Source organism: Aythya fuligula, chromosome 3, assembly GCF_009819795.1.
Source record: "Aythya fuligula isolate bAytFul2 chromosome 3, bAytFul2.pri, whole genome shotgun sequence".
Taxonomy (NCBI): domain Eukaryota; kingdom Metazoa; phylum Chordata; class Aves; order Anseriformes; family Anatidae; genus Aythya; species Aythya fuligula.
The window spans coordinates 49,484,326-49,719,292 of NC_045561.1; the positions used below are offsets into that span (position 1 = coordinate 49,484,326).

Here is a 234,967-nt window from a genome sequence, read left to right on the forward strand (position 1 = left end):
TAATTGGTGCAGAGAGATGGGAGAACAGGCTTGTCTTTGAAAAATGATTGTGAGAGAAAGTAACAGGACCAGAGCAAAATATATGTATATTATTTTCCCAGTGAAGTATTGCTTATTCACTGCAATTTGTTTCTTTAGGCAATAGAAAGAGAATGTAAAAAGGTTGCAGAAATACTCTGGTAGGATGTTTATGGACCTGTAGATGTTTCTAATAGATGAAGTCCTGAGTGTGCAGCACAGATGGAAAGTGATAAATGATTAAGATGTTATAGGATATAAATAATACTATGATGTTGTGTGTAGAGATATCAGCAAAAGCAGGAATGTTTATCTTCCAGCTTGATAAGCATCTTGTTTATGGATTGTCACAAATTGCACCAGTGCTGGTCCCTGCTCAAAGCATAAGTAGGTACATTTACCTTAGCGCACTGAGGGCTCCACCCGCCCTGACTGCCCAGCCTCCTAGGGCAGATCCAGCCCCACACAGAGCTAAATGCATTAGTGAGCATGGTGTCAGGAGGCTTGAGCATGAGCACACAGATATTGCTGGTAACACTGTTCCAGCCACTTACAGTAACTTATAAGTTATCCGCCAAAAGTGATTTAACCCCAGAATTTTGTTTTGCTCTGGTACCCTGGTAACTCCAGAAGAGTTATCTGCTGTTGTGGGTGTTACTTCAAAATTTTGTTCCTTGTTCTTAAGTCTAACAAATACAATAGTTTGAGATGAGTGATGGGGAAAAAAGAGGGCAGCATCCACACCATGCAAAACTTCACAGTCTAGCAAGATTTTTTTTTTTTTTGTCCCAGCTTCTTGCAAGCAGAGAGCTTTGCTAGGAGGGTCCTGCCCAGGCAGTCACATTTTCCAGTTCTGCCTGGCTGGGCCCAACTGTGGTCAAAATTGTTCAGGTGTGGGTTAGGTTTGCCTGGTGAAAGCTTAGTTGGGTTTGGCTTTTTGTCTCCATCTTTCCAAGTTAATGCCTGCCTTCTGCATCGTTTTCTGCACAAGCAATGCAGCTCCCTGAGGAGCTATGCTGATGCTTCCCTACCTATGCTTTGTGTTTCTGAGAGATTCGGGTGAAGTTAATGCTGTCTCAAGCAAGAGAACATCAATTTGAATGATCACTAAGATATCTGTAATGTAAGGTAACATAAGGGACAATCTGCTCCAAAGTGGTCTTTATTGCTTATTCTTCAAATCCAGACACTTCCCTGTCTCATAGTCCCAAAGTGTTATATGCTAAGCAAATAGCTTTCTTCTGAATAACCAACTTCCAGTATACAATTACCATAATTAGTATAGGTATTATGCACTGCTATGGAGTAAGAACTTCATCTAATCAAAATTATCCCATAAACTGTATAAAGATAAACTCTTTAATAGCATTAAATGCAGACTGCATTCAAGGAAAGGTTTCTGAATGCATTATCTACACTATAAAATTACAAATAGCACCAGTCTGAATAACAGTCTCCTTTCACCCACATTTCATATCCACAACCAAGACAGTTAAAATGGGTGAAGAGAAAAGAAAGTTTAAACTTAGCATCCTAAAATGTCCAATTTACAGCTGGGAGATGTTAAGAGACTCTTCTCTAACACCCCTCAGCAATCTTCCGCGCTCTCAAAAGTACTCTGTCACCTCAAGGAAGCAGCCTGAGCAGCATCAGGTCTTCCTTGCAGCAACAAATAGACCAGAATGTCTCTCTCTTCACCTTTGGAGATCTTTAACTAGAAAGTGTGTACAGTAGTGGAAGGCATAGCTGTGATGCATGGAGAACATATGTGGTGTTCCTTTAATAGAGTAGTAGTCCATCTGAGTATTTACTGTGCAGATCTTTTTTTTAGGGGTTATTTATTCATGAGGCTTTTACTGCATTAGAAATGAATAAACAAAATTAAAAATGAACTAGACAACTGAAGCTGAAGGCTGTCTTCTGAGCTCATATCCCTGAATACCTCCTCCTCAGTTTCTAAAAAGAAAACTGTGAGGGCACAAACTTAAAAGCTCTGTAAAATGAGAGTAGAGTTAAGCACATGACCTTTGGGATTAGGTTCTATAGGTTGTGCCATTAGTCTATTTACATGAAGCCACAAAATGGAAGCAAACAGGGAAGATTTTTCATCCAAATTCAGGCTCATATAGAAAACAGGCTGAAAATGTTATATAAATTATTTGAGTGGCACATACTAAATTGGCTGGTAGAGGAGAGTAATATGAAAGAATGGTGTGCAAATTTGCTTCCTCTTGACAGTGGCTGGAATTTAGAGAAAAATAAAAGCCAGTGAGGAAATAAGATGTTCAGTTAGTCCAGGAGATCTAATAATAGATTTGAAAAAGCCATTTTCCTGTGATTTGAACACAATGCAAGGAAGACTAAGTGCAGGTACCATTTAGAAATCAGAAACACAATAGAATTAAGATGTTTCCTATGCAGCACTAGCAAGCGTCTGTTGAATTTAAATAATGACATGGAAATCAATCACTGCCCATTCCTGTAGTGACAGTTAGCAGCAGCTGTTAAATCAATTGAGCTGGTTTGAGGTAATTTATTGGGTTCTTATGTTTTTTCAGCTAAAGAAAGAAAAAGTGCAGTGAAGATGAAAAAGAGTCTTTTCAGAAGCTGTTGCCAAGAAAGAGGAAAACAAAAACAAGTGCATGCTTTAGTTATCAAGATAATGTCCTCCAGAATAAAAATAAAATGATATACCATTAAAATAATATGTGCTCACGCAATAGACATATACAGATGATTTGAAAACCACAAGGCCACTTTACCTTAAACTCATCATTGTGAATATGCAGATGTTCTCTAAATAATACAACTAATTGATATTTAGAAAATTTCCTTTAAGTGAGTTCTCTTAATTCAGTGAAGCAAATATTGATTACCTAAATGCTTTTTGATTTATAGTATGATGGCAGAACACCTCAATCATGTATTCTTCCTGTCCCTTCATCCATCGTGAATTAAGTTTCTAGAGTCACCCTAGGAGTTATGATTAATAATCTATAAATACAATTTACACACATGAGGGTATTAGTGTTTCTGTGAGGAACCCACCTTCATACCCAACTCTAGTAACCATGTGCATATGAAACATCTGCCTCATGATCACTCCAAACTCTAGTAGTCACCTCTCTTTAGTCCCCAGGGCAAAGAAATCCCACTCCGTGGCTGGTCCAACACAATGCCAACTGGGCACTTGGTTGTCACTGGTGTTGCTTTGCCTGCTTCTCTTCCAATATGGCTATTTATACAGGTCTACTTCTAGTCAGCTGTGGACCTTCAAAACAGCTGAACCAATGTATATATCTTTGAGACTTTTTCAAATTTCAGTGATATTTTTTCCAGTTTCAGACTGAATAGTTACTGGTATTTGGGGGAGGAGGGTTACATCAGTAGGCAGAGCAAACACAGCAGCTTGTATATGCTTAGACAACTAAGATAAAATGTTCTGTAATTAATAATATGTGGGGTTGAACAAAACTCTTTGGGTTTTGTTCAATGCTTCTGGCCTCCCTTTTTGATCATTTTCATTTCAACCCCCTGGATACAGACAGTAAGTTTTCCTAAAGAAAATAATGGATTTAGGTGCATCATTTTTCTTAATGTCCAACTCAAAGTATATGAGGGGATCTAAATTTCAGAGCATTGTTATTCCAGTGTTTACAGAAAATCAGGACCAGTTTATGTCTTGATAACTACATGTATGTTTTGCTCAACAAGAACAACAACAACAAAAATTGAACAGCAAAATGTGAAATAAAATATGCTTCTGGGCATAGGTGAATAATTTAAATTACAAGACTACAACGGTCAAACAAACACTGTGAAGTCTCCAAATTGACAGGTTTGCTTGTTATCAACAGTTTCCAATGACATGTTAAAAAAGACAAATAACTTGTCTTCTGTTCAGTTTATTTAGGTTTAACATATTGATGTGTGTCCAGGCTTTTGGTTTTGTAGCTTTGCAGTTATTTAGTTAGTAAATATAGACTGCTTCAGCTTTGATTACAAAGAACTTCAGCAGGTCACCCAAGTCACTACCTTGTTCCTTCATTATTTATGATGTCCCTTCCAGAGGCAATGGCAAACAAACGTCTTCTGTGCTGTAACTTGAAAATTGCCCTAAAGGTGTATTACAAGTTCTAATATCTCAGCAACTTTACAGAGTGTACCCTTCCTGTTCTAAGCAACATCTTGATCCCCTCTGTAGCAGCATAGCATAGGGAGAAAAATGATTCCTACAGTAGGCAGCTCTTTGGACCTGTAGACCAACATATAAAATGATCTAAAATGTCTTACCAAGACCTACAGGCTGCCACTGGACATCTCAGAGCAGTGGTGTAGCTTGGTCCCAAAGCTGCCCTCTTAGGGGGTGACTGATCCAGGGGGAGGTCTGCCTGAGGAAGTGGTCTGCCTGAGGCTACTCTCAGAGTTATGTAGAGTTATGTTTTTAGCTCTAGTAATTTTCGAAGATGTGCTGTCAAAAAATAGTATTCATTAGAACAGGAATTATACAGCAAACTCTAACACAGTAGAGGATCACTGATCCTTTACAGGGATTTAAAGTACAGCTGAACTGTCATCAGTACCAATATGGTACTGCAGGGGTTATGAGGTACTTCAGAAAAGTACTTGAGCCAGAGTTAATCACAGCAGGATGAACTGCTGGGGTCTGGAATCCAAAAACTCTGGGAAACCTGTATCAGTCATGAAAAAGGGAATTATATGAGGAGGATACGCAGGAGAGCAAAAATCGAAGTATGGTATTTGAAGCTGTGTGACCTAATGCATGAACCAAATACAATCCATTACTCATAAGTGGACTGGAGAAATAAAGGAAATATCACCTAGTTAGAGAATGGGTAGCAAAAGGCAAATAGCTGATAGAAATGCAAGCCAGAAAACATTTGAATATACATAGTAAACCATCATTCACAGTCAGTGCATTCAAGCATCACCTGGGCCTCATCCATTTCATCACCAATAGTGGTGTTATACTTGACATTTCTTATCCTACCTTAATGAAGACAATTTTGTGATAAATCCAATGTTAAGTATAGCTGCATAGCTGGGCAAGAGTAAAAACGTCTGATTCTGGATATGAGGCACCGTAAGGACCAATCAGTTACTGCTCATGGCTAAGGAGCCAGGTACCCCAGGTGAGGAGCAAGGACTTGGCATCCCTGAAATGGCAGTGGGCATGTGAGACAGTGCAGGCACTTGACCAGAAAGAAATGACAGAGAAAAAGCAATTAATGTGTCACCATACCACAGCAGCACACTGTCAGGGAAGTGAGAGGAAAGAGAGTTATTACAATGATCCTAATAGATCTTGAAGTCATGAAATGCTTCCAGAAATGCTTTGCCTAGCTGGAAAGTCAAAGTGATAAAGTCTGTATGGAAATCCTGTTATCTAGGCAATTCCTCATGAGGGCTATAAATAAAAGAAGTACTTAAAAGAAACATATGTACTCATATATTGTTCTTGTTTGTTTTTGACAGTAAAGAAGATGTCAGGACATGTAAACACTTAATAAGAACTGCTTTGTATTTTCTCTGAACAAGCATCTTATTTTGCAGTTGTGGTGCTTTAGTGTATCAATTTTTTGAACAAATGAATCAAGCAGTTTGCAAATAATAAAGTTTGTACATCATACTTGGGTATCAGTTTCTTTATTCTGTAAGTTATGCTTAAAGTCACCTAATACAACAATGTATTAAAAATAAATACAGTATTGCCTAATATTTTGTCATGTTTCCTTCACTGAACCATTAGGTTCAGCCTAAAGCATGGGAAGCATGTAAACTGCACAGATATAAATATGTTGGCTGCAGACAGCCATATGGATTTCATAAAAAAACATAGCTGCTCCCCTTTCCTTTTCCTGGCAGGAGGTATTTTTCTACTGCTGTTTACAGGATATGGTGCATTTCTGATACCTCTTTCTCTCTGGTTCATCATAATATGAATCCAAAACATGTTTTCTTCAGCCTGTTAATCAATTCACTTGCTCTTCTCAATCCACAGTGTTCATACACTATGTTTTACGTAATGCAGGCAAGACCAATACAACCTCAGAGGAAAGCCATGACACCTCAGTCCATTTGAATCCACTCACATCTCTGTAGCTCACTCTGAGACACACCTTTTCTTCTAAACTTTCTTCCTCTCTGTTCATTTACACCCATGTATAGTGAGAATGGATAACAGCAACCTGTCTGATGTCAGTGATTTTCAGGAATATTTTCCATCCATTCTGAACAAATGTAAATGCATAAAGAAGGTAGGTGCAAGGTGGAAAATAAGATCATTTCAGTTAAAGGTCATCATAAACCCCAATGTATCTTTAAGGTTTTCCATTCTTACATTTATTTGCTATTGCAAAGACTTCAAAAACAGGTACTTATGGAAGATGATAATGTCTCTTGTACACAGTGCCACGTAAGTGGGAATAGACTGTAAATGGCAAAAGCAACTGCCTGGGATAATCAGCCTAAGTCAGTGTACCAGTTTTGAACCATTCATTTTATTTTATTTATTTATTTATTTATTTATTATTTTTTGAGCATTAGATAGGTTCTTAAAAATGTGTCAGAGATTTCTTACACATGGTTTGATTGCTAAAATGACATTTGCAAAACCTCCATTGTTTCTTTAGTCAAGTGTAAAATGATCCTGTTTTGGAAAGACGGCTAGCCTTTTCTGTCTCTGACATTTGTGATTTTTAATGAGACTTTTTTCTTACCCCTTTTTTGTTATACAAAATATCTGGAAGGGAAATATGTGGTGAAATGAAGGACACAAATATCAGCTGGTAAATACAGAGCTGTTTTCTTCAGTGCTGACCATAGTTACTAGGGAATTTTCAGAAATTAGTACTCTGAGTGAACTTTTGCTCTTGAGTTACTTTTTCCTTTTGTAACTAAATTTTTCAGTGTAAGGGCTTACTGACCCACAGGTGTAGCCTGAAAGTCTGGATGGCAGAAGGAGCAGGAATGCAATTTTCTCACTTGCACTGCAAAGACCTTCTTTCCATGTGCAGATTTTACCATTTTTTGTGGCACCAGATTGGATTCCTGCAGGTGGCTTTACGCAGAACTGTCCTTGAAAATCACTGAAAATTTCCAGCCTGCAGATGCTTTAACTGTCAGGCTTCCCACAAACAGAGCACTAAATTGTTCTCCATAGAGTACAGGGACTTCCAGATAAACTCTGTGCTCCATTTGTTAGTAGTCTAGCTCAGCAGATGCCTCTAGCTAACCCGAATTAACCCCATATTGCAAAGGTAGTTTCTCTCCCTTCATACTCACACAATGTAAGTCCCTATCTGGTGAGTCCTGCCAGAGAGATCCAGACTGACATTTCCAAATGTAGTGAGAGATTTGTATATTTTAAAAGGGGAGTCTGAAGCTCAGAAATGGTGGACCTCTGACTTTGGAATGCACTTTTCTCTTTGGCCTGTTGTAACACAAGCTTGTTGGTATGCAGGACCCAGAACAGATTTATCTATTTGCTCAGGTTGTTTCTTAGCGGATTATTTCAGGGAAATCAGAGGATTTCAAGGCAAGAGAGCTTAATCAAAACTAATTAAGCCAGATAGAATTGGTGTGTGTAAGAATTTATCGTAAATATTGCTCAGCATTTTGGTCTAGAGGGCACCATAAGTACATTTTTGCAGTTAAGAAATAAATAAATACAGGGATGGCTTGGAACATTATTCAGGACTGAGTATCCAGCTTCCTTTGTGCTGGGGACGTTCATATGGCTTCTCGTTCATTCATCGTGAGCATGTCCACAAGGACCAGAAGGACAAAATTCTTGAGACACCTGCACAACAGGGAGACCTAGGGCAGTCATGCAGCCTTTGGGGCATGTGCCTTTTCTTGCGGTGAAGGGAAAGGGGGAGCTTTTGGCTATCACATTTCATTGTTTGGATGGCACGTGTTCATGCTGAGAAACAATTTGAGAGTTGAGCTTTCCTTCAGGAAAACCCAGGCCTCTTCCCTATGAGAGCATGGTGGTGTGATCCCTCTCCTTGACAGTCTTCATGAAGAACTTTGGCTGAGAGTGTTTTTTTTTTTTTTTTTTTTTTAATATGACCTTATAAAGCAACCAATCATTTATTTAAAAATGCAAAAAGAATTGTTTTTGGTTTATTAACATATCTGCTAGCCAGAGATTGAAACTGCTGAATGTATGAATAAATCCGGTCTGCTCATCACATCATGAAGCCTATAATCCTTAGAGAGTGTCAAAAATCTGCAAGATGTCTCCAAGTACTGAGTTTTGCACTGATTTGGATCTCACACTTATTTGAAAGATGTTTGAAATCATAACCTCCTGACTAAATCTCTGAGGAGGTATTTTGGTTATTTTAAAAGGATGTGAAATCTCCTAAGCCCGTGAAATGTGCTCAGGATGCTGTGACTTGAGACAGGGGATAAGCAGGAGCTGGACGACTAGCAATGGAAGCTTTCATATTTCTGGGAATCCTTGTGGTTGAGGGGTGTGTATGCCTGTCAAAAAAAAAAAAAGAGCAGAGGAGAGTAGCCCAATAAAACTGCAGGTCTGTGTGGATGCTGTTTCTAGATTCTAAATATCACAGAAGTGAGACCTAAATTTAATGGGTTAATCCTACCTAATTTTAATGGATCTACTGGTACAAGGAACAGCTGAGCAATCAGACCTTTATGAAGCTCCGTATATACTGACATCGATCCTTTAATGTTCACTTCCTAGCAATTGAAGCAAATAAGGGTAAGTAATCAAACTGTTTAAAATGCCGTTTCTTTGCATCTTAACAGATAGGGTGACTTCATAGCTTAAATATAAGAAAGAGGGTAAAAATGGTGCTGTAGCTGGCACATTTTTTTTTTTTTAAGTGGAACCAATGAGAAGCATTAGCTTTGCTAAGAGAAGAGGAGAAAACATGCTGAATATATTAGGAAGATTAAAATCCTTGTTTCTACAGAACAAGCCTGCCTGATGATTCTATGACTCTAAATCCTTGTTCACAAGCAAACATGATACTGAAATGAAATACTACAACAGAGGGATACCTGTGCATGTTTTGCATGCATACTGGGTATATATAGTAGATGGCTTGTGTAAATCATGAAAGGAAAGCCTTTGAGTGAGCAGAATGGAAAGGATTACTGAGAATTTATGACATAGCTAGTGTTAACTGACTTCAAACAGGAAAATATGAAAATTCCTCTTGTTTTCAAGGCAGAATAAAACTACATAATTTTAGAGGCACTGATCCTTGCAGAGTAGCTTTAAGTCTGCCCAGTAATGTTGCTGGAGAGTCTGCACAATTAAACAGTCAATCTGAATTGGTAGAAAGCAGAGGAGGGAGGACCAAAATGGGGTCTCAGCAAGTCAAGTTACCAAGTCCTTGCTACCCCAAACTAGTTGCCTTTCAAAATGTTTTCTACAATATGCTGGCCTTTCTCTTTACAGCTGACCAGAACTTTTCCTATAGATTCTCTGATGCAAAAAAGCCATGTTGTTGAAAAAGAAACATTTAACAGGATTATGCCTGTTGCAGACAAAAATATACCTTTTGGAGAAATACTGGAAAAGAGCTTCCATTTTAAGCTGATGATTGATTTCATTTGAAGTAAAAATAATGACACTCTGTGCTACGTAGTATAAAATGTTTAAACTGAAGTAAGGACAAAACACTTTTGATGCTATCAAAATAGAATATTTCAATCAACCTCCAAGTGATTTTCAAATTGTGTTTCATAGAAGACTGGAAATTGTTCACTTTTCCTCTGTTTCATGAAAGAATAATATTCCACACCAGGTAGTTTTCCACAGAAAGCGAGTACTGCTTACAGCCCCTGCTCTGTTACAGCCCTGATCCTCTGATGGCAGCTCATAGGTCTGCAAAAAATGCAGTCCTCTGCAGTGCCCCAAGGATGGTTACCATATGGTGAATGTCCCGTGTGTTCAGAAATGTGGGGAGACAGTGAGATGGGGGGCACAGGCTGTTTGTGAGGGCAGAAGTGCTGGATCTGTGGGTAGTGACAGGGTCAGGGTGGCACAGGGTGACACCATGCAGACCTGAGCACCAACACCAAAAGGACAATACAGCCTGCTCTGCTAGTCTTCTGGGGACCCTGGGGCACACCAGGCTGCCTGCGAGGGTGGTGCCAGCAAGAAGAGGCAGACTGAGGCTCCTGTGGTCCCACTGCCCTCTTTGGGATCTGGGGAGCAGTTCCCAAAGCCTTCACATATCCCAGGTGTCCTCACAGGAGCCCCAGACCCCCTCAGCTCCCCTCTCTGCTGCCACCCCACACAGCTCCGTGCCCCCAGGCCTGGTGCTGGTGGAGATGCCCTGGGCTGGGCCTGGGGGCCCTGCGGGAGCCTCGTGCTGAGTCTTCTGCAATAAGCGTGCCTCATGGATCAACACACGAGGCAGGCAAACAACTAGCTGCGTGACAGGAGAGAAAGCACAAATATTGACACAGGGAGAAGACACCCCTGAGGCAGCCTTCGCTGCAAACCCTTCGCTGAATGAGCAATAGTTAAATGTTTGTCCTTGCCTCTTTCTTTCAAAAGTAGGACAAATATCTATAGAGTTCCCAGCGGGGAGGTAATCTAACTTTAACTTTCGTACAGTCAAGTAAAACACCCGAGACCCGCGTGAGGGATGCAAGCAGGTCGTCTGAATTATGATTATTCAATCTGGTATTATTTTAATCTGACATGCCTCTCACGTGCTTCATTTAGCTTCATCTTGACCTGAAAACTGTAATCTCAATGCCTTTATCCTTACAGGTGATTTATCCCGATGCAGTACCTTTTTGTATACATATATATGCGTATACATGTGTGTGTAAATATACGTGTGTTTGTTTGAATAGCGAAACCGTGCCTGCGAGGAAGCTCGGCACATTTTGCCATCTCGAGTCCCCTGAGCGTGGTCGGGGTCGCCTTCGAGGCCCCGTCCCTCGCCTTTGCTCTTGCTAACTGTGGCCAGCGGGTAATAAATAAAGAGCCTGGGGGGGGGGGAGGAGAGACAGACCCCCCCCTTGCAGCGGCTGCGTGCTCCGGGTGACGCTCCCTTGCTCGCTTGCGAGCCGAACGGGGGAAGAAATTAAGGAGGGGGAGAAAATGCCTGAGCCTTCCGTGTGAGATAATGGATGAGCCCGGGATGACCTGTTTTTTTCCTTGCGGTGGAGCGGCGCTGAAGACAGAGGGCACCAGCGCCCAGCCCACAGCCGTCGCCCCGCCGCCAGCGCGCCAGCTCGGGGCGCCCGGGGAGCCGCCGGTGCCTGCTTGGGGCGCCCGGGGAGCGGCCGCCCCACCGGGACAGGTACGGCCCGGCCCGGCACGGCCCGCACCGGCACCGGGCTGCGGCGGGGGGCTGCGGGCGGGGGGCTGCAGGCGGGGGAAGCCTCCCCCCAGCGAGGCTGCCCGCCCGGCTGGACGAGCACCGGGACGGACAGGCTGCCTGCATCGGGGGGTGTGTGTCGGGGTGTCGGGGGTGTCCGTGTGTCGGGGTGTCGGGGTGTCCGTGTGTCGGTATGTCCGCGTGTCGGGGTGTCGGTGTGTCGGTATGTCCGTGTGTCGGGGTGTCGGGGTGTCCGTGTGTCGGGGTGTCCGTGTGTCGGTGCATGCGGGGGGACCGCGGCAGCAGAGGGGCAGAAGTTTGGGGGAAGCACCCAGGGGTGCTCGCGGCCGGGATGCGGGGGCAGGGGCGGGGGCACCGGGAGCCGGGCGCTGTCCGGGGTGCTGACGGCGCCACCGAGCAACAGGGACCCGGCCCGGCCGCGCTCCCCGCTCCCCGCTGCCGGCTCCCGGTGCCGGTGCCGGTCTCGCCGCCCGTCCCTCTCGAGGTCTCCGCTCGCCGCCGCCGGTCTCGCCGCCTCTCCCGGCCCGGAGCCTGGCTGCGAGGCAGGCGTGCCGGTAAAGCGCAGCGGGACTTTGCCCGCCGTTGCCGTAGTAACTAGCATGGATTTCCCCCCCATACCTCCCCATGGCGTGTGTGTGTGTGTGTGTGACCCCGGCTGCATTACGGGTTCGCCCCTTCCGCACGGAAAAGTTCAGGTAAACTGCAAAGGGGCTCCCTCCCGCTCCTTCCCTCCGCTGACCTTTAAATGACATTTCCCGGCGGCGGCGGGGCAGATTCCTCGGCTCTCTTTCCACCCCCTTGTCTCCCCTGGGAGAGGACCCCCCCGAGCCGGGGAAAGACCCCTCCGGGGAGCCCCAAGGCGAGGAGGGCAGCGCCGCCTCCTGCCGCCGGGGCCGAGCGAGGCCGGGTGCCCGGGGAAACTTCCGAACTTGGGGGGAGCGGGGCAGAACCGGCAGGGGGTGGGGCTCGAAACGGGAGCTTTGGCTGCAAAGAGGAATGGGATCTCTCAGCTCCACGCATGCTGGTGTGCCCGATGGCGTGCCGAGGGAAATAGGCTCACGCTTTGTTTCCATCTCCCTCCGGAAAGTTGCTCCCGGGAGCCTCGGATGAAGCGGGTTGAGCCGGGCGTCTGGGAGAGTGGCGGAGCGAGGATGTGCCGCCGGGCTGGGGTTTGAGAGCGCCCCCCGCTAGCGTGTTTTGTCCCCCGTTTCTGTGCCACCAGGTTGGAAGTCCCTAGGCTGACGGCTGCCTGGCGCTGCGAGAGAGACCTCGCTGTGATGCTGCTCGGAGCGAGCCGGGAGCCGGCGGGGGCGAGCGGATGCCATTTCCTATACGCCCTTAAACCATGTGCAGGCAAGGGGAGCCCTTGAAATTCGTCGCCTGGGTCTGGACGACGTCGTGCAACAAAATGATCGGCGTGCTGCTGGTCTTCGTCCCCGCGCTGCTGCTGGAGGCGGAGGTGCTGCCCCGGGGCACGGGGCGCAGGGCGCTGCTCTCCGCCGCCTCCTCGCAGCGCTCGGTGGCCCGCATGGACGGCGATGTCATCATCGGAGCCCTCTTCTCCGTCCACCACCAGCCCCCGGCCGAGAAAGTGCCCGAGAGGAAGTGCGGGGAAATCCGCGAGCAGTACGGCATCCAGCGGGTGGAAGCCATGTTCCACACTTTGGATAAGATCAACGCCGACCCGGTCCTGCTGCCCAACATCACCCTGGGCAGCGAGATCCGGGACTCGTGCTGGCACTCCTCGGTGGCCCTGGAGCAGAGCATCGAGTTCATACGGGACTCCCTCATCTCCATCAGGGACGACAGGGACGGCGGCAGCCGCTGCCTTTCGGACTCGCAGCCCCAGCCCCAAAGCAGGCTGAAAAAACCCATCGCGGGGGTCATCGGTCCGGGCTCCAGCTCGGTGGCCATCCAGGTGCAGAACCTGCTGCAGCTCTTCGACATCCCGCAGATCGCCTACTCGGCCACCAGCATCGACCTGAGCGACAAAACCCTCTACAAGTACTTCCTGCGGGTGGTCCCCTCCGACACGCTGCAAGCCCGGGCCATGCTCGACATCGTCAAGCGCTACAACTGGACCTACGTGTCCGCCGTCCACACGGAAGGTAGGTACGGGGCGGCCCCCGCAGCTCCCCTCTGGGAGACACGCGAGACAGGGTCCCAAGTGGGCGAAAGCCGGGGTCGCGCAGCCCCACGCCCGCGGGAGGGTCCCCGGGGATCGGAGGCTCCGGAGCTGGGGGCGGCTCCAGCAACCCCCAAACGAGGGTCCCAGCAGCCGCCGGCAGCGCTGCCCCCGTCCTGCCGCCGGCACCCAACAGGTCGCGGCCACTCCGGGCGGCGAGAGGGGCGCCGAGGTTGAGGATGCTCGGAAAGGAGCCCGGGGGTTGCAGCCAGGCGAGCTGCACCGACGTAAAGTGAGGAATTCGTCTTTTGGGGAAAGGCGAGCTCTCCTGATGTCTTTCTGTGGCATTTCTGTAGTCCAGCTATCACCCTAAAAGGTTTTTTTTTAAGTATGAAACTGCAAAGCTGGGGTATTGCTGTTGCAGTTGTGCACCTATTCGCTTCATCTAAGTGTATCTCTTTCCTGGGTTTGATTAACGATTTCCTCCTCTGCTTTCTGAGCTGACTCCACACCTTCTATCCTCACAGAGATGGCAAAGTAAGAAGTGCTAAGAACATACCCTGTTATGAATAAATAAGAGTCTCCACTAAGAGTTGTGTATACAACATGCAAAGGTGAAATGGATTAAACTGGACCCTTAAAAGACGAAGTGCAGCAGTTCTGAAAAGCCTATGCAAGAGAAGGAAGCAATGACCTGACATTTGCAGTTCATTTTCTGCCCTGTCACAGATGAGGAAAGGAACTGCTATAGAGTTGCTTATATGAGCTGTTAAGGTTCCCTATTGCTGACAGATAGGTTTAGATCTTGTGGCAGGCCAGGGTCAAAAATAAACATCAAAGGGGTAAATTCTTTGTGGATGTAAATTGCCACATTTCCCTTCAGTGCACTTCCTGGGAGCTTTGCTAATTCACATTGGCTGAGGATCTGCCTTAAGGGATCTTCTCTCTCTTTCTCTCTCTGTAGATGTAACTATCATTAACACTAGTGGGATTTCTCTCTTTTGGAAAAGACAATAGATTATGAAAGTTATTTCTTCATTATTATTATTATTTTTTTTAAGATCATTATACGTAGCAATTCTATTCATTGCTTGTGAAAAATTTTAATTCAATATCTGTTTTTACAAATAAGCTCCCAAGTGATGAATAATGCTTGCTGCAAGATATTTTTGTAGGATTTAGAGTGATACTTTTGAAGATAGTGGATCGGTTCTACCCCACAAGGTAACAGTCTTCTCTTAGGAAGTGTCATCAAGATTTTGCAGATTATGCAGCTCAAGTTTCTCTCTCTCTCTCTCTCTCTTTTTGGTCTCTTAAAAAAAAGGTGTATCTGCCATACCTTTATTGTTAGAGTTAAGATACTGATTCCACTGGCAATATGTTTAATAAACTTCAACTTCTTTGTTCCTTTCAGGAAGATGTCATTAATCCCCGTTGCAATTGCTGTTGGGTGGATTTCAAAGACTTTTTTTTTTTCTTTTTTTTTTTTTTCCCCATGTGAAGTGAAATTAGTACACATGAAAATCAGTGTGAATTATTCAATTTCTGTTGCCTGAATTTCTGTGCATTCACTGTGAGATTGCTGCTTGGTGATGTGCTAAAGGTAGGCTCATGCTTCACAGACAACACAGAGCCACTTTGAATAGTAGCCTGTTTGAATCGGAGCTGCTCCAGCCATGCTATGTTCGGAAATACAGGAATAAAGTTGGAAACATTCCTCCTCCACATTTACTCACAGGCCTCCATACTGTCTTTATGGTGGGCTGCAAAATGTGTTGGGAGGGATTCCAGGGTACCATGGAGCATCCAACCAGTCTCTCCACTCAGTCCCTCATTCTCATGGGGTGGACAATCCTCAGCTCTTGTAGCCACCCAACCACAAGGGGATGCAATGAGACCACAAACTTGCCTACCTGTGTCAGCCAGCAGTGCTCCTCAGTCAACACTGACCCAGGGCAGGGTCACAGAAATAACCCAGAGGTGATGAGCTCTTTCTCAGGCAGTCTGAACCATTCAACTCCTCCAGTCCCCTTCCTCTGCTCCAACGCTCTGGCTGGAGTTATCCGAATTCCCAGAACAACACTAGTCTATAGAAATATGCTTCTAATGAAAGTCAGAAATAAATAGCACACTATTTGGTGCATACATTTCTTAACATGGAGCCTACACATGCCATGAGAATCAGGACAGTAAAGTCACCCAATCTGTAGCATGATGTCTTTCAGGTAGTCCTCAGTATCCTTCTTTGCATTTGACGTGAAGGTTCATTCTTTTTGTGTTAATGCCATTATTGGTGACCACATTTAACAATATACACAATCTCCACATACTGTTACATGACATTGCATGGAGGCATGCCATGCCATTTCTTTTTCTTTTCACCATTGTTTATTAAGATACATAAACATTGCACTTGGTTAGAAACTTCTCAGTTAGTGAATAAAATCTGTTTTCAAAGGCCCACATAACTCCTTTTAGATTTAAACTTGGCACATAGAGCTCCACATTGGAGCAAAAAACAAAGTCAAGTTACTATGCTTGGTTATTGTGTATCTCAGCTGAGCAGAGTTACACATCATGAGAGTGCATTTACTTCAGAGTAGGCAGCAGTCATGAAATGATGTGAGAAATCTGTGCGTCTGCTTGTGGAAGGCTGTGTGACAGAGTAGCTGCAAGGCATTTCCAAGACTACTATTTTTTTTAAAGGAATCTTCAAAGGTCCTTCAGTATTGGAGCTCTTGGCATGGGTACATCTTCTCAGCTCTTAGGCTTGGAAGGCATCCTTATCTAGAAATGCAGATAAGTGTATGTCTAACGCCAAGCCAAGGCATCCTGTGGAAATCAAAGGGATTAAAAGCACCTGCATGGAGCTAGGCACAATCCTAGGGGTGCTCCTGAATTCAGGTTGTATTCACACATAGCAGGTGTGATCAGGGCAGAAGGAGTCTTTCTTGCTAAGGGTTACTTGCTACATGAGATACCTTCAGAGACAGGTATTATTTTCACCTCACTGGACAGCCACTGGTTCTACATGTGGTAGAACTGGGAAGAACTGGGCTACCTTCTTCTGTGGCCAGAGAACAGCCCCTCAGCTGTCCTGGGACAAGGCCAGAAATGCTGAGCAGAGATGGTGAGCACCACCTCCGTGCTGTGTGGCTCTGAATGCACAGAAGGTAGCAGGGCTGTCTCCAGAAAGCAGAGAGCAGCTATGAGATTACGGTACATTACACCACCATCCAAAACCACAAGACGCCTACACATTGGCTGGTAACCAGCACACAGTCTCCAGCAATTCCCTCACCTTTATTCCATCACCTTTAAAGCAGGCAAGATGAGGGCGTAAGAAGTCCTTTTATCATCTCATTTTCCAAGGAGATCACTTCTGAAGAAACAAATAGAAATACTTCGTGCCTGTGCCTCGCTTTTCGTTTCAATCATGGCATACATGTTGGCCTTATAAAATGTATGTAAGATTTTTTTAATTTTGTGAATGCAAAATACAAATTTGCAGAATAGATCTGTTTGACCACCATTGTCTATTTATTGACTATTCTTGCACTTTAGTGTACAAATACCCCTTTACAAATAAAATTTTAATTCTAGCAGGTTGACATGTGGACTTTGTAGAAATATCTTTGTAAATGGACCATTAAAGTTAACTGCACCAAATTCTTATTATTTATAGATTAATTTTACTGATAACACTGAGATGTTTCTGGTCATGATCAAATTTGCCAGATATGTATTACAAGGCTGTTCCTTTTGCTTGAGTAAAAGGCTTGAAATGAACTATGATGAAACAGATGGCACAACTGTAAAGGCGTTCAGCTCAAAGTAGACAGTAGGGTATTTAGTCATCTTCGTAATGATTTTTGATAATCTGACTACCACACACTGCATTGTAGTAACATATAGGGAACTCATATGCATGGTCATATATGCTGGAATGAGAATGGCAGGATGTAAGCCTTGCACTTAATTGCAGTTTTCACAGGAAATAATTTCTTTTGGTAGGACTCACTAAAGTAGCTTTAGACGTGATAGAAAATAATACTCCCGTTTAAAGATAAGTGGGGCAATATCCACCAGATGGTTCAAAAGAATAATTTTCATATAATAGGGCTGTATTTAATTTCTCACAAGCTGTTCTTGCAGTTATTCCTAGCAATGGTACATTATTAATTCCATAGCATTACTGGCTGATTGATACTTTCTGATAAAATTATGGTCAGGCAATAGTGAACAGCAACTCCAATTCATATGCTTGAAATTTCAGAGTTTACAAGTGTTTCTATCAACAGCTATAAAAATTCTTTTAAACCTCATAAAGTGTTGTGAACTGTGCCTGAGATGTGTGGTCACAAATGAATACCCCAATCTATTTCTTTCTCTGTTTAACTTGCTTCACCTACCTTCATCAGAAGCTTCAGGATAAGGAAAAAATGAGAGAGAAATGTCCTGATGGGGATAGAAATTAATTTAAAAGCAAGTGGGGACTAGAGTATTCCCTGTATTGGACAAATTTATTGTATTTATTAGAAAGTGCTGGGAGAATCGTTTACATTGATTGATGTTGACAAAATTACTGCAGGTGGCAAATGCCATAGAGGAGCAAGAGAAATTTGTTCTGGAAAATATATTGCTTTGCAGTACTCCTAAATTCACAAATAATCGAACTTTTCAACTGCACAACTGGCAGCTGCATGAGTTAAATCACCTCAGAAGAATCATCTAACCTCGATGCCTTCTAGCAATATTATTAGAGTTCATATTTATCGGTAGATACCATATGTTCATTTGTGCTTTACTTCTATTTTTTTTTTTTTCATTATCTCCTTGTTTTCATATTTGTATGTCCCACATTTCTTGGAAACTCCTGCAGGGTACTTGTCGCAGTGAATATTGTTTTAAGAAAATGAACTGTATTTTCTCAAAAGGCCATATAAAAATACCTCTATAGTATTGCTTTGAACTGTAGTTCATAATATGAAGGTGCTTGTTCTTAGGTTTCTCAGACAGAAAAACAAAAACTGTGTGATGTGTAATATGACTAGGAGTAGTGTCACCCATTGAGAAAGATTATTCAGGGGTCTGATGAACCAGTGAGTTGGTAACTGTTGGAGACCAGAAGCATTGTACCTGCCACACAAAACCCAGAAAAGTAATGGTCAAAGTCATTATAACTGGTGCTCACTGGACCACATGAAACAAACCAGCGATTTCAGTATATTTTATGTGTGGCAGGTGTTCACAGCATAAGCCACCATCACCCATGACACTAATTAACACCTGTGCTGACAGTCTGATCAGGAAGGCCTGAGACTGATTGGACATGAATTAGAACAGTTTTTCACTGAAGGAAACCATCCCTCCATCTATTTGCTAAGCAATAACGCCAAAGGTGGGTGGGAAGATATGCACAACAAATGAAAGCCATCCAGTGTATCACCAGATTGGTTTTGCTGGCTAACTTGTCAGACTGGATCTTTTCCCAAATCTGATATTGCATTATTATTACTATTAATATATAATTTAAAGAGATAAAAGAGTTTATTTAAAAATAAACTGTCATTGGCTGAGGACTCTGTTAACACATAGGGAAATATTAAAACTGCTGTACTGGTCCTTCAGTAGAGGGTGAATATTAAAAGGAGCAGGAGCAGGGCATGCACAGAGCACGCTTTCACAGCTCCTGTTTGTAGGATCTTCCCAAATACTAGATTACCAGCCACCAATGGACCTTTCCTTTGTGAATTAGTCTAATCCTTTTTTTTGCACCTATTTATATTGCAGTCTCCCTAGTGTCATAACAGAGAACTCTATAACTTAATCATATGTTGTATGAACAAGTGTTTCCTGTTATTTAGTTAAACCTGTTCCTTAACGCCTGCATTACATTCATATATTTGTGCAAAATTTATCATAGTTTGTTAATCCTGATCATTATCCTGTTCTAATTTCAATAGGAAGTGTGAGCCAACAGAGCTGTATGCAGTGTTTGAGGCAGGGGTGCACCATGGTTAAACTCACTCATGAAGTAATGTTTTGTATTGGTCTCAGACTTTTCCTGAGAAACTTCTAGCATTCCATTACCTTTTTAGCTACCACAATGCACTGAACAGATGCCATCAGAAAAAACTTTAAGATTACCACAAAGACTTTCTCTTAAATGGTAAAGCCTATTTTAGAGGCCATAATATTCAGGAGTTTACTCATGTGCGTTACTCTCCATATGTTAACACACAATATATTTCCTACAGTTTTGTTCCTATCTGTTGGCCAATTATTAATCCATAGCAGCACCTTCTGTCTTATTCTATATTACCTTTGCTTCTGTGAGAGTCAGGGACCTCATCAAAAGCTTTCTTAAATTCCAAGTGCTTCATAGTTTTTGTATCATTCAATGGTTATCTGCTCCAGCAAACGAGACCAGTAATTTCTGAGGCACGTATTTTCTCTGTAAAAGCTGTTTCGGTTCTTCCTGAATATGGCAAAATTATTTATGTATGCATTAATACATTTTTTGTTATGGTTCTTACCAATTAGCTTTGGGCAGAAATGTCCCAAGTCTGTTGTTCATTGTTACCCCCCATGCCTATAAATGCTCTATAAATTCCATTAAATAATTAATGCTGATATGTGAAAATATAAAATTACTTTTTCCACCTTATCATTGCCATCTGTTTTGGTATCAAGGCCAGTTTAATGGGTGGCAATGCATCATAGCAGAATTCTGCTTTGAAAATTAGCTGGTATTGGCAATTTGTCAAATCCATGTTATGGATTTGTTATGAAATATTGACACTCTGAGACAACTGTTCAGACTTGTCTACAAAAGGAATGACCTTTCTATGAGAACCATCCTATCCCCCTTCACAGACAGTGCAGATCCAGAGAATTAATTTAACTTCTCTGCTATGGTTTTATCTTCCATGACTGCTCTTTTTATATATCTGATTATCACTGAATATCAGGCAAGGTTCCCATTTCTGGAATATTTACAGAATGGTGGATTATTATATTCTACATCTTTATGTCTCAAAATTGTTTCATATTGTTTTATTGTGGTTTTATATTTTGTTTGACAAGGTATGCCCTGTTCTCTTTTCCTCATTAGTACACAAATTCCACTTTTTATTTATTTATTTATTTTATTTTATTTTATTTTATTTTATTTTATTTTATTTTATTTTATTTTATTTTATTTTATTTTATTTTATTTTATTTTATTTTATTTTATTTTAATAGCTTTAGGAAATTTACTTTTCTGTTCTATCATGCTGGCTTTTTCATCCTTTCAGAACTTTTTTTTTTTTTTTTTTTTGAGTGGTGGCTTATAAAAGTGCTCTTAGCCTCTTACATCTTAGTCTCTTATATATTTCTAAGTATTTTCCATGTAATTTCTTAGTATTTTATTTTTCTCTTTTTAACTTCCTTGAAATTAGGTTTCTCCTTTTTTATAATTTATTTTGTTTTCAATCAAACACTACCGTAACTGATTTTTATTTCACTCACAGCTCTTTCAAAATATTAATAGAGCCAGACTTACACTTTTTTTTTTTTTTTTTAATATAGTTAGGTCTTAATAAGGCTTTGTATACTTCTCAAGACTAAATCAAGTGCTTACTCTTTTGTGAGTTCAGTGAGCAGATGAGTCAACACACACATGAAAAGTAAATCAATACACAGCATGTAAGATTTGCCTTCATTTTCCATTAGCTAACCTAAAGCTTTGCAGTACTGCATACAGATCCAGGGTGTGTTAATAGTGTTTTGTGACATGTGGGGTGCTTTTTAATGAAAAGTACTGTTTATCACAAGCTGTCCTTTCCTCTTGCTACCTGCCACTATCTGGATGGCTTGTGTCTATCAAGAACTGGTGTGACAGATGTTTCATTTTACTGAAAAGTCATGATGTTTGTTATACAGTGCAGTGGTCCTCGTTTTGAACAATTTCCATTTGTATTCTCTGTTGAATGTTTTTGAACAAGTGAATTACGTAAAGAATATCTGCATTATATTAACAGACAACAATGATTTATAAATCCCTTTGAAATGTGATAGAAATGTTGTAAGGAAAGGCATTTGACAGTTCTGCTAGACAAAGCAGAATACATTGTGTCCTGTGCTGGTGCAGAGAGTAAGTGCAGCTTTAGGGCTCTTGATCCACTGCTCATTGAAGTTGTCTGACGGTCCTCTATCTGAGTTCAGTGGATCCTGAATGGGGCTTAACATCGCTATCATATATTATCTTTTCATGTTATGGAAGTGTCATTCCTCAGAGAGCACTAAAAATCCCCAGGGCTTGTGAATCCTGCAGTCAGAAGCATCTCATAGTTAAAGGAACATAGTGTAAAACTGTGTGAAGACAAACAATTTACTGAATTTGCATAGATATTAAAAGACATTCATATACATATTTTTTTTTCCTTCCAACTGGAAGAAGGTTGAATCTAGTTCACTTCTAAATACAAATTCTCCAGTGAATTTAACTCTTCTTTCTCTCTGCATATTGTTAGTGGGACAAACTTTCATTTTCTTAAATGCAGTCACAATTTGCAGTTGTTTGACTATCAACTTTCATCCTTATTCCTCAAACGTTTTTTTCAGACAAAACTCATCCAGGCAACAACAATAAGAACAAGGCATGAAAACTGCTGAAGTTACAGTCATTGGAAATCTGAATAGATACTCATAAATACTTCCTTAAAACATCTGGCTAGGCTCAACTGAACATTGAATGTTTGGTCCAATGTAGAGTAGAATATGAAAGATAATTATCATTAATTATGAGGAATTGAGGAAACATTTCATGCTTATTTATATATCTTACCCATATGGTGCTTGGTGGAGAGGCTTGAGTGCAAGGAAATTTGGCATGTAGGCCACAGTAGTGATTTTGTTAAGTGCTGGATATTGAAAGATGGTAATTCTCCTAGTGAGAATGTATTTCTCTGACTGCAGGCTCCACATGTATAAATCTCAGTCTCTTGCCTGAGCAGCAAAAAAATGAAATATTGACAGCTCTGTAAAGGAATGCTATATTATCAGCATTGCTAAAGCTGGTAGGATGATGTGAGAGACTGGAATGTTGAAATCCACTAATACTGAACTGGGTAGAATGGGTTACAGCCCTGGGCCAAAAATATTCTTTCAGAGAATGCCTTTATTTGCCAGGCCACAATTCCCTGGGAGCATAAACTCATATTCAGGATCAGATTAAAAAATCCATGTCTATGTGAAGTGAAGTGCTGTGCTGGGACAGTCAAATCACTATGCTGGAACAAAAGTGTTCAAGATTTTAAAAAGGGGAAGGAGCCAGGCAGGAGCCTTGGCAGCCTGGGTATCACTCAGCCACAGCTTACCAGTCAGTAGGTCCTTCAGCTAAGCCATGTGCCTTTTCATTAGTCATTTCTTGTTCCCTTCCTCTTTAAGACGCTAGGATCGTGGTCGTCAAGTGTCACTGAATTACCTTGTAAATATAGCATTAGTCTTTCTCTTTCATGTGGATATCTGGCTGTGTCAAACCAGTCTTTGTTCACTGCCAGATTTGTCCAGGAGTCCAACATCCAACTGTTTAGCCTGTGTATGTTAAGTGACAGCACCAGTGTCAGTCACCCAGTGCAGAACCAGATTTCTTCCACCTTCCCAAGTGGCTGCCAACCCAAGTGGAAATGATGAGAAGATTTTCCAGGATCTCCTTCTGGATTTGTCACTGACCTCAGAAAGAGACGGCTGATGTTCTCTTAAATCTATCCCTAAACATGCCCATAATGATGTCCTCCAATGTTGGCATCCTGTGAAAAGGTAGGATGTAGTAAGTGTGAGTCTGCAGCATAAGGAGAATGATGTCAAAAACTGATGTTATGAAGTTGAGAGAGGCAATGAATATTGATTTAATTATATTACGGAAAAGGCAAAAATGGATAGTGTTGAGTTGTGCCAAAAATCCCAAAGCAAAACTCAAGTGAGCTATCCCAGACAACTCTGGGTACCAAGACAGTGATCTTCAGAAAATAATAAGATGGTGATTCAGGATTCCAATGACAAAAAATATATATAATTAAATTATAGCCCATCAGTGTGACTCTGCAGAAAATAGGTATCACACCAACCTGATCTTGTTCTTTGATGGAAGTGCAGACTTGGTAACTAAAGGTAACTGTGCAGGTGGAGTATCTTGGATTTTTGGAATTAGTGTTACAGGATATTTTGATTAAAAACACACTATGAAATATTAGCAAAACAGACATCACATAAATTAAAACTTAGCACATTGACCTCAGTAAGTGGAGAGTGACCCCATCAAATGGGGTTGTTTAAACTGCATTGCACAGAGATCAGCAGTGTCTAATGCCTCGCTGTCTTCATCAATGATATAGAAAGCATAATTGCTGATAAGATATACAAGTTTGTGGAAAGATAAGTACTGGGGAGAAAAGGAAAGATTCATATCTCTTGGGAAGCTAGGCCCAGTCTAAGAAAATACATGCTAATACAGTCAAATGCCAACCACATATGCAGGATTAAGGCACATGTGCCACTTGCACAGGAAAAGAATTGTGCCTCTGAAAGGAGTCTTAAATACAGTGTATGGTTACAGAGAAGCTGCATCAAAAATCAGACAAAACAACCTCAAGATTCAAAAAGCTAATATCATTCTTGAGAGAGAGGGAATTTGACCTCAATGTAAGGATTATTTTTATTAACCTTGCTATTCTCTGTTCAGTTCTGTTATCGATATTTTAGGAAGAAATAAAGTTAAATATTGGAAAGACATAAGGATAAAATTCTCTAAATGATATGAGGGCTGAAAGAATGCCTTATAGAAGGAAACTAAAACCATTTATTCTATCTGATTTGCAAAAAAAAAAAAAAAAAAAAAAAAAAAAAAAAAGCAGCCTATTTTACCCCCCCAAAATGTTTAATTTCCTCCAAACAAACAAAACCACTAGGAATGAAAGGCTCTGTATCCTAATGGTTAAATGCATAGCAAGTCCCAAACGCTGGTAGGTGAACAACTTCAATTAGAAACAAGACAAACACTTGTACTTTTGAAGATGATTAACCACTGTGACAAATGACTGAGGAAAATGATACATTTACAGTCTTTCAATGTTGTCTAACCAAAATGTGCTGCAGATGTTCCAGACCAGTTTTACTCAAATGCAAATCACTGGACACAGCACAGTTCACGCAGAGTATAGCTGGCACTATACAGGTGGTCAGGTATGATGAGCTGATGGTTCTTTCTAACACTAAATCCTATGCATTTATTGATACTTCTGATTATGTAAGCAGAGAGGAGAAACATTTAATTTAAAGAGTTCCTTAACATTCATGTGTTCACTAATTGTCTCAGCTGCCTTGGAAAATTAAAAGAATCCTGTGCTGTTGATATTGATCCTATGGGAAAATAAATTTAGGACTAAACAACACTTTTAGTCAAAGTTAGTCCAGTGATCCAATTTCCATCCTTTATTTTGAGTCAATATTTGTTCATTTACGAGCAATTGGTGCTTTGTTATACATTTTACCCTCAGTTTACAGAGCCCTTTAGTTCTTACTGTTTTTGTTTGCTTGGTGGAAATTTCAGTTTTCATGCAAATTTTATACTGCCCTGTTATCTTACCTATGACAGAATATTTCCCTTGTGAGAGAAAAAAACAGCACGTTTTCTAAAAGGATGCAGTGACGTTTTTCTCATGGTCTCATGAATTCAAACACCACATTGAATCTAAAATGATATAATTCATCTGACAGCACATGCAAAGTAACACAGCAAAACAAAACACCATGGATGAAAACAAGAAACTGGTAGCTAGGACAATTAACATTTTTACCCAGCAGGTTTTCTAGAAAGGAATGCCGTAGTGAATTTTGTGAATATGTTCTGTAATTTTAACAGACAATACATAGGCATTATGTCTTCTGTTATTCCAGAATGTAAGTAGCATGTTATAGATGCTATCCCTTCATGCAAGGAGCATCTTAATGTGCTCTTACAAGGCAATTTCAAGTATAGTCATGCTTGAAATCTTAATGAGTTTGTCGTACCCACTTCTGTCTATTCTACTGAGTCCAAATGTATGTTAAAAAATGTATTCAACTTTTGTCATAGCTATGGTGTTGCCCGTGAAGTATGAAGCAGAAATGTGCTGGTGCCACAAATATCCTAAGACACATCACTGCTTTTTATATTTCATATCCTGAGGACATATGAATAATAAAATGCTCTTTAAAATTCTGGCTATACATCTGTATTTACATTCAGACCTATGATTCTGCCTTAATGAAGTCAATGGGAGATTAGCTATTGACTGAAATTTAGCAATGCATCTGACTCTATGGGGAGAAACTTTAAGGTGCAAAACACTCTTGCTTGATCCAAAAAGGCATGTGAACACTGACTCAACTCCAAGTGCTTGAATTATGGAAGACAAGAATTAACCATATACTTACAGGACATGTTTTCTGAGGATTGGTCATATCACAGAAGTGTCCAGCGCTTTATAAGCTTAGGCACTGGGTGCTTTATCTCACATTAAAGACAAGCTTTCTATAGATACAATTAATATTTAGAAACCTTGTTAATGTCTGTGTAGTAGGTTAGGCTAGAGGGAAACCAAATGGCCTCAGAATTCTGTGTTTCAGAGAATTATGAAAACAAATCTCTCTTCTTCAGTATTGTTCTTTCTTTCCAGGTTTTTATTGAAAAAAAAAATAAAAAAAAATAAACAAAGAAACATATTATGTTAATTTAAACAGCCAGGTGTAAGCATCCCTGAACCATACATAATTGATGTTCTATCCTTAGTCATTGGGAAGTATGTTTTCTTCTAACTAGGGAAAAAAATCCATCTGAGCTGACATACAAGCTTAGTTTTCAGGCAGGCAAAGGCAAAGAATTTGAGAATGGTTTAGTTTTCATTACAGTTAGATCATAATTAGCCTCATTATCGTAAGATATTTTAAACTAAAAGTAAAAAAGTGCTTCAACCTGATTCCACTGTTGCAAATGGATTTGCCACTGATTTCTGTAGGAAATGGTTTGGGGTATAATTATTACACAATTCCAATGCAAATGTACGTCCCTATATATATGAGAGAAAACACTAGGAAAAAGAGGAGAACTAAGGGAAGGCCTGTATATCTGACTAATAGAAACAATATTTCATCAATCTGCCTTCTTTTTATGTAGAAGTATTCCAGGGTTGCATTATAAAAAGTGTAAATCTTTACAAAGAATTTCTTCATGGCAATGCCTATTTGAATTTCAGTCTCAGGGAAAATTGGTTTTATGCTGCTACTAATTATCTTTGTGGTGACAAAGGCCATTGTTGCTTAGAATAAACGGAAAGGGTATTTGATATATTGTAATCAAGAGCAGCAATAGACAAAGGCATACATTTTAATCAACAAGAGGGTGGGGATGATGCACACCTGCAAACACAGATGTTTTACCCTTAATTTCTACAACAGTAATTTTACTCAGAGCATATAAGTTATGCATCAAGGAGTTCTGCTTCACTGCTAATTAGGGAATAGATCTGGTAGAAAAGAAGGATCCAAGTATACTCAGTTATACAAGAGAAACAAAAAAACGTGGACATTTTGCCCTAATCCTAATTCACTTTGAAAGGGTGATTGGCTCTGCTGTAGAGCCAGTGAATACATTCATTCATGTATTAATTGTGCAAAAAAGTGCTTTGGACTAGTGAAAATGAATTATTGCAGTATTAAAACTGTTTTATTCTGGGGTACTTAGAAAAAAAAAAAAGCTAGGGAGAGAGGGAAACATTATCTCAGATCAGCCTAACTGGAGGAGATTCTGGGTCATCTTTTCCTCTGAGAAGACTGGAATACCATTTTGTGAAGCTTTACTGTCAAATATTACACTGCTGTGTTCTGCAAGATGTTTTAATGTGTTCATTGGTCCATGTGCTGGGTTGACCCTTGACAGCAACCAGTCACCCACACAGCCACTCACTCACTCCTCTTCATCCCATGCCAACAGGACAGGAGGAGAAAATAACAAGGAAAAAAGTGAGAAAACTCTTGGGTCAAGATGAAGACAACTTAATAGATGCAAGAAAGTGAACAAACAAACAAACAAAAATAAACAAGCAAAACAAAGGAAATTTCTCACCACCTCAGGCAGGCAGACTTATGACTTACCAGTCTCCAAACAATAACCATCTTCTACCTTATTCAATGACCCCAACCCTCTTCTACCTCAGTTTTTATTGCTGAGCATGATAGCATGTAATATAATATGGAATATCCATTTCAGTGATTTCAGTGATTATGTCACTTTCCTGAGAGAAAGTCAAAAGTGAAGTGTATTGTCCACTTCTTTGATGAGTGCTCTAAACTCTGAACTGCTTGACTTAAACTTTTATGTCTGCAGAGCCCTCATTGAATTTGTAATGTTGGCATACTGAAGCTTTCAAAACTGACCTGTTAGAGTTAATAGCATTAGCCTTACAGAATGTAGCTAGTCAAGTACTGAGAAGTGTAATATTTAATTTGGATTTACCACATAGAGCACTCTATTGAACAGGTCCCATCTTGGATGTAGTAATCTGGATATTCATGTTAACAACTGTGCTGACAAGTTATAGGTACATGTTATAGCTAAGGACATATTACATTTGCATTGAGAACTTCAAGTGTTTTGAAATAGGATACATATTTTAGGAATGCAGAGTAAAGGCAGAGGTCCAGCTTTGGTGCCATTTGAGAAGATTTTGAAGATACAGTCCAACTCAAACTCATGCAATTATTCCTACATCTGCACAGAATTCCCACATGATATAATGAAGTGTGTATACTTAACCCATTTTAAAATCCAGCCTGGTAGGATCCTTAATACCAATGTTTCTCTTGGAATGTTGTCCTAGAATTTCATTCTACCTACAGTTAAAAGCTACTTCATGCTTTGTGTTCTTCTTTTGATCTGAGGAGATTGAATCCTTGAATAGCTTACTTTAAGTAACATCTTCCTCTCTTGCATTGTCTTGATGGGTACTCATTAAATCTTCACCAGTTTTTCAATATCTTTTAGTACTGGATATTATTGCAGAAGCAGTCATACTGCTGCCAAATAGAATGAAGGTAGTATGATCTCTCTGTTGCTACAGTATTGTATTGTTTACATACATGAAAACAAAACAAAACAAAACAAAAGCAACAACAACAACAACAACAAAAACAATTATCTCTCTATATATTTAGTCAGAGCATTATGGTTAGTGCTTATATATTATAATTCCCAAGCCAGTAATTTTGTCCCATGATGGGATGCAATATCTTTTGTGTACAGAATTTTAAGTTCCTGAGAGTTTATACGTATGTGTATTTATCTGCATAATTTTTTGGTTATGCCTAGTTTAATGAATGACCTAGATCATGATGTATTAGTAACTTGTCTCCCAATCTTTGTAATTTGTGAGTGTTATTGAAAATGTGCTTAAACTTTTTTTTTTTTCCTCCAGGTCACTGGTTAATGTTAACAAGTAAAATCTAAGAACAGACTCTTGTGGGACACAATAAAAAGACAACCATTCTATGAGTGTTCCTTCAATGCTAGTATATGTTGAAACTTAACATACAGACTTTAATCTATTTTATGCATGCAACATTGATTCCTATCATTCCAGGTCCATAGCAAATATGTAATGTAAAATAAAGTTAGATGTCCTGCATTATTACTTTTAATAGCCAAACTTGCAAATCCATGGATTAAAGATATTTTAGATAACCGAATTTGAAAAATCTGGTTTCCACATATACAAAATTGGCACCTCTTACATTATCATGTTCCCATTCTTATTTATTTTTATTTTTTATCACTGAAGTTCCACATCAGCTCCTGAGTTATTTTGTCCAGAATGGATGTCAGGCTGACAGATCAGTAGTTACTCAGGTTAACTCACTTTTTCTTTTGAAGTATTGCACAACACTGCCTTTGTTGCAATCCTCTAGCACTTTAAGACTTCCAACAGCTATTGAGTGTCATTTCTAGTAGTTCAGAGAATTCATCAGCCTCTTCTTTCAGAAGTTATCTGAACATATGCATCTTAAAATGCCTGCTTTTTGGAGCTTCCACTTCATTTCCTTCTGAGCTGGCAAAGCAAATTATCTATTCATCATCACCATCAACACCATCATCATCTTTTGGTATGTATACACTGTCTGTGTCTTTCACAAAATACAGAACATAAAAACTTGCCAAATGCTTCTTCCTGTTCTGCAGAGTCCCTTCCAGCAGTGACACAACATCATAATCCTTTATCAGCATTCCCCCTTCCCTTCCCTTCCCTTCCCTTCCCTTCCCTTCCCTTCCCTTCCCTTCCCTTCCCTTCCCTTCCCTTCCCTTCCCTTCCCTTCCCTTCCCTTCCCTTCCCTTCCCTTCCCTTCCCTTCCCTTCCCTTCCCTTCCCTTCCCTTCCCTTCCCTTCCCTTCCCTTCCCTTCCCTTCCCTTCCCTTCCCTTCCCTTCCCTTCCCTTCCCTTCCCGTCCCGTCCCGTCCCGTCCCGTCCCGTCCCGTCCCGTCCCATGTCCCTTCCTTTCAAGTCCCTTCCCTTCCCGTCCCTTCCCTTCCACAGAATCACAGAATTGTCTAGGTTGGAAGAGACCTCAGGATCATCAAGTCCAACCTTCCCTCCCCTTTTTTTGCCAGAAGAAGGCAAATGTCTCATGGCATCAACCAGAAAGGTTGCCCAGCCAACATTTGAGCCACTTCAATCACTAAGTGAAAAAAACTATGGGTGTTGCATTGAAGAAAAATATCTTTTGTTTCTCAGTGATAATAAGTACAGTAAACATCACAAAGAAAAGTGCTTATTCCCCATGTAGTATTATAATGAACCACAACTCCCGGAAAAAAAAATAAAGGCAAATGGTCCTTTGTGATTAAATCAAAATTCTTCACAGCACCCCATTAAGAAAAGACAATATAGTTCATCTTCTTTCTGTTGAATATACCCACATGAACATACTGAAATGCTTCAGATGTTTTTATTTACATATTTTTTTTTGTTCATTAATATCTGCTAACATGGCTATCCACTCAAAATAAAGGTATTATTTAATAGGGGAGAAAAAAAAGCAACTAATCTACTTAAAATTAAGTAATCAAGATGAAAATAGTTTGCAGAGATCTCATGAAATGTTAAGAAAACCAGAATTCTTTCTGCTTCTGACTTTCTTTAGATTTGCTAGATGAGAGATCAGGCATCATGTCAGAAGAACAGTAGTGCTTCAGAAGGAGCATTTATCAAGTGCTAACAAGAGGATGAAGGAAAATTGAAAATGCATTACAATCTTATTCTTCATTAAAAGTGAAGTACTAAATTTTCCACTAATTCGTTTTGACAGATGATATTCTGACAGAGTTGACACCTATAACAAAATGTGACTAAAGTGGATGCAATTCAGGAAGCAACGCTTTAATTTTTTTTCCTAGCTCTATGATGTCAGTGACATATATAATTCACATTTGGGTTTCTTTTCTTAAATTAATTTATTTTTTATCATTTTTTATAGGATAGATATCTACCTACAAAAGCTGTGAAAACAGTAGCTTCTTAGATTACACACAAAATTAAGTAATTAATTTGATTAACGTTGCCAGAGAAAATAGAAATGTCTAACCTCTTTTCCTAGGCAATGTGTGAGGTGACATTTTAAAGCATGACTTTTGTTAACAGCCTTTTCTGTCTCAAGTTGGAGTCTTTGATTGGAGATACAAACATCTTATTATAAATGTTGATGAGATTTAACAAGATAGATTGCTATGAGGGGAACACTTGCAAGCCAGTTTCTTGTAAAACTTCAGTTACAGCTGTCTTTGAGATGCAGGGTTGAAAGCAAGTTTGGCAGATGTGTTCCAGCAAGATATTTCAGAGGTATTCCAGCAAAGTATTTTAGATCTAATTATCAGTCATGATGTTTTTTTTTTTTTGCTGGTTACTGATAAACTGTAATCTCTGCTGCAGCCAAGAAGTGCCCAGAAAGACTCATTATACCAAAAAGATTCATGTCCTGATCAAGGTTCTGCCATTCCTGAGATTTTCTTTAGATGTTATGATGAAGCATCTCCAATAGTTATGAACTGAAAGTGTTTCCAAAGAAAGCATCAAACACAACTACTCTCAGCAAGCAGTACAGGGCAAAAAGATGAACAGCCACTGCACCAGTTAGGGACCAATGAATGCCTTTATGAAGAGAGGTGATTCTCTTTGGGCATGTGTATTAGCAGTGTGCCGCCACCAAAGATAGTCCTAGTTCCAATAAGTATTTGGCTACTCAGTTGTCTTTCTGAACATGTTTCCCCCTCCCCGCTGACATCTGAATGTATGAGTAATGATCTTAGTGAGCAGAGGACAGAAAGGAAAAAGAGTCATCAGATATGGTTCTTTTCACTACAGACCGCTATGCAAAAACATATTTATTTCAGAAAATCATAGAATCATAGAATATCCCAAGTTGGAAGGGACCCATAAGGATCATCAAGTCCTGTATATTAACTCAGTAAATTAATGATCTTCCTGTTTTACCTTTTCTTTTCTTTTTTTTTTTTTTAATAATAATTTATTTAAGTAAGCTGTCAGGTGTTTTCTTAAAAAACACTACCTTTAAATAGTATCTATAATAAAGAAGTTAAATTTACCTCTAGAAGAGTCTAGTGGTTTACATTTTTTGTCAGATCCTGTTTTTTTATTATTATTATTATTATTATTATTATTATTATTATTATTATTATTATTATTATTATTATTATTATTTTATTTTATTTATCACCTCATTTCATTTCTAGCATGTCTTATTGGTTTGATATGCCTTCTTTGTAAGCTAAGGAAGATGCAATAAGATGGCTCAGAAATATTGCTATTCTATATTGTAAAAATACTCAGAGGTATTATGCAAACTAGTAACCCTCAATTTTATCAGCAATCATTTGCTTGAACCTCTGTTTTTGAAAATAAAATCCATAGAAATTCAGTTTCACAGAGTAGATTTTGTCCCTCACTGTATCATTTAATGTGCTTTCCAATGGCATATAAAAAGTCAAATTATAAAGCTGAAAACTGAGGTCTGCCTAAAGCATCTCCTTTTCATAATATGTTAATATGCATAACCATATGCTTTTCTGATTATATTAAAACCTGGACAGATGTATATGATAAGATTGTAGTTCCTTTGAAAATACCATAGCAATGCAGGAGATGTTTTTAAGGATAAAACTGATCTTAGACAGAAAATCTCATACACATAAAATACAAAACTTAACCTAACCACTGTTATAAAGGAGATGAGACCACTGAAGAATATAACAAATGTTCAGAAGATATACGTATTTATACAAATTCTGTCCATGATTTTGATATTCATTGTTGCCAAAGGTTTTGCAGGAAGGAGCTTGCTCACAGTTGTGCCAGTAATTCCTGTCAACAGGCTGATATTTCAAGAGCAGCCTTCTGCATTTGTACTCACCCTCTTAAATGCAACAAAAACACATCAAAACCCTCTTTTGTGGGGTTGTTGTGGTGATGGAGGAGAAACCATTGCATCAAAAGGACAGAGTGAGGGTCAGATGGTTCTTGATGGGCACATTTCCTCTCTCTCCATACAGAAGAGTAAGAGCATAGAATCAGTTGCTTTGCATTGCTTGTGGAAGTTGTGCACACTGTATACGTGATAGACTTTCTTATCTCCTTATTCTTCTGTGTAAGCATCCTAGAGGGTTATGAGCTGGATCCATAGAGAAAATATGCTGAAATCTGAGACCACAGTTTGTGTATAGTTTTGTTTATCAAGAGCTGTTAATATTTTACGTCTATGCAACCAGAAAGAGTCTTGAACTGGATCCTGATGGCACCAAAGGAAATGAGCAGTGGCTAATTTCAGTATAACCTTCTGAGGCTCCAAACAGTTTCAAGGAAGATAAAGAAAGATTTGCATTCAGATTGCATTTTAAATAAAAACAGTTAGCTTTTCTATTGAAGACATGGATGGTGGAATTCATAGTAGCATTTTAGAAACAGTAGAAATCCTGCTGCTAATGTAACAGCTAAACAGTTTCTACATAGTTCCTTAGTATGAAAATGAGCTTTACTCAGTCCCTGAGTGTCTCTGCTCTTATATAATACAGGTTCACAGATGCCCTGAACTTCCCTATTCCAATCATCTGTGGTTTTGTTTCTATATAGAATCACATACTTAGAGTAACATCATAGGAGGTCTAATAGGAGAGTGTTCTTCAAAACAGCCTCTTTAAGACAAATCTCATTTAATTAAAATTGCCCTGTAGGATCACTGCATTATGATCAGCTACTCAAATGGGAAAGTGCATGCAAACCATACAAACTACTCAGTTGCATGAAAAAATAGTAATAAGAAAGAGAAAAATTAAAATCAATAAAAGGGACATATCAGTGCCAGACAAAATGGAATGTGACTGGTGTATCTCTTCGTTACGAAGAATCATCTTCTTTCTATAAAATGTGGGAAGCATACTTTTGTTCTCTTGGTGAAATCTTGATACTGTACTAAGAACCATAAAATCTAACTTAAATATCTTGCTTTTTTTAAATATCTTGCTTACTTTGCAGAAGAGGAGGTTATGTGAGACTCATACAAAGGACTACCAGGTCTTCACTTTCGTGCTGGATATACTTTAATGAACAGAAAAGGAGTGTATGTGGCTCTTCAGTGGTATACAGAATTTGCAGTGATGATTTTTTTCTCTGAGACTTATTCTGCCTGTCCATATATCTATCACTATTATGAAACCTTCATGAGCTTTTTGTCATAAATAACCTGGTTGTTTATTTTGTTCTTTTAACAAAGAAAGAACAATAAAAAAAGAGAAAGATAGAAAGAAAGAGAAAGAAAATTGTCCAGTGTAATTAGCAACTAAAAATTTGTTTATTTTGGAACTCACGTGTGTTTTGGTATCAGCTTCAATTTAGTCGATTATATTTGGATTAGATACAAGAGGCAGATGATATCTGGCCTGAAAACATTCTATGTGTCTGAGGAATTTGGTATCTTTTCACTCTGTGTTACTTACATCTTGTCACAGAACATTTATGTTATTTTATACCAGAGGCATGTTAATGATGCTGGGTTATACAATGTCAAAATAGAGTTTGAAGTCTATTTTTTGGGGGGTCACATACCTGTGGTGTCCAGTCAGGACCTTGGGGACTGATTTTCTAATATTTGCAATTGTAGAAGCACATCCATTGAGATTCTGTATTCCTTTTTGTTAAAAGTAGGTCTTTCATTGCTGGATGGAAATACATGGAGTGTTTTAGTACCATGCTTGCACAGATTAGATCCACCAGACTCACTGTCACAAGAACAAGAAGCCTCTGCATGGACATTTATTGATTCCACCAAGGCAGACACATATGACACCCTGAAAAGCCCCATTGCCCCCCTACATCCTTGATGGAGACTCTTGTAAAAGATATCCCTCACATATGGGGCTGCCCTCATTCACAGTGCCAGAGCAATGGCCTGGTCTTGCTGAGGAGTCTCACCAGAAAGAAGATAGGCGGGTACTATGTCTGCAGGCAGATTTCTCCTCATTCCCACGGCTGTGAGAGCTGTAGAGGCTGCACTGAAGCAGCCTGTCAGCTTTTACAGACAGCTGGCTCCTCTGCCAGAGCCTTGCTTCATGCTGCCAGTGAGGTGCCAGCGCTGAGGCTTGTAACAGCCCAGATCTGCTTTGCGGTCTGCCATCTCACTGCCGGCCCTGACAGTGGTTAATTACAGTCTTCCTGGAGAGCTCACATGCAGCAAGGGGTACGTGAATAGCTTGCCCTGCCCTCAGCAGCTGCTGTGCTTGGATGTGTTCAGCTTGTGCTTGGCATCAGCCTCTCTCCTCACATTTCTACCAGCCACCAGAGGTTCATCCCCACCAGGAACCTGCTGTCCAGGTTCACCCGCCTACTCAAGCCCTCCTTCTCTCCCCATTTTCCTCTCAGCTGAGTCACCATGCCAATTAACCAGATGCGGTCCAGCTGAGACACCCACCCCACAGGCAGCCACCTCCAGGAAACAGGGCAGCAGGGCTGACAGGCTGCTGCCACACAAGCCTGAAGCCCATCTCGGGGCTCTGCCCCATCTCCAGGGCCTGGCAGTGGCCTCTGTGCCAGCCCTGTTCTCTAGTGCTTAGTTTCTCTGAGTGCTTCAGCCCTCATAGGTGTGATTTGGGAAAAGATGTGGCAGTGCGAGCACACAGGGCTATACCCTCCCTCCGTAGTGCCCACTACCCAGCGCAGGACTAAGGGGACTGCAGTCAGCTCATGGGACTTCAGCAGAGGGTTTCTTCATCTAGTGTCTCCTTCTGGGAACTTTTACCTGGAGGGTGAGCAGATGAAGCTGTGCTTGAGTTATGTGTTTGGGTTCATGTTGTTTTAAACTGGAGTGAGGAGGCTGCGAGGGCTTTCTGGATAACAGCACTCCTTGTTGAGTACCAAGATGTCGTACCTCAAGAGCTGTCTGTAAGCCAAAGTGCTGTGAGTGTGGAGAAAGCAAATTCATGTTGTGTAGGGGAAAAAACAAACAAACAAACAACTTTAATGCTTTGTCCATGCATTGTCTTCTGCCTCAAAACCTGGGAAAGAATCTTTCCTTTCTCCCTCCAACCAGCTGTCTTATTGGTCTGCATAGCAGTGTTACATACATCTCTGTGAGACACACAATGTGAGAAGGCATTCATAAGGTGTGCAGCAAAGGCCTCATCCCAGAAGCCTCTCCCCAACCAATTTGCAGAATGAAAGGTGCTGGAGGTGATCTGGGAGTGTCCTTGTGACCAGGTGCAGATGCCAGAGGACTTGTGTGGTCCGAAGTGTCCCTGCTGAAGCACAGCCTGACGAAGCCACTTGTACACAGGACCACTGCACTTCTAGGTTGGTATGCAAAGCTCTGGCAGGCAGCCTGTAGTTCCTGGCTGCCAGATTTGCATAACAGTCAGATCATTTCATTATTTTTTCCAAGTTTTTCTTGGATCACTATTCTTTAAAACCTTTCCTTAGCATCTAGGGAAACTTGAGTGAGAAATATCAGGGAAAGAAAGAGACTGTGAATGAGGTAGGTATTTCTGATGTGAAAATAATAAGTGTGAAAGAAGAAGAGGAGGAATAAAAACTATTTTTTCTTTTTTTTTTTTTTTGGGGGGGGGGGGGGGGAGGGGAGGGAGACAAGGGGCACAGCTAATAGGTTACAAGAAATCTATCAATAAAAATGCAGGAAAAGCCCTACCTCATACTTACTGAATTAAACAAGCCAAGTATTTCATAAATCCACATTTAATCTCTCTTAATCTTTAATTTACATGTTTCTTGACTTTTTGTTATCAATAGTAGTGTGCAAATAGAATAGCTAAGAGGCAGGATAAGGGCATAAAATAAAAGGTATCTGATTGTTCTGGAGCACCTGCTGAGGTGGCATCTCTCTTGTCTGTCTTCATGAAATTTGTGTATCTTTGTATTGTTTTCCAGCACAAAAAAGATTTCATTCTTCTCGTAAGACAGGAAAAAGCCAGGAGGGACTTGGCAATGTTGCTTTTTCTTCATTCACCTAGGGGATCAGTTCAAACAATTGCTTGGTACTTGCCTTAGTTAAAAAAGAAAGTCATGGGATAGCAGGTGTGTCTGGCTTCAAGAACTTCATGAATGACACATTTCTTTCAGCCTTCAGAAATCAGAAATTGTGAATAACTGAAATGCTGTGTTGTTTTTTTCTCCCTCCCTCCCCCCCCCCCCAAAGAGGTGTGTGCTAAAGAGTGAGATGCATTCTTGCAAGTGTCATAGGACTTCAGTGATGTTGATGCATCAAATCGTTATGCAGCTCATCTAGGATTTTCTTTCCCAGTTGAAATATTTTTCAGTAGGGGAGAACTGGCACTGAAGGTTTTAAATTTACTTTGAAATTCCTGAATATTTATGTTTGTTATTCTGATCCTAATTAGCAATAACACGGTGATAAAGAGACAGAGATAAAAGCAAACCAGTCAAGAATGCAAGACTGTCAGTCATAGAGTTTGTTGTTAATTTTCTGACAGTTGTGACAGTTTTGTTCTTTTAGGACTTGTCTAACTCAGTGCCTACGCTCAATCCCAGTTTATGCTTCCGTAGCTTAATGGCAATTCAGAGAAGAGAAGATGAACTGTTCATGTTTGCATTTAATTTACAAGTAGTATTTTAAGTTTCTATAATATCTCACATTTTCGGCTTTATAACTTTGTCCTAATTGCATTTAGCCAGTTTTTCTATCTCACAAGTGTGCCCTTCTGAAGCTCAGTCTTTTAAATTCACCACAGTGGGAGCTACACAAAGTAAACTAATAATTCTCTCCTTGTGGTTGTACATTCATTCCCTGTATGGGCTGCTTAGATTCTCAGCATTATTCACCTTTTCACCTGCAGATACTACAGTAGCCTGTAGAGAAAGATATTTCAAACATTTCATCAATCAGCATCAGAAACGCCTTTTAACATTGTGGAATTTAAACATTTACATTGTGTTAATCCTTGAGGTTATTAACTCAGTTGGAAATGTTGGCATCAATATCTTACCTCAGCTTTATTGATGGAAGAACTACTCAAAATTAGGATTTTATTTTTTTGCTTGTTTGTTTTCAATTTATTTCTGTTAGGCGCAAATCTTACAAACACTTCTGCTATGTATTCGACTGTTCTGCTGTAAGTCTTTTAAAGCACTACTGTGAGTACTGGAATCACCATATGTGACAGTGTTTGCAGAACATGGATTTCAGCTTAGAGGTAATTGGAAATATTTTGACTAAATGTTTTATTTGGCGGGGGGTTGTTGCTGAAAAATATTTATGAAGTTAAATACAATTTTTTGAAAATGTTGATTCTCTAAAAATGAAACACTTCTGTTTAGATAATTTTTATTTTTGCTTATGCAGTTCTCTTTTCCTAGGCTTGTTCTTAAATTATTAAAAATGTGGTTTTGCTCCTTATTTCTAGATTTCAGACTCAGCATCTAAACCTTTTTATGTTTCTTTGTTTCTTTTTGTATAAATCTAAGAGGCAGAATTATTAAATAAGTTATTCTGGGTTTCTTCCAGCTGTGCTGATATTTATTACAGATGATTAGTCATAGTAATCAAAGTCAAAAGTAGTCTTTGAGTGAGAGTAGATAGTTCAGATAATATTAGAAAATTATATTTATTTTCATCAAATTCTTTAATGGACATAAAAAGCAAAGCAGTAACTTTCTTTCATAAGTGAGTTTAAATTAAAACACAATTATTTCTAAAATTACATAATCATCTTCTGAATAATTATGTTACAGTATCAAGGGATTTGATTAAGCATGCCTCAAAAAAGTCTTTCTTCTCATTTGCAATAAACCCCAGAAGTTTATTCCATCTACATGAACAATTTCTCTGGTGATAGATAAACTGTGATTAGGTACAGCTTCTTACACACAACACTAAGATTCATCACTTACATAGTATTCCAAAATTGACATAATTAACATCAGGAGGCGTGGCTCCCATAAACAGAAAATATAGGTGTCTAAAATAATACATAAGCCAAAATTGCTCTAAATCATAGAATATCCTGAGTTGGAAGGGACCCATAAGGATCAACAAGTCCAACTCCTGGCACAGCACAAGTCTACCCAAAAGTTTAGACCATGTGACTAAGTGCACAGTCCAATTGCTTCTTAAATTCAGACAGGCTTGGTGCAGTGAATATTTACATATGGTATTATAGATGAGGTCAGTAGCTTTTTGGATATATTTTTTTCAATGTTAACAGACAGTAAGTAATAAAATTTAATAGTTTGTCCCTCTTAAAAATTAATAATTTTTAATTAATAAACTGATTTAGCTGTGCCCTCAGATTCGGAAACTAGACAGCCAGTAGAAATGTCTCTTTATTTTATTTTTATTTTTTTTTTATTTTATTTTTAGTTTTCCATTAATTTATTTATGTTCAAAGCTTCATTCACAGTAGGGTACATGTGTAATTTTTGATTGCTCAGGGTTGCCATCAGTATTTTAAATCTTGTGCTTGAAATGTAAGCTAAACTAATTGCATAATTGCCGAAGCATGAACAGAACTAAGCATTAATTTCATTCTTTCATTTTGAAACATCTGCTCATATTTAAAAATAAAATAAGAAAGAGAATACGGTTCTCCTACTTTGATGTGCCTTTTGAGTATTCTTTCCAGAAGAATTTTACCAACTGTAATAATAACAGAGAGCTTTGAAGAAACAATAGATTATTCATAGGAGAATGTTCTCACTGGAACTTATTCTGTGTTTACTTTCTTCTGTCTTATCAAGAAAGAGAAAACATCTGTGACCACTGTCCAATCATTGCCAAAGAACAGCCCTAACCAATGGTTAATGTTAGGGGTTGTTGGATTACTTTCACTAAATTCTAAAGAAAACTGGAAGCTACTGATAACTCACGAACAACAACAAAAGAATAGGTTCAGTGAGTAATTTTTTTTTTTTTTTACAAGTATTGTATATCAGGCAAGGATTTATCTGAAAAAGATCCATTAGAATATAAATAAATCTCTAAAGCTCCTTGTTATAAATGAAATAAATAAGCACTAGGTGTATCCTTTGAATAAATTTAGGGAAAAAAATAAAAATTTGGGGCATTTTTCTTGTTTTGGGAATGTTATTTAGCACTACTCTCACCACATCAAGACTGACTTCACCTGTGCTTCTGTTTCTGACAAGAATATCAATTAGTTGTTCAAGATGATGCACGTGCCTCATACAAGATGAAGGTTTAAATATAACCATTTCATCTGACAGCAATGTTTTACCTATGTTTGGGTTTACTTTATGGAGATAATACACAGCTACGGTGAGCTGTTGGCAGAATGTGCATACTTTGTAATTAATGACAGAAGGTAACCTAGCATTTAATAAAATAATGGGAGTTTTCTTATCTGAAATATAGTTTCATTCCTCTGAAAAATTGAACTATGATAGGAATGCTGTATTATTTTATGGCTACAGGAATCATCAAACGCCAACCTCTCATTTACTGTTTTTATTTTCTCCCTTGTATTCAGTTTTATTTGAGTTCAGAAAATGAAGACTAGTCTTGACTCAACAGCTCCCTTTCTGCATTTCTACAAGGGCCTGAAGTTTGGAGGAAAATAGGCCATAAGCACAGATGGCAGAGTATTGTAGAGCACCAGAGATGACTCAGTTCATTCATTTAATGCATCTTTCTGGCTTTCATCGGGCTGGAGTACTGTTGGTTTGAAATCTATGGTAAGCACAGGAAACTTTGCCAAGGTACTTTAAAAGAATGTGGAGTGTTTACACCACTACCTCAATTTCTGATAATGAGTTCCCCTCTGTCACTGAAAAGAGAGTGAGGCATCCACACAATGCAAAATCTCTCAGGTGCTGTCAAAGAAAAATGAGCGTGGAAACATGAGGGAAAGTCTGACTTCCACAGATTCATGAGTTGGCCTGGGATGCATACTGGTGGTAAGGAGGTCCCCAATATCCATTGCTAAAAGCAACTTTAGAACCAAGCAGCTGGGACATGAAGTGAGTGAAAGGCACTCAGGGAGTAGTGGGCAATCCAGCTGGTCTCCAAACACCATTGTACTTAGAGAAATTGAAATAGCTACTTTGGCATTATTTGTTGAAAAATTTGTTTCTTTGCTGATTTATTTGCAAGCTAGTTAGAATAAATAAGAGGTAGGATTTTCCTTTTAAGCTTTGAGTGTTAGAGTGGGGTTTTAGGTTTACTGATTTTTTTTTTTTCTTTTGATACTTTCTCCACTGTTCTGTTCTGACTGATATCAGAACTGGAGCTCATATCCATGCTGTGTTCTTATTGTAAAGTGGCTGATCCCTTAGGGTTTCTAAAGTACTCTCGTAGCCTAACTCTTCTGCTTTGAAGTTTCCTCTTAAAAACATGTGAGCTAAAATATACTCAATGAAGAAAGTGGTGTTGAAAAAGCTATCTGAACTCTGAAAAGAAACTGTGGTAAAGGGCTTTAGGCATTGAAGTCAACATTAAGTGCAGAATGTTCACTGAAAACGAAAGACAAATTCTGTTTGGAATAACTGATAACTCATAAAATGTAGCCCCTTTGACAACAGTGTGATTTTAGCATTGAAAAAGATTTTCTAGGGAAAAATGTTTTAGTGTTTTATTTCTACCCTTTCCACAGTGACAGAGAAATCTGGGGGGCTGTGTTGGCACAATTGTCCTGGAAGCCCTGTGCCAACAGGGCTGCTTTTGCTTCCCCAGAAGAAGGTATTACTCTTGTTGTGAGTATAATACTTACACATGGGAAGTACAGAAATAAGATAGGTGGGCAGATCCATTCTTCAGCATCTCATTTTTTTGCCAATCTATTGCACTGATAGAATGGTTTTAGACTTAGGCTTTTATTTTTAACTCTGTAGATCAAAAGTGTCGAAAAATGGGTCTAAAGGGTTGAATTTCTACAGCTTAGAAACTGAGTGCTTATCAGCTGGGCCACATTAGCCAATGGTGTATACGTTCCCAGCCTATTGCAAACATGCTAATTTAAATCTGATTGTTGGCCTTTTTAATTTTAGTTTGCAATGGACTAGGAGTATGCACACGTTTATTTAATATGGTTTGACTGATAAGAAACATTAAAATGAGACAACTCAATCGTTTCTCACTAACTGACCCTATTCAAAGATACCCTGATGGTGAAAGGAAATAGTGGATTTTGTAGGGGAGAAAACTGACACTTTTAAAAAAACTTTATTTTAAATCTGTTAAGCGGTCCAAAACCTTCCAGACATGTATTTGGAAACTGTACAGTTATTGTTATATTTAACATTGCCTCTAGATTTTTTTATTTTATTTTATTTTATTTTTTTGAAACAGCTCTTGGAATATATTGGGAATATATTTCTGTAGCACAAATATTAGTGGTTCATGTTGCCTTATGCTGCCTCATGGATAATTGCTATCCTTGAATGAAATCAGCCATTGAAGGACATGGGATGCTCTGTTTCAGTTATAACCCAATATAGAATATAGACCCTTGGAAATGCAGCACTTTGTCACGTGGCTCAGGCGGATCCATACTCTGTGCATCCCTCAAAAAGACAATATCCAGGATTCTCATAAGCATCTGATTGTTAAGGCTACATTTCCGCTTCATTTCATACATGGGAAAAAAAAAATGTCTCTCTTGACAAAGAGAATGTAAGTAAAATTGCCAGACAACTCTAATAAAAGGGACAGTATAAACCTTTTAGATGAAGCTCCTGGGCTCAGCTCCCCACACTGCTGAAGTGCTAATACAAGTAAATAGTGTAACTTCCTTTGGCAGCTGTGACTTGAATGTCTCACAGGAGCATTTTATGAAGCTAAATTTTTGAATTACTTTTGGGGGGCTTTGAAACAAAGAGTTATACAAGTTGATTGTTAAGTGAAAATGTCTTTTTTCTTTTCATTAGGCTGACATCTTTGATTTCTACTACAGCTTCATCTTCATATTTTTGTTATTTAACTTCATAAAACACAGAGAGTTAGAATAATTCTCACTATGCATAGCTCTCACCAGCATCTTCAGGTACTTGGATCCTTCATCTGGAATAGCCTTATGTAGGATTCTTAGAGTGGTGAAGCAAAGCTGTCTGTCACTGAGAGGACAATGCTCTTAGTACAATTGTAGTCATGATAGGGTTAGAATTTGCCTTTACAGTGCTGTATGGACTCTACTTGAAGCATGAAAGGAGAATATCTCATTTTCTGAACAGGATACAAATTGAATAGAACTTTTATTTTTTATTATTATTATTTAAGAGGGATTTAAAAAACAAACAAACAAACAAAAAAAGCAAATATTTTTAAAAAGTTAGCAAGGTACCATGGGGCTTAAAATATGTTCCTGGCACAGCTAGCATTTGGGTACTATTCAGAATAAAACTTGGTTGTTTGTGGCCTTAAGATAATAAATACTTAGTCATTTCCCAATTTATTCTAGTAACAAAAAGGCAATTATGAATGAGATTGAATTTTCGATTGCTCTTTCAAAGGAAAAATGACCCTCAGTCCATGGTGGTGTTGCAATTGTTGATCCTGTTGAAACTCTTCACTGACTGCCATCTTGTGCAGATTTCTTTCATTACACGTTTCCCTTCTCAGCTGTTGCATGTGTTGATTGAAATTGATGTACCCAGCAAGCTGGTACAGATGGATATATTCTTGGCTGTTGCACAGAATTAATTAGTGTTTTCTGTTTTGTATATACCCTTACAGTGTGCTTTCCCCGGTAGCTGAGTGCACTGAACAATGCGTCTAACATCTGCCACATGTTCATTCTCTTCCTGGTCATTTCCCCTGGAGGAGGAAGGTGTGCAGTGTGCTGTCTTGCTTGGGGAGTGCAGGAAACAGGCTTCAAAAGGACCTGTTTCATCAAGTTTCATCTCCGTCTGTTGCAGACATCTACATTATGTAATGCTCTTGTGAGCTTACCAGCTCCATTCTAAAATAAGATGTCTTTCCTTGTACTGCTATTGGAAAGCTGTTTCACAACTTCAGAGAAAGGTTAGAAAGTTTTCGTTTCCAGCCTCAATTTTTTTTGCTTTGTTTTTGCTTTTTTGTTCTTCTGTGTGCGTGGTTCTTGATCTTAATGAGCTTTTATACCTTTTAGGTTCTTAATTGCCTTTATTGAATGTATAGGCAACACTACTTCCTATTAGTGTAATTTTTGTACGCTGTTTTACTGTTAGTGCAGATGTGGCTGTGTGTTTGGGATGATTGTTATTCCATCAAATTAAAGCTGGAAAAAAGCATTCTAAGTGGATTTAATTTTGTATTTGTTGAAATCATTAGCTTCAGTTAGAACAGAGTTAGTGTTGTATTGATGTACGAGAAAATCCCATCCTACCCTTACATTTAGGGCATTATTAAATTAGGTAGGAAACTTATTATATTTGTTTTGTAATACACATTGCCTAAATATCTAAGAAGATTCAGTTTACTCCAGTGGCTCAGCTTAGGTAAGATTTTACTTCAGGAATAATCCCACTGACTTCAAATGAGTTTACTTGTTGCATGAAGTTCCACATGAAACTGGAGGGGGGGGAGGGGAGGGATCCAATGATCTCTTGAGGTCCCTTCCAACCCCTACAGTACTGTGATTCTGTGAAACTGGGCATTATATTCCAATTTCTTTCCAAAGTATGAGGTGCTTGCTAATGCAAGTCGGCAGCAAGGCTGTCCTGCTGCAGCCTGGGGCCTGAGACAGGTCGTAAAAGCATTGTAGCTCAAACTGCCCAGCCTCAGGTCCTGCAGTAAATTCCTTGGTGACTGTGAGTTATGTCCTATAAATATATGGAAATACCTTGACAGTGTCTCCTCTGAGAATCCATCTCAGTGTGACAACCCCTGTGAGAGGTAACGGTGCTTCCCCAGGTGCAGGGGCATGGGACAGGGCTGAGCAGTGTGGGGCTGCTTGCTGGTGCATTCCCACCAGGCACAGCCCTTCCTCTCTTCTCCCCACAGCCGTGCAGGGCCATGGCTTTGTTCCCGTTCTGGAGTACGTCTGGCTCACAGGCAGCAGAGCAGACAGACCTGCGTGCTGTATCTGTCATAGAGTCACAGATTGGAAAAGAGGCCATGCCGCTGAGCTGCAAATTTGTGAGGAACTAGGTTAGCTCAGTGCAAAAGACTTTGAAACTTGCATTTTGTGCTTGAAAATAGACGTGGAAGGTTTGGCTATATCTTCGTACAATTATGACTATATGAAACTGCACAGTTTGTTGCATCTGCTGCAAAGAATCCAAATTTCTGGAAAAACTGTACTATTTTTGTTTGATTTATACAGAATGCTTGGTCTGTCTCCCGCTGAATTTTCTGCCCCGTAGCTGTGCATTTTGGGGTGTTGTACATTTTTTCTTGTGAATGAATTTAGGCTGATTCAGAAGTGCTCCTCATTGCAATTTGCTATTTGAAACTGTCTCTGCAAAGAGGGGAGTTGCAACTCTTCAGTTACCACAGGTTTGGAAAGGTCTGTGTCTGGAAGTATTGAACATATTTGATGTTACTCCCTCAAGAAACCAAGCAAATATTACAAATGTGGATAGCGAAAAAATTGGGCTTCTCTTTTTGAATGATCTCTTGTTGCTGTTAATAGACAATTTATTGTAATCCATCTGCTCCTCTTCTCTGATTGATGTTCATCATAAATCCTGTGCTCATGGCAGGCATAAAATATTCAAAGAAAATTTGAGATTTCACCTGTCTCCATAGCTGAAGGCAGTTTGAGTTTTACAAAGCTGTTTTAGGGATTCAAAAATATATGAAAAGAGAAGAAAAAAAAAAAAAGAATTTTAGAATCAACTTTGGTATTATCTGAACCACAAAGTCAAAATGTTTTTGTATTAAAAAGAGCTGTTTTGGAAGTCCTTACAGATGGTCTCCTATTACAAGAGAAACATCAGGCCTAAATTTTAACTGTCATGAACACTGGTCAGTCAGATTGGTGCAAACGGCTTTTAAAATGTAACCAGATCAGGATGTTTTATGTTTGCAATCATTTTTTATTCATTTTTACTACTGGGGAATACATGTGGTATGCAACAGATTAGAATGAAAAAATTTTATTTTTTCTCTTTATTGTCACGGTTTTCCTGTAGTAGAACAGCTGTGATAATTGCAAGAAAAATGTTAATAGAATGTTAGATTTACTGTCTAAACTCTTTGTCCACTTTTCTACCTCTCCACACCTTATTTGTCTTTAATATCCACTGGTAAATCAATATAAGAAACCTTCAGTCTCCAGGTCACTTAAGACCCACTGATCCACAAGTATATCATTATTTCACCAAACTCTGAGCGTGTTCACTTTGGAGGACCTCCTTTACTTTTTGTAGTTGATTTCCCACCCTTAATTGGGCAAATGCCTGATTTAATACCTTTTTTCCTTTTTCTTTTAAAACAGGAAATTATGGGGAAAGTGGAATGGAGGCCTTCAAAGAGCTGGCTGCCCAAGAGGGTCTCTGCATTGCTCATTCTGACAAAATCTACAGCAACGCTGGGGAAAAGAGCTTTGATCGCCTGCTCCGCAAACTACGAGAAAGGTTACCCAAGGCTAGAGTGGTGGTTTGCTTCTGTGAGGGAATGACAGTGAGGGGGATCCTCATCGCCATGAGACGCCTGGGAGTGCTTGGGGAGTTTCTGCTAATTGGAAGGTAAGGCTTTGAATGAATTTCACTGCAGCTCTTCTCCATCTCATCCTGCCGGCAGTCCTTTGTTTCAGAACTCTGCAATACAGGCTACTCATAATTTTCGTATTTACTTTTCTAATGAATGAAAAGAAATGGCAAGATGGTAGAGCAGATCTTGGGAAAAGGATATGAAGATGGATGGCAACTTAATTGGTGTTGTTAACTTTTGCTGAAGTAAATGTTAATTATTATCTGTTTTTTATAGACATAAGATATTAGCATTTTTATGCTTCCACACACTCTGGAGAAATATTTCATCTGCAGATTTTAGAAGCAAAGTATGGGATGAAGAATTCTGATTTCAGAATGTGAGCTGGAAATGCGATACAATAGCATTTCATGTGGTTTTACTAAGGAGGTACTGACTATCTTTTTGTAATTTGAAAACATAAATTTTCAAATGGTTTTGATTATTTGAACTTTTTTCACAGCCTTAAGGTTACAAACTGGCATTTGCTGTTGTATACTTTATTCTGAGCTTTGCTGTTCAGAGCTAGGGTACTGAGATTACAAGGATTTTTTTAGTTTTTAAAATATCAATTTTGCTGATGGCCAACTCAGTATATATGTTTGCACTTACATTACTGAACAAAGCTGATGTGTATTGGACAGGCAAAGACTGACTTATTTCCTCTAGAATTTATCAGTTCTTTATTAGATATCCACTGGAATATGGTCATTTTATTTCTATCATAAGTGATCTATCCACATTGCCATTTTTGTGATAACTCTTATTTCAAGAGTTATTTCAAGAGTTAAAATAACTCTTATTTCTGACTTGCACCTTGATTTTTGCAATGTCTTTATGTCTGGTTTTCCATTTCAGTGAATCTTGTTTTGATGATGAGGGCTGACATTTTCTGTCTTGTCTGTTAGATTGATAATGTCTTTTTTAATCCTTCTATTCACTCTTAGTTTTTCTCTTATCTATTGTTTAAACACCATTCCTTCAAGGTCTTTGACAGTCTTAACTACTCAGCTTCTGTTTCCTTATTCTGTTGTCATTCTGATCTATCAAACTTTTTTGTCCCTTTCTCTCCCTGAAGTTTTTGTCTGTCAGTCTTGTGGCTGCAATGTCGTCCTTTAGCCCTGTACTATAATATTGCTCTTTTCTTGCATCACTCCTCAAAAATCACAGTTATGATTCCCATAAATCAGATAGCTAACTTTACTTAAGTAATCATCTGAAAGCAATCAATGGTTCTCCTTTCATTGTTCTTTTTTTGTTACATTTTTTGATTCTAATCTGTTTAAAGCAGAGATTGTTTCTCTAGAAGAGTGTGTAGACAAGATGTAGCACATTTGGAAAGCCTTCAGCATTAAAATGAAAGTAGTATGGAAAATGATATTCTGTTTTAGATTTGTGCATGTGCTTTTCATCTGCATCATTCAATATGCACTGAATAATACGCAATGAATAAAGGAACCTTTCAGGACTGTTTCAGTGAATTGAAGAACCTGACTATAATAAAATTAGTCTGGATCATGGCATCCCTGGTCATTCTGTAAATACCCTGGCAGCTTTAGACAGTGTACTGTATTCACGTGTTGTTGGGCAGCTTTAGACAGTGTACTGTATTCATGTGTTGTTGCTTTGTAGTGGTGTCTTATTATTCACCTGATTTTGGTGCTTTCTCTGGCTCTACAAAAGAGACAAAGGAAATAAGTCTCTTACTTCAAACACCAAAACTCAGTTTGATGGTAGTACAAACATCAGTTTCTTATTAGGTCATTTACTTGATCCCCTTATTTATGGATAATATATTTTAGCTTCAAAATTTGACTAAAAGCTTTTACAAAACATTATGATACTCTGGTTCAATTGTTTTTCTTAGAATCTGCCCAAAAACATTGCTCTGCACTTTGTCAGAACCTCTCAACTATTAAATGTTAATAATAAAATTTCACAAATATGTTTTTCAGATAGGCTTCAACGTAGTCTTATTTTATGCTGGTAATAGAGTATGGGAGAATCATTTTTAGGACTGGGTCAGATCTGCCTTTTTAGGTGATCTGGTTGTAAAACAGACTGGCTGTGCACAGTCCGGATTGTGCTCAACAGATGGTAGAAATAAAAAATATTATAGGGCTTGCACATGTTTTCTAAATGCTTGCAGAACTAAAAGAAAAGATATTTTCTTTGAATTGTTCTGATTAAGACATTAAAAAAATGGCAAATCTAGCAAACTTATTCACAAGTAAGTTGCAGTGAAACTGCAGTGCTATGAATTTGGTCATCTGTATACAAACAGGAGCTGAGGCATGTACTAACATTGCTCTGACATGCTGTTTAGTCATTCTCACTCAAGTACCCAGCTAAGCAAAAAACCAAAAGCCTTTTAAGAGCATTCTTTTTATTGAGGGAAATGGGACTGAATGTGAAATCAAGACTTTTTGCAATAGTGAGCTAAACAAAGCCTTTAATTTGCCCACAGGTTCATTATCAGCTACACTATATCAACTCCATAATCTACTCTGACTCACTGTAAAGAGGAAGCCTTTACAAAAGGACACCTGGCTAAATAGTGCTCTTCCTGCTATATCTTCAGTATTGCTATTGGTGAAAGCAGACAGGCATTGACAAGCTCAACTAAATTCAAGGTATCAGAAAGAGAGCTGAGAACTAAATTTGACTTTAAATTGGGAATGATACATTGGGAATTATAGGGGGTTGCACTGAACTGGGACTGGGTTGTCAGATATGGGGGAATTTTCCAGGATGGGTTGACTATTCTCAGGCATGGAGTTAGGAGCCTATTTGTGCCGTATCTAAGCAATTGTTCCTAAATTCAGATCAAAGGTCTGAGTAGAAGTTCAGTCTACTTTGCCACTGGAAAACACAGTCTGTTGTAAAGGGAATTTCTATTTCTGAATCTGGAAGGAAGCAAGGGTAAAACATGACAGGAGAAGGGATTATAATCCCACTTGAGGGAGAATAGCAGATGATTCTGAAACTAATACAGTGTCCAAATGTAGTGAAGAATCTAGAAAGAAAACTATTAAGTTATAAAATTAAGGACAAGAAAGCTGAAAAAACAACAGGCTGATAATATACAGGAAAGGAAGTAAAAAAAAATAAAATTAAATGGCTTTATTTAAAAACAGTGATTGCAACAGTATTGCTGTAACCAAAGGCAAAAATTCTATTAAGAAATTAAGCCCTCTCTTAAGGAAAATTCAGGTGATATGTCTTTTAACAGAGGCTAGTTTTTATATGAAGTGACTACATAGAAAGATGCTCAACATTATGCTTCTAATTATGTTTACATAGACCACTGGCTTCTATATTACTTAATAAGCATAAATTAGGCCTTGTGAGAATCTTTCAAGATGGATGAATCTGTACATCCTCTGAAATGATGCATCAAGTCAAAGCATGTAACTGACTTGCCAGCATCTGTGAGTAATGCAAAGCAAATGAAAGATGCAAACAAAATCCCAGAGTTCAATAGTTACTCTGAGATCAATGGAGAATTGACATGTTAGATAAACAGTTGGAAATCAAAATGCTCTTTTGTAATTTCAAAATTTCTTAGACTCCTACACAAAATAGTTTGTGTAAATGTATGAGGAGTTTTAGGAAGAGAGACGTTAGTGTACCTGCAGTTTCAATATAACACCAAGTAGTGGAATATATATTGCTTTGTTTCCGTAGGCTTTACAATGTTTTATGGTATTCATTTGTATTGCTCTATAGGCTGTTGTAGAACCATGAATTTTAAGTGCTTGTAGGGTGATGTCTTATGAAGATCTAAACATTTGGCAGTGAAGATATGGTTGGCATCTCTGCTGTGAACTGAGTACATTTTCAGAGGGAAAAGTGAGTTTTTTTTCTACATAATAAAGCTCTTTTAGCATAGGATGACAAAGCTTTTAAGGTGGATGGTGTGATGAAATTTTACTTGACTGCCCTCCCTTCATAAGGCAGTATTAATGATGGTGTTTCTGGCATTTAACTTCACATTTTCTGAAATGTTGCTGAGGTTTTCAAGTTCAGCAGGGGAGAAAACAATTTTATGGTCACATATGACACCAGTGACCAAGGAAAATCTTCTGTTAGGACACAGAAATGGAGACCCTAACAACTAAGTCTTTGAAGTTTGGTCTCTGCATTTCATTAAATATGGAGACACTCAGAAACAACCAAGAGTTTTCTGGTTTCTTGTGGAAGTGAATGCATCCTCAAGAAAATGTAATTTAGCAAATCTCACTAATTGCTATGCTGGACCCAATTCAATTTTACTTTGCAAGGCAAAACACCAGTGCAAAACTTATGAATGAATTGCTTTTGGTGCTGGCCAGATCAGATACAGCCTAGGTAATACTGGCCTATTATTAAATTTCTGTGATTGATAACAAAGTCCCGTTGACATGGCAGCATGCCCTGGTAGGATTTAAGAGATTTCTTAAGCTGGTTTCACTTATTTCTTCCCAGTGGGCGTGATGGGCAGGTTCTCCTTCCCACAAAAGTCCTGAGGGCTCAGTTCTGTCACCACTCCTGTTCATCAGCCCCTTGACAGCTTTGGGGAATATAATGAAATGATGTAGGTGGGTCTGGTGGGGATGTAGTTAATTTCACAGCAGTCTGCATGGTGCTGTGCTTTCATTTGTGGCTAAAACAGTGTGGATAACACCAATGTTTTGACTCTTGATCAGTGTTTGTGCAGCATCAAGTTGTTCTCTCTACCTCCCAAGCCCTCTCAGGTAGCAGGCTTGGAGTGGGCAATGCGCTGGGAGGGGATGCAGCTGACCCAAACTGACCGAAGGAATATTCTATTCTATATGATGAAGTGTTCAGCAGTACAAGCTCAGTGAAAAGAGAATTCGTGGTTATGATGCTTCTGAAGCAACTTTTATGTATGTTGATGCTTTACTTTTCAGCAAGTGACTGGACATCTGCCTGTCTATGGAGAGGAATGAATTCCTCTTTTCACTTTGCTTCTACACTCAGCTTTTACTTGCCTTCTTAAACTCTCATTATTTTTAACCACAAATTTCTATTTTCCCTCTGTCTTGTGGGAGAAGGGATTTAGGTTGGCTGGGTGTTTGGCTGTTGGCCAGGGTCATCCCACCACAGTCATTTTTGGTGCCTAATGTGTGGCCTGAGATAACAGCTTTGATCCGATTGTGTGCTGTAGCTGTTGTGGCTGTTAATTGGCAGGATTCTGTGCTGGTCATGAAGTTTGCTTGTTTTACTGTATATTAAAAGCTAGAGGCTAGTGGTCACTTCTGGATTTTGCTGTTCTCTGGGCTGCTTATCACTCTATTTTGTTGTGCCTGTGACCATGTTGATAAAAAAAAAAAAAAGAAAAAAAAAAAAGGCCATGCATTTGTGCTGGCATATGGCCCAGGCATGGATCATGTTCTTTTGCTGGGTGAGCTATCTTAAGAATGAGGGATTACACCTCCCTTCTTGTTTCTGGCATTGATGTCCCTAGCTTTGTTGCATGGGCTTCTGAGGTTTTTGTAGATCTGTACAAAGCTGTTTAGTCCCATTATCTTACTTTTGTTGGCTTTTCATTGGGTATGTGGAACCTGATTTCATCAACCTGATATAAGAGTGAACAACTTGTTGGTGAGGCAACATAGAAATGTGCCATTCAGAGCACAATCCCTGAGTGACAAGGTGTATGGGAGGATTTGACCAGGTGCACAGGGCAGTTATCACCTTTGATAGTCTGCAATTTTATGGCTGAAGAGACATGTAATCCCATTAAAATGGGGAACCATTTGACAGAAAGATGACTTGTCTACTCCATTGGGACCTACCAATTCATAGTACTGATTTGGAGCTTGGCCTGTGATTATTTAGCCTCCTTCCACCTCCATCACAAGAGCAGGGTAAGAAGGGCCTCAGCATCTGAAGACACCTCAGGTTAAGAGAGGGACACAAAACCTATCTACAGTAATCACTCCAGGAGTCAAAAAGAAAAACTGGAAGCAGAGACTGACAGGTCCATACATTAGCAAGGGAAAAGGAGGAATGGTTTAATTAGAAAGCTGGTCCTTTGGCAAGAAAATGGGAGGAGGAAGTGACAGAAATCACCTAACAGTCAAAAAGCACCTGAGTGACCCTGAGCGAACTTTGAGATATGCAGAAAGATTACATTTGCTAGCCAGGTGAATGGATTGCTGCCTGGCTGCTTTGATGTTGGGATACTGGGTATGACAATCAGAAATCAAAAGGTAAGCTGGGATCTCTCGCTATGGAATGGGAAGATGGACAAAAAAATTGGTAGAGAGGCAACAACCCACAGCTTCTGGAGGTAGTTCTTGTCAAGTGTGATGGTGAAGTATCCCCTCACGGGTCATCATATAAATTAGCGGTGGTAACAAATTGATTTAATTTGATCCAAGTTTTGTACATTTTGCCTGTGGTGGTAACAGTTAAAAAATCTCCCTGTCTTTATCTTGACCGGTGAGATTTTTTTTATAATCTATTTTCTACCCCAGTGCTGTTGAGAAGGGGAAGTTGACAAGTGGCTGTGAGTGGGCATTTAGCTGCTAGCCAAGGCTAACCCACCACAGATGACATGGACTGCACTGCCAGCAATGTAATGACAGGCAGTTCTCCTTCTTTCTTTCTTTCGGTTCGAACATCAGAAATATCATAAAGACCATGTAGTATCATCAGTATCACCTTCTATATCTAGCCAAAATGACTACTTGACTCTTCCCCCCAGATGAGTTTCTGGTGCTAGTGATTCATGCACTACCTACAAAGTGTCTGAGAATATACTACTGCTAGATTGGGAAGTTTTTCATAAAGATGACCATCTGAGTGTGCTACTGTTTGTTAAAGTTAGACTAGCTGAAAGAAATACGCTGTACTCTAACGCAGTGTCTTCATTTACTGCAGGGGCTGCCCCAAGTTTATGAAAAATCAGTGAGAAGGGTCGACCTTACCCAAAGGAGTTGAAATGTTTTGCAGGGCCAATGTTTTTAAATCCATTTCCCCCCAAAAATATTGGCTCTTTTTAAGTATGTAAGTGATTAAAAAGAAATAAGTAATGGCTAGCATTATGATGGCAATGGGGGAAAAATGCCTTGTGCAAGCCTAGCTTCTCTAGGATAGGTTTGAACCTTGTAAATCTGGTGAAAATAGTAGATATAACACTGTTGCTAATGCTAGTGCTTTCTGCCAACTTGCCATGAGTGGAAATGTGGTGTTAAGAAAACTGGGAGTAATCTAGCATAACAAAATGCATGTAATCCAAACCACTGGAATGCAATATTCTGTGGTGTTTTTTTTTTTTTTTTTTTTTTTTTTTTTTTTTTTTTTTTTGAGCGTGTGGCGGACCATATTCTGAGGGAGAAAACTAGTAGTGGTTCAAAAGCTTAAAGTAAAGAAAACATGGCTGTTGCTTGGTGATAATGATATTGAATTAAGTATAAGGCTAAGTTTTACTTAGCAGACAATTAAGTACCTTGAAGTGTGGCACAAAATGCAAAGCTTAAAATTGACAACAGGAAAACTTGTGGGGAAAAAATTCTTGTTTCTAGATTTCTGGTAAAAACTTAGATGATTCCATAGCACTTCATGTTTCTTGCTTAGCAAAGGAAAGCTAAGACCAGGTTCAGTGGTTCCAGATGATTTTGGGATGGATTCCGCAGAGAGAGTTATCTATGCTAGTAACAAAATGCCAAGAAAGAACATCCTTGGTAGTAAATATATTTACCTTTACATTTTGTGCAAAATCTTCCAGTGCTGGAAAAGTGCAACAGCTCAACGTCTGCATTTTGTATATGAATGAGTATGGACATTAGAATCATTGAGTTAATACATTGTGCTCTGTGTTGTTGATGGTTTATTTATAAGATAATGCATGTTTTACCAAACAGCTGTAGAAACCAGTAGCTGGGTTGTTGTTGCTCACCTGGAAGAATATTTTGTAATTTTATGTGAATGAATGATACAGAATGATGTTACATCAAGGATCTTTGCATAATTTGCTAGAGGCCAAATGTTTTTCAGGCATGCCTCTGTAAGACTAGAATTCCTTATAAATGTTTAGGAAACTAAGCAGTTATATTTCTACTTGCAACAATTAAAACAAGATCCTAATGCCGTGACCTATGGAATTTCTGAGATTTACTTTCAGAGTTGTTTCGGTGCTCAGATAGAAATGTTTCTGACAGAGAAGGCAGAATAAGAGCAGGTTACAATGTTGTGGGGAAAGACCACGTATTTCCCGGTTTATTTTTATTTTTATTTATTTATTTATCTATTGTTTTTATGAATGTCCTCAGCCTAATGGCCTTGCAGGACAAACCTTGGTACCTTTCCAAGGTTAGAAAACATGCCCAACATTCAGCACTCAGAGAAGTGGAATTCCTGTGAATTCAGTCTAGTCATAACTCATTGGTGTGAACTTACAAACTGGAAGTTTCAGATCATTCACATGTTATAGTCTGGCTGAGCAAAAAAGTGATTTTAAAGCTGAAATTAAACTGGAATGAAGGCAACTGGCTCACAGTGATAGATTCTTAGTCTCTTGTTTTTCTGCTGAAATTTTCATCCAAGACAAATTCCTTCAATTTCTGTGATATGGTAATTCTTCAGGACCCAAAATGATGTCAAGAACTCACTTCAGAGCGAAAGCTGGCTCTTTCATGTTACTATTGCCTCTTCAGCACCACCAGTCTGTTTTGATGTAGGACTGAAACACTCCAGTTCTACTGAGTGGCCAACTCTTGCCCACAACCCACTTCATTCATTATTCTCTGCATCTTAGTTTAGTTATTTGTACCTCAGAGAGGGAGGTAAAAAAAAATAAATAAAAAAATTGTTTCAAAGCCTTGCAAATTCACTGCTGTCTGATAACTGACCTGGCACTTATTTTAACTGGCTTTAAGCCGTATGCATTATTCACTATGAGCTATTTGTGGGTAAGCTTTGGTACCTAGGGCTCATGCAGTTATTTTCCATGCTGGTGATTTGGCTGTATTTATCGGTGCTGTGGGGAGTAAGTGTAAGTTTTTCTCCTGTCCTTCTTTGCCTAAAGGACTTCAGGGATTCAATAGAAGTCCAATTTAGCTAGAAAAACAACAACAACAAAAACCCTACTGTTATTTAGTTTGGCAGAAATTGAATGTGTTATACTTCTGCTTTAAATAAATAGCTTTAATACTATTTTTATATACTTTTTAATATACTTTTTTAATACTTTTTTTTTTTTAAACTTCTGTTTAATAAAAGTGAATTCTTTGATTTCCGATGAAGGCATCACAAAGAAGAGGCTGATTATCAGCTCTTTCATGTTAACATGACGATTAGGAAGCCTGCATAATAGGTCAGATTTAAATACTCCATATGCAGGAATAACAACCTGTATGTGACTCTGGTTACAGTTTCAGCTGATTTCTCACAGAAGACTGAATCATTGTAAACTGCTATTTCTTATGGGAAATCTCTACATTTTCTCTGCTTTTACCCTAATAAATCGCTGAATATGTGCTTTTACTCTGCCTCTTTATTGCTTTATGTTCTTTGCAAAAAAGAAAGACCTTTCCCCCCACCCCCCCTCCCCAAAATACGTATATATAAAAAAAAGAAAATCAAAAAACAAGTAACTCTGCAGCTATGTAAGACCTTTTCCAACTGTTCTTGATGGGACCTTGTATCACTATTGCCATGAGAAAAATATAGCATGAAGCCTTTACCATTTTAAGAACTATTGTCTTTACAGACCTGAAATGCTATATGGGTGGCTGGTCTCACACATTACTATAACATTTTAAAATGATTTTTGAGGATAGGCAATGGTATAAAGGGAAAGGCTAGACGGTTGTTCTGATTTTGCAGGCTGGCAGTTGATCATTTTCAGAGCTGCAAACTGAGTAAATGTGAGGACTCACTCAGAGGTATTATAATGTAAGCAAACAAATGAGATACTGCACGTTATTGAAAGTACCACTGCTAAGGCCAATACCAAGGCTAGAACACCTAGAGTACAAAATTAGATGCGTTAATCTGCATGCATTTCAAATGAATTTGTCTCAGCAGTGTGATTACAATGTATGTTAAATGAACCCAGAAAAGGAATGGAGAGTTTAAAGCCTTCACAAGAAGCTTGCCACCATTTCTCTGGTAATCATGAGAACAGAAATAGAGGATGACAGAGCACAAAAAAGTCTCTGGAGTTCTGTTGTTGAAATATGACCGATTTCTTTTTTCTGTTTGCCAGTGTGTTTTTTTGGAAAATTTTTTAGATGGGAAGCATAAACTTAAGTAATTGCACAAGCTACTACTCTAGCAGTGGTAAGAGTTGCAATCATAGAGAGAGGCAGACAGAATTGAAAAGTAGGAAAGATAAAAGGCTTAGAAAGGAGAAGAGGTGGTGATAAGATGTGAGAAAGAAAACACACAATGTAGCTAAGAAGGCAAATAGAATGTGCAAGTGGGAGAGGATGAATTACAGTGTTCTGTAAGTAATGAGGAGATGGTGAGTGGTAGGGTTTTGGTTTCAGGCAAGGATTGTCAATGCTAATCAAACCTGAGATGTGTTAGATAAATGAAACAAGCTGAGTCTTTATAAATTGCACTTCCGAGTAAGGGAAGCAGAATCATGACTCCAAACTGGAGAAAGCAGTGTGCTGTTAGCCCATCAGAATTCAATACAGGAACACTGCTGTTGTTACTAGAGCTCTCTAGCACCAAGAGATGAATTCTGTTTTCATGATGCTGTGAATCATGAACAACTGTCTGGTCAGCAGTGCTGCTAAGGTGGGTGTGAATTGAGAATAACTTTCTGATACATAGTGCTCGCTTGTTAAGAGAGAAAATTGTCCATGTCTTCTAGGACTGTGTTTTTATCAGAGGTGAATATTCAGTGTTTCTGATTCAAAGGAAGATCTTTCACTTCCATTTTTTCTCCTTTGTGACAAAACATCTCCTGTGTATTTGCTGACTGGCTGATTTGTCTCAAGCCAGATGACTGACATACCTTATAATTTTCATCCTTGGTATGGAAATTAGAGATGACATGCTTGTTTGTTAATACCTGATTCTTGTTTAGAGCATCCCAAGCTATTTACTTCCACAAAAACTCAGTGGCGTCTGTGAGTTCCACACATTAGTCTGAATATAAGAGTAAGTCCTCAGTGTACTTTACATTTGTTGGCTTTAAATTTAATCATGTCTTCCTAATGGGAAAGAGAACAGGAGTCTACTTGGATTTATTTTCATCGTTTGTTAGACATAACATCATGTTTGTCCTTGCATATCTTTGTGAGTAAATGCACTGTTTCAAAGGTTCTGCTAGGAAAGTGGAAAGGAAAATGTCTGTATTCTGTGGTACAGTTCTTTCAGACTGTATGGGTGCACTGAGTAAAGCTTCAGTTTCTCTGACAGAGCTCCAAAAACAGATACTGCAAAGTGACAGAGAACTACCTTATGTCATCCTCCTCCTTTCCCTGGCTTGAGCCAAGGAGAGATATAGTAACGAATCTACTCCTTCATCTTTTAAAAACTCAAGTTTTCCTTATTCCAGAATACTTCTGTTAGAGAAAACTACTTTTGAGTCAGTAGTAATATTCAAAGCTCTATGTAGTCTATGACTTTGAGACCACGGTTCCCTGCAGAACTAGGCTTTACAATCTTAGACTCACTGTTTCATTGCCAAGTATTTTACCAGATTCAATTTTACTTCTCTTGTTAACCCCAAATCACTTTCATGTGTCCCCAGGCAAGGAAGGCTTCATGTATCTGCCTCTTACCTGCCCAGATTCTCCAATGCTCTGCTCTTGGCAGCCTCTAAAATAAACTTCATGCATTGTTAATGCCTAAGTCTGCAGCATGTTAAAAAGCTGAAATAGTGGAGATGTTGTTAGAATAAATTGAATTTAACATAAAAATAAGACATGAACTGTTGTATTGACTGCATTATCCCACGAATGTAACTTAATATAAAGCTCTGTGATTCATTTAAATGAAATTGCCCCAAATTTTTAGTCTGGGAAGCAGGAGTCTCGCTGTGTAACTGAAATCCCCCCAGAAGGTAGGTAGAGATTTACATCCTTCTTGAAGGAGCCAGAGTCTATTGACTATTATGGAGTACAAGGGGAGCTAAATGATGAGGGCAAATGTACAGTGGGACAAACTGCTGTACAGTACTCTAGGTATCTGCTTATCTTGGTTTTAAAATATAGGATCTCAATTTATGTGGCAGTGCGATAGTAGTCAAAGGAAAAGATGCCACACAACTGGGGTCCTTTAAAGGTCTACTTCTCCAGTTTTGTTTGCTTGCTGTTTGTTTTCATTTTTTTCCTTTTTTTTTTTTTCTTTTTTTTTTTTTCCTTTTTTTTTTTTTTTTGTCAAAGAGCTGTAGGAATGATGCATTTGATCTTTTTGAAAGTCTAGTGGCTGAACTAAACACTTTGGAGGTGATGCTTATAACAACAAGTTGAAACAACTTTAAATGAATTTAATATTTTGTTTCCTTTTCCCAGCAGGAAGAATAATCTTATTCTTTGCCAACCTGAAACGTTTTTGTTAAATCCAAAACAATGTTGTGTCAATTTCAAAACAAATATGCTATTTCAAAATAGAAAGTCAGAATGTTCCTATTTTGAAAATATTGAAACTATTTCTTCCAGAGAATGTCAAAATAAATTGTCATAATATTTAACCCTCCATGATTTCCAAATTGGTGAATAATTTTGATCTCCCCTCAAGTGTAATTTCTAGCAGATGTATTATTCATCCATTTCTTTGTAGTTTCAATAATGCTTTTGAGATCCCTGCTGATAGTGACTCCACATACCAAAATCTCCCACCATTTTCTGTAGTCTGAGACTCCATCGTGTTCCTGTGGATAATGATAGTAATATAAACTTTAAAATTTTTGCTTTATGAACTACTGCAACACAATGTAATTACACAGACTCAAGTCCTTATGAGTATGGGACACTGTGACACACTTCCTCAGCAGCGCAGGTTACCATGGGCACATCGAATCCATCGATCTATTTGCACTGACTTCCCACAGAATAGTGACTTGGCTTCAAAATCCTTACTGAAGGTCAGTTTCTCTTTATCCTTAAGGAACTTGATGATCTGTGACAAAGCTATCTACAAGGCATCCAGACCCTTTTGGGGTAAAACCAGTGGCCAATGCCTTCACCCAAATGGCAGAAAAGTTTTTTCTGTAATAGTGTGAAGCAGTTTTGTGCAAAATGCAGCACGTCTGTCCGAGAATGGCCTTAAGATGTAGAGTGTAACATATATGACTTCAGTGCTGGCTTCTCTCATAAATATTGATAAAAATATATGCATGATGAGAGCACAGAGTGAATGCCCCCTAAACAAACAACTCCATAGAAAGATTATATGTGTATATATATGTGTGTGTGTGTGTGTGTGTATATATATATATATATATATATATATATATATATATGCACAGTACTCTATTGGAGACTGAATAGACTCAGAGGAGGTTGCTCAGGCCCACAGTCCTCCTGTTGGAGGTTCGGCTCTTTCCTGTACTGCCTGATAAGGCAGTGACTGTGAGCTCCCTACAGCTGTTGGAGCTGCTCCCTGAGGGCAGCTGTCTGTCTGTCCTTCCCTCTGTCTCCTTATTGCCACTCCACTGGTTACCAGGGAAACACGTATCCAAAGTTAAGCAAGAGAAAACCAGACTTCCAATTCCTGCATCTGACATGGGGATTTGAAGACATTTATAGAATGGGGAAGAAAGAGGCTTTCCATGAAAGATTTCTGCCTGTCAGGGTAGGGAAGAATCCTGTGTCGACAGCAGCAGGTATGCTGCTGAGGAGGGAGGGAAGGTCCTCAGTGAGGAGGCAACAACCTAATTTCTCCCACCCTCTGTTACCAGAAGGGTCCCTTTTAAACCAGGTGTGAGCTGGAGATCACGTTTTGGTGTAGTTTTACTTGTTCTCTGTCACTTCAGTCTTCTGGGAAATGTGGTTGTTCGTCCCACGTGGACTTCCTATTTCTGTCCTTGCATTTCTTATTGGGGCTGTACAGGTTGGAGTAGGGGCAATGTTCTTGTTCTGAATAGCTTTTTTTTTTTTTTTTTTTTTTTTTTTTTAAAAAAAGGCACTTAAACAACATGTCCAATTTTTGATTTTGCTGAATATTCCCATGCCCGGTTTTACTTCCTTTTGTTGTCTGTTTGTATACTCTGTTGACTTGGTCTTTTTCACGTTGTTTTCTGACTCAGTGCTCTTTCACTAACCTATTTTTTCCCCAAGATTCTTTTATTTTACATCATATAAAACTATTGTGTTACAGCTGCCTGCTTTTAACTCCATGGCTTCACTCCACTTCACAAAATCCAGATTATTAAGCCTGCATCCTGCATGCTAAACTTTCATGTTGATTCACAGTTCAGTTCTGATATTATTACAGCCACTGCAGTGCAGAAACCTGTGAAGACTGTTGATAGACAGTGTCCTAGTTGTGTAATTCTTGCTTTCTTATGCCAGTGATGTTTAAATGATGTCAGACTGTATCCAGACTGAAATAGGATACAGAGCACTTTCGTGGAGGTGCTGGTACTATGAACTTGTTCATATTGACTTCTAAATTGCTGATATATGTATATATATATATATATATTTAAAAAGTAGAATAAAATGCTGAGGGATACTTCTCTGTGCAATGAAGATGCCAGCACCATTGGAAATACTTATTTCAAAAATATTGAAGCTGGAGAAAAAAACAACAAAAAAAAACCCTTAAACCTGAACTTGATCAAGGTGAAGGAGATGATGTTGCTACTGACCAGAAAAACTCTCAGCTGTGCACTTGAAATTCCACAGAATAAAATTTTGGAACATGTTTGTCTGGTTACTGTTGGGGGAAAAAAAAAAAAGTGAGACCTTTATGGTGATTTAACTGAGATATTATAGAGCACACATGGTCTGTGTTTCATGCTGATTTCTTGAAAGGGTTTGTAAAGGCTAAGGTAAATAGAGAGCTTCGAGAAGTTGTGTGGTAATGATGAAAAGCATACACTTATAGTTTAACCTTATATTCTGGACTACTAATTAAGTTATTACAAGTATAAAATGTTAGCAATAAGGTTATGTTATAGTTTAAGAAGCAGCCTACAATAACAGTGGCTTATCAAAGAGTGAGTAAAGGTTATGGCCAAAATACCTCTAGATTAGCTTTAATCATTCTAGTTAAAGATGACTTGAAAACAAAGAAGGACAGAAAAATTCAGAAACAAAAGACAAGCTGAGACATATCAGTCACAAAGGTCAGGAAATAAGTTTGATCAGAAAGCTAACAGATGTGTTTGTAACAATTGTATGGCATCAAATGACTTCTTGATAGACATAGGTTTGTTAATTTATATATTCAAGGATAACTAAGTATTCATACAACAAAGTAGTCATGGAAGAGAGTGATGCAGTTTTATGTCAATGTTAAAAAGCGAAGAGGCTTCTGAAAACTGTATTCACTAGGTTATATTAGTAGAATTTGACTTTGGTCTAATCTTTTTCTTTCTCTTACAGTGTCTATATAATCGTGTATTTCATACTGTTAAAATGTGTGATATACTTGTCATGATGACAAAAGTTATCTAATTGCTCTTTATTTATTCACCATTTACTGTGTTTAAGGTTTTATTTAAATTTCATTTTGTCTTATGATTTAAGAACTGAGTTTTCTGAGGGGTAAGTTCACTGAACTTTCAGTTTCTCTTTGTTTCTAGCATATATCTTGTGGCTAAAAGATGTGATGATGTTTTCAGAGGAGAAGGGGATGTCTGTACATCAAAACATTTTTTAGCAAGTGTATAAATTTATGTTAGTAGAACAGCCAGTGCAGCCATGTTCTTCCTTGTCATTTTTTCCAGCCTTATACTTCATATTATCTACATTTTTATGTCTCTTCATAAAATAAGCTTAATGTTGGAAAAGATAAATATGTACAATTCACATACCTTCTTTGTCATATCTACAGTAGCACACACACTCTTTATTGCTACAGAAACAAAGAGTTATAATGCTGAGACATTTTTGTCCTGATTAATGTTAAATTTAGTTGTGAGATGGGAGTATTTTGTTTCCAAAGGCATAAGAGTCTCAAGGTGATTAAGTTGTACTTTACAAACCCTGGGGAGAAGAAAAACTGAAACTGGGACTTACAGGAAAAGAAAAGCCTGAATTTGTCTCCAGTGAGTTTTTTGCTTGGCACAGTTAGGGTGAGGAGAGCTGGCCCAAGGGTGCTGGTTCAGACATGGGACCGTAGCTGAAGCCAACAGCACTGGAGGCTCTTCTGTCCTTGCAGAAGCTCAGGAGAGGGATCTCTGAGAGCTCTGTAAATCTCTGGGGCCTTGACAACTGCTTTGATACCTCTGGACTCCTCTTTTGTTTGTGGTTTCCACTGAGTGTCACAGTACATAAGAAAAGTTGGTTGTTCTAAAAGCTAGAGAGCTCCTTAAGCTTGCAAACCTATGGATATAGAACTTGTCACTGACATGGTGTGTTCAGCTTCCTTACAATTCAGTTTTCCTTGAAAAATTTTAGGCTTTTAATACTAGCTTCTAAAGTTTAGTGCTGGAAGTTTTTCAGAGCTAATGACTGCTATAAGTAACCTTGGGGCTATTTTAGACAGACAAGAAGACCTAATTTACATTTAGGTTTAAAGAGCGGGAGAGTATCATACAGGTTGGAAAAGACCTCTAAGATCATCAAGTCCAACCTTTAACTTAGCACTGCAAAGTCCACCATTAAGCCATGTCTCTAAGTTCTATTTCTACACTTTTTCTGAAGACCTCCAGGGATGGCAATTCAACTACTTCCCTGGGCAGCTTGTTCCAACACTTCACAACCCTTTCAGTGAAGAATTTTTTTCCAAATATATCCAACCAAAACCTCCCCTGGATCAACTTAAGGCAATGGCCTTCCTCCTATCACTTGGTGCTTGGGAGTAGAGACCAATCCCCACCTCACGACAACCTCCTTTGATGTAGCTGTAGAGTACAGTAAGGTCTACCCTGAGCCTCCTTTTCTCCAGGCTAAACAACCCCAGCTCCTTCAGCTGCTCCTTATAAGACTTGTTCTCTAGACTCTTCACCAGCTTTGTTGCCCTTTGGATATACTTAAAGATTGAGTTCGTATTCATGGTAATAGAAAAGTAATTTGGCTTCATGTTGACAATCAACTGTGGTATGAAAACACATTTTAAATTATTTAACAAAACAGCGTCCTAACTTTTCAATGTAAAATATGACTAATTTCCTGAATCTATTGTTTGTATTAGAAAATTAGATGCACTTTTCATTTACACCAGCATGAAGACTGTATATTTGATGCAATTAATATAACTAGATGAAATGCAGATATACTCTGATACAAAGGCAGATGTGAATCAGTGACTTTCTGTCATAAAAGGATGTAATTAAGTAATCTTCTGCTCTGACCTACTGGAGAAACTGAACCTTGGCTGCAACAAACAAGTAAATAGCAGCCCTTTATTTTGAGGAACAAAGGGTGATATTTACAGCAAAAGACAGCATATCATCAGTGTCATTATCTCTGTAGTTAGCAGCAACTGTTTCCGGTTTGTCCTCCAGAATTACAATTTCACCAATCAAAATCTGGAAAACATTGCTGTTGTTTTCTTTCCTTTTTTTTTTTTTGTTCGTTTTTTTTTTTGTTTTTGGGTACAGAAAGACTTTCACAGACAATGTATAATAACGTATTTCAAGCTGCCACTTGCATAAAAGCTGTTGATGCCATTTTAATTATCAGTGGCTTGGCACTGTTGGCCAGGTACAACCTGTCCAGGTCCCACATCCCCAGGCAAGGTCCCCTTGCCCTGTGTTGGTATTCTCAGCAGGGCTCTCTCTGGTGTATTGCCAGAGTCAAAAGACATGTTTGCTAGGCACATATGGCTGGCTTACAAATACTTCAGAATAATTCTGTTCTACTTTGAGAAGGAAAGCCATCAGTTTTCCTTCCTTCACTTTCCATCTAACCCATGTCATGCTGGTCAGGATTTTAGCAGTGCAGGAAAGATTTCAGAACTGCTCAGCATTCCTAAACAAGGCTAGACTTTTCTCTGTGTGCTTAGTTCTTTTGAAAGTCTACCGTAACTCACACTGGGAACTATTCTGCTCTGAGCAGGAAGATTAATAGCTATCAGATAGGCCCAGAAGTAACCTGGTGCCTGGATACAGAGCACCAGGAACATTGTCCTAAAAGAAGCTGGGAACTATCTTGGCTACTATTATTCAATCTTTCAAGACTTCTGATCTGCTGATGAGCAAGAATTTCTTTTCTCCTCTCTCTTCCTCCTCAGTTTGTCTCACACCAGATACCTCCCTTCTCTTTTGGAAATTAGTGCAAAGAAAGAAAATCTTGCTAAGCACTTTCTTGATTACCAGCTGACACTCTCCATACTTGCATCAAAATGAAAAACCCTGTTCATCAACACGTGGCTGTAATATTTGATACAAGATTCTTACTGGCAGCTAATTTCATGCAAGTTTTGTTTTTGTTTTTAAAGTGTTATGAAGTTAGTCAAACTGAAAATAGTCAAATAACACCTCTCTATTGGGTATGTGTTAATTTATAAGGTGAATTAACACTTATTTTCAACTTCTTTTTTCCTACATGCCAAGAAGAGTAGCAGGGAGAAAACCAGAGAGCGTACACTAATTAACATGTTCTAATAATGGAGCGAGCCTGTCAAGAATCTCAGGCACCGAGGTTTAGGTAACTATCAGTTTCTTCCACAATTGTGATTATTACAGATGAGTTGTTCCCTAAATTTTCTTTTTCACCAGACCATCATGTATAAGCAGGACCTGATGCAAAGTTTACTGAACCCAGATGATGTATTTGATGTGTCAGTGGATGTGGTGAGGGAGGGACTGCAGCGCTGTCCTGGGAGCACAGCTGCAGACTTGTTCTCCTGGTTGGTTATGACATGGTAAGGACTATTTACCGTGTTTCATAGACCAAAGTTAAGGAACAGCTACTGGCTATCCTGGATAATGCATGTTTGCTTCATAAAGAATCTTACTGCCTTGCAGTCTGGCAAGAGTTTCACTTATGTCAGCATAGACCATTCAACTATGCAATAGGGAACAAGTGCAATCAAATGTACTTTAAAAAAAAAAATAATACATTAGAATACACTTATTAGAGACTGGTCTTTACGGACATGTTCATGCTCTGTGGCTTCTATTTGTTTAAGAGGTGACTGACAAACATGGGTAGTATTTTCTTTATATGAAACTGAGTCATGAGACACTTTGAATCCTGAATTTTGTGGTAAGGTGCTGCTGCATTACTAGGGAACGCTTTTTAAATCACTGCTTCACATTTCTGGCATAGCTGACTTTCACGACATCTAGGGTCATTAAAATTGGACATGAAAAATCATGAAGTAGGGGTTACCAAGAGAACAGAAAAGCATATTGAATTTCATACTGATCCCTGTCAGCACAAACACCTGTTCTTTGCTTTTTTTTTTTCTTTTCCAGCACCTTTTAAAGCAGTAACCTTCAATGATTCTAATTGTACCAGGATATGAGCTACAATACTGGCCCATTTTTTTCAGAAAAAATTAGGATTGTACTGCTACTTCTATTTGACTAGTGTTATGGATTGCAGACTAGGGGCTGTATGTTATTTTCAGCTTAGAGAAGGGAGATAGTCATCTTTAGCTGAGGCTTGATATGAAGAAAATGCTGAGTTATTATTCTTACTGCTTTGTGGCCCTGCATAAATCACCCCTGTAAATGCCAGGTCTTTTTGCAGTCTGTGAAATGAGTATTGCCTTCTAGTATTGCCTTCTTGTCTTTTCATATCCACAGGAATGTTGAGAGAATTAATGTATTAATGATTTACTGTTGTTTTACAGATTAGAAGAGCTCTGTGTAATCAGGTGTTACCTATGAATACTGATTGCTCCTTTATATTTCTCTCGGTTGTCCTGAAGTAAAAACATGCTGAAAGTCAAATGACGATTTGGTTATATAAGGGAGATCAGGGGGGATAAATGTGTGCTATCTAATCAAAATATATTAATTCCTTTTTCAAACTATTTCTGGAAAAAAAAAAAAAAGTGAAGATAGTTGTCACATGGGATACTAAAGGGAATCAGCAAGAAATCTTTCCTTTATGTACAAAAGAGATATAGTGTAACACCTGACAAAGTAATGCTCAAAGTTAAAGAGGACAATCACCTTTGGCTTTCTGTATGCTGACATCAATTGACGTCAGCTGTGTCTGTGGTTCAACGGTACTCTTTTTCATTAAAAAATGGATTCACATCAGTAAACCTTCAGTAGCAGTCGCTGATATGGTGATCTACTCAACAAGTTTCTACTTCTCTACAGTAAGACTGAACATGACTGCTGATAGAAAGCTTCACATCCCAATTCTGTAAACTATCTGATTCTTATGGATATTGATTTTTTTAAGGAAATTATTTGAAAGCACTAAGTTTACTTTGTTACCCACAACAATGTTCAAAGGTTTCCCAATCAAATATTTTAAAATAAAAATATATTTTTCATGAAAGGAAAAAACTGGGGAGGGAGGAAAAAATATAGATATGCTACTTGTTTCTGAACTGAAGTGAGCATCTCACATTAGCAAGAAATGTACCATTAGTCAGTAATAAGAAATATTCTGTGTGAAATAAAAAGGATATGACTCTGGATACAGATACAAACACATAAACATTTGTAATCTATTTGTCTGTAAGAATAAAAAAGTATAATTAAGAAAACAGTTGACTGTGTCCTGGAGAAGCTTTAGAATCTGGGGCTTTTCATTACCTAGACTTACTTAACATACAATTCCCCTTCACAACAAAAAAAATCAGAAATACTCTTGCATGCTTTTAAAATAATATAGAGGATATTGTACATATTTGCTTTACAGTTCTGCCAGAAAATGATACTACCACTGCTCAACTGTTTTTTCCCTCAGCTGGAAATTATCACTACCACCATCCCCACACTGATATTCTCTATACAGGATTCTTCCAGTGCTTCATGCAAGCTCATATAGTGTAGGTTTGTGGAGAGAGATCTGCTGAATCTGAGAACAAAATTGATTGGCCCATCACCACAACTTTGCAGGTCTGCATATTTACTGATGGAGCTGATAATTCGAATGCTCACTGCTTTGTTTCAGTGAAAAAATGTGGGTTTAGCTTCAGCAGAGTCTGTGACTAGCAGCAGCTCATTTTAACTCCTGTGGGTCAGGAAGGAGTGGTTAATAGAGTGGTTAATAGCATCTAGGAGAAGGTGGCAGACTGGAGGAAGAAGGGGTAGGTAATCTATTGACACAGGTATTTGCAGTGCCCATCCCTCTGTGCAGACGCTGCCATTGCTTTGCTAGCAGTAGGTTAGCTCATGTTCAGATGAACCTTTCAAATGGAAGACACTGAGGGTAGGTTTTCTTTTAAATTATGGAAAATCAAATGTAGTTACAAAATTTTAGCTAGAAAAGTGAATGTGAAAGGGAATTAATTCAGCTGAAATTCACTCTCTTTCTTGACCTAGCTTCTACAGATGAAAAAAGCTGACTGATCAGGCCATCTGCCTGCCTACCAGGCAGCCTAGAATAAGTATTGAGCCTCTTGGCAGTTCCAAAGAGATTTGGCAGAGAGGTGGAGTTCATCAGGATTTAAGTCCCTTCCAGCCTGACCACAACCAGTATCCGTGCAGAGGGGAAATGCTGAAGCAGTGCCCTCACTGGAGGGAAGAACACGGTGGGAGCTCACATAGCCACTTGTGCCGTCTAGCTCTCCAAGGATACCTTGTCCCTGGCCATGCAGGTAGCGTGGATGGGGCTTGGAAGCAGCACACAGTGCTGACCCCATTCCTTCCCAGATAGTAGCCATGGGAGGAGCTGAAGAAACAAAGAAAGGGCTTAGGAAAGGTGGACCAGAGGTACTTCTGTTGAGTGTGAGATCACAGAAAAGAAGGAAGTAGCAGAAAATCTGCAGGTATTCCTTGGGGGAGCTGTCTAGGATTGCAGAACCCTGATAGGTAGGGAATTGATGCTCTGTTAGTTGTGATGCTTGTGGAATTGATTTGTTTCTGAAATAAATTTGTATAAATGAGTTAGTACTGCATATCCATTAAGAAAAGAGTTTTTCACTGCATAATCTGAAAAAAAAAACCCACACATGGAATTCTGGCATAAAGAGGATATAAGAAAAGATAAAATGGTATTGTTCTTTTAATGTAATGCAATTAGCATTGCAAATGGAGTTTGCTATTCCTTCAGCTTTCCAACATTTCATTTGCACTCCAAAAAAGTGGATACTGAGCTTGGTTGTAAACACTCTTAACCCTTCAAAAAATTGGAAAATTCTTTTTACAGTTATTACTTAAATAGCTTAGCAAGGGCCACTAAACCTGAAGGAAACTCATTGGTGTATACACAGACTAAAATTAAGCACAGTAACAGTTTTGGCCAAAGTGAAGGTAGAGATGGATTATTTAGTTCACAGTAGAAAATGTGACCTTGGACACAATAAATGAGATTTGCTGACTGTTCAGAAATGGTATCTGCCCACTCTAGCATAAGTTTAAAATATGATTTAATAAAGCCAGTGGTTGATTACTCTCAAGAGGCCTTGCGTCACAGAATTCCAGTTAAGGATTTGGCTAAATTGCAGAGCATAGTGCAGAAGCAGAGTTTACCAGAAAGCTTGCTGTAGTGACTCTCCCTCCACCCCTTCTCTCTATACGGATACTATACAGTTAATGGAAGTAAATGCCTTAGAGCAAAGTAAGTACTGAAAACAATGAAATGCCTGTTGTTGGTTTGCTTGCTTGTTTTCTCTGAAGATGTGTTGCTTTCACGTACTGCTTTCTCTTGCCAAGTGTCACAAACTATACCTTTTGCCAGTTTTCTTGGAGTGTTTACATTACTAGAGTACTCTACACAGCAAATTCGCATTATCTGCTTGATCTAATATGCTTTAGTAACGTATCAGTGAGGTGAAATATTTGCAGTGAATGAAAATGAGATAGACAGTTACTGGTGATATATGATGATCATGAGGTTACCTTTTGTGGCATTGATAATGCTTTCATTAAGAGTAGGTGGATAAGGACATGTAAAAAGCTACACCAGGGGTGTTTAGTTACTTCTGTAAAGAGGGTAGAAGACAGTTCTGGGATCCCTTTTACCAGCGTACTTGGACATGATAGATGCAGTTCACAGATTTAATTATCTGGCCATGCTCTGTAGTAGGTGGAACTCAGATGCTGGATTTTACTCTTACAGGTGCTTTCTCATTCATTGAGAAGAAAGGGTAGTGACACAGCCTTTTGGACCATCCTTAAAAACGGCACAGTGTAGCTTCATTTAAGTGGGGTGCTGAATGCTCTCTGCTCATGGATGATGAATGTTTTTGGCTAAGGTCATCATGTGGGGAACATCAGAAAGATGCCTGGGTGCCTTATACCAGTTTTTAATTTAGTGCAGGGAGAATGAGCACATCTGCCTAAGCATCTGTCTGTATGTGCTCTTAGTACGGCTATAAGCAATAAAATGACTATTGCTCTTTAATGTAAGAGGGCTAAATCATACCTTTGGCAACATTTCTTCTAGCGAAGCATGTTCAGAACATGCATAGGCAAACTAGGCAGACAAAATGGTACAAGAAGGAGCCAGCTCCCACGTGTCATGTATTTCAGAGAAAGTCTAGATGAATCTTTTGCTTTATCATATCAAAAGGATTTTGGAATTGAGGCTATAACTGAAGTTAATTTGAGATGAGGGCTGGTTTTCATAAATGCCTTTTTTGCTTGATACTTAAAATTACATCTTTGCATCTACAAGGTGCCTGTTTGTGCTGTATCTGATTTTTATTTTTTTTTCATTCTACTGTCAAATTCCCCTGCTGTGAAACTTCAGAAACTGCACCAAAGGAAAGAGAAGGAAAAAAAAACACCACCACCAACACACAGGTTATGTTCACAAATGTGTATGATCAACTTATGTTATATGAGACTGGTCAGGAAAATGTTTTCCTAGTTGCTTTGGAGGGAATGGTAATCATTTACAATCATTATTTTAAAATATCTTTCTTTGGTATTTATTGGTTGGAAAATATGTAACAAGGAGCATCTGTCCTTAAAACTAATCAAATAACAGAGGCATTAAGATGTATTTTTGTGGCATATCTCACACTACCAATTCTACCTTTGAACTATGAATGTTTTTGTTGCCATACCAACAGTTCGCTTGAAATTTCAAATATGCTAGACATAGCTGTCTCAAATGTGAAGGACTTTTCCTTTGAATATTTTTGGCTTCCTGTTCCCTTTTCAGATCACCTTCTGTGAAGGTCTATATTATAAAGGACAATACCATAATGTGAAAATAAACTGTTTCTTTCAGATAGTGTGAATAGAATACAGAACAATTTGATATAAGGAAGTGGAACCTTTCACTGTGCACTCTTGCTCCTCTCCCCACCCCCCAAAAAAAATTGTATTGAAACAGAAAGTTTTCATATAACTTTGAGCAAGTTATTCTTACCTTGCCACCTATAGGTTTCCTTCCCATAGGGAATACATCTTCCCTAAATCTTTCCTGCAGTCATACAGCATATAATGGAAAAGATGCTTCTTTGCTCACCAACTTGGTGGATATACAAATCATTGCTTCACTTTTTGGTTCCCATAGCATCTATGCAATATTCATAAAAGTTTTATTAAAAGACAAAGATTAAAATGGGATTGTTTTTAAAATTTAATGTGTAAACAGTGAAGATAGAGATGAACATAGACGGAAGGTGATGCAAACAGCAGAAAGGAAGCAATCACATACAGAAGAAGTCACATGATGTTATCAACAACATCTAGTGATCAACATAAGAAAAGCCTTGCATGAGAAGTTGTGATCTTGCCTGTCACACTGTAGAATGAAAAATTTCGTATCAACCAGGTGGCATCGTGCAGTGAAATGTGTTGGGTTTGTGGTGACCATGTAGGATTAAATAGAAGATTAGAACAGTGATGCTCCTTAAAGATTTCTGAAGGCAGGGTTCAAAATCCTTTTGTAGATGTTTCCTTTGGGATTTGTTTGTTGGATTGTTTGGCTGAGCAGACAGGTCAGGAAGAACTAGGAAGAGACTAGGCATATAAACATTATACATATGTGGCTTGTTACTCTGGGGTATAATACAGACAATTAAGCATATAAATATACCCTCCTGTGTATGTATATCTGTAAGCAGATAAAAGTCTTACCTTATTTTCTGTATATCTCATAACTTCGGTAGACTTAACTTCAAGCATGTTATTCTGTCAGCTTTATCACATATGGTGTTCAAAGGTAGATTCTAGATCCATTTTTACTACAGGAAAAAACAAAAACAAAAAACTGTTGCTGATTTTTTTTTTTTTCTCTGACCTAGAGACCATCAGCTAAGTTTACCTGTGTCCTTGATGATGACATACATAATGCTGTAGCTCAGTAAATGTGGTGATATTACAGCTTGTAAAGGGCCATAGGCTTCCTGCTAGGCTAAAGCACAAGGTTTTGCCAGATTTGCCTTGGCCTTCCTGGTGATATGTTTTAGCTTGCAGTTAAATCTAATTATCCAATTATTTAATGACCAGGTGACTATTACCTACTTTGTTTAGCTTTCGTTTCGTTCTCTACGGTTGTGCAGTTGCAATGCTTGTTATTTTTGCAGCTAACAGATAATTACTTGTTCTATCTGGAATGAAGTGCCTGTAAGTGTAGAATAAACTGCAGCACAGAGCAGAAAAGCCACGGGGTGACAGCAGAGATCTTAAAGCACAGGCAGAGGTTGGTACTGGAGGCTCCAGAACTGCAACTGGGAATTAACAAACCTGTAACTTGGAAGGGAGTGGGAAACACACAGCTACGGTGGACACCATATATCTCTTGGCACCCTCTGCACCTCAACATCCTTTTAACACTCTATTAAAAGGAAAAGCTAAGTGCCATGAGGAAGGTCACATCCCAAAGCATCACTGCATCAGAGTAGATCTTTGAGCTGTGTTGGATCTGAGTGGCTTCACTTGAGCTCCCTGCAGACATAGGTGCTCTTATGCATGATTCACTGCTGGTTCAGTTAAGTAACCTCTGTCATAAATAAATTACCCACACAACCCTGTATAAATAAAAGATTTCAGTGTTAAATAAAACATGTGAACAATTAGAAAAATGGAAATGCTGGGATTAGGATGGTTATAATTAAAGTAGAGAGGAAACATGTTTTGCAAAAGGATTTTGAATGGAGAATTATTTTTATTGTTTATTATCTGCTGTTTTACTATGCCGCTCCATCCTATTCATTTTGGGAGGCACCACTGCTTAAGTACTGTAGCAGATACATGGATACACAGGAGCGGCATCACTGTAATTACATCAGAGTTGGTATTTTCTCTAAATCTTTTGTAGGCACTTGGAAAACATTTTTTGAAATCCTAGTGGACAAAATTTATCATCTTCTGTGTATACACAGAAGTGGTTATATTGTTATATTCATAGTAGAAAAATCTGACAGAATATCAGGCTTTATTCACAATAATGCAATAATAAAATGTAGTTTTTCCCTTAGTCATCTAGATGAACACTTCATTACTGAAGTGGTCATGATGACTTCAGTAGAAACGTTCATGTAATTGTTCAGTGAAAGAATAACAAATTATAACCAACAGAATTTAATATAGGATATATTTCTTTGCACACTTTTATAAATGCTTATATAATCTCCTTAAGCAAGGGAAGTAATTACCTGATGCTTTTTGCAGAACAGCTTAAAGCTTGAGAGTCCTTAATAAACCATTGAACATTATTACCCTGGCATGCAAATCATACTGTAATAAGTTTTTTTTTCTTTTTCTTTTTTTTTTTTCTTTTTTCCATTTTAAAATACTGATAAGCTGCTTTCTAGTAACAGTGATTAAAAGAAATGTGAAGTTGCTTGTTCAGTCCCAAGCGTGAGTGTCTATACTTGGTAATAAAAAGGAAATGCAGCCTTTCCTTGAAACCTTTCTGAGCTAAGCAATGATAGTGCAGGTATACTAGGATGGCTGTTTTTTTTTTTTAATTGCTGAAAGTTTCCTGTGGGTTTAAGATTCATTTCTGGAACATACAAATGCCAGTGTCTGTACTGGAATTCTACTTTTTCCTCAGAAAATAAATGTACTTTGGCAAGTCTGTTTAACATTTATTTTAGGAAAATAGTAAGTTTGAATAGTGTCAAGGCATAAAGGTTTGAAACATATAGTGCTTGATTTTTGGGCCTGTTCAGCCTGGAGAAGAGGAGGCTGAGGGGAGACCTCATCACAGTCTACAACTTCCTCGTAAGGGGGTGTCGAGAGGCAGGAGGCCTTTTCTCCATTAACACTAGTGACAGGACCCGCGGGAACGGGGTTAAGCTGAGGCAGGGGAAATTTAGGCTGGACGTCAGGAGGGGGTTCTTCACAGAGAGGGTGGTTGCACACTGGAACAGGCTCCCCAGGGAAGTGGTCACTGCACCGAGCCTGTCTGAATTTAAGAAGAGATTGGACTGTGCACTTAGGCACATGGTCTGAACTTTTGGGTAGACCTGTGCGGTGTCAAGAGTTGGACTTGATGATCCTTAAGGGTCCCTTCCAACTCAGGATATTCTATGATTCTATGATTTTCTTCCTTTTTAAACTAGTTTGAGCTGCGGAGGCAAATGAATGTTCCTAGGGTTGAAATGAGTTGGCCAGAGCTGTTATGGTGTGGATAAGGACAGCAAGGCTCTCCAGTAGCTTGTTCATTGCATGACAAATTTCTGTAACAGTCCAGTTAGGCCCTCTTTTTGTTAAAGCTATCCCTGACACTAAGTTTCCTCCTGTGTAGGAGGCCGCTTTTTCATGCACTTATACACAACTTTTGCTTTTCCAAGTGAGAACACAATGCATTACTTTACCATTGCCCTCTTTATTGTGTTTATTTCAATATGGAAGGATTAAAATATTTTTTAAATATATGGTAAAGATGTACCTACAGGTTGACATCTAAACTAAAGCAGCTCTGCGTAGGTGTCTGCCACTTGACTAAGTTCCCATTGTAGTTACTGCAGAACAAGTCGATACAGCCTAGAAACAGGTTCAGTCTCCCTAAAGCAGACATGTACTGCCTGGCTGTCTAAACCACTGCCTAGTCCATGTTGTCTCCGTTTGATTGAATTTGCTTTGTTCGCAATGACAGCTTTTGACACCTACCTCACACACAGGAATATGAGTAAACATGCCTCCATGTACACTCATAAATTAGGCCTTCATACTGTGAGTCTGAATCCCAACCAGCATGTCTATTTTGGAATTTGTAGCATTCAGTACAATGTAAGGAATTAAGATTGCACTGTTTTTGATGAAAAGTGTTTCTGAAAGATTTTTCAAGAGGCTGATGGGGTGAAATGACACTTTTACACATTCTATGAAATCATTGACTCTTAGGTTTTCTTTTCAAAGCAACTATAAAAATGTAAATTACTGTTTACTACAAAATATCTAAACCAAAATTAAACATTATTTTATTGAAAAGAGAAAATTCAAAATGTTTTGTGTTTTTAAATTTAAAACCTACGTAGTTCAAAAGTAAACTGGAAAATCACCTGTATAATTGCCTCCTCTCACAGCTATGATTAGCATTGCTATGGTGAACCATGCAAGCATAAAAGTATGCTTTCATTTTTGAACATGTCTTACAAAGGGTCAATCCAGGTTTTCTTTCGAACTGCAAATACCAAATGTTGTATACTCCCAAAGTGTGTCATGCTCAGGGAATATAGCCCTGGAGAATATGCAATGTGAGCTTTGCAGAAATTCAGGGTATGGTGGCAGAGTCAAATTCACAATGGTCTCTGAGATACTTCCAATTTCATGGGAGATTTAAATAGGAGGATGTCTGTCTGAATGCTCACTTTTGGGCTTGGCATTTTTGTTTGTTTGTTTTTTTACATTACAATGGTAATGTAATAAACACAGCTAGTAACATCTAAATGTAGATGCAGTGGAGAGGTATAAGATAAGAACCATGACTTGGACTTTCCTGTTTAAGCCAGAGTGAGGATGCTTATATGTGAGATTGTTCTGCTTGCTTTGGGTACAAGTCCTTCCACAGCTGGAACTGTGGTCTGTTTATAGGGTTGAACTGCAAGAGAAACTTATAATTTAGCATCTGTCTTATCAAATCCACACTTCTTAGGATATAGATAACTTACTCTTCACTATTTCTATTCTCCAAAAAGTAAAAGGTATTAGACGTTAACGCTGTGACTGACAAGCCATTTATTAAAACCAGAAACAAGCACATCTCTAAAGCTTTTCAACTGCCTGGCCTGTGAAAAATCCAGTTGTGTTTCTATGGCAACCGCAGTGGACCAGTAATGATGTCATCATTCAACAACCAGCTAAAATGCAAATCACCTTATTGCAAATACTGGGTACAAACAAACATTGAATCATCTAATTGCTAGTATGAATAATGCTCCCACCTTCCTTAACAATTTACTACACAGAAGAAAAGGACTCATACCTGACTGGTCAAAATAGTAACCACACGCAGTAATTTGGAAGAGGGGGAAATGTCTTTGTTGTCAAACTGTGTTCTTTTCAAGTATGTGCAATATAGAGAATTACTTTATTTATTTATTTTTTTTTTTGGTGTGTGTGTGTGTGTGTGTTTGTAGTCAACTTGAAAAACTTCCTGGGTTGCTATATGTGAATTCTGGGAAATATTTGTATCTTTAGCCAAAAAGGCCTATGAAAATAATTACTCAAACTAAATCATTTGCCACAGCAGCACCTGCCTGGCTCTGTAGAGTAGAGCTTTCCAAATGATGTGCAAGCACAGCACTGGACACAAGAGTAGATGCTTGATACTCTCCTTTGCCAGATACCCTTTAAGATCTCAGTTTATCCTCACATTTTGGAAAGAGATATTTTGCTTATGGAAGGTGAAACTATAATTCTCCTCTTATTATTGCCAAGTGGACAAGTGGAAAGAGTCAGTCAAAATTTAGAACAACATTTAACATGCTTTATTAACTTGGTAGCAAGATGATTGAACACTTTTCTGCTAAGTTTGTGTAGAAGAGCTGTGTAAGACTTTTATTAGGAATGCTTTCTTCTCTTCCTAAGTTATGGATTTCATCTGTAATTTTCTCTCTCACCATTGGGTACATTTTCCAGCCACTTCTCATGCAACTGAGACTGGGCTAGAAATCTATAAGCCTCTTCTTCTAAACAGACACATCAAAAAAAAAGTTTCAGTCTTTCTGGTAGATGTTCACTGCCATATACCTACACTTCTGTATCTGACATTATCATTCTTTTCTCAGCTCTTTCTATAAGTCTGGTAAGAAAAATCTTGGCATTTATGATCAAAGCCTGCTTGACTCTTCCTTTTGTGCTTTCATTTTGAGTAAATTAATTTGCTGATTAATCACTAGTACCCTCAGTATGCTCAGTGACTATAAATATTTGAAGAGATATGTGGCCCTTGGACAGAGTTTTACTTCTCTGTCAAAGAATTCTGTTCCTTTCACAGTAGGGAAGGGTAAACACAAGCTCCTTAGTTGTCTTGCTGTGTTTTTGTTGAGTGTCCCAGAGAAGGAGCTTCAGAGAAGCTGAAGTGTATAATGGTACATAGCTTTGCCTCTCACCACAGCAAGATGTCTGCTCAGTGTTCCCCTACTTTTTCTTCTTCCTTCTTTTCATTTTCAGTCTAAATTTCCTGATTTTGCTTTTTGTCTATTCTTGCCTTTGATCTCTCCTTTGAATTTGCTTCATCTCCATATCTCTTTGCTTGTGTTCTCATCCTAGTTGTAAGTCAGCAATTTTGTTCTGATGCAGCTTGGCTTTTCAGCATCTGTCTCTAGACCTGCCTTGGTTTCTTTCTCTTAATACTGAATACAACTACCCCACCTACACCCTAATCACCCTAATATTGTGATTCTGGAGGTTTTTTTTTTATGACTACTTCAACCATAATAATTCCAATTATTACATTAGTCTGGGAAGAGAATATAAGCAAGAATGGCAAAGTGCAAATATAATGATGTGATCTTTGATGTAAAGGGCTTATTAAAAGAGAAAAAATGCTATAATAGAGAAAGTGACCAGAAGAATGGAGATGACACACAGAGATGTTATAGCTGTAAAATTTGGTTGCTTATCAAGGTCATGGAACAGTGGGAAGTATTTTTTTCCTGTATCCAGAAAATATTACAATTTGCTGTATGCGCTTGTCAAGCCATAAATGGGCCATTGTGAAAACACATGAGTGGCAAAGGCAGCACACTTGCAGGAGGATAGTTAGAGTGAGCCTTGGGGAAAAAGCAGAGAAGAGGCTGTGGAAAAGTAAGTGTGGAGAAATCTGGTGGAGAGGAAAGAACTAGGTAATATGGCAAGGGACAGAAATGAAAATTGGCATAAGGAAAGTTAATGTAGAGGAACTAGAGAAAATTGATTAAATCAACTGACTAGAAAGGTTCTGTTGTATAGTTTTGATTGAATGGAGCAAACAAAAAGAAAAGCAACAGTCGGATCAAGACATGAGCTCTGCAAGCATACACAAACTGAACATTTAAGAATGTTATTGAAGCAGAAAAGTAAAGGGGAGAGTTGAAAATGAATGTAGATTGGGAACTGGGGCTGCAAAGAAAGGGCTGCTGGGGTCAAGAGTGATAGGAGGAATGGAGGGGAGCAGAAAGCTAGAAATCAATGCACTACATTTTGTTTAAACTTCTGGGGAGGTGTACAAATGAATTTCTAAGGAAACTGAGGTGTGGAAATGAGTTGGAAGAATTATGTTGGGATCTAAGTGGTAGATTGGTAAATTATTGACATTGTTACGGGAGATGTGTAAAGAATGGAAGTAAAAAAGGAAATGAAAGAACAAAATGAGAAATCCATGAGATAATCAGACAAAGAAGGAATCCCCACACTGCTGATTTTCACTTCCTTTTCATTCACTGCCTTCAGAAGGTTTAACTGTGTCTCATCAGCACTTGGTCATGCTCTCCGAGCAACAGCTACTGCTTATCAACTTCTGTTGCTGATACACATTTATACTACTTTTAGCTGGCATCACAGTGCTATGAAAATCAAATTGGACTAAGAATATATTTGCAAAAAGGTCCATTGCCTGCTCTTTCCTATTGGAGAATGAAGGGCAGGCAGGACAGGGCCTGGGTATGCTCAAAGAGGCTCTTATGGTCAGTAACATTTTTTAATTTTATGACAACCCACATGTCCTGCTGCTGCTTCTTTTTTTTTTTTTTTTTTTTTTTTTCTCCATTTTCTGTCCTTACTTTATACATGCTCCTGAGGATAACCTCAGGATCATGTTAGCAATAATACTGGTTGTATAGAAGAAAGAATACCACTACTTTTCTTCCCACACACTTTCTTACGAATGTGAGCTTGGCCTAGGCTGAGCATGAGTTCTGTTAGTTACTAGATCTCATCACAGAATGCTTTTTATGAATGACTACTGTGGAAAACAAAGTTATCTGACAAGCATAGACCCAGTTCTTATCAGAAAACTTTGTGGATTGCTATTTTACACATTTCAGTGACCCAGTGCTTTGATGATATATACCATCCTTTACAAAGAACAGAGTTCCTGTGGCAGAGCCTCCCTTCCTTACCTGCCAGGTAAAGATTCCGAAGAGGTCCTAATTCATTTCAGGAAATGGGCATCCGTGGATAACAGGTTTGTTTTGTTCTTAAACCAGCCTAAGAGGAGCTTCTGCTGTCCACAGGACAAACTTTTCTAGACATAAGCACTAAAACAGGAAAAATAAAAAGGATTTTAAACTCAGAATGGTAGTGACTCTCAATCATATCATGTATATTTAGACTGATAATCAACAATTTCATGTCTCAAAACAGAATTTTATATTCTTGTTTAACCTCATTTTGCAGTAGTGAAGACTGCCATTTTTTGTCATTTTTTTTCTGCTCATTAAAATCACGCATTGTACATTGAAGACCCAAGCAACCCATTGATATATGTTATAATTTTCTCAGTGTGTTAAAGAACCAGACACTGTCTAAATATTTAAAATCCAAACTGTAGCCTTACTTTTAAGTCTTGCAGAATCACAAAAACTGCTGTTTACAGCATGTTGCAGACTGAAGCTCTGAGAGAAATATCATTAGTGTCATCTTTTACAGTATGTCTTATGTCTTTTACATCATCTCACTCTTTTTTTTTTTTTTTAAATATGAAACTGGGTGTTTTCCCAGTGTGAAATTCATCACACTTGTTTTTACCTTAAGCTGAAGATAGGTAGCAGGCATATCCTTCTTAGTGCTGACATTTTAATTTAGTCCTCATAATTGCTTCAGCAAGTAGAGCAAATATTTCTCCTCTGGACAAGTATCAGACTCAGACACTGGGAGAACAGGGAGCTTCAGGAGGAAGCTCATCATATCTTCTATATTAGATAGTCAAGATATAAATTGTCCATACTGGCTTTACAATTTAAGCTTAGGCTATTATCTTACTTTAAGCAGATGCTTTACGCATTTCTATCTGTGAGATATCAGGGAGATATACTGATATATATCCTCCCTCATTGCTGATACTATGCTCAAGATGAGCCTCTCTCTGTCATTGAAAGGCATATTACACTAAAAATCCCAGACTAAAGTCTTCATGGATCTGAGCACAAACTCAGACAAGAAAAGTTTTCCGTGTTCCATTCTGAAGGCAAATTGATCATCTAGAGATTGGGCTTTTTGACCTCTGCCAAATTTTCTGTGTTTTCCAAATTTTTTAGAAGCACATTGTTGTGCTTCTAAATCAGAGCAGGGTTTATGCAACTGGTAAAGTGAGAACGATCTTACCTATGCTAATTGCTTCAGGTAATGAGTATTCAGTATTTTGGGTTATATCACTTGTAGAAATACTTCTATGCAATTGTACTTTTGTGGACTGCATTGCTTGAAGATACTCTGCTTTTCAGGTACATTTTCTTATTTTGTTCTCTGGTAAAATCTTGAGTAATCAAAAGCCACACAAGCCCATAGTGTGGCATTTCACATGTATTCCTAAATCAAAAAAAGCTAATTATTATGGCTTTGGTGACTCGTAATCTCCAGTGAAATCCTTAAATTCTTGCTTGTTCCAGAAATTCTCTTAGAATGAAAAATCACATGAAGTGAAAGCTCAGAACTTACACCATTACAGAACAGGATATAATAGAAGTGAAGATGAGTACCATATTGAACAACAGTGACAAAAACTCAGAGAAAGTTGTGAAGAGGTAACAAGTTTCTACTGTGTTTAAAATTGTACAAGAGAATTAAGAATAAAGGATGTTTCAAAAACAAATGAACAAAACTGATAATGCAACAAAATTAATAAAAGGATGGTAGCTATAACCATATGATACAGCATAATAGATTCAAAACTTCTTTCTTTTTCCAGGAAAACTATTAGAATTTTGGATATTTTCTTTTCTGTGTGTATTCATATGCTAAACATTAGTGTTTCTTAAAGCAGTGAGAGACCAGGCATGATTGTTGCCTGACACTTTATATTTTCAGAGGCTATGTTGCCATTAGTTATGTGAGATTGCCTTCTGACTAAGAAACGCAAGTTATGAATTTCTTCCGTATCATTTATTTATATGATGTCCCTTCTCATTAATTCAAATTTTTTCCTTTTATAATAATCATGGCTTATCCTTCTGAGAGAAAAAAAAAATTATAAGGTCCCACATAACTTTAAAAGACAACTATCTTTGCGAAGTTTAGAGTATTATCCACCAAGAATGATATAGCTTTGTTGCAGTTTGAAGAGCTGTAGATTTTATCATAGAACTTAGAGTTGAAAAATCTCTGTAAATCACGCAGTCCATTTTGTGGCTAGTGCAAAGAAATGTTGCTCACAGCACATTTTTGTTATTTGCCAAACCTGGCTGAAGTATTGCAAGCAGCGGCTTTGCTGGTTTCTGCCATTTCCTTTGATCTGTTCCACAGCCAGATGAATTGAACTGTCCAATACTCATGATAAACATCTCGGACTTAATTTTAGCCAGTTCCTTTCCACTGCTCAGTATTGCCACAGGTTTTTAACTGACATTATTGTTTAGAATATATGTGTATTTATGCATTAGGTACGTTCTTGAAACTTTCCAAACTGTAGCTATCTCTTAGTCTAGCTGTGTTCATATGTAATTATTTATTCTTTTATCATTAGTTATTTGCTTGTTTATTTTTCCAGCTCTTTACATTATCCTCCAGTTCTCTGGTCTTTCTGATGATATGGTTAAATGCAGAGATCTGGGGATGGACCTTGTTAGAAATGAAGTCGTAGGCTTATTTTTTCCTGCTCGCTAAACATTGCATCCTTCTGCATTTAGTGCATTAATCCACTGGTAAATGACCCATTCTGTCTGTCTTACATCATACTCAGTAAACTGTTTATCATTATTCTTTGGGTACTGTTCTTTATATTTCTGCACATGACACATTCAATAGGTGTATGTATATGTTTACAGGAAATAATAAAGTATGGAGAGAAATACCTTCCTCATCTCTAGAATACGTTTTTCAGCATACTTTTCAATCATGTCTTCATCAGGAATGTGAGATTGGCAAAACTGATCAGATGTCACCTGTCATAATAGTTTAAATAAACGATAGTTTCCCTTTCTCAACAACACACAAAAAAAGCCCCTCCCAAAACCTCTTAATGTTGAAGAGATTGCTGTACTACCTTTAAATAGTCTTTAGTAAATATTCAAACCTGTTAGTGCAGAAGCTTTACTGAGCGTATAATGTTCCTGTATGTCAATGACATTTATTCTAATCTAGCATAATTTGATAGTTATATGAGCCTCAACATAGTGTCAGTCAATGCCTGTTCTGTATTCTCATGTAAATGCTCCTGTAAACAGGAAAAAATCCTTGAAAAGAGAAGCAGCAGCATCATGTTCTTGAATGGCTCATCCTGACAGGGCAAAAAAAAAAGTTAAGAAAAACCTGTGTGGTCTTTTTTCAGTATTACCTTAACAGAACTTCTAACAATTAGCTTTACAATGGGGAACTGAAAGGGGAGAAATTCTGCTTGTCTGAGCCATTCAGCAGCTTTTTATTCCAGAGTGGAACAGAAAATGAGCAGCAGCTGTTTTCAGTGAAAGATGCTTCAGGTTGATCAAAGGCCCATGCTTTGCCAAATATTTAATTTTCATTTAAATTCTTCTAAAGACAGTTTCCTAATTTAGTTTCTTTCACTCAGTCATACTGTTGTCCACTTGAGCAGTCTATGCTTTGTTATTTATTCCTATTTTGCTAAGCATTGTATGTGCTTTTAAAATTTCAGATGGGTAGGAGAGGAAGAAGAGGTGTTTGTATTTCATCCTGCTTGCTGCACTCTGGGCTGTGCTGAAATTCTGCCCTCCTGTGAGAGCCAAGCTTAGAGTTGAGAGGTGTCTGGATGTTCCCAAAGTCTGGGAGAAGCAAAATGGGATTGGGGTGTGTCTTCAGAGGGGAGAGCAAAGTTTCAAAAGGGAAGGAAGGGACCTTACTACGTAAAGGCTGGAAAGGGTCCCTGTAGTTTCTGCTTCTGATCCAGAAAGGAGGACTACAAAAAAGAACAGGCAAAAAGAGAAAAAAAAAAAAAAAAAAAAGAAAAAGCAATCAGAGAAGCTTCCTTTCAGGGCTGTCACAATTGGTCCAGAAGTTAGAAATTTCCTCCTTTGCAGGGGCCATGCCACTGTGACAGCGTTCTCCTTTGGTCTGATGAAACATCAGCTTGGAAGGCTGGAAACAGCTTCTTTTGGCTTATTTTTTCAAGATGAAGGAAAAAGGACTGGCTGCATTTCAAAGGGTCTGATCAGCTCAGGGGTGTGTCAGCCTTCTTTCCCCCTCTATCCCTGCAATCAGTATTTTGGAACCATACATACTTTAGATTATTGCTCAAGCATTGTGTTGACTCAAGCATCTTTCTTCATTACATGTATTTTTTCATTATCAACAGATAATGTTTCTTACTAACTTTTACTTAAACTGAAATACAAATCCGTGTTCAATATAGACTGTTACTGGAAAGATAACAAATACAGCTGCCAGCTTACAGACAGGGAAGATACCTCAATAAAAAATACCTAATTTAAAGTCTGAATGTCATCCAAAAGTCAAAACAGTATCAAGACCTAAGATCTTTAAGCCTTGGATGGAATCAGTGAAACTGTACAGAATGTGTTTGCTAATAGATGTGCCTCTTATGGTAAGAAGGTTAAATTAACTGCAATTACTTAATAAATTTATATAAATGTTAATATGTTGGAGCTGGCATGTAGCGCACATTGAGGTAATCTTTTAATTTCAAGGACGGTATTTTATAATTCTACTGCAGCAGGTTAGCTGCAATCCTTAGAAATATGGAAGCCCCAGATATTGGCTGGTGGTGCCACTTGAGAAAAGAGTGTAGTTTTTGAGCAGAAATAAAACACTGTCCAATGAAAATATTTACAAACCAAAAACAAAGTACAAAGAGTACAAAGACCAGCAACTTTACCCCTATGTTACTGAAGAATAAGTTATTACAATTTTGTAATATTTTCTTTAATCTCAAAACACTTCTGGCTTAACAGGAAAGCAATGCAAAACAAAACAAACATACAAAAAAAAAACAAAAACAAAAACAAACAACACGACAAATAATCTAAAGTAACTCATCAAGTCAGATTTATCATTTCAGGCAAGAGGAAAATCAAATTTCTGAAATTTTCTGTCCAAACATTTTCATCTTGCACTCTTCACTTTTGCTTTGGGGACATGCTAACAGCAAAACATGCACAAAAAAAGCCCCCCTGCCAGTGAATGGTTTGTGGCATCTGAATGACCACTGCATCCAAGAGCTCGGTACTTAGGTCACTTGCTTTGTGTGTGGCAGATGCAGATTATTTCCTTTCTTTACCTGCTTACATACTGAATCTTATACCCAGGCACATTTTCCACCTCCTAAAAATATGCCCTAAATCCCATGGTGTAGGGAGTTCCATAATTTATCCGATTTTCTCACTCTGCTTAACTGAATATGTAATTGTAAAGTTCAACATGGAATACCTTTAATTAAGAATTTCGTGTCTTGTTTCATTTGTAAGAGGAAAACAAACAAACAAACAAACAGTAAAATAGAGTGCATAAGGAGTCCAGGAAAGAGAGATGGAAAGCTGAGAATCTTTCTTGCCCCTCACTCTATTAGCCCAGTTCCAGGAAATGGCCTCCACTTGCATGCTCTCATTTTTATCTTCTTTTACAGACTTTGGTCTAGCTGATGCTTCTAGCTGAAGCAATTGAAGCTTCTAGCTGAAGCAATTGAATGTGCACATTGGCTTCACCAATGGCTTGATACACACCTGGAGAGAACAGCCTTTAAAATATCCTTAGACTGAGAAACAACATGAACCTGGGTTTCTGACACTACTTGTGTAAGTGGCTTCACTGGTAGGTTGATGCGGAAAGGTGGATGTTGTCCCTGCTCAGACCTAGTCCTGACCTCTAGAAGTGGTGCTGTGGGTCCTGCCCACCTGAGGAAGCCTGAAACAGGAGTCCTCTGAGAGGACCAGCCTGCCCATTCCTGGTCAGGATGAGTCAAGGAGCCTCCAACTGCCTAGCAGAGGTGTTCACACCTCTGTTTGACTGTATACAGTGTCTAACCTGAGCACTTAAAATTGCTCTGATTTTTTTCCCCTCCCTGCATAACAGAATTTGAATGACCAGATAAGTGCTCTGAATTTGGCCCACATTATAAAGTACATGTGTTATAAAGAGCTGAGCAGTCTAAAGAGATACATATTTACTGTAATTCCAGCACTGGGAAGGAACTCTGTAACTTGCTGGAGCCAATTCTGGCAGTCTGAAATACAAATTGCTTTCTGAAAAAGTAACTACTGCACATATTATGTTTTGCCTAATGTTATTGACAGTTTTATGAGGAAAAAAACTGTCTGGGGACTAAGGTGCCTGCCATCTGATTGACTGACACTAGGATCACAGCGATGAAGCACTGCTGGCTTTATTGGAGTCAGTTATGACTTGCACAGAAGGAAAAGCAGTTTATTACTTCTCACCACAGTCCCTCATGCACCTCTCTTGCATATTGCTTTAGATTAAAACAAAATTGAATTGAAACGTCCTTGTAACTTTACCACTGCTGTGTTTAGAGGGCTGGCAGCTAGCCAGCTGCTCAGTTGCCCATCTGATGCGTATGCGCTGCTACATTTTGCTAATGTCTGGTATAATCATTAAGTCCTTACAAGACACCCCAACAAATTAAAAGTTGGCAATGATGATTGCAGATTCTGCACTATTAACAGGGGCAGCAAAGAGCTGTTCTAGTAATATTACTTCTGGTTGTCACTGGTGGGGCACTGAAGAGGTTGTGAAGGACCAAAGATACATAACTTCATGCATCTACCTTTCCTGTTACTTCTTGTAGTCATTAAACATTTTTTCTGAGAAAAGAATTATAGAAAATAAACCTCTGAATGACAAGCCACAACAAAAACAAAAACAAAACAACAACAAAACAAAACAAAACAAAACAAAAATCCCACCCTCCTGGAATAAAAGTACAAGTTTGATGTCACTTTAATAGCACTGTTGGACTTCCTTGACATTTTTCATAAAATAGGCAAATCTCTAAGGTCGTTGATTTAAGAACTTTTTCTAGTGTATATCAGAAAACATGTTCTTTCTTCTACTGTTGGAACCAGATCAGGAAAGACATTTAATATAATCCTTTTTCTGAGGTGAGAACATCTTAATTCCCCTCTGCAGGAGTAAATTTTATCCTAAAATGTCATCTCAAAATCTGGTTTGAGAATATAATACGTGGGAATCAGGCTCTGGTTTGGTGTTCATCAGACATGACAGAATATTTAAGATAGATAGCATCTAGGTAGATAGATAGATAGATAGTCTCTAGACGTGCATTCTTACACGGGAAAAGTTATTGAAAAAAGGATAAATGAAGATAAATCCTCATGCAGTCAAAGTGACCTATGCTGCAGTGGCCCAGCTTTAGAATTGAGAGTGATACAGGTCCGTCGCTTGAATACAAATTTTCTCTGGTGCAACACAATCAGTATACTTTGTAATGCAAAGTATTCAGACAGGCCTAATTGATGAGTCTTGGCCTTTGTATCGACTTCTACCTATGCCTCCATTATTACACATTTTTTCTTGCTAGGTAGCAGATATTAAAATTCACTGTGTGCAAAGCTTTCTAGGTAGATTAAATGAAATCTGCAAACTCTAGTCATACAGCGTTTTCAAGTGACTCAATCTTACAGAAGACTAGCTGAGCTAGTTGTTGCATTTTGACTTGGGAACTCTCACCGTCTGCAGGGTATTCTTAACAAAAAACTGATTATTATTAACCTCCAGTCATCTGTCAGTATTACAAGAATATTAAGCTGCTGTATATTCCATCTTCTTGCTAGTTTATTTAAGAGCTGTAGCACACAAATTTAAAGCTTTCTAACATACAAATTAATTTTATCAGCAATTCTCCTCCTTGCTATTTGTTGTGCAGAGACATTCAGATAGCCGATTGTTGCTTCCTTGTTCAGAGTAGATAAAACAAACAAACACATATATATCCTTGTGTTGAAGACCAGTTGAAGGCATGTATGTACCTAGAGTGCTTTCTTTAGAAAAGTTAAACTCTTTTGTCTGAACTGGACCTCTACCCTACAACAATATTTGTCCAAAATAATTGTGTTTTCTTTATGAACTGCACATTCTGTCATGCCACACTGCAATCCAAACTGAGTATTTCAAGCAAATCTGCAAATATCTTATTTTAATCACTTCATGGTCTCTTCAGCATGCCTCTTTTCTGTAAATTATCTGTCTTTTTACACAATGAAGTGATAACCCATAGTAGTGCTATTAAGATGTAATATGATGCTCACTGAACAATGAGAAGTCATGCAAAATTCAGCTAAGGCATTTACTTTATGTCATTTACTTGCTAAGGAGGAAAATGGAGGCAGATGGAAGTCGTGGAACCTACAGACATGCAACATGTTTGTCTTGAGCAGTCATTGATAATTTGTTTTTGTGGGCTTCAATTTCAAGTGGCATTTTGTTGGGCATAACCTGAGCACAAGGAATATGAGAAAGAATCAGGCTTCACACATTCTCCAGCATCAATGCAGCAGTGATCAAAGTATGACACAATAGCAGGGTCTTTCTTGTGACCAACAACAGAATTCATTTTTCAGTTGTTCAAATAATCATGATGCTGTTAGGCCTGGTGCAAACCATGAGTGGTAGAGCTGTACCACTGCCAGTCTCCTCTAGGGTTCAGCAAATTATAAGCTAAATAGGAAAGCATGGTTTCAGTCATCGCAAAATTAATTTAGGCTTGATTCAAGTTTTGTGAGCTAAATTTGATCGATAATTTCAGGTTGACTGAAATGTTTGGGGAGTTCAAAACCATTCAAAAGCCAGCCAGGGTGAACTGAGAAGGCTTCTTGAAACCCAGTCGTTAGATCAGTCACCTAAGGCTAACCAGGCTACCTCTACACATCAGAGAGACGAGACATGTCAGAGAGAGACAAGAAATGTCAGAGCCAGAAAGGGGTGTAAACCAAATTTCGCACTTTTCTTGTACTGGGGCATTGTGCTCTTTTCAGGGATGAAGTCCAGCTGTGCTTATGAAATCCAAGCAGAATCTTGCATGTTTTGTCTTACAGGCAATGAGATGGCCTGCCCTCTTGCTTTATCCCAATGAAGTTGTTTCATTTCATGTAAACTATAAAAAAAACATGATATCTTGCCACAATTACCAGTCTTTATGGCAAATCTCATTTACTCAGTGAGCATTTACTTGTAATGTTCAACTGCACATTAGAAACAGCATGAATTAACACAAAAAGAAAAAAAGACCAGCATGGTGATGAAGTTTCTTTCTGCACATGGAAGCATCCCAAATATCACATCAGATTCCTGCTGTGCATTGGGTGGGGGGTGATATTCTGAACTGAAGCCTTCCTATGGCAAGTAAGGAAGTAAAGTAAACATATACAAGGATCTTATATTACCTATATCCTCTTTTGCATGCAATATATTGCTTTTACCAAGAAGATTCAGAAACAAGTAATGTTTTACTCTTTTTAAGTTTTATTATATTCCTGCAAATATATATATTATTTGCATATTTTTTTTCTTCTTGATGTCGAGTACAATTAGAACAGAATCTTGTCAGTTATTGCTTGCAAAAGTAAGAAGTTCAGTGAGCTCTAAGGAATTAATATTTATAGAAAAAGCCAAAGAAGGAGTAAAGACAAAAGATCACTTTAGTGGAAGTATTTTAAAAAATACTTGTATTTTAGTGTTTTTCCCCTATTTTTAGAATATCACATATGCCAAAACCCATGTACAGTCTTTGGATTATTTTGATGAGAAATCAGAGAGTTATCCATCTATTACATTTTAAATCAAGTTAGGAGCTCCTATTGTTGCTGTCAGATGATGGCTTGAGGCAGGCAACACAGGTGGATACTGGGATTTGATGTACAATTGGTAGCTGCTGCTCCATTAAATGCATTACTTCCATACTGGTTGTATCTGTTGTGACAGGGTTAGGGCCATCTCCACCACAATGCTTGGAGGAGAGAAGAGTCAATGCTTTAGATCTCTTACGCTTGGGGTATTTTTATGACATAGAAACAGATGTGTAGATAGGCATGGATAGAAGGATGTGTGAAAGCCCGGGAAAGCTTTCTGGATGAGGGGTGTCCTCCTTGCAGAGCCGAGGGCTGTCCTGCCTCTCGTAATGCTGCTGCAGGGAGTACCTGTGCCAGGCCTGCGTACGCTGTGCTGGAGGATGCTCCTGTCTGCAATGGCCTCATCCTAACTCTGCTGCTGCATCCAGCCCATGAGCCCTGTGGGCCCAGCATTAGAGCAATGCTGAGCACGCTGCCAATTCATTGTCTTTTCTAAATTGGGGAAATTAACCATTGAGTGGAGGCATTGAGGACTTGGGGGAGCTACAGCTTTTCCAGAAGCAGTTCCTAGCAAGCATATTAAAAAAAAAGAATTTTGAACAGATCTGACCAATGGTCTCTCAATATATCATCTCTCAATATATCAACTTGCATGTAATATATTTTGTCTGACTTGCTATGAGATATCAGTTTTACTTTACTGCACTTCTTGTAAAAACAACTTCTTTGCTGCAGGTTCTCTGTTGGAAATCATATCATGGTAACAAGGAAGACCTTGCACATCACTACCGTGTGTGCGTAATGGAGCCTTTTACACTATTATTTGGTGAAGTAATTACCTTATTCCTTTTTTTCTTTTTCTGAGTCCTTTTTTTTTTTTCTTCTTTTCTTTCTTTCTTGTATGTTTTTGTTTTAAAAGGAAAGAAATAACAGCTTGTCTCTTTGAGAGCAAATAACACTTGTTAAAGCAGTTGCCAAGCAACCCCCGTTTACAGTTTTGGTGGGTGCTGCATTTGTACGAAGCTCCAAACAGCAACGAACCCTCCCCTTCCAGCCCCCAAAATAAAGTTGAAATACCGGAGCTACAGAAGACTAGTTATTGTAGTTCTCAATACATTTTTGGTACCACAGAGTGTCTCTCTTACAGTGCTACACATTGTGGAGCAGCCTGTTAATGCCATGGAACAACAAGTTCAGTCCAACGAAGGAGGATTATTTTCTCTTCATAAATTCACTTGTTTACGACAAGTTGGAGAGTGGAAGCAGCAAAACTACTGATTTTTTTTTTTCCAGTCAAATGCACAGAAGATAAAAATTGCATGCCAGTGCCCAAGAAATGCTGTGAATCATGACTGCTTCTGGGAGCTGTAAGTGCTGGTAGGCTCTGAGCAGTTTTGAGCATTTGAGCTTGTATCTCTGGGTCACATATTTTTCCCCATCACCAAACCCAAGCACCTTGTCACTTTGGGATGCTTCAAAGGAGCTGGCTGGGTGCTGTCAATGGTAGGGAATGCTTCTTCCATAGAGTTGGATGTTTTTGGCATGGGAAGCCTTTCAGAAGAGCTCTAGACAAAAACATAAATATGTGAGATGTAAATAATGTGAGAAAAGAGCCTGACTATGGCACTTCCAGGAGAACCCGTGTACTCCAGCACAACAATTCTTGATGTAGATGTGAGTGTATGCGGACAGTTCTTGTATCCAGTCTTGTAATTGTAGTGACTCAACGCTATGTATTGCAAAGACATCAGAATATGAGAAGCAAATGTTAGTCTGTGAGATTTTGCCTTTCCAAAGGGCAGAGCAGGACAAAATTCATTTATTTTCTGCCTATGTGTATTCCATTGGCTGATGATCACTCTTTGACATACTTTTCAGCTGTTTAATAACCTGGCTTAGTAAAATTCCCACCCTGCACGTCTTCATTGCCAAATCATTGTGAATTTTGCAGACTCAAATTTTGAAATTTAATGTCAGATGGAGCACAGCCCCTAGAGCTCATTTCTCACCTGCGCTCAGTGTTCATTAGGCCTTTTTTTTTTTTTTTTCCTCATTTATTTATTTATTTATTTATTTTGATCCTGTAGTTCTGAAAGCAACATACCTTACAGGACAACTTAGGCTGTGTCTAAGCTGGTGGCATACACCTGCTAAGGTCCATGCTTGTCCCCACTGTTGAGCAGGACATGAGCTGCACATTGACCCGAGCCCAAGAGCTTGAAGGCACTCCTGGACCTTGCAGTTCAGGTGGAGCTTTAAGTGTCCCAGATTTATGCTCTGATCTGCTGTTTTTCTGCTGTTCCTTGCAGAGTGAAACAAGCCTGTACAGAGCCTATAGAGTCTTCTTTGAACCCACTACCTGAATCTGAACTTTTTGTGTAGCTATATTGAGTGCCTTTAGAATTTTGTTATTGAGTGTAATTTTCCTTCTCTGTTTTCTCTATTTAAACTGCTGTGTACTGCTTCTGTGTATGACTAAAAGCTGTCTGCTGCATCTACTTGAAGTATATTTCAGTTGGGAGGGAGCTTATTACAGGTCCTGGCAAGTTTTTAGCCATTCTGGACTGATTTAACAATGAGCTATTCAACAAGGATGGTTGTCAAGACCTTGAGTCTTCAAATTAGTAGAAAGAAAACAATGAAATATAAGGACTGTAGAGGAGTAAAAGGATCTTGTTTCCTTTGGCTGCACAGTGCTTTCTATTGATGTCAGCAGTGCTATGTTGAAAAATTCCTTTCTCAATTTCATTTTACTGTCAGCCCCCTCTGTTTTCCTTTCCACAAGAGGAAGCCACACAGAATGGCACAATTCTTTGTTGGATTGCACTTGTCCCATCGTTCAGCACTGAAGCTGAGGGACTTGCCTGGCATATTTTAAGACTAACAAAACCTTAGGCCAGAGGGACCAGATGGACATAGCTCATTGCTCTTCTTTCTTTTGAGACAGGTTTTTGTCTGTAGAATACAAGAAGAAAAAGTTCATTACTGTCTTGGTGCCTCCTTTTGTTTCAGTCATAAGATTTTTTGCAGTCATTTCAAGGTGAACTGCACTTTGCACAAAGCCCTCATTGATGCCTTCTCCAAATGACTTCTCTGAGTGACTTGCTAGTACTTCTGGAGTAGTTCCTAATCTAAACATGACAAATAACAACAAGGAGATCATCCAGATGTGAGCCTGAGAGACTATTCAAGCTTACTTGGCAATCTGGTGGAGGGGTTTCTTGGAGCACCCAGAAAGCACTGTGCTGACATGCCTCCTGCTGTCAGTGCAAAAGCAACTTAAGAGACTGAGGAGTCATTCCATATTGTTTATAGCATCTGTAGGCTTAGACTGCTTTCTGCTTAGCGAAAAAGGACATGAAATAGTATTCAAAGGCTGAATTTGTATTGCATGAATAAGTTTTTGTCTAATAATTTATTTCAGAAAAGTTTAGTCGAATATTCATGGATGAAGAGGGGAGTAGGAATAACAAGAAACTCAAGACCTACCTCAGAATCAGACTCATACCGGCTGAGGTTGGCAGGGACCTCTGGAGATCCTCTGGTCCTACCCTTTACTCGAGCAGATACACCCAGAGCAGGCTGTCCAGCACCACATCCAAGTGGCTTTTGAAGATCTTCAAGAAGGGAGACACCATAGCCTCTCTGTGGCAATACTCAGTCACTCCTATAGAGAACAACTCAGTGATTGGTTTGTTAAAAACTTCACAATTGCACCATTGAAAATGATATGCATCTTGTTAATGCAAAGGTTTGGAAATACTGACAGTCTCTCAGAATTTATTGTATCAATTATTTAGTTTCTTCCTATGTGTTAGAACAATATTTATGAAAAATAAACATAAGTCTTCTGGGAAGTTAATTCACATAGATAAGGCAAATAAATTCAGATTAGTTTTTTGAAAAATATTTCTTCTGTGCCTATATAAACTATCTGTTCTATACTGATGCATTCCCAAAAAGGTCAAAATAATTTTATTTATTTATTTATTTATTTATTTTAAAAAGACTTTCAGTGTTGCTAGTTCTATGTCTAAAATAATTTGTGGATACGGAGCTTCATCTGTCTTTTTGAGAATTAAATCTGCCATTTATATCTAAGTTTCCAGCCACTGAAACTGATTTTAATGTGGTTAAGATTTTCTACAGTTCTGGTAGGGCTGCCACAGGAGGAAGCAGGCTGCCCCAAGCAAGGGAGGATTCCTGTTCCCTGAGTGGTGCCAATGCACAGCTAGGTACTGCCTCAGCCCCGTACATGGGAGAAGAGAGCCTGGACTTTGCATGGCTTCACTTCTGCTATTAATGCTATTTAAGAGAAACCAAGGTTTTTCCCTCTGCTGCAAGTGTAATATTGGCTAGAAAATCTGGTCTCTTAATGACTTCTCAGCTGTACCTGCAGACTGCAAAACTGGTAATTAACTCTGTTCAAGCTTGCAGGGGTAAGGTATTCATCTTGTGTAATGGTAGGGACTGTGTCCTTTGCAACATCTGCATGCTGTTCCCTGTTTTGCAAACATTGAAGCACGTTGTCTTATGTATAAATACGTTCAGTAACCTCAAAAAATATGATTTTGTCTTCAACATTGCAACAATATTATGTACAGATTTTACACAAAGCTACCTGTCTGTTCTGGTGAAGGGGAAAAGAGCAATTGCAGACACCCACACAGCAACAGATGAGGAGACTGGTGGGGTCTGCTTCTGGCTGCTGGTCAGCATGTATGGTATGGGGTCTCTTGTCTCGCTCAGATACAGTTGTTGCCCTAGTTCATTCCAACACAAGCAAGAGAAACAAGAAGATAACCTGCATTCAGCATTAACTAGTTATGGGCCATAGCTGCTTTTAAATGAGTTTATCCAGCTATTTCTACTGTTTTGCATTCTACGTTAGTGTTGTAACAGTAGCAGGCAAGTTGTAGTATGGTGTATTACTCACTGCTGCAATTACAACTACAGCTGACATACCATTGAAACACAATCAAAATGCTAACATTATAAATGACTTTATAGAACTAAAAAGACACATTGAAATGCTGATAGCAATTTTAGAAGTCCACAGAACTATTTCACTGGGAAGTTTGTGGCAAGAAGAGAGATGAAAATGGTCTTTGCTATGTGTTGTGATGGATGCAGCTGATTTTTGTAGAGACTTCAACTATCGTTACATAGAGGAGTATAACTGCTTTTGACATTCTGAACAAAGAACTTTATTTATTTATTTATTTATTTATTTATTTATTTATTTATTTTTTACTCTGATTACATGGCAGTTTCATTAATTTTTTAACTGAATAATATTAAAATCAAAGATTCCTTCATTTTGAGTGGTTTGCAGATTATTTGTTTTGAAAAATTCTTGTATTTTTTGGTCTGTCTTTCCAAAGCTCATTCTATTTCACGAACTGATGCAGCATCCTTATCCCCTGGCTACAATCCAATTGCATTAAAAATATATAAACCACAAAATAAATATTGTGGTATTTTATGTATCTTCCGCTTCCCTTATCAACAGAAATAATGATGTTTTCTTTCAACCTCTAGGTTTGGAGGTGTATATTTTATTTTAAATAAATTACATGGATAAATTTATTCTACCAACCTTTCAGAAAGTGTTCAAGTTAAAAATTGAAAAGAGATTTATTTTTTATTCAGTATTTAACTAATCGTAGCAATGGTTTCAAGTTAGCACTTCTGATCTTACTGTGTTTTCTGCCTCAGATATTCAGCTCTCAGAACGCTTACTCTAATTTAAAACCAGAGCAAATCGCCATTGAATCAGCTTAAAGAATCATATTTTATGAGTTTCTTAGCTATTTGTATGCACATTTGTCTAAATTAATTTTGGGGCTAGCATTTGTTTTAAAGTAGACAGTGAAAATTGGTGGGTCATCTTTCCATTTGTTTCTAGCAAATTTGTCAATGTAATAAAAAGTGTGGTCATGCTGAATTCCTGTGAAAACCATCATAGAAATGCTCTATTAGACTAATGTTTTCAATAAACATCTTGAATAGTAAAGACATAAATATATTAGGTCAAATATCATCTAACATTTTTTTTAACCAAATCCAACATTATTAGTAGTATGAATCACAGTATCAATAAATATTACATATTACTAGCTGCAGAAAAGAAACACAATGTGCTGGCGTATACACACAATGCCCCAGCCGAGACATCTACCCACAATCAGTAAAGCATTTAAGTCAAATTGATTCTGGAGGGGCTTGAGTCCATGCCTAAAGGTAAGTGCTCTGATGAACAAGTACAGATTTAAGTATGGTCTTAAATATTCTGCTGAACAGAGACCTGAACTTGTAATGTAATAATGATCTATTGAATTGGCCTGTAGAGAAACCACTGAAATCAGCGAGTCTGTGCAGGACCATAAAGGTTTGTGTGGATTTTTTTTTGCTGGATTAGACCAATATCAGTAGCGACAAGTATTCATCTTTAAAACTCCTCAGTTAGGTGTAAATACATGTATGCCTTAGTACTCATTCTTAGAAATTTTAAATGTTTTATATTTGCTGTAGGAATAAATAGCTATACTTGGAGCAAATTTTGTAATGAGAATTCCTTAGAAATATGCACACATACTAATATTTTCTGACTCTTAAATTTGTTGCTGTAGGGTAGGTACCAGTTGCAACTGTGGCATGTTGTGATTCAGCAGAGATCCCTGTTTTTAATATTCTGCTTTTAGTTTTTGCATTCAACAGCTGCTAAAAGAGGGAAAATCTGGTGTATTGCAAACTGTATTGTTTACAATTGTATAACTATTATTGGTAGTTTTTTTAATTATTATTATTTTTTTACCCTTCTTTTTCAAATTTCCTTGCTGTTGCTTCTTTTACTTCATTCCATGCAATTTACCAGCAGCTCCATAATGTGGATGTCACTTTCTATTCATTAGTTCTAGGTTGCTTCTGGTTTCTCAAGCTGATCCAGACCTCTCTGAGATCACCAGAAAAAAGCATATGCACTTTGAATCAAGTTCAACATTTTCATGTTCTTGAGCATTTGCCCCTGATTAGATGCTACTGTTGCATGATGATTTCTCCAACTATACATTATTGCTGGTTACTTTTAAAAAAATCTTGACTTGTATAAATTAGGGAAGAATGTCCATCCAAAAGAGATATCTAATATTCCCTCAGTGAGAAAGGTCTAGAATATGGCTATTTAAGCCACATTATTTATAGATTCCAGCATTTCAGTGATTAATATGTTAAAAAGGCTAATAGAAAGTCTCAGTTCTTTGTGGAGCAGTCAGAAAGGGCATGATTATTCTTCTTAAAATATTGCAGAACTTTACCCAGGTGTATTATTTGTTTTTTGGTACATAGCACTTTCAAACCTTGTGCAAGCTGTGTTTTGTAGGTGCACTGTTTTTTTATTATAAGTTTTGCTATTGTTCATTATTGCATATTCCTCACCTATTATAGTGTGCCAGCATACAGAGTGAGAGTATTTCAAGGGAGAAGCAATCTCTTTCACAACTGTAGAATCATCTCAGTATCAAGAATGCCCAAACTGAAACAGGAGATACTACAGGCTTCTTTCTCTTTCATCCACAGAAAGTAATTTCTAGTTTTTCATGTGAGAAATATTTGCAAGGCTAAGTCCTTCTTGGAGAACTCTCTAATGGTTCCTGGGACTTCATTTTCAATTTTTTCTTTCCCCATATAAAGAAAGGAATAACTAGCAATAAATATCTCTCTGTACTGGTATTGTCCAGAAACCATTTTCATCAGCTGGACAATTCTATACACTTATCCCATTTGATAAATTGATTCTGGCTCACAAAGACCACTGCAGAGAGTACAACAGTGCTACGTGTTTTAGTCATTTGATTGCTGAGTGGTTCACAGAGTTCACAGAGGAGAGAGTTCATATACTTGGGATCATCCTGAAAGCTAATTTTGTGGGATGGATATTGCAGTGGGTGATCTCCGATTTTACCCATTGTAATTTACTGTTGAGAGAACCCATGCTGTCTCAATTATGCTGAAATCCAGATCCCTTGCCAGATATCAGCAGTACCCACTCAATTGATTCTCACCCTGACATTTTGAAAACAGTGCCCAAGGTTTTAGCTCTTTGACTCCTGGTGATTTTAATGGAAGTACAATAGCTTAATTTCTCTTTATTTTCCACATGTTATTTTGAAAACCCATCCCTACAGACTGAGTGGTAAACATAGGAGGAAACCAATTTGCTAGACAACAGGATATATTCAAATTACCAGTTCTTGTGATTCTTGTTATCAAGAGTGGATTTATGCCCATTATCATGAGAAAAAGAGAAGGTCAGTGAGAGAAAAAAAAAAAAATCAAAACATAAGCTCTGTTCTGAGTGGTACATAAGCAGTTCAGCCTTGCAATCATATCCTTCCCTGACTTTTATCCATTCAAAATGTTTCCTAAAACTAAAAAATATGCATATTTTCACTGTTAAGGATTGAATGTGTCATCAGATACTGTCCACATTTTGGTTTAGGAAAAAGTTAAGGAGGTGCTGAAGCTGCTGCTTGGATGCTGAAATAGTACAAGCCACCATTTAACATACTGACTACTTGGATTTTTTAAACTTTGGTTGATAATGAACAGAAGAAAGCAATAAATTGTGTGTGTGTGTTGCTATTTTTAATGAGTTAGACTGTTCACTTACAGATCTCACCTGAGCATCAGTTTCTTTATCATAGCCATAAGCAGTAAGTCAAAGGTGTTCATTTATCAGCTGTAATTTCCTGTTGGATCCCTTCCTTAAATATCTAAGTATTGATGAAAGAAGCTGGAATTTGATTTTCTTCTCACAATATTACTGTGAGTTAAGGCCAGCAGCTTTAAATTTGTGCTGAGGAAGAACATAGCAACAAAGTCATGCAAACAGCCTCTAGTAGTCAAACCACACAAATGGAAAAATATTTCTGGACATTGCCACTTAATACATATTTAATATGAATTTGCAAAATTAGCAAGCAAATTTATTAGCCCAATTGTAATATCTATTTTGCAGTCTTTTACTAAAGTGATCATTTCACTCATTCCTTAAAAAAGATACTCATTTAGGACACACAAAGCAGCAGAAAATGCTGGTAAAGCCTCAGCAGACATTGTACAGAAAAATCTGAAAGCAAATTTGCTAATCTCAGTGAGTATTCCAGTGCCTATGTCCTATTAAAAAGAAGAATCTGCTCATTAACCTCTGTGGTAGTCACACTTGATCTGAAAACAATAGGCCCCCACTGTATTATCAGCTCTGAGCTGATAAAAAAAGACTTTAACCTACATCAAGGATTGAAATGGATTTTCTTTTTTCTTCCTTACTGTGCACTGAAGAAAATGGCTGTTTAATTTTTTAATGAGAATCAAGATTCAACAATGAAAAGGAAGTCAAAAGAAAAAAACAAATAAAACTCAATGCTATTCTTTTCCTAATTGCTATACCCTAAGCAATACTTTCTTTCCTCCGTCTTTCTCACATGGATAATTAGAATCAACATTTTTCTAAACTGTGTAGATTTTGAGGAAAAAAAAACAACAGTCTTTCTTGAGAATTTTATTGTCTAACTCAGAACATGAAACTAAACCTTCCGAGTTTAAGACCTGAGATTTACTTCTGCATAGCACTGTTTTCCCATTTCATTTTGCATATTTTTTCCAAGCTAATGCTTTCCTGTCCTCAGTGGCAGTGAGCAGTGAATTTTTCCTTCACACTGTACTGTTGAGAGTTTTGAAGATATCTTCTGGCATGAACAATAAATAAATAAATAATAAAAAAGGATTAGATCTGAGAATAGTGGATGCCCTTAGACTGATAATAAGGAGCAATAAACATCCACCTTGTAACGGCAGAGAAGAAATTTTATGTCAGTGACATAAAGCATAGAGAGCATACTAGACTATGTTAGAACCTGCATTAGGTAGGATCTGTCTTCCTAAAGGGACTGTATTTCACTTCTAGGCAGGCAGTGTATTCAAGGCTGGGAAGAATCCTTAGGAGGCCCCATATGTTACTAAGACCATATTAGTGCATTTATAGAAGTGTATTAATACTCAGTTAATAATGCTAGCATAGAGCAATCTCTGACAATCAAATGCCCCATGGTTAATAAAAAACAAAGCAAAAACAAACCTAACATTATCTCCTCGCTGGCCTGTGAGCAGATGCTATCCAAAAAGATAGGGATTAACTACCACCTACGCCTTCCCCCAGGCATATCAGTACCTGTCAGGACCTCTGGAGGCATCTCATTCATCCAAAAAAGAGATTATTATTTGATCCTGATAGACATTTTTACAGTTCATGTGCTTTCCATTTTAATTTTTCTAAACTTTCAAAACTGATGTTGTTCACCAAGTGATTATATTTACAGATTAAATGGATTCCCCATGGAATATGGGGCAAAATCTACATATTCAATGTCATACACTTATTTATGTTGGCCTGCATATACTTGGCCTGATTTCTTGTTATGAGGATCATTCCTTATTTTGTAAAAGTAATGAAAGCAAGAAAAGGATTTTGAACATAACTGTGCAGGAATGGAAAGATGCATGAATCATCAAAGCAGTGTTGAAATCCTTAATTTTTTTCTTGCTTGATATGGTTTCAGAAGGGTAGATAACATACAGCTAGTTAAGTGCTATTATATAGTGTTGTTGGAAAATGCTTCCTTAAAAAGAAAGGAAATAATTGGTAGAAAAGGACATCCATAATGTGCACACAGGCACACACACAGATGCACCCACGGGGAATTAATTTAAAAGTTTATTCCTGAAGTTATGACGTTAATCATCTTGAAGTTAAGAAGTGCCAGCATTAAGGCTGTCTACACATATGCAATGAAGCAATACTGAATTACTTAAGCACAAGGATCTTTCTCCATAAGAGGGTGCCTTATTCAGTACATGCTGCAGACCTCTGCTGGGGACAGGCAAGGCTGTGTCAGAAGGCAAGTGCTGTTGGGAATAACTCTGCTTCAGGGGACATGGAGAAAAATATCAGGTATGTAGTAAATAAAACAGAGGAAAATAGGACAAGGACGGAGAGTTTGTTGCTTTCAACAGTTCAGTGACAGTATTAAAGATAAGGGTCATCACTTTTCCATATGATGCTGACCAAGTAATTTAGAATAAGATTTTAGTAGGTGGTCATGCACCGAACTCTTGGAATGAGATTTTTGAAAAGTGCTGAGTGCATTCAATTATAATCAAAATCAATGGAAAATACATACAGAACATTTTTTTTTTTAAATACACTATTCTATGTAGTTTGAAAGATCATGTCCTAGGCATCCATACCAGATGCCTAAATTACTTTGTACTTACTGTCTTACTGTCTCATGTTTTAGCTCAGCTTCTATTAAGAAGTGATAACTGAACCCTCTCCTCTTGCAAGGGTGTTGTGAAGATAAATTCACTGTTAAGAAATTCCTCATATTCTGTAGTTACACAATGGGAAAAATGCGTAGGTAGTATTGGAAGGCCCTTTTTATAGTGAAGCTGGCATTTTGGGGGAATCAAAAACAAAAATTTGTGAAGATTTGATGAATACTCTCAACACAACTGACAAATGCTTTTTTTTTTTTTCTTTTTTTTTTTTTTTTTCTTTTTTTTTTTTCTCTCCAATGCCTAACTGCTGGAAAAGTCGTCATTCTGTCTTCAGAGCAGCATTTCAGTTGTGCACCCTGAAATGGGCAGTGATGTCTTTAAGAGTTTATAACTCATTATCTAATGGATGCCTTGATATTGCTGTTCTTTTAAAAATTCTTTTCATGGGAGAAGGGGGTTTAATTCTGAAGTGTTAGTAAACCAACAAACCCCAGAAGCAGCAATGCCACCCCACATAAAAATAACATGGATGCTTGTGGAGGTTGCTGTTGGAACTAGAAGCCTATTGATCTGGCACAGAAATCCAACCCTGATCGTAGAGCTTCTTCTTCCCATGAGATTCAGCCAGGTCTGACCTCAGAGCTGGCCCTGTTTTGAGCAGCGTACCCCCAGTAGCATTTTTGCAGTGTACCCCCTTGCAAATTTCAAGGTGAAGTTTGCAAGAGTTTTTCAGAAGGTCATAAGAGAATTTTTGTAAAGCCAAAACTATCTGTTTCCTCAGCCATTATCCTAGAAACTACAAAACTGTTCTGGATGATGTTTTAAAAAGTATTTAAAAAAGGAGAGCTGGAGGAAAACAGCAGGCAAAGAGAGTTTCCATCCACACAGGTATTTTTGCAAGTTACAAATTACTGTAAACAAAATCTTACCCTAGGAAGTAACAGGCAATTTTAGTAATAAGCGGAGAAATCAGCCCAAGTTTTAGTAAACATTCAGGTTGTGCAAGCTGAGCAAAAGGATTTACTGGAAGCTGTTTCCAGTGGATTAAAAAGTGTAAGATAATTCAAGCAATCTGTATGCTTTAATGGTTGTCATTTTGGTAGGGCTGAGTCCAGATGTGTTGGTCAGTTGGTTTATTTACCAATTTTCATTCAATCTCCTTACTTGGACTGCTTGCTAGATTTTTCATTTAAGGTTGCTCAAAATGAGATCTTGTTGAATGGGAAAAGTTACTGGTGCCTGATCCAGAGGGAAAATGAGCTCGGCATTTATGAGAGGTGTCGGGAATGAGAGCCTGAATAAAAACCAACAGGTTGAGTAAAGCTTGGCTCCCAATACCAGTACAAATGCTCATGTGATTAGGTGAAATTGCCAGGAGATGCAGACAGGAAAACCTCTGAAGTGTGTAACCATAAGAACTTTATCATGAATACAGCTTGATAAATTCAGCAAATGTTGTTATGCTTCTCTGTTCCACTAGTTAGCCACCTTCCCACACACACTGGTTACAGCAGATCTAGGTATGTATACACATACAACACTGCACGAATCCCCAGGGACACTTACCCTGGAAGGCATACTGGAGAGGGAAGACTTCTTTCATAAGCTCTTATTGAAATGAACATTGAAGACAATAAAGAACATCAAATGACCTGAAGCATAAAAGATGTGGGATTTTTTTTTTTTCTGTAAATTGAAAATACGTCGTTATGTTAAAAAGCAGACAAGACTCTTTTACTTTGGATTCTTCTTTCCCTCAGTAGATAATGTGATGGAAAGTTTCTTGTTCTGCACTGCTGCTAGGTGGCATTTTTTATATGGCTGTAGACCATTCCTTTTATAATCCAGTGTCATTATGGTTTATTTGCATCTTTTGAATTTCATGGGCTTGAAATGGTTGGACGCATCTCAAGTTCTGAGATCCCTGCTTTACTTTGCAGCTTGCCAGAAAGGTTATATTTTGATATGTCCTTCTATTTAGCTCCTGTATTTTCTGTATTCTGCTATCAGATTCAGCTATGCAGCATTAAAAATAGCAATTAACGTCACAACTTCTCTTCTCTGTCACATTAAGACTTTATTATGATGTATTTGGATGGTGAGCTTTCATTGTGCTAAACTATGTGTGTCTCACAATTTTGTAAAATTATAACAGAAATAAGATTACACATCTCTGACTATATATGAGGCTTTTTCTCTAGAGCTCTTCTCTATGCATGATTTCCTCTTCATATGTTACTGCTGTAATCATATTTTGCTGACTGTGAATCTACCAGTTCAGGTTTACTATTCTCTGTGATATGAAGGGTTGCAGAACCAAATTGAAATACCCAGTGGTTAAAAACGACATTGTGAGCCAGTTAAGAGCTCTGTTTTTTGAAAGGTTAGACTCAGAAAAATCTGTCTTTACGTGGTCTTTGTGATCATGTTTATAAAATACTGTTTATAAAAAGTGACAGTATTTGAAAATCTTAGTGGCACTTTACTGTCCTAACACATTAGCACCATTTAAAAATCTTTACCTTGATTTGATGTGAAATATCATACGGACCGTATGCTAGAAAAAGACCTCTAGTAGTTATGCTCCAAAAAAGCTGACTGGTATTTATCAACTCAGATCTGAGGACACCTGCTTTGTGTTGTTTGCAGAGATATCTCTTTCTCAGCTGTTTTGTGTTACCTTCTGTTAGCTTATTGGATCTGGAGAGTTGTTTTTTGTTTGTTTGTTTGTTTTTCTAAAAAAGAAATTTAGAGGATACATTTGCTATTGATTTTTGAGTAGGGATTGGTAAAATAGTTCAGCTTAAATATTGATTACACATTTTTGTCCTTACAGAGTTGGAAATATTTTTAAGTTTTAAATGATGCATTATTTGCATGTCTCTGCAATACTGCTTATAATCAGAACATGTCTGAAAAAGAACTGTAACTTTGCTATATTTTTAATCAAATTTATAAGAGTATGTTCTGGGAAAGTTCAGTTTCCTCTGATAAGATTTTGAGACCCTGTCTACAAGATTTGCATTACTGTGGTAAACTTTAATCCAAGGAAATACATGTGACTATTTTTTATCATATAGCTACCAGAGATTTTAATGAACTGCTATGTATATCATTTGTGTTCTACCTGGTCCTTGGCACTGTCAAATAGGGCTTTATTTTTAACTATAAATTAATGCAGCCTTGAAAATTGTAGCAATTCCCTTCATTACTCAACAAAGTTCTTCTTACTAACAGCTTTTCAGGAAAGGGTTTCGTGTAAACGTGTTCTGGAATAAATGAAGGGAGGAAGTAGAAGGAACAATGATGCTGTCTCTATCCAGATCTCACACATTTACTTTCTGGGAATTTAGTTCCATTTAAAGATGAAAACATAAATAATCATATGGTGCCCTAACACCTTGGAAAAACTGTGTGGGTGCTCTACATGTTTTCAATTCATTTAGCCAAACATGTATAACCAGTAACATGCACATATTCAGTACTTACTCCAGGCTATTTTAATGTTAATGTCAAGAAGGCTCTTCTTCTCAAGTAAGCTTTCTATTCAATTTCACATTTCAGTGGCTAGAAGTACATATGCTGTGCTTCATAACCTAATGTGATACTTCCTAGGACTGGGCAGGACACACTAGATCATTACACATTGTAATGTTCTCTCCTCTCAGTGGTTGTGTTTTTACTTCCTTTCCGTGGACTTCCTGCTGAGAAGATATAAAGTAACTGTGTTTTAAGTCCTTTAATTCCAGACTTAATGATGAGATGATTATAATTTGCAGTCTTCTCCAGGTTAAAACTGCGAGGCCTCCTTGACACCACAATTAGGAATTTGGTGAGTCTTCAAACTCCTGCCGACCTCTGGAAACACTTTCAGTTTAATGATAGGAGCATAGACACCACTGAGATAGCAAAGTTAGCACTGTTCCTTGAAAAGCAGCAGAACTGGATTAAGCAAGCTGTTTCAGGTACAGACTCCACAGGCTACAGAAGATCCAGCTGAAAGAGGGACCAGGGTTGAGCATTTGCTGACCAGATTGTCATACTCTGGAAGAAAATCAAAAACTAGGAGAAGTACATGTATCTATGTAAAGTCTGAAAATAGAACTAACTCTAAATACAGTTGTTTCTGAATTTCTTTTAGTTTTAATCCACTATCAGATTTATTTATTATTTTATTTTTAATTTGTCCCCTTTCATATGATGCTACAACCTTTATTGGATCTTCTTAAATGGGCCAAACTATATTTGAATTCTATTTCATATTTCATAATTCTATTTCATAACCTTATTTCATATGGGAATAAAAATTTCCCTTAATTTACTGTGTTTGTTATCTAGCTTTAAATATAGTATCATATTATAGATATTCTACCTGTTGCTGCTGTCCTTTCACATCTGAAGCTTATTAAATGGATTATGACTTATTCTGTGACTTTCCTCAGTCATATATTTTAAGATCCTTGGTCCTGTACATGCTCAGTTGTAGCTACATGCTGTCTTCACAATCTTCAGCTTCCTATGCTAAAATCTTAGTAATTCATCCTACAGGTCACTTTCAGAAAAGTGGGACACTTATTTTATTCCTGTAAGGTTATCCTGCTATTTTCAACCTCTGGGAAATGTTTTTTTTTTTTTTTTTTTTTTTTTTTTTTTTTTTTTTTTTTTTTTTAAGTACTGATCTTTTCTTTTATGAAGACTGGGTGTGGTTTTTTTTTTTTTTTTTTTTTTGACATTTACTCATTCTGACACTGCCCAATAAAGCTTTTTCTACCTCTCTTCCTTTTTGTATGTCTAGCTGCTATTTTTCATGATGCCACAAGTAACATGGGTAGATTCTTTTCTTGGCTTAAGGTTATAGTCTTCCATATTCTCAGGTCTTTCTCTTTTTATCATCTCACTTTTTACTCTTTTCTGCTTTGAGACCTAATATACTTCTTCAGGATAGTAAAAGACATTTTCTCAAGATAGCATGATTGTATATCTGCTCTTCTACACATTTTTGCATGAACAAAATATCCCCCGATAACCTACGCATATATTCTCCACAAAGGAAATGTCATGTTTATGGGAAAAGGTGTTTTTAAATGCCTGATCAGGCCAAAAGGACACACTAACAGTACATCATAATCTGCCCATCTCAGTTTATTGTCTTTGAATACCAGCTTGCTGTACTGTGTTATGTCTTGGCTCTGGGCTATCCTGAGCAGAGGCAGACCAGAGAGCAGGTTAATCCTGAGTGCAGCTGAATGCTAGGGACTAATACCATCCCAGTGTATTGCTTCACTGTCATCTCAAGAAGCTTTTGAAAGTCTAAATTAAAAAAAAAGTCCAATTATGAAGATAGATGTAAATCCTGGTGAACATTTTTACACTACATTGTCCTGTGTCCCGATTGGTTTCAATGGCTCTAGGGTAACTGTAGTCTTAGTGAGGTGAGAATTCACTTTCCATGCTGGACACAGAGTTCACACAGTTAAAATGGTTGTACAGATAATGAGAAGTTTCAATTTCCTAGCATTTTTGAATGAGAACCAACTGTATAATTATTGCAGATTTTTTTTTTTTTTTTTTTTTTTTTTTTAATCCTACCAGTTTCACATTTCCACAGCTGTCTTATACCTTCCAGTAATGTCACATCAGTGTAGCTCGAGGTACCTCAAAAAATCTTTGTTGTACTCTGGTATTGGGGAGGTTATTGATGTGGCTGCAATTGTTCTGGCTGCTGGGGAGCCAGACATCTACTTGCAACTATGGCTCTGCAGCTGTAGCTGTATTCAAAATTATACTCTTCTATTACAAGTAGCAAGCATATTCACTCTTGGTGTTTTGATGTGCTATACGTATAAAGCAAAAGTCAAGTACACTATCTGGCAAGTAAAGAGTAATATCTGAGAGAATCCTGCTTAAGGTTTGCTTTCAGGGAGAAGTAGCTTTTGTATCCTCTCCTTTTTAAATTTATTTTATTTTATTTTATTTTATTTTATTTTATTTTATTTTATTTTATTTTATTTTATTTTATTTTATTTTCAGAAAGACATTGTCTTTAAAAGTTTGTTCCCAAGTTTCTACAAGGTGAGCAAAGCACAGTTTCCCTAGAGTTTCGCTAGTCACTGCAGCCTTGAGTACATCAAATGACATTATGCATATAGCCTTCAGATCCAGGCTTCCAAAATTTTAACACCCTAGAATTCCTATTGTAACTCCTAAGCTTGTAACATTTAACATTCAGACCAGCTTTGTCTGCCATTGTATTTTTGACTAAGCTCTTGATTTTTCTGTTAAACAAAACCTTAGCTAATGATAGATCATTTTAGAGATGGTACTCATACACTCATTAGCAGTGAGCATATATCTGTCAAAGAGCTGCTTGGGAAAACCTTTTACCTACATTAATATTGTTTTCCACCAGACCATTCAGTTTAGGGTGTTTGGGAATTGATATGTTATGCGTTGAAATCCATGATCCTCTGTGACTGTTCCATCCATTGAGCAGTGGACCATGATGAGATAAAACAATTTCTAGGATTCTGTGTCTGACAAATACAGATTTAATGATTTAATGATTCCCCTGATAATTTTTTGATACAAATTTCTCCATGTAACCTTATGGTACCACAAATAATAATCCAACTGTATAGTTTCTGAGGTGGACTTTATTTACCATTCCCATGTGCGTAATACTCCATTATGAACTAATCCATCACTAGGTAATATCTATCAGTATTTTTCCTGGTATATGCTATATTAGCAAATACACTGAAGACTCTCCCCTCAATCCCCCCCCCCTTCCGTTTTGCAGTTATAACTAGAGCCACCCTTGCTATGGGCACAAATGTTATGTGACTAGTTCCTGCAATTGATACATTTCCATAAGTGAATATGTGAAACTTCTTTCACCTACTCTTTTTCTCTCTGCTAATGCATAGGGACATTGCAATTTGGTGAATGTCTGGTATTCTGCATATTCTGTAGGAATCCTATCATTTAACTGTTTTCCAAAGTATCTGAAAAAGGTCTGTGTACTGGTAACAAAATACTTGAAGATAGGAACTTTATTAATGATGTAAGATTTGAAAGTCTCTGTCCAACTTGACATTTGAGTTCCATTGTATGGTCTTCTTTACAAGCACTTGACAACTACTAATAAAGACTGTCAAGTTTCATATGAATTATTTTTTTCACAGATTCTACCATCCCTCCCATTTTGCACGCTCCTTTGCCTTTCAATTTTTGAAGTCTGGAATAGCCTGGAGTTGACTCTCTTCTTTGTACCATCTTCTTTAGCCCTTCTTGCAAACATTTTCTAGAACCTGAAGCTTTACATTTGTTCTGTAATTTGGGTATTATTCCACAGTCCTGTCAAATGCACTTTTTTGTCTGTTATGATGTTCTATTGCTGTTTTTTCACAAGTCAGAACATCATCAATACATTTCATTAGATAGATTCAATTCCTTTAGATAATATGTAGTGAAAATTCTCAGGACTATATTTAAGTCCAAAGGAAGCTTTGAAAGTACCACATCCTGCATAGTGTATTGAAAGTGGCTTGCCTTGAACTCCTCTTATCCATGGAGATTTGTAAGAGCAAGGCAGATATATTTAATGTAGTTAAAAGATTAACATGTCATTCAGGGAAAAAAGTTTAACAACCTATTTAGTTATCTTAGATCTAAACACAAACTGAGTAATGCAGACTTTCTTTCAATATTAATAGTAGATGTTCAATGGTCTTTTCTATTCTCTTCACTTGTTAACTAAACAGTCGAGTTTGTCTTTGAGTTTGTCTCATGACTAGGAGACTATTTCTGGCTTAGAGATTTCTAAATGAACAGGATCAAGGACCAATGTACACATGCTGATAAGGATAACCGGTCTTCTACGTTACCATTTCTGGGTTCTTTTACCACATACAGCCTCTGCTTGCTGCAACATGTTTTAAAATAGAAAATTGGTTTTAGACCAAAATATTTGTTCCCACTGATCTTATAGTTGAATCAGCTTCATTTTGACTCTCAGTTAAAGACCATACAGTTTCTCTTTTTAGCTTCCCATTATAATCTCTCAGTTTTACTAGATTTCCTAGTAGGTATTTTGGTTTCTTATTCTGTTTTTTTTTTTTTTCCTTTTTTTTTTCTTTTCTTTTTTTCTCTAGTTCTCTTTTTTTTTTTTTTCCCCCACTTTCTCTTTTTATAACCTTTTCATACAATGCCTGAAGTTTATTGGGTTTATTACTAATTCCAACTCTTTCTCCTGTTACAAACACTGGCCCACAGACACTGTCCCATTAAAAAGTCCCTACAAGCACCTTCCAGTAATCCTTACGAGTACTTTCCCAAGTACTTTGGGGGCAAGACCAAATATCTGACAAGGAGCAGGACTGGGAATGTCATGGGGAAGCCTTGGGGTCCACACACTTAAGAACAGCCCATCCAAAAGCCACACCAGATAACCAGTACATGTGGCAATACATACATTCAAAAGACACTGTAGGCAAAATCTTTAATATTTTGGAGTTCACTGATTTAGACTCCCGATATACATACATCTACCTGTCTACTTAGCAGCCAACCTTATTACAGCTGGAGATGTCAGGATGCAGGTGTAACCAGGGCCCTATGCTCACTTGTCCTAATAATGTTTCTGTTGCTACCACACATGGCTGCTGCTCACTTGAGTCTGACAGGTACTTTTTTTTTTTTTTTTTTTTTTTTGTATAAGGATATACAAAACGTTGTATACTTTTGCTAAGTATAAAAGATCTATACCATCCACAGCCAGCTACGCATGACACAAGCTCTTCACTAGAGAAAGGTAAACAGGAATGGATCTTGTTTGGGTAATTCCTTTGCCCAAGACCGTATCCCCTGCCACTACCCAGTGCCGTTTTCTCCCCTTCTCTTCATCTCTGAGTTTCTCTACTTAAATGCCGTAGAGAGGCAAGATAAGCTGGAACCCCACAACTCAACCAGCCCAGTCTGATTTCTGTCTTTCTCAGGAAAGAAACAGAGAAAGGGTATGGGTTCCTCCTGAGCACAGCGCTATCCTAATAATTTTTTTTTTTCAGCTCAGTGACCAAAGTTCTGAAGAGAAAATATTCAAAGCCAGTCACTTCATTTTTCAAAGCTATTTAACACTAGCAAAGAACTGATTTCACTCAATCCACAGGAATCCACAGGCAGCCATTTCCCAGTTCCCATGCACAGTACCTCTTCAAGCAAAGTGCCCGCATAGGAACATTCAGTCCAGAGCTTTTTTGCCTTCCCTTACTCCTTTCCCTGTGAGCCCACACCTCTCTCATGCATGGATGAATTTAATGTACATTTTGAGTAGAAGGGTTTATTTAACCGAGAAGGTTAAAAGTCTGTAGCTTTGGCTGGAGCATGTGTGTGTTGGAAATGGACTAGCTGCCAGAAATCATGTCCTGTAGTTCCTCCTTTGGTCTCCTAGGCAAGAGCAGGTCCATTTGTGCCTGGTGTAAGCTGAGCAGCATGTGTGCTGGCGACTCTTCCAGGGCAGGTACTGGGTGAGCTCCAGGAGGAGCAGATCTGAGTGAAGAGGGGAGGCCTGCAACATCTCTGTACAGGTGGGGAATATAGGAGCTGTTCTGAAATGAGTGGCAATAGTAAGTAGGTAACACATTTTCTTTTTTTTTTTTTTTTAATATACGTGCGTAGAAATATGTAATCCAAACGCATAAAAAAATACACAGAAACGGCAATACAAAAATTCTTAGATCCTCTCAAGACCAATACTTAATCTGCTCCTAGAGCTGTTGTACTCAACTTTCCCACCCTGTCAAGTACTAAGTAATATACGTCTGAAGATTAAATGAAATATGTATTAGAAGCGTTGCTTCTGATTTGCATTATTTCAAATTAAATACTGAAATTCCAAAGACAGAGATTTTTTCTATTCTCAGAAGTTGCAGTATAAATTACAAGAGCAATTATTTCAAAATGTATATAAGAAATACATATCAACAAGGTGCTACGTGTTCTGCAGAATAAGACTTGTTCAGCCTGGCTATTTGAGCATTCTTGTTTTCTGCCAAGTGGAAGGATATGACAGTAAGCCAAACAAGAACAATGAGCAAAGAAAGGAAATTGCAACACATATAGAAGGAGATAGCTACTGTGTTAAGAGAAATCAGAGAGGCTTATAAAATTACAATGAGGAAAAATAAAAAGCAGGAATGAAATAAACTCATGAATAAAGATAGAAAATAATGAGTTTAAAATGACTAAACTAGCTGCTGTTTAAATTTGTCTCAAGAGAAATGAAGATGAGGCACACAGGCATCTAAAAGTATTGAAGGGCATTTCAAATATAGCTGTTGATGTAAGGGGAAAAAATGAAATATAGAAATGAACAAATAGGCAAATGTCAAGGATATAAACTGTTAGACAGGAGAAGGAGAGATGAAAATTTACGTTTTGTGTATAAAAACATTAAAAAACATATAGTGAAGGAGATAATTTGAGGATAGAATACATATAAAGATAGCATGAGAGGAATTTTAAATGCATTTCTACATGAATGTGAGGCTTGAAATCAACAAAAATCTTTTAGCATAAACTTTACATCATGCAGCATTTTCTGAAGAGTAAAAATGATCATTAACAATATTTTCTTCTCCTTTTGTGTTCCTGCATACTCCTTAGATGTCAGATCTCACATGCACTCTTGGTTCCAAAGAATTTTTCTGAAACAAGAAGAAACCTGTGATGAGTCTGTAGGACCAATCTGAGAAGCCAAGTTGCTTTGCTCTATGAAGATGCAAACCTAAGTTGAATTTAGAATGAATTTATATTATGAGTACAGATCAGCAGATATATCTTCCATGAATAGTTTCTGCTATTTGTGAATAGATTTTCTGGAAAATAGACTTGAGCAAACTGTAGAATAAAACACTCTAGTTTTTCCTAGCCCTAGTGATTTGTGTCTGCACTTTGCTTATTAAGTATGCCTCTCTGCTCTTGGTAGGAGGAGCAGAGCTACTTTGTATGTGTGATTTATAGATTATTTTATATTTCTATTCAGGTCTAGTTCCTGAAAGCATGGAACAGTATAAGAAACTTGATTTCTATTTAACTTAAAATAATTGTTTAACTCTTATGTTTTCAAAGAAATCTTCAAAGAATGAAATACGTCAATCATGAAGGCTATAAAAAGTCTCTGAAAATATTGTATATTTTAATATCTCCTAATTTGTGAACACCTTGCAATTTTATAGTCTACTCATCAAATATTTAGGTTAATGGCAATGCAAAAATCACAGGGACAATACACTTGAATAAGATGTGAAGAGTTGACAATAAACAGGCTTTATATCCTATTCTGTATGCAACATTTATAAGGATGAATCAGTGTGTCTTTGGGTACTGTACATTGGATCAGAGACAGAAGAAGTTATTGTTGTGTCACAGGTAGGAAATACCCTTATCTCAATTTCTGAGGCAGTAAAAAAGAGGATTTTTTCCTGATTTCATATAGATTTAATAAATGAGAAAATAGAATATTTGCAAAACAGCTAACAACCAATGCGATGGATGGTTTATGTTGATAAGGTGGTCTGGGAGAAGGATAAAGGAGCAACAGTATCCCTTTCCATCACTGTTAAACAGCCTTTTATGTTTCAAATACAGCTTATGTTTCAATACAACAAACAACAGGTTTGGTTAATTATACCCTGGGATTTTACTAAAGAAAAATAAGAAGAGAGGAAAAATGAGTCTGTCCCTATTGAGCTTAATTACTTTATTTTCTTTTAAGAAAAAAAAAAATCTACAGAAGAGGCTGTCAAATTAACATTGGTATGTGCTTCTCTAAGGATTTCCTGAATATACAATTTTAAAAGGTTATCTTATTAAACCAATTCCCATCAGACACTTCCCTGTCAAACCTTCCCTGCAAAATAATCCTTGCTATTTTTCTGGCCATTGATTAGACAGGCACATAACAAAGAAATGCCTCTTCTTTCTTTGGATATTAGAAAACATATTCCCAAGCCTGAATTCATTGATGCCTGTAGATTTTGAGTCCTGAGGTAGAGACTTCCCCAAAAGGGCAATGAAAACATAGCTAGCAAATATTGCTTTCATTATCTGCTAATGTCATTGCTTTTTCCCCAGACCCTTTCTTATTTTCCTGTTTTCTTGCCTAGCAGAATTACTTGGCACACATATATAATATATATACATGACTATAATATGACAGAAGGGTGTCTTTTTTGGGAATGATATTTTAGTTCCATCTTGATGACATAGTTCCAATTTTCCTTCTATTCTCTGTGCAAAAAATATGGTTTCCAAGTCCTAACTGAGTTCTCAGTGAAAGTGTTATGGTGTTCTATCACTCATGTTTTAGAGAGTTCAAGCATCTTCTAGAGTAGTGGATCAAATTCTAATTTTGGTAAACAGATGTATTTACATTGTTTAAATTTAGAATGCAAACGTGTATTTATTATAAGACCAATCTTAGCAATAGGCAAATGTAAAATTAATAAATTTGTTGGAGTTCATGCATCTTGTAGTGCAGTTAATGTTACTGTATCAAATGAAATAAATAACATTCTTGTAGTGATCTCATTCTTTATACTTAGTCAGTCTTCCAGGAACAGTTCTGTTCTTCCTCTGCCAAAACTACATAGTTATCATTAATACAATGCCACTCTTTCACAGATACTCTTTCACAGATAATTCTTTTTAAGTGAAATGGCATATTTCAACTTTATTGTATTTCAGCGGGGACTAAAACATAGTTTCCAACATGCAGTCATTGGCTGTGCATATAGAGATCACAGAATCACAGAATCACAGAATTTCTAGATTGGAAGAGATGTCATATAAAAAATAGTAACTAATAAAAAATGTCCTTTTCTTCATACTTGGTGAAGTTTTATGCTTCTCTATCACTTACATTATGGCAATATCCAGGGGGGTTCTTCAAAGGAAGCCCCGTTAGCTGGACAGTCTGAAATGTTGGAGGTTGTGCAGTGCAGAAAAGACGAGTAACTGGGGAGATAACAGACAAGCAGATGGGAAAGAGAAAAGAATGGGGTGAGAAGGGGTTGCTTGGCCACAGCAGGAGTCATGATGCAGAAGACAGCCAGCCTGTTATCACAGCATGGGAAAGTGTCCTTCTAAGTGAGAAGGCAAGTTTCCTCAAGTGTCACATGAGGAAAACTGACTGGCAAATAGAGTTAATTCCCATTCATGTGAATTCCCCTTTGGCTTATATCTGTGGCTACTAAAGGTTTTGTATTTGCACAGCTACCCTTCTCTTGCCAGTAACAACTGCAGAGTGAAGTTCACTGCTAAAGTTTGAAAATATACAACTATTTCTAGTTGATTAGTAAACATATTCTGATTTTAAATTAGGTTTTATTTGCTGAAGAGTTATATTTCAACTCTAATTAAGTAAAACAAAACAAAACAAAAACTTCTGCATTTCAATAAGATATTGAAAAAAAAAAAAAATAACAAAACACAAAACACCACAAACAAAACACCAATTTTCTGTTCTTTTCATCAACATTATTTCCTAAATGTTGTCAAAATGGGCATTGGGCTAAATAATTTTCATTTCTTAACACCAGAAATAAGACTAATACCTATTGGATAGATTATGAGTTGTTTTTATTTCAAAGAGCATTGACTGTCCTGTAGTAATTTACTTCCTTCCTTCCCTTCTCCTCCTCCTCCATTACTTTTAAAGTCTTTTGGGAAATTATGGTTTTGCCAATGTACTTATATATCTGATTGTTACAGTCTTCTTACTTAAAAACTCTCCAAATGTCTTCTCATCCACATCCTTTCTCAACAGTTGTGTGTTCTGCCTGTGATGGATTTTCCAAAAGCTAAATGGCAAAATTATCTTCATATGCATATCTTTCTCTAATTGACCAATATTTATTAATGCTGAGCAATATCTTTTATTTTTAATTGTATCACACAGACAAGTGCTACCAGACCACAGTTAGAGGAGAAATAACTGATCCCTCAAACAGAAAGGACTCAGGCTCCTTAAGACTCCTCCATCTTCACTCATTTTACATGTATACATTAAGCCTACCCATACTTTAGTTCCCAGTGGGGTGCAAAACAAGGAGTTTTAAAGCACCAGGATTCAAGTACACAGAAAAGTAGAAGACTAAGCACAGTGTGTAATCAAGAGAAGGTTAAAGGGACCTTGAAAAACTCAAACAATTTTCCTTCCTAAAACAGCTGGAAGCAGCTGAAAACACTGTGCCTGTTTATTTTTTAATCACATCCCAGGCTTCTCCTGTTAGTGCCAACCATGCAAACTCATAGAAAATAATACACAAAATGTGTAGAACTCTTTATTTGGCTCTGTCCTCTCCATATTTTTTCTTCCCTCAGCTCTTCTATCTTTTTTGTGAACATGAGTCCTTGTATCCAAACGACTAAAAAATTCAGACTGCTGTTCTTACATTAGCCCCACAACAGTATTTTTCGGTGAAGAAGACATTTTCCTTTCTTTATTCCACTGTTCATTTTTTTAAAAATACACCTGTGACTTATCTTTAGGACTGTAGATTTTACTGTTTTTTCAATGGATAAATACAAAAGAAAAAACAAAAACAAAAACAAAAACTTTTTATTTTACATGTTTCTCGAAATTAACTGCTTATTTCCAGTTCCCATGTATAAACATGGATTTTAAATATTGCTTTTAGATTTTGTTGATAGAGATAGACTATGTTTATTTCCTTTGAGATGTATTCTTACATACTATTCAGACATAAAGGAAAAGGAAATAATGACATTGGGGACTTGTCAACTCCTCCATGGTTTTGAATTCTCTTTTCTTTCTGATCACTAGAAAATGGCATTTGGTCCAATGTGTTGTTGTGGGATCATTCTCTCTTCTGTCTGCACATGTTGCATGTTTGTCATGACCTATGGCAATTTTGTATTTGTGGAAGAGAAATATTGAGAAAGCATATTTCCTGTTTCTATTTAAGAGATTTAAAAAGTCTCTAAATAAAAGCTGAAAACAGAAAGGAAGGTTTCACTGTAGGATCTTGGATTAATACCCTCAGATGCTCTGCCCAGTGATCTCATCTCTTGGCTGAGCACAACCATGACCATTGGTTCTCCTTGGCTGCCCTCACTTGGGCACAGTCAGCCCTGTCTTGGGGCCCTGCCCAGCCTGGGGATCCCCACCTCTTCCACCTTTCCTTGCATGTAAGGAAAGCAGTTTTACTGCCCAGCAGTAAAGTTTACTAAAATTAAAATTTAAGTCCCAGCAGTTTTATTGAAGGGAAGTTTCTGCACTGTGTCTTTCAGATTTTTTTATTTTATTTTTTTTATATCTCCCCACTACCGCATGAAACAATTATTTATTTTATCTGGATCCATACCCCTCCCTCTTCTCTGCCTGGGAAAGCTATATATGATTGAAATGTTCATGAGTAGAAAAGGTAAAATATTTAAACCTCACTGTGTCATGTAAGAGGAAAGGCTGTGCACACGCTCTTTCCCCATTGTGCCTGTGGACAAAAGCTGGAAAAAAAACAGGTTCTATTTTGAAAAAGCTTACTTCAGTTTTCCATTAGTAAGTTGTGGCATCATCATTATTAAAATTTGGTCCTAGGAGTTCTTTGCTTGTTTCATGCTCAATAGGTTAAAAAAAATGTAAAAGAAGTTTTGGCTCCCTAATTAAAAGCATAGAGCTTAAGTTATAGTAGCAGATTTGTTGTCTCCTTTGTTATGTGACTCACATTTTCTTTAAAGACCTACAGACAATGACAGGAGTGAGCCAAATTACTTGAAGGGAGATTACATGGACCATATAGTTTGATGAAATGTAATGTCTCTAAGTATCTCTTCCAACCTAAAGCATTCCATGATTCCATAAATAAAGTACAATAGCATAGCCCCACATTAGAAGCAAAGCTCCCATCCCTTTCTTGGTAAAGATGAGCATCAAGAGGAAGTAAAACACTCCAACTACCTCTTAAATCAAATGGTTTAAGACCAGGCTTTCTGAAGAACCAAGTATGTGGGATCAGTGGCTGTAGGAACATACATATATCATAAAAAATGGAAGCTCCAGAACAGAAAATGAGCTTTTTATCCTCATTCTGTCTGCTTGGAAGGCCATAGCCTTTGCTCTGCCAGTGTGCACAGAATTTGTCTGTCTGTAGGAAAACAGTATTGTCAGTTGCTCACTAAAGCTAAAACCTGAACTTCTACATCTGTCATTTAAAACAAGGGATACCCTTAAGATTCAGTTATGTTGCCAGTGCCTATGTGTTTCTAATTCTCTTTTTAATCAGGCTTTTGATGCTCTATGGATTGTTTGTGTGAGTGAGAGAGGAAAGGAAGAATTACTGTAGCTTTAGTGAGATTTTAAACCCATAGTAATCAGAAGAAAAGCTGTGACAAATACACTTTGGACTGAGGGATTAGCCAGTGTGATTTCATGGCCCCACTTGGCCACCCTCTCCGTGGACACCATGCTGTCTGGGCCTACCTGATGGTTCAGCCATGCCTGAGGGCCTAATGAAGGCCAACATCATGGCCATGGGCACGCCCCTGTTGGCTTCTGTCAGCATGGGCTCAAAGACAGCTTAGGGAGGGCACAGCTGAGGGTGGACTTCCCCAGTGGCCTGGGGATGCATGCTCACAGGCCCTGGTCTGGCCGGTCTCCTGGGGGCTCGTCCAGGCAGAGCTGCTCCTGCTATCTCCCAATGCTGTCCTGACTGGCCACAGGCCCACAGCCTGTCCCAGCTTCAGCCTGTCCCTGTCCCCAGGGAGATGCCTGGTGCCAGGGCTGGTGCTGCCCTGGTGCCCCTAGTGTCCTGCTCCTGGTGGGGTGAGGAGATGGGACAAGCTGCCAGGCCCTGCCCTGATGTACCCACGGGCAGCTCCAACACCCCCAGGGAGCTGCTGGTCCCCACGGTGCCCTGGTGTTCAGGCTGAAATAGCTGGAGGCCCTTGAGGCAATGTGAGAGTCAGAATTGCCCCAATAAATACTGAAAGTAATTGTTGAACCACATTATAGGTATTTAAGAGTACATATACAATGCATATTGCATTTTTAGTTCAAATCTTGTGCAGTTTATTTAACCATTATATTGTGAACATTCAACCAGGCAAGTGTCTGTTAAAATCCCACAGATATTTGCAGAAGGCCCAGGGGATCGGTGTGATACTGAGCATGGAGCTTGTACTTGTAACCCAAGTATTTCCAGTTTGTGGAAACAGAACTTGCCAATTGTAGATGTTCTGGATTTTTCAGTTAAAGTATTTCCATTTTTCCCCAAATTCATATTAAAGGAAGCATGCAAAAGTAAAGAAGAATGTTTATCCAGTAAGAAACTGGTTGAGGCCAGCTTAGAAAGTGGCAGATTAAGAAAATCTATCACCAAGACAATGTGGATAGGTAAGATGGTAGAAGGGAAGATTTACTGTATGTGAAGCTTGGGGCACTTTCGTACATCACAGAAGCACCCCAGCCCCACAGCATGAGGTAACCCCTGAGTTGTGGAGGGTGAAATGCGGGTACAAACTACTCATGGAGTGGTTACTCAGTGATTCGAGGATTTAAATAAAGTCACACGACACTCTTGGTACCATAAAGAGAACATCTAATACTGGAAAAGATATCTGTAATGATTGCCCAGAGGTCTTCCAATTCAAATACAAGATGATATCTTGAAGGAAAACAGCTGCCCCCACAATCTCCAGTACAGAAATAACAAAGAATATATCTCCAGTATACTTTCCTGATTAATATAACTTACAATGAAACCTACAGCTTTTAGAAAACGTAATTTTCTCTCAAACACTTGGATAGATCTGCACAATAGTCTTTTATTTTTATTTTTAATATATTTATTATTATTATTTTTAACATAGAATAAAATGATTCAATGAGTGCTTTTTCTAATTCCTAGATAGCCAGACTGGTAAGGTGGCATTGCTGTATCCAAAGTTTGTATTTAAGCACTCACCTCGTTACAGCTATTCTGTGCCCCTGATGCTACAAAATGAGGTTACTGTGGAACGCGCTGTGATAATATTCAGCTACCGCATGCTAGCAGGATTCTATTTGAACCTTTTCCTTACATCAGAGACTATATGTCACCCTAGCTATCTCAATGCTAGCATGATACCTAGAATGAGTCACGCTTGAACAATATGAACAGCAGTAAATAAGTAGCATTTAAGCAAGATGGTGCATTTCAGTGGTTCCTCTAAGCAAAATACCTGAATACATTTCCAGATGTATTCTGGGCATATTTTATTTTAATATAGATTGGATATCATACACCTAAATACCTAAAAAGCTGCTAGCATCCTACTGTACATCTGCTTGATAAGGCAAATGCTTTTAAGGAGTAGAGGTTAGCTGGTGATATTGAGCTAAGTTTGGTGCATTGTACTTAGGTTGTACTTAAATTTCTTATTTCACATTTGTGTAGCTACATGAATAAACATTTATTTTTAAACATTAAGTGCAGAAAAGTAAATCCATAATGCTTTTATAATGCTTTTATACTGAAAATACTCTATAATAGCTGCTTTGGGTCAATTATAACAGTATTGCCTGAGCAAAGTGGGTTACTCAAAAAAATATTATTCAAGATATTACACCTATTTTTATGTTCAGTTACCATTTTTGAACAGATTGCTTGATTTTCAGGTGAATTCTTTATTCACATTTTTCACCAGTTTCTTGGTTTGCAAATGGTTCATTTGCTGTTCGTTTCAGACACAATGCAATGCTGTGCTAGCAGGCTACCCAAGTCTAATGATTTTGCTTTATTCATTCTGTAAAAACCTTAAAGTATTGATTCTCTCTCTGGAAAGGTTTAGATGCTTAGGTGGCTCACTGGTATAGTATAAATTGGATACTTTACTTATGAATATATAACTTCAAATGAACAAGTTTTGAATATGTGAGTGGAGAATATCTTATTTATAAACAATCATGCTAACCTGAGCATTCAAGTATCCATGAAAGATGAAGAAGGAAGGATTGCAGATGAGGACAAATTTAAAATGACTTTTGTAGAAAAATCTGTTGTGGAAATATCCTTCTAATATTTGTTTAGCTTTGTTGTAGTATTTGTTTCTGATATATGTTTGGCTTTGATTAACAGCTTCACAACTGTTGTGATTCTATCACGTTTCATAATATTTCAGCTTTTGTTTTCCACTTTATTCGATTTGATATTTCAAAGCCCATAGCAGTATGCTTTGGTACGGAGCAGATAGTATGCTTTTATCTACACTATGCGTTCTTCTATATAAATTATTTCAATTAAGAGCTACCAAAACAATGAGAAGTTCTTGCATAGAAGTGTTTAAAGGTTTGGTTTTCACACAAGTGCAGAAATAACATTCCAGAAACCTTGTACAGATATTGAAATAGGACATATTTGAACCAGTAATAGCAACTTGATGTAAGATGTAGGCTGTCCTCTTTAGATCTGTGTATTTGAAATTTGATTTGGAAAAAGGACTATAAACTCCATATGTATTTCTCTTAAGCCTTGTCATATGAGAGGGTTACATTAAGGGGTACCTTGAGGGAATCGTAAGAATATAAGCCACTGAAGGAAAATTCTGGACTATCCTATGAAAGTCACCCTCTTGGGGAAATCTAAAGGCTGGAATTCAAAGTATTTTTTAGTTCATCACAGTTTGTCTGAAAAACAGAGAAGAAAATATGATTCTAAGATACTTCCTATTTCCCTGTTCCTCAGCATCTCAAAACAGAAAACAAGGAGAGAAGGAGGAAAAAGTTTCTACTTTTCTTGCTTGTGGTTAAGGAAGATATCTATGGTAATCTTGTAGGAAGCACAACAGAATCACATCCCAACATTCAGTAAAATCTACTGGAGTGGGATTAAGTAGTCAGGGCCATGTCTTCACCTGTTCTCATTCTTGTATATATTCCTATACATTTCCATGAATTTCTAGGCCATGAATTTCTCTCCATAAGGGATCTCTCTTTCCAATTCTTCAGATCTAGCCCTGAGACTTGAGTAGTTTGTAGGTGACTGGAGCACTGGTAGGAACCACTCTACTATTCCCCTTTATGTTTTGCACAGTTGGACGGAAAAAAAACTTCAGTCTATAAGACTTTCAAACAGAATGGAAGTCTTACCAGGAATATTGCTATTCTCCCTGAAAATGAGCTACAGTTGAGTTCTGCCTAGCAGGAACTACCCCTTACTATCAGTATTCGTTCTGCAATGGAGCCTCATTGAATGTAATTTGCAGTACAGCAGCAGCAATGGGATAAAAAAGAAATCTGCAGGCACTGGTACAGAGAATAAAAAAAAATATCTCTCTATTTTCAGATTGGGTCGTATTAATGAATTGTTAAAAATCTTGGGTTTAGTTGCACATATTATTGCCCAGGATCACCTTATATGATGCACAATGCTAAGATTGCGGCTTCCTAAATTTGTGTATTTGTTTAAAATTGGACTGTCTCCCCCTACCTTCCCATATGCTTTGACTTGGAAAAGATACTGTGCACTCATATTGCCTCATGTTGTGAATTTCAAACATGCAGAGCAAGGATTCAATCCTCTTGACAGTCTAGGGTGGAAGCATATGTACACCTTCTGAAAATCAGCTATTACCTTAGAGAATTTATGTATGGTTGCTGATTTTCCAAGATATGCACCATTGTGCACCCTTGAGAATGGTAAAACCTTTCCTGCATAAAAGCAGCCACTACATTTACAAAAAGGTGTACATGCCAACCATGTCACAAATCTTCACAGCAATGACTCCCCAGGATAGATGCCTGCATGATAGACAGTTACATTTCATTATGTAAATGACATGTAAATACATGCACTGCATACAATAATTAAAACCTTCCTAAATACATATTTACAAAATAGACAATTCGCCATGGTCCATGAGGTTATAATCTACATTTTAAAAATGAATGGTGCAAAAACTCTTAAAATTCACACAGAAGTGGATGATAATCATGTGAAACAGAATGACAAATCATTTATCAACTTTGGTTCTGTACAGAGTATCATTCATTCAGAAAATCCACTGATTCACTAAATAAAAATTGGAAGCTCCTACCAACAGTTTGTGCTGGTGTAAAAGATAAGAAGTAATGTGCTACTACAACTGTGCAGCATCAGTTATAACGGACAGGAAGTGAAAAATTGTATATGCAGTGTTATGAAATGAAACTGGCAAGAACAGAAAATTTACTAAGAATTATGACTAAATGCTTGAAGAAAGTGGCCCTGGAGATTTTTTTAGACCTCATCTTTCAATTTCACTCAGAAAATAGTACCTCCTGTGGGGTGTCAGAGTTCAGACCCTGATAGGTAACCCATACTCAAAGGCATCAGAGTTAATGGATAAATCACACTGGACTCTTCCTGAGTCACATTGGTGCTCTCTAGAGATATCTATCAAGTCCTGACCAAGTTTGGTATGTTCTTCAGTTAATAGTCCATGACAAGATTACAACCTCTGGTGGCATATTAGCACCATGTGAATTATGAGTCTAAAATTGCTAACTGCAGTCTGGCACCTAATGATCCTTAATTGCTCCTCTTGTACCTTCTCTTGTGCATGGGGGAGATTGTCAAGGCAGTGATCTTCTCTCTCCCTTTTACTTTCCATTGCTCTCCAAGAAGATGGTTCAGTGGTTTTGTTGTCCTGTTTCCAGTTTGCAGAGCTGATATTCTCACAATGCTTTCAGCTGATTTGAGTCTGGAGTGACCTGTGAAGGTCACATCTAGGACAAATCTAAAGGCTGGAATTTAAGGTACATTTCAGCCCAATACAGCTTGTGGAAAGGGACTGCGTACAAATCCCACAGTACCTTGTGATGCATTCTGTAAAAGACAGGCAGTTTGGGAAAGTGGTGCCTCCTGCCCACCTCCATCTATGCTTGCAGAAACAAAAGTACTGACCTATTTACCCTGTTTTTTTCTTCCAGTTGACAAGAGGTAGTGAATTTGATTCTTCTCGTTTTGAGGTCAGACAATGCTCAGCAACACCAGATTATAGCATGATAACAGACAGCCTTTCAGTCTGATCTTGCAGCAGTGAGATACAAGCTTCACTGTAGCCATTGGACTAATCTACAAGATTGTCAGGACTCATCAAACATGTAAAAATAAGGTTATGTTTAAGAGTTTATAATTTTGCAACTGAGGAAAGCTTTCCCACCTTCCAATACATGTATGTAGTACCGCTGAATTAGCTGAATGAATGAGTCCAAAAAAATGGCCTTTTGCTTCTCAGGCTTGACCTAATACTTATTAATAGTAATGCTCAGCACCTTCCAGCTAATATTGGTGACCAGTGGGATTGACTCACAATGCATAAGCTGAAGGAAGAAAATCACTTTGCTAGCTGCTGACTTGTGAATATTGGGTAGTTTCCATGTTCTTCATGTGACATCTTCTGAGTCTTGTTACATAAACACTGAGTATCTCAGATAGAGCTCCTTATTGTCAGAGAATAATTTCATCCTTCTTCACAATAAGCTTTTTTTTTTTTTTTTCTTTCCAGTACATCAGGCTGGCAAAATTAATATTTTTGTTTGTTTGTTTGTGTGTTTGTTTTGAAGTCTGTTCCCAGAAGAGGGCAGCTGAGTAGCCAAATTACTCTGTTTGCAAATTACTCTGGGCCTGATTCTGCCACCTTTGCTCATATCAAATCAACACTGACTTTTTGGTGGAAGAGCATGTGAAATTACCCCACCTGACACACTGGTACTCCCTGGACTGCTCTTATGCTGAGCTCTACATTTCCTTATGTTCTTCCAGAAAAGCACACAGAGGCTGTTAGGATCATATTCCTGCAGCCAAAGGTGAGAATCTGTGCTGGATTTTCCACTAGGGCACTATCAGAAGATATGAGATAGAGAAACACAATTTGTAGGCTTCTGGGTCTGACCAGCCACCGAGAGGATTGGCATTTATCAGAACCAAGTTACAAATTATTTAAACTCCACTTATCACTATTTGGAGGGTTGTAACATTTTGAAATGCCTCTAAGTTGTGTCTGAAAATCTAAACAAGCGGTGTTTGTTCACCACACAGAAAGATAGTGTGCAAAAAGCATTTTCCAAATAAAGCATCAAAATATTGCAGCATATAATGATTTTCATTAAAAATAAAGTTATTGACATAAATAACAAAATAGCCATGGCACTTCATTGAGTGTTGAATTCTTTAAGTGGTGCTGTCCTCATATTTAAACCTATTAGAAGTTTAACATAGCAGCAGGCCAGCTGGCAGCCTTGAGAGCAATGGTAAAAAGGCACTTAGAAACGTGCCCTGTAAGGCTGTGTATTGACATTATAAGGAGAGTATATTGACATGTGCTTTAGTTTTGTGGAGAGGAGAGAAAGGCAAGAATATAGACTCTGACCATTTGTGTGACAGTTATGGTTGGTTACCTGAGACTGCCATACCTGAGAGGGATATCTGCTTCATTTCATTTTATAATAACAAGAATATCTGTCCCAGACAGAAGGATTATTGCTGAAAATAGTTTATTTGACATTTATAAAGGGCTTTGTGCTCTTAATTTCTTTAATTTATTTTATACGACTTGTCCAACACAACAGAAAAAAAAAAAAAAAGTTATGAATGCAGACTTCTTAAGAAAACATCACCTACACCAATGCAAATGGTGTTGACAAAGCTGTCAACAATGCCATACTCCAGACACAAGAGCACACCTCAGTTGCCCTCTATACCTTTGGTGCATCAAATCAAGCCCTATAAAGGTGCACAGTTCAAAGTCCCTGTCAGTTTCCATGACAGACAAATGTGTTATTTTCCTTTCCTGTGAAAGGATGCTACCTCCCACAAAAATCAAAGAACAACTTCCAAGTAGTTTTCATAAGCAATAGCATGTTTCTTTTCTGTGTACTTATTTGCCTATTTGGAAAAAGCATCTGGAACAGTAATGCTCTGAGTACTGTGCTGGGAAGCAGAGTTGAACTGCTGCATCATGGTTTAAGAGTTAAGTCCTGGGGAGATGAAAATAGAGTGCTTGATTGCTGGTTGTCTCATCAGCCCTTGTGAAAAGCAGCTGATGGTGTTCATGATTGGAAGAGGAGAGGAAACGGGAAATCCATTACATTTCTCCTGGTATTTCAGTCACAAGAATATACGTGACTTCAGTTCAACAATTCAACTTAAGCCACAATTCATAAATGTCCATTATAACACAGTAATAGCATGGTAAGTTAATTAAGAAAAAATAGCTTTGTTTCATAGAAGCATAGAATCACAGATTGGTTTGTGTTGGAATGGACCTCAAAGATCACTCAGTTCCAACCTCCTTGCCATGGGCAGGGACACCTCTCATTACACCAGGTTGCTCAAAGCCCTGTCCATCCCTTAAACACTTCCAGGGATGGGACATCCACAACTTCTCTGGGCACCCTGTTCTAGTGCTTCACTACCCTCAGAGTAAATATTTTCTTCCTTATATCTAATCTAAATCTACTCTCTTTTAGTTTAAAGCCATTGCCCCTTGTCCTATCACTATATGCTCTTATAAAAAGACCCTCTCCAACTTTCCTTGTAGGCTCATTTTAGGTACTGGATGACTGCCATAAGGTCTTCCTGGAGTTTTCTCTTCCCCAGACTGACAGACTGAACAACCCCAATTCCCTTAGCCTGTCTTCGTAGGCGAGGTGCTCCAGCCCTTTGAGCATCTTCGTGACTCTATTCTGGACTTGTTCTAACACACTTCCGTGTCCTTCTTGCGCTCTGGGCCTCAGAGCTAAATGAAGAACTCGAGGTGGAGCCTCACAAGAGCAGAATCAAGGATCAGAATCCCCTCCCTCGCCCTGCTGGCCATGCTTCTTTTAATGCAGCCCAGGGTATGATTGGCTTTCGGGCAGCAAGCACACGTTGCTGACTCAGGTTGAGCTTCTCATCAACCAATACCCCAAAGTCCCTTACATCAGGGCCGCTTTCAATCCATTCTCCACCCGGCCTCTATTTGTGTTTGAGGTTGCCCCAGCCTAGATACAGGACCTTGCACTTGGCCTTGTTGAATTTCATGAGGTTCACACTTGCCCACCTCTCAAGCCTGCCTAGGTCCCTCTGGATGGCATTCCTTCCCTTCTGAGTTTCTTAAAACTCAGTCTGTGGTAGTAGGAAATAGGACTTCCAAAGCTAGACAGAGTAACTGTTTTTTTTCCCTTTCTGGCTGATTTTTCTGGGGGGTGGGCGTGACTGAATGCTGAAATTTAGATTTGGCATCATGAATATCAACCTCTGAAATGGGACTCAGACTGAGTAGCTTGTGAAATATTAGTGGCCATTTCAATTGTGATATACACCTCAAAACCGAAAAAAAAAAAAAAAAGCATTTTTTTTTTTCCTCGTAACAGTGAACAGAGTGGTTTGAAACCCACGCTTTTCTGTCCCTCACTGTTTATGTCTTCATGCTTTAAATGCTTTCACAGAGCTTCTGATTAACTGTTGCACAGGACACCTGACAGTCACACAATAGCCACAGTGGACAGTCCCGGGGGCAGGCAGTTTGGGTGAAGGACATTGGGCCACATCCTGAAATCTGCAGTAGAGGCACACAGGAGAGATGCACTGGTAACACACAGTGCTACTTTGTACTCAGCAGCATAAAAAAAGGAAAGTAGGTGGAAAATACTGGATTCTGACAATAAAAAAGTAGCATGCACTGCTTTTTTTTTTTTTTTTTTTTTTTTTTTTTTTTATTAACATTGCCTTCTGCAGTACTGCCCATTTATTCATATAGCATCTTTATGCACAGTTTCCAGACATTTTTTTCTATTTGTTTCTTTTTCACAGTAAAAAGGAATTTAATTAGAGACTGAAAAAAGGCCTTAGGTCTCTGATAATCCTCCTCCCACTGCTGCTGATCAGGCTGCATGGCCCCCCTGGGGCACTTTTCGGCACAGCCAGCCAGGATGGCAGGGGTGCCCTCAGAGACCAGAGGACTCCTTTTTGCTTTCTTGACTTTACTGAAAGTAGAGCAAAGCTCCTATATGATATCCAACACATATGAACTTTTATCTCTGATTCCAGTGCCTTTTCTTCACATTTGGTTCAGAACAAAAACTTATCAGAGAGATTTAATAATTTGAGGAAGTTGAAGAAAGAACAGAAAACATTTGAGGCTAGGAAGAGAGAAAGAAACATTAGGTGACAATCCATGTTCCAATTTAGGGGAACTTTTCCATCAGCTGCACTCAAAGATCTTGAAATACACTTTCTTTTGCCTTTGCAGAATTTCTCTGCTTTGCCTTCAGAGTGTGGCACTTTTCCAAGGCAAACTTGGAGGGGAGAGAAAATAAATCACTTGTAATGTTTGGCTGGTAGGAGTCCAACCACTAGAGAAGCTACCTCCTTTCTAGAAAATCTTGTAAAAAATGTCCTGATTTACTTAATCTTTTTGACTCAGTAATGTTTTTGCCTGAGTCTAGAGTTTTCAAGCCATAAACATTGTGACAAATAATGAAGTAATCATGCAATTAGGACTCAGTAACTTATGCTGTAAGAGTGACCTCTTGCTTGTTTTTCCCCCACATAAAAATAAATAATGTGCCTTTTTCTTCTCTTTGGTGCTAATTGCTGGCTTGAATTATGTGAAATTCTGCAAGCTTGGTCTCCTGGTTTTACCTTTACCTTTACCTTTTTGTTATCTACATGTAGACTGTGTCCTGCTATGAGGTAGTAAGGGGGCACACTGTACATTTTACTAGCTGCACTGAGCATGTGGACAAGTGAGGAGTGGCTGAGCTGTGGTTTCTTTCCCTCTCCAAATCTCAAGACAATCTAGTGGGGCAGGATGCAGAAATGGGCAATTTGTAGCCTTTGAACTCTTGTGCACTTCCACAACATTCAAAGGCAGCTGTCAGGCCTAGGCCATGCCACGTGGTTATCCCTAGGGTTGTGCTGGTAAGAAGCGATCCAGGCAACCCACAGGCTGAAGGAGGAAGTGACCCAGCAGGTGCTGCTGGCTTCAGCCTACAGGAAGGATGGTTTCTGAGGTTCAGTCTCATGCCCACCGCCATTTCATAAAGGGACTCATAAGCCATTGCTGCCTCCTTCCCATGAACTGCTCCCTGTGCCTTCTCCTGCTCTCTGATCTCATTCTGCATATGAGATACAATATGCATACTATGTATGTATCTTATGCTGCTTGGCTGTAAGAGGATTTTGGTCAGTGGTAGGTAAGTCCAGAAATTTTGTCCAGTTCTACTGCAAGGCCTTGGCAAATGGTGAAACAAAGAAGAAATCTTGGCTCAAAGGAGCTGTGTAGTGCTGTATTCAAGTGTGGCAACTCCCAGTCCAGGTAGAAAGGAATGTGTTGATCACTCACTAAGAGTGCTGCCAGATGTCCCTATCTTAAATTATTTCCTGTAATAAAGGCACGGGTCTTGTGTTCTGCGTGAAAATCACTCAGTACGTGGGTTTTCCTGTATTTCCATGGAGAGCTGCTATTTTTTTTCCAGATGCCTGCAGCCCAGCCACTTAAACCATGCATATGCTCAGTTTGGTGGCTAGGGACCAAAGACTCCCACATGACCAATGCGTAGTCACTCTACATTTGTTTGATGAGGACTGTGACAGAACTTGCTACTTCATATCTTGTCTGTTTTCCATTTAGGACTCCCAGTCACATCCATGCCAGGTGCCTCATAAAAGCCCTTGGTTGGTGTGTTGTGCATTCTGATGCTCTTCTCAATGCTTTGCGCAAGAGCCTCCTAACACGGAACTTTTTTTTTTTTTTTTTTTTCTGTCTGGAGTGCAGGATGCAGAGACACTTTTGAGTGAAAGAAGGACATTTCTCTTAGTAGTCTGTCATATTTTTCATGCTGAAAGTGCTTCATCTATCTGATTTTCACAGCAGCAGTGCTGCTGTTTCGATTCTGTCCAGATACAGATAGATCTGAGATGCCAGAGTAATATATTTCCCTAAAGACATGTCCAGTGTGTGAAAACTAAGCAATGGCTGACATGTTTGCACTTAAATTAGATCATAATACCACTATTCTTAGGGGACCCTAATAGGAATGGGAGAATGACACTAAATCAATGGACTTCTAGTTAAAAGAACTAATTAAAACTCAAATGTTAAACAAAATTGACTTTTGTTTAAACCTGTTAAAATAGATGTTCCATGGAATAATGTTTTCAAGAAAGTGTTTTATCTCCAGATTTTGAGGAATGTCTCTAAGTGAATAAACAGAGAAGTAAAATTGAAAGCCATTGTCTATAATAATATTAATAATAAAGAGTAAAAAAGAAAGAAAGAAAAAAAGAAAGAACATTATCACATCCCTACACAGTATGAGAATAGCGTGTGGTTTTCTTTTTAGTTTGTTCAACCTTATCAAGTATTCTTGATAGAGTATTCAATTCTCTTCCAACACAATATATTCCTCACTTTATGCTTAATTTCAATTACTCTTCTAGGTGTACAATCCGTACATGTTCAGATCTCCTGCAAAACACCCAGGATCCTGGTTTAGTTTCCTTTCCACTGACATTAATTCTTTCATTCTACCTTCACAGGATAGCCTAAATAAGGCAAAGAGATTCAGTCATAAAAAGATCACACTAGAAGCTATGCCCAAAAAGCTTTCCAGAGGGACAAGACTAAATCCTCTTCATTTCAGATGAGTTAATGAGGGCTTGGCATGAAGTCAGTCAGACTGCTCATTACAAGTCTGTATCGCTGTGCTTTCTTCTTTCCCACTCAGTCTGAATTTTAGATATGCCATTACATTCCTCTTGAATTGCTTGTTTCCGGGGGTGCTGGCCTGCCTTTGCCTAGTTACTTTTTCAAAACAAGTTTCCTGTTTCTGGATAATAAAGCTTTTTTTGCCTCTTTTCAGTGATGGTTGGGCAGACAGAGATGAAGTCATTGAAGGCTATGAACCTGAAGCAAATGGAGGCATCACTATCAAACTGCAATCTCCAGAGGTCTTGTCTTTTGATGACTACTATCTGAAGCTGCGTCTGGACACCAACACCCGCAACCCCTGGTTTCCTGAGTTCTGGCAACACAGATTTCAGTGTCGCATCCCAGGACACCCACTAGAGAATCCCAACTTCCAGAAGAACTGCACAGGTAACCTGTCAATTGTTTTCCTATTTGAATCTGTGGTCAGGCAAAAATTTGTCTTTGCTTTGTTTGTTTTTAAATAACCGGTGAAAAGTAACAGTTCTAAACTGTGCAGATATGAATTTGAACTCTGGTACGAATATGTCTGGCACAGCCTCCTCTCAATATAGATCTGCTCTGTCATAGAGCAAATTGTTCCCCTTTCAGGTTTTAGAGCTATGTTGAGACTGAGAGGAGTGTAATATGGCTACCTGGTCACGACTGAGATAAAATAAATAACAGTTACATTCTAACAAAAATCGGAACAAATATAAACCTTTAGTTTGTAATTTGTAAATATTTCATTTCTAGTCAAAAAGGTACATTTTGATAGTAAGGAAGTTACCCATGATAAACAAAAATAATGAAGTCTGGCTTCCCCTGGATTTTTGTCCTGTTCTTTCCATCTCCATCCCCTTTATGTGATGACATTAATCTCCATCGGTCTTCATGTGCTCCCTGAGCTGACTGCCCACAGTATTTCTAGTTCTTCCCTTCTCCATCAGTGGCACTTTTTAACAACACCTTCCACATTACCTTTAGTTTCCCCTCAGTTCTCTTATTACAGTTGAGTCATATCAAAAATATTGTGGCTGACTCAAAATTGGTCTGACATGCTGACTGGCTGGCACATCTGGGTGCTTAGAGGCTAGTGGTAAGGCATACTGGCTAAATAATTATTGAGTTTGCACTGATATTTTTTCCCTTAAAGGAATAATTAATTTCATATTATACCAAAATGTTTCTTCATGTTATATATATTTAATTGTTTTTGAGACTGCTTCACTTCAGCTAATATAGTCCAACAAGGGCAGAAGTTGCAAAGGGGAGACTGAATGATGGACACACAATGCAAATACATGGCCTTCTTTCTTAAGAAATTACTTCTAAAGTTGCTTTGTTTTGGTCATTCCATTAACAAAAATAAGTTTCAAGCTGATATCCTACAAAAATGTCTGTTTTTTGAGGAATCTCAGTGGCTGTTGTAAGCACAGGTAGTTTTGCAGCTTCTGGTTATAAAACTATGAACTTTAGTCAGAACCAGTGTGGTCATTTTTCATCCATTTCATCAAAGGCAAATACCAGGTGCCAAGTTCAAACTGGACTAAAAGGGGTACTTCTTCACAGAACATGCAAATGAGTTGTTAGACATGGGTTGCTATAGACTCTAAATTTGTACTGGAGACAAAAAGCAGTTAAATAAATTCATGAAAAAACAAACAAACAAAACCAATAAGGGCTGTTTTATGAAAAACAAACAAATGAATAAGGGTTGTTTTATGGGAGAAAAAACAACAATAACACACCAATCTGTCTGAGGACATGTCAGGGCTGAAGGCAGTGGACATTGGAGAGGTTGCTGCAGAGGTATCATATGCCTGCCCTAGTGTTTTGTCCTTCTCAAGGCAACAGGTATCAGAGGCCGGAATGGTTACATTTGGGTAATACTACAGAAATACAAAAGGATTGGTAAACTCTGACAGTTAATAGTCATAATTCAGGCACTCAAAAATCTTTCCAGGCTCTGGGCAGCCTGCTGTAGTGGTTGGCAACCCTGCCGAGAGCAGGGGGGTTGAAACTAGATGATCTTTAGGGTCTTTTTCAACCCAGGCCATTCTATGACCCTGATTCCCTCCTCTAGAAGCTGTAAGTTTTTGCGTGAAACTTCAAAAGGTGATACTTAGGCTTTTCTGAAAAGCATTCAGTTCAATTGGGGATGAACCACTGATAACCCTCAGGCTTATCACATAGAACAGAGAAATTCATAAAAGTCTCAGATCACAAAAGGGAAACACTACAAGGCATCTATTCTTAATAACAGTATATCTATAAAACCAAGAGACATGCATGTCCCCAGCGAGTATGGGATCAATACAATGTTTTTTTTTGTATTTTTATTTAACTGCTCAGAGCTGACTGGTGACTGTCTGGTACCACCAGTTTTCTACACACATACCTTTGCCTAACCTTTCTGCAGAGTTGAGTGCTACTCCAAATACTAGCAGCTCCAATGGTTGCTGATGAAGCCTTAATCTCCAAGGTCTACTATGGCAGCACCAAGAAACTGCCTTCTGTACCTATCACAGGTTTGGAGACAGGCCTCTTCACAAGTTCTCTGGAAAAAAAAAAAAAAAAAAAAAAAAAAAAAAAAAAAGAAAAAGTCTGAATCGCCTCTTCTGTCCTTCAAAAAGAAGTCTCCATGCACAGATTTGAAGGAGAGAATCCATATTGCTCAATAAATAATAAACAGTAGAATTTGAAATCCATTAAAAGTACCAACAGACTAAGTTCTGACTTCCTTGTTGTACTACAAATTAAAGTCCTACTCCATCACCCCAGGAAAGCTATCAATATTGAACACTAGTATCGAGCTCCTCAACTCCATTATATTTGAGAGCTTTCATTCTCATCTCACAGTATGCCATCAGTATTCCTTTAACAAATTACATACGGTCCTGCATTATGGAAAAAGCTGAGTCCCCTGTACTCCCAGAACTCCATGTACATTATTAGCATACATCGTGATTATGTCTGGTCCTGATCTGTTCTGTATTCCAGAAGTGCACTGGTAGTCATTACTGAGAACACAGCACACCTGCACTTTTGTATAAACAGGAATTGATTCAAAGGTAGTAGATTCATCTTCAGGCACTGGAGAGTTATCATGTCAGGAAGCTACCTAGTGTAAAAGAAAACCAAGGGCAAAAGATACTTTTGTTGTCTAAGAGTTCATAGTGTATTTGTAGCTACCCATCAGTGGGATCCCTAGGAGCAACCACAAACAAAAAAATGAGATGAGAGTGTTTTTCTCCAACTACCTTATTCAAAAAGATTCAAAACCCTTGGATCTATACAATTTGAAAATATAATTATGAAGTTTGTGGTTGAACATCTTCAATTACTGCTTGCCCAGTATAATTTTCTCATATACAACCTAATCACTTTATTGGGTAATTTATTCAGAATTGCCACTGAAATGTGGAGTTCAATTTCTAACATTTATGGATAGGCAAGGACTTCAAGCAATTACAGCTGCTGCATTTGCAAGTTCTCACACACCATTACTGACAAGTCAGCACTAGCTTGGGATTGCAGGCTTTCTAGGAAGCAAGGAAAAAGAAGTTCCTAGAAATCGCCCTTCCCTGATGACAGGAATTACTACTTGAATTCTCTCACTCAGTCCCTGAGAAAACTGATGTTCTCCTTCAGGAATTCTCATGTTGCAATTAACTCTGTACATGCAATTTCTTTTTTTAAGGAAAAAAAAAGTCTACGTGGGCTAAGAATTACTGGAAGGAAGCAAATCCAAATGCCTTCTATTTATGAAGTCTGAGGGCTGACTAAAAATTGACCATATTTTCAAAATATTTTATCTGGATATACTAGTACTATGTAGTAGTAGCAGCACAAGTTCTTGGGAAGAGAAGACAACCTGCTCCTTTGGATCATTCCTTTCTTTCGTATAATAATAATAAAAAAAAAAAAAAAAAAAAAGAAAAAAGAAAACAACCAGCAAAAACAACAACACACTACTTTTCCCATTTGGGTGGCAGCCAAATGAGTGGGGGCTATTTTTGACTCATTCTTTGTTAATGTTATAGCCAAATGCCTCTCAGAAGTGTCTACCTGTCTGTCTCTCTCTTTCTCATGGCTATAGAAGATACTCTTCTCAACACAACTAGATTCAAGCCTAGAATATTTCTTGTAAATAGTAAAGAGATTTTTGTATGATCTTCTCTTGTAGATTCTTTGATTTCTAGAAGGCCAAAACCACTTCCAGTACCAAGTTACTTTTCTTCAACTGTTTATGCCACTGATGTATTTTCGCTGTGTTCCATTTAGTAACTACATTCTTCAGGAAACCAAGCATGTCCTGCATCTTTGTATGGACCACTGACTCAATGGGAGGTTTAGAACTTCACAACATTCTTCATACCCTTTAGATGAAAAGTCAGAACAGAGTAGTCCATTTTAACATGAACAGTAAAAAGCTGCTTCTGAATTTGAGATGCTAAGAAGCTACCTAGCTCAGGATGGACCTGACACTGAGTTCCCTTAATGCTCAACCTCAGGCATTGCTCCAAGCAGCAGTCACAACTTGCCTCAGTTCATCAAACGCAGCCATTTCAACATTTTGAAGGTTGTATGCTGACAATGAGATTAGGTGATAGACTGTACCTATCAAGTGACAAACACCCTTCCAACAGATCTTTAGGATGTTTTCTGCTCTCTGATCTGGTAGAAATAACCTGAATAGAAGTCCTTTCCTCCCCACAAAACTACAGTGACAAATGTTTCTCTGCTGGACTTGGAGAGCCCACATAGACTAGAGTTAAATGCAATTCTCACATACATGGAAAGGATGTAGAACTCACTACAGTTCAAACACTTGTGTGGAGGTCTAACTGCTGATTTACAAAATGCCTGCTCACCTCTTGGCAGATAATACAATGGCTGCCATTTGTGTGAACTGGGTGGGATGAGTACTCCTCTGCACCACAGGAGACAGTTATGAAATTGGTTATGGAACTGATGCAAACATCAGATTATGCTCACAGCAGTTCATCTGCTGGGACAACAAAATACATTGGCAGGCAATCAGCACAGACATTTTTCGACAGAGTGAAGTGGAACAAAGTGGGCAATTCATGATTCATTCATTGATTCAATTGATCTTTGAGGAGAAGGATTATTTGTCTGTGAACCTATTTGTGGCAGACAAGAACAAGAAATGTAGATTTTTTTTTATTCCAGAGGAGATTGCAGGCCAAGTTCCCTTGGATGATTACTCATACCTTGGACATGCCAAAAGGATTGCTTTATCTGCTAATTCTTGTCTGGGTACAAGAGAAAGACAAGCAATCAGATTGAGTGCAGCCAAAGTCACAGAATTACATAATCACTCAGGCTGGAAGGTAGCTCAGGAACTTCAGAACTTGTCTTCATCATGAACTTTTTCTCAAGACCAATTTTAGTTTTGATTATTTTATATGAGATGGCATGGAGCCCTCATTTTCTCATATCAGTTAGCAAAACACTTTGGGCTATGTACTTGATTGTTTCTATCCTTTGCAGAAAGCATTAATGCTTTTCTACTGAGAGCTGATGTGAGTAGTTTTCAGAACGTCTAAGGCTATGTTGTGTACTGGGCAAATTAAATCCAGCAGATGTTATTAGAACTCATTCTGCTGTGTCAGAGGTGTCCATAGGTGCTTCTCTGAGAAAATTCCTTTAATCCTATAAAGCTCTCTCACACAGTACCTCATATAGCAATAGAATCAAGCTATTGACATATCATAACTTCTTCAAGATCTATTGTACTTTATGTATCCTGACTCACCCTTCCTAACCACTGCTTTGGATTTCTATCATACTTTTATACTCTGGAGTAGAGAAGCAGCTGAAGTTCTTTTTTTATGTTCTCAGTATAAGGCAGGAGATCTAAGCTTCATCGCACAGAAGGGGTCAAAACTCTCTGATCTCAATCTCTTGGGCACCTATAATGAAGCATATTAAGTACAACTTATCTGAAAGAACTATGGCTGCTACACTTTTTAGTCAAGGCTTTTTTAAAGCAGATAAGACAGGAGAGCTGGAGGCTTATATTATTTCCCAGACAAAGTAACAGATGGCTTTTAAGGTTTAAAGAGGAGGAAGTTTAATAATGTCCATATATGTGATAAATCATAGGCATAATTAAGAGAAGACATTACCTGAAGTCAGGTTTTTGTTCATTTGCTCCCAGCTTATTTTTTGAAGAAAGTAGCTTCATTTATCCAATATTCTATATTTCTAAAAATTTTAACCAGTCTGTCAATCAAAATAGAATCACAATATCTATTTTTCTTTGTTTGGAATCCATAAAAAAATGAGATCATCATCAAATAAAGGAAAAGAATAGTATATGTATGCCCCTGTAACAGTACAGAAGACAGTTTACAGAACATATTTGTACTATAGTGGGATATCACAAAAGTTTTCTCACTCTAATATTTACACGTACATTTCCCATTGTGGATTTTAACAGTCAAAGTTCCCACTTCTGGGATTAAAACAGTCCTCAGGTAGGCTTGTGACATTCAGCCTTCTCCATTACATGAGTAAACCGACGGAGCTGCAAAGGAACAGGACATATGAATCATGCTCCCTGGTGCCTCCTCTGTGCTCTTGTCTGCTGTGCCTGAAGAGTGACAGGGGCACTCCTGGCTGCTCAGACTGTCACAGATGCTTTGAACTTGTATCTGCAGTGTCGGGAGGACAAAAGGGCGCAATTAAAATTAATTGACTTTTTCCTAGAAATCAATTTTTTTGTGCAGTTCACACATCAGACCAATTACCCTAGATATAAGCATTTAACCAAATCTGTAAATAAACCTGATGAAATAATAACAGTAACTGATCAGAAAACAAGGCCAGCTGCCTTCTGTCAACCCTCCTGGTATTTTATTAGATTGTTTCTTCCCTTTTCTCATTTACCTGGAGGTGGAAAGTTGTTAAACTCAGCTAGCAGTTTTACAGGTTTTCATTACTGGCATTCATTACTCCATAAATACTGGTGCAAAGGAGATACAGCAGGATCTAATGTGTAGGTGTGAACCCATCCACTCACACGTCTGGCTGCAGCCCAGAGAGACTCTTTGTGCACAAGGATATTTGCTGAAAAATAGGCAATAGAATTCTTAAAATGAACAAGGTCCTCTTAATAGATCTTGGGTGAACTGTGGTGTAAAGAACAATAAATTATGAGCTGGAGTATTAAAACGTGAACCATAAAAGTTACAAGTCTTCCTACTAGAATAAACTATACTCATATCCATAAGGAGAATAATCTGATGGAAGATGCATGCTCCAAAGAGTAGGGCTGCCAGAACAACCTGCTGCTTTTCCACTCATACTGGGAGGACCTGGGAAGTGAAGAACTCTGCCAGTGTGGAACTAGGGAAAAATAATGAAAACAGCTTCTTGAGCTAGGCTAGGCTACTGACTGAGCCAGAGAGGGCTACTGCAGCACAGCAAGGTGTGAGATGATGATTTCCAGAGGTATCTTTCAGCTTGGATTTTTATGATTTGTATAGTAGAAAGTAACTTTGGAGGAACCTGCAAGTTCAAACCTTTAATTTAGTTCTTAGTTCAAACTTAGCTTTACAGGGACAGAAACTTAGGGCTATTCCCTTCAAAGCAAAAGTACTCTATGCAGCATGCTATGCAGTGTGTCGTCTACTTTCTGAAAAAGCCAGTTTGTTCTGCCTGTTTTTCCAGGCTTATTTTGTCTAGGAGTTCACATCACAAGGACCAGTTTTCTTATGAAATGCCAGGTACTTTAGTAATTTGGGTTTGGCTGGGCTAGATAGACCTTTTTTTGCTGCATTGTCATATCTGACTACACTGAGGAAAAAAGGAGGTGCACTAAAATAAATGCTTTTGAAATTCTTTCAGATCTGAAAGACCAGCTTCTGTTTTTTTTTTAAATGCATGAATAAAGATTAGGCCCACTTATTTTGTCTTCTGATTTGCTTAGCTCTAGTTCGCTACTAATCAGTGCTGCATTGTCCTTGTGCAGACGTCACTCAGAAGCTTCTAATCTTAGCTTTGCTTTAAAATGAATTTTTTTCTGTGATACGGTACTTAAACACAACTCTGGGCATATGTCCAGTCAGCTTGTTAAGGGCAAAATATAGTGGATCTTTGCGATCTGTGCATGTGTGACTAATGCACTGCATATTGCAAGAGTTGCAAGGAAATATCTGGATATCTCTACCAGGCATTTGAAACCCACCTTTAATTTAAAAAGAAAACTGTGAGTGTGCTCTGCTAAATTATAATATGATCCAGCTAGGTTCTGGTTAGGGTAGCTGAGGCCACTTTGTTCATCCCCAGTGCCAGAGCAGCTGCAGCAGCTGCCTGTGATCGCAGGAAACAAGAGCAGTCTCTGAGAGCAACTGTGGCTGCAGGGCTGCAGCCTTGTCTGGGTGGGCAGCAGTTACTTAGCACATGTGAAGTCCACACATCAGCATGCAACACTGTGGTCCTAGGAAGCCAGTCCCACAAACAAGAGGTTTCTTGTGTGAGGAAATGGTGTATTTAAAATAAAATAAAAAAATAATCAGTAAATGCGGGGAATTTAGTGATACACATTGGTGTTCACATTAATTTATTCATGGTAAGTTAATGATGGTGTTCTTAATACCACCTTAATGTTAAGAACAGAAATGAGGAAAAAGTGTTTTTTTTTTCTTCATGGTAATAATAAAAGAAAAAAAAAAACCACTAGTACTGGCTAATGAGAGATATGCTGTGGGAAAGGGGCAGAAAGTACAATGGAAAGGGCTCAGGGGTTGAGATAAGGACAGGGAGATCACTCAACAATTATTGTGACAGGCAAAATGGACACAGCAGAGGGAAATTAATATAATTTATTACTATCAAGCTAGAGCAGTGAGAAACAAAAAACAACCAGAAACACTGTCGCCCATCCACCCTCCTCTACCTCCTCTACTTGAGCGGCACAGGAGAATGGGGAATGGGGGCTGTGATCAGTCCCTAACGCTGATAAATATTAGGTACCTCTCCTGACTGTTCTTCAGACTCACACAGAACCACTGGAATTTAAATTAGGAAAAGATCTGTTAGGCCAGCCACTCTGTGCCTGCCAGCCACAGAGTCTCCTACCATGTATGAAGTACTTCGCCCAATGTTAACATGTATTATTGACCCACACCTTTGACAGTCTGAGGATCTCATGCCCATATACTGACAACTGGAAACTAAAACTTAGTTATTTACAGGTCTAGATCAATGAACTCAGAATAGTTTGTGCAATTTTTTTTTTCTGTTTTGCCACCTCCATGTCAGATTGGAGCAGAGATCTTCAGAGAGAATAGGTTAAAGAATAACATGTATTTCATTATTGCATCATATTTTTCTACCCTAATGTAAAGACTGTGATTAGTAGTTTGTGTGTTGTACTGGTGTAGAATATTTAACATATAATGATACTGGATTCTTGTTTACTTCTTTGCCCTGTTCAGTGGTAATATCTTCTATGTTTTATATGAAAGTTGCTTGTTTTCTGCTCTGAGTCTGCATTTTCTGATGAACATGCTCAAAATTAGGTTCCTGAAGTGCACACTCTGAGACCTAGATAAATTGGCCTGATTTTGAAGGCACTGATCTCCCGTAATTCCCATAGAAATCAACAGCAACTAGAGAAGTTCAGGTATTAATCACATCAATTAATTAGTTGCCTGAGTATGTATTCAGGTTCCTAATTTAAGTATCCAGGATGGTTAATGTTCTGAAAGCTGCAGCACAATTACTGAGTTTTGTCTTCCTCTTGCAGATAAAGTCTCAGGCTTTGTATGAATAGCATGACACTTGAAATTTAATCAGTCCTGTTTCCTGTCCTTTTCGATTGCTCCTTCTCTGTATGCTATAATAGGATATCTGTAAGGGCATCTGACTCAACAATTTCATTTATTAATGATGAAAATCATGATTGATCTAGCCAAATAACATCAAAATCTGCAAATATTTCTTTAGATTTCTAAATGACTTTGATTTTGTGTGCTCATTCCTGCCTCCTGTAAGAGTAGCAGCAAGTCATTATCTGCTAGACTTGTTCCAAATAACAGACCTGTTAAGAATAGTAGTTCTAAATATGTCTTTAATGGAGTATGCAAGTAAGGCAGCAAGGTTACATAGTTACATAGTTACCTGAGGGAGAGGGGAAAACTGAAGGTTGTTTTACCTTTTTTTTTTTTTTTTTTTTTTTTTTAAATCGTTTCTCCACAGGTCATTTAGAAAATGTTCTCTGTAGAATCCTGCCTGTGTCAGGATCCGGGATGGCATTAGAGGAAGAAGTTAGCTGAGCAATTTGTAAAGAAAGCAAGAAAAGCAGATGCATTCAAGGTCTCTGTGATAATAACTAATCATATTAAAATGGTGCCTGAGGCTTTGAGAGCATATTGAGGGCATTCGTGGAACCCTGCAGAGTCTGAAAAAGGGGCTCAGAGACAGGTTATGGTTGGACTGGGAATGACAGAAACAACTATAGAATATGCAGTAGGAGTAACAAATTGAATTGCTGTCAAGAAACAGGACATAAGAAAATAAAAGACTTGAAACAAAACAAACAAACAAACAAAAAGCAGTCAAAGAATGTCTTGGGATGGGGGGACTGGGATGCCTGATCAGAGTATGGTCTGTTTTGGATCAGATGGGGTAAATGGCCTCCTTTCCATTCATACTGTTTGTGAATCTTCCATTAAAACAATTGTTATTGCATATGTAATATAAAATCATAGGTTGAGCTTGCCTGCTCAAATATCTTTGTCAGCATTAAATTTTAGTCAGTTAGTGAAATAATAAGATGGATTTCAGATACTATAGCTGGATTTGAAATCAGTGTCTTTGCTGATTACATGTACAAACCATTCAATCAAGGAACAACAACAACAAAAGTCTGCTTGCATATATTATTCCTGCTTATAAGATGAAATATTCATTTCTAATTAAAATAGGAGCTGAGAAATAATGACTTGCTGTAGAAGTTAAATAATAATCTTGAATAAATAATAGAACATGCTGTGGTCATTTTGCAGGCAGTTTGTATGCAGTCCAGCTTTTAAGAAAAACAAATTAATCATAATAATTATTTGTCAAGCTCTCATAATAATTACTGTCCGTCTCTAAGAAAGGCACTGGAATCACTTCAGTTTATCTCCTATGTTGCCTATTTCTCTAATAAACACGTCAATTAGTGTTATTAACAAGCACGGTGTTAATGTCCTAACTATCTGCATTAGAGCAGATTTTTTTTTAAGCCTAAACTCCTTCTAACTTGATGAATTCCCCAAGATCAGAATTGAAAGTAGAGTTTTATTGATTTCTAGTTTTAAGGCTTGAATCTGATCATTCATTCCATTTGGGTTTTGACTGTAGGTACTAATAAGCCACTATAATTTCATGCCAGATTTCTGGACAATTCCATGAGTCTTCCAGTAGTTGATCACAGTATTTTATTTGGTGATGAATGACCAGAAGGTAGAAGGGCCACATATAGATGTTTTTCTAACCATTGAGTAGGTTAAGTATCTACAGATCACTCTGTTCATGATAGAATTAATTCCAATCATCATCATTAGAAAATGCATAAAAATGAAAGTTCATTATTTTATATGCATTGTAGCAGTTGTATGTATTGTCTCAGTTTGGCTGCCACGAAACAGGTAGCACATAAATACAAAGTAATATTTCTTTTCAAACCATTTGAACTGATGCTAAAAAATCTGACTTGTGTTTACCTGGGAGTCCAAGATACAGAAATTGATTTATCTCAAATAAATACAAGTATTTTCTTCTGTTGTTTTCCAGTCTATTAATTCCAAAGTACTAGAATTAAGATAATAGCCTAAATGGGGTAATCAATAACCTTAAAAATTAACCTTCTTGTCAATTTTTGGTAATGTTCCTTCACTACTGAACATTATGTGAATTAAATTTCTTAAGCTGATTGCCTCGCAAGAACGCACTCAGAGGTCATGAGCATGGATCCTTTTTATTTGAGGGGGGCTGGGGGGGGCTAAGGGAGCCTGTTTTTCTTTTTCCCTTCACTGAGCTATAGTCTGCACATCTATCAGTCTGTTTCATTAAGAAAAACCAGTCATCACTGCAGAGCTATTTCATGATGGTCGTTCTACTAAAAGCTAGGAACAAAGAGAAGCAGTGCAAAGATTTCCTGTTAGGTCTTTGACAGCTTATAGGAGTGGATATGTACAGTCGTGTCAGAAGAGGTTTCAAACACTGCCTTGCAGATGTGTTTAGAGGAGAAAGAATAGCAAGTCATCCTCATATGGCCATATACCCTAATTTTTTTCTTCAGTAAAATTCTTAACATCAACAGAATTTTAGCCCAGAAGGAAGAAACAGAGAGGCTTTGGGCCATACTGTCATCCCCAGCAGAAGCTTTATTAGGCTGTTGAGCTTCTCTCAAGCCATCTGGTGTAAGGATTTATCTCCAGACCTGTATTTAACACCACGTGCCATATTCATTAACTTGTAGAGAAAGTTCTATTTTTTATTTTTTATTTTTTATTATTTTTTATTTTTTATTTTTTATTTTTTATTTTGTGTGTGTGTGTGTTTGTGTGTGACCAGGTTCTTTTAGCTCTTACTGGTAGCAACAACCTTGCCATGGGCAGCCCTCTCCTGGTGTGGCTGCTATGCAGGCAGCTCTGCTGTTAGCATGGCCCTTAGGTAGCACACTATATTTCCTTTTGAGCCCTCTCTTTTCTGCTAGCCAACACAAGAGAGGGGGCAGGCAATGCAGATTTATGGAGAAAGGGAAAAGGATCTTTTTCTCCACTGCAGGCCTGTTTTTCACTCCCCTGCCTCCCTCTCCAGTGACGCAGTGCTGGCACAGTCATGCTGCTAGCTGCTCAGAGGTCTCCAGCTTCCCCCTAGCCTCTCCCAAAGCCAAAGAAAGGCTGTAGTGCTGCACATCATCTGGAAGTGTCAGTGAATGTATAATATCTCACCCAGGCATGCTTGCCTGCTCACCCGAGCACTGTCACGTACAGACATCAGGCATGGCTCTACTTCCTCTTTGCGTGAAGCTGCAGCCAGCCTTTGGGAAATGACAGTCTCATCTTCTGCCTAGCTTGTGTGGGTCAGTAAAGAGGAGATGTAAAAGGAAAGTTCTCTCTGCTCTCTTGGGCACAGGCACGTTGGAACACGGGTTTGTCATCTCCCACAGTGTGAGCATGAGTTATGTGCATTGTCACTTGGTGTTTACATCTTAAATCTGCTTTTCCTGGAGTGATATGGCTGTGTGAGAGTCTAGATGTCCATAGAGAGAGGCAGAAAAGGCAGGGAGGGGAAGGGAGCTTCAGGCTCCTGTGCCTGCTTAGCAAAGTTTGCAGACTGTGGAAGACAAATACAGTTAGGAGATCTGTTTCCTTTTGTTTTGCTCCTAAGTTGTGTTGTGTATGGGCTGGACCTGTGAGTTCAGCATCATCTCAGGGCTGGCAGCACTGCTCAGTCCCCTGCCCAGAGCCTAGTGACTCTGAGACTCTCCTGCATCTGATTAATGAGTGAGTCAGCAGCTTGTGCAGACATTTCCCCTCATAACATTTCAGCTTCACTGTGGCACTGTTGTATTAGTGTATGCCAGCTTCATTCTAGAGTCTTTGACACTAAGCTCTTAAAGCCCTGATGTGCTTACATAACGTGATATGGAGAACCAAGAAAGTAAATTTAATTAAAAATTTCCCTACTGCTTCTAACACACAGGGAGAGACAAAAGGAAGACATGTCTTTTTGAACACTGAAGGATAATGTGGCATCCTCACAAAAACAGGCAGGGAAGCTGAAGACAACAATGGTGTATAGTGTGTCTAAAAATGGGACTGATCTTTTAAAGTTTAAGTGTTAGACATCTAAACCAAAGAGGAACCTGCACCTCTTGATGGCTGAATTCTTATTTTGGTTTCCTTTAGTGACTGAGTTGATATCCGTGAAAGATACATAGGTGAAAGTAAGGAAAAAGAGACCCTCATATATTCACCAGATCAGCTTTATTCCAGGAGAAGAAAAAAGTTATTAGTTATTTGTCTAACTTTGCTGCTGCAGTCAGCATCCAGTTAATGCCTTGGCCTTTGAATTGTTTTCACTTCTCTGTAGTTTCATCTAAAACTAGTAATATACCAATCCCAATTAAAAGGCAACATTCACCAGGTGTAGCAGTAGTATGCGGGAGACCTGTAGGTTTCCTTGTGCTCAGAAAGAAAATAGCAGGGTATCTCAACTGGTAACTAATCGTATCCTAGCTTTTCAGGGAAAGAAAAAATACATTAAATATAATTGCATGAACAGAATCTCTTTGCTTGGGGAAATACGAAACATTTGAAGAATGGAAGAGAAACCCTTCTGATTTAATGACAGCCTGAAAATGAAGTCTGCAACCCTGTGAACTCCATTTATTGCTTCACTAGTACTGTAAAATTTCCAATGTTTATTGGTGTGTTTTCAAATCAAACCCTCACATTGTAAGATATTCCCCCTCTTTTACCTGGTGAAAGCTTCCTGTACTCTTGTCAAATGGCAGAGCCACTTGCTATTCTATTGAGAGCACTGCAGTGTTTTGTATAGATTGGTGACAGGAGGCAGTTAGGGAAAGATCCATTTTCTTAAATAATACTTCCTTCCTGACCCTTACCTGACAAGTAGTAGAGTTTCATCCAGTCAAACAAATAGTTTACATTACAATGGGAATCAATTACCTGTTTTATCTTGTGTCTTTTTGATAGCTCTTCTACCATCCTTCCTGTGTGTCCTATCAGGCAGGACCTTCTCATCTCTCTGTATTTAGCTACTTCTAGAACTTGCCTCCCTGCTGCAAACACATGGACATCAACGTGGGAAGTGACCATTACACATATGGTCTGCTTTTGTTTGAAAACAATAAAAGAGCTGCTTTCTGGGGCAGAAACCATACTTGAAACAATAATTTACTCTGATAGGATTATCTGTTTTAGGTTAAATGAAACATTTATTATGGTCCGTGGCAAATTTTACAGTCTATCATTCTGTCTCATGAAAATTGCAAGTAATATTTAAATTCACATTGAAAAAAAGCCTTTTATTTTCTTATCCTATTTTTGGTTGGTGAAACAAACAAACAAAATCAGTTTTCCACAAATTTCCAGCAGTTGCATTAGCTTTACATAGAGCCACCAAGGTCATTGAGATAGTCCATTACAATAATCTAAGCAAAGCCTGCAGCCCTGATCCACAATTACCTGTTCTGATAACTCACTAACACTTACTGGCCTCTCCTTCTCAGGCAGGCAGCTACAGCTGGAATTGCCTGGATAACAGACAGTTACTTTTGAAAACAACTTCAGATTTTTTTTTTTTTTGTAGCTGCTTATTTGATTGTGGGCTGAAACATATGGGCATTTGGATGTTTTTGTATACAAGAAATAACTTTTATGAATCTGACTTCTTAGCTCTGACTACATTTGGACTTAATGAGAGCAGTGGAGTCAACAAATTCCTCTCTATACCACCAATAGATGAAGATTTTATTCAGATTCCATTGCCATATAATATTAATGAACAGAATGCATTTGTTTTTAAAAAGATGATATGCAGAGAAAGCCATTTAGTGTGCAGGTTGCGAACACATCATCTCTATACTAATTACATTTAGAGGCATTATAATCTTTAGTACCCATTTTGCAATGCCTTAAGGTGAATTTTGTTAAACAATTATATTGTTATCTTTGTTGTTAGATAACATAAGAGATGTTATAAATAGAATGTGAGAAAGAAAGAACTGGCAATATTTGTAAAATACCTGAATCCATAATGCCAAATGAGCTTAAATAAAAGAAGCCTTTTGCAAAAGTTATTTAATAGAATCTTAATTTGTCTCTTAATAACCTGATAAAGAACAAGATAAAATCATCCTGATAAAGAAAAAATATTCAGGGAATAGGTGACAAAAGAGAAATGTAGAATTAATAGCTTTTTCTCTCCTCTATGTCCAAAGACAAAGCTCTAATTAGACAGTTATGCATCCAAATAAGAGTGCCCTATTTTTTCCAAGGAGACAAATATCCTAAAATTCATCAAAAAAAAAAAAAAAAAAAAAAAAGCCACAACCAACAACACTGAGCTAAGTCTGTTCATCACCTTTCATGTGCCATTTAGTTGCCAAAATAATATGTAGCTGCTGCTGTTGGGGACCCAGATTTGAAATGACCTAACTTTGCAGTATGTTGGCCTTCTGCCCTGCTCCCTGCAAGATTCTATGGCACAAATTTGGTGTGGTCCAAGTTTGTCAGGTCTTCTCTTATGAGACACTGCAAGATATGTGACTTCTGTTATTTGCCAAGGGCAAGTTATATCACTCACAGACTTGTACAGAGCCAGATGGTCATGTTTGCTTGGAGTCATTGGTAAGGCAGTGTATGTTGGGACTGAAAGAGAGGATGGGAAATCTGCCTCCACAATTTCTCCAACACATGGGGACATTTGCTGCAAACCTAGGTACCACTCTACCAGATCATGGAGTTACCATGATCTGCTGCCTGGCATCTTGTCGGGAAAGCACTCTTCACTCTTTGGCGTGGCTTTGTGCCAGGTTGTTTTGCACACAGCCCAAGTACGGCAGATTTCTTTTTTTCATCTTCCCAGGGAAATTTAGCCCTGGTTGTACTTCCAAAATAATTTCTTTGCTTAAATGAGCACTCGTATTGAATGTAGCCCCCCACCATGCAACTGGCAATAAAGCTAAAATCTCATATGGTTTACCCACAAAACATTTCAGTCCTGGGAAGGATCACTACAATTGAAGAAGGCAGTGTATACCATCTATAAGATATTCAGCCCTCTGTCATGACTGCCAGAAAAGACGATAGCTTTGATAATAGCTAATAACTGGACTAAGAGAACAAAATATATTTTTATATGATATTAAATATTCAGCATTTGACAGTTCGTTTTGGAGTCTGAAACAAACTATAAAAATATCTGCTTATTCCAGATCAAACATTAGCATTTATAACAATTTTATTCAACAGATTTTGGCTTTTTACTCTAATCAAGAGTCATCTGTGAACAGACTGTGTTCTTTATCAAATGTGCATATTTGTTCAAAATTTACCAACTGGCTAGGTATTGATCCGATTCTCCAACCAAAATGTTTTTACATTTCTTTCCATCCCAAATTCCTTCCTGCCCTAACCTTTCTGAGGACCACAAACAAGTAATCATTCGTGCTTAATTTCTTGTTGAATATTAGTATAGGCTTTTCCTGTCTTTACCTTCTACCTTAAAGTTTACATCACTTTTAGCCCTCATTTGATAGTATATTTTTTCTTAATTTCAGTGTATCAAATGAGATTGTATGAGTACTCTCTCTGCTCTCGAGAATACTGATAGTCCCACACCTACTACACAGCAAAGGCACTAGACTATATTCATGGTTGTTTTATATTCAGCTCCTCGTAAGTACCTAGTATATGAAGATAATATTAGTTACATTTGAGGCACATTACAGTAAAAGGAAAGACTCACAATTTGTTTCTGGGAACTGTTTAAAGGAAATCATTAAAGAAATATTTGCATTGTATCCAATACAAAAATAAGTGTGAAATTCAGGACACCTGAATGCTTCAATGTCATTCCTAAAGGTAATGGCCTAATTCAAGTGATTTCAATTAATCTGGTACTAACATGACTTACAGTTTTCCTTTGCTTAGTAAAAACTAAAGTCCCTTGAAAAAATAAATAAATAAGAAAGGTAGCAAAATACTTTCCTATTTTTAATGTTAATTCACCCTAGTGTTCAGGTTAGTTTTTGCAGATCAGTGATACTTTTGAGAGAGGAGAAGTTAAAGTTTCACAGTCCAGAATTCTGCTTTGCTCTTTTCAAAGATACGTTAGGGGAAAAATAGTAACTTTATAGATAAGGCCCATAACAAACAATATATATTTCTCACATTTCTTAAAAAGCTGCCCTGTGAAAGTGTAATTGATCATTGATTTCCTGTATTTTATCTCTGGCTAAACATAATTACATGATCTCACTTTCTTAAAAAAGCAGTTCTTACTTATTGTCATAAGTGAATTTTTACAAGCCCAAATACATGAGTATATCAATAACTTGTAATGGTGAAAATGAAATAAATTGGATTTTGCCAGCAGGAAGTTAAATTTAGATAAAGCATGACTTCTCACGGTGAATTTACTGTGAAACAGCTTATTTGCACATAGGGAATTTTATATTACTGATCTGTGGACAATTCATTACCAGATGAGGTTTCTTATGTTACTTTCCACTAGAGTGCAACTTTTTCTGCAAGTGCAGAAAGGCAGTCACCTGTGCAGTGTGGGGCTACGTTTCAAGCCTCAATGCAAGCTATTCACTCCTACTTAGTCAAAAGCAAATCCTTCCACCATCAAATATTTATTCTCTTAGGAGGTATGTATATTATATTGAAATACGAGAAACCAAATCTGTGGTTTGCTGAGGTCATACATACTTGAGGAAAATAGTCTCATTTTAAAACGTTTCTACCTCTGGCAGCTGTCTGAATGTTCGTCTCAGGAGAAGTATATGGATACTGCCATTATCTCTTGAAAGGGTCACTGAAGTGTATGTTCCTCTACTTTTTTCATTAATTGAGAAATTAGGAAGGCATCTCAGATAAACTGTCAGGTAGAAAACCATTTCTACCTATCGGTCGTTTTGTGATCTCTTCAGCCGCTGGCCATCAAGAGGCTACCATGGCAGAGAACTGCAGTGCTGAGTTCAGGGGCTTTCCACCTCTCTTTCATGTCAGGATGGAGAACACATTCATTTTTCTACATTCATTTTCCTCTACAAGAAGGCAGAAGCAGTGGTAAATTCACACTGTGTTAGTCCTAAGGGACTAATCAGCAGATAAATCACACCTGGAGATAATATATTCAGGCCACACATAAACTAGTTTGGGGAACAAATGTCTAGACTATGTCATACGTACTGTAAGTGAGTAGTACATGCAGTGCCATAATGTTTGTTTCCCTGGTTAAATATTCTGTCAGTGTACATATAAGGTTTCTATTTTCACTGTGTTCTATAACATGGTTCTGAATGGGGTGTGATTTGAATGGGAGTTACGAATCTTTTCCTGCTAGGAAAGTGGCAGATATGTTGCCTCTGGGAAATATTTATCTGGCTGCTCCTTGTTTGGTGGTGCTGGCAGTGAGTGCATCTCAGTGTGAGGAGCATAAGAACCCAGTCAGTCAGATTATGTGTATTTTCATAATGCTTTCTTTCTTCACCATCACAACTGCTTGCTATGCTCTGCTCATCTGGAAAATAGCTACTGAAGCAGGACTTCCTTGCCCAGTTGCAACCAATGTCCTGCACAAGGTAAACCCAGCAAACAAAACCTAGAAATCCCTTTCTCCAGAATCTGTGCTAATCCCCAGATGACCTTTCTGGCAAACAAATGGAGAAGACCTCCCAAATCAGAGTCTTTTCCAATGATGAATGTAAGGATTGTCTTGATTACCTGCTTTGAAAGCCATACGATATCTACATTGGGAGAAGGAACTGTTTTTTAACTTGAAAGTTTCAGTGAACTTGTAGTTTTTCCTCTTTTCTTCATATGAAAATGACAGCTACCTTCTCCAACCTGGCTTTGAGAAGTGTCAGTTAACACCTAGTCTCTCACACATCCTACTTTCCTAGCACAGACAAGGTGTTACTTAGACAAAGTACCAGAGACTGGGTTGCAAACGCCTGTTAACACTGCGTAATGTGGGAGGCCTACAGATGACAGCATCTTGCAGTTTTGAGCATATTGAAATAGGATGACTCAGGGGAAAGGAAACAAAGCAGGGAGGTTTCTTACGCCCTCAGGACCCATGCGGTTCAGGTCCTCTGTGACTCAGGGTTGGTGCTGGCAGCATCCAGCAGCTCGTGACGGGAAACCCGGGGACGGCCCGGCCTCGGCGGGCCCTGGCTTGGAATACAGCCACAAATGGCACCCTCTGGCAGGGCCTGAATGTCAGCAGATCAGGGCTGAAAAGGGAAAGCCTTCACTGCCACATTGTTCCTAATCAATGGACAGAGACATCAATGCCAGCTCAGGCCGGATCTTCTAAGCCGCAGTTACATAAAATGTCTCTTAGTGTGACCAACTTTGTATGGCTTTCTGTAGCAATCCCAAATTGGTGCGCTTACTACTACTTTTATCTACCATGATTATTTCGGATAACTTGAGAAGTGATGCTGATTTACATTGTTTGCTTGCTTACACTGAAATAGACACTGCTATCTTAGCCCTAAAAAAAATAAAAAAAATAATAAAAAAAAACAACATTCAAATGTGCCAAAAAATCAAACTTTAAGCAAATTGCTTACAAAAGTTGTACCAGATTACATGTGTAATTCTGATGCTGGGCTGTTTAACCCTTTTATCCATAAATAACATTGTGGAATGACAAGCAAAAAATTCCAGAATGAACAAATTAAAGCTGACAATTTGATTAAAATGGGGTTTTCTGAAGAGCCAATTTCACTTTATTTCATTTTTTAATTACTGTTTTAATTCCTTGCTGGCACCTTGTTTATGTTTTTTAAATATCTAAAACTTTATAAGAGAAATAAGAGATCCCTTTTTTATTTCTCACTGTTTTTTTTTTTTTTTTTCATATTTCCTGTTATTTGACATTCCTTTTTTGTTTATAACTTCTTTTTTTACAAACATAGGCAATGAAAGCCTAGAAGAAAACTATGTTCAGGACAGTAAAATGGGATTTGTCATCAATGCTATATATGCTATGGCTCACGGACTCCAAAATATGCATCATTCACTTTGTCCTGGACACATTGGGCTGTGTGATGCTATGAAGCCAATTGACGGCAGCAAGCTGTTGGAGTTTCTCCTGAAGTCCACATTCATCGGTGTTTCTGGAGAAGAAGTTTGGTTTGATGAAAAGGGAGATGCCCCTGGAAGGTAAAGAGATTTTTTATCTCAATTATTTGTACCAAACGTTGGGAAGGAGGCAATGTTCCTGGATTTGGTGATGGAGATTTCTCTGGCTGCTTTGCTAAAAGCATGCATATTGTGAGACAGAAACAGAGTTATCTAGGTTAGTCTTACTAGCAGGTAGGAATAACACTGGTAACACATAGTGCATTGATAGCTACAGCTTGTACTAGTTACTTGTACTAGTTACAGTACTTGTACTAGTTACTAGTTACTAGTACTTGTACTTGTTACAGCCTGTAACATTTCTAGTGTTTTGGGAGAGGACGGACCATGTATCTCACAGACTTTTGGTGTCTATGCTAGCACTGGGGCTCACCACCAGGGCTTTATTACATAAAGGGCCTAATGCAATTTTTTGGAATTTAACAAAGCATTTGCTTGCTGAGGTTTTGAAGGTAGGGCCGTAGAGCACATCCTTTTCCAACTGGATCTCAGCTGCTCCAAGTGCCCCGTGAGACAGCTGTACATCTGTGCCAGACAGTATTTAGTCTTGCTTGCTGAACTCCTGTGTGCTTTCCTTATCTTGCTTCAAATAAGCTCAGCTGTCCCAGAGTTCAAAGATAGGTCAGAACAGAACAGGATAAGTAATAGTGTTTGCCAGAAGGTACAGTGTTTCACTCATTTGGGGTCCAGTAAATTCCAGCTTTGTTAGTTGCTACCGTCTACCCCTCCCTAGAAGACACAATATGTACCCAAGCAAGGAGAGAGACAACAATTTGGTGAACTTGGACATCACCTTTGTTTCTCCTAAGGGAGCCAGCTGATAAATCTTTTCCTCTTCATTTAGGTCTGTGGACTCTGTCCAATTCTTTTAAGTGAGGCATCTCCCAGATGAATTTATTTATTTATTTGTTTTAAATAAATTTAATTCAGCTGCTGGTGTACATGATTCATTATTAACTGAATCCTACTCAGGGGTTACTTCATTTAAGTTAGTTTTGTTACTGAGTTATTAAAGTGTTATAAAAGACTCTCTCACTCCATCTTTGGGCTTATTGCATAAATGCATCTAAGTGCCAACACTGCACAAAGAGAGAGCTCTGGAATAAACAAGAGTGTGCAGCGTGGTGTATGCCTTCAAAGAGTATTTGCAAGACATGGTGGCCTTAAAGCAACTCTTACTCCTCTTGCTATCTTTTGTTATCAAAACTGACAAACTTTTTTACCATTTTCTATTTACATTTCTTGTTATATTAACACAGTATATACATTTAATCAGCTCATTACATTTAAAATAAGAAAAACCTGGTCAGTTTGGTCTTGTTTCTCATAAAGTGCTGCATACAGTATTTTTTTTAGTCAAAGGTATAAATGAACTAGGTCAGACTTTGAAACTAGAGGCAAGCAATTCCCTTACATTCTTGCACATACTTATTAACACAAAAGTATAAATCAGATATTTCTACATATAGTTTAGATAATATTGAGAAAGTACTGTTTAGCATATCTTTAAACTTTTTATGCACTATTTATCTCCATAAAAGCATTACTCCAGCTTTGCATATGCTGCATTATCTAGTTTTTAGCTATGTAGTTTGATGTTTATGTGTCATTTTCCAATTTTGTCCCATATTATACATTATCTTGTAACCTGAGACTCTCATCAACTCTCATCAGTATAAATTCCAGAATTAGAGCAAACACTTCCTGAATTCAAAATATAGGAGGGTTTATATAAGGATATTTTCCAGAGTAGGTCAGGATGATAAAATTTCTCCCTTCTATAATTTTGGTCTGTAGCAAGGTTCATTTCTCTTGCTTTCCTGGCCTATTTAGAATTTGATGAGTTATTTTTGGTAGATTTTTTTTTTTTTTTGGTTTTTTTTTTTTTTTTTTTTTTTTTTAATATATTTTCACAGCTGGAAAGTTAGCATTGGTTTGGGCAAGAGAATTCAGACAATCTTTTTGTTATTCATGCTGTAATCCTTGTATCAGTCTGTGGCATTTATATCTGTACAGCTGGTGAGATCTTTGTACACCAGCAGTAGTTTATGCCCGTGTAGATCTGTATGTATCAGTATGTCATTCTAGAATCATCCTAGTGTTTCTAGTGTCCCACACAGTAAAGCTCTTTGTGGGTAAGTGAATGTGCCACACCACTCTATCAATACCCCAAAGAACTTGTGTACCTCAGCTATATGAAAAACTATACACCACATATGACACCTAAATAAAGCAGAGAGAGACAGATGTGGTTTGTTGGCTTTTCTATGCCAGTGAAAGAATGCATCATAAATATGCACAGTTTTTCAGTGTTTTGTTACCATATAATGTAAACAAATCAGCTTCACAAGATGGAATAAGGCAATGTTCCCTTTTAAAAGCCTGAAGTAACTTGCAAGATCAGTAAGGTTCTTTGAGCAACAGATCCTCATAACCTCCTGTTTATGCTTGTCGTGGGTAGATCAGGTAGAGATGCCTGTAGTTATTCTTGGCAGACACTCATAAAATTTTGTTTTGAATCCATTACAGCTTTGTCAACATTTGACTTTCATAGAGTACATCCCATTTGCTTGCTCAGTATTGATTATATCACCCAAATTCCAAGAAATGTCTGGAGAAGCTGTGAGGGATGCAAAAGTCCACACCACATCCTTCTTTGGGCCTATGCAAGGGGCAGAGGACAGCCATGTATTTCAGGACAGAACATCTCAAGTTCTTGTCTGATCTAGGGTAACTGCTTACTTTTACCTTCTGGCTAGTAGGAGGAAGCTTACCCCTCAAGGACAAACAATGTGCTTAGACCTCTGACTGTAAAATACTACGGGACAACTGACAGGAGCTGTCAGTGTCCAGCACCAATGCTTGACCTTTCATGTGTGGAGAAATGCTCGTGTTCACAAGCTAACAGAAGTATTGTTGTTCATTTTACCCTAACTAAACTTAGATATAGACCCATGTAACTCTACCCAGTAGCTGTTCTGGCTTAAAATCTAGTGACTTAATCAACTGTTATGCTTTGTGTAAATTATTAATGCATAGTGCAGAGACTTAAAACACATAGTATATAAAGAACTATGAGGCAAATATACACTGGATTTTGGCTCTGGAGTTTGGCTCCATGGGTAGTTGTTTTGTCAAGTCACATCCCAGCATGGTTCAGCAATCTTGTTTGCCATTCTGCCTTCCAGGATACCGAACTTACTGCCAGCTCTGTGTTACAGCTGTGGAGAAAGGTAACTTCAGCTATTTCGGGCTAACCAGCACTTACCTCAGGGTAAGAGTGTGTCTGTGACCAGCTGGATCACAGTTTGGCTCACAAGTATCTTGTTCATATGACCTCAAGGACTTGGTCATAACATTTCCGAATATACATTAGAGCTTATCCTTACATTAAAATAAAGTTTTATTTTCTTATGTGCAGAATGTTTTCATAGTTTCTGTAAATGCTGCTGTATGCGTGTAGCTTCCAGCTGCCTGCACAGTCCTCACTTTCTTGGAGCTTCACAACTCTCGTCAAATTCACTTATTTTGGGATAATCATTTGTAGCTTGGACGCAGCCCCAAACTGTTAAAGTTGTATATGTGTAGCTGGGGGAATGGTGACAGGGAGTTATTGAAGCACTGAATTTGTCCTTACTCAAAGATGGAACTTTTCATTTAAGAAAAGAAGAAAGGATAAAGAACTTATGCATGCCTCCATGCCGAGTATATTTGTTAGATCACATTTTTCCACTTAAAATTCAAGCTGCATATCAAAGCTGCAAGTATTGTACTACATCTTGTCATATGCAAGACTGTGTTAAGATCTTTTAGACTGCATACTTTATTCTTTGATGGTTAACTGATAGAAAAGGGAACAGTGTTATAGGAAAACATAAGAATGGCTTCCAACCTAAAATAAAATCATATTCCTGAATTTGCCAGCTCTTGAATGATATTAAATTAATGCCCATTTGTGCCTTATAATATATTTTTGCAAAAATTAAAACAATCTGTGTAGGCTAGAAAGTTCCATTAAGGGAATATGAAGTTTTAGTAATCTTTTATTCCCCTTCCTGAATTAATTTTCCAGCCCATTTTAACTGATTTTGTATTGGTCTAATTCAACATCACACTAAAAAACAATTAGGTTCTGCTTGCTAGCAAGAAGCACGTACACCCCTGCTCAATTTTACTCCTGTTTGTTGAATCTACATTATAAGGTGCCCTGCTGTTACTGCTTCTTGCTATTCTGACTCTTCATAATGCTGAAAAAAGAATGACTTTTTATGTTATTCCTTTGTAAGAGATGTGAAATGAGAAGGAATTGTTTCCTGGTGACTTTGAAATTAACCCCTTTCCATAGCAACTCCTCAGTTAAGACCCAGTTGATAACCATGGAGCTATAGAGCTGCTTTTTAAGCACCTGCTTGGAGCTCTATTGAAGTCAATGGCAGGAGTCCCATTTCCTACATGGTTCAGTGGAGCCATGCAGTGGCACTGACATCGTCTGAGCATGCACATTGGCAAGACTGAGATCTAAATACAGTTGTAAGTAAGCACTTCGTTAAACTATCTTTCGCTAGAGAGATCTCAAAGATTCAATTACCAAAACTAGGCATCTAGAGAGTAGTTTGAGCACCTTTCCTCTGTGAACTGCAGAGTTGAAATTTTGCATGTTTGAATCTCAATAAGGGAAAAGATATTTCTCCAACTTTGCCCGCAAACAAGCATCCTGGTTTTATTTACAGCTCATGTTTTTCTTGCCTTTCATTCCTAATGTGCATACAGATTAGCAACACTCATTATTACCTAAAGAATTTTCTGTCCAGAGACTGAGACAATCCAGTAGAGAAAAACAAGGTAGTAACTAATTCCCAGGCTTGTAAAACAGAAGACACTTTCTTATTTTCAGCACCAATACTGATTTCTGGTTTGCAATCCTCTTTTTCTAAAGCCCTCCCACACATACCTGTCACCTACCTTCTTGTCTGAAGAGGCCAACCTGTAGGTCCATCCTCTTTTTTTTTTTTTTTTTTTTCCCCTCTCTCCACTATTCATTCTCCCATTCTTGCTTATTTCCTATTATGAAATTACCATACTTAATTACTGCTTTGCACAAGGCATATTCTGTAGGTAAAAGAAGGAGACAAACACTTAGCAGTAAGGGATGTGCACACATCAGGTACATCACATGGAGGGCAATGATGGAAGTAGGGAAATTGAATGCTTTTGTAACAGTGTTTTATGGTTCTTTTATATTAGCCTTGGGAAGTTCTATGCTGTATGCCTAGGGAGAGGAAGTAAATATTGTTTCTGGGCTGCTAACTTTTCCTGACAGTTTCACTGAGTTAGGTAAGGAAAATAGTGAACTAGTGCTTACAGTTAACTTATGGCATACCAGTTTAGTTAGTTCAAATACTTCTACTGGATGATTACTTCACGGTTCTCAGCAGAAGCAATACTGCAACCAACCTATATGTAGGCACCAAGTGTATGTTAAAGTTCTGAAAAATGGCCAGACAGCACATCATCCAAACAGTGCTTATACATGTATGTGAATCTTCAGCAGAGCTTTCTTTCTTTGGTATACAGTTCTTCCTGGACACACAACTTTTTACGCACAGTTTTATGTGAATGGGGCAGTCGATCAGTAATTATGTGACAATCAGAGTTGTTATTTACCATGATTCTACTGCAAATCTCACAATATTTGCTGACAATGTGAAACCCTAGTCCCTAGGGAGTTTTATCCTTTCTATCGCAGGTCAGTGACTAGCTTCCTATTTTTTCCCTTTCAGGTATGACATCATGAACCTGCAGTACATAGAGCCCAACCGCTATGACTATGTCCTCATCGGAACCTGGCATGAGGGTGTGCTCAACATTGATGACTACAGGATTCAGATGAACAAGAGTGGGATGGTCCGATCAGTGTGCAGCGAGCCTTGCTTGAAGGGGCAAATTAAGGTTTGCATCAGATCCTTTGTTCCATAGAAATGTGAATAACCAGGCAGTGCTTTTTCACTAAATCCAAGCAATCTTCTTTCAAGCCAAGGGAAACAGAGGGTGTTACTTAGAACAGGAAATTATATTTCTACAATTTCTGCAGGAAAGCCGAAATTGTAGAAAGACTCCTAGATCAACATTTTATTCTTAAAATCCCATATAAAGGCCCATGCTTTCTAAAATTGTCATTGATGCAGAATCTTTCAGTATGACAAGATTTGAATTAAATTTCCCTTTATGTGAGAAAGAACAAGATTTTCACTTAGTCATTGCCTACACTGGTCAGTGGCTGGGATTCACTCAGGGGCATTAAAATAATGTAACCCATGGGAATCCAGTATTTTGTTCCAAAAATAGCACCTGTGAGAAAAAAATAATAATTAAAAAGCACATTTATATCTCATGTTCACAACAGGAGGTATGGAAAAACAAATGAAATCACTCTTTGTTTACCAAACAGTAGCACTTGTATCAAGCTTGTACTTTGCCACCTGCCATATCTGGTCTGGATGACATAAAGACATGTTCTACCACTATTAAAATGCTATGGACACAGTAAGTTTAAAATATCAAGAAGCCCATTCAGGAATATCACCTTAAAAAAGATTCTCCTTTCTAATTTCACTTAATAAACATATCTGCAGCTTTTAAATTGTATATTGCTACTATGAGCCATAGATGATTGATGATTGATTTGGCAAAGGCTTAGTGACATACTCCAGCAGTCTTGGAGGGGAAACAGTACTGGTATTTACTGCCCTCCAAAATATCTTTTCTGTTTTTGAGATTGTGCAGTTTGTGTATGTGTGTATATGTAAACAACATGCATACAAAATGCCAGCTTCATCTCCCATTGAAGTCTATTGGACTCTTTCCACAGAATGCCGGAGGAAATGCTAACCAAAAATATATATACATCATTCAATAAAAAAAAAACAAACAAACAAACAAACAAAAAAAAAAACAAACAAACAAAAAAAACCAACATTTTGCATTTTTCTTAGCTCTGCATATAGATGGATAGGAAGATTCTGAAGAGAAGGCTGGATTCTTCCTTTCTGACAAACAGAGACAGAATCTAATTTACAATTTTTATTGTAAATTAGAAATTATGTGCTTGTGCTTGTGTGTATATATATATAATATATACATAATATATAAAATATATTAAATAATATTATAAAATATATAAGTAAATGCATGAATCAGTCTTTATTCTAATATTTGACTTTGTTTACTGCTTTTTACTATTCAACAGATATTAAGTGTGAGCTGAAGGACTTTGTCCCAACCTGAGTCATCTCTCAGACTAAACCTCTTCTCAAGTTTGGTTGAAAATATAACACTTACTGTGACACTGTACTAAAAGGGAAAATGGTTTTGCACTTTCAACTCAGGAAAATAAATAAATAAATTGTCCTAAGAGATTATCTTTGAACTTGTAAGCACAATTTTTAACACAAAGGGGTAAACATAAATCCAGGACACATTTTTTAATTGTTTGCAATGTCCCATATGCAGGAATCCTGTCATTTAAACAATGCAGGCAGTGCCTGTTTGCTGTGGGGGGTTCTGTGTTCTCTTATAGAGGCTCATTGCTGAGGATATGTTTTGCATTACAGGTCATCAGGAAAGGAGAAGTGAGCTGCTGCTGGATTTGCACTGCTTGCAAGGAGAATGAATTTGTTCAGGATGAATTCACGTGTAAAGCCTGTGAGCTTGGCTGGTGGCCGAATGCTGAACTGACAGGTAGGGATGTGTCCCTCCAAATGCATTCCCATTTGACAGGGCACAATGAGAATGGCATGTGGTGGAGAGTAAGGTGATAGTATGCAAAGATAGTAAAGGGACATATTTAAGCACATATCCCAGTGTAGGTTAGGGTGAAAGGTGCTACATGTTTTGGTTCAGTTCAACAGCAGTGAAAATAAAGACAGTGAAATTTTACCAAGAAGAAATGACATATTTTGTCTGTTCCTCCCCGTTAGGTAGCAAAAGCATTAATAAAGCTGCTAAAACTACCAATGAACTTAGCAGTATTTGCTGCAATTTTAGCAGTGAATATCACAAGAGCTCGGTGCATCTTTGTCAGTTTGGCATGAAACTCTTTCCTCTTGTTCTATCTTGCAATTAGTAATAATTTATTTGGGATTTCTAGGCTTGCAGTAACTATCAGAATTTCCTTTTGTATAAAAATCATTCTTTCTACACCCACCAGCAAAAGGAACATCAATAAAATCTTAAAAAAGGCTGGCAGAAGAAAGGGAAAATTTGGAAAGGGAAAATTAGAATTTGTCTCCCCTGTGAATATGCTTTGAATGAGTTGTATGCTATGGCATCCTTCTGATCTTTTCTACCTATCAAGGTCAACTGCTCACACCTGCTCTGGGCTTTACAGTAACTATTACCTCAAGACAATACACATAATGCATTCAGAAGCACCACCTTGACCTTGGGGTTTACTTTGTATCACTATGAAAGACCTTGCCTCATGCTGCATCTGCAAAATTTTGCTGCCAGTATTCAGCAGAGTATAGTCAGAGAAATGATTTCACTACCTAGCTGACGATCAACTATACAACTTATCACATCATGGTCCTTCAATATAACTGGGGGGCAACTGGATGTTCCCACAGCACCAAACACATAGCTAGTCACTGAAGCCAAGAGAACTTTCAGGGGTTTTCTTTTGGGAGGGAAAGCTGGCCACTTTTCCAGCTAAAAAGTGTATTATTAATCACAACAAAATGGAAAATTTGACTTTTTTTTTTTTTTTTTTTTTAATGGAAAATAAGCTCTCCAAGTTCCCATATGTGTGTCTGTACCCCATACCTCTGACTCCAACAGTCTCCTTCCCTCTTTTTCTGTGGTGTGCAACGGAACCTATTTCAAACATATTTATCAGGATATAGAGATCTCAACGATCATTTGGTTCCTTTAAGTTTCATGTAAATGGGTTGAAAGAAGAGGAATTTTTAATAAACACCTCCATAAGGGTCCCAGTTGTGGAAAAGCATATTGTTTTTCTAGACACTAGAAAATCTACAGCATCCTTTATAAATGTCCTGATCACTGGAAAAGCTCAGATTCAACCCCCACTTTCTGGGATACCAATGTCTGCTAATTTTAAAGCAGATATCCACAGAGAACCACATTCTTGGAGGTTCACAGAATTGTTTGTATCTACTATTCAGGGAAGAAAACTAGGACTTCTTTTTAATCAATAAGGCAGAACAAGAACATAGTGAGAGATCAATGTGCACTTGAGCGAATATGGTTCAGTGCTACTAGCTGCCCAAAATAGCTCAAAAGGGGGCATGTCAAAATGACAGACACTGCCGAAAGGAGTTGAAGAAAGCATGAGTGCTGGAAAAAATCTCAGGGGCATGTTGCAATCTATTAACTTTTAATGAAATCAGTAAGTGACCTGCTGATTTGTGTTTCTTCTCAGCAAGGAGACTGGGCTGCTGCTGTTCTAAAATCACAGTGGCATCAGTCAAATGACAGCATAGCCATCGATTGATTTCCTAGAGAACATCAAAATGGCAGTCTGTTTCTGTACAGCTTCTTCATTCCTTCTAATCGAGGAGAAAGATTCTTTTTTAACCCTTATATCAGGGTTACAGAAAGGGAAATTGAGCTAGACAAACTCTGACTTTTGGGCTTTGCTTGAGTCACTGTTGGTGCTATTTAGTATGAAATTCTTTTTCCTTGCCAGTATTTCCCCCATCAAATATGTTTTTATAATTTGGTTTTGTGTGTTGTATTCATACCCTGCCAGTCACTGTAGCATCTAGACACAGACGTTAACATCTCACATTCCAGATTGTTTTTCCCTTTACCTTAAGTCATAAATGCTACACATGTGTGCAATTTTAGTCTTATTTTCCATCACAGATGGAGGTTTTAAAATCCTTAGTCCTTTTAAGAAACATGGATTGCATACTAACCTATTTCCTAAGACTTTTCAAGATGTATATTTTCTCCATTTGAAATCAGTCTCTGCTGCTCAGCAACCCTTTCCAGAGGTTTAAATATTAGTTTTAAATATAAAATATTTTTTAGATTACATCTGCTAAATATGCATTCAGTGAAATGGAGTCAGCAGGCACAAAGAAATTTCTCACCATAAATAATGTAAACTGTACAGTTAAACTGATCTGACAAATCATCACTAAAACTAGTGTCTTAAGGTCTTGTGCAAGGAAGAAGAGAGATCTTTTATAGTAACAGAAATTGTATAAGTGCAATGAATGTCAGGCTAGTAAACCCACTTTTCTCCATCTTAAACAAGCACTAAAACAAGATAAGAGAAGAAGTTTTATAGAGCTATTATGAAACGAATTACAAAGGTTTGGGGCTATCAGCTACCTGGGATGTGTTAATGACCTCAGAAAATATCTTGGAGTGTCTTATTGGCCTTGAATTATGAACAAAATTTAAAAATAAAATTTAAAAAAGAAAAATTGATTAGCCTGCTCTGGGAAATGACTCATGGTTAAAGTGCAATAGAAGATGAAAACTACCAAAAAGCTTTTTACTAGAAACTTTTAACTGTGAAGTTTTTGACAATGATTCTCTCTCTTTTTAAATCATTATTATTATTATTATTATTTTATTTTTATTTCATGTATGCAACTTGTAAGTACACTGTTTCCTGAGCATCCTCCCCCTATCTTGACAAGCTTCCTGAGCCTACTGTCTCTTAGCTGGGAAATGACCCACCTTCACAGATGCTGACAACCAACAACTGTTTGCTGATATAAGCAGTGCAGGCTGTTTTTTGCAATGTTTGTAGCATACGTGGCTCTTGGGGCTTGACAGTGCGCAGGAATTGCACTGATATAACAAAACAGGTTTCTAAAACCTTGCACAGGATAAGCTTAAAGCGATCAATAGACTTACGTACATGCTGAATCAGGGCAAAGTTTTCAAACACGTTAAGATAGAATAATATGAGTATGGCTTATGTTCCTAAGCTTAAAACACACATTAAAACTGAAGCCTTCCAGCAACCACAGACCTTCTTCTGGTTTAAGAAAAGAGCTCTGCATGTATTAATCAAAGAACAGTAGCTTCTGACTGTTAGTCCACTATTAAATGAAAATAATAGCTAATTCCTGCTCAGGGCTGCTGCAGCTAATGGCCAGAGGCTCCTACTTCTAATAAAAAGCTTTTCCTTAATTACATTTCACCAGAAACATACTGATTGGAAGAACAGTTTTTCCTCACCCGTCTGAGTCTTGAACAGATCTTTCTGAGCAAAAGAGAATCCCTTTCCTTTATAAAATAAGACATCCAGATGCACACACTATCATTCCTGTTGTTTTTGATGTTACAGGCGGTAGCATTACCTGTAGTTAAGTCAAGCTGGCACTCTTAGATAAAACGAGTACAGAATTATAAGGCATTGTTTCAGTTCATATGACATTGGAAGACATTAAAAGTTCGTGCAGAAATTTTCCATGTCAGGACTTTGCCTCAGGCTTACTCTTTTTTTTTTTTTTTTTTTTTTTTTTTTTTTTTAATTTAAACAAAAAAAAACTTTTTTCTTTCTCACAGTGGGGTTACAGCAAAACTCTGTTTGCTCAGCCTTGATCCATACCTCTGCTTACTTATTCTGTATTTAGAAGGGAGGAGTTTACATTTTGTTATAAGTATTGATTGGTAATTTTTTTTGTCAACATGTGGAATATACATTCAGATTGGGCAGAATTCTGGGCCTCAGAAGCTCTTAGTTCATACAGGATGATTTCTGAAGATATACTCCATATTGAAGAGAAAAAGGCTGAGCATGACTCTTGCTCATCACAATACTGGGACACTTGCTAAGATTCAGCAATGAAACCGAGTTAAAAAGTGTTTCTCTTGCAAGGTAAATACCACCACCTTTAGTCTGGTGGCTTGACAACCCCAGCTCTGCCAATGGCTCATGGAGGTACTGATCTCTTGTTCGTTCTGGTTTTATTTTAAACCTCAGAAAATAACCATAAAGCATGATAACACTGCTAAGTCAAGAACAGAAATCAGGAAATGCCAGAATGAAAGTTCAGAGTAGCTCAGCTTCCCAACCTCAACATCCCATTAACATAAAAGATTTTATTTGCTATGTAATATTTACTGATGATATTATATCTCCAGCACAGATTCCTTTTTGTGGTGAGAGGTGTGAGAGAGAGCTCTGACAGTTAAGCACCATTTGAACTGATACTTATACTTGCACATCTGTACTAGTCATAAAGGAGTCCTTTTCCATTTATTTTCTAAAGGCAGAGAGGTTTTGTGGGTTTGACTTTTCCATAAGAAATGAATTACATTATTTAATAGAGCTGATGAAAGGAGTGTAGAAGAAAAACAAAGAGCAGAGGGTTTGAAAAAGTGAAAATAAGGTAATGTTAAGGAAAAAAAGAAAAGAAGCAGAAATATATGAGAAGGTATGGTATCCATGGTGCAGTTCCATTATGACTTTGGATTTATGATTTTTCTGCCTGTAACAGATATTTAAATACTCTATTTTCTTTATAAAATCACCTCAGAAAAATGTAGCGGGTTTTTATACTTGTTTTGATGCAGATTAAAATAAATTAATCTGAAGAGGTTAAAAAGCTGCCATTCTGACTTGAAATAATCCCATTCATGCTGAAATGAAGTGATGGTGTTGGGTTCTGCCTTTGATTTGCTGGGCTTGTCAGCAATCCTTCCAACATGAATAAGAAAATATTTTCTAAATCTCATTTCCCTTTGTAGCATCATAAGCAAATGTTTGGGTCACCCAAAATTGATGGCTATGTTTTTGAGCATATTTCATCTAAACCTTTTCATGCTGCAGTTCAGCCATTTGTAAAATGGTTTTAATAATCGATGGCACATAAGCATAAGCTAATATTTAGATTATATTGGAAGCCAGAAAAAAAGAAAAAAGTTATTTCTTCAAGCAGATACTTTTCTAACACTCTGTTTCTTTTCTGTACACTGCAGGCTGTGAACCCATCCCTGTAAAGTACCTCCAGTGGAGCAATATAGAGTCTATTGTGGCTGTGGTCTTTTCCTGCCTGGGGATCCTGGTCACCATGTTTGTCACCCTTATCTTTGTGCTCTACAGGGACACCCCTGTTGTCAAATCCTCCAGCCGGGAGCTCTGCTACATAATCCTTGCTGGCATCTTTCTGGGTTACGTCTGCCCTTTCACCCTTATAGCTAAACCCACCACAACATCCTGCTACCTCCAGCGCCTTCTGGTGGGTCTCTCCTCTGCCATGTGTTATTCTGCCCTTGTGACCAAAACCAACCGCATTGCACGCATTCTGGCAGGCAGCAAAAAGAAGATCTGTACCCGCAAGCCACGTTTCATGAGTGCATGGGCCCAAGTGGTCATTGCCTCCATTTTGATCAGTGTGCAGCTGACACTGGTGGTCACACTGATCATCCTGGAGCCCCCAATGCCCATCCTCTCCTACCCCAGTATTAAGGAAGTTTACCTTATCTGCAACACCAGCAACCTAGGAGTTGTGGCTCCTGTGGGCTACAATGGACTCCTCATCATGAGCTGCACATACTATGCCTTCAAGACTCGCAATGTGCCTGCCAATTTCAATGAGGCCAAGTACATTGCATTCACCATGTACACCACTTGTATCATCTGGCTGGCCTTTGTGCCTATCTATTTTGGGAGCAACTACAAGATTATCACCACTTGTTTCGCAGTGAGCCTGAGTGTGACAGTGGCCCTGGGGTGCATGTTCACTCCTAAGATGTACATCATCATAGCCAAGCCCGAGAGGAATGTCCGCAGTGCCTTCACCACCTCAGATGTGGTGCGTATGCATGTCGGGGACGGCAAGGCACCTTGCAAGTCCAACACTTTCCTCAACATATTCCGGAGAAAGAAACCAGGGGCTGGAAATCCAAAGTAAGTGATTGACTGCAGGTACAGATCTATCTGTATTTTATGTCCCTCTCTTTGCCATCCTCTCTTGGTTGACCATAGTTTGCTGAATGGTAAGGTATGTAAAGTTTTTTCATCTCACATGTAGCAGAAAAGGTAGAAATGATCCTTTAGATCTAAATCTTAGATGGATGTTGACATGTTGCTTCTCATTTTCTCTCCTGCTCTAAAGGCAGCCCTGTACACAACCCCTTCTACCTCTGGGGTGACTCAGGCGGGTTACGCTGCAGAGTAACCAAGTTCCAATTCCATCTTCTCCCATCTCTCTTCATGAGACAGGGGTCACAAACCCCTATGAGCAGATGCTCTGCATTACTCTCCAAACTGAAGTACAAACGTAGCCTTTTGGGAAAGGGGAGCAGAAATCTGTGTCTGAGTGGTTGTAAATCACATGTACTTGTCTGAGACCATTGGGATCTGTGTGTGAAAGCTGGGGTTTGAACATTAGTTTGTAAGGTAGTGTTTTGTTACAGTCCTCATGATTGTCATCCAAAAGCACCCTTCATACTATGCCTGTGCTCTATTTAATATTCAGAATTATGAACAAGTCTCTTAATCATCAGCAGTGTAAACTTGTCCATGTTCCCAAACCCAGTGTTGGTATGAAAAGTTGTAGAGGTCAACTGAAGGTGAACACGAGCTTGCATCCACATCTGTTGAGCCTGTTATTCTCCTTGTAAAAGAATAAAAACAACCATGCTGCAGGAGAGGGGGAGAGAGAACTTTAAACATCATCTCCCTCTGAGCAGCTGTCAGAATGTTTGCAATCTTTATTGCTTCTTAATCTTTAAAGAAGCACCATGGGGCTAGACATAAGCTTAGATTATTTTTGTCACAATTTGAAAAAACTTATCAAAATAATGAAGAACCAGTGAGTTTCCTGATAGAATTAAAATTTGGTTAATTTCCATCTCTTTAGGATCTGTAGGTTTCTCTGAGTCACTTGAGAATTGGTTTTGATTCAGTTTGCATAAGAACTGTTTTCATATGTCCTGGAGATGAAAAGGATAAGGATGAAGGTAATACCATACAGAACTGATGCTGTAATTAACTTTTACTTTATGCTACTTCAGTACATTTTATTTTGTTACCAGAAAAGGGGTTGGAAAAAAATTGAACGGAGACATAAATAACCCATATATGCAACTCAGTGTGCCATGGAGTCCTCACTGTTCTTTTACCTTCCTGAAAACAAACAAACAAACAAACAAAAAAACAACAACCACAAACAAACGATAATAATAATAATTAAAAAACAAACAAAACAAAACAAAACAAAACAACAACAACAAAAAAAAACCACCCTCTGCTTAAAAATATCTAAATCTAGTAAATTTCAAATACAGTTCACAATATAAGAAAAGATTTCTTCTACTTGAAAAAACAGCTTCCCCTAAGCATTGTCACCTTCATAAAACAATGAAGCTTTCCTGAGATTTTTATCAAATTCTTTGTTGCATAATTTTTATAAGTATTTCTTGGCCTCTGGTGAGCCCCAGTGAGTGGAACAGAGACAGAAAGCCAATACAGAGTTTTACGGTACTCTTCTCAACTCAAAACTCAAAACCTAGTTACTATGAATTTTGCTTTTTAGTCTCAGGTCAAGCAGCCAGCTGTTTTACAAAGCAAAATGTCAATCTCTGATCTAAACCTCTTGCACAGTTACTGCTATATTCCTCACCTAAACCAACACAGAGGTAGGGGCATGCTAGGCTTGCTTATGAGGAAGGACAGCATACCTCTCCATACATGGACATGAAGAAGTACAAAAGGTCATTTTAGGGTTTTGGAGGATATTTTAGACTCCTAACAGAGTCTATTGCAAAGTTTCTAAGGACATTGTGCTGACAGGCACTGAACTGGGAGCCACTGAGGAAACCAAGAAGGAAAAGGTAGAATTTGTTAGAGCTTTGCAAGCACTTAGCTAACTAAAATGTGTGTTAAGGTCTTTCCTAAAACAGGGTTTGAAAGAACTGAAACATGCTTAATGCCAACAGGAATGGCCTGCAGACTGATTTTCAATGTTTTTATTTTCCTATTGAAATTTGGGATTTATTTTTGAGTTTTCCTTCAATAAGTCAGATCCCTGAGTGCAGTGATATTCTTAATACTGTAATTGTCCGTCCATATAGCCACATGTCCCTCCCTGTAAATGGCTATCAGTTTCACATAAAGGATTTGTTTTCCAGCTGTTTTTCACAAACTTTCAATTTTCTTGTCATCTCTTCCTTCTCTTGCCAAATTGTTTTTCTTTCACTATTCCTCAATTTTCATCCTTCTCTTTCTGTCTGCATTGAACCTCTCCTCTGCTAATCTAGTGAATTCCATTTCCTTCCTCTAAACAGAGAAGTGGTATCCATTTAAATTACATTAGTGTGCAGATATAGAGTTAAATTGAGTTAACTTTAATAGAGGAAGCTAGTTTATATTTACAAGGGCAAATCAAACTTACGCAAACCTTGTTAAAAGACCAATCTTCAATGTTGTGTTGTTAGTTTAACTACTAGCTTTAGAAGTAGAGCCAGCCAACCTGCTCTTCCTTTCTCCTTTGTAAAGTAGAGCAGAAGAATTAACTAGGGAAATCCATTAACATAGGATCTATTAGTCAACAGAAAACCTTCAGCTATATCTGGTGCTGTTACAGAGGTCAACTTGGAAAATGGCTGTCCCAGCTGAACTACCAACACCTTTCAATGAAAATAAATTATTCGGTAACATTGGTCTTTACATAAATAACAAAGTGTGCTGCTTTTATTATCTGTGGCACTCTGAAGATGCTGTGTGCAATCATGAAGGTGTGAACCCTCTCTTACTTGGCTGAGTTGAACTGTGAGTGATTACAGACAACACTGTTTTAAATAGAGCTTGCTGGGAACTTTCCAGTAGGGTATGTTTCCCATCAGAAAATTCTAGCCTCTCAAAATGTTTCATAGAATTGGATTTTGATGGGAAAGATCCTCTCTGGGCCAGGATGACTTTTTTTCCCCATGTAGGGATGAAGCAATTGGTAAGGTGTGAGGGATCTTTACCCCAACAGACACTAGTTAAGGTATTCACTTAGGGTAAGAACATCTCCTTCACATTCCAGATGAATGTCCTATAGCTGGACAACACATTGCTCCAGGGCAAGTCTCCCCCTTTCTCTCTGTTTTTGACCAGCAGTGTGTCCTGGAAAAGAGGAAAAAAATCCTGATGCAAACCCTAGAGAAATACTCTGTATTATTCTGTGAGACAACTCAAATCTGGGGCTGAGAGATCCCTTGTGAATGTCTTCAGTACTAAGATATTGTCAGTCTCTTCCTCTTGTCAAATGAATATTTAAATATTTATAAAAAATGGAACAGCTCCATCAGGAGAGATCGAGAGAGTGATCTCTGCTGCATTTATTGAGGCTGGGGGTGGGGCAGTTATTGTTAGAGTGTGCAGCTTGGTGGCATTATAAGATCTTGGCTGTTACAGGATGATGACATAGCAGCATTTTTAGGAGAGCCTTTTTCATCTTTTTTTCCAGCTGTGAGATTGAAACTTTCTAATATGGGTCTTGCTGTGGTCAAGTACTTGCCTAGTACTTGACCATGAATCGTACTTTGGTCTATGAGGCTCAATCAGCTTGAAGAGTAGCACTCTGAGAAAATGCCTGTAAGATATCAAGGGCAGATGTAAGGGAGGAAGGGCTGAGGTGGGATGCAGCCCTGCCTGGTGTGTCTCTCACTCTGTAGTGAGCTCCCTCCACCCTCATCATAGCCTACAACATGTCTCCCCAAGGAAGCAGTGCTCCTTTCTGGGCTACATGCAGAAAAAAATAACCATTGATTTTGAAGATACTGATCTTCTCCAGCCTTTTCCAGCCACTGCTTCAAATGGACCCTGGTTAGGTACAGGAGGCTGGAGTGGGGTTTCTTGCATGGCTTTTCTGTAGTCCACACATGCATGTCAGGTAGAGCTTGAGACACTCAGCAAGACCTGAGACTTCTTGTGGGTTGCACAAGAGAAGGATCAGTGGAGGAGGATTGCTGAGGAGGACATAGGAGTTAAGTTCTTTGTGCACCTCTGAGTAATTAGCTGCCATTTTGGTGGTAATGCTGAGCTACTGCCTCAGTCCTCACACATAAATTATTTTAAATTTTTGGTAAAGAGCCCAGGTCTGGACACCATTTTAGTGCATTTTGAATCAGAATAAGCAAGGATTTAGCTGTCAGCATAAGTTGTGTGGCAAAATTTGAGGTGATGGGAAGGCCAACTAGCAAGACTCACTTTGTGGCCAGGACTCCACATTAGTGCTTGAGCCACCTGTATACCCTTGTATACCCTTTTAATACACTTGGATTCAGTTATTTTTCCTCCAGCTGCCTGCACTGAGAAATTAATGGTTGTTTTTAAATATTTCTAAGCCCATACTTTTTATTTATGCTTTTGATTTGTTTTGGCTGTCCATGCCTCTAGTCTGCTCACCCAGGCATCTCTAAGCAGTGTCCAGGCGGTCACTTGGACCAAAAGTCTTTCAAAGTGGCTGTATTTTATTCCAATAAAAGGGAGTCAGGCAACCCAGCATCTCCTAGTACATTCTCTCTGGTTTTCTATACATGAGCCTGTTCCTGTTCTTCATCCTTTTTTTGTGTGTACTGGGAAATTTAGCTGGGAAATATGTTTCTCAGCTACCTCTAGTAACTCATGTGTACTCCCTTACCAGGACTTAGAAACCATCTGCTTTTTTGTCTTGCAAGTTATAAAATTCTCTCCAGGTATTCTTAAATTACCCCTTCTCTTTAAACTGACTTGCTGAGTTGCCATTTCATCTTGAGCAAGCTGTGCTGACATGCCACGTTTTTCTGGGATGCATTTCACTTGGCGACTCACAGTCCAAAAAGGCTTTTGGGCTCTTCAGCTCCTTCCGTTTCAAAGCCTCCCACAGACAAGCAGTGAGGGGAATCTTAGCATAAGTATGGCCAGAAGGTAGGACATTTTGTTTCACTGTTTTTATGGTGGTGGGAGGAGGCAACTGCACTGTACAGCATGGCAAGAGTTGGAGCTTCCAGAAACAGAAAGTAAATGTTCAGCATGTTCAGTTGCAGTCATACAAATGCAGATCATTCACAGCCTCTCACTTGATCCAACTGGAGCACCTCATCACAGGAGGAGATGCCTGGGAGTATTCCCTTTTCTCATTCTCAGGTTACTACTCCATGCAGCCAATATGCTATCTTTAAGTAGGGTATTACGGAAGCAAAGGGGCAGCAGAGAAGTGTGAACAGAAGATGAAAAAACTTGTAATGTAAGGAAAACAATATCTTTTGTTCTGACCTCTGCAGGCTAAAATGTGTGAAATCAAATAAAAAACAATCTCAACTTGGCACAGCTGTACAGAGATAATTTCACTCTGTCTGGTTGAAATGCATCAAAAGATCTGAAATGAGGATTTAGTGGAAAGTGCAAGGAGGACTAATAATAAGCATTGTACCTTCTCCTACAAAAAATAAATAAATATATATATATATTTCTAAACTTCTACACTCTAGGACGTGAGCCCAATCTGAGATGTCTGCAATACAGAGTTTTTTCTTTGGTCCTAAACTGCAACTCCTAGCCTGTAAGAGTTATCTTTAAATATTTGTTGTACAGATAACTGTATGTTGTAATTTTACCTTCTTATCATACAGCTGGTCAGTACAGAGACATTCACTGAATCTAAAAGGAAATGGTATGCCAGCTTGCTTTGCAGTTCAGAGAATTAAATTGATGCTGTGGGTAAACTTTCCATATACTGTGATAGTATTGCATGCACAACACAACAGCCCTTTTTTTTTTTTTTTTTTTTTTTTTTTTTTTTTTTTTTTTGACCATTACAGACCTTGGAATACACTGCATTCCAAGGCATTTACAAGAAAGTCTTTAAATGTGCTGTGTCTGCACAGCCATCCTGCTAAGGTTTACCCAGAGGAGTAAGGCAGATTATGGAAGAGAGTTTTGAAACAGCAGAGGCTGTAAGCTCCTACAAGTGGGAAATAATACAGAGATAAAAACAAACAAACAAACAAAAACCACTATGTAGTCCAGGCCCAGTTTTTGGTTCAGGGCTGCTCCATGGCAGCATGCATGTGGCTGTGTGGCCCCTGTCTCCCCGTCAGGACACAGAGCACCATGTCCACAGGGCTCTCAGTGTGCTGCCTCATCTGATCCAGGCAATATCACAGAGCAGTCCACTTCCTTCACAGCACTGATGAAGATGTGGCAGCTCTTGTCTGGTTCCATGGTGCCACAGTTGTCCCAGGGAAGGAAGGCAGCACCTACTGCAGGCCAACTTGCACCCATTGCTGCACTCACTGCAGCCCTCCCCAGTGATCATCTAGATTCTTATGCAGTTGAGTCCTTCTCCCTTTTCTGAGGTCACAGTGCCTTTTTGGGAAAGCATCTTTCAGGCTCACAGGGATAATTGAAGGTTTTTAATGCCAAACCTCTCTCTCAGCAGTTGGTATGTTTCCTGGCTTTGCTGGGCTATTTACTAGGATTAAACCATTAATGATTTTGTGGACACACAGCACTGTGACAGGTAACAGCCCTTACCCTGTTCTCTCTTGTATGTGATGTGAATTTCAAATAAGAAAATTCAACAAACTCAGTCAAGCTGTTCAGTCCTTGTCAGTGTATTGATTTAAGTGAATATTTAAAACTCCCAGAAGACAGTTACCTATTTCCAAGGGAGTCTTACAATTGATGTGAAAGAATTGGAAAGAAACACAAAATAAGGGAATTTGAAACTTAATAATCCAATAGCAATCTCTTCTAGCCTTGCTGCAACATTGTTTATTAAATTTGAGCTATATAGTTATATCTAACATTGTGCTAGGTAGCTTGAATTTGCATTTGCTTTAATAGACACGATGTAGTTCTATCCCAAACATCTGAAAAAAAAAACCATAAAATTGGTGATAAATAAGTCAGAGATGTGTCTTCCACACTTACATTTTTTTCCCTAGTGATTTAAATAAATACTAAAAATCATATTTATTTAAAAATCAGACATGGCAAATGTGTATACCAAATTATATACCAAGCTATGTACCTGATGTACCTGCTTATATATATGTAATATAGCTAGTATGAAGATAGAGAATTTATCTTTTCCTTCTAATGAAAAATAAGGGGGAGGCTGAGTAAGTCACTGTAAGTATTCCTTGCAAGTTATCCCAGCTAAAGAACATCCCAACACATGCACAATTACAAGTCACTCCTAAGACAAGCTGAGGAGAGGGGACAGGATCAGATATCCAACACCATTGGGACAGTTGTGCTTACATGCAGTGCAGCACAAGGGTTCTGGTGATCTAGGCTTATTCCTCTGGGTTTACTTCTGTGATGAAGCAAACGCTAGCCAAGACTATATTTTAGAGAAATAGAAAAATTATGAGGTTCTGCAGTGGCCTCCCAGTAAAGGCAGTGATGGTAGCCTCCCCACTCTGCCCAGCCACAGACAAAACCCAAGATTATTCAGTGTACTGGGCACAGAACCTGTACCCTGGGCTCCCATCCAGCATTCTGCTTCTTCATCACCCGTCAGAACTACATTTTATTTGGTCAGTTCCCTCAGGTGAAAGGACTGTTGTGTAAGATTTTCTGTGATTTCCTCCTTTTCTCAGAAGTACTTGTCCCAGGCAGCTTTGCCACTTTCTTTTCACGGATATTCACTACTCTGTTCTCCCAGGGGCTTTTGACAGGAGATAGACCTAAGGAATGGTCTCTGAATACAGCCTGGTTCTTATCAAAGGAATTGTGGAGAATTTCACTTTACAGCTTGTCTCATTTTGCTGCACTCAAAATGCTGAATCATAAAATGTTGTTTTACTTATGGGCACTGCTGTAGCACCAGACAGCCTTGTATAATGAATTTTACCATCCAAACACAATGATGCATAGATGCACAATTACATCAGAGGGGAGCTTTGCAGCTATGTACCACTTTCTCTGCTCCCTGTTGTAAGGGGAGCAAACACACTACTGCAGAAAGCCTGAGGGAGGCTAGCATCTTTTTTGGCATAAAACACAGGAATAGGAACATCACTTGTAATTTAATTTCTTGCTTGACTGGATCACTTATTACATTTCCTTGTATTTTTGTATTTGTATGTATTATTTATTGCTTTTTTATTCTGAAATGGAGTCATAACAATTCAGTTTGGATGCTGTAAAAATGCACCAACTCAGTAGTGAGTGATACAAACAATTGCCTTCACTTGTAGGTATAAGCAAATGCTGTTCATCTGTTTAGCACCATAATCTCACATCGTTTTGGTTAGAATTCTCTCTGTGAGAATAATAAGGAAGGAATATTCTCCTGTTCAGAGCATCAGGTAAATAAATTGGTGTTGCAGGTTGCATCTTGGTAAGTACATAAAACCCTAGATATTTCCTTGTATTACATATATCAGACTCTAACACCCATAAGCACATACTAAGGGAAAAAAAAAAGAAAAAAAAAAAAAAAAGATATTCAGTGGGGGTGACTAAAATATCATTTTAAAAAGCATAACAGGTTTATTCATTTAATTCAGCATGTTAAAATGGAAACAGAATAAAGAACCAAAATGAAAAGTCTCCTAGAATCTAATTTTAAGATTTTAAGATTAAGTCAAGATTGCATTTTACCTCCTTCATATCCTCAAAGGTGTGATGTTTCAGCCCTGGGCTTTAGTTATTCACCTTTCCTCAGCAGAAGGAAATAGAGCTGTGACTTTTCATGGACACATGATAATTCATGTACAAATACTTGCTAGAATAAACACATAGGATATTCTGCAAGTGCTTATTCTGTGGGAATCTCTGAGACACCTTGCAATTTCATACATCTTTGAGCTAATGTAGAGGTGAACAAAAATTCAGGTAGTGAAGGATAGAGTTGCTATCTCTAATACTCTGGATGAAGATAAAGCTATAAAACAGCATAGGCACTATACATAACTGTCTAGAGTAAGTACAATTTTTGTTGTTGTTGTTATTTTGTTTTGTTTTGTTTTGTTTTCCCCTGAAGTTAAGATGTAGTCTGAAAAATATTCTAGATTCATTCCAACAATTTAGTGCAAAGTTGCTAGTGTGAAATGCAGAACTGCTGCTAATTTATTTAATCCTTTTTAGTGCTTGTGAATACATGAGCATGAGAGCCCACAAAGAGGACCACATCTCTTGTTCACCTGTTCCACCTCTTCCACTGATGTAAAAAGGCATCTCATATTCTGCCCACCAAACATATACCTGCTGGCAATGAGCACCCCCCCTTAGTGCAGGACTCCCTCATATAGCTAAATGCTGCAAACCAAACTACAGCATGTTTTTGCAACATCTGACAGAGCACCTGATTTTTATCAAGCCCTTGTAATGCATAGGTGAATCGCAGTCCTGGAGAGAGAAGATGGTCCATCTCTGCTAAGGAACTGTAGAGTTCCCTGGTCAGGCACGTATGGTTTACCACACTATTAGAAATGAAATCTGAGCAGGGTTTAATCCTGATAATAAAGAATTAGTCTCAGCACCATATCACTCTATATTTTATTAAAGAAATTTCTTTGAAGACCTTGGTGGAAGAAACCAGCACATACATTTTGTTGGCTGCAATAAAGAGGTCCACACTTTGATCTGTCAGTTGATCAGTAATGTATTTGGGAGCAAATTTGTCGGGATGATGCTCACTGTTACCAAGACACAAAAACCTGTCTACCCTGACTTAGGTCATCAGTGTAAATTTAGGATGTTCTCCAAGTCTCTTCCATATCTCAGGGAAGGTTTTGAAAAAAATTCTCACCAGCAGTAGCACAGCCCCTGTCCCACATGGTACTCTCAGAGCTACAAGTATTTATGGCAAAGGGAGTATTACTAAACTTTGGAAACAAATGCCAAGTAGTCTCAGCTTACATATGTCCCAGCAGTACAAACCACTGCCAATTGCACCAGCTTTTGTGAGACCACAACCTCCAAACATTTGTGCCTTATCATTATCAGCTGAATTCCAGCTATTGCAGGGACAGGCCACGGCACATTATCTAGGTACCTGCAGAAGCTCATTTTTTTCTAAAATACTTCAAAACGCAGATGCATTTATTTACAGATAAATGTACTACCTCCCCTGACATTTTATGCCATCCAAAAGTTTTACATTCTTCATTTTATTTTCATTGAACACAGAAGAAGATGCAGAAATTTGTGCTGGTTATGATGCATGGCAAAGCAGAGGCTAACTCCAGGCGCACTATTCAGCCTAAAATCAGGATGCAGTCTTTGCTAAAGTGCCAGTCCTACTGCTGTTTGTAATAGAGATGTTTTCTTGGCTGTTGATTTTTTATTTTTTTTATTTTTCGTGGTGATTTAAGAGTTTGTAAGCAGAATAGTGAGGAATTATAAAACTTCCATCTTCACTTCCTGCTTGACTTTGATACTTTTTCTAGGCAATAAGGTTTGTTTTCCACCCATCTGATACAGTTTTCTATCAGCACCAAGTGCACAGAGTACCATTTACATCCAGAGCAGAGTTATGACCATGTTCTTCTGTGTTCTCCTGGTTATTAGATTTGCATCCTGAGGACTCTGAACGGGCAAAATTGGTACTACCAGATATTTCCTTGGGGTTTCCAGACCCGAGTCTGGAAGCCTGCAGAACAGACATTATGACAGAGTTAATGTCCACACAGAAGGACATCCACTATCAAAGCATGACTAGTGATTGTGGCCAACAACATGGGTTATGTTCTCTCAGAGACCTAAAGGACTTTAAGAAACCACTTTGAGTAAAGGCTGAAATTGAAAGCAAAGTATATTGCATCAATAGAACATCTGCCTCCACATTAGAGTTGTTAAGGAGTATTTAATTTTGAAATAACAAGTCAGCTAATTCTTCAAAGCATATATGTGCTCTGGCATTCAGCCTCCCACACCTGACAAGCACAGGTTAAAAGGCATTATCACTATAAACTGCGAATAATTGTGCAGGCTAGATGTAATCACACAATTTGTCACTTAAAAGCCCACTTGAGAAAGAAAAGCTCCAGGATCCTTATTACTGCATTACAAACAATTTACCATTTCTAGCTTACTGCTTCAGTTATCTCTTCTTAAGTCATTTCCCCTTCTCTGTTGTGTGGTTCTTTTGTGGCATGCAGGATGTATTTTTCTGCCACCTTGCAAAATTAACTTTACAGAAGAAAAAAATGTGAGTCAAGTGAGTCATTGCCAGGAAGTTTGTCCTTGAGCCTGATCTCCTCAGGGTCAGATAAGCATTAATGTCAGCAACAGAGAGGCTGTCCCTGCTGCCCCTGGTTTGGGTAACATGGGTGAGAGTTGTCCCCTTCAGCAGCAAACCAGTAGGTTAGCTCAGCTCTGTTGCAGCACCACAGCTGGAGATGTCAACACTGATCTTACCCTCCAGCAAAACAAGTGCCCCAGCTCTGATTCTGGCAGCCTTTCACTGGCCAGTGGTTTGTTGGTATTCACAGTTTCACTCCATTCAGTCGCAGGTATCCCCAGAGAATCACAGATTCAGTGTAAATGACCATCCAGGAGCCACCTTCCATCCAGAACACCATCCTCCTTTCAACCCGGAGCTGTCTGCAGACTATTAATCTTTCCGTATCCTTGGGGTGTGTTAAAGGCAGGAATTTCTGCTCTTGTCACTTTCTTACTTCAAGCTCAGGACAGTAGTCTTCCACTCTACTTCTGTAGAAAATATTCTTCCTTTTGTGTTCTCTTATGGCCATTTCTTTTCATGGCACAACCTAGGTCCCTTCAGATGGTTTGGTCCAGCCAGTTTGGGCTGACTTACAAGCCCTACATTCCCAGATCTAGGATTGCTTGGAAACTGGAACTTGCTCCACATTATCCCTTTTGTACATCCCAAAGCCCCCAAAACAGCCATCCAACAGGAAACCCAAAATACCTTCAAACCATCCACCACCACCACCAAAAAACAGACACAGATCCCAGAATCTGAGTAACCTCCCATGAAGGGATTAGCTACCTTGAGCAGACTTGGGAGCAATGAGGTGCTATGCTTGAAAGTATACACAGCAGCACAGATGACTGCAGGAAGAGCCCTGTGAGCTCTTGGCTCGTGGGTGCTGCCACCAGCTTTTGTGCCCCGGTGGCAGGCTAATGCCATGGGTGTGCAGGGACAGGCCAGCAGCTCCGCAAGGGTCCTTGAAACTCATGTGTGCACAGCGGGGGCTTGCCTCTGCACCCTGGGACCTTGTGGAGGGGAAGTGTAGGCTCAAGCAGGTGCAATGTATGGCCCCAAGGATATCTGTAGTTGACAGGAAGTTTGGACTTTCTTTACTTTCTAATATTCTCTGAAACGTCCATTATACACATTGCTCAGTCTTCAGTTTTATATCTTACCTCAGAAATCTCTCCTGCTGCCATCCTGGACAGCCGAGATATTTGCCTGCAGCTGCTTTGGACTATCATAGCCTATAAATCCACAAATGCTTTAAGCTGCCCTAAGCCAGAAATGACACCCAAAGCCTTCCTTACCCCATGCTGCCCCTTCACTTACACAGGGACAAGTGCCTGGATGCTGTTAACTGGAGCAGGGAACTCATCTTTCCCCCACTCCCCTCTTCCTTTTTTTTTGGTTTAGTTGCAACCCACATTAGTTGTCCCCATCATACCCTGCCAGTTCATTGAGCAATCACACCCAGGGCTGTGCTGGCATGGAGGGCTGGATGCTCCCCTGGGCACACAGCTGGCTCATGCTGGCCTGGGGTGACATGAGGTGCAGCTTTAGCTCTGCTCTGAGTCTTTCCGAGCATCTTACTAGGACTGTGTTCAGCCCAGTGACCCCTCTGTCCTCTTCAGCAGATGCCCACAATTCAACAGAGAAAATGCATTGCAAAAATCTCTCCTGCTCCTCTGTCCTCCATGGGTAGTAACTACCCGTGTGCCTCACCCTGCCTGGCAAGGGCAAATGACAATGTAGCCTCCCTCCTACTTACAGCTCTCTCTGCTCTGCAGCTGTTAATGATTTCTTTCTTTCCAAAAACTGCCACTGTCCAATTGATTAGCATAATTAAGTTAAAACTCAGAGCAATTATTTCTAACCTTCACTTGGTTAGAAGGCAGGGTTTGTGTTTTAAAAAGGAATCTGTACTGAAAACCAGTTTATCTTCCCAACTTTATCTATTGCTTTAAATATTGCAGAAATCTTCTATCAGATTCTGGTTCCTGCAAAAGGTATTGAAATTCAACTCCTCTTCTTACAGGAGAAGGACCTGGGCTTGCTTCTTTTATAATGGATAGCTTTTGATCCAGCTATGACAATTATACATAAAACCTGAACTTTAAAGGACACAAACATCAGAAGCTGATGCTTCTGCTTCAGAAGATGTTCGATTTAGATTGGCAAGAGAATTGGGGGTGGGAGTTCTGTTGAGCACTTTACTGATCTGATTCCACATCCAAGGTATGCATACCTCCCCAGTCACCTCATAGGCTGCTAAGGAGTCAAGGAAGTAGACAGCAGGCTGGAAAGTTTGTGTTGTTGCAGAGCTGCCCCTTTGGGGTGAGGAGGGCAGTCAGTCTGAATGCTAGAGCAGGCAATAGTCCAGGCTGTGATGGTAGTATGCACAGGGCAGGTGGCACAAGCCTTCTCCCTCCCTCTACTGAAGTTAAGGGTTACATATAAATTAATAAAGAATAAAAACTAGGAAATGATTCAGGACAATCATGCCACTGTAAGTATCAGCGTGATGCCACCACCACTTCTCTTTAATTCTGTCCACTTACTATCTTCCTAATGTAATCAATGCTCAGTTGTTTCAAATTAGGTTGTGTTAAACCTGGGGCTGTGCTTTCTTGTATATTTTTGACTATGGGAAATCATGGAATCAGATGTGAAAGTTTTTCTTATGGCTCAGACAACATCTAGTGTGGAAGATCTTTGACTGGCTTCAGATGATAGGTAACACAGCATCCCGCATTTATATTATCTTGGATACCAGACAGATTCATTCAGTCTGTGTCTGTGTGGACAGTCTAGATGGACAGAGAGAGTAATTCCAGGGCAGAAGGTGAATGTTTCATAGTTATTCGGATAGAAAACACTATAGATAGAAATTTTACACTTTCCTACAATCCTGACACAGCTCTTTGCCTCATGGGATGATTCATTTACACTTAAGAGAAAACATAGTGGCAAGAGTGACTTTTCCCTCAGACCCTTTCCCTTTACTTTCCTCACTGCAGATTTCTACAGCCCTGCTTCCTAGCCTGAGTTCTGACCAACTGTCTAGAAGCATGTTTCTGCTTCAAAGAATGTAAAGTAATTAATCCTCTTCCTTCAGGACCCCTCTGCACTGTCACCCTGCTTTCTCTGGCAGGCTCCCTGTTACTGCACCCAGGATTTCATCAGAAAGCAGTTCATATGCTTTTGCTATGGTATGGCAACTCCTCATTCAAACACACAGAAGATCCATCCTGCCTCTGGGCTCAGGAAACAAATAAGTGTCATTGACTCAATGGGAATTACCTTTATTGTTTAGAAGACAGCCCCCCAAAATGGCCCTTTAAACAGAATTTTTAAAGGTGGGCAGGGTACCTAATTTTTGGTAACCAGAGGAATGTGTGAAATGTCATCACTCCCTGCAAAGCCAGGAGGAAGAAGGGAGGAGATACATCCTAATTAGAAATAGGATGAAAAAAAAAAAAAAAGTAAAGAGAGTATTGCCACACACTACTAGTAAGAGCAAGCAAGCCTATGAGGATACTTCAAACTGAATATTGCAAGAGCATTTACCATTACTTATACAGCTGACAATGGTTAATTATGGCAAAATAGTTCACTGAAGCATAATTAGCACGTGCACTGAATTTCCCACAACACTATAAATCTAAATTTCACTCTAAATCCAAATCCAAATTCTACTGAAGTGTGAACCTTGGGATTCTGATTTCTGTAGTGCAAATACTGTGTATCACCATGTGGGGATCCCCCTGACTTGGACCGACAGGCAAACCACTGCTTTGGTGGAGCATGGCAGCACTTCAAACAGCAGTCTCCCACCAAATGCAAACTTGACAAGGCATTTAGGAGGTTGCATGCTGCTACATATGTAGCATATGTGTTTGATTTTGGCCGAGGAGCACATCTGCAATGACAGTAAGAAAATAATTCACTGTGTTTTGAATGGTAGGAAGCATTTTGGACTAAGGAAGCAGGATTCTTTCTTCCTTTCACATAGCAGGATTTCAAAACAAGACCTACAGATGCCCAGAGCTTGGAGAGCAAAATGCTCTGGGCTCACTCTGGGGATGTATCTGCATAAAAAGAAGTACAGGGTGGGAAACAAGGAATGCAGCTAAAGAAGCCAGAAGTGGCAGCATATGGCACTAGCTGAAGAACAATGACTGGTAAAGCATGTTGCCTCACAAAGACCCAGGTTCAGAGAAGTACTCTGAAACAGAAGTTTTCCACCTTTTCCAAGGTCCTTGAGCAAGGTTGTCTGTGGCTGTGTGCCCTCTGTTGTGCATACGGCATGTGTGTATATGTGAAATATGTTCAGAATGGTATTTTTCTCTTGGATAATCAATCTCACCTTGCTACATGTTTTGTAAAATTATCTCCTGTGACTGAATAAACTACTAATTTCAACTTTTTACAAACCAACCACAGAAAGTAGGAAGCTCTTGTTCTGTCAATAGGTGAAGAAAAGCAAAGGTCTGTAGTTATGTTGGATGTTCTGTTTAATCAGAAGTTTAATAATCTCTGTAACTTCAATAGGATGTAGGAGAGAGTACAGTAGATAAGTTCCTAATTATTATCTCCTTTAAACTGTTAAATCTCAGAGATGTCATTACTCCTGGTAAAGAATTTAATTATTCTAGAAGCTTCAAAGTGAGTAGGTTTACAAAATTGCTCAGCAGTATGTCTTATTTGTGTTTTATTCATAATAGTTCAGAAGTCATCTCAAGGCATCTACCTCTCCAAAATGGGTATGCATGTATTCTGTGTACATCATGTTGTGCTCCTGTGCTTTAGTATGTGGTGAAAAGAATGGCTTTTTTGGCTTATTGGCAGCTGTACTGAGTATGTAGTACATGCACATACCATCCATGAATCTGTTGTTTTGAGGTAAACAGAAGTCTGGCAAGCATGCACAATGATTATTTGTTTGATGGGGAGAAATGCTGAGTTTTATTTGCATTTTATTTGCAATACAATGACAACTTTTTTTTTTTTTTTTTCTTCAGAAATTCATTGACACATTTCATGTGCAAAAATACCCGACATTTTTGTCAAAACACGCGCGTGTTAATATATTTTTATTGATACTGGGGAATATAAATGAGAGCTTGCATCTGCTTTATAGGGCAAGGGAGAGGAGAAAATATAGTGGAAATTGTCTTACATTAATGTCCAAAACTGAAATCTGCAATCCTTTTTGGAATTATCTTCAGAGATAGAGTGGCTGGGAGACTTCATTTCACGTCTACCTCAAAAAGGCCAATGTGTCAATAGGAAAAAAGAAACACATACGATGAAATCACATATAATGAAACCTAGTGACTAGGTTTAGCTAGAGGTAAACAAAACAAAACAAAACAAAACAAACAAACAAAAATACAAACAGTTAGAAAACCATATTGTGGGAATAAGAGACACAGAGAAAAATCAGGAGCTGTATATATTAAAAACTACACCAACAAAAATTTTGTTGATGCTTTTGTAGATAAGATGAGAAATGCAGATGCTCCTTTTTCATCATTTAACCCTGTGTTGAGAATACCAGGGGAGAATTCCCACTGACAGCTGAGTGCACAGCAGCCCTTGCCATCTGGGCATAAAGTGCATCAGGGCTCAGCAGACAAAATGGGGTCAACCACCACGAGAACCCATTTTACACAATACCATGCTGGAGCCAAGGAGAAACCTACATGGAGGTTGAGGTGACTGGCCCAAGGAAGAAGAAAAAATACGGGAAGGACCACAGTGAGCCTTAGACGTAGGTCAGGGACAGGCACCCTATCGAGTGGTAAAACCACCATGTGTGCACATGTGTATAACCACTCACTGGGTGTCTTTTTCTTTTCAATCTTCAGGAAGAGGCAGCCAGAGTTCTCGCCCACCAGCCAGTGTCCGTCGGCACATGTGCAGCTTTGAAAAATCCCACACTGCAGTGAATGTGTAAGAGAAGCTGCATGACAAAGAGTGGTTTTACCCCTTGCTTTCTCTTTCTCATTGGTTTATCATGTCTAATGATGGGACAAATGTGGTGCATGCCATTAAAGATGGGAAATTTGCTTATGTCCCCTGTTTCACACAATGCCTTAATCTGATTGTCCAGATGTGATGAAGAGGACACTCAACATTTTTTTTTTTGCAGCTTTTACTTAAAAGAAAAAAAAAAAAAGAAAAAAAAAAGAAAAAGAAAAAAAAAAAAAGAAAAAGCCTTCACTTTTATTTGTAAATGCTTGCAACTTTGCAAATACATCCTTTTTTGTACTAATTGTATCTTCTTTTTTCCATTTAGCCAACTTTTATTTTTTTTTCTTTACACTTTTGCATGGAGATGACATTAATCTGTGTGCTTTAAACAAAAATCCAGTGGCTGTCTCATAGCAAGATACCTTTGCTGTGCACAGCTCTCACTAACTGCGCTCGTTAGTGAACTGCTGCTCCAAAGCCAGCAGAGGGAACACAGAAAACGCTGGTTTGGTGGCATTCACTGAGTAGGGAAATGATGTGCAGTAAATAAAAACTACAGAATCTGACACAGGAACAAAGAGCTGCCCTAGCATATCTCTAAAGAATAGCAGAGAAAATTTTACTGTTACAGATCTTGAAAGACGTTCAGCTTCTGAATATTCTCCATTCAGTGAACAGGAACAAAGTTCAGCTGTTCAAAAATAAAAGTGCAAATACTGCCTTCTCTTAAGCATACACAAACTCAGTGGAGAAAACATGCTAGCTCTTGCAGAAACGGAAAGGCCTCGCCTCCTTTTTTTCCAGGACAGATTTATGATCTTTTCCATCTGATAAACTGCAGATGTGAAGCAGTCCTGCTCCCTGCCCCAGGGAAGGTTGTGCAGTGATGAGGTAGAAATCTGCCTCTGAGGCACTTACGCAGCATTTTGAGCAGCACAGTCCCTGTGCAGCCCAAGCTGCCGTTCAGCTCCTATAATCAGCCACAAAACATTCCAGCCTCTGGAATGCACAGGCTGTGCAACTTGTGGGCAGGTAGCAGTGATGTTAATTCAACCAAATCTGCCCCTCTGACTCGCAGATCAGAAGAAATAGAGTTAGTCTACATCATAGACTTGGTGCAGCAGTGATGGTTATGCAGGGCCTGGGCAGCAACCAGATTTGCCTCCCTGAAACAAAAATTTTGCAAAGCCAGCGTAAGAAGAAGTACAAACATTTTGTTATTAACTTCTGTCTAACAATACGTCCTTCTTTTCTGGTGTAGAGCTAATGCTGCAGATTTGCGGGGCACAGATTGCCAACTGTATATCTGGAGACAGAAATGGGTGATGAAATAGGAATCTGACCATTAGGAATCAAAGAAAGGCAAATGCAACAACAGATTATATTCAAAAAGCATGGATACAAAGAATAAAATTCCTGAGCATGGGGAAGGCTGAAGCTCATGCTCTTTGCATGACAGCGCTTGGGATTTTTTTTTTTTAAGTTTGTAAAAAAAAAAAAAAATCCTCATTCACATGATCTCCTGAGAAGCACCTCTGGTGCGATGCCAAGCAGTCCATGGGACTTCAAACACTTGTGGCAGCAGCACAGATAAGAAAGGCTTTAAAAAGCAGCTGAGCTTTTCAGACCTCCTGAGCATGAAGCTTGCTATTTCGGCTTCTTCCGCCTCCTCTGCCCCTCAGGCTTCCCTCTCCCTCCAGCAGAATCAGTGCTTTCAGAGGCTCAGCAGTGCTGCACTGCAGCCAGGGGAAGGGGCATCCTCCTCTGGCAACCCATGGCCTGGCGGCCAGGCTGAGCTGCACAAAGTCAGGCATCCGCCATCTCACTGGATGTCCATCACCACCTCCTGGCCTCGTGCCCAGGTCTCAGCCAGCAAAACCGCAGCAGTCAGCCAGTCTGGATTTCACCGAGGAAGCCTCACTTTGCTGCCCCAACATGCTAGAAATCACCAAGGCTGTTACATTTTCCCTCGCCTTCCAGTTACAGGCAGATAGCTGGAGGGGCTCCAAACTTTTGTGTTTGATGCACGCAATACTTAGCATTGGTTATTGTGCTAACATTGATCTCAATTTTCCGTGTGATCCTGGAGATGGCCAAAAATGCAGGGCCATGAAAATATAGAATAATAAAAACTGATTGTCATCTTAATAAACTCAGAAACATCAGCTTTGAGCTTCCGGGCTCTTTTCTCCTGAAGCTGCACGTTTGTTGCCATGGAAATGTCCAGATACACCCAGAAAAGCCACAGCCCTTGCTCGCTGGTTTATCTCCTGCAGCATATTAGAGCTAGATCTATTAAAAATGGGGTGCCTCATGACTAAGCTTCCTGTGGCAACTGGGTTAAGGCTGCATTCGAAATGCTGGCCCTCCCACCAGCAGCATGTTACAACAAGTCTGGTGTCTCTTTGAGCGCTGTTTAAACTGACGGGAGTTTATTTTATTCACAAATATACCAGAGAATCTGCCAAGTTATGGTGGAGAAAAACCTCATTTACTGCTATAAAACTGTTGCACACTTTTTGGCAACAAATATCCAGAGCAACTATTAGGAATTTATTCCTGTCATGATACAGCTATTGGCTAGGAAATATTCTGGATTTTCAGAATAATTTTCCCTTTTGTAACTTCACCTAGGGTTCTCAGCTGTGCATCTACTCATTATGTGGAATATCTTCCATTCTCCGTGTTAATGCCGTTCAGATGTTTGAAATCTGTTACCGAGTTCTTTCATCAAACTGAACGTATTCAGTTAGTTCAGCTTTCTCTCATGAACTTTTTTTCTCTGTTCCTGATGGGGCTTTTTATTGCTGTTCTCTATATGGCATCCCATTTGCCAATATCTTTCTGGTTAAAAATGTGGTGTCCACAGAACCACAGAGGAATTAAAGAAAGCAAGGAAAAATCTACCATAATGTTAATTAATATGAATCTGCATTTATAGGAAAGGTCTTCCCTACACATTCCTAAAGGAATCTCTGTACCATGGTATGGTGCTTTTGAGTGGGGAACACAAAATTTGTCAACTATTTTGTGGCTTGTTTATATACGAAACCCATTAATTTCTGATCCAACAGCAGCTCTAGATATTTTTTTTCTGCAATACTTCTTTTAAAATAATGTATTTGAAGGTTGTTGATCTTTATAGCTTTATAGTTCTACAGCCTATTTTGTCTTAGTTATTGCTGCCTACGCTTTTCCTAAATTAATTTCATTCTATCATTTTCTTCCTGTGTTCCTCAGCTTTCCAGGTTCCTTTGCTCAACACATTGTAATTTTCAGTTTTCAGGTTGCATTAGCTGTGTTCCTTTTCAAGCCTGTCTGAAAAAAAAATGTTTCAGTTAAGGTATTGTCAATGACTGCACTGCTGTATACATTTATTCAAGTGTGCAGCATGAGGCACATCTTCAAGTAATACAAATGTGCTTCTCCATTGATAGAGGTGCCACAGAGAATCTATGATGATTTACACCACGCATTTCTTGTGCACTAACTTTGAAAACCTTAAAACAATACAATGGTCATCCTGTAGGATGTACTCATTCTGAATATTGGCTGTTTTTAAATTATCAGTAACAACAAAATAAACAGATTTCATTATTATTATTTTTTTTCAATAATAAGATTACTTTTTAAAATTCACTTTGATTTGCAGGTTTTTGATCTTCATTTCTTGAACACTGGAAGAATTTGCCTGCTGTTTAGGACAAACTGTTCATTATCCTGAACTTTGTATTATCTGTTATAATAAGTTGTTTTCTCCAAGCAACACATATTTATTTAGTAGCTACTTGTTATTCTTCTCAAAATACTTAATGAACAGTTTGCAAGCTGCAACCTGCTTCGCAATTTGGGGACATTTTAATAATGTCAAAGCTATCAGATCAGGAGTACTTTGCAAGTTCTGCAAATATATTTCTCCAAATTATTTGCAGTAACTTATTTTTAATCATTTCTGTGTAGCAAAACATACTGGTGAACCAAAAGTTTTGTCACTAATAATTAGATAGATGACTGAAGTGTGACATAGCTTCTGCATTTTCAGATGAGACTAAAAATTAATACTAGCAGTTATAATTACATTTGCTGGTATTATCAGTGAATTATTCTCTGAAATTGTTCTCTGAAATGTTATTATGAAAGTAACATTTACCTCTTGCAGCAGAGTAACAAGGAATAACTAGGTTAGATTTACTTGACACAAGCCTGTGGCAAGGCAGGGGATTAGAAAGGTGGCTCTGGGTTTGTGCACACCCACTGCAACCCCAGGTCTCATCAGGCTCTGCCCCTGTGGTATAGTGGGACAGCGTTATGTTTTCCTGCAGTTTGTGTATACCTGTTTTTTGTGTAGCTGCTTCCATGGTACATTTAAAATAGCTCTCTAATTTACATAGAACGTTGTGTCCCATGTGCAAGGCAAGCATTTTGTTTTGTCCCGAAGGAAGGGAGGGGAACGACACAGAAAAGTTAGTTCAGTAATTTGAATTTCCTGAAACACCAGTGGGAGGTTAAACTTTGCTCTAATTATACAGCACCAAAGAAAGAGTTGGAGTCACGCTGTGAGAACTGTTGTAAGATCCTCTTATCACTGAAGAAGAGATTGCATTGTAGATGGACTAACGCTGAAGTTGTTTTGTGATTTTTTTTTTATTTTTTTTTTAGGTGATAAAAAGTGATATTTATCAGCAAAAATCCTGAGCATACACCGGATTGTGTATGCTTAGACTGTGTATGCCCAGAGTGTGGTGGGAGGGTGATGGGCCCCTCACTCTAGGGTGAGCCACAGAGAGGTTAAACCTGGGTTAGTAAAAAAGATAAGCCCTTGGAAGGAATGCTTTTAAAAATCACGCTTGCAAGAACATGTTAACCAGCATGCCCTGCTCTGCTAATGAGTGGCGGGGCTGGCTGCTCCCACTGGCTTAAAGGCCCGAAGGAGAGGGTCCTTCTTAGCACAGGGAGATATCCCTAAGCTGGATGAAAGGCAGTTCACTCCCTAGGTCAAATTTCATGCCACAGCGGCCTTACTGCAGTGAATACTATGATGGAGGAGACCTTAGAGACAGAAGCGAAACACTGCAGTGTGCTGCAGTGCAGGTACTAGCCTTAAATCTTAAACTATTTAGCTTGGGTCCTGGGAGCGGTGAGGCTGCTGTGGGACAGAGCTCTGCTTGGGCTCATTACTGCTGATTACATGGCTGCAGAGTTGAAGAAAGCTTGTCAACGGCTACTTGCTTTTCTGTAGGCAGTGCAGAAATTCCCCTGCCTAGGAGGGTAATCTGTGAAGGGGAGAGCATCATTTGTTGACTGGGCAGCACTTGACACTGGCCTTACCTGGTTGCTGATCAAATAGTTTAGGGTTTGGTTTGGACCTAATTTTTGTTTACAAAATTGACAGCCCCTTGCATTTATTGTTCATTCCTAAAATTTTAGTTTCACACTAGGTTATCCCAATGCCTCCTACCAGCAGTGACATTTCAAACAGTTACTATAGTGATTATGAGGAGGTAGGCTTGACCAAAACATCAGTCTGACAATGAAAGAAAGGGAACTTCTTTCTTCTGTAATCTTTTCTGCTGATTGATTGCCACTGCTGCTTAAAAAACAAAACAAACAAATAAACAAACAAACAAACAAAAACAATCCTATATATCTGCCCTCTAAAGGTAACCAAACAAAGCTCTTGTATCTCAAAAGGAATCAAGGAATTAAATCTAGCATTTCCTGAAATGTCCCTTCTTTTTCATCCTCAAGCACTTTGCCTAACTGCATCCCCAGCTGTTTCACTCTGGCAGTGACAAACACTACATCAGATGAGGAGCCATTTCTCAATATCATATAGGTTCCTAAAGCTAACCTCATTGAAGCAACCTGGGTATATCACTCTGTTTAACTTTTCCTTATGGTGTCATTTAAGGATTTTTATGCACAAAAAAAATCAAGGCAAAAAAGACAAAGGTTCAAGCACACGGGATGGAAAGCTCACCAAATTCTTTATGCTCTGGGTCTCAGGCTATAACTTCACTGGCGAAATGTAATAGGATCAGAGAGTTGTACAGACTAGTTTACTACAGACCACTGGTATTTGGAGATGGGCCAACCATCTTCTACCTCAGGAACATTCAGTCTCTAAAATATGAAGAAACCTTTGCCATCCGATGTCTGAACCAAGACATCTTCAGGACCATGCTGTATGAGGAAGAACTAACTGTTGCAGGGTTCCCAGGTTTCACTCCAAGGAAGCCAACAAGGTCGAATACCCTAGGCACTATCAGGAGCAGGACTCTCCTCTTTGACTGTGTTGGGTCTTCAGACTGAGGCAGTCTTAGTCACAAGCAGGAACAAGATTTTGGGCATATGGAGACCCTTAACAAAAAACAGTGAACCACCTAAAATGCTGTAGGCATGTCCTCAGCTGAGGAATGGCTGGGCAGGGATATTTTGGATTGCTGTTTTGGATTTGGGCACATCATTTCTTTTAAAGACTTTCTGTAAGTAACTATTAAGGTTTGAAATTGTTTTCTGGCTTGTTTAGTGTCTATAATCATCAGCTGGAAATACGTGAAAGTGACTGACTAGCCCAGAGTTGTGCAGTGAAAACATTGTAAAAATTGGTACATGTATTAAAAATAGCACTTTGAATTACTGAGGAAAAATAGCAATAGATTTGCTGACGGAACTCACACATGTAACACAAACTCACACCAGTAATGTGCTTGTGCCTATTCCCCTAAAATACAAAAGCTCTAGACAAAGCTGTGAAGAAAGTTCAGAAACTGCAGCGAAAATCCATATATGCTGTTGCCTATCTAGTGAAACCAAACCCATCTTATGTGTTAAAAGGGTACCCAAGGGCCTATCTAGACATCTAGGCTAGATACAAAGATATGAAGAAATAGTTATGCTGGATAAACATGACTATAAACCTTAATGTCACTTGAGACTCCAAGAAGTTCACTGCCAAGCACTGTGTGTGAAGTCTAAACTCTGTAGGAAATTTTATAATGGAGAGAGAAAGTTAGGAAAGGCAAATAAATACCTGCATAGGCATCTCTTAATGACAAAAGCAAGAAGACATCAGTTTTCACTGAGCAGAGAGTATCATGTTTTCTATAACCCAGCCATGACACTGTCCTTTGTGTTGAAAAGCATCCTTTCCCCCATTATGAAAGATAATTTTGATTTTAACCTTCTCCCATTGGTGCAGCCTTCAAAAAAAGTGTGATGATCGCTTAGCAAATGGTGACCATGCAGTTAGGACTGTCACATTGCTTTGCACATGTGAGCTGATTCATGTCCAGCCAATATTCACTTCTGGTCAGAGCTTTTCCAGCCCCATCTTTACTTTTTGCCTAAGTGTCAATTAATACCATTCAGGGTGACTAGTCTTTGTTTCAGGATAGCAGGCTTTTTTTTTTTCTTGTATGTTAATAGTTAATTCTGCCTAAATGCACCAACTGCATGACTGCCTGCCTGCTGCCCAGCAAGATAGAGCCCAGGTACTGCCACGACAATCTCCTGACTCCATCTCAAATACAACTGATTGACAGGCTCGTGGTGCACGGACACAGCAAGCAGAGTAATTTGAGGGAAAGAGCCAGAACAAAAGACTGAGGAGAGTCATAACAGAAAGAGGTTTTCCTGGTGGAAATCGCCTGAATGACCCCGTGAAGAGCCACTGCGGCTCTAAAGCTATTTGTCACAAGGCTATTGGAGGCCTGGCAGGTGGAGGCAAGGTGCCAGCAGCACCAGCTTTCCCTGTAGAGCAAGTTGGTAACAGATGAAACCTGATTAAGTGGTTTGTTCACGGGTGGGTATTGTAGTCCCAGCACAGTTTGATTTAAGTATGGCTGTTGACTTGGGCTCAATTAAGTATGTTATGGAGAGTGCTACAGAAGAAAGAAGTCAGGAGAGCAGGATTTGAGAGTGAGGGGGAGGAAAAAGAACTGAATAGGAGGAAGATCTGAAGGCAGAGGTAGTGAGCTCCTTAAAATAACAGCGCTTGCCTTTGATGTAAAATACAAGATCTTGGGAACAAAGTAAGATAGATACTAAACAGATGGTGTGAGGAGGGATTCGAAAGTGCGATGATGCACCAGAGCTAGATATGAAGAAGTAAATGATGCAGAAGTGGACTTAGCATAAAAGACAGCAGATAATCATCATGTTTTTCCAGAAAAGCCTTTTGCAGTACTTGTAAGCAATAGCATCAGCAAAAATACAATGAGAGCGGTTGACTTATTTTCCTCTCTACAAGAACAGACTTGTTTTGAACTCAAAGCAGACAAAATGTTTCTGTGTGAAGAGTTTGCAAATCTCTATATTTTAAAACATTACTTTAAAAATCTTTCACACCCAACAGCTATAGTCATTTGCTTATCTCTATAGCACTTCAAAAAAATGTCATATCAGACCTCATTTTGATCAAAAATGTGTGCTTCTAAACCTTCATTCTTATCTTTTCATTAATAACTATAAAGAGGTTTCATTCTAGCCAGCTGGGAACTCATCTACCTTGCTTTTCTCCATGTTAAAGCTCTAAATCCAAACATCTCCAGGTCCTACCAGCTACGTGCTTGGGGGAGTTATGAATTTTTTAGATTGGCCTCTTCTGGTGAGCCAGTTCCTACCAAGATAATGAGTCATAGGTCCAGAGTTGGAGATGAACCTCACTGCTTGGATCCTGCACAAATTCTCTTTTTCTCTAGGAATATTTACTGCTAAGCAGAAAAGTGCCACGTTATTATGTACATTTCTTTCCCTTTTGCCAGTTTTTCATTATCTGTGTTGTACCAATTTCTCCCAGTTACGACAAAGTTAGCCAACAATATTTTCACAAAATTCAATGGGTAATTATTTACTCCCTGAGAAAGAGAAGTGCAAGAAAAAGCAAAATACTAAAAAAATATTGCAGGCTGTATGTAAGGGAAGTGATCTCCCCTGGTGTGTGCAGCACCACGAGGCAGCACTGCTGTGCCAGCCTCCCACCCCTGCCTCCCACCTGCACTGCAATCACAGGGCCTGAATTTTAATCCTTTGTTTACTTCTGCCCCCTGAGGGATGAAACCCTGAGATAAGGCTGGTTCATACACATAATCTCAGAATTTCTCTCTAGTCTTTGGTTTCCACCCAGGTGATGCATATTGTAATTTATGAATGATCTCCACTGCCTGACCTGCAATTAAACAATTGCTTGGTCCTCTGAAGCTCAGCTCTCCGTCCCACCAGCTGCTAATGAGGTATCACTCTGCTTTGAGTGCTGCTCTTTGCAAGGCCAAGGGAGCTGTAAAAACACTGTCACTCCTCAGCTATGGATCTGACCCTCCAGTTTCCCCTCAGCCAAACGTCCAAACACTGGGATCCAGCCCACATGAGGAGTTGGAGGGTTCGACTCACTGTGATCGTGTTGCTGCTTGTTCCTCCCACTGCCCACACAAACCGACTGTTTTCAGTCCCAACATTTTATCCTGGTTTGTAAATAGTGGTCACTGGGGAATAACTATGTTCTGTCTGTCCTGACTGCCAGCAAGGGGTCCCTGCAGTGTCAGCACGTCCCTAAGTAGGGGGCATTGTCTGGGGCTTTGTTTGGACATGGGAAGGTGAAAAAGGGCTGACACATGGGATGGGCAGGCAGAGGAATTGGGCATGCTTTTGCCTTCTACCTGAAGGAGGCCCTGGTGGGTGCCTGTCATTTCTGTGATAGCTAATGTGTTCCCAAGTGTGATGGGGAGTAGGGAATAAAAAGAGGGGTTATTAATGCTTCCTCCTGCTATATAGGGTGCCAAAGGCTAAGGCTGTGGGATGTTTATCTTTCAACAGTTTGAAAATGTTTCCTATAAGCTGTAAATCAGGCTTAATTAAAGCTCTTCCTGTGATGTTATTTTTCTTTTTCTCTTTCCCCTGCAAGGTGCAGTCAGCAAACCTAGATAAAAAATGAAAAGGCTAAGGGTCCTCAAACCACAACCAGTCTTCCCAGAGCCCTTTCCATAGGCTGGGCTTTCCAGGGTGGCCAAGGGGCACATAACCATTGTGGAGTAATTTCCTTTGGATGAAAATTGCTGTAACTGCTGCTGTTAAAAGATGCTGTTGTTTCCTTCTGCAGTATTTCTGGGAGGATATGAAGAACTGGGAGAGGGGCAGGGGTTGGGGAGCATGTTAAAGAGGCAAAACAATTGGGATTTATGTAGGCTTGTTTGCTATATTGCCCATGTCTGTGTAATGTAAATGCAAATAAACCCATCTTTATTTTATTCATAGTTCTAATGGAAAGTCTGTGTCATGGTCTGAACCAGGTGGAAGACAAGCTCCCAAGGGCGAGCACATGTGGCACAGACTCTCAGTGCATGTGAAGAGCCAGGAGACAGGGTGCAATCAGACAGCCGTGATCAAACCCCTCACTAAAAGCTACCACGGCCAAACCAAGAGCCTGACTTTTACCGACATCAGCAGCAAGACTCTGTACAATGTGGTGGAGGAAGAAGAGAGAGAGCCCGTCCGCCTCAACCAGCCAGGCAGCCCCTCAATGGTGGTGCACAGGCGGGTGGCAACGACACCCCCGCTGCAGGCCTCGGCGGAGGAGACCCACCTCTTCTTGCCTGACCAGTCCCCCAAGACCCTGCCCCTGCAGCCTCGATCTCTCATGGAGCAGCTGCAAGGGGTGGTCAACAAGTTGGCCACTGGCATCCCCGACTTCAACGCCGTGCTCCCCACGCCTGGCTCGGGGAATGGTGTGCGGCCTCCTCAGCAGCCACCCCTGCCACCTCTCCAGGCATCCGCCTTCAGCGGGGAGCCCCTGTCTCCCCCGTCTGAGGAAGCAGAAAGTGAGAAGCTGAAGCTCATTCAGGGATATGTTTATGAGAAGAACCCAGAGGACGAGGAGGAGGAGGAGCCGGCCACCAGCAAGCTCACCCTGGAAGACTCACCGGCGCTGACGCCCCCGTCCCCTTTCCGGGATTCGGTGGCTTCGGGCAGCTCCGTGCCCAGCTCCCCCGTGTCAGAGTCGGTGCTCTGCACCCCCCCAGACATGACCTATGCCTCTGTCATCCTGAGGGATTATAAACAAAGCTCGTCCACCCTGTAGAGCACAGACGCTGCGAGAGACGTGATGGGAAGGACGTTGGCAACTGCCTGCTGTTAGGTCCTGGGGAGATGTATTCCCCGGAGGCAGTGGAGGGAGAGGAAGCAAAGTCACATATGACAGGGCAAAAACTTTATCATGCACTTAAAGAATAAATAAAGAAAAAAAAAATCCATTCTGAGGGCTCAAAATTCTCTAGCTGTTAAAACTACTGTACTTTGAGAAAATGACAGGAAAAAACAAAGCACAAACCCAAAAGACAACTTCTATAGCAAAAAATGAATAAATACATTGGGAAAAAAAAAAAAAAATCACACTTAGACACACCCTCTCTTGACAATGCTTGAAAAGGACTCTGGGAATTGTGACCTGGGAGAAGTCCCTAGTGCATCTCATGACTGCAGCCTTCCTGCTACAGCACCAGTTGGTCCAGGAGCTGGAAGGGCGGAGTGTGGTGAGGAGGAACAAAGCTCCTTGTATACAACACATATATGCATAAATCATCTTTTTCTGATTTCTGCAGGTGGTATACATGCATAACGTGTTAGGGAGAGGGAAGCTGAGATAATGTGAAAGCACATGGCTCTTAAAGACATTTGTTGGAACAATTTATTCTTCATTCTAGGCTGCTTTTTGGGGGATTTGGGCTTTTTTTTTAAGGCTGATTGTGAACAAAGGGAGGAATATCACCAACACTTGAGAGGTTTCTGATGAAAGCCCTTGCTGTAGTACTTGTAATATGATAAGGACTTAGAAAAACTGCCCTTTTGTATACAATTGCGAACCATGTTGGCTAAACTGTTACACAACATTTACTGTAGCAGAACAATATTTATTGACTAACTTTTCATAATACAACATATTTGCCATGTGAGTACATCATTCCTTTGTGTTACTTTGGAATCAAATGCATTGGAAAATAGCTGTATACTTAGAGCAAAAACTATTATTCTGAAAGAAAGGCCATTCTTCACTGGGGGCTATAGAGTCAGTCTTGAAGCAAGAGTGAGCGTATGTGTCTCTGTATGCGTGTGTACAGTATGTGTGAAACGTAATGTCCAATAACTACCACTGGAAGATTGTCTTATAAATATACTATGAATATTTTTATGTTTCAATCATGTTTTATATCTCATTGTTACAAATATTCAATAGATCTTTGGAGGTTTGTATGCTGTGCTAACACATTTTTTTCCTATACAAGCTGAGACAGTTGTTACCCTTATAATAGGGTGCTTTATTTTGCAGATATTTGATGAAGTAGACCTACAGTATTTATAACCAGTGCAATGAGAACTTGTTACTTTACGTGTTTGTAGCAAGTGTGGTTAACAAAGGAAGAAAAAGAAAAAGAAAAAAGTCTGTTTTAGGAATCTTGCACTTAACAGTATAAGTCTATAATGGTGAGAAAGGAAAAGTACTTAAAATATTTTTGTTGCTTCAGATAATTAAAAATTAAATCATGTCTGGACAGGAACTTTCATCAGTGCTTAATGTGTGCATAAATTCCCAGGGTTTGTTCTAAATCATTCTTTTAATCTGTTGTGTTCAGTTTTGTGCTCTTTCTATACATGTTCACTTCTATTTAATATACAATCTTGTATCTTAAAGGTGACTTTGAGGGAGCTATACTTTGCCATTCATTCCTCCTTCTCTATCCTTCATATATTTTCCTAGAGATGGACCTAATCCAAAGTTCCCTAATGGCTGGCATGTTCAAAGTCTGGATCTAACTGCTGCAGCTTGAATTTAATCATAATTATTATTACCCAATTTATAAATGTACATATTAAATATATTCAGGACAGAATTTTAGCTGCTATGAACTTTGTGATCTTGAATTTACCTGAGTATATGTTCCATAATTCTATAATTTACTTCCAAAGATATTTTAAAGGAATATTTTAAAACATGTTTATTGTAAGTATTCCAACCTTTTTTTCCCTAAATTCATCATATTTCTACTCTTTTTCTTTCTTTTCACTTGAATTTTAATAAGTCCTGCTGCCGGTCTTCAATTCTTCCCTTAAAATCCAAATCTCTTTACTTTGACCTAATATAATAGCGGTACTGGGAGATTTGGCTGATTCTCAAAATGGGATGGATTCTTTTTTTCCTCATCCTCTTTTCACAGTGTTTGCTCCTTTCAATATGACTAGTGGCCATTTGCTGTCATCAACCCTATGTGGAAAGCATGAATTGACTTTGCCCAAAGGCACAGTTATGTCTTTGTCAGTAGATTGATGTCTCTACTTTATTATGAACTATAGACACCTGAGGGTCAGCTGGTTGATTTTTGTCTGCTTGGAGCTTTTAGGGGGATTATTTTTTGTGTGTCTGTGTGTGTGTGTGTTATTGTTGTTTCTTATTTATTTTATTTTATTTTATTTTATTTTATTTTATTTTATTTTATTTTATGCACATTACTCATGAAAACAATGAGAAAAATGCTGTATTTTCTTTGCTGATCACTGCACTGGCAATGAATTCTGTCTTCTTACAATCTTAGTATAAGATTTCTTGTGCTATTTCCAAGAACATATGTTGTCAGTAGCACAGGGATAGTAATAGGAAGCCAATCTTTGAATAAATGATATATAGGAGAAAAAGAAACATAAAAGGCTCATATAGGTGAGGAGATGGTAACATGGCAAAGTATTATGGTTTTCATATCTGTCTACTTTGAACATATTAAGCACTGATTTTATTACTGCAATGTAACTATATCATGAGTAGGAGTTTTCTTGAAATTCAGTATATTAGCTTTTAGTTTGTAACTGTTGAAACTGGAAACATACACATACATAAATATATCTACAGAGCAAGAACTCACCTTGTGTATGTAGTTGTATGAGCTATGAAGCTTTCTGTAAAAGTTCTTTCTTTTGGTCTGTCAAATGCTTGATGAAAACTGCCTTTTTGTCAAAATGATCTTGAAAATGCTGTAAAATAAATATTTTCTATTTATTATTTAAAAATAGAATGCCAAGATTGTTAATTTTTGCTTCCAAAGTATAAACTAGAAATGTTTAGTCAAAGTATAGAATAGAAATTTCATTACTACAATGTAGTAATACATTGTTCCAGGGCTTTTCAGCATCCTGTGAGAGAGACGGTGGGATGCTCAAATGGAGGTAGGTATTGATTAGATTATGACATGTAGGTGAGACAGTGGAGGGCTGGGGGATTTTTGTTTAGAAAACAACAACAAAACCAGCTGTTTGGCTTCCTCATAAAAAGCAGGAGCAACAGAGGTGCACATTTGGGCTGACAAGTTGTGGAAGACAATTCAATGGGAAATGACAGGAAATTTTGCTTCCCAAGGATGTAGAGAAATATCAGCCCTTTGCTGGAAGTCCGCTATGTATGTTTGACTCTGTGTGATGTCAGGTCCCATTAGAGAAGCTTGAATATGCTTTTTTGACAGCTATAAGTGATAGGCATTGACCCATCCCAGACATCTTGTACCTCCTTTAGTGACACTGTTTAGAGCAAAGTACTGGGACTGTTGACTCCTTCCTGCTCTGCAACACACACAATGTGGCATTTTGGTGACCCCTGAACTGCAATATGCCTCATCTAGGGGCTCGCTAAAATGGGAGTATAAAAGCTTTTTCTGGAGCACAACTGAGATTTTTTAGGCCCAAGTGACTAAACAGAAAATCTAGCTCTTTTTCTCTTTAGGCTTGCGACTGGGCATTTTTGTAGTGGCTCCCTGTTTTGGATCTGGCCTTGCAGAAGCCCACATCTGAGGAGTCAGTCCACCTATGACTGCTGCACTGCTGGAGTACGGAGAATGACATTGGACTCAGTAGTAAGTGCCAACAAGTTTGGTCTCTTCACATAGAGGTTTTGAATTTTTTGCTTTGTTTTGCTTTGTTTTCTTTCCACCATTTTATTTATTTAAGAGTAGGCAATCTATTTCTTAGTAAAGGTTCTGATGATCAAGTGGATTTTTAATAATTATAAACACATCCTCAGGCTAACACAGCAGAACCACTCCCTTCCGGAGCACCCAGTCTGCTGCCAGCACCACCCTTGCAACCAGTTGCAGTTTGGGGGAGCCAGCTCACAGCAGCTGATCCTGTCCATGCTGCATGTATAAGTACTCACCTGCAGCATTTTGGGAGGCTACTCCTGTGTAGCTGTTTAATCACAGGGGCTGTAGGTGACATCCCCCAGGATGGGATCCCAACACGCTCCTTGCACGCTATTCCTACTCGCAGGCAAGTGTGGGCTGGGGACAGAGACTTGTGCTGGGCTGAAGTTCCTGGGCAGGAGCAGAGAGGGCTGGGGGGTGGCCACAGGCTGCAGTACCCACATGGTGAAGCCCCCTGCAGACTGCAATTATCTGTGGTGAAGCAGCAACCAGTCCCATAGCCTTTGCTCCTTCTAGCAACAAAGTATGCTTCCTGCAATGCATTTCTGGAAAATATGTGAAACATAGCCTAATAGTGAAGATGCACATCTTTGGTTTTGCTGGTTTATGCCTCATCTTGCTTTTATTTCACCTCGTCTATGCTAAAACTCTTAAAACCTAATTCAGTACTGATTACCATATGTAACATAGAGATCTGGTATTGGAATCAGCTCTTCAGTTCCTTGTACTTGCTAAGGTCCTAATACTTTTAATATACAACAGAGTATTATCTGTGAGAAAAACTACTGTAGAAATTCCTATGAAAATGAACAGTACTATATACCTACACTTCTACATTAGAATATAACATTTTCAAATATAAGTTGCTTTATTAGGAGCAGGAGTTTTTGTTGCAGTTTTTCCTCCCTCCCTCCCTCCCTCCCTCCCTCCCTCCCTTCCTCCCTCTCTGCCTGCCTTCCTTCCTTTCCTTCCTTCCTTCCTTCCTTCCTTCCTTCCTTCCTTCCTTCCTTCCTTCCTTCCTTCCTTCCTTCCCTCCTTCCTTTCTCTCTCTCTCTTTCTTTCTCCTCTTCTCTTCTCTTCTCTTCTCTTCTCTTCTTCTCTTCTCTTCTCTTCTCTTCTCTTCTCTTCTCTTCTCTTCTCTTCTCTTCTCTTCTCTTCTCTTCTCTTCTCTTCTCTTCTCTTCTCTTCTCTTCTCTTCTCTTCTCTTCTCTTCTCTTCTCTTCTCTCTCTTCTCTTCTCTTCTCTTCTCTTCTCTTCTCTTCTCTTCTCTTCTCTTCTCTTCTCTTCTCTTCTCTTCTCTTCTCTTCTCTTCTCTTCTCTTCTCTTCTCTTCTCTTCTCTTCTCTTCTCTTCTCTTCTCTTCTCTTCTCTTCTCTTCTCTTCTCTTCTCTTCTCTTCTCTTTTCTCCTTCAATATATATGTATTTTAAAAAACAGCCTGAAATCATGGGCCTAATCCTTTTTCACTTACCTAGAGGAATGTTAAATTGTACTCATTCTGTCACTAGATCAACATCCAGAGTAAACCCAGTACAATGAATGCAGGAATAACCATGATGGTATCATCTGAGAATTATCTAAGAAATATTATAACAATTGTTATCTGGTCTCTAACTAGCTACACATATGCTGTGCAAATGAGTTCATTTTCAAATTGCAGTATTCTCATAGGAGGTTAGTACTAATTGTTTTATGCATGGCTTTCCAAACAGCCTGACTAGTGTAATGAGCCCAGCAAGTCTTACTTTTTTCAACAGTTTCAGTTTTTGTATTGTTGTGCTTTGAGCCTCCAGCATGGATGAGGATCATTTCAGTTGAAGTCATTTTAGACCACATAAATATTTCAGCTCATATTCTGTCTTTCTCTTTCCCTCTCTCTCATTTTTGTTATTATTTTTTTAATTTTTCCACATAAACATACAACGATATGAACATTACCAGAAAGAGCAGATTGGGCAAAATCTATGTAAACAGACTCCAGCAGATATGAGCAAACAACAGTTGGTGGAAGTGCTAAGGGAAAATATGTAGAAGGCCAGATGCTCTAGCCTGCTAAAGCTGCTTTATTAGGCTCTAGATTTCCAGAACAGTTCTAAATGTGCTTTAGTCTGACAAAGAAAAGGACTACTCTGGTGCTACATAGTCTTTCCAAAGTCCTTTGACCCCAGCCTCAACGGCTGGTAATGTGACTGGTAGAAAGGCACCAGAGTTACATGCCTTCAACCGCATTTCTCTTAATCTAAACTAAGAAAAGGCGTAATGAAATCCAAGACTGGGGAGACACAAATCTGAAAGCTTTCAATTAGAAATAAGCAAATCTGAATTGTCAAGATAATTGGGCACTGCAGCAGATGGCTAGGAGATTTTAGCAAATTTCAAGTTTTCAAACTAAGGAAGAATTCACAGAGTATACTTGCTAGGCTTCTACTATGCAGGGGGGGTCAGATGAAATGGACACAATATTCACAAGCTGCCAAAAAAGCTCATCTAAAAAAGGTTTGCACTGAGCAAATGGATCATTGTCCAGGACCATGGAGCAGCAAAGCAGCTTAGCATGTTTCTGCTTTAGTCTCAGCCTCCTGTCAAGCACAGTGTGTTGGAGTCTCCACCAGATAGGCCCACACGACTTCAGCTCCTGTTGGTAAGCTGGGTCACTGGGCCCAGGATAAGTGTGTTGCCTCCACTTCTCACAAAAAGGCTACCAGCAGCAAATGGCAATGGGAATTTGGCCTCTGGAGTTGTGTTTGTCACTCTGTAGGGAATAAGAGAGAAGCAGGTTGCTAATAGCTGTCCTGCCCAAGGTCTGGGCGGCTGTGGAAAATGTTTCTTACATGAGAGTGGGAGAAGCGTGGTTTTGCAGATTGTATTGTTGTGGTGGTTTTCTTTCCAAATAAATGAGTCACTAGACACTTGGCAAGTACCTGTCTGTAAATCACTTGGAAGAAGAAGCAGACTCTTTAGTGAATATCAAGGCCTATTTTTATCTGCACAAGATTTTCAAAAGGGATATTAGCAAAAATGGAGACGGGTTGTCATGCAGCTAGGCGCGTGGTACTGCCACAGGCCCCATGGCTGGCCCTGAGCCCATGTTTTGGCAAATGCTACGAGATTCCAAACAGTGGATGAGATTCCAAATGGTGGATGAGAGCAGGAGTGACTGGTTGCCATTTCCAGAGCTACAACTCCAAACCTGCTGTGGTTTAACATGGCAGGCAATGCAGCACCACACAGCTGTTTGCTCAGTGCCCCCAGTGGGATGAGAGAGAGAATCAAAAAAATGGTGAAAACTCGTGGGTTGAGATAAAAACACTTTAACAGAACAGAAAAGGATGGGTAAATAATAGCAATAAATAATAATGACAATGATAAAAGAATATACAAAGCAAGTGATGCACAATGTAATTGCTCACCACCCTCCAACTGAAACCCAGCATGTCCCTGAGAAATGCCTTCCTCTCCCAGGCAACCCCCCCAGATTTAGCACCATGCTCAGCATGATGCCACATGGCATGGGATATCCCTCTGGACAGCCTGGGTTGGCTGTCCTGGTTCTGTCCCCTCCCAGCTCCTAGTGCACCCCCAGCCTCCTTGTGGGCAGGGCAGCACAAGGAGCTAAAAAGTCCTCAGCTCTGTGTGAGCATGGCTCTGCAGCAACTAAAACATCAGCGTGTTGTCAGCAATATTTTTATTCTAGATCCAAAACACAGAACATACCAGCCCTTATGAAGAAAATTAACTGTATCCCAGCTGAAACCAGAACAATACCCACCCCTTGTTCAGTGCCATCTACATCATGCTCTAGACCCTTTTTTATTTGACTTTCCAATACATCCCAATTAATCACCACCATGTTTTCTGTCTTTTGATATATGCACACACATATCGTTCCCCTAGTCTATGGGCCACCCCCCTAAAATGTCTGTTGAATTGACTTTGAGCTCCATTTGTCATAACAGTCTTTCAGGGCAGGAGAGAAGGTATGTGGTGTTGGATTGTTGAATGCTGAAGCCAGTTCTGGTTCCATCGCTGCTGCACTTTTCCAGTTCTGTCAAAATTCATTTTTCATTAATATGGGTGATTCTTACTGCAGTACTGTTGGTATGGCATATAGCAACCATAGTAGTGATGACATACAGTATTACGTAGCACTTAACTTCATACAATTCAAATCATGGGCTATTCTCACCCAATATCAAACCCCCTTGAAGTACACATTGGACTTCTCTATCCTTTAGCATTACCCACCAAGTGCACCAAGGTCCTTTAACAAAAACAATCCCCTGGATGGGTTTATCTTTGCATGAGGCAGGAATAAACCAAGCTGTATTCCTCGGCATGTTATTTATGTGCACTGTAGGGAGTTTATTCCCTTCTACAGTACATAAGAGTTTTGATTGGGTAGTACATAAGAGTTTTGATTGGGTAAGGCCAGCTCAATTGGCAGATCCCCTAGTGTTAACTAGTTAACCAGGTGTCTTTTCCTGAAATGTGTATCCCAATGTTTGAATGTCCCCACACCCATTGCTCTCAGTATAGTGTAGTTGCTGTAACAGTCCACTGTATCATTTGATTTTTACAGAGGCTGGTGCATGATAAGGAATGTGATATACCCACTCAGTGCCATGCTGCCTGGCCCAGCTGTCCATGAATTTTTTTTAGAAATGAATCCTGTTTGACTTGATTCTTTCCAGGGTGCCATGTCGCCATAGGACTTGCTCTAGGACATGTTTTAATATCATGAATAACCTGTACAATAGTGTTCATGGTTAGGTCCACCGCTCAGTCACGACCCCATCTATATGTTACTTCTCTGACTTGATGACCTGAGGTGTCATGGGCCTATTGAGCTATAAATAATTCACCCTTACTTTGCCAGTCTAGGTCCACCTGACCCACTTCAGTCTTAGCAGCCTGATCCACTTGCTGGTTGTTTTGCTGTTCTTTGGTGTCCCAGACTCTTGTGTAGGACTCCATACAGCACCCTTCTACTTCCGATGCTTTCCCACAGTATGATTGGACTTGTTGCCATTTCCAGTGCTACAGGTAAATCCTATCCAACTCAATAAGCAATAAAAGTATTCTTTGTCTTCGCTAATTCGGCTTCCAGTTTCCAGTAAATCACTCAGAAAAGGACTGCTCCAACCTGAGAAAGCAGGTCACGGGTACCAAGAAAGAGCATCTGTTATCTACTGAATTGTAAGGGTGGGCGTAAGCAGTGTATCTCTACAGAAGTAAAATATCATTGTGAGTTGTGGGTTTCCATAACCAGAAGGCCTCTAGGTAGGTGGAGAAGCAGCTGGCACAGATACCAGTGCAGACAGATAAGAGTTTAGGAGTGGTATGCATCTATGACATTCAATCCACCTACTTATTTATTGCACACCATGCAATGTGTAGGTGGCATGAGATCCATCCCCCACCCACGCCACGGTATGGTGTGTGGGACTCCTAGCGCCCTGTGCTGCTCTGCGTCTGTGTCGGGGTAAGGCCCCAGGGGACCTCCTCCCTGGAGAGGTGGTCTGCCCAGGGGATTGGCTGGCATGGAGGAGGCTCTGGTCCACTCCTTTGATGCACCGTTTTCAGTACACATCTTTGCAATGCACCAAGAGTGTATTCTCTTTGCAGGCACCATGTATGATGGGGGATTCAGTGCTGCGGAGGGCCTCAAAAGAAGACAATATCTGAGCAAGAGCTGTTTCCCCAGCTCCCTTTGACAGAGTCCATGAAGACTGAGGTGAGACCAGTCTCCCCCACTGCAGCCGAGCAGACCTCTCTGCCCCTCTCCTCGTTTGGGGGGTGATGGACTATCACTTTCCCGAATGCCCAGCAGCACAGGCTGCCACATAAATGCCTGTGGCATGTGCACAGATCCTGCACCTGCACTCGATGGGAATGTCCTGCCTGCTGCCCTCTGAGCTGCCACTGCTGGGAGGTCTGAGCAGCCCAGAGGGCTACCTGTAGCCTTCACCCTCCTTAATGGGAAAGGAGAAGAGAGGGAACCAGAGCGTATGCCTAAAGGTTCTGCTAGGTCCTACAATCTGACAAAATCCCCTGTGCTGCTGTGACTCGTGTTCAGACGGATCGGAAGAGGTAGCCCGTGGCCCTTCTGCCTGCCCTTGTTTGCTAACACTCAGATGGACAGACTACAAAACTACTAAAGCAAATGTGTGAAAACCACCTCTGGGAGTAGCAGCTGTCATGGGAGCTGAATGTGAACAATGTTTTCAACATCATAGTATAGGAGGTTTTTAATGTGCCTTATAGACTTAAAAAGGCACTGACAAGTAGAGGTATTTCTGTTTGGGGAAGGATGCAAGAACTGATGTGTTTTCCTGGGATGTACTAAACACCTAAGTAAAGCCCATTCAACTACTTCCAAACGTACACTCAAATGTACTTCAGCAAGTATTTCTTCTTTCTGCTTAAAAATACTGCCTGGGATAGCCAGCAATACTAGTAACTGCGCTGGGATTCCCATGTGCATCTGTGCAATGTTCATTTAGAAGTTGAAGTCTTTAAGTGTGTGATCCTCAAAATGTATGAATCACCCAATGCCCTGATTTGTATCATTTTCCTTGAGTACTTAAACTTCTAAGTTTCCTAACAGACCATTTCTCACTCCCAGCTCCATTTTACAGTCATGAAGATCTTTGGATCTGTCTCTTTTTGCTGCTGGCACTTGTTAGTCATACAATTTTGTGCCATGCTTTCACCAGCCTCGGTTGTGGGGTGCCTGTGCGTGTTAGGCTGCAGTCCCCCAAAGATGCTTAGAACTTCTCCTTCTGAGCTGTATTCCCTTTTAAAGAGTTGGCTATGCTGCATGCCCTGCCTTCCATCCTGCTTTTTGCCCTTGGGTAATACAGTTGTTCACTTTCAAAAATGCAGAACAAGAAAGGAGGTGTTTCAAAGCTGAACAAGGGAGCTGGATGGCAGTTTACAAATAATACAAGTAAAAGCTGTGTATGGAAATCCTTTAGACACCTTTGAGAAATCATCCACTGTCTTACCCTCTGTTTCATGTCCAGATGCAAGAGAGGGGTGTATAAAGACATTAGGGTTTCCATAGCCCTTTTATTCTCTTTCACAGCTTCATCTGAATGCTACTTCACTTTTTCTCATTCTTAGTTACCTTTTCCAGCCTTTTTCAACAGCATATATAGCATGGCTGCAGAACTGGTACCACCTAGTTCAATAGTTTTGGCTGGACGTCGGATCCCTCACTTTCATTCACGTTTCCAGTTACCTCATGTTCAATGTTAAAGCAAGACGCTGGAGGTCTGTGAAGACTTGTGGAATAAAAAGGCCACACAAAGCCAACCACAACAGATGTATCAGCTGGGGCTGGCTCAGGTGCTGCAGCTATATAAATAATCAAATAAAGCCACAACCCACAGCACAGTTAACTCCCAAGAGGACAGAAAAGGCAGTAGGTATAAGAGAAGTAATTTTCCCTGTGAGAACTAGGCTTTGAGCCCCAGCTCCAGCCCAGACAGCATAACTCTTCATTGCCAGCTGCAATAGCACCACTTGCAAAACACTCAGAGCCTTTTTGTTCTCCTTACTGTTTTTTGAGACAGGTGTCATCTTCTGCAAGGTAGGGCACACTCTGTTTACAAGAGACTGGGCCCTGCGCAGCCAGGGAGCAGGACCCAAGGAGAGAACAAGCTGCCTTGCACAGCACACTGTACTGAGAAATTTGTGTTGTGCATGTTTTCCTCCAGCATCTGGAGCCCTCTGAGCTCTGCTGGCAGCTGGGAGCCTCAGCACCTCTGCTCACAACAGCATGAAAAACAGGCAGCTGGCAGAAAACACTGCAGCCAGCAATATTTACCTTTTAACCTCAATTCCCTAGTACAATTGCTTGGACTTTCCCTTACCTCTGTGTTATCTTTCTGTCACAAATGACTCCACCTATGACACAAAGAAGCTAGCCCGAATGAAAAAACAGGGGATAGAGAAGATACTCTGTGCACAGACTTCTTCTCAGTACTTAAGGACAGGTGGCACAGGAACACTGTTTTACAGAAGTGCAACCCATCCCTCAGGAGGGTTCCCCGTGCCCACAGGAGCCCAAGCAGCTCCTGAGGTCTCTGTGGCTTCTCCTCTGCCCTGGGTGAAGATGCCTGGCTATTTTGTTTGCTCCAGGGGTCTCTGCTGATGCATTATCTGGCCAAAATGCAACTAACATTTCTAACCAAAACACAAACCAAAATCAGAAGTGGTGCTTGCCTCTGAGGTCACAAGAGGCAGTGGCTGGTCTGCTGTCACTGTCCCAGCTGAGAATAGAGAGCAACGGTGCTGGCCGCTATGCGGGTGTTGTAGTGACAGCACACAGAGGTGGAAACAAAGGGAGAGAGGCTGTAAGTGCTGCATGAAAGGCCACTCCAAGTTGTTTCACTTTGTCGTGTGTTAAAGCAGGGCTACATCATGAATATTCAGAGTTTGGACTAGGTTGCATGGGTGAAGGGGTGCACTCTGTCCATCAGACATTTTTGTCTTGTCCCTGATGGGCTGAGCTCAGATGGCCCTGTCAGTGGGGATTTTCTTTGAGTTAGCACCCACTGTTGTGGTGGATCACATTGGAAATGACAACAAAACACAAAAGGAGAAGAAGCCCTATCAGTGTAAGCAGTGCATCTCTTGCCTAGAAGACCTAATTCTTAAAAGGGACCATATCAGATACTGAACTCATTAGCTGAAGAGTTACATTTTTTGTTTGTTTGTTTGTTTTGTTTGTTTGTTTGTTTGTTTTTCAAGATTCTCCTCCTAGGGCTTTAGGTTCAGTACAGAAAATAAAACAAAACAAAACAAAACAAAAACTACGAGCAATGCTTAGCAGGGTATCAAGGAACAAGAAATCTCATATTTGTTTTGCAATAACACTGTGTTGAGGTTTTCTCCATCTTTGGCACTTTTGAGGAAATCTGAACTTTTTTCTTATTTTTTTGAGTGGTACTCAAACCCCCAGGTTTCAAAGGGGTTATTAATGTGAAGTGGCCAGGACAGTGGCATCAGGATCCAGTTTCTAATATGAAAGTTATAGAATGACAGTGGCAAAAAGTCTTTTTCTTCTTTAACCTAAATATGAAAGCATCACTGCGTCTGTCGAATACTTCAAAGGAAACTTGTATCACTCCCTATCCGGAAAGGTTCTCTCAAGCAGTGAGATGCTTATTTTATTATTAGTTTACATGTTGCAAAACTAAGTTTCCTGAAGATCATCAGGTATGTACAGAAATTGTTTCACAGCTCTTACATCAGGTGTTGGTCACCTGTTCTGTACTGCTTGACTTAAAGGAGAAAATGGAGATGATTCTCCGCTTGTATTTTTCCTGAGGCCCTTGGTAATATTTGACTCTCTACTAAAACAACTCCATTTAAAGATGCAGTCTGCAGTCTTTCTGTGCTGCCTGGCTGAGGTTGAACACCTGACGTAGTGAGTTAATGCCTGGTGTGAATCACCCAGTCAGGCCAGTTTTGCTAACTTTCCCCAAAGGTAGCTCCTTTCCTGGCAACTCATAACTGTCACGAGTGGCTGATATGCATTGAAACAGGTTCAGACAAGGAAAAATAGTCCTTAACAGAAGAGTAGGTTTGATTTATTTCCTTTATTTCAAGAGGACTGCTGTGTGTAAGCCCATGGAAAAATTACACACCCTGCTGCATCTTTTCCTACAAATATGCTCAATGTTTGTCAGCAAAAGACAACCTCCAAGACATGTTTGCCCTACAGAAAGAAATAGGGTAAAGCTGATTCCCTGGGGGGAAAGAGAGATTTTGTATTCTAGTAAGAAAGCCTGACATTTATAAGACAATATTCAGTTGCTAATGGTTGTACCGGTCAGTCTTCATCATCGACATTCCCATCAAGCCATGCAGAAAATGTAGTTACTGGTCTTAATTAATCACTAAGACACATGAGCCCACCTTTTGGTTGTCAGTAAGCAGCACTTTCATTGGAAAACATAAGAGGGAGCAAAAATATTTACCCAATATTTACCATCATGTCCAGTGAAACACTGAAGTTACTGAAGACAGATTTAAGCCTCATGAATATCTACATTTTCGCTCACAAATGCATTGAAGATTTTTTCAACTGACCACTTCGTATCTTCCAAAATATTGTGTTCACATATAAGCAGCTTAGTCACAGGTCTTTTCTGCCTCTGAGATTTATGTCATTATTCAGCCTTGAAGAACATCTTAGACTTGTGCTCTTCAAAGACTGGATGTCCACAAGCGCTCCTCTCCTACAGATTTACAGAGCATAAATAATCATGGATTCAGTCTGTCTGCAATGTAGCATGCTTGTGTGGGATGTAGCACTGTCCTCCCCATTTGGCAGGTGAGGAGGCTGATGCATCACATACTAACACCAACATTTGCAAATATTTTCCTAAAGCTAAGCACTAAATTCTTATTTTGACATTTAAAGAAAAAAAATAATAGTACTGTTTCAGTCGTTGTCTTCTCCTGGAGTTAATGGCAGCAGCAGATATTAAGCACATGCATAAAATTTTTGTTGTTGATCTAGCTTCAAATAGATTTAGATGCTTCTCAGAGCAAATATGTCAAACTACTGCCCCAACAGAAGGATCCAGTAGCACAAATGGGGACCTATAGCATAGCAGAAACAGGAGTGATTCTCCTCTTTCATCTTGTGGATGATTATTTATCAATATTGATCTTGAACATTAAAAGCTACAGTAATGTAGCTTGGTACCATCTAGCCCCACAGCTAGCATTCTATAATAAGATGTGCCCAAAGTCAGACTGCTTACTCACCTATAGTTCTGATTTCTTTTCAGACATTCACTGGGACAAAGCCTTTAATTATGTCACTACATAACCAGCTGATTTTTACAGGATCTCTCTTTCATTGCAGGAGTTGGACAGTGCTCAGATAGTGAATAGCTTCTCAATATTTTCTTGCTCTTCACTGTTGAGAATGTGAGCAAGCTTTCTTTACTATGCATCATTCAATTTAACCAAATGAATTTTATTTCAGAACTCTCCTGTAAGACACAAGGACACTTTTAGTCCCAAAAAGCTGTATGTAAAGTGGAGACACAGAGTAAGAAAGGTCAAATCATTAACTTTAGGTCCTCAGTTTGGCCAGCCTACTTCAATTTACATCACATTATAATGTTATATAGAAGTCATACATAAAAGCACAGCTTCCAGTTACTTCAGTACTTCATATGACTGCCCAAAGCTGGAAAATCAAGCCTAGTATTTCAAGTTGATGAAAGACAGTCTTTCTGTCTACCTTAAACTCCCTCATCATTTAGTGCACGCATTTCATTTACCACATGAACCTTATTCATTCCTAAAACAAGTTCATCCTGTTATTGAATAGAAAGTAGCCCATGGGAAAATAGTGTCTGCTCCATCTTTTAAAGCTGTCTTCACATGTATGTGCAAAGAAAGCAAAACAATGTTACGCATTTTAAGAGTTTAATTTTGCAGAAGGTCCATGTTAATGTTGTTCCTATGGACAGAATTTACCATCTTTTTCAATCCACAGCACAGCCTGCAGTTTGCACCCAGCAGCAGAGCAGTGACAGCCTCAGAGGCTGCTGCTTGTGACCTGGAATATGCTGGTTCATTGTAGATTTCTCACAGTAACCAGGTGGCAAAAAGGGGTTCTCACCCCAGTAACTAAAGGTGGTGGGACACTTGATCAGGGAGTTTGCAGGCATGTGTTGAGGTCTCTGGCTCCCTCTGGAAGAATTAATCTCCCTGACACATCTGTCACCTTCTCCACTGACCTCCTAAAACTTCCCTGCTTAGGGGAGAGGGTCCTAGTCTCCATCTCCATTATGTCCTATCCCTGTGGCACACACTTTGCAGGCCTGGTCTCCATAGTCAATGCAGACTGAATTTCAGCGCTTGTTAAAGAAGCTGCTGGACTTTCTTTTTAACTGACAAAATGAAATATTTTATTCTGCCTTTTAAAATTTTAGTAAATTGGAATTGGGCTGTTGGAAAATCTCAGCCCAAACAGTTCAAAAAAAATTCAAGCAGCAAAAAGCAAAGCCTTATATCACTAGATGCCGTAAAGCTTTCAGTGTCAGGGCAGCAGTCCTCAGTGACATGTGTTGGGGTGGACTGTCAGCCAGACTCAGAAGTGTAGAAAAGCACCTTTGCTGTTCTGATTTCTGTTCAGCAGTATATTTCTTGCAGTTCTAAGCCACTGTCAAGCAGCCTGTCTTGCTGAAAATCTAGATGCATCCATTATCTCCTGACATTTATTGTGACTGTGTGCTATTTAGATGAAAGAAAAGTTTTTCATCAAGGAATCATTTGACAATATAAATGGTGTTATTTGGGGCTTTTGTTGCCACTACAATTAATCAAATGAGAGACAATCACATTTTTTTTTTCTTATGCTATAGTTCATCTAAGAAATCTGGCAACTTCCTTTGCTAGGCAGTGCTAATTTTGATACTCTGTTCCATTATAAGGTCACTTCTCACCAACTTAGCAAAGACAATTCCATAGCAGCTTTTAATTGTGTCACATACCCAGACACAATATACAAGACACAAAACGAAGGACATACGAAAAACATGCAGCGAAGACTGAGAAAGCTTATTCTATCCCACATCTCCCCACACATGCTATCGGGGCACCTATGCAGCCCCATTCCATATCACAGAATCACATAATGGTTTGGGTAGGAAGGGACCTTAAAGATTATCTCATTCCTACCCCCTGCCATGGGCAAGGACACCTCCCATGAGAGCAGGTTGCTCAAAGCCCCATCCAACCTGGCCTTGAACACCTCCAGGGATGAGGCATCCACAGCTTCTCTGGGCAGCCTGTGCCAGTGCCTTACCACAATCATAGTAAATAATTTCCTCCTAACCTCTAATATAAATCTCCGCTCTTTTAGTTTAAAACCATTACTTCTTGTCCTATCACTACACCCCCTGACAAAGAGTCCCTCTTCTGCTTTGCTGTAGGTGCCATTTACATACTGGAAGGCTGCTGTAAGGTCTCCCCAGAATCTTCTCTTCTCCAGGCTGAACAACCCCAGCTCCCCCAGCCTGTCTTCATAGGAGAGGTGCTCCAGGATTCCAGTCATACATGTGGCCCTTCTTTGGACTCATTCTAATACTCCATATTCTTGTGCTGGAGGCCCCAGAGCTGAACACACTCCAGGTGGGGTCTCACAAGACCAGAGTAGAGGGGCAGAATCCCCTCCCTCACCCTGTTGTCCATGCTTCTTTGAATTCATGCAGCCCAGGGTACGGTTGGCTTTCTGGGCTGCTGTTGTGGTTCCGCTCGAGTGAGCAGCTGAGCTCTACCACAGCCACTCTCTCACTCCCCCTCCTCAAAGAGGAATGGGGAGAAAATATGTGAAAAGGGCTCAAGGGTTGAGATAAGGACGAGAAAATCACACAATAATTATTGTAACGGGCAAAACAGACTCTGCATAAGAAAATAGTAAGATTTATTGCTCATTACTAACAAGCTAGAGAAGTGAGAAACAAAGGAAAGAAACCAAAAGCACCTTCCCCCCCATCCACCCTCTTCCACCTCCTCCCCCCGAGTGGCGCAGGGGAACGGGGGAATGGGGGTTATGGTCAGTCTACAGCGCTTCTTCTCTGCCGCTCCTTCTCGGTCACTCTCGACCCCTGTGCTGTGGGGTCCCACCCACGGGATGCAGTCCTTGATGAACTGATCCGGCGTGGGCTTCCCACAGGCAGCAGCTCTTCCAGAACTGCTCCAGATATGGGTCAGTACCATGGGGTCCATCTCTCAGGAGAAAACTGCTCCAACCTGGCTGCCCTACGAGCAGCAGCTCCTGCCAGGTCACCTGCTCCTGCGTGGGCTCCTCTCCACGGGCTACAGGTCCGGCCCGGAATCTGCTCCAGCAGGGGTCTTCCACAGGCGGCAGCCTCCATCAGTGCAGGGCCACCTGCTCCACCGTGGTCTCCTCCACGGGCTGCAGCGTGGAGCCCTGCTCCACCGTGGTACTCCATGGGCTGCAGGGGGACATCCTGCTTCACCATGGTCCTCACCACAGGCCGCAGGGGACTTCTGCTCCGGCGCCTGGAGCACCTCTCCCCCTCCCTCTACACTGACCTTGGCACCTGCAAGGCTGTTCTCTCACTGCTCTCACTCTCCCAGCTGCTGTGTGGCGCAGAGTTTTTTTCCCTGTCTTAAATATGCTCTCACAGAGGCGCAAAACAACATCGCTTATTGGCTCAGCTCTGGAAAACAATGGGGCCCTTCCCAAACATGGGGCAGCTTCTAGATCTTTCTCACAGAAACCACCCCTATGACCCCTTGCTACCAAAACCTTGCCACGTAAACCCACTACAGCTGCAAGCGCACATTGCTCATGTTCAACATGGCTCATGTTGAACTTCTCATCTACCAGCACCCCAAAGTCCTTTACATCAGGGCTGCTCTCAATCCATTCTCCTCCCAGCCTGTATTTGTGCTTGGAATTGCCCCAACCCAGGTGCAGGACCTTGCACTTGGCCTAGTTGAACTTCATGAGACTGGCACAAGCCCCCCTCTCAAGCCTGTCCAGGTCACTCTGGATGGCATCCCTTTTCTCCAGTGTGCTGACTGCACTACACAACTTCATGTCATTGGGAAACTTGCTCAGGGTGCACTCCATCCCACTGTCCATGTCACTGACAAAAACATTAAACAATGCTGGTCCCAAGACTGACCCCTGAGGAGCACCACTTGTCACTGATCTCCACCTGGACATTGAGCCGTTGACCACAACTCTTTGAGTGAGACCACACAGCCAATTTTCTTACTCACTGCATGTCCATCCATCAAATCCATGTCTTTCCAATTTAGACACAAGGATATTGTGTGGGACAGTGTCATATATCTGGTGCCAGGTCCGTTTATTTTTTAAATCTGTACTTGTGTGGTGGGGGCCTAGTTTTCCGAGTACATCTCTGTGGAAGGGAGCATAAACTGCTGTGGGTGGCAGGGGGGAAGGAGCCACAGGGGGGCTGTTGGGTCTCCGGTGTCTGTGTGGGGGTGGAATAAAAGGCAAATTTATGAGGACATCAAAAAGCTCTAATATTTTAACCCTTAATTCACATTATTAGTGAGGGTGTGCTTCTTATCTAATGCAGATAGATGTAATGTGATATAAGAGTCCTTAATGAATCATTTATGAATGACAAATAATTAGTGTTGCCAGCTCAATCTTTTCTCACAACGAGAATAATATTCAGTGAGCTTCTCCATGGCAAATGAAAATTCTTTTCATCTGCAATCTGAAAACAAGGAAAATCCAAGTACATTTTTCTTCTGGTCAAAAGTGGGATAAATCATGTCCTGTGTTTGTTAAGACAGACAAGCATCTGTCTGGGAAAAAAAAAATAATTAGAAAAATCTGGTATTTTAGGCCATTTCCTTATAGCTTTAGCAACCTATTTGAAATAAGGCACAAAGATCAGGAGTTTGAAAGTATTTTAATTAAATCTTCCATGAGCTTAGAATTATTCTAACTCTCCCTTGGTTTATATGTTTGAAGTTAAAAAGATGCATATATCATCTAATAGGAAGAAATTAAATAGTGTCACCCCTGTGCCTCCCCCTTATTTAAAAAAAAAAAAAAAAGAAAAGAAAAAAAAAAAAAAAGAAAAATCATTTAATGTAATTAGGAAGAGCACAACAAGCAGTACCAGGAGCAACAGAGAAGTCTAGCAGTAATCAGGAAGAACCAGAATGTGAGCTTCTGCCATTTGCTTAAGTGTTGCTTCCCTTCTTTTCTCCTCCCTGAAACACAAGTTTTCATCCCGTAGACAGAGAAGATTTTTGATTTCATTAATGCGTAACTCATTCCTGCACAAATAATTGAGCCTGCTGGTGTTGGAAGATAGAAGGCCAAGTCTGTTGCACGAATCCACTTTAGCTGATGTCTCATCTCTGGGTCTACAGGGTCAGTGGGAGACACAGGTAAATCACTGACATTCAATAATCTTAATAAAAAAAAGGTCATCTATCAGGTGCTCTGGTGTTGTAACATCATTAAAGAAGCTACTCTTTTATTATCCTGCAATGATACACACAGATCCCAGTCATCTATAAGGAGTCCTTGAAAATGTCCTCTCCGTAGGATGCCAAAGTACACACTCGGTTTAATGCCAGACGTCTTTACATCTGGGTTTGTTCACAAAGCATGCTTGGTGATATATAATGCAAAGCTGACAAGGCTGCCAGTATCCTTTAAAAAATAAGAGAAAGAAAGAAAAGATAGTCTGAGGTGAAATATATATATATATATATATATTTTCACAGTTTTGAAGAAAAGGAGAACTTCAAAAACATTTCAGAAAGTATTATCTTGGCTGTGCTCCAAAGCACTTTAGAGTTTACTGCCAAAGGATTAAGTCTCTGGTAGGATAAAAATATCTGTATACACAGACAAATATCCAATGTATATCTAAAAACATATTCAAGTAATATTAAAAGTTTCAAACTGACACAACTGTGAAGACTACAGAGAGGATGTCAATCCCACAATAGCAGTGTTGCTTTGCCCTGGTATCTGAGGTCCATAGAAACTTTGCCAAAGTGAGGATACCCAATGTCTGTAAACACCAAAGCTCTGAGCACATCTCCTGTGATACTACCACAGCACTGGAGATATCTCTTCCAGCAAGGTTTGTAAGTGCTTTGCAGATTTAGGCCAACATGTACCCTGCAATAGCTTATCTCTCACAGTGGTAAGGAGACTGCAAACACACGTGAGCCTACTTTTCAGCTATTAGGTTTTAATAATTCTGGAAAAATGCTTCGAGTTTATTTATTAATTATTTTTGATTTGCTACATATGTTCTGAAGTCACTTGTTGCTTTTACCATTACTCAGTTTCCAGTGCCATTTTACTATGACACCTCTGAAAAATCCTGTTTTCCTGAAAAAGGAGTCAACACCACAGATGTCTGACAAAGGGATACTGTTTAAAGGCATGAGTGGTTCTTCCATTCATAAAAACGATACTAGGCAGCATGAGCAAGTGTGGTTGTGGTAACTAATCAAAATCGGTCTTTGGCTGGGACACACAGCTGCACAGCTTGGCAAGCTGCCGAGTAAAGGCAGCCCATTAGCATCATACTACCTAGTTCTTTATTAAATTGCTGTCCTCTACACTTATGAGAGAGAGATCATGGATTTAGCAAAGAAGGGTGGGAGCTGGGGCTGAAAAGGCAATAGCTTTTCCTTCCAATTAAATACTTCATTAAAAGCTCCATGCGATTCAGTCACTTGCAAGTCACATGATGATTTAATAAAATTCAGAAACTTGATGGGAACATTGGTGCTAACTAGCAAAATAACTTGCACAGAGTGACTGAGAAGAAACGAGTCAGAGTTGAATTTCATCATGTGACATTTCAGAATTATAAAAGAATAATTATTCCTGTAGGTGGGCATTATTAGTAGCCAACAATATCCTGAATATTTAGCAACAAGCAGTATTCTCAATTGAGCCTAGAGGTTTGAGCTCTCCTCTGTTGTTAAGCACAGTGACTAACTTGAAAGAGGCTGCTGGTAAAACCAGCACAGCTAGATCCTTGCACTGGTAGGCACCTTTTATCAAAAGAATACAATAGACATTTCCACAGCTGCATGCGGAATAACAGCTGAAGGAAAGAGATGGTTTTCTAGGGATTTCGAGCTGCTGTTTTTTTCCAGTAATCAAAGTTATTCCAAATAATTAAGTTGTGTAGATTTTCTATGCAAAGCATCATAGAAAGATTATTGGAGTAATTCTGTCAGGGTCAGACTGAAGGCAAAAAATTAAATGTGAACTTAGTACAGCTGATAGAGTTTCTATTGGTGAAGACTGGATCAAGGTCTGTGATTGAAATATACACAAATACAAAATGGACCTTCCTGTTTGGATGCCTTTGTAACCCTCAGAGGTGAAAGAACATATTCAAGGGAAGATTAAGAGCAGTCCGTGAAATGATAACACTTGGAGATACCACTGTAGTACTTTACCACTTTCTTATGAGATAGGACTGAATAATACTGAATAACTGAATACTGATAACTGAAAAAAAAAATAATAATAATAATGAAAGGATAAGTAAATCAGAGAATGCTCCAGGCCAAGCAGACCACTAGCTGCTCCATTAAAATGTTTAATTGTAAAAACTCATGCATATGCCCAGACTTTGCACAGGGTGCACAGAGTGCACAGGGGAGTGTCTGTGAGTAGAGCTGCTGAGAACAGTACACCTTGATTAATTTGAGGAAAATGGATTTTCAGTGTAATTAAAATTGTCCATGTGGAATATTCCTCGGTACTGAGGAGCTATCTATCATCACTTTCCATGGAAAAACTATCAGAGTGCTTCATTTTAGAGGGGTTTTGCTATTAGTCTGCATCTGTCTGTACCTGATGAGATCTGTAGTTTGCATGCTTTGAGCTTTCTGTATTCTCTACAGGCAAAGCCTCATAGCTAGACCTGAACCTTCCTGATAAACCACAATTTCCTTTCCCCACTTTTTAGGTAACATAAAGGAGGTATCTTCCATCTCTCCCCCAACATCTGCTGCTGTTTTTGAGCAGCCCATGGAGGCTACATGGATTTAGCAGAAAATAAAATTCAGCAAAGATCTGTGGGATGTAAGAAACTGAAAGATGGTCTTTGTGTAAACTCTTGGAAATTGGTATTTATAATGATACTATTGACAGAGTATTAGATAGAATACCTGTTGAGAACAAACAAGATAAATGGCCAATCTAGCCTCAATATGAGGCAGAAATGATGGATGATCTTATTGCTTTTGGAGATTAGTCTAACTGGAACCCTCAGCTACCATCAGTCATATTTACTAAATTACCATGTGATCCTGATGGCGAGATACGGAGGCAAATATTACACATCCCGTCTACAAACTGCATAATGAGTAGAGAGAAACAAATTTCACATTCTTTTTTTAGTTTAACAAACGAAGTTTCAAAACATTGATGTAATTTAAATTAAATAATTAAAAAAAAATCAGTAAAAGAATAGAAATTATTAGCATTCTAATTTTCAATGCTAGTCTTACTAAAGGTGAGTGTTTTAATTATGTGCTCTAATTTAGACCACAATTCAAGCATTCAATTTTTGATTCAACCATTATTTTTGTGTTCAGATTAATAAAACAAAACAAAACAAAACAAAACAAAACAAAACAGAGGAAGAAGTCAGAATTCAGCTTCTGCTAGCTATAACACAATTAATTTCACAGAAGAATTGAAAAAAGGCACAGATCTCATTGGATTCTTAATAAAACACTGTTTCATTTGAATCCAAGATGAACAAAATCAGCTGTCAAAAGCTTTTGTCTTTGCAATGTCAGTTCAATAGATTGTAAAACTAATATGAAAATGTCGCAGATCAAAGTGCATAATTAATAGTGGCATCTGAACTACCATTTTTATTAATGGTGTCAGTATCCCCTGAATGCTGATTCCAAATATGGGCACAGAAACAATTTATAACATGATTCAAAAAGCATAGGATGACAAATCAAAAATTTTTTTTATATTTGTTTTTTTTTTTTATAGAAAAAGGGTCATTAGCTTTTACACACCAACTGCTTTCATAAGCCTACCAGAGTTATGAAGAATCTGATTTCACGTGTGTTCTTAGTCATGTTTCTTCCCTCTACATTACCCCATAGGACAATTTCTTCTTGCACTTGGAAAATGAGTTTTCAGTTTTGCCCTTGTGTTTGGGTGAGGAGAAACTCTGTCTCAGGCAAGAGGGCGGCATGTCCTGAATCAGTGTCATAGAGCTCAGGAGACAATGTGAGTCTGATCTTGCTTCTTCCCAAGTGCCCGAGGTTGACCACTTCTAGTGGACTTGCTTTTGGTGTAGGTGGCACCATACAACCTCTCAAATTCATTTCATCCTCACTACAGTCACCACACAAAACCAGTCAGCAGCTTTCAGAGCATGCCGTCTGAAACCAGGCAGCGCAGGTGACCACTGCATTCACTAGGTCCAAGTGTCAGAGAGCAGCACATAACAGGCAAACATTCTCTGCCCTGCAAGAAGGGATGCAGGGGTGCTTAATGACCTGACTCAGACCTAAACTCCAGCCCCACAGCTAAAGTCCCTTACTCTCCATAATGAAGGAGCTGTACTCAGGTTGCCTTGGGGAATGGTTCCTGGATGATGCTGACCCATGCCCCATGCTCAGGGATTGCTTGGGGGATGCCTTTGCCTTGGTCTGCACCATCCATGCTCCAGGAGGGGATGAAGGCAGAGATCTCAGCCTTCCCACGTACAGGCTCATCTGCCACAGCTTGGCACTGCTCTCTCCTGCTCCAAGCCAGGATGTTCCTGGACTTTTGTCTTTGTCCCCTCCTCCCCTTTCCCTTGTCCAGGATGGCCACACCAGTTTTTCTTTTTAATGCCTCGGCACAGGCTGCATCACAGGAAGCTCAGCCCCAGTCAGAGCCTGTTGAAAGCCACATCCTGTTGGGAAAAAAAGTTACTGAAGCATTTGCTGCTGCCCAGTAATGCTAAGAAGTAATTCCAGACGTAAGGTGTTGTCTGTCGGTTTTAAAAGTGCCAAGTGAGCCATGGCAGCCAGGATTTAAAGGTGTGCAGAGTAAAATACATCGCAGATTACTTTCAGAACCTCCCACAGTAGATTGAAAGAATTGTAGCCCTGCCAGAGCCTGATATACAGAATATTTGAGCTGGTTGAAAAGTGCTGTGAAGAACAAAGTTCAAAGGCAAATAAAGTCTTTCTGATGCTGAAAAGCAATGGGAAACTATTTAATTTACACTGATCAATATTTGAAAAACATAATACTCTTAAAATCCCAGAGGCTCTCATATTAAATGTTGAAATGACTTCTTCCTTAATTTATTTTCTTAAGAAAAAAAAAAATAAAAATGACCAAACCAACTGATGGTGTTCCTTATTCCTTTAAATTAGTTGGTTTGAGCTTGGCAAACCAAGGAAATGCAAAAATCACTGAAGCAAACTGAGCAAAGGACTTTGCCTGAATGGTGGTAGGAACATGATGCTCTCTGATGTGTTTTTAGTGTCATGCACAAAATCAAAATTTAATTCTGCTTAATCACTGGCCTTTTTTAAAGGATACATGACAATAGGTATCAGCTGCAGTGAAAAATTCAGTGAAAGCTTGCTGGAAACCACAGCAGATAGCAACACCAATCCATAGATTAGCATTTCAGAGTTATTATTCTTCAGGCTGTGCAGATGGTGGTTTGTTAGTGCCTGCTTTATTCTGGCCCTAGTTTCAGGCACTATCTATGCCTTATCTCATTTGCATCATTTTCATTCAGAATAATGGCATTTACATTTCACAGTATTTTCAAGCTCAAGGGTGCCAGCAGGACCTAGATAGTGGCAGACATCTGGACAAAAAATAAGGAGACAGCTGGAAATGCTATAGATTGTGCTTATTCAAGCTCTGAGCTATCCAGGCTTCTCTCTTTTAAAACTTTCTTCTCTCCTTAGTGGAGATATATTTTAGCACTTTTCCACACTGCCAAATCAATTGGTGTCAAGAGCAAAGCAGTTTATTTTCTGAACCAGTCAAAATTGGTTACTGAGCTCGATACTGAAAGGATACTATGACCTGTGGATGCTACACAAGGACCAGAGTAGTTGATCAGATACTCTCCATCGTCCTGAAAGTCTATAAATCTCTTAATGCATGGACATTGCTGCTTAGATATATTTTTTATTGACACTGCAGGCATTCAAGGTTTGTTAAGAGGTTGAAGTTCTGGAAAAAAAAAAAAAAAAAAAAAAAAAAAAAGTGACCAGCTTGATACAAATCTCCTAGACATAGGAGAAATTGGAGGTATGAAAGGGAGGCAGGTGCAGGAAAGAAAGCCTGGTGTAAGGGACAGATTATCCATGTATGACCAGGATACAGGGACAGGAGGTGGCACAGCCAGGAAAGCAGTGGTGTCCAGCAGCAGAGGCCTGGTGCACACACAGGCCTCACAATTAGATACTCCTGTTTTTGACACTGCTTGGATAAAACACTCTCCACATTCCTCATTGGTGATTTTGCAAAAAGCAATCCCCCCCCCTATCAGCTTTTACCCTAAAACTAAATCAGAGCCTGTCTGCACTTTGTGAAGTTACGAGCTGAAGCCTGTGACTGTGCATGGAGGCAGGTGCAATGTTTACAAGTTACCTCTTACCCCAGGGCCCACAGCCCAGGCACCTGAGTCATGAGGACAAGGCCTGAGGTTCAGCATGGGGGCTTTTTTTGTCCTTTGGCCTCAGAAGGTGTGGATTTTCAGCAAAAACTACCCATACTAGTTTGTTTGTTTGTTTCTATAGCAGAACTCTATCTGCTCCTTTTCCAAGAGGTAGAGGTCAAAGACATGTGAATGTCTCTCAGTATTCAAAGATACTGTGCATTTGGAGCAGCCCACAGAAAGCATCTCTAGAGACTTTTCTCAAGTTAAATGAGCCCCACAAGATATTTGGATGAGAAGTCAACAAGCAGGGGCATTAAGATGAAATTCATTGCAACATCTCTTTCCCTCTGAGCCATATCATGCAATGGGCTGTATGGCTTCGTACCTGCAGTTAGTGCTCAACAGTCCAGCGCTTACCAATGGCCAAATTCATTGTGTTTGCTCATGTGCACATTTTTGAAGTTTCCTTATTACATTTAAGATGAAACAGTATTTTTTAAAAAATCATCAAACAACAACAACAACAACAAAAAAAACCACTTCTGATTACAGTGACAGGACAACTTCAAGGCATATGCGACCAATACCAGTAGACAAGGAAACCTCTGTCTTTCCTATCTTTAGTTACTTGGTTACTGAATTTTTTCACACAAAATTATACTCATCCCCAGGCAAGTCCTTGGCTAACATTCATCATGTGATAATAAGCTGTGCAGGATCTTCATTCAAGGCCCTGTTATAGATCAAGGGGATCTTTTTCATATTATGCTGCCTATACCTAATCCCTGGCAATTATATATCAGTGATATTATCCTGATTTTTGACAGAAAAGCTATCCCCAGGCTTGACTATTTTCTTCAAGCTACCCCCAGGCTTTACTATTTTCTTTTCTTTCTAAGATCAAAAGTATTTAATCAACTTACAGTTACAGCTAATTAGTTTCCAACTACAACGTTTTTCTTAAATATGTTGTCAGTCAGTGCTATCTAAAAATGAATATTATCAAGATCCAGGAAATATATACATAAACTTCAGAATTTGCTGAAAGACCATGTTTGTAAGACATCCTTGAACTTGAAGGTCAATATGGCATTCAGCTCCTAGTACTGAAGTTTATCTCTTGTTCATAAATAAACACACTTCTGATGTGAAATTGTTTGATTTGGGTACATATCCATGTTGTATAAGCATGGTTTAACTGGTTTACTATTTGCTCCTAGAAAAGGAAGCAAATAGTAGGAAAGGCAAAAAACATTTTACATAAAGTATTTTAAGAAGAAAATTTATTATCTAACTGTTAGAACTTTCTCTTAATTTTCTGATAGTTAAATAGTCTGACTTTCTGATATAAAAGTATTTTCCCTAAATTATCTTCTACTTAATTCTAAATGTTCGTAATACTCATTTTTTCTTCTTTCCTTTTTTTTTTTTTTTTTTTGTTTGTTTGTTTGCTTGTTTTGTTTTTTAATCTTTATATTTTTATTTTGCTGGAAAACATTTTTTCAATTTGTCCAAACTTTAAGTGAATTTAATATCTTTTTCAATTTTTTTTTATTTTTTTTTTCTGGTGAGGGCTGGTTCTCTGCAAACAATGTGATCTGACTTTCAGTTCTTCATATCAAATGAGAACAACAACCCTGACTTGTAACCCTTGGTCTGTCTTTGCTGGAGAGACTCCTCCTCACTATTCCCAGGTATCACACTTGGCACAGTGGGATGCCCATCTTGCAAGTGGTATTGGACTATATATAATAATAAATTCAGTATCATTCAAGTGGAGAAAAACAGACAAACAAACAAATGAAAAAAAAGCCTTTCTGTTTTGCTTAATAATTACGGTAATTATGAGAACCTAAAACTTGATCTGGCAAATGTAATTTCATAGAGATTCTCAGTATATTTAAAACTGAATAAAGCTTTCATTTTTGCTCCTGAGACAGCCATTCCAAACTAAAGCTACTTTCTATTGACCTTATTTTCATAATGCAGTTAAGACTTTGTCATATAGGTTTTCATTAAACCACATGGAGTCTTCACTTTATTAAACTGATTCCCTTAGGTTAAGAGACAAGTATCACAATGGCACGAGCAATATTTCCATGGTAAGCTTATTTCTTTGTGCTTAGAGCAATATTTAATTATTTAATAATTTTAAGATTCTCTCCACTGATAAGAAATCCAGTTTCTTAATGCCACTCATGCCTATAAGCTCTAGCAGTAAACAACTTATAGAAATAAAAGCAGCAATATTAAAAAATACCAGAAGGCATACACTCAAAGCTCACCTGAAGACACAAGCACTGCCTATCCTTGGATCCTCTTGTGATTATCCAGTGGTTATAACATGGGGCTGTGTCCTGCTCCCATATTTTCTTTACACTTGCTCTGTATTTTGAATACCAATCTATTCACATGTGAAAGGGTAAGACTGATTAAATCTGGTTATCATCATTTGTGAAGTTCTGTATTTCTTGACTGTCTTTGAGACCTTCTTTAAGGTGCCCATTGCAGTGCCATGAGTGTCTATAGACTAGAATGGACTTTGTGGATTCTTGGTAAGACATGCACAGTGTGCTGCTAAAATAAACTCCAGCAGTATACAGGACATTGCTGGGTTACCTTATTCACTAAGTGGATCAAAATGCCTGTGGAAAAGAAGAAAGAAAAGGGAAAAAAGAAAAGAGAAAAAAGAAAAAGAGGGAAAAAAAAAAAAGATAAAAGAAAATAGAAGAGAGAAAAAAAGATAAAAGAGCAAAAAGAAAAAAGAAAAGAGGAAAAAAGAAAAAAAAAAAGGAAAAAGAAAAAGAAAGTGACTTGGTGACTTGGTTCACAATTTCTCTCTTTGGACATGGTACAAAGCTGATCTAGTTTAGTACAAAGACTGCATAGGTTTAGTGCAAAGACCATAGATTGTACTCTGCATCTTAGCTGAACATTTTCAACCACTCCCTTCTTTCAGACAATTTCAACTTCATTTGTTCAGTACTTGTTTCTTGCCGTACCTTAGCTCCCTCTTTTCTTTCCAACTGCTTGTGGCAAGTTGTCTCCTTATTAGCTTCAGAAATTACTTCCGTTATACCCTCAGAGTCCAGGGACCCCCTAAATAATACCTAAATTGGACTGTTTAAGAATCAGAAAGTTCAAATATTTATTCTCACAGGAAGTGGTATGCAATTTTATTCACAAAGTTTAAATAATAATAGAGCCAATAACAAAAGCAATGACCTAAAATGCTAAGTCATGGATTTTCATCTTCGTGTAGCTCAGCCTCACCTGAAAAGTGCCTTTGTCAAAAATCTTTGCCACCCAGGGCCCAGCTCCTGCCTCATTCCCACATGGACTACTTTCTTGTCTTTTTGAAGCTCCCCTCCAGATGTGCTGCACAGAGTTGACTGAGCTGTTGCTCATCCCTCAGATCTTGGAAATAGTGTGGCAAGGATCTCTTGCTCACACTACAGAGTTCCTTCTGCTATAACTAATTTACATTGTGGGAAGTCAGATGACAAATGAATGTCAGCATGATAGAGAAAAGAGGGTAATATTATAAATATAGTCGTAACCTTGTCTTGCTCTGAGTTGACACAGGTGGAAAAAAAAAAAGATCAGAACAGATGGCTTGATGTATACAAACAATACTTTGTGAATATGTAATTAGACATGACAATCCTTATTGTTTCACACACACAAATTTTGATGGGAGAAGCAGTACCAAAATTTTTGAATTGTGAGCAAGACTTTCTGCAACGCCCCTGAAAGGAAACAGAGCATATATGAATAGCTTCCCTGCTGATCTGGTTGTATCAGCTACACAAACACAAGTGGAGCTGACAAAAACTCTCTTCCTTCTGTGCATCTGCCAGGAGAGGCTGGCTGCAGAGGGTTATCCAGCAAGGTGGTATAACTCTGCAACACCAGCTGACACTGCTGTCCTATGCAGATCACACTAGACCTGCCCTGCCAAAAAGCCGCATTCAGTCTGGACATATCTCTCTGCATCCGCAGGATTCAGACGCATCTTTAACCTTGGTAGTTCACAGCAAAGGAGTAAGTCAGCCTATAAAACCAGCAACCATAAATGATTAGTTATTCTCAAAATAATTGTTATGTATTTAACCTGACTGCTGTGAAACTAGAACTTACCCCATTAAAAAACCCAAATGTTTTGTTCAAATCCTGTGTTCAAATACATCAATAGGAAGAGCTGTTTAACACAGCAGTGGCTGACCTAGCTTCAGCAGAAGATCCTTTTCCTGTTTTAGCCAATAGAAAAAAATGTAGTGAGGTGAGAGGAAGAAAAATAATAGTTTAGAAAAGATTTTCATTGATCAAACAGAAATGCTGGTATCCCTTTCTCCAGAACTGATACTGTGTGAATAAAACCAAAGAAATGATGGTTAAAAAAACACAGGATGAAGACCACTTTTTGTCTGATATGTACAATAGAAAGTTATAAATCAGTTTTGCTATGACAGGTCATAAAACTGGAACCATGCCCCTGTCTGAAGATCTTGTGTCTTTTTGGTGTGTGGTCAAGGGGAAAACCCTCTGTGTATATTGCCAATAAGTAGGAAAAAGAATCTGAGCTAGAGACTCAATGTATCTCAAAATAGTCTAGAAAAATAAAAACTTTTACACTATTTTCAGAAGTAAAGATGGGAAAATGGAAGAAAACTGGTGCATAGTTAATGCTGCTATTGCTTTTTGCATGAACATTGTCTTGCTCTCAGGGGGAAAAAAAAAAACAAAAACAAAAAAAAAAAAAAGCGATCGCAGAAATGGGAAGTATAAATTATAAAATGTTGTTAGAGTGAAAATAGATTCTAATTTATTACATTCCATTATGATTAGGCACAAGTTTGTTTCCACCTGTTTTAGATATATTAAAAATTATAATAGCCTGACAGCTTCCATATGGAAAAAAATTAATTGATGGCTCTCCTGGCCTAGATCTTGACTAGAGCTCAACAGTTGGATGTGTGCACATAGACTTTGAACACAGGTAATGAAATGACAATGTGCTATGATAACATGATAATTAGATATGTCACTGGTGCTTCAGTCTTCTGTAAGTTAGGTCGCAGGGAGAAAATATCAGATTACCAGAAAGAATTTGTGACAATAAGAATCCTGAGCCTTACAATGATTCACCTGTGCAATTAGACATGATATCCTTATTGATCCATGCTCTTTAGTGGAAAATGTAGTGTAAGTACTTTAAATTATGAACAAGGTTTATCATCACTCTTTAGAATTGAAGAAGTAACTGATTCATTCAAATAACTACAGCTACCTCTTCTAACAAGTTCAAAAAAAAAAAAAAAGTGATTAGTTTACAGAGAGGAACTGAAATATAAGAAAGATTTACACTCTTTGTAGACTTATACCTTATGAGACTCAACTAAGTCAGATCATTATTAAATAGAAATAGGTCCCTGCAGGCTTGTTTTTAATTTCAGGGTGACAAAGATGAGAAACATGGTGTACAAGCAAAAGCTTGCAGAGTTGAAATGAATGATTACATAAAGGAATTAGATCTTCTGGTGTGAAGTTTCATATCTGCACAGTCCGCTCATTACATTTCACAGCAACCCTACAATTCAAGAAACCCATTGTAAAGCAAGGAATAACGTCAAGCAAGCTCCGTAATTCAGCAAAAGTCATTCCTTGTCCTAACAGTCATTTCTAACTGAAAGGAGAGGTGAAAAGAAAGGACAACCACATCTTGCTCATTAGGTTCAGAATGGATTTATTTCATTGCAAATAGTCAGAGTTGTCAAGGAACAACAACCTATCTGCATGTCATGCTGTGTGATAATTATTTTAAATGCTTCCTTGTGCATTGTACAATCTTTCTTCAAATAATACTCTGCTTAAGTTCTTTGGGAACATTTCCTCTTTAGAATTCCCTTTTTACTATTATATCCATGAGCTCAATTCCATTAAGGGAGTGAGTTTTTATTACTTTGCAAAACACAGAACAAAGCAAAATGGATTATAATAGATGATGTGCTTTATGTAAAAATCCTTTTGTAGTTCCTCTTGACTTGTGCATTGGCCTTGTTTAGATTTTGGACTTTGTACTGTGGGACATTTGCCTTTCTTGCTGTCTACTCTATGCACAAGCATGCGGCATGTTCTTGGCAGATACAATGGCAAGCAATTTCCCCTTGCAACTGAAAATATTTCCACTGCTGCGAGGTGTTTCTCCACTGAGAACTTAGTGGGTGTCACTAAAGAGGTTTAATTATATGTCACACATATGCTACAGTCTCTAGTTCCACTCTTTGTACACAGGCTGCAGGTACTTAAAAAACAATGATTTAGATGTTTCATTTTGGGACTGTTTAAAATACTGTAGCAGACACCAGTAGCCCCAAAATTATTGTTCTCACAGCTGTTCAGAGTTCTTGTGTGAGAAATGAAAAATGAAAAATACTAAAGTAATACAGTGATAGCTTAAGGCAAACAGAGTTATCATTCAAACTTTGAGCAATATCTAATGGCACATGAAGCACTTAAATTCAGAATCCAATTCCATGATTATTCAGTGGCAAGTTTTTATCATAATGAACTATTTGGAAGAGAAGTGACCATGGCATGAGAAAGACAGCAAATGAACATGCTAGTCAGTGATAAACAGGAAGAAGATCCAGATGACTTCACTTCTTGTTATATCTTTCAGCCAGAATTGGTCTTGAGCGTTGCCAGTCTCCACTAAAGCTTCCTTTTATGTAACCGTTATGGCTACTAAAAATGTGTGGAAATCAAAGCACATATGATCTGATTTTGAGTTTTAATGTCTCATCTGAAAAATCTCTCAGGCATATACCACATCAAACCCAATTATCTGCTTCCAGAAAGATGAAGGGTTGACTAATTTTCTGGCTGAGCTCTTATGCCATGAACATGTAAATTCTAGACAAGCCCAGGAAATGTGTTGACTGTCTGAAATTCCTTTGAAAAATATGAACTCTAATCACACTGGGGAATGCATTTTAGCAAAAAAATGCAGTGTCACTGTACAGTTATCATACAGAGATTTTCATAGGAAATTTTATATTTATTTTGTAACAAAGCTTAACTGAACTATATTATAAGAATCAAAAGGAATACTTTATCAGAAATTCTAAAGTTAAAAAACTGCATGACATCAGTCATAGGTACTAAAGTATAGAGCTTTTGGTTTTCAGACTTTTTTTTTTTTTTTTTTTTTTTTTTAAGACCAATTTATGTCATTTTATTGTGTCTGAAAACAACACTCTATTGTCTAGGTTGGCAACATAAGACTTAAAAGAAAACTACTTTTATTTATCTACCCCAAAACATTATAGTGCTGTTATCCCTGCAAGTACCTGGACAGCCTCCATGTAAAGAAGGCAGAAAGAAAAAAATCTCTTTATGTGACTGCAGATGTTTTTGCCTTCTCGGTGCTAGAAACTCTTATTGTAGATTTTTATTTATTTATTTATTTTTGGTAAGAAATTGATATCGCTTCTGGCTTGCTACAGAAAGACATCTTATGTGTTTACGTTGTATATGTATTCATTTGCTCATGGTGTTGAACATACTAGGTGTTGAACAAGCTGGTTCATTTTAGTTTTATGTAAATGAAGAAAAGGGAAGTGACATTACAGGGGTAAGTCCTGAAAAGTCACATGAAAGTCAGGAACTAGATTCAGAGTACATGCCCAAGATCCAAAAAATAAAATAAAATAAAATAATTAAAAGCAGATGAAGGTCATCAACCCCTCATTCAGTTTGTCAGTGGTGTGCTGGTCAGTTGTCACATCTGCTCTGGCCTGAGAGCACAAGTGTAGTTCTCTGCCAACCCTAGCACATGTGGTTTCTTCCCCAGCAGTCATACTGCAGGAATCACAAGGAAGAACTGCATTTTTTGGAATGAGAATAGGGAATCATTATGACAATGATAACAACAACATAGAACTTAAACGGGTTTCATCAGTTCATTGAAAAACTTGCTTAGTCTAAGTATTTATTTCCATTGCTCAGGTACAAATTTACCTGTTAGGGCTTTTATTTTCTGGTCAACCTTTTTCAAATTACCAGTGCTGTGAGCATGAATAGGCATTACAAATGCTCAAAACTGCAAAGTCAATGAGAGCTGAGGCTTCTTGGCAGTTCCTAGAGCAAAGTGGTTTGATCCAGGGAAACAAGCACTGGATTGGGCCCTCTATTGTGGTTTCAGTTCTGCTATTGATTCCCTGCATGGCCGCCAGAGAGGGATTTTTTTTCCACTTCCACAGACTGTAAATAGAGATAAAATGCATTTCAACTCATAGCGGAGATATAATCATTAAAGTTTATGATTCACTTGGGCACTATTGTGAAGAATGCTCTAGAAAGGATTACAACGAGTGGAATAATTCTGCATTCATTATATGGTGTAGTCACTAGTTAAGCGATATGGATAAAAACACTGAACAGATGCAGGATTTTCTAAGCACAGCCTACTACAGTGAATGAAGTTGGGAATAGGGGAAGGTAGGGAAGGAGGTGGTTGTGTTATTAAAGATTATATTATAATGTACGTATATGGTTCCAAATTCAGGTTGGATGAACAGCCTAATTTTTCAAAACTTTGAAAGCTTTACTTTTCAAATGAAACCTTATTTCTTAATTAAAGTTTTTTAGTGGATTTTCCATATAAAAATAATAATAAAAATAATAAAAAAGCAAAAATTAGTTTCAGTCAATTGTACTGTGCATAAAAGTGCACCGAAGAATACCCACTAAAGTGACAACAATGGGTTAGAATTTGCATTAAGTATAATTGGCACTACTTAATGGCATATTCAACAAAGAGGTGAAGACATCGCTGAATGAAAGATTCTTCAATCCAGAAAATGAGTAAAATGGGAGAAAAACCCATTGCTGTATGTGGTCTAACTGTAGGCTTTGCTCTTTCAGAGGTCATTTGATAAAGCACTTAAATACATGTAAACTTTGAGGCATGAGCACCACCTCAGCTTACCTGAATAACTAAATAGCTAAATACCTAGCTTATGGAAACATATTGTTTGATCAAGACTGTTTTTGTTAGCCTTGTGGTTTTCAAAAACTATTGAATTTGCTCCAGCCATATTTTTGAATAGATCTTCACAGTAGTTGATAGATATTAATTGAAAAATCACTGGAATTAAAATAAGGAATCTCAAAATACATTGTAATTTTCAAAAATCAAAATTACTATTAGGTTAAACATTTCAAATTTCAAATATGTTGGGTATTTCTCTGGAGAGAAGAAACAGAATAGTAGGTCAGTTGAAAACCAAACCAAACCAAACTAAACAAAAAGACTTAAAAAAGAAGAAAGAAAAAAAAAATAAAAGGCATCTTGGCAGGTATCTAGTGTCATGTGACAAGGTGCTATGTGAAAAGACTGTTTATGGCTGTTAAGACTTCATACATATCTGAGAAACTATTTTTGAAGAATGGCTCTCTGATCTGCAAGGCACGTGTAAGCAAATAAGAAAGAAACCATTTGCTAGGTCCAGCAAAAGGAAGTAATTCTGAGTGCAGCTTTGGGCCATTTAAAATAAACACCTTTAGTAATAAATGGAACTTCTGTATAGAAAGCAAAAAACTGTTTGAGCGAGTTTCTTTCTGCCAAGAACACGATTCTTTTATGTTTTACACCTGTTTCTTCGCTAAGAAACTGCAAAAGTATTTAAGAAGGGCTGATACCTGAGATCAACGAGCAGCCAGCTTGTTGTCAGGAGGAAAATAAATGTATGTCATCTGGAAGCCATGTGTAAAGATTTTAGTATCTCCATCACAGAGACAAGTCTTAGACACAAAGCATGGAAAGGAGTGGGTTTGTGCTTTGCAGCCTAAAATACTTTGTCCCACTGAATTTTCTGTGTGCTGTTGGGAAGTTTTTCTTTGACAAAAGTGGTTAGATGCCCTTAAAACTGAGATCGATACCAGCAGTTAGAAGAGTAGATTAAACAAACTAGGGAACAAACCACAGACACCGCACAACTTCTGCAGTATTCCAGAACTTCTTGTTTCTGTAAATTAAATGTCAGACTAATTGATAGTGGCTGAAAATAAAATACTAAACAAGATTCTGAGTTTGACATTTCACACTGTGGTGGCTTCCTAGAAATTAGAGATTATTAAGGACTGAGGGCCAGGCAAACATCATGATAACTTTTTTTTTTTTTTTTTTTAAATCCGTGATGAGTTACACTGAGTGACAGAAAATTCTTGTTCTCTTTCTACTTTCTTCGGGAAGCTGGTACAATTGTCTCTGTCTCTTTTGTGGTTTTGATTTGTGTGTTTGATTTGTGTGTTTTGGGTCCCTCTTCACAATATGATAACTTTCTGAAATTGAAGATTATGAGATTAGGAATAAGTGTACATCTTATCTTATTTTGCTCTCCCTTGTCTGTCTTTCTTCCATTGATTTTCTTGAAAACTGCCAGTAATTGAATACATTCCATTTCTACCATATTTGTTTGCTGTGTTGGTTGGTCCAAATTTAGGAATTCGTCATATTTGCTATCTTTTCAAATTTTGCTAGGCCTTTAAACTGCCCTAGGTTTATCCTGAACTACTATGGGATGAAAGGTTCTTCCCCCATCAAAAGAGCTCTAGGAAAACACCGTCTTCCAGATTCCTAGGCTAAAAGGCAATTGCTGTCTTCTTAATAAAGAGTGATCAGTCTCCTCTAGTAAACCTAGAGACAAATATGTGTTGGAAATCTTGCAGCGAATCAAAAGCTTGTTCATAGGCTGCTAGGGAACCATTATGACTGAACTGTGAGATGGCTGTGCTGAATTTATTGCTTGTGAATTATGTAAAGTGTAAAGCCTGAGAACATTATCTCAGACATAAACTGACTGTATTCACAAAACAAAGTATTTGCAAGTAAAGAGATTTGCTACATAATTAATCTTACTATTATGAGATGGAAAGTGAGGTCAGGATTCTAATTGTCCAGTTGGAAGAATAATCCTAAAATCGAACAATGTAACTTGGCAGTTTTACATACTGTCTTGATGGTAGTTTGAAAACCAGCATAAATAATCAGTCATTAATAATATGTAATATAACTTCATAACAAACAATAAACCAGATGCCCTTTTCCTTACTCATTGCTGCTCATGGGTTTAGCAACATTTACATCCTAATGTTTGATCTTACATAACTGTTATTCAGCTTCCAAAAATTAGGCTTAATAATTTGTTTAATTAGTTCTTTCACCTTCTAGTTGATGAGTTCAATAAATTTAAAAAAAAAAAAAAAAGGCAAGCAAAAAAATAATAAAAAATAATAATAATGAACCAGAGTTTTTGAAAACTTAGGTATGGAAAAGTGTACAACTATTATTAAAAAAAAAAATAAAAATAATAAAATCCTGCAGTGTTACCTTTTAGAAGAACATATTGTAAACATTAAACACAGGTTTCCAGTTGCCAAAACTTCTGCCTAGAGTAAATTCTTTATTTTCTGTTATGTTCAGACAGTTCAGGAATGCATAGGCAATGAGTTATCCACAAAATAAGTAAGAAGTTGAGGGAATAATGCTGTACCTTAGGCAGACTGAAATGATGGTAGCTTAAATGTAACTATCTGTTGTATCAATGCAGATGAAAGGCAGCACTGCCTGGGATAGTCCCCACAAATGAAAGTAAAATTACGGAAAAATGATAAGTATCTATAGTGAGAAGGAGCAAAATGTAGATAGGTCAGCAGTACAGTATGAAAGTTGTCATGGATCTGTTATAAATGGCTCAGGATTCAAATTAGGATTAAATAAAGAAATAGGATTTATTGAAAGAATATAAAGGAATAGAGGTAAGCAAACAGCGCTGGGTGCACCGGGAGTCTCCGCTCCACCAGAATGCACCCCAGTTACATCAAGCAGCTGATTTTTATGCTCCTAGACTAATACATATTCATTACTACTTCTAAAAAATAGATTATTATAATTAGCTTCCGGGGTCCAGTCCCTCCTACTGGAGCATGCGCAGTCTCCTCTGGGGTCTCTTCTGGGGGTCTCTAGGGGTCTTTCATGCTGAAGGCTCGTAGTCTTCCTCTCCCCCTTTGTACTTACTGGGCACCATGCCAAGTTTATAGAACATCCTCTTCAAGTCTTGTCTCCCAGCTGTCCTTCAGCTTCTTTCTCCTTCCTCTTTATCTCTCGGCCCCCCCTAACCAGATACCAAAGTTCCACATAGTATCCCATAACAGTCACTAGTTGTTATCAGTTGTTCTGAAACTCCCAGACACACGAGTAATTAAAACATTCTTCCCCAGCCATTCACAGACACATCTATAGCAGTGTTAGAAATAGAAGTCCGGAATAACAAAAGCAAACAGGTTCATAAATTTAAGAAGTGATAAATTGACTAGAATGAGGGGGAGACTGGGACACACTGCATCTGTGGTTCAAGAATTAAATTGCCAGTGCAGGGCCCAGAGGCAGACAGGATTCAAACAGAATTGTTCTTTATGGACACGAATTGTTAAAACATTCCTCACAGATCCAAGAGTGATGCCAGTCTGAAGGACAAGAATGTCTTGGGAACCAACCAGATAAACTATTGTCTTTGTCCCTCAGCTGATCAGCCAGCTGGCAGAAGCTCCCAGTCCCAGTTCCTGTCTGCCAGCTCTCCATGGACTGAGTGGCACTGCTCCTCAGGAAGGATCTGCCAAGCAAGGCACTTATGGCTGGGGGCAAGTCAAGAACTGGAGCACTGTGATGCATTATGCACTCAAGAAAAGAAAAGAAACTGGCTTGAAGGACACTCTAACCCTGCACAGAAAAGAAAAATAAACATACAAACAAACAAACTAAAAGTGCTTTATTCAGTGAATGATATAGAGCCTGTAGACTGCTTTGTCTCCAAATACACATAGAGCAACTGGGGAGTTAAACCCAGCTTCATTCTCACACTCGTGGTAGTCACACACTTTATTTATATTACAAATATATTATTTCCACACTTAAAGAATGCTGAATGTAAAATTAATATGACGACATTTTGCTAATGTAGATACATCAGTCCTGGAAGTCTTTGAAGAAGAAAGAATAACAGATAGAATATTTGAATGCAATATGGAAACAGGTAAGTTGTTGTTGTTGCATTTCTATATATGTATATATATGGGAGTGGTGACACACCTACAAAACCACTATCCAAATACCTACAACCCTGAGAAGCAGTGGATTTAAGGTGACACAGTGTTGTAGAGGAAGCTACTGGCTTTCCCAATGATGAAAGCTGGCAATCTTCATTACTGCTGTGTAGGCTGAATGAAAGTTAAGCAAGCTTTATCCATGCTAGGTGTCAGCCTCAGGCTGAAAACCTCTAGAACTTGTCAGCAAGACCTGTTCAACCATTTCAATTAGAGGAAAAAAATGACTGTCCCAAGTTAAGGAAAAATCAACCACACAAAAATAAAAACAAAACCTTTCTTTTTACTGGAAAGGTTTGAACTCCCCCACTCAGCAGCAGGATCTTGAACACTGACACAGAGGTAGTATAAATTGAATTTAACATCTCTATTAAAAAAAAATAATATCAAAATTGGTCAGATGCTTCTTAGACACCTCAGTCTGAACATTTATTTTAGCGATTGGCAGTTAAAATCAGTCGTAAGAAGGGGGAACAGTTACAACCTAACTTCCACCATAATCTTTATATAAATTACATTGAAACTATTTTATACCTCAGTAATGCCTATAATTTTATACCTCTTCATTTCTCCTATCATAACTGTGAAACTGTGTAGCAAAGGATGCAGAGGAAAGCACCCAAATTTTCTGCTGAATCCATGATGAGTAAGTATGATGTATATTTATGCTTACATGTGTATTAGCTATATTTGCAGGTCTGGTTTATGTAATATTGATCTTCTTTATTCTCTGGTGTTTCACCACAAAAAAACAAGAAGCTGGCTGCATGTGATGAATCTCATGCACAAGAATAACCTCTAGAAAGTGGAGCTTATGGGATGACTCACAGTGTCAGAAGTGTTACATGTGCTTAGATGTGCAAGCAGAATGGGGAGTTAGCTTAACATAGTTTACATACTTTTCATTTCAATTTTTCTATTTTGGTCTACATGTAATACATAACAAATTCTGCTGCTTTAAAGGGTTGTTACAAGTGAAATAAGTTTTAACAAATTACAATTAAAAATGTGTACCAATATGTATTTCCAATATGTATGTATAGTAGAGTCTGGTTTTCATTCTTGTTGCATTAATTATGGTTGTGGTTTGTTATCTGTTTATCGAAGTCAGCTTACTTCTGTCATACTCCTACAGCTGCAGATATTGTTCAGTGCAGTACAGGAAAAATACACTTAGCAACCAAGAAGAGCTAAGAATGATAAGGATTTTAGATAAGATTGACACAAAACATTATGGTGACTCATCAATGTAAACATAATAATTGGGAGTTTCTACTGCTTTCTGGTAACTCAAATATCAGAGCTGGTTTAAAACATATGAAAAGTGTTTGCCTTTTGTCTGGTTGGTGCCTACTGCAGAGCCCTCCATTGCACAGCTGGATATGTTACCAGTGCTGCTAGGGTAAATCTCCTCACCTCACCCCACCTTTGGCTACTTGCAGCCATGGTATTTGGCTGTAAGTCCCATTAGTCACCATCAGGTAGGCCATTGTCTAGTGTTCTGTGTTGAAAAGAGATCAAAATGACCCTGACTTTGTGGAGGAGACCAGGCAGAGGCATTGTGGATGGAAAGTAAGGGCCTTGCATGGAAGAACTTCTGTTCTCTTCCCAGCACATGGCTTGGCAGTACTGTGGACAAATGTGTGTTATGGCTAGTGAAGACTGGAAAAGGTATTGGGGGAATCTGGGGAAATAAGATCCCCATACAAACTGAAGGGAACAGTTAGTATGGGAAGAGGTTTCTGCACCTACACACAATAATACTTCCCTCAGTATTTCATACATTGTTCCGTCTTGCTTCTCTGAACTCCATTCAATTGCTTTCCTCCTTCTTGGTCCTCAGTCTTCAGCCCTGCAGTGATAATCTGCAAGATTTTGCCACAAATCTGCCTGTCAATGACATTTGGGGAGCATTACACTGGTTCAACAATGGAGGATTGAACCACTAACTTTTTTAGAGTGCTGTAATGAAAGCAAAGGATGCAAAGAGGAAAAAAATGCAGTAGAGAGAATTCAAAATCTGTTTCTCTTATTCTGTTGTCTACCTTGACTTAAATTTACCAAAACAAGGCAAGGAAAACTTCAGCAGATACTAACATTTTTGTTGTTGCCTATCCTAACATCAACAGAAGCAGTCATAGCAAGAAGACTAGACAGTCTCCCAGTCTCTTTTTGAGCCCCAGCAGTACTGTATCCATTCACTTCCTGACTACTGCAAATTACTATTACAAAAGGCTGTCTCAAAGAGCAGACTTCATGGTAAAACAAACATAGCCCAAAAACTGATTGCCAGGAGGCCTGTAAGTGGGGAACAAGCACACTCAATTGCCATGGCAGGCCAAGATCTGCACCATTTATTTGCACGGATTGCAAAAGAGTTGGTCTCAATGAGAATATCCTGTCCTCTTTGGAAGACCATCAGGCCTCTCTCCAGAGGTTTACCAAGGACTGTGCTTGACACACCTTCCTCGTGGCTGGCTTCTCTTCCTCTTCCAGACAAAAGCACTCATCTGTAACTTCAGCGTATAGCCCATTTTATGGGTTTTAACAAAAGCTTAATATTTTTATTCTTCTAGATTTTCCAGTATACATTTAAGATTGTCTAATAATAGTTTCACCTGCAGGCATCCAAGCTACATTCTACAACTGACAGAGATATGGCATCTGTGTTACCACAGTCACATCATTCAAGTATAAGTAGAATTGTCCTATATATGTAGGCTGTGTGCTCATTACAAGTTCAAGTCTACATAATACAGTTACATTTGTGGTCAGGAGATGATAGTATATCATATTAACATGCAGGAAGTGAAGTCCCAGAGAGGCTAACACTTACATATAATCTTAGCTTTATGTTCATGGGTGCTCTCTGATAACTGAAGGAGAATATTTTCAGTGGACAAAACCTAACTATGTGTTTGTAGATTGTAAACTCATATGTAATTTTCACGTAACTTCAATTCAATCCTGTTGTGTATATGCTTTAGCCATATTATTACTGGACACAGTATTTTTCTGACCAACCCCAGCTTTGTGTGCCTTTTTTTTTTTTTGATTTCTGCTGTTTGTATGTTACTATCACTAAAAGTAGTACTTTGGGTTATTTTCCTACAAAAGCACAGTTAAAAGAAAGCATTGTCACCTACACTGCTCCAGGCAGTACAATCTGTCTCTTATAACAATATTATTTTACAACACATTCTTTTTCTTTTTTTCCTCCTCTCCTCTCCTCTCCTCTCCTCTCCTCTCCTCTCCTCTCCTCTCCTCTCCTCTCCTCTCCTCTCCTCTCCTCTCCTCTCCTCTCCTCTCCTCTCCTCTCCTCTCCTCTCCTCTCCTCT

The 234,967-nt window shown here is 38.8% G+C and overlaps 1 protein-coding gene across 4 annotated transcripts; it reads left to right on the forward strand.

Moving 5' to 3' along the window:
* The first annotated feature begins 11,285 nt into the window (after nt 1-11,285).
* Nucleotides 11,286-192,579, forward strand: GRM1 (glutamate metabotropic receptor 1). Of its 4 annotated transcripts, none has more exons than XM_032185131.1 (11): nt 11,286-11,339; nt 12,601-13,486; nt 46,483-46,732; nt 129,451-129,686; nt 149,989-150,235; nt 155,995-156,163; nt 157,825-157,951; nt 163,181-164,111; nt 180,072-180,110; nt 181,218-181,302; nt 191,610-191,659. In XM_032185131.1, exons 2-10 carry the CDS (start codon nt 12,724-12,726, stop codon nt 181,276-181,278), a joined length of 2,823 nt encoding a protein of 940 aa, XP_032041022.1. In that variant the 5' UTR covers nt 11,286-11,339; nt 12,601-12,723; the 3' UTR covers nt 181,279-181,302; nt 191,610-191,659. The 4 variants fall into 4 exon arrangements, with proteins under 4 accessions (XP_032041022.1, XP_032041021.1, XP_032041023.1 ...); XM_032185130.1 differs by having other exon boundaries at nt 191,575-191,614; XM_032185132.1 differs by lacking the exon at nt 180,072-180,110 and having other exon boundaries at nt 191,575-191,614.
* Nucleotides 192,580-234,967: the final 42,388 nt, after the last annotated feature.

Bases quoted from the DNA above. Each gene is read 5' to 3' on its own strand.
- GRM1 (XM_032185129.1), top strand. From the start codon at position 12,724: ATGTGCAGGCAAGGGGAGCCCTTGAAATTCGTCGCCTGGGTCTGGACG. The intron at 13,487-46,482 runs GTAGGTACGGGG...CTTTTAAAACAG, and splicing joins GTCCGCCGTCCACACGGAAG to GAAATTATGGGGAAAGTGGA. The intron at 164,112-191,574 runs GTAAGTGATTGA...TTTTATTCATAG, and splicing joins CCAGGGGCTGGAAATCCAAA to TTCTAATGGAAAGTCTGTGT.